The sequence below is a fragment of the Marmota monax genome, unplaced genomic scaffold (assembly GCF_021218885.2).
Source record: "Marmota monax isolate L192 unplaced genomic scaffold, Marmota_monax_Labrador192_F-V1.1 WCK01_AAM20220418_F8-fsc00129, whole genome shotgun sequence".
NCBI lineage: Eukaryota > Metazoa > Chordata > Mammalia > Rodentia > Sciuridae > Marmota > Marmota monax.
This window is the reverse complement of record NW_026693811.1, coordinates 5,092,050-5,380,407: the sequence shown is the minus strand read 5'-3', so window position 1 is coordinate 5,380,407 and position 288,358 is coordinate 5,092,050. Positions and strand designations below refer to the sequence as shown.

Genomic DNA, 288,358 nt, shown 5'->3' with positions numbered 1-288,358 from the left:
ATTTACTGGTGGGATTGCAAATTAGTGCAACCACTCTGGAAAGCAGTATGGAGATTCCCTAGAAAACTTGGAATGGAAGCACCATTTGACCCAGCTATCCCATTCCTCAGTCTATACCCAAAGGACTTAAAATCAGCATACTACAGTGACACAACCACATCAATGTTTATATCAGTTCAATCACAACAGCTAAACTATGGAACCAACAGAGATGCCCTTCAATAAATGAATGAATATAGAAACTGTAGAAAGAATGAATGAATGAATATATATATATAATGGAATATTATTCAGCCTTAAAGAAGAGTGAATTATGGCATTTTCAGATAAATGAATGGAGTTGGAAAATATCATGCTAAGTGAAATAAGCCAGTCCCCAAAATACCAAAGGCCAAATTATCTCTCTGATATGTTGATGCTGATCCATAATGGGATGAGGTGGCAAGGGAAGATTGCAGGAACTTTGGATTGAGCAGAAGGGTGTGAGGGTAGGGGAGTGGGTATGGGCGTGGAACTATGGTGAATGAAATGGACATTATTATCCTCTGTACATGTATGATTGCATGCATGGTGTGACTCTGAATCCTGAATAGCCAAATAAATGAAAAGTTGTGCTTCATTTGTATACAATGAGTCACAAAGCATTCTGCTGTCATGTACAACTAATTGGAAAAATTTTAAAAAATAAAAATTTTAAAAAATAAGAGCTGACCAAACTAAGGAAATTATTTAAGGAAAGAATAACTATATCAATAATGCAGATTCATTACAATGTGCCCACGGGAAAATAGGTACATTTGATAAAAGTAAAAAAAAATAGTAATGAGAACAAAAAAAGCTGAAAGAATAGAATGATCAAGAGCAATGCAGAGAATGATCAAGAGCAATGCAGAGAATCATGGAGAAAGGGACTGTTGTAATTGGAGTCCAAGAACAAGAACAACAAAAAATGTGATGATGGAAGTGAACTACAATTTAAAATGATGATCTAAGAAAATTTCCCAGAAATAAAAGAAGACATGATTATACACATTGATAAATGTCTTTCATACACTGAAAAATTTGTTTTTGAAATATATTCTAGTAAAATTAGTGTACTATAAGGATTAATTTTTTTTTTCTTCAGGTTTTTCAGACTTTAAAAGGCCACTTAAAAAGAAAGGAATACCAGCTCACCTCTGGAATTCTTGATAGCAATATACAAATCAAGACAATTGAAGAAATGGAGAAATGTTTTTAAGAAATGCTAGGGTAGAATGACTAAGATTTCATATCTAGTCAAATTTTCTTCAAAAAGTTATGCTTAGGGAGCGATATTGGCCAAATTACATTGTTATATTGTGTGCATGTATTAATGCATAACAACAAATTCCATCATTATCCACAACTATAATGCACCAATAAAAACTCTGGAAAGAGAACAAAAGTTATGCTAAAGAACTGGATATGGAGATTACTGTCATACAGTAGGAATCCCAAGGACTTTGGGAAGCTAAGGAAGAAGGATCAGCCAGCCTTAGCATCTTAGTGAGATCTTCAGCAATTTAGCAAAACCTAGTCCCAAAATGAAAAAAAAGGCACTGGGGATATAGCTCAGTGGTAATGTGTCCTGGGTTTAATCTCCAGGACTATATTACACACACACACACACACACAAACACACATATATGTGTATGTATGTGTATATATATATATATATATATATATATATATATATATATATATATAATGTATAGTTATGCTAAAGAAAAACAGTTTAAACCTGTAAGAGTTTGTTGTAGTTTGGATGTGAGGTATCCCCCAAAGCTTATGTGTGAAGCAATATGAGAGGATTCAGAGGGGAAAGGATTAGTTTGTGAGAGCCTTAACCCAATCAGATGGGATTAATTGAGTGGTAACTGAAGACAGGTGGGGTGTGGTTGGAGGAGGTGGAGCACTAGGGGCCGTGGCTTTGTATATGTATTTGTGTGGGTATATATATCTGTGTCTGACAAGTGGAGAGCTATCTCTCTGCTCTCTGATCATAATGTGAGCCACTTCCTTCTGCCACACTCTTCTGTCATGATGTTCTGCCTCACCTCAAGCCTGGAGGAATGGAGCCTATTGTTTATGGATTGAGATCTCTGAAGCTGTGAGCCCACAAGCAAACTTTTTCTCCTCTACAATTGCTCTGGTTGGGTCCTTTAGTCTTTAGTCACAACAGTGAAAAAGTTGACTAAAACAGAGCTCAAAGATATATATATATATATATATATATATATATATATATATATATATATATATATATATAATCACAATATATTCCTGAAGAAGAATCTACTTTGGAGCTATCTACTCATTTTGCTAAAGGAATTTGTGACAAATACAGTGGGTAGTGAAAATTAAAAATGTTCAGATGGATTAAAGTATGGAAGAGGAGCATGTACTTTGTAACAGTGCTTAACAAAGAAATAGTACAACTAAAAAGGAAATGAGAGGAGAAGGGAGAAAGTGTCAGTTGTAAAAGCTCATGAAATAGTATGTCATTAGCATTTTGGAGTAAAAAAAATCACTAAATTACTATTTCAAGCTGAGAAAACAAATAGGAGAAGCTTAAGTAAAGAAAAAGAAGAATTAGGATAATATAAGTAAATATTATCCCAAAAGTAATCATTAGGAAAAATACAAACCTTTTTATCAAAAAAAATTAAAAAATTGAAAAAAGAAATCAATGTATTTTCAATATATTGAAAAATACACCAATGTAATAAGTTGTACATATATGTGTGTATGTATGACTGAGATGATGCCAAATACTTCAGTCATATTGATATGTAGAAATGGAATTCCTTACTTATAGTACATGGGAAGAAAGAGTTTAAAAATAAGAATTCATACCCCATTTGAATCAAATGTATGATATGTCAAGATCATTGTAATGTTTTGAGCAACTAATAAAAAAAAGATGAGTTTGTAGGTATGCTATTCACAGTCCATGTAAATATAAAAGTCAACTTACAGAAGACTTATAGCACAAAAATCAATAGGCTTAATTTTATGAATGTTTCAAATTAAAGTTGGAAAATTGAAAATTGAGAAAACTCCATCTTTTCAAGTGCATGTGAATCTTGTTTATATGTAACAAGTCTTTACAATGTATCAATTCTGTTTTGAAAACTTAATAAGTTCTACAAAATAAAAGTAATATGAACAATATTTTACAGCAAAGTGAAGAAAAAGAGTTGGAATTTAATTATAACATTTTATAAAGGCTCTTCTTATCTAGAAATTGCACAAGCTCCCTATTGAACAATTCTTTGGTCACAATGGAAACACTACATAACAGAGTCTCTTAGGTACTATTAAAACTGTTATCTGAAAAATTAATAATTAGGTCAATAAAAACCAAAATAAAGAAGATGAACAATTGCCTAAAAAATGAGAGAAAACATCAAGTTAAAAGTTGAAAATACAAAAGGAAATAATGTTAAAAGCCAAAAATAGAATAAAAATAAAGGAAAAAAACACAACCCATTAGAACAAAGAAACATGAGTGGTTTAAAAAATAAGTAGAAGGAATAAATTGTTCGCAAATTAATTGGGAAAGGTAGACATATAATACAAAAAATAACTGTGAAGCACCATTAAACAAATTGATATAATTTGAAAGGGAGACAATATTGCCCAGTCCAATGCATAAGAATGTCCCTAGTTGTTAAAATGGATAAATTCCCTGAAAATATAACTTGTCAAAATTGACCGTAATGGAGATTGAAAGTTTAAAAATAATAATTTCCATAAAAGAAATAAATAATTCATCTTTGAATCCCCTAGAGAAAAGCATCAGTCTTATGTATTTACACTAAGCCACAAAGACAAGACAATCTTCATACTACTTAAATTGTTCCAGAGCATAGGAAAGAAAAAGAAAAAAAAGCTCTCCAATTCTTTATATGAAACAAGTCATAACATTGATAATGGAATAAGCTAAAGAAAAAAAAAGAAATCAAAGACAAATATCTACCAATATTGATGCAAACATCTTAAATAAATTATAGGAAATAGAATCCAGTAGTGTATTTCAAAATAATATATCATGGCTAAATAAGATTCATTTCATAAATAATCAGATTTTTTTTAAATGTAAATTTTTTTTAAAATAATTTTTTTAGTTTTAGGTGGACCTATATTCTTTATTTTATTTTTATGTGGTGCTGAGGATCAAACTCCGTGCCTCATACATGCTAGGTGAGCACTCTCCCACCGAGCCACAACCTCAGCGCCAGATAATTTGATTTTAATAAATCTATCAGTATGTGTTAATATATTACTGGATCTGGAAAGAATAAAGAAAAGATTATTTCCACAGAAGTTCAGAAGTCTTCTGACAAAATTTAACAATTACTTATTTAAAAAAAAACTTTTAATAAAATAGGTTATCAACCATCTTGGTTAGATAAAGCAACTCCTTTATTGGATCTAGTTCTTGAATTCTGACCAGGTGTATCACGGTGGCTTGTGTCAGAAGCTTAGTGTCCAGACCTCTTCTGGGAACTAAAGTGGCTGGAGATGACTTAAATGCTGAGTCCTGGAATCTTCTTGGCAATTCTGTACTCACACAAGCAGCTGGGCTTGCTTGCGGACATTGAGCAGAATACTATGTGCAGCTTCACCATTTGGTTTGGGGTTCTTGGAGCGTGGCAGCTGGCCAGGAGGGACTATGTGCTGACACAGAGGATCTGGAGAGCTAAATTTCTAGGGACTGTGGGTGTCTTTGTTCCTAGTCTCAGAAGTCAAACAACTTTACTTTTAAGTCATCTTATTAAAGGCAGACCTAGAATCAAGGAGAAGAAAATTAACCATGATTCTTTGATGAGAGAGGAGCAAGTTCACATTGTATAAGTAACTTTAGGATGGGAGACAATGGTTTGACTATTACTGAAGAGTACATTCATTCATGCTCAGCATCTTGTTTAGTGGGTAGATGCTAGAGGCACACCTGCTGAAGGGAGGGCAAGATGCATACTATCTTCACTACTGTTTAAGAGTAGATAGAGGATTTTGGCCAATAAGATCAGAGTAAACAATTAATTATAGCATATGACTTGGAAATGGCTCATGACTATTCGTGTGTGTGTGTGTGTGTGTGTGTGTGTCCCGTGTACATGTAAGAAAGAAAAAGTGGGAGGGGACTGAGGGAGAGAAATAAAGTAATTCTGGCAAAACATTAAGATGGAGAGTAGACAGATGTTCATAGAATTATACTTATTAGGAGCTCAAGAAATGCACAACATTGTACCAGGCATACAGAGGCTATATTAAAATAGAGAGGTTTGGTCTTCACCCCATAGACATCAGCAATAAAATATATACATAAAACACTATTGACATAGCAGTATCATTATAAAATCTTAAACTACCTCTTTTTAAAGCCTGGAAGTATGAATAAAGATGATCCAAATATAAAAGGCTTCTGAGAAAGAGGTGGAACATGAAGGCATTCGGGAAAACATACTAACTGGCAGGCAGGAGCAGGGAGGAATTCAACTATGAGGACCAGCTTGAGCAAAATGTGGCTATTTATATGGAGAGACCTGGGGAAGTATTGGTAGCTGGAGCTCATACACTGGGAAAGAACATTTAAAACAGGGCACATGTGTAAGCTTGGGGTGAGAGATTGAGGAGTGGGAAAGGATGCATACGGAATAACAGTTCCTTCCACCTCAGCTGTTATGCTGTTCAAAAATGTGCAGAGGTTTGTGACCAAAAGTATATTATAGAAGTCATAATAATAGAACGAAACTTTATTAAGCCTACTGTATTCTGAACATTGTGCTTAGTAACAAATGCTAGGCTTGGTGCCTGTAGTGTTATTTTCTGCTGCATAGCTCCTTCTCTCAAGATTCACGAGGGCTCTCTGTTGTCACAGCAGCCTGAGTGGAGAGCACACAGGGGGCTGTGATGTCCCTCCCAGTCGGTGATAAGTGGGGGCACACAGTGACCCACCTCCCATCTGTGTCCGAAGTCAAAGAGGAGCAGAAAGCTCAGTGGGTATTATCGTACATGCCCTTTTCATTAGCATTCAGTTTTGGTCTGTTGCTTATGATGAGATAGGACAAGCATTTTCAGGGTGCTCCATTAAATTTCTTCCTAACGCCTGAATCTCTTCACGATAGTGGGAAGATAAGATGCCCTTGTCCTCAATGTCCTTTTATTATTCACTCCAGCCTGGTTCTCGAGTGTCTCCATTCACCCATTCTGAAGCCTTCTTTTCCTAATCTTTGTAGATTATTTCTCCATTTTTTTTGAAGACCGGGTAGTTGGCTCTTAAATGTTTCCTGCGGTCCTTTCATTTCACTGAATTTTAAATATTTCAGCCAATTTGAAGAGTTCATAATGATGAATAAGATTAAGCTTGGAGCTTAACCTTTTGAAACTGGGTGACGCGTTAACTCGGCTGGAACGCTGGTTAATTTAACAGCAGGAGTTGAATTAACTTGTCACAGCTCTGCCATTGTTAAATTTCCTGCTCCTGATCCTTGTCCCAATCTTACAGAGCTTGGTTGTCCTGGGACCGGGGATGAGCCTGGTTGGAGAATAAAGCAGAAATGGGAAAGGAAAGATGGTGTGTCTTGTTAAGAGGTAACAGGGTGGCAGAAATGTCCAGATGAGGTATCTATTTTAGTTGGGGAAGACTAGAAGAGGAGAGGGGAAGGGAGGAGATTGGAAAACTAAAGGCAATGAATACAAAGGATGTGTAAGGTGAGAAATACAGAGAAGAGACACAATAGAGAGGCATGTATTAAGAAGAGACAATGGTGGTATGACTTGAATTCCTGGGGATGTATTACATGCCGCACATTAGAAGCTGTTAACATTAGCAGTCTAGCACACAGAAATGAAATTATCTGCTTAAAAATGTCCCTTGCATTGGGAAGAAATGAAAGCTTTGAATCATGGGAATAATTTCCCGGATGATCTCATCAAAGAGAAGTTATCCCAAACTTGGCTCAGCAGGAATATCTGTTTTGCATATTTGTAGGTCTTTGTCAAACACTCTGGATTGATGCAATTTAGTTGGAAAAGGGTGAAGACAGTAAAGGAGTGAAAGAATTGGGAGAAGAAAGCAATTCAGGAGACTGTAAGTCAAAGAGGGGGCAAGCGTGAAAGCATTGCTTTCTTTTTTTCCAAGGAGGAGAGCAGAGAGGGCAAGTGTGGGGGCTGGCAATGGAAAGCAGAAGGAAGCAGCTGTAGCAGGTATTTCTGCAAAGCCATCTTTCCCTTAAACAAAGTAACAGGCACTGCTGGGATGGAATGTTCCCTGTGTGTGTTGCTTGCTCCACAAGTAATTCTCAAATATGCATTATCTCAGCTTTGCTACTCACTCTCAGACAGGAAGCTCCGTGCAGTGGAGTAAGCTGTTCGGCCTTCAGGGCAGAGGCCTAATGACATCAGAAATACAGGCAAAATAACCAGTCTGCTTCTAAGCACCAGCCACTTTGAGGCCCATCAGTAGAGATCACCTAGAGCCTATCTTCCTTTCAATTGTTTCAGAGGTGCCTTAACTTAACACTGAAAGGACGTTTTCATTTCTATTTGTATGATTTTTGTTTCAGGGCTTATGTTATTCCACTGATGCTCTAACAGGTTTTCAATTTCCAAGGTAGTTGCCTGAAAAGACCGTAGGCTGCTAGGGAGCCTAACCAGCGCTCAGTGGCTGGATCTGAAGCGGATTACTAAGGATTCCAGGGCCTTTTGCTTCTGTCCAAAATTACTTTAAGGTATAGATATCAGAAGGCTGGGCTGCATCTGATGGATCAAGAGAGTGAAGCAAGTAGAGAAAAGGTGAAAGGGATAAGCAGGAGATAGAGGACAAAAGAAAGATTTTTAAATAGTACAATAAGAAAAAAAGAATGAAGAATTTCTTGTTTCGATTCAGCATAGGAACTAAACTCTCAAGGTATTTTATTTCATTATTTTTGCTTGTTCTGTTTTACATTTTATTTATTTATTTAGTTTCTGTGCTGGGGATTGAACCCAGGGCCTCAAGCATGCAAGGCCAGCAAATACTCTAAGCCTGTGTCCCAGCATCATCAGCCTGTGGAGGCATTTTAAATTCACCAGTTGGTGTTAAAAGGCACCGAAAGTTATGGATGCAGGTAGCCAGAAAGCAGGGCACTGGAAAGTGCCCATATTGAAAGAAATTTAATGAATTAGTGCTTAAGACTATATTATTTTCAGGTACCAAAAGCATTTTGCTGAATGCAAAGCTTATTTTGTGTCACGCATTATTGGCAGAGATACCAATGCTGTGGTGAAAGCTGGGCAGAATTTGGGGGTATAAATTTTCAGAGTCACTTGTGCTGCAAATGTTAACTGCAGTGTGTCCCCTTTTCAGCAGAGGTAAAATTATATGTGTATACACACACACACACACACACACACACACACACACATATATATATTACCATTCAAAAAGTACATTAAAAAGTCTCAGAATAAAAATAACATCCATTGTGAATTGATTAACCTTGTTCAGCTAGCACAGGGATACAGGGATTTTTTTCAAGTTCTAGGAGTTTCAGATTATTTCTAGATCACAAGCTCCAAAAACAGGCCCATAAAGAAATTCTAACATGATCTTTGAAAATAATGGTTCTTAGTATTATTTGACATAACTTGAGTTTGAATGGACCTAAAATGTTGGTTAGAAAATGATAATGTAATGAGGAAAACTTAAAGTTAAAAAAAGAGTAGAGCACAAACATTTCGTGATATCTACCAGATCTTATGCCTCAAATTAATAAAACAGGGATTTTTCAAACTATATTTTATGGAATCGTACATGGAGTGACACTGAATGAATAACATATCCCAAGACTTTATGACCACATATGTTTAGGATTCAGTGTGGAAATCCCCAAATATAATGACCATAGCATCATTTTGTTACATAGAATACTTATCTCTAAATTTTAGACTATAGCTATTCTTCTGAAGAATATGACAGGACAACTTGCAGCATATCGCTCTATCCTTGATTTTTCATGAAGTTGCTCAGAAATACCCTGACCTGTAGCCTATTTGTTATCAGGAGAGAATTTGACATTCCTGCTCCTACCAGTGTGATTTAATTCTATAAGTTGCATATGAGAATTATTTAGCTATTTTCATGGCTCATAACCATGCAAAATAGGTTGGGCAAGTTGTCAGCTTAGAGGGACTTTTATTTATGGTGGCCAGTATCTCAGGAACTCTGTGTGTGAAAGTTAAAGAGCTGCTAAGGAGTTTCTACAAGGAAAGCCAAGCCTCCATGTTTCCACATTTCAGGTGTACGTTTGTAGCTTGGGGTAGTAGTGGGGGATGCAGGCTGCTCTGCCTTGTCTGAAAAGAACATCTATACGCCTAGTCAAATGGCCATCTAGTTACCTTGGTGCAGCTTTATGTGCCTGTAATTTCCACTGTGACTTTAGACTGTCATCTTTCAGCATATTTTCATTTATTGTTTTTAGCTACAATCAGGGCAGTAATAGGAGAGCAATTCTAGGGAGTGAGCACATAGATAAAATATGTGGACCCTGGCAATAGTGAGGTCTACTTAGCCACACCTCATATTTCAGTTCACAGGAATGTTGCGTGGGGGTTGACATAAGTACTCCCTGTTGTGTTGTTGCTTATGGCTCTGTAGCCCTTTGAGAAGACCGGAGAATAAAGGACTGCAGAGAGCCAGTGTTGTTGAAGTAGCAGTGTTAGAGAGGGTGCCTACAAGCACCTGAGAGAGTTTCATGTTTTTTAACAAATGTTTTCTTGATGTTACCCTTAAATCCCACCTGCATGTCCTCCTCTTGCCATCCACATCAGTCGACTTTCTGCTTTACAGGCTTCCTTTTGAGGCATCAGTCAACCTAAAGGAAACCAGCATGGTGGGAATTTCAGGACAACTTGCAGCATATCGCTTTTTCTTGGCAAGCCGCATCACTGAATGGCATTCAGACTCTCACCGCAGGGCCACAGCTGATCAATAATTTCCAGGAGCCCCTTCTGACTGTCAGAGGCAAAATCCAAGGAGTGCCACCAAACCAGTTAGAAACAGCGCCCTGACAGGAAAATTCCAGGGCAGTCAAAAAAGAAATTATAACATTTGGTTATATTACTATGTGCTAAGACTCTTTCTTGACAGGAGACATTTGGTTCCCATTTTAAGGCTACACAAGGCTTTAACTAAGTGTAGAGATACCTGGGTGATGAATGAGTGTTTCAAACAGCTACATTAAGAAATTGAAGTTGTCAAATCTATCCTTGTGATTTTGAGGGTGAGAGACAATCATCCAGGTATATACTAAAAGGTTCCATTAGAAAACTATTTTAAATGCTGTTATCCTGTTAAAGTCTCCCCTAATGAAATGGAAATAATGTTATGATTTCTAAACTATTTTTTTTCTCACTTTTCTGTCAGGAAAGTCTCTCATCTTTCAATAGAGTACAGTTATATTTTTCTTAGCTTATTTTTAAAAGTAATAATAGTAGATCTAGTTAGATAGTTGCTACATAATTAAATAGATTTTCTAAAGTTGATTAATTAAAAAAAAAAAAAAAACTTAAGTATCACTTGTCCAGGAATATAAGAGCCTTGGTAAATATTTTTGTGTGCTGAAAAGTGAAGAAAAAAATCCACTCTCTTCCTTTATATTTGTATATAGAGAGGAGAAGATACAGTGTTATAGACATCACTGTAATCAAAGCCATTTGTTGATGGCTTCATGTGGAAAATAATTTGATCTGGGACAAGGAAAAGGAAACTGAATTTCTGGACTTCATATCTTCTCTTTGTGAATTCACACACTGATGACCAGACTCCTTAAATCATTATGAGTGGCCAAGGTAGAATTTGAAAAGAGATTTAATTGACTCTACAGTCCTTTCACTTTCTTCCACACAAGACTGTGTTTTAAACTGGGTGCAGGGTTATCTGCCTATAAACTCACTCAGGTCTGAGGCAGCAAGGGGGATCATTGGTTTGAGGCCAGCCTGGGTAATATATGGATAACATAGTGAGAATATCCCCCTTGCCCCCGCCCCCCCCAAAAAAAAAGACTATATCTGAGTCAATGATAAAAGAATTTAAAATTAGCATATTATTTACTGTTTTTAGTATCAGTTATTTCACCTCTAAAATGGGGATAATTTTACATTCATTTCACGAATTTCAAAACTGCTATAAGACAAGATAATAGATACAAAGAAATCAACTTTGTAGACTCTTAATGGCATTCTTCATCATCCTCATACTCAGAGTTGCAAATTAATTTATGAAAATTATTGGGTGAAAAACTCTTCTAAACGGGAGCTCAGTTAATTTGATCAGCATTTTGAAAGGACCAGACTTGATGTAGAAGGGGAAAGGTTGTTGAAGTTTAGAGAGCATGGTATGGGGTATGGATAGCTTGGAGGCAAGGTCATTTAAATATGTGGAGACTCTTTGGACAGGATTGAGAGGAGGAGTGTCCTGTGGACAGCTTTGCAAAGGACGTGATGGCGATGAATCCTGTCTCCATTCATTTATTCAACAAACATTTAATGAGTGCCACTTTATGCCAGGCAAAAAATATAGGTGCTAGATTTATAAGATTTATAAGCCAAGAGCCCTGCATTCAAGGAGTTCACAGGTAATGAGGCTTTGGATGATGAACAAATTGCTCTTGAGAATGCAACATGTTATAAAGTTCTGTAGGAGCTACAGTAGGGGCAATGAGCAAAAAGCTAACTTTCTTCTAAAGGATGCTGCTTAAAATAGTGCTTTCCGTTAGAATTGAAGTTTGAATTTCAGAGTTTGTGGCCCAGTAGCTGACCTAGAGAAGTGAAGTAGGAGAATCAAAATGCTTGACAAAGAAATTTCTTTACCTATGGATGGAGTGGAGAGAAGGGAGGCAAAAATATCTGGAAAATGATGTTTTACATCATTTAGGTAAAGGACAGGGCCTGAACATATATGGATTTGAGAGGATTAATGGATGGTGAGTGCTGTGTCAAAGGTAAAGAAGAGACACAGTAAATATATTTATAAGCTTCAATGTTGTCAGAGATAATTGCACCTTTGATATATACACAGAAAGATGAGGAGCCATGCAAAATGTCAGCTTGAGTGAGTTAATTATTCCCACATAGAGAATACCAAGGTGTCAAGCAATGGATCTGACTGGGAAAACTGAATAGCTTGTGAGCATTTTCTGAATCAAGTCTTTGCTTTTGTGTTGTGTCCCCAACAATATTATCCACAAAGATGCAATAAATGAGTCTGAGAAGTCATGAAACAATTTTTTTTCTTTTCAAGTTTGCCAAAAGAAGGTAAATAGAAACAATATCCCTCTATCCAGAATGAAATATTCAAACACATTTGTTTCATAGTTCAAGTAACCTTTGGGTTTTTTCCCCCTGTTCTATTCTCCTTGATTAGCATCAGTACGTGAATTGACCCTGTTTGTGAATGAGACCTTCAAAACAACTATTTCTTTGCTTAAGTATGAATATGTAGAAACAGAGGACAGTTGTTTCAATTGTACCTTCAAAAAAAGTGTTTTATCTTCATGCAGGTGCAACAGTCATAGTTATTGTCGTTTAAGTCTCCAATAGTGTAGCTTTTGTCTCTGGGACTTAATCTGTGCTTCTATTCTATGTTCCAAACTGATGTTTTAAATGGAGAAAACCATATTACATATTCTTTTTGGTGCTGTGCAAATTTTCTTAGGCTCACAATCTGATAATTATTAATTGATCATTTTTTTGTATCCCCTGATACTTAGAAAGAAAAATATTTCTAAAATAAAATGAAGGAAAACCCAGGTGAGTAAACAAAGATCTGAAAATCTGCATTTACTTTTCAGTGAGGGAATATGGCATGCACAAAGGATTTTAACTTTTGTTTAATGGAAGCAGTGCCTTCATGAAGTATGAAAATTTGTAATTCTTGAGATCAGGAGTGTACTCCCAGGAATTTACTGGCAATTCAGAAAACACAGACCAAGCAGACAATCATTTCATGGGCATAGTAGAGTCAACAAAAATCAGAGTGGTGACAAAAAATAATGAGATGTGCATGTTTATTATTTATGCACTGAGATGTCTCCAAGCTCCACGAGAATATTCAGGAACAGTATAGTTTACTGATTAAAGGCATCGTCTTATCAAACTGACCTGCTTCAAATCCTTATTCTATGTAACTTTGGAATTTTATGTAAATTATTTATCTTTGGCAAATATCAGCTCACACTATCCTATTCTGGTGACTAGGATTAAAAAAGATAAACGGGTGACGTTTGCAAAGTACTCAAAGTGCCTGACATACTGAATACAGCGATTTCCAGTAGTGTTGGGCACTCTAGCCTGAGGCTCTGCTCCTACTGCTCTTCTATGAGTGCTGCAGTCCGGATGCAGCAAAATAACCCAGGGGGGGGGGGTGAGCAACTTGTGTACATTGATACAGCAGGAGTGGGAGCCCTTTATTGTAGGACAGGAGGGGTATATATACATTACACACAGCTTATCTTAATTAACATAAACTAGATACAGCAGTCAACCAATAAGGAATCTCCAAACTTAATGGCTCACTGGTGTTACTTCACAAACCACTCCCTCTGGCAAAATGCCAGGCGCCATCTTGACTTGTTTACAGACCCTAACATATGAGGGGCTTAGTCTGTCCCTTCAGACTTGGGTCCTTTTTTGCTCCCTTGAGAAATGGAGAATAAGCATGAATTCACAGCTTCAATTCCTGATATGGGGCTTGTGATTTTGCCTCTCCAAAGCTGAGCTGAAGAATTTATCCATCCCCCCAGAATTTCCAAACATGGCTGTTCATTTCTTATCTCCAGTGTGCTTATTTCAGGGGGTCAAATAGATCCTTTTTTAGATTTAGGGCAATTTTTAAACAAATGAGTTTCTTGTTCCACTTAGAAAAATCCAACCATGGAGAAGGAGGACACTTCCTTTTCCTTAGTATAGCTTTGTGTAAGCTGACAGACCAAGGCCAAACACAGAGAGGCAATTTGTGCTGAGGTGGTCCATGTTGGGGACTGTCCCACTAGGTGCTCTTGAGAACATGACCATGTGGAACTGTTAACTATCGAGACTCCAAAGACCTTGCTTCTGTCCTTTGGTACTACAGGAAGGTCAGATGCACTAGGATGTTAAGAAGGACCTTAAAGTCCTCTCTGCTTTCCATCCTGTGAACTTGGCATATTTTAAATGTTGAATAGATTTTCAGCAGAGATAGTCCAAAAATGAGCAGGCTGTCAAAACCTGGTTTGAAAGGAATCACATTTTCTGAAGCTTGAAACCAGTTTCTAAAAGTGGTGATTAGGGACATTCAGGATCAATACCACCTCTCCTAGTGACTTACACTAGAAGAACAGAATATAGTCATCTCTTCTGCTTGGAATTTGTCATTTTTTCATTTGTATTATTTAGCATACTAAAGAGATCGAAACTTAGAAAACTGTTAACCATAATGACAAAGAGAATTAGTGCTGGTCTTAGAACTAGTGAGTCACTTAGCGCTCACTAAGAATTTGGCTTATAAAGAAAGAAAAAACTCATATTGTTTTGTAACAATTTCCTAGATTTTACATTTCTTTTCTCCTTTGAGGAATGGAAAATGTAATAATGATATGGCCGTCATTTGAAATTAATTTCAAAAGCCTACTCAGTTTACTACTTAAAGATCAAAGCCTACATTTTTCTGACATTCTTTTGATACTAATTACCATTACAGCTTAATTGACTTCCTTCTGGGGAAGGATACACACACACACACACACACACACACACACATATACACATACACACCCCATAGCAAGGTGGTTGCTTTATATATAAAGACAAATATGTGTGTGTGTATAATATTTATATATAATACACATATATATAAATATTATATATTATATATATATAAAGTGCATTATGGATATATATGCATAATATCCACACACAAATGTGTATATCCAAATTAAGCTGTTATCAGCAGTTAATTTGATAAAAAGCAGTAAAATAACTTGGTTTTAAACATCCAGAATTGGTTTTATAAGACGTATTAAAGTATTTAACAAAATAAAGCATAGTAGAAACCAAGCATGAGGGTGAGGTACAGATTTTGTGTACAATGATATTCTGTTCTGGCCACTCTGAGGTTCTGTACAAGACCTTTTGAAATGTAGAAGCAGAAGCTATTCTCCTAGCTTTTTTTTTTCCCTCTCTCTCTCTTTATTCCTTCACATCTTATAAAACTGGAATTTTATTGCTAGATAATATGGTAAAAAGATTCATTGTAAGGGTTACCTAACAACGTTGGTGGTGTTGATGAATAGTTGCAATTAATACATTCCCTTAATTAGTCTGATACCCAGAAGATGCACCTGGCAGGTCATTTTAATACTACAATTGATTTATAGCTGCTAGAAATGATTTTACCAGCTATCTTCAGAGAGTACAATTAGAGTGGATTTCATTTTTTTATGCATTTTCACTGAGGAATAAACATAAAAGGTCTATGTAATTCAGAACAAAGCAGCTATAATGTACTAATGGTTTATGGATTTTATTAATATTCAGCTAACATTAGAGGCAATTTTAGGAGAGAGCAACCTATTTTCTTTATGAAGTATTCAGTTTTTTAGTATCTGAGTGCTTTGTTTAAAAAATAAACCTTGATATCTTCTGATGAGTTGCTTCTATTTCTTATAGAAAAAATGTTATATAACATATGAAAAATAAAATAAAAATTGTAAGGGTTATTTATTGATTGATTGTATGCACATGCATTTACCTATAGTATCCTTACTTTTCAAATACATGCAAACTTAAAAAATAAGTCATTAGGCATTTGTGTGGCTTAAGTTGTGCTTCCATTAATATAATTGTGGAGCTAATGGACGAACATTGTTAGTGATGGGGGAGTTGCAGTTTGTTGTTGAGCAGGTAACAGAATATTTCAAGTTCATGATTACTTATCTGGCTTCTAATTCTCTTATGTATATGGGATATTAATTTTGATAATTAAGAATCTTTGTTCTTCTCTCACTATCCAAAACATGAGACCAAGTTGCTTGTTTAGTTTAAGATGGTTAGACAATGAGAAATCAGTTCCACCAATAAAGCTTATATTCCTTTGAAAGTCATTTTTTTTAATACACTATTCCTATGACTAATATGAACTGTACCAAAAAATAGTCTGTGAAAGGGTTAGTGGACTTCTGTTAGCTCAAGGAAAATGTATATATAAAAATTCCAAGCTTATATAAAATTTATTCCATGACTGTCGACTGAGGTCCAACTACATGTAAGTTACTAAGCTTTAAAGTGCTGTGTGTGTTCAAGAGGGAAAAATAAAAGGTTTCTGTCAACATGAAATCATATGGTCTATCTCAGAAGAATGGGGAAGGGAATTCATTGGCTGATTCACAAGTACAACTCAAAAGCTGTTGAATTCCATGAAAGGAAGTTGAGGGACCTATAAAAGGGTATGGCAGAGAGATCCAATTGCTCCAACTTTTATGAATTATAGATTCTGACTTGGAAATTGACAGCCTGTTGCAAACACAGAAATGTATCACAATACCCATAATAAAATCTCTCCCCATAATAAAATCTCTCCTCTGTCAACAATGCAGATTTTCTTAAAGTCATATCAATAGGTGAGCTTGTCTCTTCTTGTTTTGTCTTCTTTTCAGTGGTTGGTAATAGATTTGCAAAGTCATTCAGTCTTTTGGCCAGATTTCCATCTTCTTCATGCTCTGCATTATAAAGACTGCCAGAAATGGTTAGCCATAGAGTTTAGGATCTGGTATTGTAAGTCTTTGAAAGTTAGTCATCTATGGAATATAAATTATCAAACCTTACAACATAGACTGCTAAAATAAAAACTATCCCTTCTGGATAACTGAGGTCCACACAAAATGAGTTTTATTTGTCTAGAACCATTAAGGCAAAATGATCTGTCAAGATAGTTTAAAACCTTTGAACCTGTACTTTTTTGTGTAAAAACTACAAGTGAAAAAATTCTGTGCCAGTTTACCACGTGGTGCAATTACCCACAAAGGTTCTAACACTCTCTAGAGAGTGTTGGTATGCCAGTAGGAAGCTATATGATGACTTCCACTAGGATTAGGGCTCATGGACTCTTAGAAATTTCCAGTTATTGGAAAAAATGACATTTTCTTTGGTATCATCCTTGTGTGGCTGACAGTGGGTTAAAATATGATGCCCGTTGGCGGCCACTGCCTCCTATCCCTTTATCACCATTTCTTGGTTGTCTTGAAGGAGTCCTAACTTGTTCCTAAGTAACAGTACTGGGACTTCAGAAGGTCATTTTACCCATCCCCATGCTTCTGGGCAGGATGATAGTTAATGATAGTTAATTATCTTGGCTCCCAGAGTTCTCTCTGAAACTACATGCTGATGTGTGGACATAGTCACTTGCCTCTGGGGAACATGATGAGGCTATGTTGATAGGTTGTTTTTGTTTATTTTTGTTTTTAGTGAATGAACATTTAAAAGTGAAACTCTTTCCCATTTGATTTTGTTTGCAATGTGGTTTAAATTATATTCTGCTCTGGTTCTCATGCTGCAGGAGGTTTTTAATGCCAACCAGCATCACTGACAGCCATCTGTGCCTGGCCCCAGGCATGGACTCTCCTGGGATATGTCTACACTCACCTGTCGGAACCACAGGTTTAGGCTGCTAATATCGTATGAAAACTTTGCTTTGAAAGAAATAAGTATAAAACGTTAGTTCTGCATCTTGTGTAGGAGTCATTATTCTTACAGTTCATTGGGCAGCTCCTCCCTTTAAGCTTCTGTACTGCTGATTATTTGAAACAGCTCACATTATGTTACAATTTTTTTTGTTAACTTCTGATTTCAATAATGAAGAGTTAGTTGTCCATGATGCTTCTCCTCCTCATTCCCTACTAAACTGCTTATGACGATCCACAAAATAATGGAAATGAAAATATGTTAATCGGTGATTTCTAAATAATTTTTAAACATTCAACACACCAGTCTCAATTACCTACAATAAAGCAAGCAGATATATTTTCTTATTTCAAAGAGTGCTCCCTGACTCAGAACCTAGAGTCTGCACCCTGTAAAAGACCAGGATGCATGTCATCTCTACATGGGTGAGTTGCTAGAGTGTTAGGGTCTGTAAACAAGTCAGGATGGCACCTGGCATTTTGCCAGAGGGAGTGGTTTGTGAAGTAACGCCAGTGAGCCATTAAGTGTGGAGATTCCTTATTGGTTGACTGCTGTATCTAGTTTATGTTAATTAAGATAAGCTGTGTGTAATGTATATATATACCCCTCCTGTCCTACAATAAATGGCTCCCACTTCTGCTGTATCAATCTACACAAGTTCCTCATAACCCTCAGGTTATTTTGCTGCAGCCAGCCTGCAGCAGATGGTGGCCCATACCGGGAGCCCTGGGACACACGGGGGTAAGTGACGAAAAAAAGCTGCCCGTCCCTAGATAGGACGGGAGCAAATCTGCTCATCCCTAGATAGGGCGAGAGGAAAAATGGCCATTTTGAGAAAATGGAAAAGATTGATACAGTATGTTTGTGTCTTGTTTTGTCTTGAAATATTGTATTGTCTTTGTGTTGGAAATATGGAAAGGGTGTTAAGTAAATTGATAAGGGAAAGAGGCACCCCAGTGGAACCAAGAATAGTTAGGGCATGTGTTGATAAGAGCCCAGGAACTCTAGTCAGAAAGGAAAAGAAAGTTGAGAAGAAGAAGGATTATCAGGAAAAAAGTTGCAGCAAAAGGCTATTACTGAATACTTTTCGATACCGGAGGGTGCATGAATCGGCGTGGCGGCTGCCACATGTGCGAGCCAAGCGGCAGCAGCCGGCTCTTCCCCGCCCCCCGCCCGGGTAGCGGGATGCCACTTGTAGAGCCCAAATCTAGACCTGACCTGGAGGCACAATCTCGCGGGCTTTTGCTCCCTGTGCCTGGAAGCAGTTTGAGTCCAGGACACTCCCCAGGGCCATCTGGGGCTGCCCGGGATGCTACAGCCGGCAGAAGATGCTACCATCGTCCCTGATGTTTGGTCATTTTCAACGCCAATAACTAAGCTACAATGGTTCTCCCACACCTAGAGGCTGATGAATAATGAGCACCATTAAGGCTTATTTCAAATGTAAAAAACCTTGAGATAGTGTACTAAATTGTTCAGAAGGTTGTTTTCTTAGTGGAATGCTACAGGATTTTCTTTAGCCAGCATTGCCAGAGTTCCTGCCTTCATCCAGTGGCGGTGAGGACGAGGGTGGAAGAATTTCCAGTGTTGCTGAAAACCGGACGAGACTTCGGCTGAGAAACAGAGGAGACTTCGGAGCTGTTGCTATTTCTGCTGCTACAACTTAGACTAGCTGCCTGCAGAACTTACCTGGACTGTGAACTTACCTGGACTGTGATTTACCTGGACTGTGAGTTAATCTATTGAGACACTGCTTTACCTGGACTGAGACAACAAACTGTAATCTATAACAAATTGTAACTTGGTATCTTTGCTAATGGTGTCATTGATGGTATAATTTTTCCAAGGGCTTCTTGCATGGAGCCATCAATTGGTTTGGTATTGTGGCATTTTGTATCCTCCCCTTCTGCTTGTAGCAGATTATTTATGGTGTTTGTGTAAAAACCACTATGGTCGTTATTTAAATTAAACAAAAGGGGGAAATGTTAGGGTCTGTAAACAAGTCAGGATGGCGCCGGGCATTTTGCCAGAGGGAGTGGTTTGTGAAATAACGCCAGTGAGCCATTAAGTGTGGAGATTCCTTATTGGTTGACTGCTGTATCTAGTTTATGTTAATTAAGATAAGCTGTGTGCCAATCTCCGCCACACGGCGCGGAGGTCCAGACCCGCCGCCCGCAGCTGCTGCGCAATGACCAGCCTCCGAGGCAGCTCAGCAGGCGCGGAGCAGGGACCCTATGAAGAGGTCTCTAACCAAGCCTTCATGTAATAGCAAACCCAGAAGCGAAACCAACCGAGACTGGGTCAGACCAGAGACAGGCTAGTCCCACCACTCCCTTTGGACACTTGGCAAGGAGCCTGGGGCCCACCATAGCAGAGAGGTGACGTCACCAGAATGTGGCCGACGGAATTCCTTCCCAGCGGAATCTGCTTTAGCAGGATTGAGAGATTCCCAGGAGCCGCCTTACAGGGATTGCTGTCGGCACATAGAGGGCAGAACCTCGGTTCGGAGGGCACAGCTCCGCCTACTGGAAGAGAAGAAAATGGATCTCTAAGACTTCATTTTTTTTTAAAAATTTCTATTTTATTAGTTTTTTTCTCCCCTTTTCCTCCTTTCCTTCTTGCCCTTTTCACGTTTTATTGTTCTTTCCATTCTCCTCTATTCTATCTATCTCTCTCTCCCTCTTTCTTTTTAAGAGCTCCTTCCTTCCCCTTCACCCCAACTTTCATCCCAAGCATTATGTCTTCCATTACGTGTAATTGTCTAAATGCAAATAGGTGAATGTTCCGAGGCTGTCTATAGGGCTCCTAAATACCTAGCTATTACCAAACACCCTGATCCAATCGCCTGTTAATATCCCCCTTCAGTAGAGCAATCTTCCCAAGTAACCAAGACATACTAACCCTCATACCATCATAGCACCCAACCTAAACATAAAGTCCTAAGACCAAACAACAAATCACTATATGCATACAGAATCCGGAAGCCTTTTATGAATTGAATGAATCAGCTTTAAAGTACAATAAAGCCCAACATTCCTAGGCATAGTCTCCCACCACAAAGGAGAGACCACAGAGATATACAAAACCAAAACAAATTTATAGGAGAAAACAGAAACACAGCAGTTAAACAGAGTTGGAAAGTAACGTGAACAACATGAAGAAACAAGGGAGAAAATGATTACAAACAATGCGGGACAACTTAAATCTACAGGAGAACCTAAAGGCATCAGAAAAATGGACAGAGAAAGAACTCAAGGCATACCTGACTCAGATGGAATGGAATCTTAGAGAAGTCATTAGACAGCAAGTCAAAACAATGAAAGAATACTTTGAAAACGAATTGCATAAGCAAATTCAAATTGCAAAGAATGAACTCTACCAGGAGATAGACATTTAAAAAAAATCAAACAGTAATCCTAGAAATGCAGGAAACCATAAACCAAATCAAAAACTCAAATGAGAATATTACAAATAGACTAGATCAAATAGAAGTCAGAACATCAGATAATGAAGACAAAGTCTATCAACTCGAAAAGAATATAGTCAATGCAGAAAGGATGTTAAAAAATCACGAGCAATGCAACCAAGAGATATGGGATGTCATAAAAAAACCAAACTTGAGAGTCATTGGGATAGAAGAAGGTATAGATGTTCAAACCAAAGGAGTGAACAATCTGTTGAATGAAATAATCTTAGAAAACTTCCCAGATATGAAAGATGGAATGGATTGCCAAATCCTGGAAGCCTACAGGACCCCAAACATACAAAACTGTAATAGACCAACTCCAAGACACATAATTATGAAGATATCCAACATACAGAACAAGGAGAGAATATTAAAAGCTACGAGAGAAAGGAGGCAGATTACATTCAGGGGTAAACCAATTAGGTCAACGGCTGATTTTTCATCACAGACGTTGAAAGCGAGAAGATCCTGGAACAACGTATTTCAAACGCTGAAAAATAATGGATTCCAACCAAGAATACTGTATCCAGCAAAATTAAGCTTCAGATTTGACAATGAAATTAAAATATTTCATGATAAACAAAAGTTAAAAGAATTTGCAGCCAGAAAACCAGCACTGCAAGGCATTTTGAGCAAAACACTACAAGAAGAGGAATTGAAAAACAGCACCCAAAACTAACAGTGGGAGGTATCTCAGTAAAGGGGAAGAAAAATAATAGCTCTAGGCATTTTGTATGTATTATTTATATTTAGTCCCTGTCACAAAGAATGAGTTTTTAATAAAATTCCAATTTTACAGAAAAAACCAAATTAGTATAAGAACTATATAAAATAAATTGTGAATCCAGAATGGTAGCTTAAGTCTAATTCCAAAGCCAATCCTGTTAAATATTTTTTATTTTTAAATAACAATAACATTTTTTAGAATGTCAAAGTTTTTTTTAATTTTCTTTTTTTATTCTATAAATTTATATATGACAGCAGAATGTATTACAATTCTTATTACACATATAGAGCACATTTTTTCATATCTCTGGTTGTATACAAAGTATATTCACACACATTTCATGTCTTCATACATGAACATTGGATAATAATGACCATCACATTCCACCATCATTTCTAACCCCATGCCCCCTCCCTTCCATTCCCACCCCTCTGCCTGATCTAGAGTTTGTCTATTCCTCCCATGCTCCCTCTCCCTATCACCAAAGTTTTAATGAACATTTTTTTTTCAAATAAGAGATGCTAAGAATTCTTGGATTAGCTTAATTTTATTCCTCTGGTGATTTTAAACTGAATGCTTTTTATTTGTTTTTATAAAGCTCTATAAGATAGAAGGAAGATAATGATTTGCTATTACACTAGAAAGTTATTGAGAACATGTTTAAGCAGAAAAGATCAGTAATAGTGTCCCTGTTAAAGGAAAGCAAAATATGTGAAAACATGAACTTGATGAAGAATGTGTTCTGTCTCTGTGGGAATAAATTCTCCTGCTTGGTATTTAACTGCCTTTCTAGGTTTTTATAGTTTCACCTACATTTTCCTTCTGATATAATATCTAGTAGTATTTAAAGTAACTATTGCCCATAATTGGTATTTACTACCATATCTTTGAATTTGATCATTATTTCCCTCTGATGGTATGCCTTCACAATACCCTCCACAGAGTTCACTTCTACTGTGTTCATTTCCCATCTCTTAAAATTTAAACAGGGATGGAAGAAGCATGGTTTAGAAGACAGTATGTATGTCTTATGATCAGCAATTAAGAAACTGAAATAAAAATTTAAATGCTTAATGGGGTTGGCAGTGGCATACTATGCCCCAATGAATTAGCGATTTGCCAACTTTGCAATAATTTAGAAGAACTATGAATCTTGCAGGAGGGGCTGTTAGATAATATATTATGAAATAAGTCAATGAATTGCATCTAGTTTCAACTGACTAATCATAGTCCTATCAAAAACTAGATATCATTCCCAGCTTCTACTAAAACTTGTTACTACTTAGCAAAGTGGACCAAACTTTAAAGGAGAAAACAACTGGTCTACTCTTTTGCCAAAGAAGTTGTCCTTTTCGTTTGGGATCGAGGCATGTTTCCTTTATTGCAAAGGGCAGTTCATATTGAGGCTGTCATTTATATTGATGTTCTTTTTTCAAAATGACACCTCCATGTAATTTTTTTCTGTAGAAAAATTGGACTTCAGTGTTCAGGGTCATTGGTAAGAGATCTTTCACTGATTCTAAATTCATTTAAAATTTTTAGGAAGAAGGAGAAAAAGAAAAAAATACACAGAACAAAAATCCCAAGGAGAAGTAATATGCACCTTACTTAGAAAACGCAGTGCATTTTAAATGGACTTGCCAAAGAAATCTTAGGGTGTTTTTTTTCCCCCTTTGGTAATTTAATAACAACACATGGGGATTTCTTTCTCTAGAATTTTGTGAAACTTACAATTATCATAGGATGGAGTGCAGTTTGTTTGCTCCCCACAAAAGCAGAGATGATTTTTATTGACCAATCTTTGATCCGAGAGATTAAAGAAAGTACTGCATGAGCAGCGAGAAGGATAACACCACGGAGGTCAATAGGCTTCTCTGCTATTGGAAATGAAAGTGAAGCATTCCATTGGGAGATAGGGTCATTTAGCATTCTTACTGGGAACTCAGGACTCTTTCTTTTTCTACCTTTTTTGGAAAAAAATATTCAATTTGTGAATAGATGTCTCCATGACTTAATACCATGGCCACATGGAGGTCATTTGGAGGGCATTAGATTCACCAACATAATTCTGTACCATGCTTTTTAGCCCAAATGGCCCTGGCTGTCACATTCTCACACCCTTGATTGAAGTGCCTCTGGTAGACTTTTGGAATGCAGTCTGAAGGCTTAGTGACTCATATTTTTTTTTTTCACAGCGAATACATTTCCAATCTCATAGAAAGTTTCCAATAACTGTTGTAAAGATTGTTTTTTTTTGTTTTTTCTTTGAATCTGTGAAAGAAGCAAAATTCAAGTTTAGCTGAGTTTTGAAAAAACAGGATGTAATAAAACCACATTGCCATTTTAATACACTTCTATTCAGTGGAAAACTCTCTAGTCTACTATTTTTGAACTATAGTCAAAAGAGTTGCCTTTTTTTTTTTTGCCCTTATTTTCCTAAGTATAAAGATATTTTGTCCTTTTATTTTTACTCTGTGCCAGGGATTCAGGGTTGGAAGTGTAACATCTGGTGTGATTGTGACTGGGGATAATACTGAAACGCCATTGTTTATAGAATATTTACCAAGACTCCTGAGGCCTGACAAAATGTTCATGTTATGCTTCTTCATTTCTTTGAAAGATTGCCAAAGAAATTTCACTGAAATAGCCACTTCTATCTCTCTTTCAATTTGCTAAGGACATATGCAAGGTTCAGGCAAATTGCTTTAAACTTTTGACACAGACTATGTTTATCAACATTTTTATTTGTAAATTTAAAATATTCTTACTTTTCTCTATAAAAGGAATTTTGGTTACGACAGGACTCTCACTATGATGTCAGTATCTTACCAACCAGAACTAGATGGTTGTTGCCCCCTTAAGTTCTAAAGGTGATTTAGTATTCAGATTGAATTAACAAACTTAAAAGTTTACATTAAAATTACTGTTTCCTCTTATCTCTCAAAAACCACGCAGGTTATTTTTCTTAGCAAGAGCATATGAGTAGATTCTACACAGCACATCTATCCTTTATCAGATCATCCCCTTCCAATTTAATATTGTGATTGATAATTGACATAATTCTCTTCTCCTTGTGGAAAATCATATCTTTGGATATTTGCAGGGCCATACTCTTGTGAGTTTACATAATTTAATATAATTTCTCCCTGTTTTTTACTGCAGGTACTATTTTACATTATTTATTTAGATCCTCCTGATATCATTCAGTAAATTGTTTCTTGGACACACCAAATAGTATTCAACCATATTGAAATGAAATATACTTCTCAAAGTGCTTGCTTCTCAAAGTACTCACTTGGTGTATTAGTCAGAATTTGTTCCATGACAGTGCTTTATTAAATATTTTTAATGTATTAACTTTTGTCCAATGAATGTCTCAGAATTAAAATGAATATAAAACAATAAATGATTCAGGGAACTGAAATTCTTTTCTAAACTAAACTTTTATTTATTTTTTACATGATGCAGACAAATTAATTGGTATAAGGTACATATTACTCAGAAAGAGCCTTCTTTGTTGTTGTTTTGAAGAGAGACCTAAAAGTTTCAGAAAATTTTCTCATGGGCAACCTCTGATTACTCTGCCCCAGTAGAGTCAAAGAATGGTACTGTTACAAGAAAGTACCCAGTATCTATCTAGCTGTATAATCCAGGTGCAAATCAATTGTTGGTGCAGGCTTATCAGAATGCCGAGTGTTGGCATAGCATTAATCTTAGTGGTGCAGAGCCTTTTGATTTTTTATATTCTGAAGTGCAGTGCTTACAATAATTAAGATACAAATGATGAGATGAGAATATCTAATATTTCTTGAGTGTTTACAGTGTATCAAAATTGTGCTTAATATGCACCATGTCATTTGATCTTTTTTTTAAAGAGAGAGAGAGAAAATTTTTAATATTTATTGTTTAGTTTTCTGTGGACACAACATCTTTATTTTATTTGTATGTGGTGCTGAGGATCGAACCCAGCACCTCACACATGCCAGGCAAGCTCGCTACCGCTTGAGCCACATCCCCAGCCCTGATTTGATCTTTAAAATACAATGCCTGGTCACCTGATGACAAAAATATGTAGATGATAGAGAATGAACATGTTTATACTAGATATATAAACTGTAGATCTATTAAATTTAAAAATACTATGAGAAATATGGAAATAGTTAATTGCCACAAACAATGAATTTTAAGCTTAATCTGGAAGCTCATTGGACTTAAGCTAGCTCACCATGAACTAAGTTCAGAAAACATATATAATTATAGAACATATATGAAATGTTGGAAACATAGCATCAGGGACTGCTTCTAAAATGTTTTTATAGTACATAAAATCTATATTACATATATAGTTTATATGTTTATATGAATACACAATTTTATATTGTGTATTCATTTGATTTTCATAGTCTATATAAAAAAGTAGGGGACTGAGTGTAGCTAAAATTATCCTTATAAAAGAGTATCTTATATTCCAAACAACAAATGAACTGATATTCAAGATTTGTTCATCCTGTATTGAGATTCCAATTCAACTTCTGATTATTTAATCAGATTTAGCTGAGGATCTAAAAGCTTTAGAGAACAATTTCTAGAGATCAAATGCTGCACATTTATTTTTCATTACTTTCCCCTGAGAGGGTCATTGTTTTCTCTGCATTGTAGTGGATAAGATGTTGGGCTTTAGAGAGACAACTTCAGTTGAAATCTTTGCTTTGCTATGTACTAGCTGTTAGGCAGTTAATACTATGAAATTTTGAGCAAGTCACTTAAGATTCTTCTTCAGCTACCTTGGTTTAAACTAGGACTAATGCTACTTGCCTAATGGAGCTATCACTAAGATTAAATGAAATGAAATGTAAATATACTGACTATACAGTTATTGGCACTTCAGAAATGTCAATTGTTATAATTAGTATTGTTGTGCACTAGAAATAGGACAAGGTCTTTGTCCTAAAAGTTGAGATCATGAGACCAGTGGGTGTGATGTGCACTTGTGAAGACTCAGAGTCCTTAAGTGAAACAAGCAATAATTCTTTCTTGACCAATCAGATTGCCAGGAGAAAATTCTTGGATATACAACTTTTTTGCAGTATAGAGCCAACCTTGTCCCTTGCCTTTTAATAAGAATGTTGTTATCTATCTCAGAGAACCTCAGCTCAGTCGCAATTATTTGGTTTCTTTTGCAGCCCCATAGTTAAAGGCTGTGGTGCTTTACAGAGGATTTAGGGTGTTTTGAAGATTTGCTTATTCCCTGCCTATTTTTACTCTTTTCAAAATAAACACTCCACATCATTAAGTTAAAAAAAAATGGTGATTATATTACTTGATCCACTTCCCTGAGGGGTTCTTCTAAGGATCAAAAACTTCAGCCTTGATCTTAGAATGTGTGTCTATTCTCTCTGTATATTTTAAATCCATAATTATGTTTCGAGCTGGATATTTTTCAACTTTGGTATTTCACAAAGCAAAAGTAAAAATAAATTGAATTTTTTTAAAGGTGCAATTGTGGCATTTTCAAGAAAAGAAGAAACTCTTTGATATGAACATGAAAACTTTCCTTCAGAAGATTCAGACCAATTCTTGAGTTTTGCCATATTAAGGAAATATTTGTAGTGACTTCACTGAAATAAGCAACACCAGAATTAAAAAGTTCCACACAGTCAATTGATGCCTTTAAAAACTTTTTTCTTTTTCTCCTCTAACCCTGATCTTATAATTATTATTTGAGAACGATGATGCATAGATAAATCCTACATTTTTGCAGTAAAAATATAAAAAGTAACAAAAGTATAATGTGTGTAACTCCAGATTATCTCTAATCTTGTTTATAGTTCAGTTTAAATAGGAATCATGTAGGCGATATTATTTCCTAACTTCTAGAAGTGTTGAGAAGATATGACATTTCAGGGAGAATTTCAGATGTTATAAAAATCAGACTTCAGGATATGAAAGGCTCTATATTAGAACGTCTATTGTTGATTTTCATTTTGAAGATCTAGAAATGCTTTATTTTTTTTAAATCTGCTTCTAAATGATGAAAGACTAAGTTAAATTTGCTTGTGGTTAAACCTGCGTATTAACATAATATTATTAGTGATGGAACTTCATATGATATCAATTTAGACTGATTCGTACCTGGGAAATGGGGGGTATTATTTCAGAAATTCTGATAAGCATATGTGCTAAGAAACATTGTTGTAAGCTCATTAGGAACCAAGAATCTCTATACTGAATGCAATGCACTTTTTTTGCAATAAATACTTGGAAGTTAGCATGGACCTTGCAGACAAAGGGCACAATCTGTCATAAAATTCTCTTCAAATACCAACCATAGCCCTGGAGTTTCCTCAACTTGCTACATATTCAGGTGTTCTTTCTACTCCCTCAGGTTCAATAATCATTAAGATGAGTCAGTGAGATGATTCACATAACTTAGAATGTGTTAAAATTAGGATTATACTTTTATTATAAAGGATAAATATCAGGACCATGTTCACAAAGAGGTATAGAGTAGTGCCTAGGAGGCTCTTAAACATGAAGCTTCTGGATCCTCAGAATGTGTCACTGTCCTGATTAATCAATATGTATCACTAATCTGGAAGCTACATGAGTGTCTTTTTGATTTTGCAGGGCTGGGGATCAAACCCAGAACCTTGTGCATGCTAGGTGAGCACTCTACCACTGAACTATACCTCCAGCTCTGTTGGAATTTTATTATGTAGGTAACATTGACTGAGTCATTGGCCATGTGGATGAACTTAATCTCCAACCCTCTCCTTACCTCCATCCGGGTTGGGCTAATATCTTATAGCTCAAAGTCTTAATGTACTAATGTCAATGGCTGCTCATTATAGGAGGAACAGTCCTCTTCTTGACTCTCTCTAGTTCACCACTGTGATCCACCTTCCTGATACATTTATATGTGATCTACCAGACCTACTATGAATAACAAAGACACTCATCACTTGGGAAATTCTTCAGATTTAGAGATTCTATCTTAGGATCAGGGGAAAAAAGACTGAACAAGTTCTTTATTATACAAAAGGTTTATTATTATTATTATTATACAACATTGGAATTACAGAGTTTGTGATTTTTGTGTATACATGCTACACAATTAAACAAAAATACATGTATAGCTTTTTTTTCTCATATGAACACTAAGAATAATCTTACTGAAATGAATAAGATGAGGCTTGCTTAATTCCAGCTAATGCTATCTCTAAAGTAGAATATCCTTTTCCACCTCCATAAAGCTGTATTCCATCACTTCCTTAACAGACTCAAAGTGCATTTCCTTCAAGAATGCTTTCTCTTTTACTGCATCTTGTGCTGGTTTTCCTTTTTATAATCCCAGCTGTGCAATAGTATATATCAATGAATACATTCAGGAACTTATTTTTTTTCCCCTGTGGATATTTAGATACTGAAAAATCAGAAAAGACTGGGCAAGAAATTAGAATGTAAAGCAGTATTAAAATAATGGAAGATTCTAGATATAGGAGAATTTTGATTCCCAGGAAATATCCAATAACTTATATTTTCAGTTTTTATACAAATAATAGTAGACTGAGGTTCTTTTCTGTCTGGCACTGTTCATGGTTCATAAATACAGTTCCCAAGGACCATGATTTTAGAGGGAGAAGAGAGAGAGGACAAGTAAAGAAATCCATGTACAGATAAATTTGGATAATAAGTGATGTAAAGACAAAGAGAGGAAGAATGTGTGGGGCAGGGAGGTGACTTCCGTCTAGGTGGTCAAAAAAGCTTCTCTGTGGATGTGATAGATTGGGACCTGTCCTGCAATGACCTGGGGCCAAGCACTCCAGGCAGAGGGAACAGCAGGTGCAAAGTCTCCAAGACCAAACTGCATTTGGTATATTTGAGGAGCAAAAAAAGAAGGCCAGAGTAGCTGGAGATCAGAGAGTAAGGGGGGAAGAAATATGAAAGGAGGTCAGAGAAGAAGGCAGAAACCAGAGCCTTGGTAAGGGATAGATTTGATTCTGAGTTTATTAGAAAATATCAAAAGTACAGAAATACAAGGGGAAAAAATAGCCCAATTGTGAACTCGAACCAAGGATAAAATGTTGACTTATTTCTCTTTAAATCTTTATACTGCATATGTAGAAATACAAATAAAAATTAAGATCAGGAGTACAGATAAACTTTTATGGCTTGCCTTTTTCATCCAAAAATCTGCCATAAGTATTTTAAATGTCAATATGCATTGTTCTGTAAAGTTAATGGTAATACACTATTCCTTCAGACAGATGTGCTATATTTATTTAAGTCACTATTTTTTGAACATTCATGTTTAAAAATCTTTATCCATTCAGTGATTATTCTTGAATATAAAACATTGTAGTTATTTCTGTTTATTCCCTCTGTTAAAACTCTTAAAAGAGAATTGCTAGGTTAAAATAGCATAAGCACTTTGAAGACTTTCAATGTATAAATTTCCTCCCAGAAATAGGCCACTCTGCCTTCCCTGTTAGTGGTGACAGTTTCTCATTCATTGCACTCTCACTAATTTTTTTAAAGTGCTGCCAATTTAATAAATAAAAACTATAACTTACTGTTGTTTACTGTGTAATGAAGTTAGTATACTTTTCCCTTACTTATTGGCCTTCATATTTATTTTTGCAAGCTGAATTAAAATATTTTCCAAAAACCTCTTCAGGATCTTTTTCAAGTAAAGCCTGGGTATTTGAGGTGGCCTTTTTTGATTAGTTCAGTTACTTAAAATCCAGTTTTACTGTATCACAAATTATTACTCCATAATTGCATTTACATCCCTTCTTATCATTATATACTCATTTGCTTCTGTTCCCAAAGCAGACTTCTATCATTAACAGTAGTACTGAATGCTAGTTTAGCTTACTTAGGTGGTTAAACTCCACTATGCATCAGAATTACCAGGAGTGCTTGATTAAACAGATTAGGTTTTGATTCTGTAGGTCCAGAGTGGGTCCAAAAATTTGTATTTCTAACATATTCCCAGATGATGCTGATGCAGTTCGACTTTAGACACATTTAAAGAACTACTAGTTTGTACGAGATTTGGCATACTTAATATCTCCTTAAAAAGAAACAGCAGCTGCACCTTTGCATAATTTTGCTAGTGACATTTTATCTTAGCAGAGGACATAGCAATGGACTTTGAGAAGAAGTTTTTGCCTATGGCTTTAGTAGGGACAGCCTTGATGCCTTCTAGTTTCACTTGCTGAGAAACCCTCCTGTTGAGAGGGCTGCCTCAGTTAGCATTTTAGAACTTGCTCTGCTTTAAAGAACCAAGTGTGTTCAGAAGAGAGAAGAGAGAACAATGAGAAAGGACACCTGGGATGGACTAGAGAGAGGGGCGTGGGTGTGATCAAATGACTACCACAAAATCACCTACTCTCCCTATTCCCCGAAGGTAGGAGTTGGCGTTATTGGCTATCCCTGAGGCTGTCTCAGAAGGGAAGCATCATAAAAGAATAAACTACTGCTTAGGACAGTCCAAGTCCCATGGGGGCATCAACTTCAACAAAATTTTGAAAACGGTGTGCCAGCTTCAGGTTGGCAATTTCAAGTTCACTTCACTGTAGTCAATGACGCACCTTCACACAGTAAGTGCAGTAGAGACAAAGAGGTGCCTTGCAACTGCCAGAGAGAGAAAAGAGTCCTCTGAGATGAAATGTTAACATAAGAAGTGGAAATGGTTTGTCATAGTTGCAAGCTGGCTCTTTGGGGTTCACTTTCCTATAGTGAGTGAACTGTAGTGTGGTACCCTAGCAAGAGTCTCAATAAAATTAGAACGATCATTTTTAAAGGGCAGAGGGAGAGAGAGGCATAGAGAGAGAAGGAGAGAGAGTTCTTTCTTTTGTGTGTGTGTGATAAGAAGCTTAACAAAAGTGGAAAAATGCTTTATATGGATGTGAGTTTTCATGGCAGTCTCAAGCCGACACTCAGTTGCCTTTATTATCGTCTAAGCTACTTTAGCAAGCCAAAGATAATGGAGAAACAGAGAATGCTAGAAACAACAGTATGGGGTTGGGGGAGACCTTTTGACAGGGAATGTCTGTAACTAAAGCAACGATATACATTTTCTTTGTGTTTTCCACACACTATGTTCCTTATAAGAAAGAAAAAGAATATGTTTTTCCCAGAGCTGAATTCTTGAAGTTCTTTTGAAATGCGATTTAATAGAAATAGGAACTTTTACATATAAAATAATGTCATATTTCACATCTAGGGCCAGGAAACATCTATACGTGTAAGAGAAAAATGGCACAGCTGAAGTGCCTTGAAATTAATTTAAAAATGTTTGTTTTCAATATGTTATTATGGGACAATAAGAAGTTACTATTGGGGGAAAAATCACCTGGGTTCTTTGCTTTTTTACTTTTGAAAGATACACATGAGTAAAGCTAGTTCAGAATTGTCGGAAGAAGCTGAATTACTATCTTAAATAACTTTCCATCTTATTCAATTGTTAGTTTTGTTAATTTGAATCTTGCTCAGATTTTCAGGTTTTACTTTTCTTCTACTTACATATGACTCCAAAGAATGAGACAAAGTGAGGTCTAGAAGAGACATTAAATATGACCAATTAACAGGTGCTGTTATCCATTGGACAATATCCCCAACACGTCATACATACTGCAGCTATTTCTTAAGTGATAGGGTCCTCATCAAGCAATCAGTTCCATGTTTGTGAATATCTTTGTTGGTTTGAAACAAATATCTGACTTTCTGTATTTACTTAGACTTGTCTTCTGTTTAGGTCCATATTAAGCCAATAAGCTTCTTCCTGGATATAGTCCTACTAATAATACTTATAGACAACTATCACATCTTCTTCAATTCTACAGGTTAAAAATTGTCATTGTATGGTACTTAAGGTGATATGACCAGTACAGACTAGAGAGGTATGCACTGATACTGAAACAATTTCAGAATAATTTGACATTTGGTGGCAACTCCACATTTTTGATTCATTTTGAACTTATCAATAGGCATTAGCCCCCTACCCCCTTAATCTTGTTGATTATCAGATATGTTACACTCAAGAAGTTATATTTTTCTATACTTCATTTGTGCTTATGGTTCACTGGATTCTAATACAGGGTGTTACATTTATTCTTATTCAGGCTCTTTCTATAAGAGACTCTTATCTGTGAGAACCCTTTAAATCAAAATTCTATCATTCAACATATTTTGTATCATGCTAAACTTTATGTACCTCACAAATTAGTAAGTGTGCCATACACATTCACATGTGAACATGCATGGGTATTTGTATATGTTTGTTGAATGTACATGTGTCTCTTTTCTGAGTAGGGTAGCGGTTAAGAGCTTATTCTCTAAAATGAAGCAAACCTTATTCAAATTCTGACCCTAGCACTTACTACCTTATCACTTTCGGATATAATTTAACCTTGCTAAATCTGTTTTCTCTTCAGTAAAATGTTTCCTACCTGGATGGGTAGTTGTGAGAATTGAACATAATCATGTTTGTAAAGGTGCTTAGCATTTTTCTAACATACAGTTAGCAACAGTGAATTTCTTAGCTTCTCTTAATTCTGTTTCCTTATTTGTAAAATAGAGAAAATAATAATAATATTTCCCTCACTGGGTTATTCAAGAAAATAAAATGAGTTAATACATTATGGGCTTTAGAATAGTTTGTAGCATATAGAATTTAGTACAGGTTAGATATTATCCTCTTCAACATTATTGTTACTAGTATTACTATTATTGACCTCATAGATGGGTTCTTAAGAATTGCTGTGTACTTGTTTTTGCTACAAAGTATAAGTCACCCATTGTTTTATCATATTCATGATTAAAATTCCTGGGAACTGCTTTCAGACGCTCTAACATATTCTCAGTATTTGATTATATAGTACTTAATTGTTACAAATCAGAATAAGGAAACATTTATTCATTCTGCTGTTTGTGTGCATTGTAGAGGGCATAAAGATAAATGAAAAAGGGTTTTTCTTCTCAGGGATAGTCCAATCTGGTTGGTATATTTGAGAGGTCTCACTGATTTCCAAGGAAACTGAAAATGATAGTTTTTTTTTTTAAGATTAAATTCTTCTAAATAGTTGTCTCTAAATTTGCTTTTTATGAAAGATACTTTATGTAATGATAGTCTACATCTCTTCCGTTCTATCTAATGACTTATATGCACTGAGAACTTACTATGTGCGAAGCAATACTTGGGATATCTGGGAATACATTTTCTCGCCCAGGGTGGCCTCCAAGGGCTGGGTAGGGAGTGTGTGATGTAATGACTAGAGGATGTACTGAAAAATTTGGGAAAATAATATATCCTACCAGTGTGGTTTTTATGTGCCTTTCAAGTGAAATATGTTTCACAAAAATGTTGCATTTTTTGCAGTTAGGGATGGCTTGAGAAAAAAGTGGAGTTAAAGGAAGCTATTAAACCAAATATGAATGGAAAAACTGGGTTGAGTAAGTTTGGCTGGAGCAGGGATCAGGGCCATGGGTATGTCAAGAATAAATAATGAGACTAGAAGTGTGTTTGGATGATTTCCTGAAGTGTTACAGGCATAAAGAATTTGTACACACATACCATGCACACCACTATATATAAAATTGCCTCATTTTGCTATATTTCCTTTTTATAGTTAAAAATTCATAACTAGAAAATCACTGAAATTCACTATATCAATTTTGATTATACTTAAATATTACCTATTAGAACACACTGAAAATATTAACTGATAAAACTTGATATATTGCTTGTTTCCTTACATTAGAATGCTCCATTAAATTTTAGTTTTCCTTTGAGATTAAAAAAAAAATCATTGTATAGAAATAGATTCAGAGTAATGAATTCCAGAGCTATGTGTATGTATTGTTTTATATTCCTTATTTTTCCTTTGTTGAAGTCTTTTAGTTGGTAAGTATAGCAAATCTAAACCAATAAAATCCACAGACAATATCATTTTAAAATATTATTAAAAGACAAATATTGTAGAGGTTAGTTCTGTCACCCAGACCAATTTTTATAAAACTTTCTCTCCTTATTAAAAACTAAAAATTTTAGTAATTTTTACATTTTTGAATTAAAAATGGGTTTTTGAACTATTATTATCAGAATAAGAATCCATAAGTATTATGTAAGACATGCACATATTAAAAATAGTAAACAGGACTGCAAAACGGTTTTGTAACTATCTCTTTTTCTAATAATTGGTATATTTGTAGCAAGTATTTATTTCATAGCAAGTAAGCAATAAACTTTTTTTTGAAGAAATAAATGGGAATAAAATTGTGAGTCCAATTTTCAAAAATACTTAGAGGCATGGTTCAGAGAAACATTCTATTTTCCATCCTCAGGCTGTTTCTCAATAACCTCTCTTAGAAATAGATATTAATGTTAATGGAGATTCATTAACAGTATGTATAGCTCAGGGCAAACAGAAGTTTATTAAACAATACAAACTTTATTTAGAAATGAAAATCCATCTTTATAATTTCTTGCTAATGATCAAAGATTGAAAATTTAAAATACACCTCAGAGATGAAAGGAACCTTAGAGACCTTGTGGTCACATTCACTAATTTTACAGATAAAAACTCAGAAAAACACAGTAATTGACTCTGCAATCAACTCACGTCTATTAGTAGAAACTTTCATTCCTGACTCACAGTTTAGTGTTCTTTCGTTTTGTATCATGCTGCTTTCCTCTTGCCACATTCTGTGTAGGAATAACATAACCTTTTAATTTCACAGATTTAGCAACTATTCTTCAAGCATACATTATGAACTACTAAATTTTCACTGGATGGTGGTGCTAATGAATACAACATATTTACTCAGACATTTTTGGCTTGCAGAATAAATCGACTAAAAACTTGATTGTAACCTCAGGACAACATAAATTTGAGAAGTATGCTCTATTTCTCCTTTACAGGCCAGAGCATGCATAAGAAAATTATCTTCCCTTTACTTCATGAAGCAAGAAGTTGGCTAAGATATATGATCTCTTTTAAGACCTTAACCAAAATGCTTTATATCACATATATTTTTAAAATGTTTTACCTTCTTTTTAATGTGTTTTTCCAGGTGAAACTGGAAACATATTTGTTAAATTCCCTTATGCTTTATTCTGGTACTCATTCACATTCACTATAATCTCTATCACTAATATATATTCCTTTAAAAATCATTCTTCATGGTTTTTACTTGAGTTAAGATGTGAAGAATGAGTGAATGAATAAATGATTGGATAATGATAATCATTGCCTCTCAGAGTGAAGGGCATCTTTATTTCATGGGCTGTTGCCATGGTTTCAGGGTAGTGGAGAATCTTACTGTTAAAACAAACCTAGTTTCTTGCCTCAGAGGTTAAACATTCATTTCTTGCCAAGCTATTAAACTGGCAATTATGTTTTTTTAAGTGTTTCTGCATCATGTTATGTTCCTGCCTTCATACGATGTCCAACCTGAATTAACATGACTGGAACAGATGCTAAATGACTGTACCCAAGTCACTTGTGTCCTATTTTACACTTCACTTCATGAACTGTGCTAGACCAAGAGAACATTCGCTCTCCAGCTCCAAGTGGCACCATATGTCTTCACATTCATTGGGTATAGACTCGTGATCAATTTACTACCCACCTGATCTCACCGATGCTTTCTTAAAATTTAAATGGAAGGGAACATACATGGCAATAAAAGTTTGAATTATAAGAATATGTGTTTTTATATTTAAGTTTTTAATAGAATTAATTTTTTATTAGTGCTCGTCAGGGAATAAGCAGTCATTTTTATTGGCTAAAGTTTAAAACTGTAGAAAGTTTATCCACTGGTTTTGTGCAATGAAATGAAATGGAAGGTGTCTTTATGCAGAAAGTTTGTAAGATTCAGGCAGAATTAAAGCCATGTTTTTGAAAAATCAGAGATTAATATGTTATTTTGAAATTATAACATGCCAGACTACTGGGACAATAGGAAAAACTATATTAAAAGTAAGACTAGACCATGAAAGGAAAGAAACCAAAGCTGTTATTTGATTGGTGATGGGTTGGAAAGCAGTCTTCTCCAGACTGTGTCATTTGATCCAGTAGTGGTCAAAAAAATCTTTAATAACTTCAATTCTCATTGGTCTTATGAAGGTATTTCTATTTACCTTCCTGAATGGTAGGATGGCAAGTAAACAATAAACTTATCGTTTACTTGCTATGAAGCATGTAGGATGGCAAAAGGGAAGAGCAGGAGTGTTTCCCATCTATACAAACTGAGATTTGGACTGAAAAAAAATGCAGGATATTAGGTTTTGGGATGCATCTCCAGTTCCAAGACACTCCACTTAACTTACGTTCTTCATAGTGAGTCTGATTCAAACTTAGATGTTTGATCTGTACTTTTGCATAAAATTAGAAATGTGCCAGTGAGAAAATAGGAATCATGATATGGGGTGGGGGGAGAATGAATCATAACAAAAATGAAATAATCAGAAACTCCTATGTCATTTGCAGTGTTTTAAAGAGGGTAAGACAGATTTCTTTCTTCTCATCATGATGAAAAGGTGACGATCACAACATTTTTATTTAATTTGCAAATGTTTTCTGAGTCCTGCACCAGCTCCATCCTAGGGTGTTTGGGATGCTTCTGTTGATGACAACTTCACCTGGGTAGCACTCCCTTTATGTTTGAGAGTAACTAGCAGGAACTCAACTATCAAATGCGTTCTAATATGAAACTCTGGGCTAATTAAACAAAAAAGGAGGTACAGATGTATGATTTTGTGGCGATTGAACTGGGTGACCAGTTCCAGGTGAAGCTCCCACCCTGATGTATAGAATCAAACAGGTACGTCTCCATGAATCTAAGAGAAAGAGAAAAACAATACAATGTTCAGCTCATTTCTATCAGTTACAGATAAGTAGAAATTATTGTAAATAGAGGAGGATATCACTAGAATCTCCCGACTTCCAGAAACAGCAGTCTATCTCTAAAATACTTCTGATGGCTAAATTTTACTTTTCTATTCTAGCTAAGCAACAAATAATTTTCCCATATCGTTTCTCTTTTAGTGACCACATATCAAAACTGTGTTTTTTAGAAAAGGGGAAAAAAGGTAATATATTATGGGTTAAAACTCATTTACTCCTGGGTACTTGTAACTTACAGAAGACACACATATTTGACTAGTTTGTTTTTAAGTATTCTGGGTGAAGTTAGACCAACCATTTGTGCGGAATTTGCTTTGCTTTGTTTTGCATTCTACTAGAATTTTCTTTTTTTATTTAATTGCCTAATTTTTAATTTTACCTTCTTCCTGTAGTCTTTATATTGACTTTCAGCTTTCAGTGTTTACACACATTAGGTATTTGTAGACAATTCTCATGTTCCCTTAGTTAGCCAACTGCATGTACATTATTTATTCTTTTAATATTTCCTCTAGAGTAAATACTCTGGTTCCTTAATTATTCCTGTTGATTTCTTCTGAACTTCCTGCAGTATGTCTCTCTTTTTCTCATAATGAGATCCCCAAACTGAATGCATATTCTTGCTTCAGTCTCTCCTGAATCTCAAAGAGGGGACTCTTTTCCTTTGTTCCATAACATTTTTATGTTTTTGCACATGCAGTCCAGGAATAAAAATGACCTTCTTCACTTAACAAGTTTCAGTATGAACCTGCTCATAATTACCTTCAGAAAATATTTAAAATATTCCAGAGACATGAACTTGTTCCCCATCTTGTGACTGCAGGTGTTTGGTAGATGTGGGAAATGATCTCTGGTTCTTTGAGGCCAGGGCTTTCAAATTAGTGTCATTCTGTTTCATGATGATCCAACACACTATAATCAGGTGCAGCAGTAAGTCCACTTCTGCAGCTTTCCCAGTTTTCAATTGCTTCATAATTGATGAAGTGTCAGGAAAAGAAGAGAACTGGCAAAATGAATTCTTTCAGAAGAGGGATGGGGATTTCACCCATGTGAAAGGAAAGTGTCCATCCTTTGGTTTATCCTCTGAGGAGGTTTTAATGTGCACTATTTCCATGATCTCCTTCCTTCAGTCATTTACAACGCTGCTATAATTAATTTCCCCAAAACGCTGTTTTAGAATGTTACTCTTCCAAATAAAAGCTTTTATGTCTTCCCACTGCTTATATGACACAATCCAATCTCGTTACCCTAGCATTTCAGGATATTGCCAAATGAGTTCACCTTTGTGCCCACTTTTCCCCATTTAACAATCCTGATGAGGTGTGAATGGGTGTGTATTTCACCCTTCCCCTTGCTTGCTCATCAAGTTCCTCTCACTGTACAACTTTCTTCTCTGTACAACTTGATCATTCCTATAAAAGGCTTCTGTAATTCTCTCATTCCTTCTTCTTAGCAGCATTTATTTGGCCATATTACACACTACCTTGTATCTCTTTGTACATCGACTATGTACCTTTCTTTCAAAATTGCACCCTCTTAAAGGTTTTCATTTTTAAGTATATTTTTTTGCAGAAAATGATGATTTCTACAATATTCCTAATGTTTTGGAGTGATGAAAATGCTAACTTAGTAAGTGTTATGAATTCAATTGTTTTCCCAAATTCAGATGAAGTCCTAGTTCCCAGTACCTCACAATGTGACTTTATTTGAAAACAGTGTTATTATAGACATAGTTAAGATGTGGTCATGTTACTGTAGGGTGGACCCCTAATCCAATGTGACAGGTGTTCTTATAAAAAGTAAGGGAATATGGACAAAGAAACACACATAGATGCTAGAACAGAGGCCTGGAACAGAGAGGTTTCCCTAGGTCCTGCACAGGGAACATAAAGCCTAACTATGGATAGATTTGGGAATTGTAGTCCCTCAAAATTTGAGATGACAAATTTCTATTGTTTAAGCCACTCAGTATTTGGTGATTTGTTACTACAACTCTAGCAAACTAACATGATAATAAAGTAGTAATCCTTTATGGACAATATACTCCATTAATATGATATGATTTATAGTCTTATTTTTTTCTCTTTAAGAAAAGTATTCATATTGACTGAGATACAACAATTTTAAATTAACAATAATGGCCTTTAATGTCTCTGGATACAGTGTATTGCAAACGTTACCCTGAAAACAACAAGCCCTCTCATAGCTACAATAGACAATTGCCACCAAAGTATATCCTTCTGCTTTCATGGCCTTGACTTGTAGGTTTTTTTCCCTCTGAGATTTGCCACTCGTGTTGTCAATAGATTTGTTGTTGCATGATGAAGTGATAAAAAATCAATGAAAAGGACATGTGACTCTTCTGCTTGTCAAAGGATTTTTTATTTTTTGCTTATTGTGAAAAATTAAGCCCACCAAAACATATCTTTGACGATGTGCCTATTTTTTAATCCATTTCGTTCTGTCTACAGCTTAGATATTCCTTTTGGAAATATACATGGTACATTTCCAAAAATTTTGCTCTCATAAAAAAATAAATCTCTGTGGCCCACATATCCTAAAATGGTACCCTCCCTGTCCTAATGTTCCTGATCAACAAGAAGCTTAAGTCATAAATTCAACTTAAAAGCAATGTATCACTTTTCTTTCACTTTCTCTTCCCATAAAAATATTCCTTTTCCATCCAGGGAATCAATGATATATTATTTTCTTCCACATTCTTGATACTTCTGTAGATGTTTACTGGTTTATAGCACTGATTTTTTCTTTGGAAACGTCTGTGGCCATCTTGCTTTTTCATCTAATCAATCAATCTCTCTCTCTCTCTCTCTCTCTCTCCCCCCACCCCTTGGTTCCCTGGAAGTTCTCTTTTTTAATTGTCAATATCCAATAACTTTAACAAGACATCCCTTGGTATTGACTCCCTTTCCCATTTGTCCTAAAATAATGGTGAATGAATTCGATCTGCAGAATATTTTTTTTTCTTTTGAAAGATTTCTTGATTTAATTTAATTTTATTTTTTATACCAAGTAACTTTGATTCCCTTCCCTGGGGATATCCATTAAACATATGGAGAATATCATTTGTCTGTTTTTCACAGGTCTCATTCTCACTATGGATCCTTCATACAAGAGAGCTTTAAAGGTTGATCCTAGATGTGTAGACCATGTGTAAGCATTTTGGATAAATCAAGCAAGTATTAATTTTTTAAATGACCCAAGAGAAATGAAGTGATTAACAAAATGTTAATTACTTAGCAAAATGTAAATAGGCAGAGACATATTTACATGATTCTCCTTTATTTACCTAAAAATAAATTTTTATCACTTGCATTCATGGAATATCCAGCTAATTTTGAATTAGTGAAGATAATATTAAACTTTAAATTAGTTTATTTGGCTCTTTCAAATCTAACCTTAAATATTCGATGATACATATAAAGAACTAATCTGGCTATATAGAATAAGAACTAATCTGGCTATATACTAGAGACCATCCCATCTAAGATGAACATACTTCAGAAGTCTGATGATTATATGATAACAGTACAGCACAGCATACTTAGATGTGTATTCCATCCTAATCAATCTCTCTCTACTCCTCTGGCTAACAAGAAGTGGTACAGCAAAATTCTGAACTTGTATCTCCATAGCTAGAACAAACAGAAGTGACCCATATATCTGGGGGACATGTTAATGGGGCCCTCAGTCAGTGACCAGTTATATGAATTATTTGTTTATAGCAATTTAATTATTTCTTTATTCCAGCTTCCATATGCCCTACTGTGTTAATTTTCTTTGTCCTGAGTCAACATGGCCTCTATTGATGTCACTTGAACTTCTTTCCTGAGCTATGCCTACACATCTGTATTATTTTTTGTTGTTTTACTCATTCACTCTAGTTTTAGTATTTTTTCCAGAATTCTTGTTCTACCAAAACTATTATCTTTCATTAAATTTTAAGAATTCATAGTAACCAGAACAGGCCCAGCAGACCGCCAGTGTGGAAGACACATCGCCCCGGTTGGGGGAGGGGCAGAGCCGACGCACGCCTGCAAGGTAGGCAGACCTGCGACCACTGACAGAACAGGCCCAGCGGCCTGCCAGCGTGGTAGACACATCACCCCGTTTGGGGGAGGGGCAGAGCCGCCACCCGCGCCTGCAAGGTAGACAGACCTGCAACCGACAGACAGAACAGGCCCAGTGGCCCGCAGAGGGGAAGAGCCGCCGCCCGTGCCTGCAAGGTAGGCGGACCTGCTACCGACCGGCAGAACAGGCCCAGCGGCCCGCCGGCGTGGTAGGCACATTGCCCCAATTGGAGGAGGGGCAGAGCCGCTGCCCGCGCCTGCGAGGGAGACTTTGCAACTATAAGAGAGCAATATAAATATATAGGGGGAAAATTCAATAACACAACAGTTTCACCAAGCAGAAAGAAATGTGAACAGTATGAAAAGACAAGGAAAGAAAGGACCACAAGCAATGCAGGTCAACTCAACGTTACAAGAGGTAATATCTGCAGCAGATGGAATGTCAGATAAAGAATTCAGGATATACATGCTTCAGATGATCTGGAGTCTCAAGGAAGACATTGGACAGCAAAATGAGACAATGAAAGATCACTTCAACAATGAATTACATAAATAAATCCAAGAAGCAAAAGATCAACTATACAGGGAGATAGAGGTTATAAAAAACAAACAAACAGAAATCCTAGAAATGCAGGAAGCAATAAACCAACTTAAAAACTCAATTGAGAATACTACCAGCAGAGTAGAACACTTAGAAGACAGAACATCAGCCAATGAAGACAAAATATTTCAACTTGAAAAGAACATAGACAGCTCAGCAAGACTGTTAAGAAACCATGAGCAGAACATCCAAGAAATATGGGATAACATAAAGAGACCAAACTTAAGAGTCATTGGGATACAGGAAGGTATAGAGGTCCAAACCAAAGGAATGAGCAATCTAATCAATGAAATAATACAAGAAAACTTCCCAGACTTGAAGAATGAGACAGAATCCCAAATCCTAGAAGCCTACAGGATGCTTAATGTGCAAAATCATAAGAGATCCACACCTAGACACATTATAATGAAGATGTCCAACATACAGAATAAGGAGAGAATTTTAAAAGCTACAAGAGAAAAGAAGCAGATTACATTTAGGGGTAAACCAATCAGGATAACAGCTGATCTTTCAACACAGACTCTGAAAGCTAGAAGATCCTGGAATAACATATTTCAAACACTGAAAGAAAGTGGGTTCCAACCAAGAATTGTGTATCCAGCAAAATTAAGCTTCAGGATGGAAGATGAAATTAAAACCTTCCACAATAAACAAAAGTTAAAACAATTTGCAGCTAGAAAACCATCTCTTCAAAACATCCTCGGCAAAACATTACAGGAAGAGGAAATGGAAAATAACAATGAAAACCAACAATGGGAGGTAGGACAGTAAAGGGGAGAAAATAATCAAAGAGGAAAACAAACCATGTTTAGTAACATAAATAAACAAATATGGCTGGAAGAACAACCCAGATCTCAATAATAACACTAAATGTTAGTGGCTTAAATTCACCAATTCAGAGACACAGGCTAGTAGAATGGATCACAAAACAAGACCCAACAATATGCTGCCTACAGGAGACGCATTTGATAGGAAAAGACATACATAGGCTGAAGGTGAAAGGTTGGGAAAAATCATAACACTCATATGGACTTCGGAAACAAGCAGATTATGCTAAGGGAAGCTAGCCAATCCCTAAAAAACAAATGCCAAATGTTTTCTTTGATATAAGAGAGTAACTAAGAACAGAGTTGGGAGGAAGAGCATGAGAAGAAGATTAACATTAAACAGGGGTGAGAGGTGGGAGGGAAAAGGAAAGAGAAGGGAAATTGCATGGAAATGGAAGGAGACCCTCATGGTTATACAAAATTACATACAAGAGGAAGTGAGGGGAAAGGGAAAAATAATACAAGGGGGAGAAATGAATTACAGTAGATGGGGTAGAGAGAGATGATGGGAGGGGAGGGGAGGGGGGATAATAGAGGATAGGAAAGGCAGCAGAATACAACAGACACTAGTATAGCAATATGTAAAACAGTGGATGTGTAACCGATGTGATGCTGCAATCTGTATACGGGGTAAAAATGGGAGTTCATAACCCAGTTGAATCAAAGTGTGAAATATGATATGTCAAGAACTATGTAACGTTTTGAACAACCAACAATAAAAATTAAAGGAAAAAAAAAAGAATTCATAGTAGCATGTCCGATAGATATGAATAGCAGGAAAGCAATATTTGAAAAGATGATTTTTAGATAACTTTCCGAAACTACAGAGAGACAATAGTCCTCAGATTAATGCACAAGTTCCAAAAGTAAAATTAAAATGAAACTGATTTATTTTTAGATTCACTGAGGTGATCTCAAAGAAATTAAAGGTAAGGATAGATTCTTAAAATATAATCAGAAAAAAATACTTCATGCAAAATAACACTGTTTAGGAAGGAGACCTTTCATTGGAAAAAATGGATACCAGAAAACTATGGATTACTAATTCAAAATTTTAAAATTAATTATTCTATTTAGAAGTTTATTCCGAGCTACTCTATCACTGAAGAATGAAAACACAATCAAGACATTATCAGGTGTAGTCATATGTCTCTTAATGACAAGCATATGTTATGAGAATGCACTTTTAGGCAATTTTGTTATCACACAAACATAATAGAGTATATGAATACAAATGAAGATGGTGAGAACATCACTAGGCATCACAAACCACTGTTGTATATGTGGTTTGTCTTTGACTAAAATGTTATGTAGTGCACAACAGTATTTAGATAGGTAAACCCATAAGTCCTATCTAAAACAAGCAAAACCAAAACCTGTCAAAAACATATTTCACTAAGAAAAAAATGAAAAAAAAATATATGTTTGGGACTGCAATAAATAATAGAATGGTGAGTGCAAAAGTTAATGAAATCTGTTTAATTAACTACTTCCCATTTTAAAAAAGCTAATTTACGTTGTAAAGGTAAAAAACATGAACAGTTTTAAAAGATACAAAATACTTATCAAAATCCAAGATTTGAGGGAAAACAAACTTTTCCTCAAACAATAAAAGTGTGTTTTTAGCATGATCAGAATAGAGGTCAAAAGTTCTGGATAATGCTTGTTTTTAAAAAGTGATTGGAATAGTAAGAATGAAGGTAAAACACTAAAAGATTAAACATATATTTTAGAGTGTCGAATCAAAAATAATAAAAAAAAGGTGTACTTGTCAATCCATGAGAAAACATGGAAGGAAAAGAAATAGGACAAATAATATGAAAGTTAACCAGAAAACACAAAATAATATGTAGGTAGTACTTTTAAATATATAATAAACTATAATATGAGTTAACAGATTGAATTCAACTTTCAAGTCTAAAATCTAGTTTTATGCCATTCATAAATCATACACATAAACAAAATCCCAAAGCATGGTTAAAAATGAAATAATGTAATTACAAATACAAAAAAAATTTAAATTAATAATTAAATTAATATGATATGTAATGGAATTTAAGTGCACTTCCACAAATAGCAAAAAATAAAGGAGGTTAATACATAGTTACAAAGGAAAAATAAATCAAACACATAATATTCAGAAGTTTATGTGCATTTAATAATATGGCTCAAAAATAAATAAAATGAACACAAGTTAAATGATAGTAAGGAATTCTCAAATTCATAATGATAACAAGAAATCTTAATGCAGATCTATCAGAAACCAATTGATCAAACCATCAAAAATTTATTAATGTCATAAGTACTTTATATATATTTTGAACTGTAATACTAAAACTTTGAGTTGGTGGTTGTAATATAAATCTGTTCCAATAAATAGATAATATATTTTCTTTGCCAGAGCATTTATTAAAACTTATAAGGAACTAGTTTACAAAGGAAGCTTCAGATAATTTAAATAATTGATACTAAGCATATAATATTCCCCATTAATGCAATTAAATTAAAAATTAACAATGAAATGTTGAAATTTTCAACATGTTAAGAGAACTTGTAATAAACTCCTGAATAACTAATGACTCAACAAGAAAATCAATGAAAATAACAAAATATTTATCACTGGGAAATTGAAAGTAATCATTAAGTGCATCCAGTCTGCTAGCATACAGTTAAAATAGCACTTTAAGGTCAATTTTTCAGTCTCTAATCCTTTTTTTAAAAATATGGGAACAAATGAAAAGTAAGTGGTACCAACATTTAATTTGAGAAGCAAGTTGAAGTATAACAAATTAAACATAACAAAACTAATGTGGGATGGAATAATAAAGATAAAAGCATCATTTAGTGAAGATAAAAAGAAATACAGCAGTTAAAATTTCAGGAAATTGAAAATTGTACAAAAAGGATAATTCATATAGTTAGATGTCTAACAAAAAGTGGACAAATAAATGATTTCATGCTTCTGAAACAATTAATTAGGAGAGTCTCCAAGTACCTTAATGAACAGTCTTCGCCACAGCAAATCCATCCTCAAATGACTATTTCCAGTAATGGTTCTAGTGAAATTAGAGAATATTTATTTCTCATTGGAGTTTTGTGTTTCAGCAGAGGCAGAAGTGACATGTTTCATTAAACAAATGGGCTTTGCAGCTAAAACAGCTAGGTTGGCTTCCTCCATCCTGCTAGGAGTAGTCCTGTGATGCAGGAAGGCCTACTCTTTGAGCCTCACCTGCTCAAGTAGAGAAAATGGCAATACCAGATAATCCACAGACCACATAGAATAGTTTTTAGAACTGAAATAAACAACCGGTAAATATTACAATTTCTTATTACCATTGCTATTTTTATTGGAATAGAAAACAGAAATATATGGTTAGGTTACAGGAACAAAAATCATGTATATTTCCCCCACAGCAACACAGAAAAATCTCCCTGACTTTGTGGTTGTTGGTCAGAAAGGAATTGACAATCTCAGTAAGAATGGTTGGTAATTATTCATAAGAATGTACTGAAAATAAAGATTTACTGCTTAGCTAAGGTGGGGGGGGAGGTGGAGAGAAGTAGAAGCAAGCAAGAGAGGACAGGGAGGAAGGTGGATTTACATTATGCATGTGTGCATGGCATATATGTATTCTCTTGGAAAATATAGTATTTTAAGTTAAAAAAAGATACTGTTCACAGAGACAAAGTGGGCAGAGAAATTGCAGAACTCTACACAATGCTTGGCACATAGGAGGGAAATTAAATGAGATATTTTAGCTGAATTGATGTAGGAAGAAAGGTTTAAGTTTATTTTTGGTATAAAACATGGAATATGTAGGGGAAATAACAGAGAGAAAAGCAAAACAATAAAAGTGAACATAATTATCAGAAAACAGTAACTCAGATATGACTATAAAAATTAAAATTATTCCTTTTCAGAAAAGGTTACTAAAAAGGGAGAAAAGACTATTTTTAATATTTTTCAAAAATTTATCTAATATTTTCCTATGTCACTTCTCCTTTCTATACTTCTTTTTATGTACATACATAGGGTTCTTTTCTTTAAAAAAAAAAAAGCAGCAGAGAAAAAACTACCTTATAGTTCATCAGAATGTTCACTTCAATCTTTGTAAGATTTATTGTTTTTAATTAGTTGAAAATATTGAGAGGCTCCTAATATGACATAAGTGGGAGATATCTGTGTGTATAAGGGCAAGATTTGTCTCCAAGACTTTTCCACATATTGCTATGTTTTAAAAATGTCATATGTTCTATATATGGTGACTGGATTTTAATTAATTTATTTTTATTTTTTTAAATTTAAGAGTAGTGATAGAATTAGTTAAAGGAGAAGATCTTGGTTGGGTTTGCAGGTGTTGGCAAGTGTTAGGCATGAGCATGGACATCTTTGTTAATGAAGAGTTCTCTCCACTACCTGTCAGGTATCCCTATTTTGAGGTAAGAGGCAGGAATTAGGACCATTATACAACATTATGATTCTATAACAAGTGTCAGCAAACACTGAACTGGAGAGAGAAAGACAGTGAAATTCTTGTGATCTGAGTTTTCAGCTTTGCTACTATCAAAAATGTAATCACAAAACATTATTTTTAAAGAGGACAGGTTAAATATTTATCACTTTTGATGTATAAAGATGATTAAGAAACCCTGTTGTCAGACATTTTCAAACTTTAATTGTTATCAGAGCACGCTTGGGTATGTTAAAATTCAGATACTTAGTCTAGGACACAAGCCTGGAGGTTGAGCCTGGGGATCTGTATTTTAATATACAGATCTGTATTTTAATATACAGATCATTCTAGAAAAAATAATCAGTGTTGTATCAGTTTGCTAGGGCTTCCATAAACACTACAGTCTGGGTGACTTACACAATAGAAATTTATGTACTCACAGTTCTGGAAGCTGGAATTTCCAAGGTCAAGTATGTGCAGGTTCACTTTTTTTCTGGGGACTGTCTCATTGCTGCCTCACTGTATTCTTACATGGTCTTTCTTTTGTGCACCTGCATCCCTGGCATCTTTGTTTCCAAATTTCCTCTTATAGGAGTACCAGTTAGATTGTCCTTACTCTGAGTACCTCATTTTAACTTAGTCACCCCTTTATAAGGTCCTATCTCCAGATTCAGTCACATTTTGAAATACTGGGGTTAAGGATTTAAGATATGAGTGCTGTCAGGTGGACATGCAATTCAGTCCATGACAGGCAGTGCAGGTAAAATGCTCTTGGAAGTCATGTTTTCATCTTTTGCTAACATTCGGCTTTGATATATCACACAACCAAAGCCATATATTGGGAATTTGTCTCTCCTGTATTGTTTTCTGAAAACTAGCTAGTCATTAATTAACTCCTCCTATATGCTTACAAAACAAATTAAACTTAAGTTGTCCCACTAGTGCTTAAAACATAAATTTCAAGGCTCAGATCTAAGATAGGGTACTGCTTTCCAGGCCTGACTACCTCTTGAAAGCTTCCATGGAGGAACCTGGACACTTCATAGTCATTAAACTAAAATCCCCTTAGAGACTCTGCCAAGCCCACCAAGAGGTAGGAGTCACGATTGAGGCTATTAATGTGGGTGATGCCTTTGCATCATTTCTTGACAAATACGTTAGGAGGGGAGGAGTTGAAGCTGGGAAGTGGATCAAAATGTTTTTGGAGAGAATTGTATTTCTAAAGAGTGTTTATATAAAGGGAACTTGGAAAGAAAGTACTGTATCACTCACATTTTCATAGTTACAGTCCAGTTAGGATTGTGAAAACCATGTTTATGGATTCAGAGACAACTTCCACATGATAAATGAAATATCCTATATTAAAATATATAAGAGTAGGTGTTGTAAATGCATAATAGAAAACAATTTTCCTATATGATCAACACAAGGGAGAGCAGGCTCTGTCCATGTACTGTTAGAAGAGCCCTCCAGAATGAGTTCTGCCACAAGCAGAGACCCAGAAAGGGTCCACACACCCCGAGGGAACCTCCTAAATAGAGAGCGTGGAGTATATCACTGGGAAGATATTTCTTGTGGAAAAAGTGCAATTGAAGTTTCAAATTTCTGGAATTCTTATAGTTTACTGTGAATTGTGATTTATTCTGTAATAGTTATTGTAGAGATAAATTCAGGATTGAAAATAATCTGCTCGACTAAAAGATAAAGGCACCTATGAGATATGTATTAATACACTATTCATTGAAGCACTTCCTTTGATATTGTATCAAGCTTCTACACTTCACTTGAGTGTCAAATGCTTCTGTGAGCACCATATTAGCAAAATGAAGAATGAAGTCACCTCTAAATAATTCAGGGGAACAATGCCTCCTTTCTTATGGCTAAAGAATTTAAGCAGAATTTTTGTTTCTTCCCTCACACACTGTGAACATAGCTGTATTTTTTTTTCAAATTATAAATAAAGTGTATGCTTTGTATCAAAACCCAATTTTAGCGAGCTTCACAAACAGGGATTTTTGTTAGCATTTCTGTGTAGAATTGTCAGTACTCTATCATAGATGTGTTTTTCTTTCTTTCCTTTTTTCTCTACAAATTGGTTATAAAACTATTATTAGTATTGTATTGTGTGTGTAAAGTCAAGCTTGCACCTAATTCATCATCTCCATCAGAGGGCATTACTTAAAGGGGAAGGTCAAATTTACATGTGGTATACATACAAGCCTTTAAGTGTCAGAACTTTTTCATGTGCATTTTGTGACATAGTTGATAATTGGGAATGGAGAGCAATTTAAATCAGACATGAATGCACTGAACTATTTGATTTTACATGGATTGAAATGACCTTAATAGAATCTATGGATTCTAATAAGGCCTGTCCCTCTTCTAGGTTTTCACTTTCTCTGCAGTGACCACTTTCATTGTATATTTTTCTCCCTTATTGTCGTCTCATTTTTACGTTCTGATTATGTGCTTTTTATTTAAAGAAATTATTTAAATATTCCAAAGATATAGGCTCAGTGCCTGGAATAATGCAGATGAGCAGTCATGATGGTTTCCCTTCGCTAGCTTTGCTAGCTAAAGCAATAATATAAATATATTTTATCCAGCTCCAAAATTATTATAGCATTTTTGAGTTGTATATACAGTGCTAGATCTGATTGACAAGCTAGGAATACTTTTGGACAAGAATAAAATATACATTTCCTCCTAAGAAACCTTAACAATTGACTGGTTGGGTCTCTGTTTGGTATTAACTTTTAATTTTCTTCTCCCTCTTCATTCTTCAGCTAGAGGGTTTAATCAGCCTTATTGTTACAAATTCCGGCTACTCCAATGATACTTTCCATTTTACTTGTTCTTTGACATCTTCCTGTTCTTTGATGCCTCCCTCCCCCACAATTGCAATTAATCCTCTCCATGTCTGCTTCCTTTACAATCTTTTATTTCAAGAAAAAGTATTGCAAAACTTTGCCTGATACAAAGTTTGCAATAAATAAATAACACAAAAATAAAAACTATTGCGATTAGCTCTGTTGTGTAACATGAAAATTTGAAAGTCATATTCAACACTTTCTCCTCTTATATGTCCCTATTATCCAAAAAGTCTTTGTTTTTCTATCCAAAATAATTCCTGAGTTGATCCCCTTATTTACATTCTCCATGGATGTCATGAATGTGGATCAAGCCACAGTCATCAATTGCATGAACTAAAACTGTGACTTCCTTAAGGTGGAATCCATTTCTGTAGGCCTCACTTTTAATCAGTTTTTCACACTGTGACAGGAATAATCTAATATGAGGAGATGATGTCACTTCCCTACTTGAAGCTTTTCAAGAACTCTCTTAAGTCCTCAGAGTAATCCACTTTAACATTCATGCCTAACATCCCTGCTCAAACTGACTCCTGATAGTTACTCCAAACTCATCCAGTACTACTTCTGCCTTTGCTCACTAATCTCCAGTTAAAATTAGGCCACTAATTGAATCCAGTGCTGTTCTACCCCAGAGTCTTCTTATATGATGCTTCCTTACCCTAACTTTTATTCATTTCTCTGGTCTCAGTTTTATTTTTTCCTCAGAAAGGCCTTCCTCAACACTCCAATCTAAATTAGTCCCTTTTTAATTTTTTTTTGCCTTTCTAGGGCTAGTCACTACTTTAAAAATTAATATATTAATGGGTGCACTTTCTTTTCTTAATCTAATCATATATAGAGGCTATACACTGTGTATGTTTAAAAGTGAAAACCACAGACTTCCAGTTTCTGCTCCAACATGTAAAGAGCTTAGATGTCATCACTCCTGACCTTACAAGAAAAAAAAAAAACTGGGGTAAAAAAAGCAAAGAAAACTAGAAAGAACTAAATTTGCAGGGGAAATTCCCATCTTAAGATCAGGAGACATAGGTGAGTACAATCAGTGTGCAGAAATCTGAAGGTGAAGAGACCCGAATCATGACTGTTAGGAATAGTTAAATGGCTATTTGATGAATTTCTGGAAGAAAAGTATGGACTGAAATGAGAATGAGAGACACCTTGGGGAAGCTCCCACAATTTCACTAGTTTTTCCTTTCAAAACCCAGCTAGCTTCTGAGAGTGAAGATGTGAGAAATGTCTCCTCATAGCTATGGTAGCAATAGTATTGTCCTCATTGTGAAATTCAACCTGATTATTCTCCCTCACAGAGGCCTAATCTTAAAGAATAAAGACTTTACCAGATCATTATCAAAGACAGGAAAAGGATATTTATCAAACTCATTTCAATTCTTGTCTTTTTTTCTTGACTAGAGGGGCAAACAGTTAATGAGTGTCAGGACTTCAAAGAAATAGATTGAGAATGATGCAGCCAGGCAGAAGCAGCTTTAGCATTGGAGAAACATTTATGAAGGTCACAATGCAAAGACACAGACCCATTGAAGACAGGGATTTAATCAGAATGTTATGGAATATTCCCCATCTCTATATACCTTATCATCATACTCACATATCTAATGCAATAACACCAAACTACAACTAAAAAACCCTATAAGTCAGACCTATTTAGGGAAGACCAAAGTCATTAGACAAAAAAAAAATTGTAAAAGATACAATAAAAACTTAAAACTTAGGGCATCTGTATTTACAGCAAATATTATGCACATCATAGAAGAATTTTAAAATAACTATAACTGCCATGTTAAGAGATCTAATGGAAAAACTAGAGTACATTTAAGAACACAAGATGAATGAGAAATTGTAAAAATCAGAATAAAACATGTTAGAAACAAAAACACTGCAACAGAATTTAAATATGCCTTTGATGGATTCATCTGAGACTGGATATACTTGAACAAAGAATCAGCCTGCTTAAGGGTAGGTCAATAGAAACTTCTTAGAGTAAGATACAGAGAAAATAAAAAGAATGAAAAAGTACAAAACCTTTAAGAATTGTGAGGGTAATATACATATAATTGGAATACAGGAAGGAGAAGAAAAAATGGAGCAGAACAAATATTTGAAGGATATGGCCAAGAATTTTGCAAAATTAATTTAGACACCAAAGTATAGATTGGTAGTCAAAGAATACCAAACAGTGTAAATACCCCCAAAGAACACCTAAACATGTTGTATTTGAATAATAGAAAACCAAATACAAAGAGAAAACCTTGTCAGAAGCCAGAATTGAGAAAAAATCTTACCTGTAAAGGGACAAGGATAATAATTAAGTCAACTTCTCAGCAGAAACCAGTTAATTAAACAGGCTGGTAGGGGCTCTGCAGTAGAGTGCTTGCAAAGCTTTGGGTTGAAACCATAGCACTGTAAAACATAAATCAAAATAAAACAAGACAAAAATCAGTCAAATAAGAAGAAAGTAAATCAAAATATTTAAAGTGTCAAAGCTATTATCTTTGAATTTTACAGTCAGCAAAATTCATCTTCAAAATTAAAGATTTCCTTTGATGAATGGAAATTGAAAAAATTTATCACCAGCAGAACTGTCAAACAAAAAATTTAGGAATTATTCAAGCAGAAATAAAAAATGTTCATTTTCCACAGCTCACAAAGAGAAACGTGTTGAAGAATGTAGGTAAAACAATTCTTTTTCTTTTTCTTCATTGAGATAAAAGGTAATTATTTAAAGTAAAATTATGTACTGGGTGGTTATACCATATATTTTAGTGAAATGAATGACAGCATAGTCATAATGAATGAGAGGAAAGAATTAGAAATTATTATATCTATACTACACAGGAACTGGTATAATAATATTTGAAGAATGACTTAAATTATTTAAAAATATATATTAAAAATTTTGAGTAATTAAATGAATTTAGAAAAAATACAGTTGATATACTAAGAGTTAAAGGAGATATTTAAATGTTGAATGTTAAGAGTTAAAATGGTCAATTAAAACCAAAGAAGGAAGACAATGACAGGAAAAGAAGAAAAAAAGAATAAACACAATGAAGAGAATATTCTAAAAAATGTAAATATTTTTTAAAAACTGTACAGTAATCACTTTAAATGTGAATAGTCTATATAAATTAATTAAAAGACCAATATCGTCAGAGTGAATGAAAAAACAAACCCAACTACATGTTGTTTATAAAGCTACTTTAAATACAAAGACCCTGAAATGTATAAAAAATGACAGAGAAAATAAAATTTTGATGAAATAGCTGTATTTACTATAAACAGACAGTCCTCAAAATGAGAAAATTATTATGAATAAAAAGGGGTAAGTACAATGATAATAAGGTTAATTCTCCAAGAAGGACTAATAGTCACCGTGTATATGTACCTAACAACAAAGCATCATAATACATAAGGCAAAAACTGATAGAACTGAAGGAAAAAATTGACAAATCCACTACTGCTGTTGGAGACATAAAATGCTTTTGGTCGTTAATCAATCCAGGAGCAGTAAATTAGGAAAGATATTGTTGACCTGAAAGGCATCATCAATCGATTTTACTAATTGACTTTTATAGAATAGTACATTCGATAACAAAAGAATACACATTCTTATGATGCTCACTTGAAATATTAAGCAAGATAGACCACATTTGAGGCCATGGAATATATCTATTTTAACATCTTTAACAGAATAGTCATTTTCTGCTGTAAATCATTGATAAATTTACAGCAGAAAAAAAAATCTCAAATATTAGTAAACAACATTCCCCCCCCCCCGCCCCAAGTGTTATTAAATCCACTTTAATTACTCAGTGGTAAAGGGACACTTTACCACTGAGCTACATACTTAGCCCTATTCATTTTTTTTTTTTAAATTTTAAGATGGAGTCTTGCTAAGTTGTGTAGGCTGCCTGTAAACTTGAGATCCTCCTGCCTTAGCCTCCCAGGCCTATGGGGTTATACATGTGCACCACTGCACTTGTGTAAACAACATATTGCTAAATAACACTTGGAGTATATCTAAGTATATCTAGCATCTGGATCTTTCAGAATACTGATCACCAATTAAATGAATCTAGTTTTTAGAAAGAGGCTAATTTCTAAGACTAGGGCAGGAAACCTGCAATTTTAGCCTAGAGGAACATATATTAAAAGAAAGTAAGGAATAGCAGAAAGAAAGAAACAGAGAAAGAGAGAGAGACGGAGGAGGGAGAGAGGGAGGGAGGGAAAAAAATCCCTGAATACCAAAGCTAAAACAAAACAAAATTAAAATCCCACACAGTCCTGAATATATGTCAAACAGGTACAGGGTACAGGACCTAACTGAAAGAGTTCCCAAAGGCCACAGTTGGAGGACAATAGCCAAATCTCTTATGCATAATAATTTCAAATAATTTATGTATTAAATTATTACCCTCAAGGAAATGGAGCATAACTCCTCCCTCATTACATGTGAGCTGTACATAGTGACTTCATTAAAAAAAAAAAAAGAAACAGAGTATGGAAAGACTAAAAGAAGAATAATTTACAGTAGAGAAACCTGACAAACAATACCTCAGTCAGATAATCAAGATTAATATCAATAGCAATAAATCCTGTTGATAATATGTGTTCTTCATTTGGTAGCATGAAAATGGCACTTAACCTCCATGATATTTTCCCCTCAAACACAAAACTCCAGTCTAGTCATCAGGAAAATATCAGACAAATCCTAATCCAGGTGTATTCTACAAAATAACTTACCAGTGTTCTTCCAAGCTCTTTTGTTCATCATAAACAAAGAATGTGAGAAACTCATAACTGATTGGAGCCAGAAGGACATAACAAGTAAATGTAACATGGTTTCTGAGATTGATTCTTGGAGCACAAAAGGGACATTAGGTAAAATACAGGAAAAAATGAATAAATTTTAGACTTTGGTTGAGATGTCAATATTGGCCAATTGATTGTAACAAATGTATCATGATAATGTTATTATGTTAATAGTAGAGAAAACTAGGTATGGGCTGTGTGGGCATATTTTGTATTGTCTTTGTAATTTTTTTTTATAAATCTTAAATGGTTATAAAATAAAATATTTATATAAGAGAAAAGAATACCAGAGATCTGCACTCAATATTTGTTGGGTTAATAGTGGCTGGGCTGGCAAGTATTCTGAGATCCAGTTTAAGATTAGGAAAGTGTACAGATTAAGATGATTTATCAATATTTTTGTTAGAATATAAAGTACATGGGAGGAAGGATAAAGTTCAGAGTGCCATGAATTTACCATATCTAATAATCAAATTTCCTGTCTTCCTACAGGAAGTAATTAAGGCTTGTAGGAGTTGTAAGTATAGAAAATATGAAAGCTAAGAGAATGCTGAATATTGGCCAGATATGTTGTGAATTTAGATTTTGATCATGTGGAACTTCTACTCTAACACATACTGGCTGAGTGATCTTGTTGGTCATTATAATATGTTGGTGACTTATTAATTCTGGACATTTCTCTAGACCTTATTATAGATGGACTCATTGCATATATGCTCATGGACACATACAACACTAAAAGGAAATTTATATAGCTAGTACTATTAGTTTTCCTATTTTACAAAGAAGTCAAATAGCATGCAATATAGATCACCCTCTGGATAATTGTCACTGCCAGAATTCAAATGTTAGTAGTCAGGGACCAGTGTCTATGTCTACATCAGAATATAGTATCCAGGGGCATATGTGAAATACAACTTTTGGAGGTATTGGGAACCTGAAATGATATAAATAATATAAGTATTTGGTGAAATGGCAGTTAATAAGTATTAATTTTTGTCTTACTCTCTTCCTAAACTAAGAAAGAACAGCATTGTCACTAGTGTCTGGCTGGCTGGCTTATGCTAAAGTCCTTTCACCTAAGAACATATATCATAAAAAAGAAACTATACCCTTCTACTTAGAACACTTAAAATCACCACATAACAAATTTTAAAAATATAGTATGAACTAATTTAACATTGACACTGTACTCTTTTTTCCTGAAATATCAAGTTTAACTAGAGGTCTTAGATGAATACATTTTGTTATATGTAGTCTTAGTTTATTTTTAAAGATTTATATTTTGAATCAGACATTAAAAACTACCTTGGTGTTTGGGCTTCAGACATAGTGCTATTTATAGGAAGATATTTTCTGATGATATTTATAAGAATAATTATAAAATATTTGATGCTTATTTAATATTGATCATATGGCAGACACTGGGTTAAACTTTGCATGTGTTATGATGACCTTATTATCCTTCCCCACTTTTTTAATGTAAGAGAATTAAGATAGAATAACTAAAGAACATGTCCAAATTCATATGCTAAAATGGTACACAGCAAGAATATAAACCAATGCCTGCTTAATCATGGGCCATGTTCTTAGCCAACGTTGTTCTAGAGCAAAGTGAAATTTTCTCAGTCTGTAGTCATATTACAAACTACTTATGCAAATTTGATTATTAAAAAAATGATAAAAGTTACCATTTTTAACATGAAATGCAATTTCCTAATATGAGTCTTACAGAGTCTCTGAAATTATTTTAGATAAAGTCTATTTTTCTTTTTATTTGGGATTCTTTGCTCTGGCTATTGTTAAAAATAGCTTCAATAGTGATTGTTTGAATTTGCTCTTTATATTTGTTAATATTAAATTATTTACACAAAATATCTTCAGTTTGCAAAATGTATGTATGCCAACATTTTTTGTATTGTCATAGAAAATAAACAAAGGTATTTAATCAGTCTATTTTTTTATGAAGATTTTAGCCTTTCAGCAAATTCAAGAGCACTATTTTCTTCTTTTACAATAGTTTATTTATCAATATAATATGAAACAGAAGCCTTTTTTCATTGTCTCCAGTTGCAGTATTATTGAATACTCATGTTTACTTACTGAAGGATTTTACTTAGAATAGAAATACAAAACATTGTGCTGGCTTTGTTAGATTTGCCACTTCTCTGATATATGAGAAGTACTTGAGTTGAGGACAGCATTTCAATGGTACTGAAAAACCTCCGAGGCTCTTCAAGCAAATAAAGACCTTTTGTTTGTCATTCTCATCTGTATTAGACTAGCAAATTGAAGCAAAACTCTTTGACAATGTTAAATTTTCAGATTTTTCCCCCTGAAGACTACTGTTGCTTTTCTAGTTAGGAAAATTTGCATTTGTGGGTCAGACACATATATCTGATATTCAAAAGCATATATTTGCATTTATGCATACACAAATAGAAGGATATATACCTTTAATTTATATTTTACATAATGTGTATGTGTCTTTATATTATTGTGAGAACTAAAATGTTCATAAATGGTGCTGAGGAGGAAAGTAAAAACATTATACTGCAGCTACCAAAACAATTAGCCATACAAGTATCCACTAAAATTGAAATCCTGTTTCAGAAGGTTCTTTGACCCTTGAGAGAGAAATGTTTAATTTTTTTATGTTTTATAAATTCGTATTTGATTTTAAATTTTTTCTTCACATATAAAAACCTATTGTGCCCCTACAGTTAAAAATGCCATAATAATAGACCAGGCTTATCACTTTTCTCCTTCTACTTTCCATTATTGCTAGCAGCACGACAAGTCTCCTGTCACCCAGGGTTACAACCTTGAGTCCATCTTTGATTATCTCTCTTTCTACCTTGTGTCTAGGACCTTTCTATGTCCTGCCATTTCTTTCTTTTATAATGTTTGAAAAGCCAGTTTCTTCTTTTTTGGTTCCTACCACCAAGACCTCAATCTACTTTCTTTTATTTTCTTTTATTTCTGCTTCAACTATTGCAATCTTCCACATTCTTGCCTCCATATCTTTCTTCTTCCATCTCAACTACTAGGTTGCTATGAAGTCCACATTTCTAGTAGCCTGTCTAAACCAGAGGGGGGAAAATGGCTTAACTTCAAAACGAACTACAGAAAATCAGAAGCCACTGTTTGTTGAGGGTGCAATGATCAATATTTCAAAAGTCATTCCATGGAAGTTCAGCCTCCTGAGTTATTTTACACGCATGCACATAAATTCTATACTCAAAAAATCTTGGGAAATGTTGCATACAGTAATACAATATGCTTTCTTAAAGAGTTAAATGGGCACTACCTTATTTAAGTTCTGAACCATCCTGTAGGATCATGGATTTTGTTTCACATGTTTAAATTTTTTGTTGATTCTTTTTAGTTATACAGTAGAATCCATTCTGATATAATTATACAAACATGGACTATATCTTATTCTAATTCAGACCCTAGTACCTCTCCTTCCCTTCCCTTTCCCCACTACCCACTCCCTTTCCTCTATTGATCTTTCTGCAATTTACCCATAGTTTTATTTTTTTAATTAATTTCGTGTAGATGGACAGGATGGTGAGATTCACTATGGTGTATTTATATATGTACATAGGAAATTTGTGTCAGATTCATTCCACTGTCTTTCCTTTTTAAGACAATGTTTCTCAAATTTACTTGACCATGGGATCCTACACATTTTTTTTTTTTAGTATAATATGAAGAAAACATTTGAGGAAAGTCATTGTACACTATCCTCTCTATGTACATTTCAGAAATTTCTGTTGAAAAAGAAAGCAAAGTCTGAAATGGTCTTAAAGTGGGAAAAAAAAAAAAAAAGCGAGTTTCCAGCAAATAGCAGCCACCAGACTGAAAACCAAAGGAGAGCCTCACCTAGGGTGAACAGCACTATTGTGGTTTATTTCTCTCGTAGGAGAATTGACACAGATGGTTTATTCCAGGAGCAGATAACTTGGGAGATTCTCTTTGCTGTCTCCACAGAAACCTCCTTCAATTACATTAAATAAAAAAAGAATATTTCCCATCTTTAAGCTTCACTCTCTAACTTCCTGCCTGCTGTCTGTATGAACAAATGACAACAATAAACAACAAATAAAGCTTTATATACCAAAGGCTTACTGTCTTATTATCTTGTAATGTAAATTCAGGTTAGTCAGGGAGGGTGTCTTTTATGCTTTCAACAGCTCACTGTTTGCCATTTAAGCTTAAAGAATTTGCCATTGATCAATCAGTGTGTCGCAAACACTTTATGGAGCTTATTGTGTTGGAAGCGTAGCTCTCAGCCACATTATCTGACAAAAGTGTCTATATAAGCAGTCATCCTGAAGTGCTGATTCTGATATTTGATTTGGGATTAAACAGGCTGTTGCCAGCCATCTGCTTTCCTATGCATGTGTCCTTGAGAGGTTAGAATTCTACAGATATTGCCCCATAACTTTAAATGGTATTTGAAAGATCAGAATTAGCTTACACATATGCCACTGAAATTGCTGGCCTAATCCTAGAGGACTGTCCAGACTTTGACACCAGAGTCCAATTCAGGAAAAAAAAAAAAAAAGTTTACTTTTTCACATTGTTGCTGATTCAGAATCTTGCTGCATTTGGCCGAGTGCTGTGAGGCCCAAGAGTACTTGCCTGACAAAGTTTTACAACAGTTCATGCTCCTGAGTATATGAAAGCGTGCACTGGCTGTTCAAGCCATGTCTCCTGACATCTCCTGAAGAACGCACTACTCTGGCCTATGCCTGATTACTCTGCAGAAACTCCTGTGGTTTCTGCGATCTCAGCAACTTCTGTCACAGGGATCTGGAAATACCCTACTGAAAACGTGCATGGATAGTAAGTATACGTCTCTGCCTATGCGTTTGAAATAGAAAATGGTTGTGGCTCAATTCCAGGCAACTCAATCAGATAAAAAACCTACTTCCTTGACTTCATTAATAGTTTGAATATTCCAAATAGAAGAGGATTTTGTATGGGTTTCTAGACATAAAACAATTTTATTTTATTTCAGATATACGTCTGACTATATGCTGAAGTAAATGATTTTGGAAGTTCCTGGACATGGACCCCATTAATATTGCTTTGGTTTGGAATCTGAACTCCATTCATTATTCTACTCCACTGGATGTAAAAAGTGACCAGAAGGCAAAGGTGAAGGCAAAAGACAATTTGGATCATAAGTTAACTTTCTATAAAAACTATTTCTCTATTCACATCATACTGATTTTCCTCCTCTACCGGTAGGAACTGAGATAAGTTAATAGAGAATATAGACTAATGAAAATAAATGGATGATAGATAAATCAGAGAAAAAAATCACCAATAAATATTGGAGCATAAAATACATGACTGGTAAGGAGCTATGTAATCAATCTGAGTATGATCTAAGATCAGGGAAAGTTCCCACAAGTAATTCAGGAATTATAGTGTGGTAAATGTTGTGATTAGGAATGTGCAGTGTTTTATGGGAACTCCAAGGAAAGACCCCTACCTCATTCTTGGAAAATTTTCCATAATTTAATTGAGAAACTCTAAAGCAATTATTTTGCATAAAAATCTTTTTTTAGCTTTTAAATATTACATTTAAAATATTGTTATTTTACTTAATAATTATGAGAGGAATCATGCGGCAAAGTCCAGCTGAAATTAATTTTAGGGAAAATTTTGTTTCTGCAGATTTTTAGGTTTCCTGTTTTCCTAAAATAGAAACAATTTAATGACATCCATTTTTCACATTGTATCAGTGGCTAAAAATGTCTAAAATATCTATTGCCTTATAAAATAATTATATTCAATTTTAGTTTTTGAGTTCCCATACTTCTTTTTAATTGAGTCTTTTTGTTCAATGTCATTGTTTAAATGTCTAATTGTACATTTGCACAATTAGACATTAATGAAATCTCTATCATCTGAAGTAGCAGTGGACTGAAAAGAAAATTGAAAAATAGGTTCAATTTATTTGTAATGAATAAGTTTTCAGGTCAGATTTGAAAATATTTTAAAATCTACAGTTCTTGCTTCTAGATTAGCTGAACAAAATGATCCATTTTATATGTGTACTTTATTTTGAAAATTGTCATACAAAATGTTTTATTTTTTATGTACTTATAAAATATTAGTCATTTATAAAGTAAAAAAAAAATCCACATTTCCATGAACATCTCATTCAGATCTTAAAGTTGCACTTGGTTGACTTGAGGTTTTCTCTCAAAGAGAATCAATAAAAACGTTGTCGGTATAGTCTAAAACCTAACTTCAATTTCAGATCTTTACACATTTCTAGATTCATAGTCTTCTTAAGTTAGTGTGTATTCAATCTCACACATATATATGTGTGTATTTATACATATGTATATGTATACATCTGATTTACATATGTATATGTATATACGTGTGTGTGTGTGTGTGTGTATGTACACACAGTATGTTCTAACCACATCAAGAATTATTTTGGTTGTTTTAAAAATGTACATAAATAGTACAATATGGCCCCAATGCTCTGGGAATTTATTTTTCTTTCATTGGTAGGATTATTTTTTGAGATTTATCCAGGATGATGAAGACTTATCCACGCTGATGCACTGATACATTTTGGTATAGTTTTCAAAATTGCAGCAACTGTATTCTGTTTATTTAGCCACTTCCATATTGATGAGCAATTGTTTCATTTCAGATTTCATACTCTTGTGAATGAAATAGAGAAAATCTATTGCCATTTTCCCTCATGAGTTTTACAGAACTTCTCTTGGATGGGTAGCAGGAGGTAAAATTATTTTCTTAGAGCACACACACCTACAATTTTCTTTGGTATTTCCACAATGCTGGCAAAAGTCATTCTATATGTTTTCACTCCACCAACAATGTGTACTTCTTATTTCTCCACAGCCTCACTAGTACTGGGTATTAACAGATTTTAAAAGAATGAATTTACCCTGACAATTAAGCAATGATATTTCGTTTAAATTTTGCTTGAATTTTCCTAATTACTACTGAGGCTCCTCAAGTTTTGTTTGTTGGCCATTTGAATTACAATTTGAATATATTATATTTTTGTGTGTTTTTCTCATTGTCTAACTAGGATATTTGTTTCTTTTTGATCTTTAGTGCTTCTATATATCGCTTTTTATATAATGCAACAATGTCTCCTAAGCTTCATCTTGATATTTAATGTGGTTTAATTCATAACTGTTTACTATGTTCCAGTTGAAAAAAAAAAACATTAGAAAAGCAACCAATTGCATGTTGCTTAAGAGACAAAATCAAGCTGGACACCGTGGTGCAGGCAGATAATCCCACCAGCTCCAGAAATTGAAGCAGGCTGATTTACAGTTTGAGTCCAGCCTCAGCAATTTAGTAAGGCCTTAGGCAACTTAATGAGATTCTGTCTCAAAATAAAATAAATAAATAAATAAGGGCTTGGGATATGGAATGTGGCTCAGTGATAAAGCACCCCTGAATTTCCTGGTTGGACAAAAAAAAAGAAGAAGAAAAATTAAAATCTAAGAATAAAGAAGTGTGAAAAATTTTTAAAAAGTATTGAAATAAAGTGAAAGTATATTTTTGTGGAGAAAAAAAAAATATATATATATATATATAAATTTATGAATTAAATATATGCTCATATGTAGATATATTCAAACAAGTACAAATATTGTTGATCCAAAAGAAAACCTAGAAAGACTCTCCGAGTACCTTAATTTGGTCATCATTTATAGTTTCTTCAGTCATAAAAAAAAACCTTGTTTAGCATTTTAAAAAATTCTTTCATTTTGGAAGTGCATTTTTCAAGGCAGGAGTGGTAAAATACCTATTCAAATTTTTTTGGAGGGTTAAAATTTATTGAGAAATATATCATAAAATTCACCTGTATAAAATGTAATCTTCAATGTTTTTGGCATGTTCAGAAGGGTATGAAGCCATCTACACAATCAATTTAAAATATTGTCCAATATCAAAAAGAAACTCTATCCTTGTCAGCAGTCACCCACCATTTCTCTTGAACTCCCAGCCCCAGGCAACCACTAACCTACTTTTTGTCTTTACAGATTTAGCTGTTCTAGACATTTTGGATAAATAAAATTATAAAATATGACATCTTCTGTTTACTGGTTTCTTGCATTTAGCATAATGTTTTCAAAATTCATCCATTTTGTAATATATATCATTACTTTTACTGTCAAATAATATTCTATAATATTTATTTGCATTTCATATATGAATAATGATGTTTAGCATCATTTCATGTTTTCTTTTGGCCATCTGTATATCTTCCTTCGATAAATATCTATTCTAACTAAATGTCCATTTTAAAAATTGGGATTTTTGCACTTTTAGTTTTGAATTATGAGTTCTTTTTCAGCTTAGGTACAAGTCCCTTGTCAAGTATATGATTTTAAAATACATTTTTCATACTGGGATTTGTCTTTTCACTATTAATATCACATGTCGTGGTTTGATATGAATGGTCCCCCAAAGACTCCTGTTGAAGGCTGTTCCCCAATGCAGCAATGTTCAGAGATGGGGCTTTTGAGAAGTAATTGGATCATACCAGATCTGACCTCATCACAAATACACTTGCTAGTATATAGAAATATTATCAATTTTTATATTGATTTTGTATCCCCAAATTTTGCTGAGCTCATTTGTAATTCCGAATAGCTTTCAGCAGACGGCTTAGTATTTTTTTTATTTATATGGAATCATGTAACATTAAAATAGAGATAATTTTGCTTCTTTTTTTCCAATCTGAATGTCTTTATTTCATTTACATGCCTTGTTTCCCTGACTAGAAATGGCAGTTAAATTTTGAATAAAAATTGTGAAAGAAGATATCCTTATCTTATTCCTGCTACTGGGAGAAAGGAGTATAAAAATTTTAACCACTATTTATGATGTTAGCTGTGAAGTCTTTATAGATACAAATGTTCTTTAACATACTTAATAAAGGCAGATCTATCTATCCATTTCTAGTTTATTGAGTACCTTTTTCTTGAATGAATGCTGGATTTTATAAAATGCTTTTCCTTTATTTAATGAAATAATCATGAGGCTTTGTTGTCTTTTGTATTGTTACGATGAATTACACTAATTGATTTTCTGATGGTAAACTAACATCACATTGCTGGGATGACCATTTCAGATGGTCATCGTGTGTAATTTTCAAAAATGTATCCCTGGATTTGGTTTACTAAAATTTTCTTAAGGAATTTTGTTTCTATGTTAAAAAGAAACATTGACCTGTAGTTTCCTATCTTGTCATGTCTTTGTGCAGTTTCAGTCCTACATTTCTCTGTGGTTCTGTTTAATTTTGTTTTTTTCTCTCTTCTTCAGACTGCACAATTTCTGCTGAACTGTCTAGAAGTTTGTTAATTTTTTCTCTTTCCAGCTCAGATTTTATATGGAGCCCATCTAGATGATTTTTTATTTCTGTGAAATAAAATTCACTTATGCTTTTTAAGTCTAGAATTTTCATTTGATCTTTTTTTAAAAAAAATCTCTGTCTTTATAGATATTCTTTCTTTGCTAGACTATATCATTATACTTTTCTTTGTTCTCTAGATAGGTTTCTATGAGTTTTAAACTTATTTGCAATGATTGCCCTTTCTGTTAAATTCAACTTCTAGGCCATCTTATAGAAAATTTGTTTTGCCTGCTGTATTTTTCCAATGTGAATTATACTTTGGATGTGTGTGTGTGTGTGTGTGTGTGTGTGCGCGCGTGCGCGCATGCGCCATCATGTTTCTGAGATTTTTCTTGAGTAAGGGATATTTTAAAATACTATATTGTAGAACACTGAACTCTTACCCAACCACTGAAGCTATTACTGCAGCTTCTTTATTTATTTAGTGACTTGGCCAATCTATTTTAGTAATGTCTGTTTCTCTTACGTGTGAAATCTCTAATATTACTCCTTAGGTTTGATCACATTCTTCCTGGGTTCACATCCTCATCAGGATTACTATCTGAGGTCAATCTTTGAGGTTTGTTCAGATGGCAGGATGGCTTTTCTTTCCTTATTTTATTTTTTTAAGAGAAATAGAGAGAGAGAGAGAGAGAGAGAGAGAGAGAGAGGTTTTTTAATATTTATTTTTTAGTTTTCGGTGGACACAACATCTTTATTTTATTTTATTTTTTTATGTGGTGCTGAGGATTGAAACCAGCTCCATGCACATGCCAGGCGAGCGCGTTACCGCTTGAGCCACATCCCCAGCCCAGGATGGCTTTTTTTTTTTTTTTTTAAAAAAAAACTTATTATTAGTTGTTCAAAACATTACATAGCTCTTGACATATCATATTTCATACATTTGATTCAAGTGGCTTATGAATTCCCATTTTTACCCGTATACAAGATTGCAGAATCACATCGGTTACACATCCCCGTTTTTACATACTGCCATACTAGTGTCTGTTGTATTCTGCTGTCCTTCCTATCCTCTACTTTCCCCCCTCCCATCCCCTCCCCTCCCCTCCCATCTTCTCTCTCTACCCCATCTACTGTAATTCATTTCTCTCCCTTGTTTTTTTCCCTTTCCCCTCACTTCCTTTTATATGTAATTTTGTATAACAGTGAGGGTCTGCTTCCATTTCCATGCAATTTCCCTTCTCTCTCCCTTTCCTTCCCCCCTCTCGTCGCTGTTTAATGTTAATCTTCTCATGCTCTTCCTCCCTGCTCTGTTCTTAGTTGCTCTACTTATATCAAAGAAGACATTTGGCATTTGTTTTTTAGGGATTGGCTAGCTTCACTTAGCATAATCTGCTATAATGCCATCCATTTCCCTGCAAATGCCATGATTTTGTCATTTTTTAGTGCAGAGTAATACTCCATTGTGTATAAATGCCACATTCTTAACAGGATCTTTCCAGAGTCTCTGGCAACTTAATTGGCTTATGGTTTAGCTTGCTTTCACAAAGCTACCTATTCTTAATGTTATAAACAAAATATTAATTGTTTTTGAGAGGTTTGACTTTTTTTCCACACTGTATTTCAAAAAAAGATTTGTTCTTTTGGGGAGAACTTTGACATTCCCTGATTTTATGACCTGCCTCTTTCCCTGCATAAAAACTAGGAACTACTATTTTGTATCATAGGATGAGAATGGTGACAGGGTTCTCTTCTAAGGAGAATTCTGGGTGTGAACAACCTCCAGTCTCCTTGCTTTGCTTCTCCCAGTGTGAATCTTCACCCTATGAATGAGCTGGGAAAATGGTGATCTGATCCCCAGCATGTTGTGCCTTCATGGCCATGACTAAGTAGAGCCACTACTCTACAAGTATATATCATATGGAAAAGGAATCTGACCTCCTGGCTACAGTCATCTACATTTAGCCTGCACAATATGTATCTCTCTTGAAGGGTGTATCTTTCCTTTCTCAATATCATACCATTTTTAATTCCTAGAAGATTTCTAGTAAATCTTGAAAGTGGGTAATGGGAATTCTTTGACTGAGTTCTTTTTTATAATAGTAATTTTGTCTATTCTAATTTCTTTGCTATTCCATATAATTTTAGCTTCAGCTTGTTGATACCTATGAAACACTTGCTGGAATCTTAATTTGCATATTTAAAGTGAAGATCAAATTGAGTATAAGTAACACTTTAAGAATAAAAATTAACTCTTTTAATACATGAACACAATATATTTCTCCATTTATTTAGATATGCCTTGGTATTATTTTTCTCATATGTGATTTGGATAGATTTATATATCTAAGTGGGATTTTTTGGTGCTATTGTATATTATTTTTATTTCAAATTTCAAATGTTCATTGTTCATATAGGACTATGTTTAACTTTTGTGTATTTACATGCTGAGATTTTGCTTATTAGTTCTAAGTCTTATTTTTGACAAATTTTCTTAGATTTTGAGAGATTTAGATTATATGAAAATAACATTGGAAGATATAAAGAATTTTTTTTTGTTTTAAATCACAGTAATAAAAATTGGGGATCCTCTAAGATGTGAGGTACACCTTGGGGCATGCATGTAGACATTTAAATGCACACTGAAGATCTTGATCTGGAACTCATGAAGGATGTCTATTTGGACATAGTTTATAGACTCATCAATACAGATTGTTAACTAAAATTATGGTATGAGAGAGATCATCCATAGTGTTTATAAAATAGGAGAAAAGAGAAAAGGTTTTTGTGGAGAGTCGTAATTGTTTTATCTCATTTTGTCTTTTCTATAGTATGTATACAACTGCTTAAAATTTGTAGGCAATGGTAAAACAGAATGACTTCCAACTGTCTTTCAGCACCTGCTCCTGAGAGCATGAGAAAAGAATTAGCATAGCAGGTCTGAGACTGCTTTCTTTAGAAAGCCCTTCTTACAAGGTTGGCTTGTTTGGCATTGGGGAACTTAAGATTTGAGAGGGTTCCCACCATTTCCTCATAAGGGGGACTCAATATACCTAAAGACTTTGTAAAAAACAATGCTGTTTATGCTGAATCTCTGCTTTCCTCTTGGTAATCTGGAGTTTGGTACTTGCTGGGCAGAGAGTGTGTCTACATGGTTAACTCCCAACAGATACTCTGAGCACTGAGTCTCTAATGAGCTTTCCTGTAAAGAACATTTCATGCATGTTGTTATATCTTGTTGGTGGGGGAACCGAGTGCATCCTGTGTGACTCCTCTGGGACAGGAGTGTAGAATCATTCTCCTGGTTTCCTCTGGTCTTTAATGAGCCTTTTATATTGTCCATTCTGTATCTTGTCCTTTGATGCCATCAACTGTAGCCATGCATATGACTCTATTATTAAAGTTCTGTGAGTATTCTTTAGTAAATCATGGAATACAGTGGGTAGAGAGTTTGGGGATCCCTGACACTGAAGACTTTTTCAACTAACTTACCATTCTTTTGTACATGCTATACATATTTTTTTTCTTTAATGGTTTTAAAATTTTGCCTTACACTTGAGTTCTACAGTTTCATTATCAAGGCACTTTTATATGATTTTTTTTCCCTCTTAATCTTACCATTTGATGTCATTTTCCAATTGGAAAACTTGTGTCTTTCTTCACTTCTGTTTTTTTTTTCCTGCCAATATCTTTGCAGAAATGTTTCTCTACTATATTCTTAGGTGAATTCTGGAGCTTTTTTGATATTTCCATCTTTCTTATTTTCTATTTTAGTGCCTCCGAGGCTGTATTTTTTTAAAAAAAATATTCAGTGCTTTCTAATTTATTAACTCTTTACTTAATTACATCCCATCTGTTATTTGCTCACATCTATTGACTTTTAAAAATATATAAATAGCTACATTTTTATTTTTTAAGACTCTAACTTTTTTTTCTATATCCCTGTTTTTACTATATAATTTTTTATTCTTGGTTCATGGGTGCTAATCTTTCCTTGTCTATCTAAGGATAGCTATGGTTATTTTAACATTCATATGCATCTATTAGGTCATCTTTTAAGGTGTAAATTCTGTTTGGAAAATATATCATAATAAATATATTCCATTCTTATATGTTTTTAAATAATTTTCTGTGAGTTTATCTTTGAGATGAGATTTTCATCCTAATAGATGAAGACCTGTATGGGTAGTGTTTTCCTTATTGATTTTTTAAAAATATATTTTTTAGTTGTAGTTGGACACGATACCTTTATTTTATTTGTTTGTTTATTTTTTATGTGGTGCTGAGGATTGAACCCAGCGCCTCACATGTGCTAGGCAAGAACTCTACTGCTGAGCCCCAGCCCCAGCCCAAATTTTTTTTAAAACTCTTTGAGATTATTTTGCTTTTAAGTAGGTTTGTATTTTGTGGACACCATGAATTCAGATTCAATACCTTCAAAATGTAGACTTGTGTGTCCGGTTGGTGGGACTATTTTCCCTCACAGTCAAGGTTTGTCTCTTATTCCAGTTATTATATCCAACTCCACTTTGCAGACTAATGCATGCTCCCCACTCCCACCTCCTTTCCACGCTGTACTGTGGCTTTGGTTTCTCTGTAATTTCATTGGAAACCTGAACTCAGCGGCCTCTACTAATTCTGACATTCCCTTGCCATTCAAATTGTTACTTCTGGAAATTATTTTCCTGGCTCCTGTAAATGTATTTTCCTTTATTAATTTACATATGCTCTATACTTAGTCAACAATATGGACTCAGAAGTTCAAAATATGTGGCATGTTCTGATAACATAGATTGCATATGGAGATATTCGTTGTCATAGAGCACAATGTATTTTGTGCAAACTTAACCACTATACAGAATGAATCTTTATAAATACTGAGTTAATTAGTATAGACTGTCACAATTGTGAGTGTGAGTCATTTTGAAAAGTTGAATTCAACCTCTCAAGTGCCTCCACCCACACTGCCCTAGATAACACTATCATATTGACAATGTTGGGTTGTCACTGGAAATTGTTTTATATATTTGGTTATTTACCTTGGTTGCTATATTCTGAGACTTCAGTTTGGGAGATGTTTATAGCTTTGAACTATTTTTACACCTTCTGTTCATCTTTCCTATAGGTGCCTGCACAAGAAGAGCATTTGTTGTAAGATTTTTTCCCCCTTATACCCTGGTTTTTCATAGCCTCGTGCCTCTTGGCACGTAACACAGGAACTAGTGAATGACCCAATGTTTTAACTGTCAGTCACCATGAACTACTTCACGAAACAGGCTTAACAGCTCATAAACTGAAAGCAATCCTGTTTACTGCCATCTCTAGATTCATAGATTGTTTGCAGCCTGTTACTGTTCTAGCAACACTGAGGGGCCAAGCACCTAAAGTACTTTATGTATTTCTTGATGTTTCTTAAGAAGGCCTGGTCTTGTGAGCATCCTTGTATTTTTTTCATTTAATATAATAGGATTAGACCTTGGGGTGACTGTATCAGAACTCCTGACAGCTTTCTTCAACATGCAGTGCATGAATGTCTACCACATCTAGAAATTTTTGAAGGAGGAGAAATAGTCCCAGAGAAATAGTATTTGAAGATGAATAAATGGATTCACTATTCCTTTTTTTTCTTTTAAGAGTCTATCACTGTAGGTTAATTGACGCCTTCTTTTCTTTGTCTTATTGGCCTGTCAGCACTTTTTTCCCTTAGTCCTGAATTGCTTTACTCTCTGCCAGAGGTAGATGTATATTCTGAAAATAAACTTGAATCTATTAAAGTGGCTAACATATAGTGATGTCCCTGTTTTGTAAATTGAGTTCAGATATAGGCTATCTATCTGTTTAGCAGCAGGAGAGGTAGCTTTTGGTCTGAATTTTACTGTTTGAGATGTTGGAGTTGCTTTCTAAGGTGGATAGAGGTCAGGGTAGTATCAGATTCACACATTACTGTCTTTACTGAATTTATATGAATGACCTCCTTTGAAGATTGAAGAATCCAACACAAGTATGCATAAGTCTCCTCTCAACCAGAGAACACTATTTTCACGCCTTTTTTTATCGTAAGAGATGTTAGTACCTTTTGACATACGCTGATTTTTTTAAAGTTTGAAAAAGCTATATAACATTTTGAGAGAATATCAGCAATCTCAAATAAATAAGAAGAGAGTTTAGTTTCAAATTTTTAAGGTAAAACATTTAAGAATTTTTTCTTGAAGTATAAAATCATTTGTTTATATTTCTAATAAAATCAGCCTGTGGAAATCACCCACATTAGTGCTTAATATTACAGCACTCCTGTGAGGAAGATAAGTATTATTGTCCCTTTCTTACAGAAACAAAGCAGGAAATGACTCCCGTGGCAACACTATCCATAGTAGACGTGAGTATTAGTGTTGCAAAATGTTCAACTTCTGTTCCTAAATTATAATTACTGCCACATAGGTAAGACTAAAAAACTAGCTCAGCTAGTATAGGCATCAAGGGAAATACTTAGATATAATATCAGTATATTATATGTTGGTGTGTGGGCACACATATATACTATTTTCTATTTAATTTTAAGTGTAGTCACCATCTTTTGAAAAGTTAGATTATTTGGAATTAATATATTTTTTATATGTTTATACCAATGGAGAGGATTTTTACCTCACAAACCAGGTCTATGAAAAAAAAAGGGGGGGGGGAACCTATTTCTTTTATAAGGTGTTAACTGTTCTATGAGTTTACCCCATGACAGCTGGATGTTTTAAAGGATTAATGGGACTTCAAACTCTCTATATAACTAATTTCAATTTCCTGTAATGATTTTGTCAACTTTATCTCTAATGAATTTTTTTACCCTAAACATCGTAAGCAAAGTGGCTAACACACATTGCTGTCCTTATGTGGATGACAGAGTCCAGAGAACCAGACCTGCACCCACATGTTTCCACTGGCTTCCTTCTTCCTCCCTCCCCTCTTACCTTCTTCCTCTTATCTTCAAGATTTTCTAAACAAATATTTGAGTTAGAAGGAAAAGACTTACTACATTATAGAAGAAAGTCTGACTGTCATTACTCGCACAGGGAATAAATTGCCAAAATCACAAAGCAGATCCTTATTAGTTAAGATATGAGGACATGTATTTGCTATTCTAGTTATATCTATATTGAAATTAGATGGAATTCACCACAAACTGGTGAAATGTGAGGCTTTTGTTATGATTTCAACGAAAAATATCAAATATTTGATATTTTTGTAGTTTTCTTAAGTGTTCATCAGTTTTTATTATCAAATGTCTTGGTTAAGAAGGATTGAAAATATTCGGGAAAGCGGAAGGTCTTGTGAAGTTTTCTGTCTCATTTTTTTCATTTTTTAAAATTTTACTATAAGCACGTAGGTTTAACTAAATAAAATATGTGAATTTTGCAATACCATCGTGTGTTACATATACATACGTTTATTTAAAATTGTCTAGATGAAGCTGTTTATGGAATCACATTAACGTTATCTTAGGAAGCTTTAAAGAAATGGGATCAGCTTCTCTAAAGCATTTGTTCCAGAACCTACAAAAGCAACTCTTACATATTTATCAGGTTCTACTTGACCTGTCACAGACAATTTTTTTTCATTTCAAGATTAAAATTCAGACTTTTTAGTACAATGATAGAAGAGAAAGAAAAAAATAGCTATCTTCCCAAATGCATAGTGTGTGGAGTTTTCCTCATGAATGTCATTTCACATGGCTGATATCACCACATTTTAGACAGCTGATTTTAAAGATAGCCCTATACTAACCTTTTTGGTTTATTTGCTCATTTTACTGATATATGTTGTTTGTATGTGTATAATTCCATATTTGATTTTTCCACAAGTGTATATTTTATCTGTGCTTTTCTGTGGCAAGATTCTAATATTTAGGAGATGGGATGGTTCAGGCTCTTCATCACAATCTGCATCCAGAAATCTTTCATTCAGTTGGTGCTTAGCTGATTTTCTTTTCAACTAAATTTAGCTTTGTTCTTGAGTACTGCTATCATTTCCAGGGTTGATATTGTTAGGTAACTTCCATGTGCCACTGTGCTGTGGAGATTTCTCAGGAGTTGAATGTGCATTATCTCATTTAACTTTCAAAGCCACAGGATGAACTAAGAATTTCAGCCTTGATTCACCAGCCATATTCCACTGAGTAATTGGAATGCTGTATTAATGTTCTATGTGCGAATGGAGTGAAAACTTTCCATCAAGCCAAACAAATAACTGTTTTTAGCTTTGAATTTTTTAATATGTTACCCTGTGGACAAGTGAAATGCATAGTTGTTTATCAAGCCAGGGAGAATAAAGGATATTATGTAATACAGAGGTTTTTCACATTTCAATATCTGACCACAAATATACCATAAAAGAAAAATGTTTTAATTTAAATACTAATATTGATGATAAACCTCCAGAATAACCTCATAGACCTAGCTGTCTCAAATTTTTTAACAGGAACTTTGAATAAGAAAAGCCTTTTTAATGTAAACGATACAAACAATGATTTTTATACATTAAGCAAGATTTCATATGTTAATCAGCCTTCTCTTAGTACATTAAGCAAGATTTCCAACTTTCTCTTAACCTCATATATATTTATAGACAATTAGTCCATTTTCCTATTATCTAAATTATTTGACCAGTTTTAAATAGAACACAACATGTCACCCATTCTTTGCATTATTTATATGTTTTGGATAAATATCATGCTGGCTTTGATAATTTCATTAAACAAACAGAAAATCTCTAGCAAAATAAAGAGCTAAAATTTGAATGTTGAAAATGTAGTTATCACTAAAGAAAAAAAACTGTAAAGCTGTACTTACATGGTGTTTGCATTAGAGAAACATAGAAGATGGTTGTGATAACCATTTTCCTATATTACTGGCCAGCCATTGACTCTATAGACATATTGCTTTTTTTTTAACTTTGCAGCATAATAGTGATATGAAAAAAATCACATAGTTGGTTTAACATAAATGATTATATATGAACTTGATTTTTAGTCCTGCTGTTTCATAAAACAAGTTTACATATGTGATAGTTTTGTTGTAAAACAAATTTCTATCATTCATATTCTGGTTATTAATATAACACCAATGATGATTTTGTAAAGTCATAAATATATAAAAATTATTTATTTCCAGAGAGATGCTATTAACATTTTGATTTCGTTTTCACACACATGTGTATATACATGTGAATGAATATATATGTATATATATATATGTATATATATATATATATATATATATATGTTATTACATAAGTAAGATTAACTTCTAAAAATAAACCTTGTGATTTCAAGAAATTTTAAGTTCACAGCAAATTTAGCAGAAGGACAGATTTCTTCTACAACTCCTGTTCCTACTCATGCAGAATCTCTGACACTATCAATGTCTGTAACCAACAAAGGGCATTTGCTATAATCCATGAACCTATAGTGACACATCATTATACCCAAAGTCCACAGTTTACATTAGAGTTCACTCTTGGTGTTGCAAATGTAAGGATTTTTGACAAATACAGAGAGACATGTGTGCATCATTATAGTGTTCAACAGATTGGTCTCACTGTGACTAAAAATCTATGCTCTGCCTACTCATCCCTCTCTCCCCACTATTGTCTGGGGAATATAGTTCCTTTCATTGTCTCTGTGGATTTTTATTTGTTGATTTTATTTTATGTGAAAAAATTTATCTTATAATCATTTTCCATATGAGTAAAATTTTCAAATGTATAGATTTATAGCATTACATAATATTGCATTGAAGTACTATTTCTCTATTTTTGCCATATCATATTTAACCATTCCGGTGGTATTTGATATTTAAGTATAAATTTCTTTTTGTTTAAAAATTTCCATTAATTTCTCAAAAATATTTTAATTCATTAATACACAGAACAAAGGTTTGAAGTTAATGTTTTCCATATGCTCAGGCCAAAAACCAAAATCAAACAAAACTTGAAATCATCCCTTTCTCCCCTGTCTTATGGCATGTCTAACTATACAACCATTTTTTACCACTTCTACATGTACTATTCTTTGTCAAGTTATGAACATCTCTTTTTGGTAATGAGGCAATAGCAATAGACTATGGTATTAATGTATCCTTGCTCTCTCAGCTGTTCTCAATGCAACGACTGGAGTGGTCTTTTACAATGAGGTTAGATGGTATCATTTCTGTGCTTGTCCACTTGGAAGGGCAAAGGAACATGGAGCTAAATCAAATGAAAATTAACTAGGAGGAATTGTTACCTGAGTATAACAATTTAGATAAAGTAACCAATAGAGTTTCCTAAACTTCTAGGAAACACCTGGAAAATGAAATTTTAAAAATTCACTTACGATATTGTCAATATAAAATATTGAGGAATAAATTTATCAGGAGATGTGAAGGACCTCTACATTGATAGCATGAATTGATGAAAGACTAAACACATAAATCATTAGAACAGAATAGAGCTTAAAAATGAATCTACACAAATATGGCCACTTTGATTTTCACAAACGTGAAGAAGAAATTCAACAGGGAAGAAGGTCTTTTCAACAAATGGTGTTGAGGTAGTTGCTAATATGTATGTAGAAATATAAACTTCTACGCTGTACACCTTATACAAAAATTAAGCCAAAATCAAGCATAGATCTAAATGTAAAATGTGAAAGTATTAAAAGTTTAGAAGAGCTGAGTGCAGTGGCACATGCCTATAATCTCAGAGGCTCAGGAGGCTGAGGCTGGAGGATTAAAAGTTCAAAGCCAACCTCAGCAACTTAGTCAGGCCCTAAGCAACTTAAATAATAAAATATAAACAGGGCTTGGGATGTTATTTGGAAGTGCCCTTCAATACTTGGTCAAAAAAAAGAAAAGAAAAAAGAAAGAAGAAAGTAAAGAAAAAAATTAGAAGAAAATCTTCATTACCTGTGTTAAACCAGAGTTCTTAAGAAACCATAAGCATAATCCATTAAGAAATATTGTAAATTTCATTTCACTGAAATTAAAAATGTTTTATCTATTAAATATTTCATTTTGCTTTATCATTAATTTCCTTTAATAACAGCCAGAGTTGTTTTATAGATTCCTTAGGATTTTCTATGCTTTACCATATTCTCTTCAAGTACATGCATTTGAACTTTCAAAAAGTTGGATTTTTTTTGTTTTGTTTTGTTTTTTTTTTGTTATATTGCTGTAAGACTTCCTGAACAAAGCTGAAAAGAAGTGGGAGGAATTCATATCCTTGCTTTATTTTTTCAATTTAGGAAAAACATATTCAACATTGTGTTACTGAGTGTAACAGCAGCTGTAGGATCTCATTTGCTTATTTGGTTTTGTTCGACAAACTGTCTGAGGTCAAAATAGTTCCCTTGTAGTCATAATTTGTTGAAGGTTTATGAATTTTTATTGTTAATCAGTATTAGACTCTTAAATAATTTCCAAATATATTGAAATCCTTTCCATTTTTATGATGAATTAAATTGATAGACTATTTGAACCATTCAAACTAATCTTGCTTTGAATAAATGATACTTGGTGTAGCATGTTACAGTTTCTATGTATTTTTGGATTTGATTTGCTAATATTTCCAAGTACTTTTGCATCTACATTCATGAGAAATGTTAGCAATTTAATTTTAATTGTTTTTGCAATAGGAAAGTGATTTTTTTTTCATATACATATTGGTACATTATGGTTGTAAATAATGGTGGGATTTATTGTTACATATTCATACATGCACACAATATGACAATATCATTTGGCAAATATCATTCCCTAGTGTTTCCCCTTTCACTCCTCTCTGTCTCTCTTGGTTCATTTCTTCTACTCTCCTGACCTCCTTTTGATTTTCATGAGAAACCCCTCCCCCACCCCAGCCTTTCATTTTTTTTCTTAGCTTCCACATATGCGAGAAAACATTCAACTTTTGACCTGAGTTTGACTTGTATTACTTTAACATAATGTTGTAAAGTTCCATCCATTTTCCTGTAAATGACATAATTTTGTTTTTCTTTATAGCTGAATAAATCTCCATTGTGTATATCTACCACATTTTCTTGATTAATTCTTCTGTTGATAGACACCTATGCTGGTTCCATAGTTTAGCTATTGTGAATTGTGCTGCTGCAAACATGGGTATTTATATATTGCTATTGTATGGTGACTTTAATTCTTTAGGATAAACACTGAGGAGTGGCATAGCTGGGTCAAATGGTGGTTCCATTCTTAGTGTTTTGAGGAAACTCCCTACTGATTTCTATAGTAGTTGTAATAATTTACAATCCCACCAATGGTGTAAAAGTGTTCCTTTTTCTCCACATTCACTGTAGCATTTATTACTGTTTGTATTCTTGATGGATATCAATTATATTGGAGTGATTTGAAATTTCAGTATAGTTTTGGTTTTCATTTTTCTAATTGCTAATAATGTTGAACATTTTTTTCACATATTTGTTGGTCATTTCTATCTCTTTTGCTAAGTGTTTAGATCATTTATCCATATATAATTGCTTTCCTCTGAAGTTGCATAGTCTCTGGTTCAATTCCCAGGTCTTTGATCCATTTTGAGTTGATTTTTTTTTTTTTTTGCAGAGTGAGAGAGAAGGGTCTACTTTTATTCTTCTATATATGGATAGGCAGTTTTCCTACATTTGTTTAAAGGCTATCTTTTCTCCAATGTATATTTGAGTCTTTTCTTTCCCCAACCCCTCATTAGTTTGGTTAAGGATTGCCAATGTTAATCTTTTCAAAGAACCAACTCTTTGTTTCATTGATTTTTTTTTAATACCAGTAATTGATCCCATGGCACTCTACCACTGTCCTAACCTTCAGCCATTTTTATATGTTATTTTAGACAGGGTCTCTCTTAGTTCCTTAGGGCCTCACTAAATTGATGATGCTAGTCTATGAACTTGAAATGCTCCGGCCTCAGCCTCCTGATTTGCTGGGATTACAGGCATGTGACATCACACCCAGCTGTTTCACTGAATCTTTATAATTTTTTTTCTTAAACTCATTGATTTTTGGCTATGATAATAATTTTCTTCCTTCTATTGGTTGGAATTCATTTGTTCTTTTTCTCAAGGGCCTTGAGATACATTAGTAGGTTGTTTATTTGGAATGTTTCTGATTCTCTTATGTAGACACTAATAGCTACAAATTTTCCTCTTAAAACTGTCTTCATAGTGTTTCAAAGGTTCTAGTATGTTGTAGCACTATTCTCTTTTGATTCTAAAAAATTTTAAAATTTCTGCCATCACTCATTAATTATCCAAAAGTCTGTTGTTCATTTGCTATATGTTGATGTAGTTTCTGTATGATTTTTGTGTTTGATTTCCAATTTCATTCTATTATGATCTAATAAGATACAAGGGATAATATTAATTTTTTTTTTGTATTTGCTAAGAACTGCTTTTTGTACTAAAATATGGTCTATTTCGGAAAAAGGTTTCATGAGCCACTGTAAAAAAAAAAGTGTTTTCAGTTTTTGTTGGATAAGATATTTTATAGATATGTTAAGTTAATTTGATTTACGGTATTCTTCATGTCTGAAGTGTCTTTACTGAGTTTATGTCTGGATGATATATCTACTGGTGAAAGGGGTGTGTTGAAATCACCCAGTATTATTGTGATGGGATCTATATGAGGCTTTAATTTGAGTAGTGTCTCTTCTTTGTAATTAGGTGCACCAAAGTTTGGTGAATAAATGTTTGCTACCATTATATCTTCTTATTGGATTGTTTTATTACCAGTATAAAGTGGCCTTCTTTATCTCTTTTGATTAATTTTGGTTTGAAGTTAGCTTTGTCAGGTATAAGAATAGCTATTTCTGCTTGTTTTCAGGTTTCATTAGCGTGCTTCAGTAATTTCCATCTTTTCACTTTCAGCCTGTGCCTGCCTTTGCCCATAAGGTATGTCTCTTGTAAAGAACATATTGTTGGGTCTTGTTTTCTAACTCATTCTCTCAGCCTATGACTTTTAATTAAGGAGTTGAGACCATTTACATTCAATGTCATTATAGAGAAATGTTTATTAATTCCTGCCATTTTGATTTATTTTCAATGTTTTATGTAGTCCCATTTCTCGTTGGCTTAGCTGCTCTTCAAATGACATTTGTTCATTTGTGAACACTGGGGTTTGTTTTTTATTTCTTCTATATGTATTTCTTTAAATACTTTCTACAATGCCAGCTTAATAGTTCTGAAAAGAGAAAAAGAAAAGATGCCTCCAAAGCCACATGTATTCATTATTAGAGAAGCCAACCTGTATATTAAAGAAAGAAAATAAAACTCATTAGAACTATAAAGATGAAAATATTTTGACTGAGGATTATGTGATTTTGTATGTGGATGATACAAAATAATCTGTGTTTGTGTGTGTGTATTATATATATATATATAATATGTATAATATATATATATATATATATATATATATATATATATATATAATTATAAGAGAATACAACAAGAATATAGAATATATTTTATAATAACTTGACACAGTGGTACATGCCCTCAATCTTTGCTGCTTGGGAGACTGAGGTAAGAAGATTGCAAGTTTAAGGTCAGGTAAAATATACAAAGTTTTTAAGAAATAATATTTTACTGATTCTATTGATCGATGAAAGACAACAAAAATTGCTGGTAGTTAATTGGTAATCAAGGAAAAATATTTTCAAATTTTTTAACTGACACAGATTAAGCAAGGACATATAATGTATGTAGGCATATTAGCATGAAAATATTTGTACTTATTTATTTTTATTTGTTCTAATTAGTTATATGTGACAGTAAAATATATTTTGACACATCATACATAAATGGAGTACAACTTCTCATTCTTCTGGTTGTACATGATGTAGGATTACACTGGCCGTGTAGTCATATATGCACATAGGGTAATGTCTGATTCATTCTACTATCCTTTCTACTCCTGTACCCCTCACTCTTTTCACTCCTTTCTGCCTAATCCAAAATACCTACATTCTTCCCAAGCCACAGCCCCCACCACCATTCACTGTGAATTGGCATCCACAGATCAGAGAAAACATTCAGCCTTTGATTTTTTAAGATTAGCTTATTTCACTTAGCATGATATTCTCCAGCTCCATCAATATACAGGAAAATTCCATGATTTCATTCTTAAGGTTGAGTAATATTATATTGCATATATATACCAAATATGAAAATATTTTTAGACCCAATAGAAAAATGGTCAAATGATATAAACAATTAATTCACATAATTTCCAACTCAAATATATATCAAATAGACAGTTATAATTTGTATTAGGAATTTGAGAAGTGTAAATCAAAACTTTAACAAGACTATATGTTTTCCTCCCTAGTTTGACAAATATAAGAAAGCTGAGTAATATTTATTGCTGATGATTATGTAAGTAAATATGCCACTTATGGCAATATAAATCAGTGAAAATATTTTAGATTACAAACTGCAGTATTTTGAGAAATAAAATATGCCCTCAATCCTTTAATGCAATTCAGTTAATGAGAACATGCTGCAAAGAAATTCTACTAATGCTTCACAAAGATGTACAAGTTCATCTCATCTGTAGAAACCAAAGAATTGCAACAACTTACTAAAAAAATAAAGAAAATGCTATAGATAGATTTAATGAAATGATATAGAGAAGACATGAAAGATCAGCACATTTTACTAAGTATACAGTGAATAAAACAATGATTTCAGAATGAAAAAAATCTGCCTATATATATTTATCATTTGACATTAGTGATATATTTCTTTCTTGATCAGCTATCTCTACATACATATCAACTTGATTATTTTAATAAATACTTCATATAATATTATAAGAATGATTTTTTTGTTTCTTAGGGCACAAAGCTGAAACAATAACTAGAGTTTAATAAATTTTAATATATTATTTATTTTTCTCTCTATTTGATCTTCAAGAATATCTGTCTGGAATATTCTGTGCCTTTGGTCTGGCCCATTGCCTTTTGTATTTCTGGGCATCTTCCCTGTTTATGTTTCAATGTTGAGTTAGTCAGCTAATTATGTACACACATATTATACATTCTTTGGGGGAATAATTTTTTAAATAATATTTTCATTTCAATTTAATGTTTTCTTGAACTATTTTTTTGGGTATTAATATTTGCCTTTTTTATTGCTTCCATTGTTTAATGGAAATATTTTTCTCTCATTATTTATCACATTATTAAATATACGATCATATATATTTTATATATATATATATATATATATATATATATATAATATATATGATCTCTATTCATTTCCTACCTATTTATTTTTGTATTTCCACCCTTCTTGGATTATATGATCCTGTGTGTATATTTATGTGTGGATGGGTGTTTAATTGATCTTTAGTGTGTTTTTTAAATTTGAGGTTTTAATTTTATCTCTTTTATACATTTATCTCCAAGATGGAGAGAAAGAAGAATAACAATTGAAAATGCAAATTATAATGCAAAATACTTTAAAAAAATTTTTAATTTTTCAAATCCACATATTTTAAGTTGCTAAATTTGTTTTTTCCTTGGACATTCTCATTATCTTATATTTGCTGCTATAATTGTAATTTAGATTATTATACTACAAATGGTGACTAATATCTTTAATCTTTTAAATACATTTTAAGAGTCTCATATCATTTTTAGTTTTGTTATTTTGTTGTCATTGTTTTATTCTTTGCTTTCTAAATAATCTTCAGATTCTCAGGTTCTTTTACACCATAACTTCTTCATATTTGAGTTTTTGTGAAGCATATTTCAAAGAGACATAACTATAAATAACATTTTATGAGTGGTCTAGAGAAAGAGCAGAAATGTTTTATGCATGGCATAAAAGTTCAGTGTTCTCAGAAGCCCATTTTTATTCATATTTGATTCTATTTGCCCAATTATTGACAGCATCATCAGGAACCCAAAAGAACAGGTCATTGATCAGTAGAAGAAGGAGAAAGGGTTTCTGAATAAGTAAAAGAAGCAGATATTCCCTATAAATATCTTATGAGTCTTATATCCCTGGTTGGTAAGGACTTTATTTTTTAAATAATTAGTTAACACTTTTTGTTAATAATTTTATCACATTTTTGCATTGATTGATTGTAATTAACAATAAATTTTGAAAGATGTGTTTTAATTTTCAATAGAACTGGAGTTATTGAATAGAAGTGTATGATTAGCACCTTAAAAGGATTTTTTATCCTATTTATGTTGGTATTTGTGTTTATATGTTAATGGTGATGGCTATTTACTTACCAGAAAAAAAGGTGGTAGAGTAAAAGTCAAGTTCTCCAAGCTCATAAACCCTATTTGTACAAACAAAAATAGACAAAAGGAAATAAAAAGAACAATAGTTTAAAATAATCATTGTCACTGCAATCATATAGAAAATATATAATGTATTCTTCCTTCTTCAATATTTCCCCCCATTGGAGTTATTTAACAGAACTTGGAGAAAGCTGAGCACTAAACATGTATATATTTGTGTCATGTAATATCCAATGAAATTGCTTTTAATGTTTGCATTAGTCAGGGTTCTCTAAAGAAATAAAAACCAACAGCATGGATATATATATATATATATATATATATATTTTTTTTTTTTTTTTCCCTCCCACAATGGCCATATGCAGGCTGGAGAGCTGGAGAAACCAGAAGCTTCTAAGTCCAAAAAGCTGAAGCTTCAGAACAAGAGGAATCAATGATACAGTCTCCATCTGGTAATTTGAGAAGCCAAAGAGAAAAACCTAAAGTAATATTCAATCTTGAAATGAGAATAATTAGGAATCATTAGACAGAAAAAAAATAGACATAGAGGAAAAATTACCTATAAAATAACACTAGAAGGTACAAAGTTCAAATTTCAATAAAACATACAGATCACAGAAAACGGCAGGGATAAAATAAAAGCAATTCTTACAAATTTCACAGAATTGAAGAATGAGTTCCTGTATTCATGGTAAGAAGTTGACCCACACTGAAGTATACTATATGAAATATCAAAACATGGCATTAAATGGAACAATCCCAAAAAAGTATTGGGAAAAAACCCAAACAAGCAATAAAAGAACCCACATATAGTGAATCAGTAGTTCAAATGCTCCCAAACTTCTCTTTTGTGACTATAGAACTTAAATGTGGCAAGTGATTTATATTTTAAAATAAAATGGCATTTTCTTTTGAATTTTCTCTCAAAGTTTTGAGTTTTATAGACCCACTTTTAATTATATATAAGGTAGACTCAGAGCATTTTGAGATTTAATCAAATTTTCCATCCATGTATCATTTTTCATGCAACAAAAGAATAAATGTATAAAAAAAGAAGAATTTACGACATTCAGGTAGCAAAGCTCCAATGCAAGTGAAAGATGAAGTCCTAGAATGATGATGGAAAAGCTCTGTCCCTGGAGTGGAGATCAGGTCAGGACTCCAGAGATTGCCTCTGAGATGCGGCAGTTCAAGGGCCTGGGAGTATTTTAATACATTGAGAAAAAGAAGACAATTCTGGGGAAACTATAGGTTGAATTAGTGAGAAAGAACAAAATATAAAAGCTACCTGACGTACATAGTACCTTCACTGTAACCAAAAATATGTGTATCCCTTACAAAACAGTAATCTTGATCTAGTGCATGGCTTATCTAGGAATGTTTTTTGCATACTCATTATAATATAAGTACCAAATTTAGATTTAATAGTATGACATAAAAATAATGAGAGGATGAGTAGATCTAAATATATTTCAGAGGTAGTAATAATTTTGGAGATATATATATATATATTTTTTGGTTGGGCATAGGTGATATTTAACAAATGGCTAAATTATTATCTTTCACATTGAAAAATTCAATAAATAACTCCTTGAAAAATTCTTTAAAAATAATAATTGGACATATTGAGATTAATAAGACCAATAAGTTGAAAATTGTAACCTTTTAGAAAGTGAAAACTGAAACAGAGATTATATGGGCCATTATTTTGTGAAATCTTCTGAAGTTATCTAATTTTTAATATGTGTGAAAGAATCTTTTCTTTGAAATTTAAGGGAAGAAATCTACTTAAATATTTGAACACTAAAATTATAGGCTTTAAATAGGGAAAATTTTGGCAAAATGATTTTGTGCCCAAATCATAGCACATATAAAAAAAAACAGAAACAAAAATGGAAAGAAAACAGCAAAAAATCCTCAATTAAATTCAGTTCTAAACTAACCAGCTTATTGTACAGAATTACTGTGCCTTACACTAGCTTCTAAGTTATACTGACCCCATTGTACTGGGTCTCTTACCTAGCAGTCATATATTTGAATAATTAATTATTACTTGCTGTAGTGATACATCATTAGTATAAGATAATGACATTTCCAGATAGCCAAAGTATTCCTATGCAGACAGAATCTTTGGCAAATTAATATTGTGTGAATGTAGACACTAGGTCAAAATAGAATCATGAATATTTTTAGGGAAACTTATGGGCTTTAAGAATTGGATAGCGGGTGCTTTTGTTTCAATCTGAAGTAGCATTTTGTTAATGACATATCACATGATTGGATTTTTCTATCCATGGATTTATTGGATGAAATAATTACTAATATGACAAATATATTAGCCTATAATGAGGAATGCCAACATGGAGCACAGATGGTCTCCTCCAACAAGTGACAATTTGAAGCCTCAATTTATCATGAAACAAACAGAACTGTTTAGAACAACAATATTCTAATCATGAGAGAAAGAAAATAGGAACACAGTAGCAGTGAATAGCAATTATAGTTTTATATTTTGGATCACATTTAAGGAAACATTGGATGTTGGAAATTTTTAGAAAAGACATTTTTAGGTTCCATATCAAGTATTTTAGTACTTTGTTGAACTGAAAACTAAATCAGAAATCAGCTGTCTTGGTTGAGTACATGTGCATTCTTATTATTCTTACTATCTGCAGGGATTTAATGATGCTTGGTGTGTGTGTGTGTGTGTGTGTGTGTGTGTGTGTGTTTGTGTGTGTCGTAACCAAGCTAATTTCTGTACACTCATCTAAGAAAATGCCAGCAGGAAAGTTTGACAACAGCACCTGTGAGAAATAGGAAAAAGAGCTTTGTGTATACTATGTCCTGTGGGGGTTGGTGGTTGTTGATAAAAATCAATTCGAAAAAAAAAAAAATCAATTTGATTCTTTACAAATAAATCCAGGGGTGCAGGATGGCAAATATAGTGTGTTAGTGACTTTACAGGATTTACACAGGCTATACCCATAGAATAAGTGGCACTCAGTCAGGATATGTTTGTGGAACATAACCAAAAACTAAAACAAAAGGTTCTCATTTACACATATATCAACCATTCTGTACATGATCAATGTTGCCTTAAACACAGCTGTGCCCAAACAGAGTCCCTTCCTAAGCCTGTCTTTATTATTTTCTACTGCTTACATTAATTGCCTGAAATATCTTCCATGCAGATTTTTATCTCGAATGTACTTGTAAAAATTGGCTATGGCTATGGCAAGTTTTAGTGTCAAGAGGAAAGTAGTTCCAGTTCTAGCAGAAAAAAATCTTGTACAGTTTTTTTTTATAATTTTGCTTTTGTATCTAAGACATGGATTCAAATCTCACTCTACCCCAAAGAAGGAATAAATTTCTAAGGAGAATTCAATAGAGAAGAGAGTTTTGTCTCTGAAGCAGAGAAAGCAATCCCAGATAAATAGAAAGGCAAAAATTCATGGTTTGATGTCATGTGTTCGGAGGATGCTGATAGCCTGCATGAATAGTATTATACTTCTGTGTAAAGAAAGTGCTATTCATATGATTTAGTTGAGTAATTATTATTTTATAAATACCTATATTGACCTACCTACCCATTTATTGATCTATTGATATAGATGCAAATATAGAGTTATCCCTTGGATCCTTAAAAAGAAAATAAGGCTAGTGCATTACACTAATTTTGAATATAGTGTAATGAGACAAAGAATTTGTGACAATCTTGAAACTAGAAGGAGGAAAGAGAAGTGTGAGTGACAGAAAGAGGCTCTGGTGTGTCAAGTCTTGGAGAAGATACTGGCAGGAGGGGAGGAGTGTGGTGGATCACATAGTTCACAGAAATGCATTTGGTAAATTTGTAATCATAGGTATGTGAGAAATAATTTTTCTTGATTAAAATACATTTTTATTAATCTATACCTCACAGTCAATTCTGATTTATTTACAGGCTTGCAGGTTCTAGAACTTTTTACGTAATAGCATGGTATAAAACTTCAAAGGAGATTCTTTGTTGGTAATGTTGCTCTGTTGCTTTTATGACTTTTGCTGCTTATGATTTGCCTTGCTTTATAAAATTCTAAATTTTCTGATATATGTTGAAATATTTTTTACAGAAGATATTTTTATTAAATTACAAATCCCCCAATGATTGATTTTGTACATTTTCTGTTGGGGCTACAACAACTTCAGTTATATTTGGCAAGTTAATGGCAGTTTAATGAGCAGCTAAATTTTTATCACTAAATTTAAAATGAAGTAAAGAAACTGAAAACAAGTGCTTAATTTGTTCCATTTTTATATTGTTATGTAGTCATGAGATCATTCCACTATCAAGATAATAAATATTTGTGTCATCTATCATTCTGAAAATCTTGTGCTACTTTCTGATCCATCCCACTTATCTCCCATATCCCCAAACAACAAATAATCTGTCATCTGTTACAACAGAGTTCACATTTTATAGGATTTTATATTGATGCCACACACACTATTTTGGTGGGGTGTGGGGAGAGGGAGAGGTGAGAGGTCTGGCTTCTTTCCTTCAAATCAGTGATTTTGAGATTTAAACTACTTTGTTGCATATTAACATTAGTTTATTAATTAAAAAGAGTATCCAAAATACTCTTATTGAAGACATAAAAGACTTCCACATTGCTAAATTTATTAGTTTTCAGATTTTTTCCTCACTGAATTATAAGTTCTTTATTGATTCTTTTTAGTTATGCATGATAGTAGAATCCATTATGATAAAATTATATAAGCATGGAATACATCTTATTCTAGTTAGGACCACATTCTTGTGGATGTACATGATAGTGGGATTTAAATGTTCTTTGTTGTAAATCACTTTTTATTTTGTACCAGTACCATTCGCAGGTTAATCTTAACTCCCTCTTTTGAAATATAGAGGCCTTTCCCTTGAACTCCTTATTTTTATCATATATATTCTTTTTCCAAGTGAGTGCACTTAGTCTGAAGGTTTAAAATACCAGGAACATGCAGATTACTTCCAAATATTTATCTTGTTCTGGATTGCTCCCTGAACTTCATACTCATATTCAGTTTCCTCCTACTCTTTTATATTTAATTAAAAATAAATCTCACTCATGTGTCTACTGCTTCCCTTTCAAGTGATTGCATCCAGTCTTACAAAGGCAGCAAAATGAGTAAAAAAGAAGCAATGAATATGACAAATGGAAAACAAATAGCAAGATTATGTTTTAATTCCAACCTTATTAATTACACTAAATACAAATGGCCTAAATATAGAATTAAAATATAAAGATTAACTTTTATGAAGAATCTAAAATTTTTGAACTCAAACATTTAAGTGGAGATTAGAATGGTGGATACCAGGTTGTGAGCTGGTAGTTTGTGGGGATATTGGCCAAACAATGTGACCTTTAGTCCAGAGGAATAATTTCATGAGGTCTGTCATGTAAAATGTGAACTATAATTAATAAAAATGTCTTGCATTCTAGAAAATTTCTTAGAGACTAGATTTTAAGTGTTCTAACAAAGAAAAGTATGTGAGGTGATACATATGTTAATTAGCCTGATTCAGCCATTCCATAATGTACATGTATATATTTAAAAACATGCTGTACATGGTAAATATGTACAATGTATTTGTCCATTAGAAAAAGACAAATTGAGAAAAGTTGCTAAAACTGTATGCTGCCTCCAAAAAATGGACTCTAAATATGAATACACAAATAAACAAAAAATAAAAGAATATAAAAAGATATACTTTGTAAATATTGATCAAAGAAGTCAGAGTGGCTATATTAATATGAACCTTGATTTCAGAGCCAAAATATCACCAAGGACGACAAAAGACATTTCATAATGATAAAAGAATCAGTTTATCAAGAAGACATAATAATTTTAAATGCATATTCAAAAAATAGAAAATATATAAAATGCATTAAGCAAAAACTGAGAGAATTACTTGGAAAAATAAATCACAATTATAGTTGGAGTTTTTACATCTGGTTTTAATAACTAGCAAAAAATTTAGGCAGAAATCCAGCAAATGATTTTTATAATTTCGTCAACTATCAATACTCTATAATTGTAGACATTCAAGAACAGCAAAATAGACTGTCATTTTAATAGTACATGGGATATTTGCAAAGATTGACCCTATTCTGAGCCATAAAGCAGGTCTCAATCAACATGCAAAAATTTAAGGGAGAATATATATTCTCTGATACAGTGGAAGTCATTTAGAAATCAATAACAGAAAGGAATGTGGAAAATAACCAGCTACTTGGAAGCTATAAAAACACAATTCTAAATAACTCATGGGGTCAAACAAAAAAATTAAAGGGGGAAACTGGAAAGAATTTGAACCAAATGAAAAACATTAAAATTTGAGGAATGTTACTAAAGTAGTACTTATCATATTTGGACACTAAATGCCTATAATAAAAGCCAGGCACTAATTACCTCAATTTCAATTTTCAGTAAATAGAAAAATAAGGAAAATTAATAAGTAAGCAGATGAACAAAAACTCTAATATCAGTGTAGAAGTCAATGGAATAGAAAACACAAAACAATGGAGAAAAATAATAAAAGCAAAACCTAGTTCTTTGGTAAAATCAACAAAATTTTAAACCTCTGAATTGGCAGAATAAAGTAGAGAAAAGGGAAAAAATGGAAAAATTTCTTGAATGAATCAATTAAAACTTACCTAAGAATAACTAAATAGCATAAGTAGGACTGTATTTATTAAAGAATTTGTATTTTTGGCTAAATATAGTTTCATGGATAAAACTGCAAGAGCAAATGATTTTCTCTCACCAGAACTAAAGGTGCCAGCATTTTGATCTTGAACACCCCAGACTATGAATATGTGGAAATAAATATATTGTTTAAGCCATTCAGCCTGTGATATTTCACTATGCTCTACAAGCTTACTAATACAGTCTTTATTTTAATTGTGTTTTCCTGTAGAGAAAAAATTTGTATTTTTGCTTGATTCTTGGAAATGTTATGGTTTATAGTGCTTTTATAAATAGTATGTTATTTTTAAGTCATATTTTATTGAGTGATGATCTAAATAATTATTTTAATTTTGTAAGTTGATTTTTTTTGGTAAATTTGCTGAAATTTTTATAGCTATTGATTATTCTTTTTTATAAATATTTTTTTCTTAGTTGTATATGGACACAATACCTTTATTTTATTTGTGTATTTTTTTTCTCTTTTTTTAAAAAATTTTTTATTGTGGGTTGTTCAAAACATTACAAATTTCTTGACATATCATATTCCACACTTTGATTCAAGTGGGTTATGAACTCCCACCTTCACCCCATACACAGATTGCAGAATCACATCAGTTACACATCCATTGATTTACATATTGCCATACTAGTGTCTGTTGTGCTCCGCTGCCTTTCCCATCCTCCCCCCTCCCCCCTCCCCACCTCTCCCCTCCCCTCCCCTCCTCTCTCTCTACCCCCTCCACTGTATAACCCTGAGGGTCTCCTTCCATTACCATGCAATTTCCCTTCTCTCTCCCTTTCCCTCCCACCTCTCATCCCTGTTAAATGTTAATCTTCTTCTCCTGCTCTTCGTCCCTACTCTGATCTTAGTTACTCTCCTTATATCAAATAAGACATTTGGCATTTGTTTTTTAGGGATTGGCTAGCTTCACTTAGCATAATCTGCTCTAATGCCATCCATTTCCCTGTAAATTCTATGATTTTGTCATTTTTTAATGCAGAGTAATACTCCATTGTGTATAAATGCCACATATTTTTTATCCATTCGTCTATTGAAGGGCATCTAGGTTGGTTCCACAGTCTTGCTATTGTGAACTGAGCTGCTATGAACATCGATGTAGCAGTGTCCCTGTAGCATGCTCTTTTTAGGTCTTTAGGGAATAGACCAAGAAGGGGAATAGCTGGGTCAAATGGTGGCTCCATTCCCAGCTTTCCAAGAAATCTCCATACTGCTTTCCAAATTGGCTGCACCAATTTGCAGTCCCACCAGCAATGAACAAGTGTACCCTTTTCCCCACATCCTCGCCAGCACTTGTTGTTGTTTGACTTCCTAATGGCTGCCAATCTTACTGGAGTGAGATGGTATCTTAGGGTGGTTTTGATTTGCATTTCTCTGACAGCTAGAGATGGTGAGCATCTGTTCATGTACTTGTTGATTGACTGTATGTCCTCCTCTGAGAAGTGTCTGTTCAGGTCCTTGGCCCATTTGTTGATTGGGTTGTTTGTTCTCTTATTGTCTAATTTTTTGAGTTCTTTGTATACTCTGGATATTAGGGCTCTATCTGAAGTGTGAGGAGTAAAGATTTGTTCCCAGGGTGTAGGCTCCCTATTTACCTCTCTTATTGTTTCTTTTGCTGAGAAAAAACTTTTTAGCTTGAATAAGTCCCATTTGTTGATTCTAGTTATTAACTTTTGTGCTATGGGTGTCCTATTGAGGAATTTGGAGCCCGACCCCACCGACTGTAGATCGTAGCCAACTTTCTCTTCTATCAGACGGCGCGTCTCTGATTTGATATCAAGCTCCTTGATCCATTTTGAATTCACTTTTGTGCATGGCGAGAGAAAGGGATTCAGTTTCATTTTGTTGCATATGGATTTCCAGTTTTCCCAGCACCATTTGTTGAAGATGCTATCCTTCCTCCATTGCATGCTTTTAGCCCCTTTATCAAATATAAGATAGTTGTAGTTTTGTGGATTGGTTTCTGTGTCCTCTATTCTGTACCATTGGTCTACCCGCCTGTTTTGGTACCAGTACCATGCTGTTTTTGTTACTATTGCTCTGTGGTATAGTTTGAAGTCTGGTATCGCTATACCACCTGATTCACACTTCCTGCTTAGCATTGTTTTTGCTATTCTGGGTCTTTTATTTTTCCATATGAATTTCATGATTGCTTTCTCTATTTCTACAAGAAATGCCGTTGGGATTTTGATTGGCATTGCATTAAACCTATAGAGAACTTTTGGTAATATCGCCATTTTGATGATGTTAGTTCTGCCTATCCATGAACAGGGTATATTTTTCCATCTTCTAAGATCTTCTTCTATTTCTCTCTTTAGGGTTCTGTAGTTTTCATTGTATAAGTCTTTCACCTCTTTTGTTAGGTTGATTCCCAAGTATTTTAATTTTTTTTGAAGATATTTTGAATGGAGTGGTTGTCCTCATTTCCATTTCAGAGGATTTGTTGCTGATATACAGGAATGCCTTTGATTTATGCGTGTTGATTTTATATCCTGCCACTTTGCTGAATTCATTTATTAGCTCTAATAGTTTCTTTGTGGAGCCTTTTGGGTCTGCTAGGTATAGAATCATATCATCTGCAAATAGTGATAATTTAAGTTCTTCTTTTCCTATTTTTATGCCTTTAATTTCTTTCGTCTGTCTAATTGCTCTGGCCAGTGTTTCAAGAAATATGTTGAACAGAAGTGGAGAGAGAGGGCATCCCTGTCTTGTTCCAGATTTTAGAGGGAATGCCTTCAGTTTTTCTCCATTCAGAATGATGCTAGCCTGAGGCTTAGCATAGATTGCTTTTACAATATTGAGGTATGTTCCTGTTATCCCTAGTTTTTCTAGAGTTTTGAACATAAAGGGATGCTGTACTTTGTCGAATGCTTTTTCCGCATCTATCGAGATGATCATATGGTTCTTATTTTTAAGTCTATTGATGTGGTGAATAACATTTATTGATTTCCGTATATTGAACCAGCCTTGCATCCCAGGGATGAATCCTACTTGATCATGGTGTACAATTTTTTTGATATGTTTTTGTATCCGATTCACCAGAATTTTATTGAGGATTTTTGCATCTAGGTTCATTAGAGATATTGGTCTGTAGTTTCCTTTCTTTGAAGTGTCTTTGTCTGGTTTAGGTATCAGGGTGATGTTGGCCTCATAGAATGAATTTGGAAGTTCTCCCTCCTTTTCTATTTCCTGAAGTAGCTTGAAAAGTATTGGTATTAGTTCTTCTTTAAAGGTTTTGTAAAATTCTGCTGTATACCCATCCGGTCCTGGGCTTTTCTTAGTTGGTAGTCTTTTTATGGTTTCTTCTATTTCCTCAATTGATATTGGTCTGTTTAGGTTGTCTATATCCTCCTGACTCAATCTGGGCAGATCATATGACTTAAGAAATTTATCTATGCCTTCACTATCTTCTAATTTATTGGACTATAAGGATTCAAAATAGTTTTTGATTATCTTCTGTATTTCTGAAGTGTCTGTTGTGATATTGCCTTTTTCATCCCGTATGCTAGTAATTTGAGTTCTCTCTCTTCTTCTCTTCGCTAGCATGGCTAAGGGTCTGTCGATTTTGTTTATTTTTTCAAAGATACACATGTCACCCCAACTTGAATAGGGGCAGAGCAGATCCTTCTCCGATGCCCGGATCAGGCCCTGCCAGTGTGGTGGTCACGTGACCCCAATTGGAGTGGGGGCGGAGCGGAACCGCCACCCGTGCCCGCAGGGTGAGCAGACCTGTGACCAACCTGCAGATCAGGCCCAGGGGTCCGCAGGCGTGGTAGGAGGGGCAGGGCAGATCCGCCACCCGTGCCTCCAAGGTAGGCAGACCTGCAACAGACAGGCGGATCAGGCCCAGGAGCCTGCCGGTGTGGTACACACACCACCCTAATTGGAGTAGGGGCACAGCAGAGTCGCCGCCCATGCCAGGAACAGGCCCAGTGTCCTGCAGGCGGGGTAGTCACGACACCCCAATTGGAGTAGGGGCAGAGCAGAGCCTCCACCTGTGCCCGAAAGGTGGGCAGATCTGTGACCGACCAGCGGGACAGGCCCAGTGGCCTGCCGGTACGACAGACACGTCACCCCATTTGGAGTAGGGGCAGAGTAGAGCCGCCGCCCGTACCTGCAGGGTAGGCAAACCTGCAACCGACCGGCGGATCAGGCCCGGTGGCCTGCCGGTGTGGTACACTTGTCACCCCAATTGGAGTAGCGGCAGAACAGAGCCGCCTCCAGCGCCCAGAACAGGCCCAGTGACCTGCCGGCGTGGTAGCCACGACACCCCAATTGGAATAAGGAGAGAGCAGAGCCGCCGCCCGCACCTGCAGGAAAGATACGCAAGCAGTATGAAAAGACACGGAAAGAAAGGACCACAAGCAATGCAGGTCAACGCAACTTTAGAAGAGGTAACAGCTGCAGCAGATGGAATGTCAGATAAAGAATTCAGGATATACATGCTTCAGATGATCTGGAGTATCAAGGAAGACATTAAACAGCAAAATCATACAATGAAAGATCACTTCGACAATGAATTACGCAAACAAATCCAGGAAGCAAAGGATCAACTATACAGGGAGATAGAGGTTATAAAAAACAAACAAACAGAAATCCTAGAAATGCAGGAAGCAATAAACCAACTTAAAAACTCAATGGAGAATACTACCAGCAGAGTAGAACACTTAGAAGATAGAACGTCAGACAATGAAGACAAAGTGTTTCAACTGGAAAAGAACATAGACAGCTCAGCAAGACTGTTAAGAAACCATGAGCAGAACATCCAAGAAATATGGGATAACATTAAGAGACCAAACTTAAGAGTCATTGGGATACAGGAAGGTACAGAGCTCCAAACCAAAGGAATGAGCAGTCTATTCAATGAAATAATACGAGAAAACTTCCCAGACTTGAAGAATGAGACAGAATCCCAAATCCTAGAAGCCTACAGGACGCCGAATGTGCAAAATCATAAGAGATCCACACCTAGACACATTATAATGAAGATGCCCAACATACAGAATAAGGAGAGAATTTTAAAAGCTACAAGAGAAAGGAAGCAGATTACATTTAGGGGTAAGTCAATCAGGATAACAGCTGATCTTTCAACACAGACTCTGAAAGCTAGAAGATCCTGGAATAACATATTTCAAACACTGAAAGAAAATGGGTTCCAACCAAGAATTGTGTATCCAGCGAAATTAAGCTTCAGGATGGAAGATGAAATTAAAACCTTCCACGATAAACAAAAGTTTAAAGAATTCGCAGCTAGAAAACCATCTCTTCAAAACATCCTCGCCAAAGCATTACAGGAAGAGGAAATGGAAAATAACAATGAAAACCAACAGTGGGAGGTAGGACAGTAAAGGGGGGGAAAATAATCAAAGAGGAAAACAAACCATGTTTAGTAACAGAAATAAACAAATATGGCTGGAAGAACAACCCATATCTCAATAATAACCCTAAATGTTAATGGCTTAAACTCACCAATTAAGAGACACAGGCTAGTAGAATGGATCACAAAACAAGACCCAACAATATGCTGCCTACAGGAGACGCATTTGATAGGAAAAGATATACATAGGTTGAAGGTGAAAGGTTGGGAAAAATCATATCACTCATATGGACTTTGGAAACAAGCAGGAGTGTCCATACTCATATCAAATAAAATAGATTTCAAGCCAAAGTTAATCAAAAGGGATAAAGAGGGACACTACATACTGCTTAAGGGAACCATACACCAACAAGACATAACAATCATAAATATATATGCCCCAAACAATGGTGCAGCTATGTTCGTCAAACAAACTCTTCTCAAGTTCAAGAGTCTAATAGACCACCATACCATTATCATGGGAGACTTCAACACACCTCTCTCGCCACTGGACAGATCTTCCAAACAAAAGTTGAATAAGGACCTATAGAACTCAATAACACTATTAATAACCTAGACCTAATTGACATATATAGAGTATACCACCCAACATCAAGCAGTTACACTTTTTTCTCAGCAGCACATGGATCCTTCTCAAAAATAGATCATATATTATGTCACAGGGCAACTCTTAGACAATATAAAGGAGTAGAGATAATACCATGCATCTTATCTGATCATAATGGAATGAAACTGAAAATCAATGATAAAAGAAGGAAGGAAAAAGCATACATCACTTGGAGAATGAACAATAGGTTACTGAATGATCAATGGGTTATAGAAGACATCAAGGAGGAAATTAAAAAATTCTTAGAGATAAATGAAAACACAGACACAACATATCGGAATCTATGGGACACATTGAAAGCAGTTCTAAGAGGAAAATTCATTGCTTGGAGTTCATTCCTTAAAAAAAGAAAAAACCAACAAATAAATGATCTCATACTTCATCTCAAAATCCTTGAAAAAGAAGAGCAAAACAACAGCAAAAGAAGTAGAAGGCAAGAAATAATTAAAATCAGAGCTGAAATTAATGAAATCGAAACAAAAGTAACAATTATTTGTGTATTTTTATGTTGTACTGAGGATTGAACCCAATGCCTTACACATACAAGGCAAGTGCTCTACACCAACCTATTACTTTTTCTAGAGATAGATGTTCATTTCTTGATAGTTTATATATTTCCTTCCAATCCTACATCTTGTTACTTTTTATTTCATTTTCATATTGTCCAGTACAACCAGAATATATTAATCATTAAAATAATATATATAAAGACAATAGTCTTTTTCATTCTTGACCCATTGAATCCACCCCTTTTCTAGTTTCCTCATGAAAAGTTCTCCATTGGTATTGATTTTTGTATATCATGTTTTGGTGGACAGCCTTTAAGATTGTCCTAATATTCCCTGTCTTCCAATACTTATGTCCCTTGGTTTATCCTCTTATCTTGAGTAGGGAACAAGCTTTTCCATTCACTTTTGATAAGCAGAATATGGCAAAAGAAACTAGATATCACTTCCAAGAGTCAACTCTACAGAGAGACCCACATAAGTGAGTTTAGAAGTGGGTCTTTGAGATCAGTCAAAATTAGATGAATAGGCTTGGAAAGAATTTTCTTAGGCCTGTCAGCATCCATATGAGTGAATTTGAAGCATAACCCGCTTGGACCTTTGAGATGGCTAGAACTCTGGGTAATATCTTGGTATCAGTCTTTTGAGAGAGTCTGGTACAGAAACACCCAGTTAATCTGCATTGAAATTTTTGATTCACAGAAACTATGATAATAAATATTAGTTGGTCTAAGCTGCCAAGTTTTCAGGTAATATGTTTACTCATTCTTGAAGATGATCTCTTTGTTGCTTTGTTAACTATTTCTAAAATCATCACTTAAAAATAATGTTTTCTTTTTCTTATTAATAAGAAGATAAAATTCACTGACATATTTTGGATACTGAAGCATTCTTGCATTTCTGGAATATAATCTACTTGAAAATGGCATATTTTCTTTGGTTTTTAGTTAGCTAATACTTTCCCCAGAAGTTTTGTCTGCATGTTTATAAGAGAACTGATGTCACGATTTTGCTTATTTGTTTTGTCTTAGCATTACATAATAGGCTTTATAAATGAGCTGGTTCATTTTTTTCACATTTTCTTAATTGAAATTAAAGAAAAAATATATGATGTAAAAATTTGTTACATGAGTTTTGGTATAATGATATATAAAATCTTCTGAATCTGGATTTTTGAGGGGAGGGAATTATTGACTGACATTTAATTGTCTGTAACATATACTGAACTATTCAGTGCTTTATTTTTATCTTTTCTCGATTTTAGCATTTTATGTTTTTCTAAAAGAGACATATCCATTTATATAGGTTCACATTTTTTTTAATGTAGTGGTCCTAACACTTCAGTTTTTTAAAACCTCTTTTTTGTCTTAATTCTCCTTTTTGTTATGTATTATTTTAACTTACATCTTTCATCTTTTTTCTTGATTAATCCTTCCAAATCCTTTCTTGCTGATCTTTTTAAGTAATAGTTCTGTTTTTATCTCAATCTCAATTTTATTTTCCCTATTTTTATTTTATTTTCTTTGTTTCTTTAGACATTGTTATTTTGCCACTCTTCCATCAAGCATTTATTCTCTTTTATTTAGTAGTCCTTGTTTTTTGATATGCATGTTTTAACCATAAATTTCCTTCAACTACTGCTATAATCATCATATTATTTGTATATGCAGAATTTTCATTGTCATTGATTTTCATTGTCACCAATATTTCCTGATTATGCTTATAAATTTATTTTAAACCCAAGGAATAATTAATAATATGAAGTTTAAATTAAAAGTATATTTCTTTTTCTAATGTATAACTGAGTTGCATTGTGAATAGAGAGCTAAGGTATCATTTTATTCTTTGGAATTTATTGTTACTGCATTCATGATTAAATACATGATCTTTTTTTTTCAAATGTTGTCTATATGGTCAAAAAAACCATTCTTTTTTCTGTCACTGTAGACTTCTATATATCATCTGTCATCTCCACATTGTTTTTTTTAACACCTTCAATGCCTTTGCATATAGCTTTCTTTACTTGCTTTCTCTGTAGTGTTTGAAGTGTTTTAAAAAATGTATACAACCAGAGATAAGAAAAATTGTGCTTTATATGGGTAATAAGAATTATAATGCATTCCACTGTCATATACAAATAAAAAATTAATTAAAAAATAAAAAATAAAAACTCCAACTATAGAAGGTTTTAGTTAACATTCTTTTAATTGTTTGATACATCATATTGACATATGTTTAGATTTATACATGTTAATAATGCTATATATTCCTTATGTTCTTCTTTGTATTAGATGCAGCATCTGTTTTTCCTTTATATAATAATGTTTTACATTAAGTTGGATTCCATCAGATATAAGAAGAGGCACCTACATTTTTTTAAAATTCACATTTGTCTGGAACATTTTCTCCATCTGTATTATATTTAAACTTTAAATATAAACTTTATTTAAATATAGCATTATTATATTTAAACTTAGATTATGCCTTTTGTATTTTTCAACTTTGTAGTTAGAATTTTTATATTACCAAAACCTTCTTAATGAGCTCATGTATGTTCTTATAAAAATAATATAAACATTTTCTGAAAAAGCTACATCTAGTCAGTTCAGATGTTAGCAGGAAAAATAGTTCATTTAGAACTAAAAGAACCATTATGCTACAGAGCTAGTAAATGGTCTTGGTTTGTGGCTTCATAAAGTGAATTATTCAAAGAATGTCCCAAGTTTGACTTACTATGGAGACTAAACTTCAATATAGTACAAATTTTAGGTTTGTGAAGAGATGGGTAAACAATGAATAAAACTTGGAGATCCCCCCGAGTCATCTGCTTAGCAATGCCAGTACAACTGCTGAAAATAAGGGTTCTTTTTAAAACTCCCATGCGAGCTGTACCACAGAGCCCTACCAGCTGGCGGTTTTCTTGGCATATAACTATGGTTCAGTGCCAGCTGCACAGAGGCAGGGCATGAAAAGAAAGATTGAATGGGATAAACTAGTAATTATGCTTGTGTGATTTGCTAGGTGATTTGGTTCTTTAAATGAGAAAGTTACTACTTGGAAAGATGCAGAAAAGAACCTGCCTAGAGTATGAAAACAATATTTGGTAGTATTTTTCTCCTCAGGATTGATGCTTCATTGTAATTTTAATAAGTATGTATTAAAGGAGCAAATGATTTATATTCCAGTATGAGCTCTAATAGATAACGTCTGCATGTAAATCATCATAGTTTTATGCCCACTTTTATTTCTTTGTTTGAATACTGTTTAGATGTATTTTGATGTTTTTTAAGGGTATGATGTGTGATTTTGAAAATACATATTTGAATGCAGCTTCTCCCTTGTGAATCGATAGTAATAAGTTAAATCAGAAAATACTGTTTCTCTTTAAAGCTTGGCCGTTCTAGGGCAAGTTACAGGCTCTTATCTCAATGTTTTACTTTCAAGTTGTCTAAGCAAATTGGAAATAGTGCATTGAAGGCACTTTCACATGTGATATCTGTTAAATGTCATTTACAATTTATGTAGTCTTACACAGAATTTTCCTTTCTATCTTTGGAGACTGATAAATAAAATTTGTTCCCTGCTATGTTTTTTTTTTCTTATTTGGCCAAGGGAATATTTAAATGTATCTTTTTGTGCTATAGAAGGACAAACCTATTATTTTAATATTTTATTCATCAATTCCATTGCATGTATAAATTTGCTATGAGTTTCCTTCTTTATGATTACATTTAGTTTGGCAGTGAGAAGATATGTTTATCTTTAATCCAAATAACTCCTTCTAAAAATAACATGTCTCTTAACCCCCACACCTGAAGGTAAGTGGTAAATTGAACAATCATACTTTTTCATCTATGTGAGAGGTATTTACATTAAATATGCATGTCATATATAATATATGCATAGCTGAGAGCAAAAACTGCCACAGTGTCAGAGGAATCATTTAAAGACTTTACTCCATATAACATCTAAAACACTATAAAGAATTAATTAATCCTAATGCAAAGCAACACAAATATGCAGCTGGGGAAGCTTATTTTCTAAAGGCATAGTTTTATATAGGTTGATAGCTAGAGATAGATAGGTATAAGTATAAACACAGATAATTTTTTTCTTTTAGCAGATCTCTTTGTCTCAAAAAGAGAGACTAAATACATATATGTATATATGTAATTTTTATGCTATTGCCATTGAATACATTAGTTTCATTATTTTAATTTTCTCATAGCCTTGTCAATTGTGTCAATAATTTGAGACCGTATGGGTCAGTCTTAATGTGATAAGATAGGGGATAAAAAGATTTTTTTTTTTAATAAATGGAGGAATCGCTCTGATCTGAGGTCCAGCTAATAAACCAGGAGAAATCAGAGGAAGCAAGAGGATTGATGATTTGAGTACATTTAATAAGAATGACCTCTCTTATTTGTAAAGCCCTTAACGGATTTCACCCTCATTAGTAGCCACTAATATTGTAAATCTCAGAAAGAGCATTTTCAGTGGTAGAATCCTGGTTAATAAGAATTAAAAGATGAATGAATGGGTAAAAAAAAAAAGCAAAGAGAATGATTCTTCTTTTGCGAAGTTTAAAATTAAAGGAATAATAAGGAGCAAAGAGGACTGGGGGACCAATGTAGAGGTATTTCTCTATATTATATTTAACTTCATTGAAACATGTTTGTGGGTAGAGGAGAAATGTATAAATGAAAATTTGAAGGCATAAAAACTTCAGAGATAATTATAATGATATAAAGCTGAAAGAGAAAAAGATTGTCCTAATAGAGAAAGAGTGAAACAAAAAAAAATGCATATAGAGAAACAGTTTCTGATAGCAATAGAAACATTGAAGATGTTTATTTGTAAGATTCTGTAATTACAGAGGAAAAAACATCTTCTGAAAGAATTTTGAAAATTTTTTTTTTTTTAACACATAAAGCTTGTTTTCATTTCAAGGACGGATCTACTTAATCACCAAGGCCACTATGTACAGACAAAAGAGGGGAGGCTTTATTTCTTGGTCTCATCCTCTTTGGACAGTGTCTTGATGGTCTCCTCCTTCTTGTCCTAGATGCACTCCTCACGGTTTTCGTGCCCCTCTGGTCTTAGATCTCCGTGCCTCAGCCTGGTCAGCTAGTGGTTTCTCTTGGGCCTTATCTCCTTTCAGTTTATGGATGTGTTCCAGGAGGATCCACTTGTTTTTGAACACATTCCCCTTTACCTTCAGGTAGAGTCTGTGATGCTTGTGTCTGGTCAATCTTCTTAGATTCACGGTATCTCTGGAATAGCCTCTGAAGAATCTGCATCCTTCTCATCCAGATTACCTTCTCTGGCATTCAAACACTAGTTGTACCTTTTTGCTTACCTTTGCCTATATGCCTGCCCTTCCAGGGAGGGAAGGTATTTTTTTTCCTGGCATCGGTGAGTGAACAGACAGTCACTGGTTTGTGGATGATCAGCCCATCTTTGATCTTCCAGATCTGCTAACAAGAGTTGGCACTGGAGATTTCATTGGTCTCCTTGGGGTCTCAACCAGACCTTCTTTTTTGCCACAGCAGAGGACACTGGAGGCAATTCTCTTTTGAAGCTTGAGCATACTCATGGCTGCAGATAAGCTGCAAAAGGTGAAAATGTCAAAAAAATATTTAGAGCCTGAAAAGAGAGGATAAGTTCGTAATTGAGGTAGAAAATAGCATAAAAATTAAATATGGGCTGCTGAAATATGTACCTAAATTATATTAGAGTAAGTGGATGCAGTTTAGTGAATTCTGCAGTAATGCCTGGCAGAAATGGAACAGAGCACATGGAAGCTTTTACGTAGGGTGGGAGAAAATGTAAATGACAGAGAATTTGGAAAGTGGGATGTGAAAATAAAATATTAGAATGTTTACTTATTTTGATTTTTAATCCTTGAGATGTTTTAAAATTTCTGAAAGGAGTTACATTTATCAAAATTTATTTAAACAAGACGAAGTTTCTAGAATTGGGCAAAATGTCCTCCTTCTACCACATGTTCACATTAGATTTATATCCGGTAGTAAGGAAATGACATACAGAAACAACCTGATTCACTGTAGTTGACATTTGCCTTATATGGGCATAATGTGATAATGAAGTTGGCTGTGATTGCCTGAAGTTAATTGACTAAGACCCAGTTAGTTACAAGAGTATACTCTTAGGCTAGTTTACGGGTTGTTTTCACATCAGGCTAGGGTATATACAAGCCAAATTTTATCACCCATGTACAGAAACAGATGTAGGCAAAGTTACCAATTTAACAAATATAAGGGTTAAAAGTTTTTAAGAATTAACCATTGCCCCCTGGCCAGCCAGAGAAGGCATTGGCTTCCCACAGTTTTTCATTGAAAGCAGCTATGGTCCAATGCTTCAGGCAACTGATTCTGACCAAAAAGGAGGCTTTTATCCTAGCCCCACATTGTGCCAGGGAAGAGGCTGGCACTCAATCAGACAAGAAAGCAGGTAAGGTGTGCTTTCTACATAGTAAAGTTTCTATTATAAGGTTTAGACTCAAACTCCATTGCTCCACCAGAGAAGAATCTGGTGTTCTGTCACCTGTCAAGGCCAACACACAACCATAAAACACAACTTCAATGCCATGCTTGATTTTGGTCTGATGATCAGATCATGAGGGACTGTTGGAAGAGGGCTAAGTTGGAGTCAATATCTGGCCCAATATATTATAATATGGTCTTACTAGTGGAGGGTGGGGCTTCCTTAATCTTACAGGTTAAAATTGATAGTCCCCAGGCTGTGAACATCACCAAGATGACAAGATCAGCTCCTGATAGATTTCTGTGCTACTACTGTGGGTGATGTGGCAACTGGCTAGAGTTTGCCCCACTGAATTCTGTTCTATCATTCTGGTGTATGCATGTATGTTATTAGGCACTTTCAGACAATTCAAAAATTCTGGATATATCTTCTCTAGTATGATAAAGAACAGATGTTGGTGGGATCCAAGATGTCAGGCTAGAGGGAGAGGCTGCATTCTGTGTGTCTCTGTGACCTGATATTCAAGTAGTGGGAATACTATTTCTCTGTGAGTGATTAGAGGAATGCCGACAGCTGCTCCCACATAGGAATCTGCTATGCCTGAGCAGTTTTCCAGGCCTCAGCATCAGCACAGGACTTCTGGCCATTCACCCATGCAGGACCTCCAGGTGACCGAGAACAACGACCAGGAGCACCCATGCAGGACTCCTGGCCTCAGTGCCATGCAGGACACCCAGATGCTGCCCATGTGCAGAACCTCTGGCCAACACTCATATGTGGACCTCCATCTACCAAAGTGGGGCTCCCCTGGTCGCCTCCATCTTGGGACACCTTCATCGCTATCTTTAGTTGGGGCAACTCCCAATTTGGGACACCAGCTGGGGCTTAGAAGCAAAATCAAGGTACCTATAATCCCTAGTGCCCACCTCTCCCTGGTAGCCACTAACCCGGCACAGTGCTTGCAGATACACAGCCTGTCTGTAGCTTGCAAAACCTTGTCCTGAACTGCCCAATACAAAACAGCTGTCCGTGGCAGATGCACAGCCCCCAGAGAGCAGCCCATAAGACCTCAGGAAAGGAAGGTTTCTGGTTTGGAAATAGAAAGGGAGAGGATGAGTGAGATACAGTTTAGAGACAAAATTAGAGACCAGGAATTGTGAGGTCTACAGGCGATAGAATGAGATAAGACCTGGCACATCTGTGGTGAGGACCACATGAGCGAGTCCAAAAAGAGATCCTTGGGGTGCAGTCTCACATCAGGGACTGGAAAGTGCTATATCCCACCACATGGAGCTCTGCCTCCAAGACCAACCCTCCCACCCTGATAACTGTCACCATCCTGACAATAGAGATACCAGCAAACAACAGGCAACCCCACCTATTAGCAGAGAAGGGAAGCAGGAAAGATACTGATTGCCAACAAAAACAATCCTTATATCTTCCTTTGATATTTTTTTTCTCTTTTCTCTCTCTCTTTTCTCCCACCCTCACATCCCTAACATTTGTGACACAAGTTCTTTTCATGAATTAGGCTACTGAGGACTGGGATGTCTGAGGAGTATATTACAGTTGTGTTGCATATTCTTTTATCTCCTATTTTCACAATTTTTATTTTTCTTAATTTTTACGTTGGTTTGTTTTCTATACTCTCTCTATTGTCTTCCCATATAGTTGTCTCCCCAAAATGACTTTATCTCTTTTCTCCTGCTACTAACCAACTTCTTTAGATTCCTCTTTCATACTTCTTAAGATCTAATAACTCTATAGCCTCACCTCCTACCCCTCAACATCTCATCCTATACCTCACACCCAGTTCTTTGTCAACCATCAGAAACTGTAGGCCCTTTTCAAACCTACTATTTATATTGTAGATAATAATTGAACTCTCCATTTCTGTATATTGTGACAAAACTATAAACATCTTAATATCAGCTATTTGGTTTAAGGCTGTATATTGTTTGTATTAAGACCTGTTAATATTGCTCTGACTCTTAAAGGGCAGTTATTGGAACCCTGCAGGGACACTATAAGCCTATAGGGTAAAAACTATAATGCCTCAGATACACAATGCTAGAAGGGAAGACACATAAACAACATGAAAAAACAAGGGAAGAAAGTGCCCCAAACAAACCAAGATGCTGCATTATTAGAATTGATGGCCAGCACAAAAGAAGAAAAGACAGATAACGAGTTCAGGATGTACATAATTGAAATGTTCTGTGAATTAAAGGGTGATATAAGAGAGCAAATACAGGCAGCAAAAGATCATTTTGATAAGAGCTACATAAACAAATACAGGAAGAAAAATATTACTTCAACAAGGAGATAGAGGTTCTGAAAACAAACAAACAAAAAACATAAATCCTTAAAATGAAAGAAACAATAAACCAAATTAAAAACTCATTAGAAATCACCACCAACAGATCACTTGGAAGACAAGATTTCAGACAATGAAGAAAAAATATATAATCTTAAAAAGAATGTTGATCACACAGTGAAGATGGTAAGAAACCATGAGCAGAACACTCAGGAATTATGGGATAACATAAAAAGACAAATTTAAGAATTATTGGTGATAGAGGAAGACATAGATTTGCGAACCAAAGAAATGAAAAATTTATGCAATGAAATAATATCAGAAAATTTTCCAAAGATGAAGAATTAATTGGAAAATCAAATTCAAGAGGCTTACAGGACACCAAATATACAAAATTACAACAGATCCATACCATGGCACATTATAATGAAAATGCTAGTAGATAGAATAAGGAGAGAATTTGAAAAGCCACAACAGAAAGGAATCAGATTACATATAGGGGGAAACCAATTAGAATATCTGCAGATTTTTCAACCCAGATCCTGAAAGTTAAAAGATCCTGGAACAACAAATATCAAGCTCTGAAAGAAAATGGATGCTAACCAAGAATCTTATATCCAGCAAAATTAAGCTTTAGATTTGATGACAAAATAAAAACCTTCTATGATAAACAAAAGTTAAAAGAATTTACAACTAGAAAACCTGAACTACAGAATATACTCAGCAAAATATTCCAAGAGGAGGAAATGAAAAACAACAATGAAAGCCAGCAAAGGGGGGTATTAAACTAAAGAAAAAAACAGTCAAAGGAGAAACCAAGACAAGTTAAATACCAAGAATAAACAAACAAACAAAAATTCACAGGATTACATATCACGTCTCAATAATAATCCTGAATGTTAATAGCCTAAACTCACCAATCAAAAGACATGGACTGGCAGACTGGATTTTTTAAAAAGACCCCCAAATTGCAGTCTTTAAGAGACTCATCTCATAGGAAGAGACATCCACAGACTGAAAGTGAAAGGTAGGGAAAAAAAAAACATACCACTCACAAGGACTACGGAAACAAGCAGGGTTTTCAATTTTTTTTTTTTTTTTTTTTTTTATAAAATAAAATAGACTTCAAGCCAAAGTTAATCAAAAGGGATAAAGAAGGACATTTCATACTGCTTAAGGGAACTATCCATCAACAAAATATAACAATTACAAATATATATGCCCCCCCCCCAATTGGAGCATCTATGTTCATCAAACAAAGTCTTGTCAAGTTGAAGAGTTACATAGATCACAACACAATAATTCTGGGTGATTTTAATACATCTCTTTCACCACTGGATAGATATCCCAAACAAAAGCTAAACAAAGAAATTATAAAACTCAATAATACTTAAAAAACGTAGACTTAACAGACATATATAGAATATTTCATCCATCAACTAGTGAATTCACTTTTTTCTCAGCAGCAGATGGAGCCTTCTCTAAAATAGTCCATATATTATGCCACAAAGAAATTCTTAGCAAATACATGGGTACCCTGAATTCTATCAGGTCATAATGGAATGAAATTAGAAATCAATGATAAAATAAAAAAATAGAAGCTACTCCAACACCTGGAGACTAAATACTATGTTACTGAATGAACAATGGGTTGCAAAAGACATCAAGAGGAGATTAATAAATTCTTAGAGGTAAATTAGAACTCTTATACAATATATCAAAATTTCTGGGACACTATGAAGGCAGTACTAAGAGAAAAGTTTATTGCATGGAGTTCATTTCCTAAAAGAAGAAAAAGTCAAGAAATAAATGACTGAGCATTATATCTCAAAGCTCTAGAAAAAAAAAAGTACAAATCAACACCAAAAGTGGAGGAAGACAGGAAATAATTAAAATTAGAGCTGAAATTAATGAAATTGAAACAAAAGAAACAAAATTGACAAAACAAAAAGTTGGTTCTTTAAAAATTAAATAAAATTAATAAATGCTAATAAAGAGAAGGGGAGAGAGAACTCAAATTACTAACATCTGTAATGAAAAGGGAAATATCACCACAGACACTACAGAAATACAGAAGATTATTCGAAATTATTTTTAAAACTTGTATTCCAATAAAATAGATATTATCAAGGCATCGACAAATTTCTAGAGTCATATGATTTGCCCAAACTGAATCAGAATGACATACACAAGGTAAACAAATCAATTTCAAGCAAGGAAATTGAAGACACCATCAGAAGGCTACCAACCAAGAAAAGCCCAGGACTATACACAGCTGAGTTCTACAAGAACTTCAAAGAAAAACTAATTCCAATATTCCTCAAATTATTTCATAAAATAGAAAGAGAGGGAACACTTTCAAACTCATCTGTGAGGCCAATATCACACTGATTCCAAACCACACAAAGACACATCAAAGAAAGAAAACTTCAGACCCATATCTCTAATGAACATTGTTCCAAAACTTCTCAGTAAAATTCTGGCAAATCAAATACAGAAACATACCAAAAAGATAGTGCACCATGATAGAGTGGGGTTCATCTGGGGATGCAAGATTGGTTCAACTTATGGAAATCAATAAATGTAATTCATCACCTCAGCAGATTTAAAGATAAGAACCATATGATCATATAAATAGATGCAGAGAAAGCATTGGACAAAATACAGCACCCCTTCATATTCAAAACACTAGAAAAACTAAGGATAACAGGAACATATCTCAATATTATAAAAGCTATTTATGCTAAGCCCCAGGCTAACATCATTTTAATTTGGAGAAAAATTGAAAGCATTCTCTCTAAAAACTGGTGCAAGACAGAGATGTCCTGTTTCCCACTTCTATTTAACATAGTTCTTGAAACCATACAGAACAATTAGATGAAATAAATTAAAGGGATATGGACAGGAGGAGTAGAACTCAAATTATCACTATTTGCCAACAACATGATTCTATACCCAGAGGATCCAAAAAATTCCACCAGAAAATTTCTAGAACTAATAAATGAATTCAGCAAAGTAGCAGGATATAAAATCAACACCCATAAATCAAAGGCATTTCTGTACATCAGTGACAAATCCTCTGAAAGAGAAACCAAGAAAACTATCCCATTAATAATAGCCTCAAAAAAATTAATTACTTGGGAATCAACTGAAAGAGGTGATACACATCAACAAAGAAAACTACAGAATGCTAAGGAAAGAAACTAAAGACGACATTAGAAGATGGAAAGATCTCCCTTGTTCTTGGATAGGTATAATTAATATTGTCAAAGTGACTATACTATCAAAAACACTATACAGATTTAATACAATTCCAATCAAAATCCCAATGGCATTCCTCATAGAAATAGAAAAAGCAGTCATCCGGAAAAATAGCAGACCCAGAATAGTTAAAGCAATCCTTAGCAAGAAGAGTGAAGCAGGTGGCATCACTATACCAGACATTAAACTATACTACAGAGCAATACTAACAAAAACAGAATGGTACTGGCACCGAAATAGACCGTAGACCAATAGTACAGAATAGAGGACACAGAGACAAACCCACACAAATACAATTATCTTATATTAGACAAAGATGCCAAAAAAGTATATTGAAGAGGATAACCTCTTCAACAAATGGTGCTAGGAAAACTGGAAATCCAAATATTAAAAAAAAAAAAAAATTAAACCTCTATCTCTCACCAGGCACAAAACTCAACTCAAAGTGGATCATGGGCCTAGGCATTAGACCAAAGACCCTACACCTAATAGAAGAAAAAGTAGGCCTAAATCTTGATCATGTTGGATTAGGCCCCAACTTCCTTAACAAGACTCCTATAGTGCAAGAATTAAAATTAAAAATCAATAAATTGGAAGGATTCAAACTAAAAAGCTCTTCTTAGCAAAAGAAAAAAATCAGTGAGGTGAAGAGAGCCTACAGAATGAGAGTATGCACATCAGATAGAGCACTACTTTCTAAGATATATAAAGAACTCAAAACTCTTAACAACACAAAATAAAACAACAACAACAACAACAAAGCACAAAACCAAATTACGCAGTGATTAAATTGGGCAAGGAACTGAACAGTCACTTTTCAAAAGATGATATATAATCAATCAACAAATATATGAAAAAATCTTCAATATCTAGCAATTAGAGAAAAGCAAATCAAAACTATTTAAGATTTCATCTCACTCCAGTCAGAATGGCAGCTATTAAGAACACAAACAACAATAAGTGTTGGAAAGAAATATGGAGATTCCTTGGAAAACTTGGAATGCTTTCACTATTTGACCCAGCTATCCCACTCCTCCATACATACCCAAAGGATATAAAAACAGCATACTACAGTGACATAGCCACATCAATGTTTTTAGCAGCCCATTTCACAATAGGAGAATGTGGAGGCAACCTAGATGCCCTTTAGTAGATGAATGGATAAAGAAAATGTGGTATACATACACAATGGAATATTACTCAGCATTAAGAGAGAATAAAATCATGGCATTTGCAAGTAAATGGATGGAGTTAGAGAATATTTTGCCAAATGAAGTAATCCCCCCCAAAACAAATGCCAAATGTTTTCTCTGATATGTGGATGCTGATCCATAATGGGAATGGCAGGTGGGGAGCATGGGAGGAATGGAGGAGCTTTAGATAGGGCAAAGGGGAGGAAGGGGAAGGGAGGGGGTAGGGGTTAGAAAGATGGTGAAATTAGATAAACATCATTACTCAAAGTATATGGATGAAAACAAGAATGGTGTGACTCTACTTTTTGTACAACCAAAGAGATGAAAAATTATGTGTAATATGAATTGTAATGCATTCTACTGTCATGTATAACAAATCAGAATAAATAAATAAATTTTTTAAAAGATATTGACGGGATAGAGATAGGGAGATAAATGAAGGATGATGAGAATTGATAATTTTTAGAGTAGGAAGATATCAATGGACTCGTGACCATGCAAACTAGTGGCTATTAGGTGATGAGAGAGGCAAGACAGGAGTTGTGATCAGAGAAGATCACAGGCTGCAATAGGATACTATGCCAAGGTTTAATCCAAAGAGGTGGAAGAAGTAATGAAAAGTACCATCCTCTAAGTTGGTTTTTAAAGAAATCTGTACAAATTCATAGGTTAAAAGTCTCGTAAGAACTTGTATTTGGCAAAGTTATTTCTGGTATATATTTCTTCTGATAATTGTTAGTATATTGTTTCTGGGCCCTTTTGTTGATAGTATTCAAGGGAAGAGGAAGAAAGATGAGTTGATGAAGAAAATTTAATTCAATTTATTGACTACAAAAAGCAAAACAATAAAAAATATGAACAAAATTACCACCACACTGCCTCCTAGAATTAAGGACATTCAGGCCATCTGGTGGACATTAAAAACATTTTGACTATTACAACATTAAGTTGGACTTATTTATTGGATTAAACAGAGAAAAACGTTGAGTGAAGTTCATCAAGGCTCTATAGCTTAAACTTGGAATGTAAACATTAGATGTAATTGCACTACTAGTAGAAAACTACCTTGAGTTATTAAGTTCTTTAGTAAGATTGATTTTAATTTTGATAGTAAACTTGAGGAAAAGTGAATAATTTCACAAGTTTATTGTATAAAAACTGCTCTTATGGAAGTAGAAAATGTTGACAGGGTACTTAGAATGATTAAGAAAATTATTTTTGGCTTACCCATTCATGATATGCACTGTCAGAGAAAGTTCAATAAAAATCATTTTTTAAATTAAATGCATTTTTAATGTTAAAAGCAAAGATTGGCCTGGGATTTCTATGGTTAGCCTAAAGTAAATAAAAGCCAAATCAAACTGAGTTATTTTGTCTAGCACATCATATTTGAAGTTAGGTGCATCTTGAAATCAATGATTTCTTCATTTTAATAAAATATTTTAGTAGCATCCTTATTAACTTGCATAACAATTCTAAATTTTCATGTTGCAGAATTGGTTGTGACAATAGCCTCTAAAACATGTAGTATCTCATATTATTGTTTTATGTAATTTATAGCTTCAGTCTTAAATTGGTGATGAATTGTTTGTAAAAATTTGCAAACAGAGATGATGGAATTGTGGCCATTATCAACATAGGACAATAGTGCACATTAATACCCCTCACTCTATGCTGCAAACAACAAGGTTGGATATTGTCAAGTTGAAGATTTTTCTCTGAAAATGTTTAAGTAAAAAAATCCAAACCACAAAACCAGCAAATAACAAAGGGGAATGTGCATCTTTATTTGTCTCTCTGGCTAGGAAAATTCCAAGTGGATTTTTCTGAGTTGTCTGGATTGTAGTTTTTTTTCTGACAGCATGTAAAAGTTTCATTCCACATGAGCTTAAATCAGAACTAAATATCTGGTTTAGCCACTGTGAGGTACAGTTTGCAATCAGAAAAACATCAGAAAAATCTAGCTATGCTTCAGTTTTGTCACTGATAGATGCCTAAATTGTGATAACTTATAATTGATAATTGTCTAAAAGTTCCAAATTGCAATATTTTTACTCTTCGTGAGAAGAGGAGAAAAAAAAGAAGGATTTTTCATGTCTCTCAGATATATTGGCCTATTCTCCAAATGACAGGTTCCTGACTGATCAACTGTACCACCTGCGACTAAAGCTCAGTAATATTAGTCTGTGGAATGGTTTCATTCTCATCTCACACCTCAGAGATCTTGCGCTCAACCCCAGGCATCCCTTGTGTGTTTAAATCAGCTTAACGGCTCATACAGTGTGCTGATTTCCTTGTAGGCCTCTGTTTTCTCAAAAAGTGATCACCTTTTGCCAATGCCCTCAGGATTAAACAGGGCAGTCTGGTTTTCCTTTTCTGCATTGGCTATACCTTTGTAGTCAATAAAAGACTAACTAGAAAAGAATCAGCTGATGAGAGAATCAATCTTCTGGAAGCCTCCCCACAGTTTTCTCATCATTTTTGTGCCGTCTGTCATCTCAGATTGTAAAATGGAAACCAAAACTCAGTATGTGGGAAGACTTTTACTGCTCCTTGTTAACAAAAACAGTAAGACCAGGGGTTTTGATCTTATGAGTGTATAGGTAAACAGTAAGCTGTAAGTGCACACTCTTGAAGTGGCTTTTCTCTGTTTCTAATGGAGGTTTGCAAAGAATTATCAAAGTGGTATCAAAAAGGTCTCCTAACATACTGTAGTGTGGATATCCATTCTGAGGAGGTCAGGTTAAATCCGAAGGTCTTACATATGATGATACTGGGGTATCTTGTGGTACAGCAAGCAGTACTACATCCTTCTTAATAACAGTTATAGAAACACAGAGATACAAAAAGGATCATTTCTGCATTTTGTAACAGGTTATCCTGCATTAACTTATTGCTGTAGCATTACATTTTAAATCAAGTGACATTTTGTCTCATTTAACTTTTATTTGAACAATTTTATTTCACATAATTTGCCTTTTGTGGACTATTCAAAAATGTGTATGAAACACATTCAGATTACTTTGGCAGATAAAGGTCAATTCTTCACACAGCCCATTGTATATATTTTCTCCAGCATCAGAGAATTCGAAAGCAATTTTCTTTCTGCTTTTACTTTATGATTTTAGATCTTGTTTGTAGCTTGAAAGCACAATGAGAAGAGGGAATTTAAACTTCCTAACTTTATCCTATTAAAATACAAAACAATCGGAAAGAAATTTTTTTCCTTGATTAGTTTAGGATTTTAGTTATAATTCTATCAAGATGTTTAACTTCTCCATCTGATAATATATAAGGCACATTTGATAAAAATAAAACTGTATGTATCTTTAAATGTGTGTAGTCCACTGTAAGTTCTTTTGATATGCACTATATTAATGAATTATGAGGAAGTAAAATGATTTCATTGCTTCTATTCAATCTCATTGAAATAGCCCAATGATTAAATTATTGCTGCTTTCTGGAACTGGGAATGTGGTTTGGTGAGAACAAGACTGGCATTTTTATACTGCTTATTAGTTCACTTGTTACTGGAAATTTGAGTGTGTTGATATTATATTTTGTATTCTGAAGATATTTAAAAATTTTGAATCTATGTATTGTAGGGAAAGAATACTATCAAAAGTGGAAATGAGAGCTATTTTTCCAAGTATATGGAGCTTATTTCAATTCACATCATTATGAAGCTTACCTCTAAAATGGAAACATGGATAATAGAATATTCTTTAGCTCATCATTTCATTGTTCTTTTCACTAACAATGATTGACTATTTGTATTGTTCTCATCATTACTATTGACTGATTGCTCAAAAAGCATATAATCTCTTCTGGGCATTATGAAATTAGTAATTTTGATAATGCAAAAGTTCCAGTACTAAAGAAACCCAAACAGATAGATAGAAGACACTTAATGATTTTCACATGTTCAAGAAGCTTCTGTCAATGTATGATATTGCCTCTTTTTTGTTTTTTCATTGTAAATGATCCTACGGACTTTGTTTTTAATCTTTATTTTATTTAGTTTTCCTCCCCACGGTCACTTAAAATAGTTAAGATTTCCTAAAAAAATAAGGCTGACCTCTTTTTTTTTTCCCTCATAGCCTATAACTTAAAATATTTTGAAGTTGTTATGCCAATCAGCATCCCATGATAGCAGGACCCTCACCTGCTATCTCTTTATCTGACACAGAGAATGCTTACGTAACAGCTGTGAATTCAATAAAAAGTGGAGCTTCTGGAGGATGTTTCTGTCTCTAAAGGCCCTAAGCTCTATATATCTTAATACCTACTGGGTACAAATTGCTGTGGTGTTGCTGGTAGGGTATTCAGAATAGTATAAAGCAGTCACACTGCCTTCAACTAGTTTACAAAACACATTGTTTTTCCATTGTGTAAGAGCAATGGATTGGGATGGAGTGTCATTATAAGGATTTCCTTGTTTATGTCATATACCTTTTCTCCAGTCAAGAAGAGAATAAGCTGTATTTCTGTGGTTTCTTGAAACTATGCCTTCTATGAAAGCAATGAGAGGAAAAATGAACTATTCAAAGACTTTATATTTGAGTTCATATGTCCGATATATTTTAACTTATTTTTGGATCAGTGCTTATTTTGAAGCTATCCAAACAAATATGAATTGAAATCTAGCTAGCACAAGAGTTGCTATTTTCATTTGCATCTTGTAATTGTTAGGATGTTCTTAGTACTGCTGTTGATATAGCTTTAATAGGGCTCAAAATAAACACTCTAGAAAAGGGGAATATTGCAAGAAAACTGAATATACATACAGGAATATATAGGTTCTAGCAGGAAAAAATTCTTCATGTTTTCCAGTTATACTAGATGTATCTTTCTTAGAGAAATAAAAAAAAAAATAAATAATGAAGTCAGGGACAAACTTTTATGTTGAATAATTTAAATACCTATTTCAGAAAAAAATTATTATAATATTTCCCATAATTCTGTTTGACAGTAATTATGTGTTTTCCTTTTCCAATGAAAGATAATTTTCATGTTTAATGTCCTTCAAATTTCATCCTCTATTGAGTAAAAGCTCAGCTAATTGCATTGTCCACCCAGTATAACCAAGACTTCAAACTGCATTGAATTCATGATAAAAATGTAATATTCACAATTCTGCTGCTTACATTTACTCTTGCTATGTTAAACTTACAATGACACATTAACAACCTCATTTGGAGTAGGAAATCCAAAGTACAAAGTTATAAATTAATAAAAAGCATACATCATCATCACAGAAGCATTGATGATATCTGATCATGGGCAATTCCCAAATCTGTTATTGACATAAATGTAATTTGCAAGATTAACTTTAGTCACTTATAAGTGCATTAATAAAAATATTTATTCACCTTTCACCCTGTTTAAAACTAAGAATTTAAAGATACATACGACAAAATATAAAGAAAATTTTAAAGTTGCGTGTATTATGATGAAGTGAAAAAATATAAGGATACATAATATGTGTGAATATGTAAGTGAGGTTAATACACAGTACAAGGTAAATTTATTATCCTAGTAGGGATGGAGCATGCATTGGCTGTGAGTTTCCAAGTAATCTAAAAGAAAATAATTTTGAGTTACATATTTAATAATATCGATAACATAAAATGATCTAATTGTCTTAGTAACACCGTGATACTTATTAGACACACTTACTAGACAAATTTCTGCTTCTGAGTATTCTTTGAGCAGGCAGGTTCTAACTTAAGGGACATTATCTGTAATCAGGGAGCAACCTGTTTCTTACTGCTATTTCTTAAGATATATCTCAATACAGGCTAATGGTATTATATAAAATTCACAATTTAAAGAAAGCTATTTTAATATTATGTGAAAAAAAATATATGTTGCTAAGTGGACAATGTTCTTAGTATGTACAAAAGTAGAATTCTGTGGGATCCTCATCAATCATACCTCAAATCAAGCAGAAAGAATGGTAAAGAAATGCATTAGGAGGGAATATGTTAGTGTCACAGATTATGAGATAGTTTCCAAAATCTACACAACCTACACATTTTTAAATCACATTATTGTGATTTTTTTAAAAAAGCTTCTTGTTGTATGCAGATATCTCTCATATTCAGCTAATCTAAAGGGGAATTAGTTAGCTTTTGCAACTAGACAATTGGTATGTGTTAGAACATGGCTGGACCAAGACGTTTACATGATGAAATTAGGAATATGATTTTTAATCTCCAGGTTTTTCTTACCTCTGTTTTATGGATACATTCTCTCTACAAGACAGCGGGACTATATTACATTGGTAGTGATAATTAAGAGTATTTTGTCATAGGTCAAAGTCCAGAGGAAATATGTTGCTTGGCCAGTTATGGGGGCTAGACTATTATGATTTTCTATTTTTGCAACCTAGGCCCCAAGAAATTAGTGTCATCCACAGTATGTGAAGTAGGTATAAAAAGAGAGGCATATTTTATATATATGGAGTATAACTTACTCTAAATAGGATCACATTTTTACAGGTGTATATGATGTGGAGTTTCACTGGTCATGTATTTATAAATGAGCACAGGAAATTTTGTCAGATTCATTCTACTGTCTTTCCTATTCCTGTCCCTCCTCTCTTCCCTTCAATCCTCTTTGTCTAATCCAATGAACTTCTATTCTTCCCTCTTCTTCCCTCCCCATCCCTATGTAAAAATACAATCTACTAACACACACACACACACCACACACACACACACACACACACACACACACATATTCTTTGTAGAGATAGAATTAATAGAATAACAATAAAAAAGAGATACTTAGACTCACAGGAAGTCTGGTGAAAAATACTAAGAACAGTGAAATCTCTCTTGATACCCTATAAACTTCTATCTGTGCAAAAGGAACAATTTGGCATAAAACAAAATGCAAAGTAAACAATGTAATTCTTCCAAACACCTATATTTGGCTTTTTCTCCTTTTTATTTTAACCAGTGTCTTAAACTTATTTTTCCTGTTTTTAAAATTTATTTTAATTAGGTATATATGACAGCAAAATGCATTTTGATTCATTGTACACAATTGCAGCACAACTTTTCATTTCCCTGGCTGTATACAATGTAGAGTCACATCCTATGTGCAGTCTTACATGTATCTAGGGTAATATTGTCCATCTCATTTCACCATCTTCCTGCCCCCATGCACCCTCTCCACCCTCAATCGCCTTTGCCCAATCAAATTTCCTCCATTTTTCCCATGCCTCCCCCCTCCCCGTTTTGGATCAGCATCCACTTATCAGACAGAACATTTGGCCTTTGGTTTTATGGCATTGCATTATTCACTTAGCATGATATTCTTCAATAGTATCCTTTTACCTGCAAATGCCATGATTTTATTCTCTTTTAATACTGAGTAATATTCCATTGTGTAAAAATATCACAGTTTCTTTATTCATTCATCTATTGAAGGGCATCTAGGTTGCTTCCACATTTTAGCTATTGTGAATTGAGCTGCTATGAATATTGATGTGGCTGTGTTACTATAGTATGCTGATTTTAAGTCCTTTGGGTATAAATGGCGGAGTGGGATAGCTGGGTCAAATGGTGGTTTCATTCCTAGTTTTCTAAGGAATATCTATAATGCTTTCCATCAATGTATGAGTGTATCTTTCCCCCAACATCCTCGTCAACATTTATTGTTGTCTGTATTCTTGATAACTGCCATTCTAATTGGTGTTAGATGAAATCTTAATTTTGATTTGCATTTCTCTGATTACTAGAGATGTTGAAAACTTTTTCATATCAAATTTATATCTTCTTCTGAGAAGTGTCTGTTCAGCTCCTTAGCCCATTTATTGATTGGGGTTGTTTTTGTTTTTTTTGATGTTAAGTTTTTTGAGTTCTTTATATATCTTGGAGATTGATGCTATCTGATGTGTGTGTGGAAAAAAAATTGTTCCCCAAATGTAGGCTCTCTGTTCACCTCACTGGTTGTTTCTTTTGCTGAGAAGAAGATTTTTAGTTTGAGACCATTCCATTTTTAATTCTTGATTTTATTTCTTGCGCTTTAGGAGTTTTGTTAAGGAAGTTGGGACCTGATCCAACATGATATGTAGATTTGGGCCTACTTTTTCCTCTATTATGCACATAGTCTCTATTAACTGGTATCTTAATTTTTTAGAAAGTAAAGATTCATTTCCTAAGTTATATAGAAATGAGTAATAATAAATGATTATGTAGGGTGGGCATAGGGCTGTCCAACAATAAACTAGATTTTCAGCTTCCTTTGCTGAAACTACTAATTGTAGTCTGATGAGTAACTAAATTATACTTGGATATAGAAGTGATAAGTGCAAATTCTGGAACAACAAATTAAATACAAAAGACCTTTAGTGAGGATAACTTATGAGTTCCCTCTTTTTTTAGGTTAAACAAAGAATTTATGCAGAACTAGCTATGGCCATGTGGATAACACCCTGAGAAGGATTCTTAACCTAAGGTCCAAAAACTAAAGGATCTGTGGATAGAATATAAGAGGGTCACAGACTTGGATGAAGTTGGGAATAACTTCATCTTATTTTTCACTAAGATGTAACTGAAAGTTGTCACTTCTTTCAATTATGAATTTAGACGAAAAATTGTCATCTACAGGAATAATAGGTGTCACATCAGGTGGTTTTGTTTGTTTGTTAAATGATGGTCTTGCTATTTTCCCCAGGCTGGTCTTGAACTCTTGGGCTGAAGTTATCCTCCTACTTCAACCTCCTAATTAGCTGGGAGCAGAGATGCACACTACTACACCTGACTAGATATTTTGGTATTACATTATACTTGCGAATACAACAAAATATTGTTTCTGATAATCCTTATAGAGAGTTTTTCATAGTTATTAGTCCAATCACTTAATCTTGATGTTTATAATAATAATCAAGAAGCATGTATTAGTAAAACATAAATTAGTTAAATGAATGATATTTTAATATAATTTGATTCATTTATAGTACTATTTTATTTTATGCAATCAATATATTACCAAGGTATTCATGAATCTAGGATATAGCCAAAGGGGCCAATGACTCAAGATGATCAGGAGGCAAAAGACTTAGGCCCTTGACTAGTTTTCTGCGTCTCACTACTAAACCTTTTCTGGGTGTATTGGTTTCCCAGTACAAGAGTAGCAAAGTACAACATAAACTGGGGGGTTTAGAACTACAAAAACATCATCTCACAGAATGTAGAGCCTGGTATTTTGATTTGGATATGAAGTGTCTCCAAAAATCTCATATGTGAGACAATGCAAGAAGGTTCAGAGGAGAAATGATTGGATTGTGATAGTCTTAACACAATCAGCAAATTAATCTCTGATGGGACTAACTGGGTGGTGACTGGAGGCAGGTGGGGGGTGGCTGGAGGAAGTTGTTAATTGGGAGTGTGGCTATGGGGTATATATTTTGTATCTGGAGAGTGGAGTCTCTCTCTCTCTGCTTCCTAATGTGAGCTTCTTCACTCTTCAACACTCATGATGTTCAACTTCTCCTTGAGCCCTGAGGAATGGAGCTGGCCTTCTATGGGCTAATACGTCTGAAATCATGAGCCCTTAAAGTTTTCCTCCTTACAGTTTTTCCTCCTTACAGGATCTGGTCAGATCCTTTAGTCACAGCAGTGAAAAAGCTAAAACACCTGGAATTCCAAATACCAATGTGTTCTCAATATCTACTTCCTTAAAGCTTTTAAGGGACCATCCTTTCTACTTCCAGCTCCTGGCAACTCAGCCATTCCTTGGCTTGTGGATGCATCACTCCAATACCTGCCCTCCTCTTTATGAGGTGTTCCCTCTGTGTGCTATAACTCACATTGTATTTCCTTTCTTTATAAGGATACCAGTTATATTCGATTATGGGCTCACCTAACTCTAGTATGGCTCTATCTTAACCAATTACATTTGCAATGACCTTACTTCCAAATATGAGCACTAGTACAAAATGTTAGGAATTCAAAAAATATTGTAGGGAGACACAATTAAGCCCTCAACACTTGGGACAGACACACATTTTCATGTAACCTTAATTATCCCATTTTGAAGCCTCTGCTTTATAACATTAGCCTTAACCCAAATAGAAATATTTTGATACCAAAATTAAGATCAATTCTAACTCAGATGCAGGTAGAAGAGCTCTTGTTGGGTCTTGATTACCCAAGCAAATAATTACCCCTGTTTTTTCCAGTTTACCATAAATGCATTCTCTGACCCAGCAACAAAATAATTTTTCTGGGACGGAATTCCACCCTACATCCTGTATTTGTTGATAAGAAATTTTATTGGAGTATAGACATATCCATTCACACATGTATGATCTATAGCTGCTTTCACACTACTACAATGACAAAGTTGTGTAGTTGCAGCAGAAACTGTATAGCCCCCAAAGCCTAAAATATTTAGTATCTGACCCTTTACAGAAAAATATCTTACTCCTTCTCCAGGGTTTAAGGGAACTAAGGAAGAGATTTGACTTATTTTACCATATGTTTTCTGTACTGTGAAAATGTAAGGTTCTTATTTGATCAGAACTTAAAGAATTAACCAGATAGGATAATATATGAACAAGACTTTAAACTGAGCCTATGAATTGCTCAAAATACACTTCTAATTAGAGAATACATTTACCTGTCATTGAGATCAATTATCTAAGGATAATGCTAGACAGAAGAAAGCCCATCATTTCCAATATTTTTTTAAAATAATAAAGCCACAATAAATTAAACTCACTTGTAATAGGAAAAAATGGCTATTTCAAATCAAGAGAGTTAAATTCTAACAAGAACAATCATCAGTGTAATTGTATGATATTTCTTACTTCCACTAGCATTATTAATGGGACTACAGCTTGACCTGGCAATGAGAATAGCTTCCCTTGTGGCATTTTGGCAGTTCTATTTCTGTTCTTTGAGAAATAAGAACAGACAAAGGATAAAACTCCTTGCTTGAGCTGCTGAAACAATAACATAGTGTGAAGAATTTCTAGTTACTCAAGAGCTCAAAGGACCTCATTTTTATGGCTTCTTGAGAACTGGAAGCTTGATGAACTTTCACAGAAAAGACTTAGTTCCCTTGAAATGAGCAGTCATACTGGAGCATACCAGTGTATTTTGGGCCTTACAGACAAATGAATATAGCAATGAAATTTATTTTGAAAAAGAAAAAGATCTCATGTGAAGCAATCATGAATGACAACAGACTAGCAGTTAGTATGCTGTGTCTAGGGTGGCCTTGTGGAGGGAATAGGTTACTAGCTAGTCATATATTCAACTTGATTGCCATGGCACCAGACAGTAAGACTTTATTACCACTGCCACATACCTTCTGAATTTTCTGTTAAGAGAGTATATTCTACTTTGGAATGCTTTGAATATTCTTTAATGAATATATATTTTTTATTTTCTCTTTTTCTTTATTCTTCTTCTATATACATGACAGTAGTAATGAGTATTTTTAAATTGCTGGGGATAAAAGTAAAAATGACAATATATTTGACACAGGCTCAAGAATAGAATTAGGGCACAAAGGATTGCACTATTTCCAGAATTTAATGGAATTGAAAAAATGCTAGCAAACCTCAGCCCCAAAGCCTGAGAAACTTTTCATATGGATAGACATTCTCCTATTCCTCTCCTGATCTTGTGTTACATAAACCATAATGAGCTATGATCCCTTATGAAGGGATTTTTCCTCAGTCCTTGTCTCTTAAAAAATTCCTCCTATTTCCATTTCTCCACCTCCTGTTCTTACTTGTCTTCCATAAAGAAGAATTCTTTTCAGTCGCTTTCAACTGCAGAGAGGTATGATAAATGTCACCAAACATCAGACTTGTGAAAGTATTGAAAATTTTAAAGCAAAGGCCTCTTTAGATATTTTTCTAAACTCTACAGAAAGAAAGGTGATTTTTAAATGAGAGTGGAATAATATTTAGTATGGATACTTGAAGAATAACCAACAAAACTCTGAATAAGTTATCCAAAATGTTCATAGGCCAAAAAAGAGTAGGGAGCTTCTATACGGTCATACCACCCATGGACTCTGTACTCCTCAATCATGAAGATGCAATCAGGGAGAGGACTCCAAGGGAACCCAGCAAAAGGAATGAATAAATGGAGGAAAGAAAATACCATGGTTTTAAAGGACCAAAGAATAGAATATTTGGCCACAGGAAGAAGTTTGATGGGGAAAATAAAATTGGAAAGAAAGGTAGGAACAACAAGTCTATAAAAGAACCTGGAGACTTATTTAATATAACTTAACTTAATTCTTGTGGCTACTAAGTGTTCTCCTTTACTGTGCTCTTGGGGAAATATTATGTAAGAGATATCCTTTATTCTCAAGCAGTGTGCAGCCTGGTAGGAGAGAAGGGCAGATGAACAGAGTTTTCATTCTTTCCAGTCTTGCTTATTTCTCTCCCCATGGCCAATGATATTCAAATGATAGGCATGAAGATATCACATCCATGTATTTGGTCATTCTGACTAAAGAGTGAATAATAATTTAAAGGTGTTAGAAGTGTGAGCATACAAAAAAATCATGGAAGCTATGGCACCATATATGAGAAAAAGGGAGAGGGAAAAATTGACCGGGTTGGTGACTTTAAGACCTGGAAACTCAGCAGAAGAATAGATTTCACACCTGTTTGAGAGATTTATGGTACCATTAATAGGGGAAAATAAGTCAATGAGTCCTTTCTTTTTTTCTTTCTATCTTTAATTCTTTCTTTTTGAAATAAGATGAGAAATTTGAGTTTTGACTTAGGCACATTTAGTATCTGGTGTTTATAAATATTTACATTATCATTATTCCCTTATGTGTGGGTAAAAAATTGATCTGACAAGTGGAATCACCTTATATTGAAAGGGACAGGATATTCCAGTGGATTCATTCAATAGGCAGCTAGAAATTCTACTTGACCATCTGGCAGATTCTTGTGGTGGTCATAGGTCTTTAGTGAAAATATAATGTAAATTACACACATTTATAAAATATCCAGATAAGAGATCTTTTGGAGTTTTGTTCTCTTAGATTTGATGTAAAATAATTGCATTTAAGTGAAGCAACTGTCTTTAATATACTCAACATTATTTTACAGTTTCCCTAATAGGAACACAACTACAAAAATCAGAAATGTTGTTATTCTGTTCTCTGTGCAAACTTTAGGTTTACCTCCCATTTAGTAATTTCTAACATGTCATTTTTAGGAAGCCCATATTTACTATCACCAAATACTATTTTGAATATTACCATTAATTTCCATTCATCCTGGAAAAATTTGTATGACTCTATTAGACTCTCTTCTGAAGGAACAAACCCTTTCTTATTATTAGAATATGAGCTCTTAAAAGGAGGAGGATGAATCTTACTTATCTCTCTCTCCATGGCCAAGAACAGTGAATGTGTAATAGATACTTTGTTGAATAAATTTATTAACTTGTGACATAATTATTTATTGATAATAAAATTATTTGCCACATTTCTTTCTAATCACTTATAACTGCCCACCAGCTTTATTTAATGCCCTTTATAGCTGGCATCAGATTACCTTTTCTTGGTAAAGAAATGTCTTAAATAACTGAAGCCAATCTCTCAAACCTCTTTATTTCACCCACTTTTGATAAGCATCTTTTCAAAATTATATTACATGCTCTGGATAAGAGAATAAGCTTGAACTAATTTAACCATTTCATGTTGACTCAGGTCCATTATAATAGGCATTAATCATTATGCTTTACAGCAAAACAACACAGACCTTCGACACCCTTGGATTAGACAGAACAGGTTGTGACAAATAGCAAATGGACCCGAATTACTATATTTTCCTGTTTGGTCTTCTGCTCTCTACTGCTTTTCTTCTTTCGCCTGTCACTCTTTGTTGCTAGGGAAACAGACAACTGCATTTGTTAAAACAGTAATCTTAATTTTAGACATGTAACACCTGCATCAGTACATTTGTTACATGAATTTTCTCAGGTAACTGATTTCATAAAAAAACTGCCAGTTGGCATATTCTCCTTTCATAATACACCTGGAATTATGTGAGAAAAGACTCTTTTTGAAAGTTATATTAAGCTACTTAACTAATAGAAAATGGAGCACAAGTTACATATAAAATGTTGTTGTTTGCAATAGATGTTGAGAATTTCTGTATGATCATCTCCCTTTTTATAAACATTAACAATGCTTTCTTTTCCTGTGTGTGTGTGTGTGTATGTGTGTGTGTGTGTGTGTGCAGGAGAGTGCAGATAAAAGTATACCTGTTTTGGACTTCAACCTATTAATTGTGACGTTATACTAGTCTCTGTTCTCCTCAAGTTTTTATATTAGATATTTTCTTTGCAATGAACAGCTTAATAATTTGTCAACTTTAATCTTAAGGCAAGGCACACACTATGTTTTAATTCTTGCTGATTTTTGGATAGTAGATGTCTCTCAAAGATGCGTATGTTAAAGGTGTGGCCCCCAGCCTATGACAGTATTGGAAGGTGGTAGAGCCTCTAGGAAGTGGGCTCTAGTTGAAGAAAGTAGTTTGGGCCTTCCCTTTAAGAGAGAGATTAGGACCCTGGCCCCTTGTTGTCTCTCTTTTGCTTTCTGGCCATCATGAAATGAGTGGCCTTCTCCATCAAGCACTTCTGCTATGGTGTGCAAGGGCACCACAGGCCCAAAGCAGCAGGGCTTAGCAACCATGGACCAAAACCTTTGAGCCAAAATAAATCTTTTTCTATTTTAAGTTGATTATCTCAAGTATTTTGTTACAGTGACAGAAAGCTGAATCTTTTTGACTGCTAATTTTGAGGCCAGCCATGATGTAGCAAATGCTAGATCATTGGTCCAGTTTCAGTCTTCATTGTACTTGACCTGGTGACATAATGTGGCAAACCTGGCCCTTGGGACCTTGTCATAGTCTAATTTTTTTTTCTAATTATATAGACTATTCCGACAAAGTCTCATCACACTCTACTTTCAGATTTCAACATTTGTACATTAGACCTCTGTTTATATTGAGTACCAAAAATTTAGTATGTACCCTGTATATTAAAATATCATTTTTATATTGAAAATTATCAAATTTCTATCTCAAACTTTGTTTCTGATCCTGAATTTCAATGGAAACTTCATTGTCTCTAAATGGTAAATGCCCAAAGGGTAACTCTAAATTTATTTATTTTTAAATTTATATAGAACAGCAAAATGCAATACAATTCTTATTACACATATAGAGCACAATTTTTTCATATCTCTGGTTGTATACAAAGTATATTCACACCAATTTGTGTCTTCATACCTACTTTGCATAGTAAGGATCATCACATTCAACCATCATTTATAACTCCATGCCCTCTCCCTTCTCCTCTAACCCCTCTGCCCTATCTAGAGTTTTGTCTATTCCTTCCATGCTCCTGCTCCTTATCCCTCTATGAATCAGCCTCCTTATATTAAAAAAAAAAAATTGGCATTTGATTTTTTTGGATTGGCTAACTTCACTTAGCATTATCTTCTCCAAATCCATCCACTTACCTGCAAATGCCATGATCTTATTATCTTTTATTGATGAGTAATATTCCATTGTGTATATATGCCACATTTTCTTTATCCATTCATCTACTGGAGGGCATCTAGGTTAGTTGTACAGTTTAGCTATTGTGAATTGTGCTGCTATAAACATTGATGTGGCTGTGTCCCTGTAGATGCTGTTTTTAAGTCCTTTGGGTATAGTCTGAAGAGAGGGACAGCTGGGTCAAATGGTGGTTTCATTCCCAATTTTCCAAGATATCTCCTTACTGCTTTCCCTATTGGCTGCACCAATTTGCAGTCCACCAGCAGTGTATGAGTGTACCTTTTCCCCCACATCCTTGCCAACATTTATTGTTGTTTGTCTGCATAATAGCTGCCATTCTGACTGGAGTGAGATGAAATCTTAGAGTGGTTATGATTTGCATTTCTCTAATTGCTAGTGATGATGAACATTTTTTCATGTATTTGTTGATTGATTGTACATCATCTTCTGAGAAATGTCTCTTCAGGTCCTTGGCCCATTTATTGATTGGGTTATTTGTTTTTTGGTGTTTAGTTTTTTGAGTTCTTTATATACCCTAGTGATTAGTACTTTATCTGATGTGTGAGGGGAAAAGATTTGCTCCCAAGATGTAGGCTCTCTATTCACCTCACAGATTGTTTCTTTTGCTGAGAAGAAGCTTTTTAGTTTGAGTCCATCCCATTTATTGATCCTTGATTTTGATTCTTGCACCACAAGGGTCTTATTAAGGAAGTTGGGGCCTAATCCCACATGATAGAGATTAGGGCCTATTTTTTCTTTTATTAGACACAGTGTCTCTGGTTTCATTCCTAAGTCCTTGATCCATCTTGAGTTGAGTTTTGTACATGGTCAGAGATAGGGGTTTAATTTCATTTTGTTGCATATTGATTTCAAAATAATTTATAATTATCTTCTGTATTTCTATAGTGTCTGTTGTGATATTTCCTTTTTCATCACGTATTTTAGTAATTTGAGTTTTGTCTTTCCTTCTCTTTCTTAGCATGGCTAAGAGTCTGTCAATTTTATTTATTTTTTCAAAGAACCAACTTTTTGTTCTGTCAATTTTTTCAATTGTTTCAATTTCATTGATTTTAGCTCTGATTTTAATTATTTCCTGTCTTCTGTTGCTTTTGGTGTTGATTTGTTCTTCTTTTTCTAGGGCTTTGAGATGTAATGTGAGGTCATTTATTTGTTGACTTTTTCTTCTTTTTTTAAGCATTTTTTTAGTTGCAGATGGACACAGTATCTTTATTAATTTTTTTTATGTGATGCTGAGGATTAAACCTAATGCCTCACACTTGCAAGGCGGGCGCTCTACCCCTGAGCTACAGCCCCAGCCCAACTTTTTCTTCTTTTAAGGAATGAACTCTATGTAATGAACTTTCCTCTTAGAACTGCTTTTATAGTTTCCCAGAGATTTCAATATGTTGTATCTGTGTTCTCCTTAACCCCTAATTTTTAAAAATCTCCCCCCTTGATGTCTTCTGCAATCCATTGTTTATTCAGTAGCATATTATTTAGTCTCCAGGTATTGGAGTAGCTTTTATTTTTCATTTTATCATTGATTTCTAATTTCATTCCATTATGATGTGATATAATGCAGGGTACTATCTCTACATTTTATATTTTCTAAGAGTTGCTTTGTGGCATAATATATGGTCTATTTTAGAGAAGGATCCATGTGCTGCTGAGAAGAAAGTGTATTCTCTTGTTGAAAGTTGGAATATTCTATATATTTCAGTTAAGTGTAAGTTATTGATTGTATTATTGAGTTTCTTTGTTCAGCTTTTGTTTGGAAGATCTATCTATTGATGAAAGAGGTGTGTTAAAGTTATCCAAAATTATTGTGTTGTGGTCTATTTGACTCTTGAACTTGAGAAGAGTTTGTATGATGAACATAGCTGCTCCATTGTTTGGGACATATATATTTATAAATATTAAGTTTTGTTTGTATATGGTTCCCTTGAGCTGTATGTAGTGTCCTTCTTTATCCTTTTTGATTGACTTTAGTTTGAAGTCTACTTTATTTGATATGAGGATGGAAACCCCTGCTTGCTTCTGCAGTCCATTGAGTGGTATGATTTTTCCCAACCTATCACCTTCAGTCTGTGGATATCTTTTCCTATGAGATGAGTCTCCTGGAGGCAGCACATTTTTGCATTTTGTTTTTTTAAAATCCAATCTGCTAGTCTATGTCTTTTGATTGGTGAGCTTAGGCTATTAACATTCAGGGTTTATTATTGAGACATGATTTGTATTCCCAGCCATTTTTTGTTTATTTTTGGTATTTAATGTGACTTGGTTTCTCTTCTGATTAGATTTTTCTTTAGTGTAATCCCTCCCTCTGCTGATTTTCATCATTATTTTTTATTCCCTCTTCATGAAATATTTTGCTGAGGATGTTCTGTAGTGCAGGCTTTCTGGTTGTAAATTCTTTTAACTGTTTATACCATGGAAGGTTGTTTATTTCATCATCAAATCTAAAGCTTAGTTTTGCTGGTTATAAGATCTTGGTTGGCATCCATTTTCTTTGAGAGCTTGGTATATATTGGCTTTGAGGGTCTGGGCTGAAATATTTGCTGACATACAAATTTGTCTCCTCCTATTTGTAATCTAATTCCTCTCTCTTGTGGCTTTTAAGATTCTATCCTTATTCTGTATGCTAGGCATTTTCATTATAATGTGCCTTGGTGTAGATCTGTTGCAACTTTGTACATTTGGTGTCCTGTAAGCATGTTGTATTTGGTTTTCCAATTCGTTTGTCATGCTTGGGAAATTTTCTGATATTATCTCATTGAAGAGATTGTGCATTCCTTTGGTTTGAAACTCTGTGCCTTCCTCTATCCCAATAACTTTTAGATTTGGTCTTTTGATGCTGTCCCATAAATCTTGGAAGTTGTGTTCATGGTTTCTTACTATCTTCACTTTGTGATCAACTTTATTTTTCAGACTGTATACTTTGTCTTCATTATCTGATGTTCTTTCTTCCAAGTGATCTAGTCTGTTGGTTATGCTTCCTATTGAGTTTTTTTTTTTTTTTATTCTAAAGTCTCTATCTCTCTTGAAGTAATCTTTTGCTACCTGTATTTGCTCTCTTATCTCTTTGTTGGAATGATCAATTTTTGCCTGTATTTGCTCATTTAGGTCATTCTTTAATTCACAGATCATTTTAATCATGAACCTTCTAAACTCCTTCTCTGACATTTCATCAATTTCATTGTCCATGGGTTCTGTGATTATAGTGTCCTGGTTTGTTTGGGGAACTTTCCTCCCTTGGTTTTTCATGTTGTCTATGTGTCTTCCTTTCTTACAGTGTGGATCTGAGATATTATAGTTCCTTCCCTATATTCTTGTACTACTCTTGCTGTTTGTCTGTACTTCACCTTGATATTGAGCCTGACCCTGCTGGTGTCCTGCCGCAGTCTGGCTGGGCTCAAATCACGAGCCACTGAAGCAGGAACAAACTTTATTTCTGAACTCCACCAGCACACTCCACACACGCTCCCCAGGAACTCTCCCGAATGCCACCCACAGGGCTCCTCCAGGAACCAGCAATCGAAAATATCCCTCCTCCGGCACTTCCCCAACCAATGGGAACTCTCCGGGAATCCCCGCGAGAGCTCAAGCGGAACTCAACGGGAACTCAAAAGTCATCATCTTAATGGCTCACTAGCGTCACCTCTCAACCACTACTTCTGGCAAAAATGCCATGCGTCATCCCGACTCGGCTGTGGCCCTCAACAGTGTCCCGCAGTATATGCTATTGCATCCTGGACCTGGTTCCTGGGCAAGTCAGCATGGGTAGATCTGGGCCTCTAGGCTTGACCTCCTCAGGTAGTCTGCTGGTTGGAAGGGGCAGTCCTGCACCAGAGGTTAGGCTCTTGGGGGGGGGGTGTGTTTGCCCCAATTGTCTTGAGGGGTGGACTAGGCCTACTGAGAGCCTGGGTCCTATGTGGGCTAGTGTGGGTGTTCTGGGCTTGGTAACTCTAAATTTAAAAGGTGTTGAAACAAATTCTTGATTTTCCTTCGTAAAATTGCCTGTTCTCCTCACTTTAAAAAAAACAACTCTATATTCTTCTAATAGCTTTAGCTTAAAACGTTGAAAAAATGTTTCCATTACTCTTTTGCACTCCCCAAACCTATTGTCAGTTTATCCTGTGAACACTGTCTTAGAAATACATGCAAAATATGACCAACTTTCTACTGTTCTCACCTTTCCCACCCTGGTCTGAGCTGCTTTATCTCTGCATTTGCATCATAGCTGTACTCACACTTCTATCCAGCCTTCAAGATTCCACCTCTCCTCCCAGAAGCCAGTGTGATCTTTAAAAAATTAAAGTCCAGATCATGTAGAATACTTCTATCATCAGTCTCCAATGGTTTACTGCCAGGTTGAAAATTAATGAATCAAGAACTCTTGGCATGGTTGAAAAATCTGAATGTCTGGTTTGTCAGAAATCTAATTTCATACCAGTTATCCTTTTTCCATGGTGATCCAGATGCTTTGGTCTCATTACTGTTTTTGCTACTTTCTTGTACCCCAAAACTGGGGTACAAGAAAGTAGCGAAAGGTTTCTTTTATGCACATAACCTGCTCCCTCACTATCTTAAGCCAAATATTACCCATCAAGAATATCCTTTCCTGACCATTTTTTTTTTATAAAGAGAACACACATTTTCAATTTATCACCATCAGCCTCAGAACATAGTGCTTTGTTTGTTTTTTTAATGTATCTATCTAAATATTCCTCTTCCTAGTAGAATTCAAGGCACCTTGAGATCAGGAGCTTCATTTGTTTTGCTCCTGTTACATCCTCAGTGCTTGGGATAGGGCCTACCTCTTAATGCACAGTACATACCTATGGGATGAATGGGTGGATTAATAATGACCTTTGGGTCTTTCACTATTTTGCTAGCTTCTTCTTGAGAAATATTTTTTCTCTAATCTATCCACAGACTCTTTTGGATTTGTTCTATTTACCCTTTACTGTTTACTTTAGTCAAACACGCACACTAAATCAATTTGTTCTGTCCTGAGGATAATGCCATGCCTAACCTATAGAACAAGATTCTAGTGACAACCACTTTCTCTGAGGCTTAGGGGCCTTCTGTTGCCTTATTTGGGGCTTGTGGTTTTGTTGAAGTTGATTGTGGTTATCTGAAGACTGATTGCCAGTTAAGGCAGGGAATCGCTCTATGGATTTTCTCGTGTAAAATTCTAGAAGTTTTAGAGTAAAAACATAATCAGGAAATTATGCTGGATTTGTATTGGAAATTCATCTAGCTTCCTAGCATGATTAAGCACAATGAAAGCAATTTAACTTTTCTTTTTATGTGTTAATAATATGTTTACATAACACTTAGTAAAGTAGTACTGAAATATATTAGAAATAAATATGAGTGAGTATAAATAGCAAAATGAATGGAAATGCCATTGTTTTTACATTTTTCAAAAACCTATGGGAAAAATAAGAAATAGTGGAGAAAACAGAAATTTCTGAGGCAGACGAAAGTAAAAGGAAAGTTGAAACACACATTCATTTTTCAGATTGATAAACAGAGACAATTACATAAGTGGAACTATTTAAATAGAATAAATCTAACCAATCCTAATACTGTAATGCTACTTTTATTGCATCATACTAACTATAGCAGAGACTCAACATATTGAAATTTCTTTACTATGATGGTTTTAGGAGACTGGCTTATACCTACATTAAAGGTAATATAAATTGGAATATAAGTTGTTTTTGGTAATAGCATAAATGTCAATTAAATAATATACTGAATAATTTTATTGCATTTTATGAGTAATGTTTTTTTTGTATCGGGCAATCTCAAAGAAAGGAAATGAAGTCGTAAATAATAAATGAAACAAATATAGAAAAGTCGAGTACTTTAGTTAAAAACTAGTTGCTACTATGAAACTGAATTGGTTGTGAACAAATTAAATACATAAAAGAAAGGGACAATAATAAAATGATGTCATGTGAAGTGTTATTTAATATCTCATCAAGTGGTATCTTTTAAAATATCATTTACTATTTAGTCAAACCAAACAAACACTTCTCAACCAAAGAAATGAACAAATAAACAACTCTATTATTTTTTATCTGTTTAATTTTTCTTTTAATGATGAGATAATATTAAATATTTGGACCCCAAACAATGGAGCATCTATGTACATCAAACAAACCCTCTCAATTTCAAGTGTCAAACAGACCACAATACAATAATACTGGGTGACTTTAACACACCACTCTCACTACTGTTCAGATCTTCCAAACAAAAATTAAACAAGGAAACTCTAGAACTAAATAATACAATCAATAACTTAGACTTAACAGACATATATAGCATATTTCATCCATCAACAAGAAAATATACTTTCTTTTCAACAGCACATGGCTCCTTTTCTAAAATAGACCATATCTTATGCCACAAAACAACTCTTAGTAAATACAAAAAACAGGTATAATATCCTGAATTCTATCATACCACAATGGAATATAATTAGAAATCAATGATAAAATAAAAAAAATATAAGCTATTGTAACAAACGGAGGCTAGATAATTCACTGTTGACTAATGAATGGATAGTAGAAGAAATCAAGGATGAAATAAAAAAAAATTCTTAGAGGTAAATGATACAACATATCAAAATCTCTGTAACACTATGAAGTCAGAACTAAGAGGAAAGTTTATTGCATGAGTGCATTCATTAAAAGAACAAAAAGTCAAATAAATGACCTAACACTACATCTCAAAGAAAAAGAAGAACAAATCAACATCAAAAACAGTAGAAGACAGGAAATCTTTAAAATTAGAGCTGAAATCAATGAAATCAAAACAAAAGAAACAATTGAAAAAATTGACAAAACAAAAGTTGGTTCTTTGAAAAAATAAATAAAATAGATAAACCCCTGGCCAGGCTAACAAAGAGATAAAGAGAGAAAACTCAAATTACTAAAATACAAGATGAAGAGCTAAATATTGCAGTGAATATGTCTGAAATACAGAAGATAATTATAAAGTATTTTTGAAAATTTATACTCCAATAAAATAGAAAATATTGAAGACATCGACAAATTTCTAGAGATATATATCTACCCAAACTCAATGAGGAGGTCATACACAATTTAAACAGATCAATTTCAAGTAAAGAAATAGAAAACACCATCAAAAGCCTACAAACCAAGAAAACCCCAGGAACAGATGGATTCTCAGCCATCTGTTGAATAGACTATTTTTTTTTTCCAGTGAATGTTTTTGGCTCCTTTGTCTAGTGTGACATAACCATATTTATGAGAGTTTATCTCTTTGTCTTCTAATTCTGTACTATTGGTTTACAAGTCTATGTTGGTGCCAATACCCTGCTATTTTTGTTACTATAGTTCCGTAGTACAGTAGTACATTTTTCAAAAACCGATGGGTAAAATAAGAAATAATGGAGAAAACAGAAATTTCTGAGGCAGAAGAAAGTAAAAGGAAAGTTGAAGCACACATTCATTTTTAGATTGATGAACAGAGACAATTACATAAGTGGAACTATTTAAATAGAATAAATCTAACCGATCCTAATACTGTAATGCTAGTTTTATTGCATGATACTAACTGTAGCAGAGACTCAACATATTGAAATTTCTTTACTATGATAGTTTTAGTAGACTGGCTTTAAAAGACTTTATAAGAAGAATTAACACCAATACTCCTCAAAGTATTCCATAAAATAGAAAGGAAGGAACCCTTCAAAACTCATTCTATGAGGCTAATATCACCCGATATTAAAACCACACAAAGACACATCAAGGAAAGAAAACTTCAGATCAATATCCCTGATGAACATAGATGCAAAAATTCTCAATAAAATTCTGGCAAATCGCATACAAAAACATATTAAAAAGATAGTGCACCATGATTATGTGGGGTTCATCCCAGGGTGCAGGGTTCTTTCAGCATATGGACATCCATAAACATAATTCATCATATGGATAGTCTTAAAGCTAAGAATTGTATGATCATCTCAATAGATGCAGAAAAAGCTTTTGACAAAATACAGCACACCTTCATGTTCAAAACACTAGAAAAACTAGGAATAGTAGGAGCACATTCAAAACATTGCAAAAGCTACATATGCTAAACCTCATTCTAAATGGAGAAAATTTGACAGCATTCCCTCTAACAACTGGAACAACAAAAGAATGTCCTCTTACCCATAGCACAAGAGTTAATAACAAGAATCAACAAATGGGACTTACTTAAACTGAAAAGTTTTTTCTCAGCAAGAGAAACAATAAGAGAGGTAAATAGGGAGCCTACATCATGGGAACAAATTTTTACTCCTCACACTTCAGATAGAGCCCTAATATCCAGAGTATACAAAGAACTCAAAAAATTAGACAATAACAAATAACCCAATCAACAAATGGGCCAAGGACCTGAACAGACACTTCTCAGAGGAGGACATACAAGCAATCAACAAGTACATGAAAAAATGCTCACCATCTCTAGCAGTCAGAGAAATGCAAATCAAAAACACCCTAAGATACCATCTCACTCCAGTAAGATTGGCAGCCATTATGAAGTCAAACAACCACAAGTGCTAGCGAGGATGTGGGGAAAAGGGCACTCTTGTACATTGCTGGTGGGACTGCAAACTGGTGAGGCCAATTTGGAAAGCAGTATGGAGATTCCTGGGAAAGCTGGGAATGGAACCACCATTTGACCCAGCTATTGCCCTTCTTGGACTATTCCCTGAAGACCTTAAAAGAGCATACTACAGGGATACTGCCACATTGATGTTCATAGCAGCACAATTCACAATTGCTAGACTGTGGAACCAACCCAGATGCCCTTCAATAGATGAATGGGTAAAAAAAATGTGGCGTTTATACACCATGGAGTATTACGCAGCACTAAAAAATGACAAAATCATGGAATTTGCAGGGAAATGGATGGCACTAGAGCAGATTATGCTTAGTGAAGCTAACCAATCCCTAAAAAACAAATACCAAATGTCTTCTTTGATATAAGGAGAACAACTAAGAACAGAGCAGGGAGGAAGAGCAGGAAGAAAAGATTAACATTAAACAGAGACATGAGGTGGGAGGGAAAGGGAGAGAAAAGGGAAATTGCATGGTAATGGAGGGAGACCCTCATTGTTATACAAAATTACATATAAGAGGTTGTGAGGGGAATGGGAAAATAAACAAGGAGAGAAATGAATTACAGTAGATAGGGTAGATAGAGAAGATGGGAGGGCAGGGGAGGGTGGATAGTAGAGGATAGGAAAGGTAGCAGATTACAACAGTTACTAATAGGGCATTATGTAAAAATGTGGATGTGTAACCGATGTGATTCTGCAATCTTTATTTGTGGTAAAATTGGGAGTTCATAACCAACTTGAATCTAATGTATGAAATATGATATGCCAAGAGCTTTGTAATGTTTTGAACAACCAATAATAAAAAAAAAGAATGTCCTCTTTCACCACTTCTATTCACCATCATCCTTGAAAATCTAGCCAGGGCAATTAGACAAAAGAAAGACATTAAGGGGATATGAATAGGTAAAGAAGAACTCAAACTATCACTATTTGCTGATGACATGATTCTATATCTAGGAGTTCCCAAAAAATTCCACCAGAAAACTTCTAGAACTAATAAATGAATTTAGCAATGTAGCAGGATATAAAATCAATACCCATAAATCAAACACATTTCTATACATCAGCAATGAATCCACTGAAAGAGAAATTAGGAAAACTATTCCTTTCACAATAACCTCAAAAAAATTAAATACCTGGGAATCAATCTAAAAAAATAGGTGAAAGACCTCTACAATGAAAACTACAGAACACTAAAGAAGAAATTGAAGAAAACCTCAATAGATGGAAAGATCTCCTATGCTCCTGGATAGGCAGAATTAATATTGTCAAAATGACCATAGTAGCAAAAGCCTTATAAAGATTTAATGCAATTCCTATTAAAATCACAATTCATTCTTCATAGAAATAGGAAAAGCAATCATAAAATTTATTTGGAAAAATAAGAGACCCAGAATAGCTAAGCCCATCCTTAGCAAGAAAAGTGGAGCAGGAAGCATCACAATACCAAAACTTAAACTATACTACAGAGCTAAGGTAACAAAAATGGCATAGTATTGGCACCAACATAGACTTGGTACAGAATAGAGGACACAAAGACAAACCCACATAAATACAATTATGTTGTACTAGAGAAAGGAGCTAAAAACATTCACTGGAAAAAAGATAGCCTATTCAACAAACTGTGCTGGCAAAACTGGAAATCTATATGTAGCAAAATGAAATTAAACCCCTATCTTGCATCCTGCACAAAAATTAACTCAAAGTGGATCAGAGATTTAGATACTGGAACAGAGACCCTGCACCTAATAGAAGAAAAAAATGGCCTAAATCATCATCATGTTGGCCTAGGATCTGACTCCCTTAACAAGACCCCTAGAGCTCAAGAAGTAAAATCAAGAATCAATAAATGGGATGGATTCTTCTCCGCAAAGGAAACAATACCATGAAGAGAGAGTCTATAGGTTGGGAGAAAATCTGTATCACATGCACCTCCAAAAAAGCATTAATCTCTAGGATATATAAAGAACTCAAAAAACTTAACACCACAAAAACGAATAATCTGATCAATAAATGGGCTAAGGAATTGAACAGATACTTCACATAAGAAGAAATACAATCGACCAGCAAATGTATGAAAAACTATTGAACATCTCTAATATTTAGAGAAATGCAAATAAAAACTTTACTATGATTTCATCTCACTCCTGTCAGAGTGGCAATCATTATGAGTACAGGAAACAAAAAATGTTGGCTAGGATGTGTAAAAAAAGGTACATCCATACATTGCTGCAGTATGTACATCCATACATACTGCAAACTGGTGCTATCACTATGGAAAGCAGTATGGAGATTCCTCAGAAAACTTGAAATGGAACCACAATTTGACCCAGTTATCCCACTCCTTGGTTTACACCCAAAAGTCTTAAAATCAGCATACTATAGTAATGCAGCCACATTAATGTTTTTGGCAGCTCAATTCACAATAGCTAAAATGTGGATCAACCTAGGTGTCCCACAATAGATGAATTGATAAAGAAAATGTGGTACAGTAGATGAGGTAGAGAAGGATGATGGGAGGGGAGGGGGGATAGTAGGGGAAAGGAAAGGTAGCAGAATACAACATTCACTAATATGCCATTATGTAAAAATGTGAGTGTGTAACCGATGTGATTCTGCAATTTGTATTTGGGGTAAAAATGGGAGTTCATAACCCAATTGAGTCAAATGTATGAAAGATGATATATCATGAGCTTTGTAATGTTTTGAACAACCAATAAAAAAAATAAAATAAAAAAGGAAAGAAAAGCCTGAAAATCCAAAAACAAACAAACAAAAAAAGAAAATGTGGTATATATATTCAATGGAATATTACTCAGCTTTAAAGAAGAGTGAAATTATGGCATTCACCAGTAAATGGATGGAGTTGAAGAATATCATGCTAAGTGAAATTAGCCAATCCCACAAAACCAAAGGCCAAATGTTTTCTCTAATATGCGGGTGCTAATTCACAATAAGACACGGGGCACTAGAGATGAATAGCGTTACCTTAGATTAAGTAGAGGGAAGTGATGGGACCGGAACGATGGGGAGGGGATATGGGGATAGGAAAGATAGTAGAATGAAAGAGACATTATTACTTTAGGTATATATGTGACTCATGACCAATATGATTCTACAAGATTTACACTCAGAAAAAAGAGAAATTATACCCCATCTGTGTATAATATATCAAAGTGCATAAATGCATTCTACTATTATGTATAACTAATTAAAATAAATAAAGAAATTTTTAAAATCTGGGACAAACTCCAAAACACACACACACACACACACACACAAAACCCACTCAACCTAAATTAACAATCTGCATATCACACCAAATCATTCTTTAAGAGATTAGCCATCTTGAAACATTGTATTAAACAGTAGTAATATTTTCAAATACTTTAATTTTATTCAACTTTTAGAATGATGTTAACAGTTTATCATATTCCCAGAAACATTTAGTATCTTTTGCTATCATGTCATAGGTAGTATTTCATCCCTTATCCATTTGAGAAATTTAACATCTCCTCCTGGGATTACTAATACAGTTGATTATGTTTTTAGGATTATGTCTTTTATACTTTTTTAAGAATTATTTTACTCATATTATCTTACATTTTTCTAGTTGGGCTTGTCTTTTCCTTATTGGTTTCTACATTAAGTTTTCTAATCTTTTGCACACATATGTTCATTTCAAATATTTTCCAGTTGATTACAACCTTTCTTACTGTTTATGGGTACTTAGGGAGAAGAAATAGTAAAAATTATTCATCTTCTCACTTATGGTGACTTTCAGCATCTTGAGTTTATGCTTTGTTTCATCTTTTGAATGATTTCATTTAGCTATTTTACTTTCTGAAATATATTTAGGTCTAAGTATTTAGAAAGAATCTACATTTCTCTTCATTTCTAAATGACTAAATAATTACCTTATGATGTTTAATTCCTCCCCCATCCTAATATATTATAGCATCCTTATTTTATTTTAAATTATTTTCTATACCCAATCTGATTATCTAGTCTTGTTTCTTTTCCATGATTAATCTGTCACTGAAGGGTGATTAAAGAGGTAATAATAAAGGGGCTGTCTACAAAAATAGAGAAGGGATGGAAAAGAAGTTGATGGCAGCTATAGAGGGGAATCATTATTCAACTACCTTGCAGAAAGAAACAAATAGGTTGAGAAGTACCTGAAGCTCTTTCTTTCTCTCCAACCACCCTGTGTTTCTTACTAGGGGCCCTCCATTGGCCGAACCTAGAAAACAAGAGATCAGTGTGGTATAGTCTATAAAGGTTAAACTCTGGAGGGCCAAGTGAGAAAGAAGAAGGGTGAAGAGACAACAGAGAGTATCTGGGTTAACATATCTGCCCAATTATGTATTAGGATTCCTCCTCATAGGTCTTTTACACTTTCATGTTGCAATCTACATATCCATGGTTCTGGCTGGTGTATCAGAGTCCCTGCAGACATCATATGGCACACTTAGCTGGATTTTTTGAGTAGGTTTTTTAATGGAAGGACAACAATTGATACCAGTGTGGGTACAATGTGTTCATTAACAAGGAGAAGACATGGCGTGTAGAGGAAAGCAAGAGCAAGACGGGAGTTTTACCTTCTGAAAGGCCGAGGAGCAGGGACAGAAAAAAATGCAAATGCAGCATGTTCCAAAGCCTAAGTATTCTCAACTGATAATAAAAACGATATTGTAAACATTGTGAAGAGTTATGTCAAAATGATAAAATTAGGATTTTCAATTGGTTTGATTCAATATCCCAATGTATTTTTTGTTAATAATTTTCAAAGGCAAGGCCTGGTGGAACTCACCTGTAATCCCAGTGGTTTAGGAGACTGAGGCAGGAGGATGTCAAGTTCAAAGACAGCCTCAGGAACTTAACAAGGCCCTGTGGAGACCATGTCTCAAATTTTACAAAACAAATAAATAAAAAGATTTGGGATGAACCTCAGTGGTTAACACCACTGGGTTCAACCACTGGTATTGCTACTACTAATAATTTTAGGGAGAGTCTTTCCAAGTGATTCATACAACATGTAATACAATGTCAGCATCTACAAGCTGAGTAACATGTACTTTATGTATGATTTGTAGAAAATTGGTAAATAATCTTCCAAATATCTGAATATTTTGTGGGCGCAGTACCAGGGATTGATATTAGGGACACTCAATCACTGAGCCAAATCCCCAACCCTATTTTTTGTATTTTATTTGAAGCAGGATCTCACTCAGTTGCTAAGTGTCTCGCTTTTGCTTGAGGCTGGCTTTGAACTCATGATCCTCCTGAGTCAGCCTCCCGAGCTGCTGGTTTGACCAGGCAGGCAAATGTTCTAACCAGGGGATGGGATGGGATGACATCAGAATAAAGGTGTGTTAGTCCAGGTACCCCTAAAAGCAGACATAAAAGTAACATTAAGTGTGCAAAAGATTTACTGGAAGATTGAATAGAAGGGGCAGGAGGAGCCCATGGGGTGGTTGGGGTTCATGCACAAACTAACTTCCCGCCATTCCTGTCAATGCTTCTATCACTGAGCCTTGCATCACCTCTCCAGTGGTGTCTGGTTAGTCTCTCTTGTCTGTTAGCATTTGACGCACCCTGCTTCATCTGCATGTCCTTCCCTCCTTCTCCGCCACATGGTCTTGCTCTACCTGCATCTTGGTGCTGCCTCTTTCAATCAGAGCCCCCTGTAGCAGCAGCTGACATCACCTATGGAAATAGCTGTTGGAATTGTGATTTTTTTACGCCCTTTTTAACACCAGCTGCATAGGTGCTAAGGAATCTGAACCAGTTCAGAAAAACTTAAATGGAAGATGTTGACTAGCAGTTAAGGTCCAGAAACCTTTCAGAAAATGCTGTGTCTTTAAATGAGCAAAAGTTTTTACTTAGGTACATTGTGGGCATTCAGTTTCATAACCATATGCTTGTGGTCAATATTTTGCACTTTAAAAAATATGTACACTATACAGGTGTACAGTCAAATGATTGTTCTGATTAAGTGTTAAATAAATTAATGTAGAAACATTGGTAAAAAATAAAAATTAAAAAAAATAAAAATATTTGTTGGAGAAAATATTTCCAAAAGATAAGGGTGGAAGAGCAGGAATACACAATGGGAAACTTCAGGGGTCTGTGCCGCAGTCTGGCTGGGCACAAATCACGAGCCACTGAAGCAGGAAGAAACTTTATTTCTGAACTCCACCAGCACACTCCACACATGCTCCCCGAACGCCACCGAAGCGGCTCCTCCAGCAACCAACAAGGGGAAATCCCTCTTCCGGAAATCCCTCCTCCCGCACTTCCCCAACCAATGGGAACTCTCCGAGAATCCCCACGAGAACTCCAAAGTAGCAGGCCCAGGTGGACAGTAAAGGTCTAATATACAACCGAATCAATCCAGCATCATCTTAATGGCTTGCCTGTCAACCAATGCTATCGGCAAAATGCCAGGTGCCATTCTGACTCGGCTGTGGCTCTCAGCAGGTCTGTGCAGTTCTACCCTCTATAAAACAAGAGAAAGAAGGAGAACTGGACATAAGAAATGGCCACTAAGAGATGGCAGCTCAGTATAATAAAGATTTGGTGATGCTGGCAGGGACTCCTCCTGCTGATTTGCCTGTCAGACCTGTGTTCTGTAGAAAGGGTTTACATTAGCACCTCTGCTGGGCATAATCATTGGTGGCATCCCAGGGTAGAGTAATCTCAGTGCTCAGTGTTGGTGGAACCAGAGAGGTGACAGCTGGAATTTCCGGGCATCCATATTACTTGCCACAGGGTATCTATCTGAGTGGTGCAGTTTCTTGGCAGCAATAAGAATGATTTTGGATCCCTTGACAAACTGAATGGTGCAAAAATGACCTTCCTAGCCTGAATCCTGTACTTCTGTATTGTGAGGCAGCCAGCACCTTGCCATGGTAATTTTTCCTGCTCAGGAGAGGATAAGTCACCTGAGAAAATAAAGTCTGAAATAGCGAAGAAATAAAAGAAAAAGTCAGGATTACAGTTTTAAGGGAGCATCTGATAGATTTATCCTACCAGTTCTGGTAGGAGCTAGAACTGAACAATTGGAAAATGGCTTGGGTGGTTTTATTTAAGGAGGTACATCAAAGGCAGGGGTGGAGGCTTGCTTCCTGATCTCTTGCAGTCAGAAGGTTGATTGGCATCTTGGCAGGCTATACCCATCTCTGAGAGGCTGTGTGGCTACAACAGGTTACCCCATCTCCAGTGCTGTGTGGGACCTGGCAGAGTTCAATAGGACTCACATGTATCTGGGCGATCTTGTCAGGAGGATTGCCACTTGAAGTTCCCAAATACCAGATTTTCCTATTCTATGGGCTTCCATGATGATGTGGGCCACACATAGTCCACGAATGGATCTAGACACTTCTTTAACTGTTTTGTTACAGAAAATAAATTCCTATAGTTTTTAAGTCCAGTATATTTTAAGGACACTTTGGTATAGCAGTTTCCTCCGTGCCTCACACATGTGTCTGCTATATATAATCCATGAAACAGAAAACAATTCCTTGCTCTAATATTCTTTAAATTATGCAAATATTGCTCTTTATTCAGAAATTGGCTTTAATTCAATTTTTAAAATTTAATTTTTAATTATCACTTGAAAATGTTTATTTTAAGTACTTTCTTGGTTCATTTTGACAGTTTCTTTCATAGTAGACATGAATATGTTGCAAACCTAGGATCTAAATCTCTCTCTACCAAGACATAACACTTAGATCTTTGGTTATCACTGGAAATTGATGTGTCAAAGCTTAACTGTCATACATAAAATTTTAAATATTCAGGTAAATATGTATGAAAAAATAAAAGGAAATATTAACCAATATTATATGTAAATTAAAAGTATTATTTCAAAATGAAATTATATAAGATATTAATGAAATGTTTTATAGCCATTTTTTGATAGCAAGTCTTCAAAATTTGTTATGTATTTTAAAATACTTATAGTATACCTCAATTTTAATGCTAAATTTTCATCTGAAATATATTATCTGTATTTAGATTTTATTAAGCTTATAGTATAATATAAAATTAAATATTTAGGTTGCCCCAAATATACTTACGTATATTGAATTTAATACCAATTTTCAAATTTAAATAAAAGTGAATTAAAATTAAGCGAAAGAAAAAAGTTCAATTCCTCAATCACATTTGCTCAATAGCCATACATGCTTAGTAGATTCCATATTGGGTAGCACAGATAGACAAAGCCAATTAAAATAATCATATCCCCTTGGCTTCAGTGGTTGTTTTGAGGCAGATACCCAGGCTTAGTACAACCAATGTGCGTCATTTCCCTAGTTTTGGGATTATTTTATGATAGTCCTTCAAAGTAGAACTCAGGATATTTCATCTATAGCTCGGAACATGATACCATCCTTGCCACAGCTACTTAATTCTTCCTGTCATTTCACCATGGAAGCAGTTGCAGACAATATGCATATGCTTGAAGATGACTGTGTTCCAATAAAGTTTTATTTATGGACATTCAAAATTTGAATGTCATATAACTTTCATGTGCCACAAATTATTATTTTTCTCATGCTCTTTCCCTCAACCACTTTGATATGTAAAAACCACTTTAGCTTATGGACCATGTGAAAACAGGAGGTTGAGTTAGTCATGACCTGCAGATCTGATGTGCAGACCTCAGTTCCTCTACCTTAGATGTGAGCAAGGAAGCCAAGGCCTTGTATTCATGAGAAAAGACATCATGAGGATGAAGCAAACATTCAGAAATGGGCCAACCTGAAACGCTTGCATGGTCTTTATTGAACTGTCTGGAAGACCATTCTCCTTCTGTAATTCTATTTATTGACATTCTCTTCATTCTTTTAGCTAGTTTAATTTCCATAACTTGTAAGGCAAAAACTTGTTATACAAAATGATGTATTTTAATTCCTTGAAAATTTCTGAAATAGAATTCTATTTCCCATTAGACAGATTATACTTGATGAATTCAATGTTACTTGATATATTTACTATTTTTTTGAAGTGTTGTGATGTCTCAAAGTCACTGTGTGACGTTCAAAATTTGAATGTCATATAACTTTCATGTGCCACAAAATTATGTATGTTCTAAACAGGGTAGCATAAATAGTATATATGGTGCATACTTTGGTATGTAATATATGACAAATCATTTATTTAGAGTGAAGACAAGTAGAATAATGATGAGGTTAGACATTGATTGCATCTTCTTAAAATAACCTTTTAATTTTAATGATATATATCCAAAATTAGACTATTTCATTAAAAGTAATTTTAAAAATTCACAGACTAATAAACTGAGACATAGAAATTAAGTGAATTGCTGAGATGATATTGTTTTAATTGGATGATTTGGGTTTTGAACTACCACATGCATTGCCCTGATGTCTAGACTCTTTAATATACTGTGCTGTCACATAAGTAAGTAAATTTTGAGATAGATCTAAGCCTTTTATTTTTAATTTAGCAATTTACTACAATAATACAAAAAAGAATAACTGGATTCAAATTCAAGATAGAGTAGAATAAATTCTATTTCAAACTGATGAATTTTAAAGTAAAGAATTATTATTGTTCAAAAGGTCAGAGGAAATTGAAAAATTGTCAAGACACATTTAAAAAATTTATTAGAATAATGATAACTTTCTCCCTTACTAGTGCTTATCAAAATTAAAGCAATATATTAATTTCCAAAGTTTCATATCAAATTAGAAATGGGTTGAATAAGTCAAAATGATCTAATCAACATTTGCACAAATTTTACTCTATAAATTCTGGATAAAATCAATGAGTATCATTTTTTTTCCTTTAAGATTTATTTAGCTATGCAATTATGCAATTTTTGTACTGATTTAAAATAAAATAACTTATACACTTATATTTCACATAGTGTTAAATATTTTTTATGTTTTTCTTTGGACACTAGTCAAAGAATAAATATTCCAATACTAATATATCCAATATATCTCTGTATAATAGCAATACTATATATATATATATATATATATATATATATATACACACACACACATATATATGTACATGTATATACATATATATGTAATAACAATACTAGTATATCTATTTTTATTTTAAATTCAATATTTTTGGTTATATAATAAAGTAATGTGTTTACCAACTACCTGGAATTTCATTGACAGCAACACACAGAAACATATAGTGTCCATGTTTGTGATAGCAAGCTCATTATCTTAATTCTTATAGATGTATTATATCTCCATGTTCATTTATTCTGACATAATTCTACAAAAGGCAACTGAAAATCTGTTTGGTTGCATGTTTAAGGTAGATTTTGAATTATGTCTTAATGTTTTATCAATGAAGTAATGAACACCAGGATTAGTCAAATTTACTCAAAAATCCAACCAGCTCATGTATACATATTTATTTTAAATTGAAAAACCTTTATTCCATATTTTATAGCCAGTTAATGAATTCAATTTCCCAGTGTTCAACCAACTCCAAATTGTTACAGTACATTATAACCCAATACCGATTTCTGTGCTACATGATCCAGAGTGTGCAGTAGAATATGATCTGGAATTCCAGGTATGAAGCTAAAGCAATCAGATGCCACCTTGTGATTTTCAACAACACAACTGTATGTTCTAAATGGACTTCTGTTCACAAGTTTTATTTCTTTATCAGAATGATGGATACTGACTGAGGTCATTAAGACATTAAAATAAAATTTGTATCTTAAAGAGAGTCACCCTCATTCATCGCTCATTTGCTCCATAGTTCAATGAATGACCTAAATAGTACTATAAAATTAAATTTTTATTTAGTGTTGATGAAATATTTATTTATTAAAAATGTAGTCATTTGCAATCAAATTTTTACTACATTCTCTATATTTGGAATCTGCTGATAGTTACTGGAAGCTGTTTGGGGATTGGAACACTCAGCACTATTGTATTGTGATCAATAATTAAATTTAGTGCTGACATGCATCTAGTTTATGCAGCCGTCTCTGACAATCCCATCTTGCAAAATTAATCCTTTCCAATTTATTTAATAGAAGACATGAACAATAAAATGATTCAGATGAGTACCAATGCAGGATTATTTCTGGTCAATATTACTTTATTATAAATTGGGTCCACATACTCATTAGTAAATTAACTGTCAAATCTGAAAACAGCCTTTTTTTGTTTAAAGGTAATTATTGGTACTGAAGACAAGAAGGCACTTAACCTTGCTGTACAGTTGTCCTTACCACAGTGTTTTTTTATTCCAGGCTATAAGTAACCCATCAAAGCTACAGAGGGAAAATAATTAGTGATATTAAATGGATGAATTTTAACTATTACAATGCCATAGCTGTTTAGATACAGAGCATGTAACTACATAATGGCAAGGTTCTTATAATTATTTAAAGTCTGGGTTCATTTTGGAGATATTTTAGCTTTTGACAACAGAAAAATCTACTGGAAAAAAAGAAGCACTAATATAGAAAGAATTTTACTTAATAAGATAGCTTTAAAGTGGCTGATTTTCTTCTTTGAAAATTTCATCAGAAATTACTTCCAGCATTGACAATTTATAAATTCTTTTTAATACTGATTTTTAGAAAAATAAACTCTCATGTAAGATGTTTTGTCACAGTTTTCTGATTTTTTTCACCCTATTAATTAACCAATTCAGTTACTGCTTGAAACCACTAAATTACTTTAAAGAAATACTTCACACAAATGCATTAAACCATTCATTTTTCTACTTTGCTGTATCATCTGTACAAATTTAGAAGAGTCTTGGATAGACATCATTCTATTATATGAATTCAGGGAAGTATAATTAGTACAATTTTATTTTAAATATTAGTCTTCCAAACAGACTCACAGTGAAAAGCATAAAGCATCTACAGAATGACTGGAATGGACACAGGCTTGTATTGTGCATTTTTCTATTATTAGACAAGTAGGAGGTATTCGATTTCAATGTTTGTACCAAATACAAATTTGATGGAGAAGTGCTGAGTCTTATTTTATTGATCGCTGCTACACCTATCAAAGAATTGAAACAGAGTGAAGAGAAAGTGGCACATATTCATTCTATTGATGTTGTATGCTATCAATAATCTCAACCTCAAGAAGTCCTCAAATTACATTTGTTAACTGTTTCATCTATTTATTAAATTGTTCAGAATTCACAAAGAATACCAAAATGCTATTTGTATTATAAAAATATACTACCCCTACATTTTAATCACTGAGCTTGTATGCACACGAGAGACCATGAACTAGATGATAAATAATGAAAATTCAGCTTGTTAATAATACACTATTGACTGGAATAAAACGACTCTTGTTTATTCAGCTCATCCATATGTTCTGAGAAATCAGTTGAAAAATATGTCCCTAGAGAAACATCTTACAGTTATTAAAAATATTTTTATAACTTAATGACAGTTTTAAATGTATTCATAATTTTACTACTAAATGCAGTGGCTACATAGATGAGGTATTTGTGAAACATCATTATGTTAGCATTGTGTCATGTGCAGAACATGACCAAGTGATCAAGGGCTAGGAAAATTTTGTCTTATTTACTCATCAGTAGCTCATAGTGCACATTGGAGAGCCATTATTTTTCCAAGATTGGACTCCTGTCACTACTGTATTATTATGACTGGAAAGGAAGAGGTAGAATCAAGGTGCCCACACACTGCAGGAAGGCATGCTGACTGTGCATCTTGCACATTTTGTCTTTAGTTTTGTGTTGACTCCACACTAATATTTATAGACTCACTGGTTCCACTTCTATTTTCTCTGTGATTTCAAACATTACATCAGCTAATTATTTGGGGAGAATGAAAAAAATCATCTACTTACCAGGTTTAAAATAATTGTCACTAGTTACTTATTTGTGACATTTACTCAATCAACATTAGTACCATTAGCATTGTAGTATTTACTAAAGAGTTCCTTGCTAACGACAATCTTACATGGTACTCAAAATCAGTGAAGTAGGGACTACTTTAGTACTCTGACCTCTAAGAATTTACCACTTAAAAGATCAATGTGCATAAATAAAGACTTACACCATTGCAATTTGCTGAGAGTTGGTGTAAAAGGAAAACCTATAATATAGACTTTATGCTTTGCCCATGGTTTAGAATTAATGGGTTTCATATTGTGAAATATGAAAGGGTGGATGTAAATGACTTTCCTTTCCATATAAATAATCAGGGAATATTTCATTGGATTTGGACCTGAACAATGATACAAAGCAATGGCTTGGTCCAGCCTGGAGCTGCAGATTCCTCTGGTAATTTTGTATACCAGCAAGTGTTGTTTGCCTGGTAAGCTGTGTTGACCTCCTTCTTCACTGACCAATTTTCACTCGCAGGATTTAGTGGTGATGAGAATCTCTCTCTCTCTCTCTCTCTCTCTCTCTCTCTCTCTCTCTGTGTGTGTGTGTGTATGTGAAGAAATCATGGAAGTCAAACGTATTTTGGGGCAGCCGTGTTGATATCATAAAAAACAAAAGCATAATAATCTAAAACAAAAGTCACATATAGGCAAAGGGTGTGATGGAGTTTTGTAAATTTCAGGTATTATTCATGAAGCCACACGACTGGAGTCTGGACACTAAGTGGAAGCACCAAACAACAATTGCTGTACATAGATTGTGTTATTCCCTCTGGATAAAACTTTCCAATAACTCCCCATTCCATGCAGCACAAAGATGAAGGACTGTTTTTTCTTTCTCATCCTGTTCCTTTTCTTCTCCAGCACCACCTTCTAAGGGCTTCTGTCACTCATCCCACCCCAGTGTCCAGTGGTACTGTCTGCCTCTACCTCCTGCATCACACCAAGTTCACTACTACTTCAGGGCTGTGCCCAAACTTTCCCTTTCCACAAGTCTTTACTTTGACCTTATCTTGTTCTATTTTTCCTCCATTGCACTTTTAATATAAAATGTGAGCTATGTATAATATATTTTATATAAAATGCAGTAGATATGATTTCCATACTTATATCAAATATAAGATTTATGAGATCTGGATCTCTCCAGTGTTGTGCTGATAATTGTTTAGCAATCAACTTTCTGGGGGCGAAGAAAGTCTTAGTTGCACAGTTTCTTCAGCACAAATGCTGCCATGCCCCCTGAAGCTCCAAGTTATAACAATGGGTTTGCAAAATTCCTGAAGATGCAAAAATGGGCTCTTACAAGCTGAGAGAAGCTGGCTTCCAAAAGTGACTAAATTTTTGTCTGTTTTGCTCTTGGATCTATCCCTAACAATAGAATAGTGTCTACTATCTGAAAGTGTTTGATGGGTACTTATTGAATGACTGAATGCAATCTATCTGTGATCAGTCTAAAATATAAATCTCACTATGACAGTTCTCTCCTTAAAATCTTTAAAAATATAAGATTCATGATCTTTAGCAAGTTGTTTAGAACTCACCAAGATCTGTATGCCACAGCCTAATTTCTTTTTTTTGTAGTTTTATTTATTTTTTAATATTTTTTTATTTATTTTTTATTGGTTGTTCAAAACATTACATAGCTCTTGACATATCATATTTCATACATTTGATTCAAGTGGGTTATGAACTCCCATTTTTACCCCGTATACAGAATGCAGAATCACATCGGTTATACATCCACGTTTTTACACATTGCCATACTAGTGACTTTTGTATTCTGCTACCTTTCCTATCCTCTACTATCCCCCTCCCCTCCCCTCCCATCTTCTCTCTCTACCCCATCTACTGTAATTCATTTCTCTCCCTTGTTTTTTTTTTTTTATTTTTTCCCCTTTCCCCTCACATCCTCTTATAAGTAATTTTGTATAACAATGAGGGTCTCCTTCCATTTTCATGCAATTTCCCTTCTCTCTCCCACCTCTCATCCCTGTTTAATCTTTTTCTCATGCGCTTCCTCCCTGCTCTGTTCTTAGTTGCTCTCCTTATATCAAAGAAGACATTTGGCATTTGTTTTTTAGGGATTGGCTAGCTTCACTTAGCATAATCTGCTCTAATGCCATCCATTTCCCTGCAAATGCCATGATTTTGTCATTTTTTAATGCAGAGTAATACTCCATTGTGTATAAACGCCACATTTTTTTTTATCCATTCTTCAAATGAAGGGCATCTAGGTTGGTTCCACAGTCTAGCTATTGTGAATTGTGCTGCTATGAACATCGATGTAGCAGTATCCCTATAGTACGCTCTTTTAAGGTCTTCAGGGAATAGTCCAAGAAGGGCAATAGCTGGGTCAAATGGTGGTTCCATTCCCAGCTTTCCCAGGAATCTCCATACTGCTTTCCAAATTGGCCTCACCAATTTGCAGTCCCACCAGCAATGTACAAGTGTACCCTTTTCCCTACATCCTTGCCAGCACTTGTTGTTGTTTGACTTCATAATGGCTGCCAATCTTACTGGAGTGAGATGGTATCTTGGGGTGGTTTTGATTTGCATTTCTCTGACTGCTTGAGATGGTGAGCATTTTTTCATGTACTTGTTGATTGCTTGTATGTCCTCCTCTGAGAAGTGTCTGTTCAGGTCCTTGGCCCATTTGTTGTTGGGTTATTTGTTTTCTTATTGTTTAATTTTTTGAGTTCTTTGTATTCTCTGGATATTAGGGCTCTATCTGATGTGTGAGGAGTAAAGATTTTTTCCCAGGATGTAGGCTCCCTATTTACCTCTCTTATTGTTTCTCTTGCTGAGAAAAAACTTTTTAGTTTGAGTAAGTCCCATTTGTTGATTCTTGTTTTTAACTCTTGTGCTATGGGTGTCCTATTGAGGAATTTGGAGCCCGACCCTACAATATGTAGATTGGAGCCAACTTTTTCTTCTATCAGACGCAGAGTCTCTGATTTGATATCAAGCTCTTTGACCCATTTTGAGTTAACTTTTGTGCATGGCGAGAGAAAGGGATTCAGTTTCATTTTGTTGCATATGGATTTCCAGTTTTCCCAGCACCATTTGTTGAAGATGCTATCCTTCCTCCATTGCATGCTTTTAGCCCCTTTATCAAATATAAGATAGTTGTAATTTTGTGGATTGGTATCTGTGTCCTCTATTCTGTACCATTGGTCCACCCACCTGTTTTGGTACCAGTACCATGCTGTTTTTGTTACTATTGCTCCCACAGCCTAATTTCTCACCATCACATCCTACATTACATTTTATGAGATTGCTAGAGGGAGAAGTATGAACATTCCATGTTCACCTCACCTGACATTATGCCTTTAAAACTTTGCACATGCTTCTTCCAAATCCTGAAATGTCTCTCTCATATTCTTTCTGGAAAATTACTAAAGTTCTTGCAAATCTTACCTATGTGGGAATCACATTCTCAGTATAGCTTTCCCAGCATATCTTCCTACTCTTTTCAATATGCATATGGACAGAGTTAAACAGTTGCTTCCTTATCACTGTTACATTTAGTCTTTATAAATGCTTCTTCTTAAAATCCAAATCATTCCCTTATCCTTTTATGAGCAGAATTTTTTTTCTTGCATTAGGTTCCATTTTCATGTTTATTCAAGCACTTTACATTTTTTAAAAATATTTATTTTTTAGTTGTAGTTGGACACAAACCTTTATTTTATTTGTTTGTTTTTATGTGGTGCTAAGGATAGAACCCAGGGCCTCGTACATGCTAGGCGAGTGCTCTACTGCTGAGCCGTAACCCCATCCCCCAAGCACTTTACATTTTTCATATTACAGAAGTAACACATGATCTTTTAGAAAAAGGTACAAAAAGGAGAGAGATATATACATTTAAAAGTATAAATTTTCTTTAACTCCTGTGTACGTCTATACCCAGGATTAATGACTGACAAGCAATTTGGTATTTGAACCATACCTCTAACAAGCTAGAAATGATAGTCCCCTGTAATTCTATAAACGTGGATATATTTTTATTGATAGTCCGTAAGCATCTTGAGAATATAATTTATATTTCCCGTTTTCCGCAGGCCATAACACAGTTCTTGGCACATGGAAAATTTAAATATATACTTGGTAATGAGACCAGGGTAACCAGGCTGTTAAATAATACTCTGTAGCACAAGCAGTTGGACTGTTGACTGTGGAGGTTATTGTTAAACTGTCCTAGAATGACCTTCTGTATCCAGTCTCATTTTCTTCCAGACCATGAAAGATACAGTTATAACAATACTGGCTTTTAACTGTCTTCTAGTCTCTCATTAGAAGGGAATCTTGTCTGCGAACAGTTTTTAAGTGTCACTAATAAAGTGGGTTCAGACCCCGGATGTGAGGTCTGTAATGCATTGAGTATACGTGCTCTTACGCTTGCTAAAATGTTTATGGAGGGTTGCTGGATGAAGGTATCTCATTATACAGAATCTCTGCGGATTGCAATTACTGGCTGCATGATGTGTAAATGAGATAAGTGATTAGATATACATAATTTGAAGACTCAATTTACAGAATTTAACGTCTGCAAAGAAAAAAGGGAATTCCACTTGGAGCAGAATAAATGGATTTGAATCAGTTATTATCTTCAGTAGGCACATGAATTTGGGAGAGTCCTCTATCTCCCTGAGCTCCAGATTCCTAGTTCTGCACAGGTACTGATAAAATCTGCCTTTTAAAGTGTTAATAAAAGTATTATTCCTTTGTTTATTTTTAAATCACTCATTTAGCACTTGCCCCGTGCCAGACACCATCCTAAGCGTTTTATAAACATAAATCGTTTAGTCTTCTTTGTCATCCTTTGAGGTTGTTCTGTTACCATCAGAGTCAATTTATAGATGAGGAAACTGCAATTCAATAACTTTATCAGGGCAACAGTGCTCATGCACAGACCCAGCTTTCAAACCCAGGTTGTCTATGCTTTGAACCATCTAAGATCATTTCTTTGAAAGCATTTTACAAAATGTAAAGAGCTTTGAAAATAAAATGTGTATTTATAACAAGTTAATTCTTCAGTATCAGAACTTGATTCTCTTTCTCTCTCTCTCTTTTTTTCACTGCTAATAAGCTATAGGGCCAAACATGAAAATAACCCTAGATACTATGATTTAATATTTTGTGACAATATTGTTGTTATTACAAATAATAAAATGTTATGTGAAAAGCAGAATTTATCTTTGCCCAGAAGTAAAGGGCAGAGGGTAAGTAGGGGTCAGTGTAGAGAAAAGTCCAAGCTGATTCATAAACTTTTAATATTATTATGCTCTCAAGTTCTTGACCAAGCCTGGTTTTGGGAATTGTTTGATGGTTACTAAAGCTGTTCATTTCCAAATTTCACTTGTGTGTAAACAAAATGAAACAGGCAGCCTGCAAATTTGGCCTGTGTCACAGCTTGTCTCTGCTTTCCTGAGCATCTTGTGTTTGGGAATTTAAAGGTGTTTGGGAGTTAATGAAGAACTTTTGTTGATATTTAAGATCTGAAAAATATATTATTTTGTGATTTAATATGGTCTCATGGGAAGATTTTATCCAATAAGCAGCAATTGGGCAGATTGCATACATATTTAAAGACAATCTTATAAGAATGCTCAAGTGAATAGTAATATGGCAAATATATTTCCACATAAAAAAATGCAAGGCAAAACTTTGAGAGTAAAATAGTGCAAACCATTTTTAGAGAATTCTGAGCTTATAATGATCCTCAAGAGTTATTAAGATACTCCAAAAATCAAATTTAATGCATTGTTGTGATTAAAAAGACCAATAGAATATTGTTTATAATAAAGGCATTATAAACTAAAATAATATTCAATTGTACAAGATTCTAGTACTTTGTCACTTGAAGTAGTATTTGCAATTGTTGTAACTATAGCTCAGGAAAGACATAAAAGAATCCTAAGAGGCACAGGTAAGAGTAGCAGGAATCAGCCATGGAAGTGAGCCACTGGGGCTACTGCTTAAGAAGAAACGAAAAGCAGATTCCTATGCATTAAACGTTGTAAATACAAAGGGAAAAATAACTGAAATCTACAATACTATTTGGTAGAGGAGGAGAGGATAGGGGAATACCCCTTGAGGCTTAAGGGAAATAAATTTAGAAAAGAGAAAAAAAAAGGTATAAACACATGGAATAAGAAAAAAAATTAAGAAATTTATCATCATCAAAATAGGTTTAGGCTAATCCTTAAATGTAAGACAAACTTGGCCTCTTCAATAAGTAAGGGCATGGCAAAGGGGTATTTTGAATGTACAAACCTTATGAGGAAAGGCTGGAGTTATTTCATTACACTGAGTTAAAGATAATTCCATTTTAATCTTTTGGTGTGCATGATCTTTATTGTCGTGGACTACTCCTGAATTCTCTGAGAACAAGAGTATATTTATTCAGAGTTTGCTTCAAGATTATCGAAAGCAAGCATATTATTTTAGATTCGAAAAAAATGGAGTCTGGAGAAATGCAGAACATTATTCCCTTTTGTTAGGCACTGGGGTTCTCTCAATGTGAGCCATGAAGTGGGGCATCTGGACGTTTTCCAAACTGTTCCCTGAATATGCCTTGCAGACTTCAAACATGGAAACTCAATCTTTCACAGATAGTAAATCTGGTGTGGGATCACTACCACTGGTTGCCAATTCTTGAGAATGTGGTGTGTTCCAGGAACTTTTCCCATGTGTTCTCTTGATCCTCAGGGACCTATTACAATAGGCGTGGTTATTACTGCCCCATTTTGCAGATGAGGGAACTGAAGTAAAGGGGTGTAGTGACATGATCAGGTCTTATCTCCTAAGCAGAATAGAATCCTGAGTCTAAGTCTGACTTACACCATGCTTTTTCTGCCACTGTTTTACACTAACATAAAGGAAAAAACATAATGTCAGGAAAATGTCATTTTACCAGGGTTATTCTTACAACCAATACTTAGAGAAAGTCAAAATAGCTGACGTAGATGTTTTCTTCCAGCCAGGATGCTTGATTTCCATTTTATTGCAGTGCAATGAAAGTATCTGAGTAGGGCCCAGTACATTATTGCCATCTGCTTCTTTCCCAACTCTATAAAGTATGGGTAATTATACTTCAGCAAGATGTTTAGAAACTTAATTAATATTATTGGTTAGAGATCTTTAGATTAATGATCCAATTTTTCTCATAATAAACACATCTGGACCTGTTTCATTCCCTCCCATGGTTCTTAAAAGAAACGACAATCTTATTCATAGTCATCTCAATTTCTTTTTGGTTGTCTTCGTAATAAAATGTTTGCTTTTGCACTGACTGTGTGTAAATATCTGGGCTAGTTAGTGATGGTTCTAACACATAATTCCTGTCCTCAAAGAGCTTATAGTACATCTAAAGAGCTAGGATTTTCATGTGTTTTACATAACAAATGACAGCCTTCAGGTAATTGCAGTCATAAATGAAATGTGCATTGTTAAAGTGGAACAAGCAATAATATCTACCTTGGTGTGGGACATAGATATTCTAATTTACAGAATTATCAATTCCAAATTTATATTTTTGCTGAATGAGAGTACAATTCTGCACTTATTATTAAAAGAATATAATTTAATTTTAGATGGTTTTGTTTTGCTAAAACTATTCAATATATTTGAACAAAGATCATCCACCTGAAATGACTCATCAAGGCAAGGGTATTGATTGAAATGAGTGATGTGGCAACTAGTGACATGTTTCTGTTTGGTGGGGTGGGGATGGAGGGGTATGGGGATAAGAAACTGAGAACAGGAAGAAATGGTCCCTAGTCCTTTATGTGTTATTCACAAACAACACTGTAACTTTCTTCTAGGTTAGGAACTTGAAATGCAGAGATATTACCAATAGGTGAAAGGAACAGCACACACAGCCAGGAGACATTTTTAGCAGGTTCTGAGAATATGTAGTCTCGAATATTTGTTTTCCAAAATATTAAAATAAATTCCCTGTTAAGGATGATTTTACTACAAACTAGTTAGTAGATTTTGCACTCTTACTCTAATTTGGGAATCTTATTTCCAACAGAAAAACCTTAAAAATAATTTGTTCAATTAACTCAATTCTGATATCTATGGGACAAAATAACAACCAAGATTATACATTTAATTCTGCAATCTTAAAGGTGGCGTTTAGGCCTTATACTAAGACCTTCATTTATTACCATTGTCTTCTCGATAATTCAGTGAAGTAACGTAATTTGAAGATCATGATCTCTTGTGCATTGCTGCCAAATTACATCTCTTAGTTGGCAACCATTGTACTTATCACCTCCAACATGAAAATGTGCTATTAATTAGATAGTTGAATCAACTTCCCTGTTGAGAAAGAAAATGATCCACGGGAATGCAAGGAAAACTAAGCCCTCAAAGCACATTTAATTCAGGAATCCACTTCTGAGGGAGACCATAGATCAGGCCCACCCTGACCACCCTTTTCTGGAATTCCTTAGAAATGGAAAGGCTGCCATTGTTCTTAAAAGGTCTGAGTGCACTCAGGCTTGAAGGAGCAAAAGAGAAGTGTGTATCACCACAAAAAAAATTCCATCATGGCATTTAGCGCATTGAATCACCATTCTTATTTGCCAGTTTCTTCAGCCAGGAAGCGTGATCCAAGAACACAAGGGCTAATATTATTTATCTCTGAATTTCAGCATTTGGCACATTCTTTGGCATATTGTAAGGACTTAAGAAATGTTTATAATTAATACCCAATTTCCCTAGGTCTTTTCGAATCTCATGTTTGTCTCTACATAAACCATTGTTTATGAATGGTTTATGCATGTGAGATAGTGGGTGTATAATGCTCTTGGGCTTCTTCCATTTTTCTCATTCTTAGGGCATATGATTTTTCCACTTCATATAGTTGAATATGTATTTTGTAACACATATTCTATAATGCATTGAATTGAATGATTATATCTCCTAAGAATAATTCTAAGTATTAGAAGATTTACCCCAAGAGATAGGTCTTTCAGTTTAACCAGTATTTACAAAATCAGGGTGTAATGAATGCTTATAAGGAAGCCTTTCATTAACCACGGAGTTTTCCAAGTTCACCTCTTCTAATTTTACACACAAAATGTTCCTGTTGTTACAGAAAAGAAAATGGGACCTTATAGGAAGGGTTAAAACACAGTCATTAAAATTTAAAAATAAGAGGAATGGCTAAATTCCAAGCCAATAAAAAACTTACATGCTCTGCATGATTTTAATAGCTGCATAGTAACAAGGAGGTTATTCAATTATGAGTAATTTTAATATATTTGAGGCACAATCCTTTTTGGTTCTTTTATTATTGTCATAGATGAATGCTGTCAGTTTAGCATGCTATGGATTTCCATTTCAAAACTTTGAATTTATTTTTATCTTCAAAAGTTCAAATGACTACTGAGTATTTTTAAATTTTCTGTACGCTTCTAATAAACATGTTTCTTGATTGTCCTTGGTCTAGAAAAGACTTCACATGATTAACTCATTGAATCTACAATTTTTGTACATATCATAAGCATATACATTTCATAGATGTAACACTGAAGCCCAAAGAGAGAACAGAACTGGAAAGGAATAAAAATTAAGTTTGATAGGCAACCTTTTCCTGCTCTTTCTACCTCTGTGAATTCATGATTAGTGAGCTTTCTCTCTTCATTACCTAAATCCTACCTTCCTTTCTAGCCTCAATACTTTTTTCTTTCCATGGCTTCAAAAACCTATGGTGTTTGGTCCCAGGCCATTTTCACCTAGTGGCACTTCAACCTCTTACTTCTTCAGTCTACTTTTGGATTACATCAAAAAACAGGGGGGAAGAGAGGTGTTTGCATCTACCAATTTAAATCCCGTTATTAAATATTTAGAAACATCTTGAATCACTATCCTAGCCCTTTCAAATTCTTTTTAATACCATATGTATTAAAATGAAAGATTATGAATACTGGTGATAATTCATCTGTCAATTCCCTACATAGGTATTGTGCTATTTTGGACATAGGAGAGAAATACTTAAAGACCTGGAAGCACCTCATAAATTCTTTTGTAAGTTTTGTGTGATTTTTAACATTATTTGAAAGACAAGGAGAAAAACTTAGAACACTTTGAGATGACATGAAAATATTTATCTACAGGACAATACATGCAGTGAAGTCTTCAGAGTCTGCACATACTAGTTGTGGTGCTGTCCACATCAGGAAATTAATTGAATGAACTCTTTAATTCTGATAAGCATTTACTGCCAACCCCTAGATATTTACTCCATCTCTCATCTCATCTGACCTCCTTTTCAAGTATCTACACCCAGTGACCCACATGTGATCCATTTAATTCTTCCTATCCCCAGAGGAAGAAGAGCAGAGTATTTTGTATTGTATTTAACTTTACTTAAAACAAAAAGGGCATATAAAGAGCTTCATAAATAGTTTGCATTTCAAAAACACATGTTTATTACAATATGAACCCACAGGAGTTTGTCCTCTCAATATTTTCCTCTTTAATTATTTATTATGCCTTATGATCCACTGGTCAATTTCTGTAATTCATATCCATGGAAACTCAGAAATTCTGGTCCCCCACCTCTAAATTCCCAGAACTCATTTAGTGTAATGTCTTTGGTCACTGAAATAAAAATTAGAAATTTTACGAAATAATTTAGCTACTTCCAAAGAAGTGGCTTCATGGTACAAATCCATGAAGATTTGGAAATGGATGAGGTAGGACTGTGGGTTTTTTTTTTTTTTTAGGAGGAGGAGGAAGAAGGACTCGATTAAGAAAAGAGACTAATTGATGAATAGGTAAAGAGAGAACTCTTTAGAAATCCCATTAGTAACATTCTGATGGTCAGGCAGATCATGAACAAGATGATAGAAAACCAAGGTGAGTGGATGAAAATCCAAATCTAGCTAGTATTGAGAGCCGGGTAAATGTCTATCCCTAAGCCTTGGGGAGCAAGTGCAGCAGTTCTGATGAGTGGTGGTGAAGGGGGTGGTGAGGAGGGTGGCAGTGGGCAGTAGGTTAGAAAGTATTATCAGTGAAGGTATCTATCCTATCCTTTCTCCTGTAATTTTCAATTGAACTAACATCAAATCAGTTTAGGTTTCTATTGTGTGGTATACCTATAGGTAAGCTCTGCTGTGTACTTTGTTGTTCAAATGTCATAATGTTGTGTACTTATTTCTCCCAGCACCAGTGATGTCTTGAATACCATAAATTCTTAAAAATCGGCAGGAAAGGAAATTATTACTCAATTTAAATGACTGTGTAAGTCTCTGATATTTCTCAAAATGAAATGCAGTGGATACCATGCAAAACGACACCTGAAGTATGTGTGTGTGTGTGTGTGTGTGTGTGTGTGTGTGTGCTGAGAGCCACAGCCCAGTCTGGATGACACATGGCATTTTTGCCAGAAGTGGTGGTTGAGAGGTGACGCTATTGAGCCATTAAGATGATGACTTTTGATTTCTGGTGGAGTTCCCGTTGAGTTCCGCTTGAGCTCTCGCGGGGATTCCCGGAGAGCTCCCATTGGTTGGGGAAGTTCATTATATATGGTATTAAAATAATAAGAATTTTAAAATATCCATGTCAGTTGTCTGTGACACCTAGTATTTAGTGCAGAAGAAATTCCTATTGGAATTTAATTCCAGAAAAAATATTTCTGCCTTTAAGATTGAATATGCCTTTGTGATCATTGAAATCAACAGATTTCCTTTTTTGCTCTTTACTCTAGGGAGCTCAGAATTAAATAATGCAAATTACATATGTATGTATTCCTACATTGTCATATTTATTTCCTCTTCTTCCTGTTGTCTCTATTCTCTTTTTTGTGTTCATTATGTAACTTCAATATTTTTCCTCAAATTTTTTCTAGAAGGATGATACTCTAGGTTAAAATTTCAGAAGACAGGTGTATTATTCTTCTTTGAGAGAACAAATAATGCAATTGCTTAAAAGTCTTTGGACTAAGACCAAGCATAAAAGGACAAATTATTGTATAAGTGCTTAATATTTTTAAAATAAGTGATTTGCAGTATTTTTACAGTATTAACAAAGCTAACCAGATATTTCTTTATTAGTCACAAAGTTTCCCTTGATCCTATTAATAAGATACCTCCATTGAAGGTGCTGTTATCAACATGCTTTTGAGTTTGCCACACTACAAACAATGGAATTTACCCAGGTATCTTGTGTAAAATCCCCCATTCATCTTAATGGCAAATTAATTTTAGGTTTACTTGTAATAATTTAGAGATTTGCACTCCTTGATCACTTGTCAAATATGCCAATATTCAGTTTGAAAAACAGAAGCTTAATTTAAGCCTTCTTGGGTGTTAATCTTTATTATACATTGAACCCCTATTCTCAAAACAGGGGTTTCTGATTAGTCCCTTTGGAAGGACAAACAGATCATGACGCATTGAGAAACAAAGTTAACCATTGATAGTTTCTCTGTTGAATTTTTATAGCATAAAAATTTCTTTCCAGCAATTACATTATTTCTATGACAGAAATAAGTGATAAATTAGTACTCTACTTGACAAAAACCTTTATTAAAATAGCTGGCATCTTCATTAACATATGAGAGAGAGAGAGAGAGAGAGAGAGAGAGAGAGAGAGAGAGAGAGAGACTCAGTTTCACCTTATTTATGAGTGAAAGAGAAGTTTTTATTCAACTTAAAAACAATATTAGTCATAACCACTATTCAAAGCAGTTAATAAGCAGAATAAAATTCTAGATATGAAAATGGAAAAGGAGTGATAACAATATTATTTTAAATTAATATATAAACCATTAAAATAAATAAATGAAAACATACTTAAATTCTCAATGCACTGTCTATAGTCTATTCTAAAAGTTAAAAATATAAACATATCATTTACTTTATTTACCTTCTAATGTACTACTAGCATAGTTGATTACAGGTATTATTGCATAATTTAGATATTTAATTTGCACTATGTATATCCTTTCCTGGAGGGAATCTGTCATGTTTCTTGCTCCTTTTGCATTTTATGGTGCTTTATGTATGTCTTCAAATTATATGTTTGGTTGATTTGTTTCTTGGTTGATTTATTTTACATAGTATTGATTATCACCTGCTGTAATTACTATATGTCAGTACCCCACATTTTACTTCCTATATCTTTGCTCTTAAATATAACTATTTGGGGTTTTAAATTATTTTTCATTTGTGCAGTTTAGATATACATGACAGTAGAGTTTATTTTGACATATTATACATATATGGAGTATAACCTAGTATCCCATTCTTGTGGTTATTCATTCATGTTGTGGAGTTTGGCTGGTTGTGTATTCATATATGAACAGAGAAAAATTTTATCTGATTCATTCTACTATCTTTCCTATTCCTATTCCCTCTCCCTTCTCTTCATTCCTCTTTGTCTAATTCAATTAACTTCTATTTTTTTTTCCTCTCTACCCCTTATTTTGTGTTAGTATTCGCATATCAGAGAGAACATTTGGCCTTTGGGTTTTTTTAGGATTGGCTTATTTCACTTAGCATGATAGTCTCCATTTCCATCCATGTACCAACAAATGCTGTAATTTCATTCTTCTTTACAGCTGAGTAATATTCTATCATATATATATGTACATATATTATTATATACATTGAACCCCTATTCTCAAAAAAAAAATATATATATATACATATATATATGTATATATATATGTATATATATACATATATATGTGTATATATATATATATACATATATATATATGTATATATATATATATATATATATATATATATATATATATATATATCACATTTTCTCTATCCATTCATATTTCGAAGGGCATCTAGATTGATTCCACTATTTTGGGTTTTGATACTTAGATTACAGCCTTGCACTATACTTAAAAATAACATACTTTGGTTGTGAGTGTTAACTCAGCAGTAGTAACACACTGACTTCCTCAGGAAAAAAGGTGATTACTTCCAGTTTTTCTGGCTCCTTGATGACCTTTATCTATACTTCTGCTATTTGTACATATAATTTCACATTGACAAATTTGATAACATTTGCATTTATTATTTAAACCACTGTGTGTAATTGCCTACTCATATGCACAGGTGTATGTGTGAATTATGTCTTTACCAGCATATTGCTGCCTTACACTGTGATGAAATCACCAGGCATTCCATGTGATTTTTCACTTTTGGATGGTTTAAAGGAAACTGTTCAATTAATTATAGGGATAGAGCTAGAAGAAATGGAAGACTGTTATGAGTCACCTTCAAGACCTAATAGAATGGGTATACTGGTCTACATATCCCAAGCCTGGACATAGCAAGGAGTGCCAGACATCATGAATGACTTTTAATGTAGGTAATATGGAGCTGGAGAAAGTAAAAATCTCAGAATTCTATATTTTAAAATGTTAATTACTTTTAAATATATATGTTTTTAAATGTTTCAGTAGTTATGATATAAATGAAAATCTATTTAAAACTGTTACATAACAGTCAGGCTTGGTAGCTCATGCCTCTAATTCCAGCGACTGGAAAGATTGAGGTAAGAGTATATCACATGTTCAAGCTCAGCTTCAGCAACTTCACTAGGTCCTAAGCAACTTAGCAAGACCCTGTCTCAAAAAATAAAAAGGGCTGGGAATGTGATTCAGTGGTTAAGCATCCCTTGGTTCAATCCCTGGAACAAAAGAGAGAGAGAGAGGAGAGAGAGAGAGAGAGAGAGAGAGAGAGAGAGAGAGAGAGAGAGAGAGAGAGAGAGAGAGAGAGAGAAATAGTGCATAACAAATTCTAGAACATGGGAAGCTATCAGTACAGTAGAGTAATACAAATAAGTTTGGGTGGGAAGCAAGACAGCACAGACTTTGCTCATATCATATAATCTTCTGATTTTCTGCTTGACCTGATGTTTGTCTACATGCCCAGAACCCTGGTAGTGTAGACCAACATACCCAAGTTCATAAACTCTTGTGAGCAATAATCATGGAATTATTCTGTTGAATAGTTTCCTTGATTGAAAGTACATAGGAACACACAATTTTTTTTTGAGAAACACTCAGAATCTTGCAACCAGTTAAACTTGTTTGCTCTTGGAGCTTTTGTATATATTCCATCACTGTTTTATTTCATTTTGTTTTCATGTAGACAATCATGTTATCTGACAATTACTTAAGACAAATTATTTACTTCCTAATCTGGATAAATTTTCTAATTTGTTGTTTTTTTACTTGTAGCAATGGCTAGAGCATCCAAGATGATGCTAAATAGCTATGAATGACAGAAGAGGGAGGGCACACCCTTGCTTTGATCCAGGTCTTTGGGAAAAGCTTGTGTATTTCAGAATTAACTATGATGTTATAGGTGAATTTTTTTCATAGACGACCTCTGTCAGGGTAAGGTTGTGTCACTCCATATTCAGTTTTGATGGAAGTTATTGTCAGGAATGAAAGATAAATATTGCCAAATGTTTGCATCTCTTGAAAACATCATGAATTTTTCTTGTAGTTTGTTAATGCGCACAATTATATTTCTAAAAATTTTTGAGTGTTAAACCAACATTGCATTTCTGAGATTAATCCACTTTGTTAACAATGGAATATATTTTTATATATTGCTAAATTAGATTTCTAAAATCTTGCAAAGATCTTTGCATCTATGTGCATAAACGATATTGTTCTGTAATTTTATTTTCTTGAAGTATTTTATTTTGGATTTGGTATGATAATGCTGCTGGTTTACAGAAGCAGTTGGAATAAATTTTATCCTCTATGATTTTTCAGAAGAGTTGTTGTTGACCTCTTATTATTACTCTAACAATTTGATGAAATGCACCTGGGAAGTCATCTAGAGCTACAGCTCTTATTACTGGAAGGATTTTAGCTAAGTATTCATTGCAGTAGAATAGGTCTGTGCTGGTTATCTGTTTCTTCTGGTGTGAGCATTTATGGTGTCTTGTTGTCTTATTCCAAGGGGTTTGTTCATTTCATCTAACTTGCCAAATATATTGATATTTTTTTTCTTTTTTCTTCTTACCTTTTAATTCTGTAGAAAATAAAATGATACCACCTGTCTTTTTGCTGTTCCTGATAATATGTAGCTTCTCAAATGTGTTTCATAATCTAGTCTAAAAGATCTGACTAGAACAATTTCCTAATCTAGTCAATAGCAGGTTTATCAATTGTATTGATCTTCTCAAATAATTAGCTTTAAGTTTTATTATTGTTTTCTGTTTTCAATTCATTTATTACACCATGATTTTATTTATTTTTTCTCTCTTCTTAATTTGGGTTTCATTTTTGTTCTTTTCTTATTTTCTTGAGAAAGAATATAAAGTCATTGATTTCAGACATTAATTCTTTTTTGGTATAGCTATTTGTGTTATAAGTGTCTCTTTAAGAACTAATTTGCTGTGTTCTACAATGTTTGCTATATTGTGATTTCATATTTACTTGAGATTAAATGTGCTACTTAGTTTCTAAATTCTTACAGAATTTCAGATAATACCCTGAACTTGATTTTCATCTTAATTATACTGAGGGAGTATATACCTTGTGTTTTAGTCCGTTTTTCATTGCTGAGACTAAAATATCTGACTAGAACAATTGTAGAAAAATTGTTTATTTAAGAGCTCATGGTTTCAGCAGTCTCAGTCCATATTAGTCTCACTCCATTTCTCCTCCGGGCTGAAGGTGAGACAGAACATCATGGCAGAAGAATGTGGCAGCTCACATGATGATCAGACAGCTGGAGAGATTTCACTCACCAGATACAAAATATATACCCTCAAGGCACACCCCCAATGACTCAGCTCCTCCAGACATACCCTACCTTCCTCAGTTATACTCAGTTAATTCACCAATTGGGTTAAGGCTTTCATAACCCAATCATTCCTCCTCTAAACTTTCTTGCACTGTCTTACACATAAGTTTTGAGGGGACATCTTATATCCAAACCATAACATGTTTGACTTGAGTCCTTCCACATTTACTTAGATTTCTTGACAGTTCATATGGTCTGTCTTGATAAATGTAAAGCTCAAGTGTGCATATGGATTTGGCCATCTCTAATTATAATTCCATCAGCTTTTGTTTCCTATATTTTGAAGCAATCCTTTAAGACATTGAGGATTTCACCTTGGTCTTTATGCAGTATCCCTTGCTTTCCCTGAACTCCACTAATACCACCACCACCACCACCAACAACAACAACAACAATTATATATATATATATATATATATATATATATATATATATATATATATATATATAATCTGCTTTATAAAATAGTAATTTAATGACAACGGCCAAACTAACGTTATCAGGGTATACTTTTTTCTCTTCTGCTTTATTTCTGTCTTTATGTTGTGTGTCTGTTCTACAAATTATGGAGCTGGGTCTTAGTTATTTAGCCAATCTTCTATGCTTTGCCTTTTTATTAGAATGTTTCATATGATTTGAAAATTTGTATGGTTGGATTGAAATATACTATCCTGCCACTTGTTTTCTTTTTTGTACCGATTTTTTGTTTAATTTTGATCAGCTGACTTTCCTCTTCCCCTGTCCTTTTGAACTATTGTCCCCCACTTATTTCCACATGTGATAAATCTGAACACATTACTACCAGTTTTGACTTAAAGAATCAATTATCCTTTAAAGTTATTAATCACTTAGGTCTACCTATATAGTGACATTTCCTGTGGTATTCATTCCTCTGTAGATTCACATTACCATTTGGTATGATTTTATTTCTGCCTCAAAGAATATAACAGTGCCTTTGTGGTCGTGATGTATTCTTTCTCCCTTGTTATGATTGAAAAAAAGTCTTTAGAATTCTAGGTTGACTATTTTTTCCGTCGGTACTTGAAAGTTGTTGCTACACTGTCTAATGGCATGAATTGTTTTTGAAGACAAGCCTGCTGTATCCTTTTTTTATTGTCCTTTTATATAAAAGTGCCTTTTCTCTTGAAGCTTTTAAGATATCCTGTTGATCATTGTGTACCTTGTGGAATTTTCTTGTGTGTGGATTTCATTGAGGTTCTTAGGTTTGTGTTTCATCAAATTCAGAACACTCTTGTCCATTATTTCCTCAAAACTTTATTTATCCTCTCTCTTACTCTTATTTGAAATATCTAATGACATGTAAAACAGGCCACTTCAAGCTCCCACAGCTCACTGGTGACTCATTTTTGTCTCTTTTCCTCTCTGTATTTTTTTTGTTTTTGAACAGAGTGTGCGCTGTGGCTTGAAGTTCACTGATCCTTTCTTCTGCCATTTCTAAGGAGCTATTAAATTCATCTGCTGTATTTTAAAACCTCTGGTCTTACAATTTTTATTTCTGTAAGTTTGATTTGAGTCATCCTTAAAATTACTCATGTCTCTCCTTAACAATCTTGCTCTACCTTGTTGAATATATGAAATATAGTTTTAATATTTCTAAGATGTCCTTATCTACTAATTGTATCTGTTGTGTCATTTCTGAGGAAGTTTTGGTGACATCAGTGCATTGTTTCTTGTGCATTTCTTCCCTTTAGCATACTGGCCATCTTTTTATTGAATAGATGGCAGATAATTTCTTTTTTACCTTCTTCTGTGCTAGATGGAGATTCCCTTGTAAACATTCTTGGATTTTGTCCTAAGGCTTATTGTCATTGGAAAGAGTTTGATCCTTTTGGGTCCTGCTTTAATTTTTGGATGCAGAACGAGAGCAATGTAGAGCCTATAGCTAAATTCTTTCCAGTCTTTTGGTAAAGCTCTTATGAATTATCTGGTTTTCTACTCCTGTGGGTGGGAACAGTAAAGATTTTCGGTCCTATTGAGCTCCTGCGATTTTCCCCTCCGTTTGAGTGGTTCTTTCTTGGCTTTGAACAATTTCCTTAGATGTTTGTTCCTCTTTGTACTCAGCTGAGGACTTAAGGGCTACATTCTGTGGATTCCTAGGGTTCTCTGTGTGTAGTTCTTCTCTCTCTTGTACTGTGCATTACAAATTTTAGCCAACTTGGTCTTCCCAATTTTCTAGTGAAAGTCTCCTAATTTTATTTTAAAAGAGAATTAGAGATAGTCTCTTTCTTCATTCACTTGAGGTCAGCTGGTTTCACACATAAGCTATATAATTTGGTCAAGATTGGGGCTTGGCTCTTATTTTTCTTGTTCTACCAGGCCTAAAGCAAATGTCGGACAAATACAGAAATCTACTGGCTGCTGCTACCTTATAGGCATTAATCATGATTAGATGCTCCAGTAGATTGCAATTGATTTTTTTTTTAAAGAGAGTGAGACAGGGAGGGGAGAGAGAGAGAGAGAGAGAGAGAGAGAGAGAGAGAGAGAGAGAGAGAATTTTAATATTTATTTATTTTTAGTTATGGGCAGACACAACATCTTTGTTTGTATGTGGTGCTGAGGATTGAACCCGGGCCGCACACATGCCAGGCGAGCACGCTACCACTTGAGCCACATCCCCAGCCCGATTGCAATTGATTTTGCCACAACCCCTCTCAACAATGTAAACATTCTTTTCTCTATGCACAGTCTCATCAATTTCTGCATATCTCCCTGGTGCTGAATTTTTCAGTAAATTCTTTGGCTAATTTCAGGTCCAAACAGTAGACAATTTTCTAAGAAAGGTCCTGGTAGGAGTTACAGCTAAAACTTTTGACATTTGATGTTTTGATACAAACAAAATCAGCCATAGCGGAGACCACATTACTAATTCCTATATGTTGTTACTCCACCACTGTCTGCACTGCAGCATGCCCACCCTAGATTAATGGCTGACTCCTAGACAACTTGACTATGTAGTTAACATTCACTAAACATTCAAGTAGCATACAACTATCATATTAGCTTTCTCCTTCAAAAATTAAAACCTTTTTTCCTTTGAATTTGTTTTAGATTCAGAGACAAGTTAAAATTATAATGAGAATTCCTGTATATCCCTTTATCCCTATACATTCTTTATTAAGCTCTCCTTATTATTAATATCATGTACATCCATAGTACAATGATTAAGACAAATTGATATTGGTATATTATCATTAACTAATCTTCAAGTTTTATTCAGATTTAATATCTTTATTGAACAATTTTTTTCTTTGAGTTTCATGAATTTTGGCATACTTCAGAATCGTTAAATGCATATTTAAATACTACCAAATGATTCATAATAATATAAAATCCCCTTACACATTTTCCTCAGAAATTTTCCTCCTTCATCTCCCATCTGGACTGAATTCTCTCTAGTTCTATACATCTCTGGCACTGTGGGATTATTACTCTTCTAATTTGTACCCGTTGTTTCCTGTATGCCCCATTATCCCTTTTCCTTACTTTTATATTTTATTTAGGTAGAACACATCTTAAATAATTTTAGAAGAGCAAGTATTGGATGTAAACTATGTGAGTTTTTCATATTTGCAACTTTGCTTTTAACTTTATAATAGAATTATAACTTAGCTGGGTATAGAAAACTGAGTTGAAATTATTTAAGCTGAGAATATTGAAAATTATTCTCATAATATTCATTGTTGTAGTTGCTGATTCTAATGTCAGCCTGATTCTTATAAAGAGATCTAATTTTCTTTTTGCTGGAAGTATTTTGAAATTTTTCACTCTACAATTAGAAAGCTCATGACAAGTTGTCCAGTTCTGGTTCTTTGCATTAGTTGTGCTGGACACCTAATGGACTTTTCAATTTAAACACTTGTACCTTCTGGTTCTTGGAAATTTTTTTGTTAATTGCTATTTAATTATATAGTTCCACCATTATTATTTTCTGGGATTCCTCAGAGCACAACTATAGAATTCCTGCATGAATCTTCTCCACCTTTAAAATATTTTTTTCTCATAGTTTATAATTTCTCTTGTTATTTAACTTTCCTGATCACTATTTCTCCTTAACATCAATGGTATTTTGTTTCATCAGATAGTCTCTAAGTTCTCTTGTTTTCTACAATTCCTTTTCTTTTCACAGCATCATATTCTCCTTTTTTGTGGTTATCACACCTTCTTAAATCTTTCTGTTTATACTAGTTAGAGCTTAAAACAAAATCTTGTTATTGAGTTATTGTTGCTTTCTCTGGTATTTCATTTTCATGTTGTAGACATTGAAGATGAAGTTATGTCTTTCATCAGTTGTATTGATCATTAGTAGATTGTTTGTAATTAAGAATGAAATGAATGAACATTTGCTTGTACACAGGCACACTTCACTGTACACAGGCACACTTCACTGTACACATCCATACATCAGTCACTACTCTGGTGCACACATCCTTCACTCCAAAATGGAGATGCCTTTGGTCTCTGCACTCAAGATCCATACCAACTGTTCTATCTTCTACACCTAGTTATTTTCTATTTCTTTAAGTAAAATATTAGTTTTATTCTTATTATTGCTTGTTTTTTTCTTTTCCAAATAATTAAATTTAACATGTGGTTGCTGTAGTTCTGTGTACAGAGGTGGGAAAAATGGGAATTCAGTTGTTATGTTTATTGATTTTCCATTAGACCTCTTAGTTTCAACTCCTTGCTCATTTCTGTCATCGGTCCTACTTTGCCCTTTCAAATCCCAAGTTTGTTTGGAGTTTTGCTGGACTTATGGACTCCCCACTTTTGCAGCATAACCTTCTGTATGGATCTATACACCAATCTTTTCTGTCTGCTTTATGAGTCAACAGCTATCTATCTGCTTTCCTATATCAAGATATGTGTGGAGTTTTTTTTAAATCAATTCATATAATTGTTTCTTGTTTTGTTTTCACATATTATGGGTTTATTCCTCTATTTACCTAATATTATTCTAATTGAATCTTAGAGGGATAAAGGGAGAATTATTTATAGTTAATGAACCATCTGGATATAAAAGTTGTAAATTTATGTTTCAAAAAGATCATCCTTGTGGAGTGTATAAGTTTGCTATTGCTGCCATAACAAATCTTCACAAATTCAGCAGCTGGAGCAACACCTATTTCACACTTCTGCAGGTCAGAAGGCAAATGGGTTTAGCTGGGGGTCACAACCTGGAATCAAGAGCTGGAGGTCCTAACAAAGAATTGTTTCCAGGATCATTTAGGTTTTCCACTCATTTCATTTTTCTTGCTGGCTGTCATCTGAGGACTGCCCTGAGCTCTGCTCTTTCTTCTGTCCTTACTTGTGGCTCTGACAGTTCAGAAGCAGCAATGATGCATCAGATTCTTCTCACACTGCCTCATCTCTCTTGAGTCTCTGCCTTCCTCTTCTATTGATAAAAGTGTGTGCAATTACATTGATTCCACCTGTATTCTCCAAGATCACTGGTCTATTTTAAGAGCAGCTGCCTAGTAATCTTAATTTCATTTTGAATGTCACTTTACAGAAATTCTTAGATTATGTTTGACTAAATAATCAGGGAATAGGAGTCTTGAGAAGTAATCTTTAGAATATTTCCTATCACTGGCAGGACTACTAAAAGGAAATCATAGATGACTTCCAGATTTCTAGTTTTATTGACGTCCCCTAATTAGATTCTTCAGTATCTATGATTACTTTTTTCTTCATTATACATACATCCTGCATATACAGTACAAATAAAACCCTTGCCAAACACAGAGTTGCTAATTCTTGATAGATTACTACCCCTGCATCCTTCCCTACTTTCCCCCCATTAAACTAGGACAGGAGAGGTACAATAGAAGCCCAAGAGAACCAAGGAGCAAGCCATAAACTTTGAAATTAGTTGCCAACTCAGCAGCATTCTCTCATCTGACCCTTTCCTGAAGCACCTTAGCTTTGTGGAATTAAAGGTCATCTCCCAGCAGAAAGCATGTCCAGGGAAAAAAAAAATCAGACTAAAGGAAAGACGACTGTGTAGGTATCACATTCAAAGACCCCCAGTGTCCCATAAGCCTGGCATCTCCAAAGCATACCTAACATCCTCTTTGGCTGTCCAAGAGCTATCTACCATCTTTTCATTCAGAAGTATTCTACTTCCATCTTCTTATTTATGTCCTCTGCCCTTATCTCTGTCTCTACTGCATATAATAACAGGGTGACTATCAAGTTTCCTACAGGAGTTGATGGGCTGGCAGAGTAGACAACAAAGAGGGTATGGGAGAACAAAAAAGGAAAAAGAAATAGAAACCAATGTTATATAAGTAGATATTATTGATATCCCTTCTTTTCCACATAGTTATATATTTTTCTAAAGAAAAAAAAAGACAAAAGAAACAAAATGGTATTTCTATATTACCTTCCAGTTTAAAATTGTGCCTTTGTGTAGGTGTAAATTAGCATTATGTCCATAGATGTTTGATAAATGCAATAAAACAACATTGTGTGGTTGGATTTGAGAAGGGTTGAATAAACTGCTTTCTGTCAACCAAATATTGTATTTGGTAAACACTTGAACAAAGCTCTTGCTTTCTCTAACAATAGTGCTTTCGCTTTTCAGGGAGTCTCTCCAAGGAAGCTGCCCCCCATGCCATGGCATAGCCCTCTCTGTGGACATGAGATTGCTATCTGCTGGATGTTTTTAACAGGGCTAATTAAGTTCATTCACAAATCCCCATTATTAAAGATTTCACACTGAAATATCTCTAAACATGCAACAGGACACTATTATTGAAAAAGTCTTTGTTTCTAATCACAATACCAGGGTGATAATTAAAGACATTACAAAGTGCCCTCATGAGGGTAAGGATTAAGAACATCTTCACTATCTGCTAAAACACTGCAAGGGGACATTCTTGGGGAACAGGGCTTTATTAGCACAGATCCTAGAAATTTTTTTTTTTTTGTAAAAGTCTAGGCTCTGCAAATTTCAGATACTGTATTCTGAAATTCATAAATGCCTTTCTCTTTAAGCATCTTTTGTTAGTAGTATTCAGAATACAAACACATATAGACTGTGTGATAGAGCCTTCCTTTTAACCCTCTGTTTATAATCGCCAACCAATTTCTTCAAACAAAAATTAACGCTTTAGATATCTGAGTCAATATTCCCCATATTATTATTTTTAAAAGTACTATGCATAGGCTATGCTAAAATACTTGTCCTGGGAGAGGAGTTGTTGAAACATTACTGGGCTATATTACATGAAAATATCACAAAGCCACTTCTGGAAAGAGTAAAGTGGGAAAATAGAATATATCTTAATTGGAATCTGTTATTATATTTTATATGCCTATGTGAAAGTCTTATTTTCCTCAGTTTTTAAATAGAGGAATTTTGTTTTGATACCTAAGAATTTTAGACCAGGCGTTTTCTCACGTTTTCTGTGAAGTCAATTTAAAATTGCATTAGCGGTGCATGTGGATTTAGTCAGGGGATCAAGATGTGAAATTTTCAACATATTTCTCTAAAGGTAGACTCTTCAAATGGTGACTGTGAAAGTAATTTATTCCAGCCAAACATACTTCCACATACTGTTAACAGTACTATGTGCTTCAACTCATTTAACAGCTTTTTAATTCAGGAGTTATTCAGATTAATAGAGCCATTTCTTCATCATTTTGCATTTAGTGATAAATGGTGCCAGAATTTATGATAAATTAAACTGCAAAGAACCATGTTAAAGTTATCTTAAGGGTTTCACATAAAAGGAATCAGCACCTATTTCGTTCAGAACAGCCACCTGAAAGTTCACGTGGCGAGAAGAGCGTCTTACCGGGTAAAAACTATGAGATCCATTTGAAAGTTAAGTTTTAATTATACTTTTCCCTCACCACTTCCCATTGGCAGTGGCCACCCAGCTGAGGAACTAGCAACACGGATGCTTTAAACTAGGGTTCTTTCTTGTTTTAATATTGGTTTAACAAGTGGAAGAACATTCAGGTTGAAGCTTTGATGAAAAATCCTTACATAACAAGCCACCAGATACAGGGGGCAACTTTTAAAAAGTTTGGTGGAGACAAGGCATCATGGGGCTATGGAAGAGATAAATTGGGCAGGGCCAAGTGGTGGGAGAGAGGAGAGGTGTAGTTGGACAGCCCTGCCAATTACTGCTCCTATTATCCTTTCTACCTCCTCACTAATGCACTGGCTTAGCAGCTATCTCAAAGGGAGATGAGGGGCTGGAATCACAGCCCTCTTCCTTTTGCTCCTTCCCATAGGCACATTTTATAAATGAGAAAAAAAAAAAGGTGGGGGGGATCCTTGAATAAAGTATCAAAAAATGGTTTGCAGCCATTAACTCTACCATTTTCCTGCTGTGTTCAAGTGTATAAACTCACTTAATTAGGATTTTTTTTTTTCCTGCTCATCTATGCTCCCAGGCAGGCAAGCTGGACTGGTTAGTCAAACAAGGCGAACTCTATCAGGACAGAGATCACAACAAAACTATGTAAATGAAAGGCTCTGTCCTTAAGGTTAAAAACCTTTAGGTCACTCTTGACAACTAATGAGAGACCAGGGAGAAACCTGCCCACCAACATATTCACTTGCATTGGAATATATGTTTAGGAGTCCAAAACAGTCATGAATAACACATCTGTGTCCATCAACAAAGGCAAGCATGTGTGGAGGAGGGAGGAGAGCAGTGTGCATTTCTCCACCAGCAAAAAGCATGTGCCATCACTTGTATTTGCATTTTCAGAAATTGGAATTTTCACATTGCTTCAGGATTGCCTCTATGATATCGATTTACTTTTCCATTATGGCACACATTTTATTGAGGATCTACTATGTGAGAAGACTTTGTTGTACAAAGGTGAAAGACATGGTCCCCTCCAGTGCAAGGGCTATTCTGATGTAAAATACATAGGCACTGAAACAAATTCTGCTCTCTCACCAGCCACCCAGAGGTACACATTGCAAGGTGGATTAGTGTTGAGTTAGCAAAAAGAACATTTGTGTGATTGCTAAAAGGAAAATCTAAGTACTTTTGAAAAGTAATCCCAAACTCATTAGCTCCCCTTCTCTCTCTCTTCAGCATTTGTTTGTTTGTTTGTTTGTTTTACTGTCAGAGATTGTGTATGGATTCATGTACTTCTCTGTGTCTGTTTATCTCTACTGCTGCTTATTATCTAGCTTTGGCAATGATTATTAAGGGCTGTACCTGTGCCAGGTAGTGTACTAAGCACTTTAATACACATCATCACATATAATAAAAGAAAAAAAAACGATGGATTGGGAATCTGGATGTTCTGATCATGCAACTAGAAATAAAATACTTCCCACTTTGGTTTTGAAATTTTCAAAATGAGGGGAGTTCACTGAAAGGCTTTTTCCAGCTATCACTATTGTAGACAGTTGTGATCACTAATGGCTCCTTGTATGTTCCAGAAGAACAGGGTAGTGCCTTTTCCTATTAGCTCTCTAACGTTCTTTGCTCTCTGGATCTTTGCTAAGAGAAAAGAAACTGAATAACAGACTCTTAGAAATTTGTTTTACTAGATGGATTAAATTTGGAAACTAAAAAGATACCATTTCTTCCCAATTGTAACAATTATGTAAAGACAATTTTCCAAGATAAGGGAACATTTCTGATTTCTTGATAATTTCCCAAAGGTATTTCTTTAGACATTAATTTTTAATAGATGAAATGTTTGCCCTTTAATAGTTTGATTTTAAACCCCTGAAACCATTCATACCATTTTTTTATTTTCCCCTGAAATAAAAATGGCAATTTTAGGAACCTCGATATACATTACTTAACCTGAAAAATAGAGCACTGAGGCTTTCCTAGTCATTAAATTGCCCATTGCACTGTCCTGGCCACTTCCACCTTCTTGCTGTGTATGTTGCTTGTTATTTTTTTTCCTTGGCTGTTTATTCCGCAAAGGGCAATTGCAAAAGAGTTTGAAGCACTTTTTAGCGCTAGGCTATTCTCTCGCTCAAGTTCATGCCCCTTGGTTCTCATATTTAACAGAAGCTCACATAGCCTGCAGCATCTGTCCTTTTGGTTCCCTTCAGGATTGTGTACATTTCTTTGTCATATCATCATTTCTCAAACCACAGAGTTTCTTTAAATAGCAGCCCTGTCCCAGTAGAATTATGGGGAATCATAATGCTATAATTTGAAGAATATTCTGCTCCAAAGGTTTTTTTTTTCCTAATTGATTTGAATATTTAAGACAAATTTTATTGTGTTTCTCTGTTCAAAAAAAAAAAAAAGGTATATCGAGTTTCTGCAATGAAATAAGAAAGGGAATAATAATTACTTTGATTCCTATTTGTGTAGAAGGATCCATTGCATTGCTTAGGTAATAATTACTATCATCCCCCCCCCCCAAAAAAAAAAAAAACACAAAGCAAATTCGACCACCTCACAAAATGTAAAAAAAAAAAAAAAATTAAAAAAGAACTGGAAAAATCAACCATTTTTAAACAAAGTAGCAATTGTATATATTTTAAGTAGCATTATATTGACACCTTCCTAATACATAAATACATCTTCCATAAACCAACCAATCAACCAACCAGTTTACACCATCATTGACAGCAAAGATAGGAATTTAAAAAGCATCATTTCATCTGTTCCTAGGTTTAGAAAAGCTATCTATAAAGATAATAATTTTTCTTTTAAAAAAGTAGCTTTATTAATATTAGATACTATCATTTCACTTAAGGACAAATTGTATATTATAAAGAACAGTTAACTATTATCAACTTTGTTTTTTTATATGCCCATGACAAAACATATCTATAGAGATTAAATAGCATTTCACTTTTTGTCTGGAGGCTGTGATGAAGTATAATCAGATCTGAGGCATTCGACTTTTGTATGTTGAGGCTTTTTTGTAAGCACATTTGTAAATGGAGAATTCTTTTGAGATTCTTCTTGTTCAGTCTCTGTGTTTTTTGTTCTTTCCTTCACAATGAATTGCAAAATGCCATTTAACTTCAAGGTTTCTAATCTTGCTGCTGCACAGCTCCCCACCTTTTTATTGACTGCCTTTCCTTGGTTTTTTGTTTCACCAGCAAGATTCTCACCTTGCTGCACATTCTTTCAACTTGGCCATCAATATATAAAGCAGAGAAATCTTTCTAAGCCCTGACGCTGGCAGCAGCCTTCCACTTATCACTTCTTTCCATCCTCAGAGGGAAGCTCTATCTGAGATGTCTGAAGTGGCTGTTGATGGTGTCTTTACTGTTGCTACATGGCATCCTTTTTTGAATACCATCATCTAAAGCTTCCTGAAGCTCAGCAAAGCATTGTCAGCTTGGGTCGGGCAATGTTTATGCTTCTTTGCTTCAGTATCTCTCTTTCCTTACCAACTTCTGTGCTCTATTTTTCTGTTCCTTTTTAATTTGTGACAATGAAGTTGCTAGTAATATATTTTATAGAAGGCATACAGAGGTGTTTGAATAAACCTGAATGTGTTTTGCTTTGGGTTGTACATTCTAATTTATGTAAATTACTGTTGATTTTTGCCACTATCATCATTAGTTATATACGAATATTTAATTCAGAATTTATATTTTTTTCAATATGTATTTATGTCTATTTTGTGTCAAAACACACAAACATGTTTCCCCAAAATAAATTTAAAATGTGTATGGATTTATATATGGGTGTATGTGTATATTTCTTCTCTTATAGGAAGAATGTAATTTTACTCAAAATTAATTAACCATCTTTACTAAATATTAAGAAAGTATATTAGAAAATAGGGTTTAAATACATGGAGAGAGTGTATGTGTGAAATATATTAAAAATATATATGAAAAAATATCTACACAAATAAACTCACATATATAAAACGTGAAATATATATATGTACATATATAAAAATATACATAATATATAAATGTGAAAAAAAATTCATTCAGGTTCTTGCTTTCTCTAGTGGGAATTCTCAGTTTTACTTATTCAGTTATGTATTTCAACACATTTGTAAAACTTCTGCAAATTATTGACTTATTTTCATAAACCCAAACAGAACCAGAATTGAACTTGCAGTATCACCCTAAACATTCATAAAATACAGCTGCATTATTTTCCTTTTAGCCATGTTTTGGCCACATCATTTAAATAACCATGAAGTGAATAAATTTTCTCCTTTCACAACTCTTATCCCATGGAAGCATTTCATAAGGAGACATCAAGGTACTAAAGCTAGAAAAGAAAGCTCTACAGGGAAAAAGAAAATGCATTGAGATTTGGAAAGTTTATTTTCAAAATGTATTTTCATATGCATTAAAATATTGATAATAAGGGGGCTTTTGTTGTTGTTCTAATGAGGTTTTTTTGTTCATTTTATATGCTAAACCAACAATCCTTGAACTATGTATTAAAATTTTCAGGTTGACTAATAACTACATTAATGCTGAAAATACTCTGACCTTTCAAAAATAAATTTACAAAAGAACCTTGGTATCAGATCCAAGTAAGAGGGATAAAAAGTTTTTGTGTAGCTCATATGATGATATAATATAAAACAATTAGGGCACCGGCAAGGTAGAGGGAACTGTGACCACGCACAGAGCAGGCCCAGCGGCCTGCTGAGGGGCAGAGCCGCCCCCCACCCCCCATGCCTGCCAGGAAAGGGAACTGTGACCACCGAAAGAAAAGGCCCAGTGGCCCGCGGCTGGACAGAGCTTCCAATCACTCCTGCAAGGTAGGCGGGCCTGCAACCCACCGGCAGAAGAGGAGCAGCAGCCTGCTGAGAGGCAGAGCCGCCCCCTCCCCCTGCGCTGGCAAAGTAGAGGGAACTGTGACCACGCACAGAGCAGGCCCAGCGGCCTGCTGAGGGGCAGAGCCGCCCCCCACCCCCCACGCCTGCCAGGTAGGTGGAACTGTGACCACGGACAGAAAAGGCCCAGTGGCCGGCGGCGGGACAGAGCTTCCAATCACTCCTGCAAGGTAGGCGGGCCTGCGACCCACAGGCAGAAGAGGAGCAGCGGCCTGCTGAGAGGCAGAGCCGCCCCCTCCCCCTGCACCGGCAAGGTAGAGGGAACTGTGACCACGCACAGAGCAGGCCCAGCGGCCTGCTGAGGGGCAGAGCCACCCCCCACCCCCCGCGCCTGCCAGGGGACCACCAACAGAAAAGGCCCAGTGGCCCGCGGTGGGACAGAGCTTCCAATCACTCCTGCAAGGTAGGCGGGCCTGCGACCCACCGGCAGAAGATGAGCAGCGGCCTGCTGAGAGGCTGAGCCGCCCCCTCCCCCTGCGCCGGCAAAGTAGAGGGAACTGTGACCACGCACAGAGCAGGCCCAGCGGCCTGCTGAGGGGCAGAGCTGCCCCCCCACCCCCCGCGCCTGCCAGGTAGGTGGAACGGTGACCACTGACAGAAAAGGCCCAGTGGCCCGCGGCGGGACAGAGCTTCCAATCACTCCTGCAAGGTAGGCGGGCCTGCGACCCACCGGCAGAAGAGGAGCAGCGGCCTGCTGAGAGGCAGAGCCGCCCCCTCCCCCCCGCGCATGCAAGGTAGACGGAACTGTGACCACCATCAGAACAGGCCAGACCTGCAACCGAGAGACAGAACAGGCCCAGTGGCCTGAGGAAGGGTAGAGCCGCCCCCCCCTGCGCCTGCAAGGTAGGCGGACCTGCGACCCACTGGCAGTACAGCCCCAGAGGCCTGCAGAGGGGCAGTGCGGATGCCTGCGCCTGCAGAGTAGACAGAACTGTGACCACTGACAGAACAAGCCTAGCGGCCCGCAGAGGGACAGAGCCGCCGCCCGCGCCTGCGAGGGAGACTTTGCAACTATACAAGACCAATATAAATATATAGGGGGAAAATTCAATAGCACAACAGTTTCACCAAGTAGAAAGGAACGCGAACAGTATGAAGAGACAAGGAAAGAAAGGACCACAAGCATTGCAGGTCAACTCAACATTAGAAGAGGTAATAGCTGCAGCAGATGGAATGTCAGATAAAGAATTCAGGATATACATGCTTCAGATGATCTGGAGTCTCAAGGAAGACATCAGACAGCAAAATCAGACAATGAAAGATCACTTCAACAATGAATTACATAAACAAATCCAAGAAGCAAAAGATCAACTATACAGGGAAATAGAGGTTATAAAAAACAAACAAACAGAAATCCTAGAAATGCAGGAAGCAATAAGCTAACTTAAAAACTCAATTGAGAATACTACCAGCAGAGTAGAACACTTAGAAGACAGAACATCAGACAATGAAGATAAAGTATTTCAACTTGAAAAGAACATAGACAGCTCAGCAAGACTGTTAAGAAACCATGAGCAGAACATCCAAGAAATATGGGATAACATCAAGAGACCAAATTTAAGAGTCATTGGGATACAGGAAGGGACAGAGTTTCAAACCAAAGGAATGAGCAATCTATTCAATGAAATAATACGAGAAAACTTCCCAGACTTGAAGAATGAGACAGAACCCCAAATCCTAGAAGCCTACAGGACGCCGAATGTGCAAAATCATAAGAGACCCACACCTAGACACATTATAATGAAGATGCCCAACATACAGAATAAGGAGAGAATTTTAAAAGCTACAAGAGAAAGGAAGCAGATCACATTTAGGGGTAAGCCAATCAGGATAACAGCTGATCTTTCAACACAGACTCTGAAAGCTAGAAGATCCTGGAATAACATATTTCAAACACTGAAAGAAAATGGGTTCCAACCAAGAATTGTGTTTCCAGTGAAATTAAGCTTCAGGATGGAAGATGAAATTAAAACCTTCCACGATAAACAAAAGTTAAAAGAATTTGCAGCTAGAAAACCATCTCTTCAAAACATCCTTGGCAAAACATTACAGGAAGAGGAAATGGAAAATAACAATGAAAACCAACAGTGGGAGGTAGGACACTAAAGGGGGGAAAATAATCAAAGAGGAAAACAAACCATGTTTAGTAACATAAATAAACAAATATGGCTGGAAGAACAACCCATATCTCAATAATAACCCTAAATGTTAATGGCTTAAACTCACCAATCAAGAGACACAGGCTAGTAGAATGGATCACAAAACAAGACCCAACAATATGCTGCCTACAGGAGACACATTTGATAGGAAAAGACATACATAGGCTGAAGGTGAAAGGTTGGGAAAAATCATATCACTCATATGGACTTCGGAAACAAGCAGGAGTATCCATACTCATATCAAATAAAATAGATTTCAAGCCAAAGTTAATCAAAAGGGATAAAGAGGGACACTACATACTGCTTAAGGGAACCATACACCAACAAGACATAACAATCATAAATATATATGCCCCAAACAATGGTGCAGCTATGTTCATCAAACAAACTCTTCTCAAGTTCAAGAGTCTAATAGACCACCATACAAAAATCATGGGAGACTTCAACACACCTCTATCACCACTGGACAGATCTTCCAAACAAAAGTTGAATAAGGAAACTATAGAACTCAATAACACAATTAATAACCTAGACTTAATTGACATATATAGAATATACCACCCAACATCAAGCAGTTACACTTTTTTCTCAGCAGCACATGGATCCTTCTCAAAAATAGATCATATATTATGTCACAGGGAAACTCTTAGACAATATAAAGGAGTAGAGATAATACCATGCATCCTATCTGATCATAATGGAATGGAACTGAAAGTCAACGATAAAAGAAGGAAGGGAAAAGAATACATCACTTGGAGAATGAACAATAGGTTACTGAATGATCAATGGGTTATAGAAGACATCAAGGAAGAAATTAAAAAATTCTTAGAGATTAATGAAAACACAGACACAACATATCAGAATCTATGGGACACATTGAAAGCAGTTCTAAGAGGAAAATTCATTGCTTGGAGTTCATTCCTTAAAAAAAGAAAAAACCAACAAATAAATGATCTCATACTTCATCTCAAAATCCTTGAAAAAGAAGAGCAAAACAACAGCAAAAGAAGTAGAAGGCAAGAAATAATTAAAATCAGAGCTGAAATTAATGAAATCGAAACAAAAGAAACAATTGAAAAAATTGACAAAACTAAAAGTTGGTTCTTTGAAAAAATAAACAAAATCGACAGACCCTTAGCCATGCTAGCGAAGAGAAGAAGAGAGAGAACTCAAATTACTAACATACGGGATGAAAGAGGCAATATCACAACAGACACTTCAGAAATACAGAAGATAATCAAAAATTATTTTGAATCCTTATACTCCAATAAATTAGAAGATAGTGAAGGCATAGATAAATTTCTTAAGTCATATGATCTGCCCAGATTGAGTCAGGAGGATATAGAAAACCTAAACAGACCAATATCAATTGAGGAAATAGAAGAAACCATCAAAAGACTACCAACTAAGAAAAGCCCAGGACCGGATGGGTATACAGCAGAGTTTTACAAAACTTTAAAGAGGAACTAATACCAATAATTTTCAAGCTACTTCGGGAAATAGAAAAAGAGGGAGAACTTCCAAATTCATTCTACGAGGCCAACATCACCCTGATACCTAAACCAGACAAAGACACTTCAAAGAAAGAAAACTACAGACCAATATCTCTAATGAACCTAGATGCAAAAATCCTCTATAAAATTCTGGCCACTCGGATACAAAAACTTATCAAAAAAATTGTGCACCATGATCAAGTAGGATTCATCCCTGGGATGCAAGGCTGGTTCAATATACGGAAATCAATAAATGTTATTCACCACATCAATAGACTTAAAAATAAGAATCATATGATCATCTCAATAGATGGGGAAAAAGCATTCGACAAAGTACAGCATCCCTTTATGTTCAAAACTCTAGAAAAACTAGGGATAACAGGAACATACCTCAATATTGTAAAAGCAATGTATGCTAAGCCTCAGGCTAGCATCATTCTGAATGGAGAAAAATTGAAGGCATTCCCTCTAAAATCTGGAACAAGACAGGGATGCCCTCTCTCACCACTTCTGTTCAACATAGTTCTCGAAACACTGGCCAGAGCAATTAGACAGACGAAAGAAATTAAAGGCATCAAAATAGGAAAAGAAGAACTTAAATTATCACTATTTGCAGATGACATGATTCTATACCTAGGAGACCCAAAAGGGTCTACAAAGAAACTATTAGAGCTAATAAATGAATTCAGCAAAGTGGCAGGATATAAAATCAACACGCATAAATCAAAGGCATTCCTGTATATCAGCGACAAATCCTCTGAAATGGAAATGAGGACAACCACTCCATTCACAATATCTTCAAAAAAAGTAAAATACTTGGGAATCAACCTAACAAAAGAGGTGAAAGACTTGTACAATGAAAACTACAGAACCCTAAAGAGAGAAATAGAAGAAGATCTTAGAAGATGGAAAAATATACCCTGTTCATGGATAGGCAGAACTAACATCATCAAAATGGCGATATTACCAAAAGTTCTCTATAGGTTTAATGCAATGCCAATCAAAATCCCAACGGCATTTCTTGTAGAAATAGAGAAAGCAATCATGAAATTCATATGGAAAAACAAAAGACCCAGAATAGCAAAAACAATGCTAAGCAGGAAGTGTGAATCAGGCGGTATAGCGATACCAGACTTCAAACTATACTACACAGCAATAGTAACAAAAACAGCGTGGTACTGGTACCAAAACAGGCGGGTGGACCAATGGTACAGAATAGAAGACACAGAAACCAATCCACAAAACTACAACTACCTTATATTTGATAAAGGGGCTAAAAGCATGCAATGGAGGAAGGATAGCATCTTCAACAAATGGTGCTGGGAAAACTGGAAATCCATATGCAACAAAATGAAACTGAATCCCTTTCTCTCGCCATGCACAAAAGTGAATTCAAAATGGATCAAGGAGCTTGATATCAAATCAGAGACACGCCGTCTGATAGAAGAAAAAGTTGGCTACGATCTACATACTGTGGGGTCGGGCTCCAAATTCCTCAATAGGACACCCATAGCACAAAAGTTAATAACTAGAATCAACAAATGGGACTTACTCAAACTAAAAAGTTTTTTCTCAGCAAAAGATACAATAAGAGAGGTAAATAGAGAGCCTACATCCTGGGAACAAATCTTTACTCCTCACACTTCAGATAGAGCCCTAATATCCAGAGTATACAAAGAACTCCAAAAATTTGACAATAAGAGAACAAACAACCCAATCAACAAATGGGCCAAGGACCTGAACAGACACTTCTCAGAGGAGGACATACAATCAATCAACAAGTACATGAAAAAATGCTCACCATCTCTAGCAGTCAGAGAAATGCAAATCAAAACCACCCTAAGATACCATCTCACTCCAGTAAGATTGGCAGCCATTAGGAAGTCAAACAACAACAAGTGCTGGCGAGGATGTGGGGAAAAGGGTACACTTGTACATTGCTGGTGGGACTGCAAATTGGTGCAGCCAATTTGGAAAGCAGTATGGAGATTTCTTGGAAAGCTGGGAATGGAGCCACCATTTGACCCAGCTATTCCCCTTCTCGGTCTATTCCCTAAAGACCTAAAAAGAGCATGCTACAGGAACACTGCTACATCGATGTTCATAGCAGCACAATTCACAATAGCTAGACTGTGGAACCAACCTAGATGCCCTTCAATGGATGAATGGATAAAAAAAATGTGGCATTTATACACAATGGAGTATTACTCTGCATTAAAAAATGACAAAATCATAGAATTTACAGGGAAATGGATGGCATTAGAGCAGATTATGCTAAGTGAAGCTAGCCAATCCCTAAAAAACAAATGCCAAATGTCTTCTTTGATATAAGGAGAGTAACTAAAAACAGAGTAGGGTCGAAGAGCATGAGAAGAAGATTAACATTAAACAGGGATGAGAGGTGGGAGGGAAAGGGAGAGAGAAGGGAAAATGCATGGAAATGGAAGGAGACCCTCAGTGTTATACAAAAGTACATACAAGAGGAAGTGAGGGGAAGGGGAAAAATAATATAAGGGGGACAAATGAATGTCAGTAGAGGGAGCAGAGAGAGAAGAGGGGAGGGGAGGGGAGGGGAGGGGCGGAGGGATAGTAGAGAATAGGAAAGGCAGCAGAATACAACAGACACTAGTATGGCAATATGTAAATCAATGGATGTGTAACTGATGTGATTCTGCAATCTGTATATGGGGTAAAAATGGGAGCTCATAACCCACTTGAATCAAATTGTGAAATATGATATATCAAGAACTATGTAATGTTTTGAACAGCCAACAATAAAAAATTAAAAATAAATAAATAAATAAATAAATAAAACAATTAGTAAGTACTTCACTTTTACACATTGTTTGCTTTAGAAGTTTGGGTACAGGAAAAAAGAGACAAATGTAAATGTAATAATATGCCAATAAACAGTTAGAATTTTAAGTTAGAATTATTTAAATATATTGAAATATAAAAGAATAATATAATAATTTAAGAAGATACTTTACTTTCACCCACTCTATTTATTCATAAGAATACCCTTAACTATACAGGAGAAGATTAATTTAAAAATTCATTCAGTTCATGTTCATGGAGTTGACAGAACTGTATTATGTACAACACAAGCTTTTTCTAATACTATAAACTAGTTAGAGAGAACAAAATTTAATTTGATGAGGGACTCACGGTTCATAAATCTTAACGGTGAATCATAGCCATTTAACTTAAGAAAGGGATTTGATCTTTTTAATGATTCATGCATTGAAGCATTTTGAATGAACAACAGAATTCAGTGAGCTAACATTTTTCACCCTTATCTTGTAGCAAGACACAGTAAATTCAAAGGCCGTTTATGTGTAGTTCAGCTTTGCATGTTGCTGGACATTTTTTTTTTCTTAACCTACTCTCAAAATTGTACACAGGTGCCAGATAATATAAAGTATAATCCAAGTAAGCGTGTGTGTGTGTGTGTGTGTGTGTGTGTGTTTATTTTCCTCCTTCCATCTTACATCTCTAGTTAACATTGTGGGTATAGACAAAACAAATTTGATTGACGATTTCTTCCAAATATTGGATAAATACCACCAGGAAAACTTTGAGTGCTATGAATAGTTAAGCAACAAAAAGATGCAGTTTGGAAACAGTTTATAAGAGGATCATGGAAAGGCCTGAGTAATCACACATAAAATCCTTTGCATGGGAGAAAGAGGGAAGACAGAAGCCGAAGATATGCTCTTTTACCATGGACACTTGTCCTCTGAGCACTGGAAGACCTTTAATTAAGCTCCATTCCTCCTGATGATGGGAGAACTTCCCCCACCAGGAGAGTTCCCTGGCTTCCACAAATAATTTTAATGATTCTGCTTCCAAGCAGACTCCTGAGGAGAAGCACTGGAAATTAACATATGGCATGATAGTGTCATAAGGAAACGTTGCCAATAGTGGCTCATGAAGAGTTATCTGTAAATAAATACATGCACCTCTACCAAGAACACTTTTAAATAATGAGACCAATTTGAGATTATGTGCTCTATAATAAACAATTTCAGTTTCAGGAGAGAAAATTATTCACAATATTTCATCCCTTTTATGGAAAGTGAATGGCAGAAAACAGGTTGTTAGCAGACCATGGGCCAAATATTGTACTTACAAAAAACTGTGTAATTATTTATTTATATTAGCTTGTGTTTTATTGTAGCAAGAACACTTAACATGAGATCCACCCTCTTGCTATTTTAAGTGCATTACTTGGTACTGAAAACTATAGACACAAAGCTGTGCAATTGTTCTCTGGAACACATTCGTCATAAGTAGCTGAAAATTTAAACTCATTGAACAGCGACTTCCCATTTCCCTTTCTCTTCAGCCCCTGGCAATCACCATTCAACTCTCCCATCCATGACTTGACAATTTTAGATACTTCTTATATGTGGAATCATCAAGCTGTATTTGTGCTTCTGTAACTGGCATTTTTCACTTAGCACGTCCACATGATTTTTGCCTATTGTTACATATGGCAGGATTTCCTCCCTTTTCAAGACTAAATAATATTCCATTGCATGTATGTAGCACATTTTCTAGTCTATTCAGCCATTGATAAACAGTTTTTTTTTTTCCATACTTTGGGTCTTTTTTACAATACTGCAATGAACATAGGAACACGGATTTCTCATAAGCTAGAGATGTATAGATATGTATCCAGAAGGGGGTTAGAAAGAAGTAGGATTGTAGAATCACATGGTAGTTCCGTTTTTAATTTTTAAAGGGAACATACTGTTTTCCAGCACAACTACTACTTTTATAGCCCTACTAGTAAATAGGTATACAGAGAAAGCACAAGGAGTCTGATTCCTCTCCACCCTTCCCAATTCTTTTTACCCATATATATTTTTTTTTAATAACAGCCATCAAAACAGGTCTAAGACAACATATTATTGTGGTTTTAAATTTTCATTTACATGGATAATGATATTTAGCATCATTCCATAAACCTGTTGGTCATCTACTAGTCTCCTTTGGATAAATGTCTATTTGATTACTTTGACTACAATTTTTTTTTGCAGTGTTGCTGTTCAAACCTGGAGCCCAAATGAGTGCTAAAAAAGCACTCTAATACTAAGCTATACAACAGCCCCTCGTTTTAAATTATTATTATTATTATTATTATTATTATCATCATCATCATTATTGCTATTGAATCAGATGAGTTCCTCTTAGAATACTAACATCTTATCATATATATGGTTTATAAATATTTTCTTCCATTCTGTAATTTGCCTTTTGTTTGTGTTTTTTTTCTTTGTTGTGCAGAAGCTTTGTAATTTGGTATACTCCCAATTGTCTGTTTTGCTTTATTTGCCTCTACTTTGCTGGTAAATATTGCTGGTAATATCCAAGGCATAATTGCTATGACTACTGTCAAAAAAGATTTTCCCTCATGTTTTCTTCTAGGAGTTCTACAGCATCAGGTCTTGCTTTCACTTCTTGATCCATTTGTGGCCGAGTTTTGTATGTGATGAACCATAAAGGTCCAATTCCATTCTTTTGGATGTAAAAGTCTGATTTTTGTAACACTGTTGGTTGAAGAGACTATCCCATTGTGTTTTTGAAGATGGGTTGATGGTATTTGTGTGGGTATATTTCTGGGGTCTCTGTTCTGCTGGTGGACATGTTTGTGTTTGTGCAAGTAACATAATGGTTTTATCACTGTCGTTTTCTAGTGTACTTTAAAATCAGAGAGAATGATGCCTTCAGTTTTGCTCTTTTCCTCAAGGTTGTTTTGGTTATTTGTGGTCTTCTGTGGTTCCATATGAATATTAGAATTATTTTTCCTATTTCTTTGAAAATATCTTTGGAATTGATGGAGATTGCATTGATTATGTAGACTGCTTTGGATAGTATGACCATTTTAATAATATTAAATCTATGAATGCAGAATGTCTTTCCATTTTTGTGTGTCTTTTGTAATTTTTTTTTCACCACTGTTTTGTACTTTTCAGTGTACAAGTCTTTTGTCTTCTTGGTTAGGTTTATTCCTCATTGTTTTATTCTTTATGGATGCTATGGACAATTGGGATTTTTCTTATTTTTCTTTTCATGTACTTCATTTTCTAGTGTATAGAAACACAATCGATTTTTGGATGTTGATTTTGTACCCCAAAACTTTACTATATTTGTTTTAATGCTAATATTTTCTTGGTATGGAGACTTCAGGTTTTTCTATATATGAAATTATGCAATTTGAAGATAGAAATAACTTTATTGTGTTATTGTTTTAATTCCATTTACCAAGCAATTTGCTGGTCACAATTTTCATGGTAGAAATGAGATGATTTTGATAAGTAATCATATGTGCAGGATGTTTTGAAGGGGTTACCTAATGTACAAGTATATTTAAATTAAGGTTTTTATATGATACCTTTGAATATTGGTAAAGAGATACCTTTATCTATTTTATTAAACTCCTTGATTTCTTTAAATGCAAGATTACAGTGTCAATGATTTACTTACATGGACATTGTTCCTGTTTTTCTCTTAACACAATTATATTAAATTTTAATGTCATCAATTGCAATATCTAACTGGTATCTGGAAACTTGTAGAGAGCCCAAAGGTTTTATACAAATTTATATGTATAAAGCTCTCTCTGATATACTTTGCCAGTAGATATTTTACCTTGAGTAGTCGCTCTGCAAATCCCTTCCCACAAAAGATTAAAAACATCCTCCTATTACATCTAGAGATTTCTTTTTGTTATTCAAAGCCATGAATAAATTTAGGAAAAAATGTATATGATTTTAATGCCTTAAACCAGAAAGCTTCCTTGATTTCTATTAAAAAATGGAATATTTAATGTTTTCCTTCTTCTATGGTACTTTTTTTGATATTGTAGCAAAGAACAAAAAAGAATCCTGAGAACATATAAAACAAAAAACTGTGTTTGAAGTATTATAATAAAACAACCTTCTTCCTTTAATGCTAAGTCCCTTTTTAATGAAGATCCTCTGGCAGCTCTTGAATGTATAACTAGTTTATATCATGGGATGAAGCTGTCTGTTCTGATGATTGACATGAGCCCACATTACAATGTGATTCTGAAAATTAGTCCATAGAGGTCCTTTTCAGGTACTTCTCAGACTGAGAGCTGCCCTCCAACTACAGTAGAGCCTTTTTAACCCCACTCATTGGTATTCTAATCTGGAAGTGCTGTCCTGCCTTTTAAATAACTTAGGCATTCAGGCTCATACCCCCCTTGACACATTACTTAGCCAAAGGATTCAAATGAGATTCAAGAAACATGCAGTACAGCACAAAGGGATTGGAATATGCACAATTAATAATCACACAGTTAATTCATTTTTAATGCAAGGAGGATTTCAGAAATTTCACATTCAGATTTGTAACAACACAGTAGCTGTCTACCCTGATTACATTTTCAAATTTTCAAAAATATAAGCAATATTCTTAAGTCATTATTTTTACTTTAAATAGACTATCCTAAAGGCATAGCTTTAAGTACCACTAAGGTTTTGACCCAAACTGATGAAATTTGAAGATAGGACTCCCTTCAACCAGATATTGTACAAATAAATAGACACATTAAGTGTTTTTTTGCAATATTGGGAGGTATATCTCTGAAATGGAAAGATTTCAGTGGGATTTTGATTATCTTGGGTCAAAACCAGCCAACTACATGACATGGCACTATGACTTGTGTCTCACATTGTTTCCTTTTAAATAAATATTTGTATATCCAATGTCAAAAGTCATATTGCCCACATTTGAGAAGAGTGTATGTAGCTCATTGCAATAAGAATATTGGTAGAATTCCAATGTCCTAAGATTTTAGAACTATGCCTGGGAAGACAACTAGTCATCAAATCAGAGTGGTTGCTAGATCCTTTCTACATATGGATAACAAGTTAATTCATTCATCCACCATTTATTGATTACCTGTCTTATATATGATGGATCCTGGAGATGAAAACAATGAGCAAGGAATAAAAAGTTCTAGGTCATATAATATATGGTCTAGTACACAATGGATTAAGATAAACTTGAGGAATTATAGATTGTACGCAGAAAAATAAAGTTTGTTAAGGGGATGGGATGATGAAGTGGGGTGGGAAAGAAAGGGGATACTGTATCAGTGAGAGACCTGAATGTGCCTTTGGGAAATATGAAATGGGACATATTAGGCAGAGAAAAGGGCAAGAACAAAGCCCTTATGAGGGCATAACCTTTTTAGACCTGAAGAAGCCTAATATGGATGGAGCCAGTGTGAATGAACAGAAGAAATGCCTCCTAATCAATGAGCTCCTCATTTTTGGACATAAGTAAAGACTTGAGTAGCCTAACACAATGCATAATTTATTTTGGTTCACTGTGCTTGTCCTTATAGAAATGGAGTGGGAATAAAGCCAAAGACAACATATAGGAAAGGTAGTAAAGGTAGGAGTTTGTAGGGCATGAGAGTAAACTGGTGATGACTCTCTTTCAAAACACATTTGATTGCTTAACTGCAACCACTGCCTGAGATAATTACGATGAGGTTTGCAGCTTCAACCATTATCATACTTTTTAAAATCATTTATGCCTTGTTACAATGACTTGCAATCATACAAATGAAAATCTCCCAGAGAACTTGAATTGTGCAATTGAGCAGGTTATCATAGGATATCTGTACCTGCACTTTCCAAATATTCAATACCTCTGCCTTACCTTTTTCATTCCTAAGGTCCACACTCTTAAACCCAAAGTAAAAGAAGGAAAGTCCGTACAATTGATCTTTCACAGGCTGTCTCTGAAACTTTAAAGATGGCTGGCATATCCCTGTTATGTGGAACAATGAACTTCTGCTTTGTTGGAGTACACACAATGTCTTCAAACTCTGATTTGGAAAGTAGCTGCAAGCTGCAAGCTGATCCTTCTAATGATTTTACAATCTATTTCTAACACAGTGCAGGCAGCCTTTTTGGTAACTTGCCCAAGAATCTCCTGGGTTAACTCAATGATGGCCGTTTTTAGGAAGAAAAATGATAGCATACTTTTTACATGTGTTCTGTTTTCCATTTTTCTCCCCTCCTTTCCTTTAGCTTTTCCTGTTTATTTTATTTTACATTATTAGAAATTATTGATTGTTATATGATCTTAAACTCGTCCACTAATGCCAGCTTTCAAGCACAATTAGCTCTCAATCTCCACAACACAGTGAAAGATAAACTAGTTTTATTTGATCTCTTAGTTTTACTAAGTGTCCTGAAAGGTGAAATCTTTCATGCATAGGTAATTGCTCCGGTGAGTTTCCTTGGTGTGTGTGTGTGTGTGTGTGTGTGTGTGTGTGCGCGCGCGCGCGCGCCTGCACCACAGATGCTTATGATTTATTTGAGTAATTTCTGGGAGAGGTTTTAAGAACAAATGATTCTAATCCATAGTTGACACGTTTTGTTCCCAATCCATTATATTATTTACGAATTTGATATTATTCTCCTATCAAAGGCAACATTAGATTTACCTAATGCTCAGTTGAGTGACCAACCATGTTGTTGCCTGTGAGACAGTGGAGAAAGAAGGCCAGTCCTCTCTTAATATATTATCCCTTGTAGCACTGTGCACCACCCATGTACTAGACTATTGTTTAGAGCTCAAATTTGGCCACAATTATGAATGCTTAGAAAAAAAAGATGAGAGAATTTTAAATCCACAATATCATTTCCTTTAGTAAACTTGGATCTTAGAAGTAAGATCAAGACAAAAATTTGTAACAAGAAATACAAAAAACATTGTACATTAGCTATATCTTTTAGAAGATTAACCCGATTAAAACGTCATTGATATTAGTGAATTATAAGGGGATAAAATAAATTAAAATCCCTTTAGCAGAAACTTTCCCCTTTCAGGCTGTGTCAGGTCTAATGTCAAAAGACCCAATTTTGTTTTCATTAATTTGTGTTCATTGGCATTTCCATTTTTAAATATTTACCACTGGATTGAAAAACAAAACAAAAAGTCTTGCCTAATCACCTGGGTGGTTCTTTTGGAAAAGAAACAGGAATGTTACTCCAATATCAAGAAGCTAAGTCTAATGATGTCTTATTTATTTTAATGGTGTCTTTTGGAAGGTACTGGCCATGGGCCTCAAAAGTAAGGGAGTGAACAATAATTTGCATTGCCTCCCCATGGAAGCTACCATGCTCCTCTCCTCATTCTCCCCAAAAATCAACTTCAGCGGGGAAGTCAGAGTTGACCACAAAGTGTTTTCTTCGTGTGGCTCTGCCTGTCCATACCTCCAGTGTGCTTCCTAAGGGTAGATCATAAAAGTCAGGTTAACAGCGTCTAGGAGCATCTTCCTACGAACCTCCAAATAAAGACATGGAGGCCACCAGGAGGCTCAGAATCCTTTATGGTAGCAATTTGTCCTCTCTCCTTATGGCATTTTTTTTTAAATAGTTGAGACGACTGAAATGGGAAAAGGGAAGGAAGAAAATTATTTGAATTTTTCCATTGGAGGGAACTGTTAACTTGAAAAACAAGTGATTGTGTTGGTTGTTTATACTTAGGTTAGGTAAGTAAAACTTTGAAAGGGTAGCCTTTCTAATTATCACAGCACATTTAATAATTGCAGAGGTTCACAAATGAGCTGGCAGAGCATGAAGACGAGAAGTGGTCCATATTATAATTTAGTCCATATACAGATCTCTCTCTGGAGGAGAATTGCACAATGGGATAGAAAAGATTGGTCACTGTCTCATTCTGTTTGTGAGAGGCACTTAGTGTGGTGCAATAGTAAGACTATCACATTTTATAAGAAAACAGATTTCTTAATTACAGGATATGATTTTGCTAGTCATTTTTATTGTTATATCTGTTGTTTCTAGCTACTTGTCTGAGTCTCTGTATTTGCTGAAGAAAAGAGGATTTTGTGAGAGTTCACAGATGTTTATTTTCTCTTCTTCTTCAGCTTTCTATTGTCATTTTCTTCAAAGACTTCAAGGTGCTTTTCCAAAAACTATGGCAAAAATAATGAACATCACTCACAGAAATTCAAAGGAAAGAGAACAGAAATGTAAGCATAACAGCAGAAAGATATTCGCCAATGGGCCTGACTCAAGAAATAATCTTTTCTCTGAATCGATCTGCTCACTCTTCTTCTCTTAAGATTTCAAAATTGGTTAATTTAGCCCACATACTTCAAATCTTAAGTATCATATGGATATATGTCATTGCTAATTAACCTTGAATAACAGCATTTGTCAGGACTTGTTCTGGGTAGATAGGATAAGAGGCTGATTGGTCATTGACAAGGAGGTCTTAGCAGTACCCTGAACAACAAGCACTCTACTGAGCAACTCTCTTCACAATTAAGCTTAAGGTTGAAAGCAGTATGGCCAGAAGTCTCCCACTATCTGAGAGAGACATCAAGTTAATTCAGACTCCACTGCTACCTTAATTAAAATACATTAAGTACTTCACATGCATTTGAAAAAGACTAGCATTTACGTAAAAAAAAATAATATTCTATAAACAATTTAAAAATCATGATCAAATCTTCCTCCTGTGCTAATATGATTTTACAATCACATAGACAAAAATAAACTGTTTTAACAATGTTTTTCCATCAAATTTGTGTCTCATGACCTTTTCATGGTTCTTTGTGCTTGCCTAAGTTTTGAGAACTATTGTATTTGACTATTCAGGTTGTATTCAATTATTTGATCTATTTTTAGATGATTGTGAATGTAAATGGCACATAAAGGGGTATTATCTCTAGATTATCAGATTTCTTTCCTTAGCCCAATAGCATGTAGTGCCTGTTGCTCACATTTAAAAATCACCTTGATTTGATGGTACACTTGGGTACAATTATCATCCTCCCATTTTGGAAAGCTTTTTCCCCATAAATACATTTTAAAACACAAAATGAGGTGATTTGGCCCATTTTGCTATGTATATAATTTAACCTTCAAAGGATTATGGTCTATGGAGCTAACAGGTTAATAGGAAGGTTTTAAAAAGACATTTTTTCATCTGATGAGATATAATCGTTCCTAAGGAGCTGTTATGGTCCATTGTATAAATCCTTCAAATTCATGGACTATTGGCCCAAAACAGTAATGGATCCTGTAGAGCATTGAAAATCTATCATGTTAATATAGCTGCTGCATATGCAGAGTATGAAGTTTATTCTCCCATCCATACCTTGAGGGATTTGTATGTAATTCTCATATTTATAGGTCTGATTCTTGTATTTCATACGGGATGGTTTTTCGGGTCCTTCACATGCTAAGTAAAAAAAAAAAATCAAAATTTGCACTGAAACCAATGATAATAACATAAGCCTGTAAAATACTGCCATGTCTAACAAAAACATTTGCTTGTTCAGAATTCCCAGAGGAATCACAACACTTCACGTTTGTAAAGCAACAAAGAGCTTTTTTTTTTTTAAGTTGTTGGTTTACAAATCAGCACCTGACATCATTCAGTTGTATTCAGTTAAATGCCAAGGTACAGTCCCTTCAAAACTCCTTTCATTGATGTTAGCAAGAATGGTTTTTCTGTGAACACATATGTATATTTCTAATTTTAAAGATTGATGGAAATTTTTGGAAAGCTTAAGAGGCTCTATGACACATTATTCAATTCCTCTTAATCTTATATTCTTTTCTCTCCACATAGCTATCAAAGCAAAGGTTACTGGTAGTGGCAGCTTACTGGACACTCAGTTACAAATCTGCAATGTCAAAGAACTCTTGATCCTAATCCATGTCTGTCCTTAGGTGCACAGATATAGAAGTGACTTACAGACTGGTGCCAAAGCAGGGAATAATCATATCTATCAGGCTCCTCTATCCTGCAGCATTTGTTCCAACAAATGCTGTCATTCAAGGTTAATTAGCAAGGTTAATTGGAGGGCCAGTAATGATTAAAAGGGCATTTATACCTTGTGTTAATCTAACTATAAAGAAACAAAGGGGATGAAATAATGTCTTCCCTGATTATTAATACTGTTGACCCATTTTATGGACATATATTATCATCCTGAGATTCGATGTTAGTCCAACAGTTTTTATTTTTATTTTAATTTTTGCCATGGCAAGGGCTTGGAAAGAATCAGTTCCTTCATTTTCCTCTTTACTATCCTTTATAGACTGTGCTGCTGCTGCTAAAGTGAACCTCAAGAGATCCAGATAGAGCTCAACAGAGCCACCTTCTCCCTACCATTCAGGATGCTCCTTTGTTGTATTATTTGTGAATTGTTGAGGTGAAGACAATGGTAGGCCAAGAGGGTGCTATGTAGATGCTGAAAACCTCACTCAGGTTCAAAGAGCTGAGCTTGGCTGGTGAGTGATCTTGATGCCTTTCAAACCATTTTCTCTACACAGGAGACAGATTTAGCAGGGAGTTAGACTGCACGTTTTTATCCTGATGTTTATATTTGCTCTTGTATCCTGTAGCCTTTCCTTGCTGAAGTTTGTTACTGGACCCCCACATTCACTCTGCCCAGCTTGATATGGAAAACTCATCTTCTACTGCTTCTGCCCAGTTGTGAATCACTCTATATAATGCCACACTGAATCCAGTCCAGTTCCTTGTTGTCAACTTCCATTAAAAAGTCAATATAAAGTTGTACCACCCTTGCTTTTCTAGGTAAGCCTGTTTGAATTAGATTGTCTATAACTTCCAACCAAAGGACTCTAGCAAATTTATTGAGCTACTTTGGAATAATCACACCATTTTTTTCTTCAGAAAAATAAAGTGTAAATAATACTTATGTTTATGAATATGACAATGCGCATTTAAATTACTCTTATATCAGTAGAATGGGTTCAATAACGTTTGCTTTTAAAAAAATGTAGCTGCAAAATATAGTTAAGCAAGAATCATTCTTGAATTTTCTTATCAGTTCATAAGAAGAACGCTTTTTTAAAAAGTTTTTGTACATATTGATGATACTCAATGGTTTTATTGATGCAGTATAGCCAACATGTTTTTTTACAGGGAGGTTACCAGGGATTGAGCTCAGGGGCACTTGGCCACTGAGCCACAACCAAAGTACTATTTTGTATTTTATTTAGAGCCAGAGTCTCACTGAATTGCTTAGCACCTTGCTTTTGCTAAGGCTGGCTTTGAACTTTTGATCCTCCTGTACCAACCTCCTCAGCCATTGGGACTATAGAAGTGCACCACTGTGGCTGACTGCCAACGTGATTTTTTGAAGAAATTATCTTTCAAGTTGAGAATACTGAAAGAATGATTCTGACCCATTTAGGTCACTCTCACAGGTTATTTAACTTCTCTCAATTCCTTCAGAATAAGATTCATTGATCTCATGAGAGTGTAGAATTCTATTTATTTATTTATTACACTGATTTAATAGAGATGAAGAGTTGTCTGAAAAAAATACTTTGTTATAATCTAGAGATAGAATTACAGAAATCAGGGCTGGGATTGTGATTCAGTGGTAGAGCGCTCGCTTAGCACGGGCGGGACCTGGGTTCGATTCTCAGCATCACATAAAAATAAAGGCATTGTGTTGTGTCCATCTACAAAAAAGATTCATTCTCTCTCTCTCTCTCTCTCTCTCTCTCTCTCTCTCTCTCTCTCCCTCTCTCTCTCTCCTTAAAAAAAGAAAAAAAGAATTACAGAAATCATTCAGAGACACTGTAGTCTATAAGCATTCTGAGTCATCCCCAGTACTAGGGTTGAATGACAATGTGTTCTACATATGTCTTAAGAATTTAAAAGTAACAACTCAACTAATAGAAAGGAAACTTGTGACTTTTAAGTGAGCAGTGGAATGGGGAGAAAGAGAAACCAAACAAGCTTTCTTCTTTCTTTCTTTTTCTTTCAAAAAAAGGCATGAAAGGAGCATACTGAAAGTATATGGTCCAAATATTTTAACAGTCATAATAAAATATAAATGGATTTAAACAGTATAATCAAAAACTGAAACTCTCAAATTAGATTTAAAAATTCAATCCAATAATATTACTGGAAAGTAAATGATAAATCAGCAGTGCAATATTCAAAAGAAGGACCAATAGGCAAGAGTAATACCTGCAAAGCTATCACATTAAGAAAGCTTAAGAATAACTTTCCTTGGGCTGGGGATGTGGCTCAAGCGGTAGTGCATTCGCCTGGCGTGCATGCGGCCCCGGTTGGAGCCTCAGCACCACATACAAACAAATGTTGTGTCCGCTGAAAAACTAAAAAAAAACAAATATTTAAAAAATCTCTCTCTCTCTCTCTCTCTCTCTCTCAAAATAAATAAATAAATAAATAACTTTCCAAAAACAAAACAAAAAAAAAGTACCAGTTTTCTAAGAAGAGGAGAAATCAAGAATTTATATACAACTAAGGATTTAGTCTAGAAAAAAATAAAAGAAAATGGACAGAATTACAAAGAGAAATTCAATAAATTTAAATAATAAATGGAGATATTAAACAAAATTATCAAGACTGTGAGTAGTTTATGTCTTAGATAAAAATCAATAGCCATGTGTGTGTGTGTGTGTGTGTGTGTATATATATATATATATATATATATATATATATATATATATATCAATATTCACATCTCCATCTGCATCTCTAACTCACTTATTTTTTCAAACATTCAATAGAAATTATATGTTCAATTCAAGTATATGAATACTTGTCAAAAAAATAAACAACTGTTAGGTCATTGAAATATTGTGATAATTTTTAGAGAACCCACACATATAGACATTTTCTAACCTCAATGAAGTTAAGGTTTTAAAAATTTAAAGGTAGAGATATTTGCCTGAGCCCAGTCTCTGGCACTGCCCCTTCCAGCCAACAGACTACTGCAGGAGGACAGACCCAGTGTCCCAGTTTTGCCCACACTGATTTGTGTGGGACCCAGGTGAGGGTAAGTCCCAGTTCACCCCCCCATCCCCCCCCTCACATATCTGGGAGCCTAAGTCTAACCCATTTCCATCTTAGGACACTACAGTCATGTCATAACCCTCCCCATGCAGTAGCCCCTATATTTTTTAACAACAGATAGGACCTACAAGCAGCTGCATCTCAGAACAGGCATCCCAAAGAGAGTGTGAGGCCTACCCTTTCAGCCCTATCTCTGTAAGACATTGCATCCATCTTGGGGTACTTCAACTATTATCTCGAGTTACCGTGGCTATTGCTGCCACCACCTTGAGTTGCAGAAGCATACATTGAGAAACACCAGCAGGGTCTGGAAGCCCAGCAACAAGGTAAGGTACAGAAAATCTGCATGGATATTATAAGAATATAGAGTAGAAATTGTAATATCACAGATTCACACTGCAAGAAAGGAAGACACATAGACAACATGAAAAAACAAGGAAGGAGAGTGCCAAAAACAAACCAGGATAGTATAATAACAGAAGCCATGGACAGCAAAGTTGATGAAATATCAGAAAAGGGAGTTCAGAAGGTTCATAATTAAAATGATCTGTGAGTTAAAGAATGACCTAAATGAGCAAATACAGGCAAAAATCAATCACTCCAACAAAGAGATAAGAGAGCAAATACAGGTATCAAAAGATTACTTCAAGAAAGAGATAGAGACTCTGAATAAAAACAGTCAGAAACCCTTGAAATGAAAGATGCAATAAACCAAATAAAAAACTCAATATAAAGCATAATCAACAGACTAGATCTCTTTCCTAAGAACATCAGATAATGAAGACAAATTATATAATCTGGAAAATAAAGTTGATCACAGTGAAGATAGTAAGAAACCATGAACAGAACATCCAAGACTTATGGGACAGCATCAAAAAACCAAGTCTGAGAGTTATTGGGATAGAGGAAGACACAGAGTTTCAAATCAAAGGAATGCACAATTATTTCAATGAGATAATATCAGAAAATTTCCCAAGCATGAAGAATGAATTTGGAAACCAAATATAAGAAGCTTACAGGACACCAAATGTACAAAATTACAACAGATCTACACCAAGGCACATTATAATGAAAATGCCTAGCATGCAGAATAAGGATAGAATCTTAAAAGCCACAAGAGAGAGGAATCAGTTCACAAATAGGGGGAGACCAATTCATATCTCAGCAAATATTTCAACCCAGACCCTCAAAGCCAGGAGATTATGGAACAACACATACCAAGCACTGAATGAAAATGGATGCCAACCAATAATCTTATATCAGAAATATTAAGCTTTAGATTTAATAATGAAATTAAAACCTTCCATGATAAACAAAAGTTAAAAGAATTTCCAACTAGAAAGCCTGCACTACAGAACATTCTCAGCAAAATATTCCATGAAGAGGAAATGAAAAACAATAATGAAAATCAGCAGAGGGAGGTATTACACTAAAGGAAAGTCTAATCAGAGGAGGAACCAAGTCATGTTCAATACCAAAATAAACAAAAATGGCTGGGAATACAAGTCATGTCTCAATAATAAACCTGAGTGTTTATATGAAAAGCTCACTAATCAAAAGACATAGACTGACAGATTGGATTAAAAAAAAAAGATGCAAGGATATGCTGCCTCCAAGAGACTTATCTCATAGGACAAGACATCCATAGACTGAAAGTGAAGTGTTGGGAAAAATTATACCACTCACATGGAATGCAGAAGCAAGCAGGGGTTTTTATCCTCATATCAAATAAAGTAGACATCAAGCTGAAGTCAATCAAAAGGGATAAAGAAAGACACTACATACTGCTTAAGGGAACCATACACCAATAAGATATAATAATCATAAATATATATGCCCCAAACAATGGTGCAGCTATGTTCATCAAACAAATTCTTCTCAAGTTCAAGAGTCAAATTGACCACAACATAATAATCTTGGGTGACTTTAACCTCTCTCACCACTGAATAGATCTTCCAAACAAAAGTTGAATAACGAAACTATAGAACTTAATAATACAACCAATAACTTAGAATTAACTGATACATATAGAATATTTCAACCTACAAAAAGCATATATGCTTTCTTCTCAGCAACACATGGATCTTTCTCTAAAATAGACAATATAATATGTCACAAAGCAACTCTTAGCAAATACAAAAAAGTAGAGATACTATCATGCATTTTATATGATTATAATGGAACAAAATTGAAAATCAATAACAAAATAAAAAATAAAAATTACTCCAACACCTGGAGACTAAATAATATGGTACTGAATGAACAATGGGTTGCAAAAGACATTTAGGAGGAGATTAAAAAATTCTTAAAGTTATATGAGAACATAGACACAACATATTGAAATCTCTGTGACACTATGAAAGCAGTTCTAAGAGGAAAGTTCATCGCATGGAGTCCATTCCCTAAAAGAAGAAAAAGCCAACAAATAATGGCCTCACATTATATCTCAAAGCCCTAGAAAAAGAAGAACAAATCAGCAGCAAAAGCAGTAGAAGGCAAGATATAATTAAAATTAGAGCTGAAATCAATGAAATTGAAAAAAAAAATTAAAAATTGACAAAACAAAAAGTTGGGTCTTTGAAAAAATTTTAAAAATTTACAGATTGTTTGCTATGCTAACAAAGAGAAGGAGAGATAAAACTCAAATGACCAGCATATGTGATGAAAAAGGTAATATCACAACAGACACTACACAAATACAGAGGATAATTAGAAGTTATTTTGAATACTTATACTCCAATAAAATAGAAGATATTGAAGGCATTGATAAATATCTTAAGTCATATGATTTGCCCAGGTTGAATCAGGAAGATATACACAATTTAAACAGACTAATATCAAGTGATAAAATAGAAGATGCTACTAACCAAGAAAAGGTGGATACACAACCGAGTCCTACAAGACCTTTAAGGAGAACTATTACCAATACTCTTCAATTAATTTCAGGAAATAGAAAAAGAGGTAGCACATCCAAACTCATTCTATGAGAATAATATCACCCTGATTCCAAAACCAAGCAAAGACACAAGGTAGAAAACTTTAGACCAATATATATATATATATATATATATATATATATATATATATATATATATTGAACATAGATGCAAAAATTCTCAATAAAATTTTGGCAAATCAAATACAAAAAATTGTGCACCATGATCAATTGGGATTCATCCCAGGGATGCAAGGTTGGTTCAACATATGGAAAGCAATAAATGTAATTCATCACATCAATAGACTCAAAAATAAGAATCATATTATAATCTCAATAGTTGTATAAAAAGCATTTGACAAAATACAGTACATATTCATATTCAAAACACTAGAAAAACTAGGGATAACAGGAACATATCTCAATGTCATAAAGGCTATCAATGCTAAGCCTTAAGTCAACATCATTCTAAATGGAGAAAAATTGAAAGCATTCATTCTAAAAACTAGAACAAGACAGAGATGCCTTCTTTCACCACTTCTATTTAACATGGTTCTTGAAACACTGGCCAGAGCAATTAGACAGATGAAATAAATTAAAGGGATACATATAGAAAAAGAAGAATTTAAATTAGCACTATATGCTGATAATATGATCCGATACCTAGAAGACTCAAAAAGATCCACCAGAAAACTTCTAGAACTAGTAAATAAATTCATCAAAGTAGCAGGATATAAAATCAACACCCATAAGTCAAAGGCATTTCTGTATATCAGTGACAAATCCTCAGAAAGGGAAACGAGGAAAACTACCCCATTTACAGTAGCCTCAAAAAAATAATAATAATAAATAAAATACTTGGGAATCAACAAAGGAGGTGAAAGAGCTATATAATGAAAATTACAGAACCCTAAAGAAAAAAATCAAAGAAGACCTTAGAAGATGAAAAGATCTACCTTGCTCTTGAATAGGCAGAATTAATATTATCAAAATAACCATACTTCCAGAAGCACTATACAGACTTAATACAATTCTGGTCAAAAATCCCAATGAAATTCCTCATAGAAATAGAAAAAGCAGTCATGAAATTCACCTGGAAAAACAAAAAACCCAGAATAGCTAAAGCAATCCTTAGCAGAGAGAGTGAAGCAGGTGGCATTACTATACCAGACCTTAAACTATATTACAGAGCAATAGTAACAAAAACAGCATGATATTGGCACCAAAACAGGTACAGAACAGAGGACACAGAGACTAACCACAAAATTACAATTATCTTATATTAGACAAAGGTGCCAAAAACATGCATTGAAGAAAAGATAGCCTCTTCAACAAATGGTGCTGGGAAAACTGGAAATCCATATGCAACAAAATGAAATTAAAACCCTATCTCTCATCAAGCACAAAACTCAATTAAAGTAAATCAAGGACCTAGGAATAAAACCAGAGACCCTGTGTCTAATAAAAGAAAAAGTAGGCCCTAATCTCCATCATGTGGGATTATACTCCCAGCTTCCTTAATAAGACTCCTTTGGTGCAAGAATTAAAATCAAGAGTCAATAAATGGGATGGATTCAAACTAAAAAGTTTCTTCTCAAGAGAAGAAACAATATGTGAGGTGAATAGAGAATAGAGATTTGGGAGCAAATCTTTACCCCTCACACATCTCTAGGATATATAACAAACTCAGAAAACTAAGCACCAAAAAAACCAAATAACCCAATCAATAAATGGGTCAATGACCTGAACAGATGCTTCTCAGAAGATGATATACAATCCATCAACAAATGCATGAAAAATATGTTCATCATTGCTAGCAATTAGAGAAATGCGAACCTAAACCACTCTAAGATTTCATCTCACTCCAGTCAGAATGGCAGATATTATGCATACAAATGGCAAGGATGTGGGGAAAAAGGTACATTCATATACTGATGGTGGGATTACAATTCATGATAACTAAGCTGTGGAATCATCCTAGACGCCCTTCAATAGATGAATGGATTAAAAAATGTGGCATATATACACAATGGAATATTACTCAGCGATAAAAGAGAATAAAATCATGACATTCCAGATAAATGGATGGATTTGGAGAAGATAATGCTAAGTGAAGTTAGCCAATCCCCCCAAAAACAAATACTGAATGTTTTCTCTGCTATAAGGAGGCTGATTCATAGTGAAGTAGGGAGGAGGAGCATGGGAGGAATAGAAGAACTCTTGATAGGGCATAGAGGTGGGAGAGGAATGGAGGAGGCATAGGGTTAGAAATGATAGTGGAATGTGATGGACATTATTATCCAAAGTACATGTATGAAGACAAAAATTGGTGTAAATATACTTTGTATACAACCGGAGATATGAAAAATTGTGCACTATAGGAATAATATGCATTGTAATGCATCCTGCTGTAATATATAAATAAAAAATTAGTAAAAATTAAATATAATAGATAATTACATATTTGGAAATATAAAGCAAAAAATAGTTCTAACATGAGACTAAGATTTTCTAAATAAAATTTCAATAGCTCAGGAAATAAAAGCAAGAATTGACAAATGGTGTTAACACCAAAGCTTCAATCAAAGAAAATTTGTGAGATTTCCTTGTGTATTAAGACTTATAAATCTTGCTTCATCACTGTTGCAATAACCATATTATATTAACCATCTAATAGCTCATATTTATTTAATTAAGAACATATAATTCATCTGAATATATATGAACCATAAATCCAGTTACCTATCATTTTTATGTATTAGGTGAATAATGAAATAATTACCAGGAAGAAATGACACATTCAAATAGCATAAGTACATATAGAAAAAGTCAATTTTTATTTTCATTCTATGGGGTCATTCAAAAATTTCAGGTATTTAATAATTAAATGTTAAAAATAAACCATAAAATGAAGTCTATTTTAGAATACAACTCATCTCAGAAATAGATTTGCAACATCTAATAGAGTGCAGAAGTAGACACTTACACACACTATGTACTTGATATAATTTTGGCTCCCTATATATAAAGAAAGTTTTCAGAAATGAAATAAAAAGAAACTATTTCTAAAATATTAATAAAATTATGAAATTCAAGGCATCATATTTTGAGGCTGGTATATTTCATTGTTGGGTTTATAACTATTGTATATACTTTTAAAAGTTTTAGAATGAGGAAAAACTGAGATGATTTTAAAATAGCAGACACTTGAGGCAAAATTCCTGAATGCTTTTCTAGGGAAACCACAGGGATATGGTAATTTGTCCTCTCAAAATCTGTTTCTCTGCTTGTTATGTTTTAGATATTGTGTTCCCAAAAAGCTCTCTTGTGAGACAATGCAAGAAATTCTGGAGGAGAAATTATTGGGTCACAGCCTTAATCTAATCAATAAATTAATCCCTGATGGAATTAACTAAGTGGTAACTACTGGCAGGTGGAGTGTGGCTGGAGGAAGTGGTTCATTGGGGGCTATGAGTTATATATTTTGTATCTGGAAAGTGGTCTCTCTCTCTCTCTCTCTCTCTCTCTCTCTCTCTGTCTCTGTCTCTCTCTCCTTCTGATCATCATGTGAGCTGCTTTCTTTCATCATGTTCTGCCTGACCTGGAGCCCCAAGGAATGGAGCCAGCCATCTATGGACTAAGACCTTTGAAACCATCAGCCCTCAAATAAACTGCTGGTTAGGTCTTTTAGTTACAGTGACAAAATAGCTGACTAAAACAGAAATTGGTACCAAGAAGTAGGGTCATTGCTGTGACTAAACTGACCATGTGGTTCAAAAGCTTTGGAGCTTTTTGGAATTAGTTGGAGGAATTTTGGGAGGTATAGCAGAGCAAGCTGCAAATGCTTTTGATTGTTGTAAGCAGAGCTTAATGGTCGATTATTGTGGAAGTCCAGAATATCAGAATGCCAAAAAAACGTGGACAGTGAAGACAGGGCTCAAGAGGTTTTAGAGGAAGAGGAGGACATTATTCATATTTGGACTATAAGCCATTCATGTTATGTTCTGGCTGAGAAGTTTCTGAGACTTTCTGTGAGGCTGATTTTAAAAGCAATGGACTTCATAATCTGGTGGAAGAAATGTCTAGGTGGCACAGCATTCAGGAAGTGGAGGTTTTTACCAAGTTTATTGTAATATTCAGAGCAAAAAGCAGGGCAGAAAAAATTGAAAAACTTGTACTTGAAAGGCAGGAATAAAACTGGGGCTAAGGAGGTTACAGTTGTCAAAGACTCTGCCCAGAAACAGTAAAAAAGATGGCTTGAGGGCATCTCAGGAGCAGGCAAGACCACACCCATCTCAGGCTCAAGGGAGTAAAAGTGAAAATTCTCTTGAGAAGAGACCAGTGGGAACCCTTTTTGTACAAAGTGGTGGCCTAGGAAGTTTTTCAACATGCTCAGTCACCTAGACACTCAGAAGCTTCTGCAGCCAGGGTCCATGGAGGTTTGGCTACTGCTTGAGATGGCTGTAGACCTTGGCATCAACCACCTGGTGCTGGTTCTGCAAGAATACAGAATGCTGGAGTTTGAGGTGTATGGAGCCTTTCACCAGGATTTCAAAGGAAGACCTGGGAAGGCAGGCAAAGTGCAGCAGGGTTGGAATCCCAGTGGGCACCTTCTGAGAAGTCAAAGTGTGGAGATGTAAAGAAGCCAAAGCTGCAGAGTGGACCCCTGAGATTAAGAAATGCCACTAATGTGGGACATCACCCTAGGAAAGCTGCAGGAATCGAGCAGAGACAAACCATCTTCTCTCCTCTTTCCTATCTCCTTCTTCTACTCTATTAGACTTCCTTTTGTCATCACCAAAAGGCCACTTGGGCTGCAACCAACAAGGCTACAGGGATGGAGCTACACAAGCCCTTTGGAGAGGACATCATGCCATGTACTCCAGATGCTGGACATGGAGTTGTAGGACCTGTTTACTCAGCTGGATTTAGGTCTTGCCTTCATCCCATCCCTTCTTTTTTTTTTTTTATTTTTTATTGTTGGCTGTTCAAAATATTACATAGTTCTTGATATATCATATTTCACACTTTGATTCAAGTGGGTTATGAGCTCCCATTTTTACCCCATATACAGATTGCAGAATCACATCAGTTACACATCCATTGATTTACATATTGCCATACTAGTGTCTGTTGTGTTCTGCTGCCTTTCCTATCCTCTACTATCCCCCTCCCCTCCCCTCCCCTCCCCTCCCCTCTTCTCTCTCTGCCCCCTCTACTGACATTCATTTGTCCCCCTTGTATTATTTTTCCCTTTCCCCTCACTTCCTCTTGTATGTACTTTTGTATAACTCTGAGGGTCTCCTTCCAATTCCATGCAATTTCCCTTCTCTCTCCCTTTCCCTCCCACCTCTCATCCCTGTTTAATGTTAATCTTCTTCTCATGCTCTTCGTCCCTACTCTGTTCTTAGTTACTCTCCTTATATCAAAGAAGACATTTGGCATTTGTTTTTTAGGGATTGGCTAGCTTCACTTAGCATAATCTGCTCTAATGCCATCCATTTCCCTGTAAATTCTATGATTTTGTCATTTTTTAATGCAGAGTAATACTCCCTTGTGTATAAATGCCACATTTTTTTTTATCCATTCATCTATTGAAGGGCATCTAGGTTGGTTCCACAGTCTTGCTATTGTGAATTGTGCTGCTATGAACATCGATGTAGCAGTGTCCCTGTAGCATGCTCTTTTTAGGTCTTTAGGGAATAGACCGAGAAGGGGAATAGCTGGGTCAAATGGTGGCTCCATTCCCAGCTTTCCAAGAAATCTCCATACTGCTTTCCAAACTGGCTGCACCAATTTGCAGTCCCACCAGCAATGTACAAGTGTACCCTTTTCCCCTTCATAATGGCTGCCAATCTAACTGGAGTGAGATGGTATCTTAGGGTGGTTTTGATTTGCATTTCTCTGACTGCTAGAGATGGTGAGCATTTTTTCATGTACTTGTTGATTGATTGTATGTCCTCCTCTGAGAAGTGTCTGTTCAGGTCCTTGGCCCATTTGTTGATTGGGTTGTTTGTTCTCTTATTGTCTAAATTTTGGAGTTCTTTGTATACTCTGGATATTAGGGCTCTATCTGAAGTGTGAGGAGTAAAGATTTGTTCCCAGGATGTAGGCTCTCTATTTACCTCTCTTATTGTTTCTTTTGCTGAGAAAAACACTTTTTAATTTGAGTAAGTCCCATTTGTTGATTCTAGTTATTAACTTTTGTGCTATGGGTGTCCTATTGAGGAATTTTGAGCCCGACCCCACAGTATGTAGATTGTAGCCAACTTTTTCTTCTATCAGACGGCATGTCTCTGATTTGATATCAAGCTCCTTGATCCATTTTGAATTCACTTTTGTGCATGGCGAGAGAAAGGGATTCAGTTTCATTTTGTTGCATATGGATTTCCAGTTTTCCCAGCACCATTTGTTGAAGATGCTATCCTTCCTCCATTGCATGCTTTTAGCCCCTTTATCAAATATAAGGTAGTTGTAGTTTTGTGGATTGGTTTCTGTGTCCTCTATTCTGTACCATTAAGAAGAACTTAAATTATCACTATTTGCAGATGACATGATTCTATACCTAGCAGACCCAAAAGGGTCTACAAAGAAACTATTAGAGCTAATAAATGAATTCAGCAAAGTGGCAGGATATAAAATCAACACGCATAAATCAAAGGCATTCCTGTATATCAGCGACAAATCCTCTGAAATGGAAATGAGGACAACCACTCCATTCACAATATCTTCAAAAAAAATAAAATACTTGGGAATCAACCTAACAAAAGAGGTGAAAGACTTATACAATGAAAACTACAGAACCCTAAAGAGAGAAATAGAAGAAGATCTTAGAAGATGGAAAAATATACCCTGTTCATGGATAGGCAGAACTAACATCATCAAAATGGCGATATTACCCAAAGTTCTCTATAGGTTTAATGCAATGCCAATCAAAATCCCAACGGCATTTCTTGTAGAAATAGAGAAAGCAATCATGAAATTCATATGGAAAAATAAACGACCCAGAATAGCAAAAACAATGCTAAGCAGGAAGTGTGAATCAGGCGGTATAGCAATACCAGACTTCAAACTATACTACAGAGCAATAGTAAAAAAAACAGCATGGTACTTGCATCCCATCCCTTCTTTCTGTGCTCCTATTTTTATAAATGAAAATATTTACTCAGTATCTTTATACATTGAATATTTATGAATTGCTTTTAAGTTTATAGGAGCTCACAATGTGATATTGCCTTACGCCTCAGAGAAGACTTTGGATTTGAACTTTGAGCACTCTTGGAACTGTAGAGACTATGGTGACTCTTGGGAATGAACTATATCTATTTTGCATTTCAGATGATTGTGAGCTTTGGAGCAGGGGAGGAGTGTAATATTATGGTTTAGACATGGTGTCCCCAAAAAGCTCACATGAGACAACACAAGAAAGTTTTGAGGAGGAATGATTAGGCTATAGCCTTAATCTAATCAGTGAATTAATCCCTTATGGGATTAATTGAGTGGTTTTTGGAGGCAGGTAGTGTGTGGCTGGAGGAAGTTGTTCGTTGGGATTGTGGCTATGCATTTTATATTTTGTATCTAGAGAGTAGACTCTCTCTGCTTCTGATCATCATGTGAGTTGCTTTCTTCCACCATGTTCTACCTCACCTAGAGCCCCAAGGCATGGAGCCAGCCTTCTATGGACTGAGACTTCTGATACCATGAGCCCTCAAATAAACTGTTCCTTCTCTATAATTGTGTTGGTTGGGTCTTTAAGTCACAGCAGGAAAATAGCTGACTAAAACTCTGCTTAGTTTTCTCTCTCTACCTTCCATACTCCTCCTCTCTTTGCCTGCTCTGCTGCCTTCCTTCTATAAATAGAAAGACTTCTACTTGAGCAGAAATCCTTTCTAAACTTAAAATATTATAAAAAGAATCAAGAGGAAAAACTAATAATTTTTCTTTGTCTCTTTTTTATTCGAACTTTATGCTTATACATGGTAGTTGGGCTCATCGTGACAAACTCCTACACCAATGGAAATTGATTTCATTTCATGATCACCCACTTTTCCTCCCATCTTCTCTCCTCTTTTCCATCTCCTTCCTTTACTTTATTAGACTTCCTTTTCCTCATCTATTAATTTGTAATTGATTGGTTCTTTATGTTATTTTATCCTTCCCTCACCCTTTCCTTTATTTTACTCTAGCTTCCACATATGACAGAAAACATTTGACCTTTGAGTTTGCCTATTTTGCTTAGCATGGTATTTTCTATTTCCATCCATTTAGCAGAAAATGCCATAATTGCATTCTTTTTAAATGGTTGAGTAAAACTCCATTGTGTGTGTATGTGTGTGTGTATTTCTTCATTCATTCATCTATTCACAGACATCTGGATTGGCTTCATAGCATAGCTGGCTCATATGATGGTTTCATCCTTAGTTTTTTGAAGAATCTCCATACTTCTTTTGAAGTGGTTTTACTAGTCTGCAACCCCTCCAACAAGTGTACCTTTTTCCCCACAACCTCACCAGCATTTATTGTTGTTTGTAGTCTTAATCATTGATATTCTGACTAGAATGAGATGAAATCTTAATGTAGTTTTGATTTGCATTTCCTTGATTGCTAGAGTTGTTGATTCTTTTAGATATTTATTGTGTGAAGTTTTTGTTTAGTTCTTTTGCCCATTTATTGATTTTTTTGGTGTAAAGTTTTTGTTTAGTTCATGTGCCCATTTATTGATTGAATGATAATAATAATAATAATAATAATAATAATATTATTATTATTATTATTATTATTATTATTATTATTATTATTGGTGTGAAGGTTTTGAGTTCTTTGTATATTCTGGATATTAATCCCCTATCAGAGGGATAGCTGGCCAAGATTTTCTCCCATCCTATAGGCTCTCTCTTCATGCTCTTAATCGTTTCCTTTCCTGTGAAGGTTTTTATTTAATGACATCCCATTTATTGATTCTTGCTTTTATTTCTTGCACTTTGGGGGTCTTGTTAAGGAAGTTGATGCTAGCACATTTTTGAAGTAGTTACCTCATTAAAAGAGGAAGCAGAGAGATGGTTATTACAAAGATGACAAACAAGGTAAAAACATCTTAATACACAAGGAATTCTTGCAAATTAAAACATAATAGTATAACCCAATAGTAAAATGGAAAGTATAATCCAAAAGTATAACCCCAAAGTAAAAATTTTTTTCCCAATATCACAATACCAGTAGCCAATAAATTACATAAATTTTAAAATTTGTGTAATGTAAAATTTATGTTACTTCTTTGTTATTTTCCCATATTTTCACTAGAAAGATGGTAAACTACTAAGACTCTTCCCTGTGAGGTGGTATGGTGACTGCTCATCTATATATATTTAGACTTGCAGCCAGTAACACAGTGAAGAGTAGCCATTTAATTGCATATCTTGCTACATTATTATGGTTATATATGCAAATCTAAATGGTCTGGAATAGGAAATTGTAAGTCAGAATCAGAGAAAAACAAAACAAAACAAAACCTTTTTTGAAGTGTCAGACAACTTTATAACACATTAAGATCTGAGTTATCCAGTTAGTTTTCTAAACACTTCTTTCACATTGTATTTTTGGAATGGGATAACTACTGGACAAAGTTTATTACTAAATTACATGAGAACAATCAAACAGCTAATAGGAAAAAAAAAGTCTGTCCTTCCTACATGCTATTCCACATAAAATGGGGGGAATGTGAGGGACTCTTCCTACCCTAGCCTTGTTCCTGCAGCTCCCAGAGTCCCAGTATTTATTCTCTTTATTTCTTGCTTCTTCCCACACAGAAGCAGGTAAGGTATTTTTCATCTGGGCATAATGCCAGTTCTCCTTTCAAATGTTTCTGAATAAACTAGCTGTTTCTAAAACATGGCCAGCCTCTCAGTGGAACCAAGAAGCCAAGCCCAAAGGAGTCCCTCCCTTGTGGAAGGAGTTCCTCCATCTTGTTCCTTTCCTGATTATGGCTGTTGAAGATATTGTCAGCCTAGTGCTCTGCTGACTTGTCTTCAGGATGTCATTTTCCATAGACCACAAGGAGCTTATGTGCTGTTACTTATTTGGCAATAAGGTTATAAGCACATTCTGCCTGTCAAGCATATGTATGCTCAAAAAAAAATGTGCCCCCTGCTCACTTATGTTCATGCTGTAAATCTGCTTTCTGGCCTTCAAGCTAATCTCATCAGGAGTGAACCTGGAGCAGCGCTTCCAGACAGTTCTATTGAGACTGTAACCCTGTATGGCATACTGGCCTTTGCTATTAGTGAATCAGGACACATGCACTGCACATCCCAGCAGATTTAAATAGACTGTTATTGAGATCAACAAGATCTTCTTTTGCAAGACATCCAGAAATCGCCCAGTTATTAAAAATGTGTTATTTTCATTGGTCCCATTTGAAACATTTTTGGTTACCTTTTTCCTGCTTGACATCTGTAAAAAAGAATTCTCACTAAAAGGAAAAAAATATTACTGGTTTTGTGGTGGACCTCCTTCAAAGTGGCAGCTGTGCCTTGATGTCTTCTCATGTACAATTTTTTTCCTGAGTTTGGATGCTGGTGTCTGCAATACTGCAGGGTAGAATCTTTTGTGCTTTATGTGATGGCTTTGTACCGTGCCAACTTAGTTAAGCTAGAGCTTTGTTTCCCAGAATTGCTTTTCCTGATGATGATGGGTTGGGGTTGGCCATGGGAGAAAATTTGCACAAAGATTTCAAAGCACAGGAATAGCCTTTTCTGCATCCTGAATGTTTGTTGAAGTCTGCACTCTTCATCCTCATCTGCTGACTTGCCTTGTTGATAAGGGGCAGTGGCCAGGTGTGAAGCAACTCCAGCTCCAGTAGAATCTCCTCTTTCAGCATCTCTGAATCCCAGCCCTTGTGCTTGGGCAGCTCCACAGTGAACAGCACCAGCTTCAGCTGCAAGTCACCTGCACTATTGAACTGGAGGAGAAGAAAGACAGATGCCAGTTCCAGTTTGTCTTTGCTCCCCCCTACTTCTGGTCCTTCATTAATTCCCAGCTGTCTGGCCTGCTCGGATCATGCTCAGTAGCAGATGTAGAAGCAACAGCTTCTACACCTGGTTTAACCAGTTCTCAAATACCATACAATTAACTCCATAACCAATCCTTTATTTTATATTACACATAATGACTCCCCAATTCTGGACAACCTGTAATTGATACACTATGCTTGAGAGTTCCTACCATCCAATCTCTGCATAGCAGCCAGAAAGGAAAATGTTTTCTTCTTTTTCTACTCAATGGATGAGTATGTGGCTATTTTTCCTTTATTGGGAAGATGGTAAGATTTTATTCCCAAAGTGGTCATGTCCCTTCTGCACTTTTGTGCTTCTGGTTAAATAGAGACAGTAACTATCTATCCCTTGGTGAATAAAATGCCAAACCACACACGACACCCACTTTGCACTCCCTATTAAAATTTTACAGGTCAAAAATCCAAAACCCACTTAATAAAAATTGTTCTTCATCATAAGTGACAAGAAAGAACAGGTCAATCTATGGAATAATGGTGCAGTAATTAGAAACTTTGTAGTTGATAAAGTGTGACTGCTAATCAATGTTTGGCTAATTAATCAATATTTTAATCATTAGACCTTTTAAATTTGTTTTAATGAGCATTTCCTCTAATTCCCTCGATCCCAATGCTTCCAGTGCTTCTATTATCACTTTTAAAGAACAAAGCAAGGATTTGTCTGATCCAAGTATCCAGTATCTCTAAAGACTTTGTAGAGTAATACACTTCATGTGCATAGAGATATCTAAGAATGCCTAGCTTTAGATGATTAAACAAGAAAGGTATAAAGTCACCACATTATCATGGAACATTTGCTTAATGGCAGAAAGTTATGATTTAGAACATCACATTAAAACCATCATAAACTTTCTGTTCTCAAAGGGTGTTTGGAAAATTGTGGTCTTTACCCACTGTTAGGATTGGGCAGTGTTCATGAAATCTTACTATCTCCTATTTCCGAGTCCAAATTTGCTTTTATGCTGTCATATACTTTTCATTGGCACGGTGGTCATTATTTTGTCCTCCTTTTCCTCTTCATCTTTCTTCTTTGCCCTGCTTTTCCTTTTCTACTTACACTTCCTCTGCCTCCTCTTTCTTCCTTATTCTCTAGCACTTCCTCACTCTACCTTCGTACTATCAAAAGTACCTCCAGAGAAATGACCACATTTGAGATTCATAAGAACCATGTCTGCAAAGACAACATGGATTGCCAGGATTACCCCCTATTTTTGTTTAATGAGAAAAGAGACAAGGATCAGAAAGGTTCAAAGATGTGTCCAAGAACACAAAGTCTAAAATAGATCCTGAGTCCTCTAAGCGTTATTTTTATGTATTCAATGTTCTTAAAATTATTTGGAAATTTGACTTGGATAGCAAGTTTCCCAACAAGTTTAAAAGAAAAAAAAAAAAAATCTTTCATTTCCCTGAAGTCTTTGTGCAGCAGCTATCATTACCTATAGTACTCTCTCCAAATTTATCACCATTCAAGTAAAGATTGTCAAAAAATGCAGCAAGAAGAACATTAGTATGTGCCTTTAAGATGTTCTTAGGAAAATACTGTTGGGACAATGAGCAACTGAGCCTGGGCACCTTTGAGAACATGGGGTTTCAGTGCTCAGGTCTTCCTGGATGACACGGCACACCGTGTTAATACATGCAATGCTTGACATGAACAGAGGGAAGAATCGTTGTGGCTGTGGAGACCTCAGAGAGACTGAAACACTAAATATTAAACACTGTGCCATACAAAAATACGAGGATGAAACTATGCTTATGCTTAAGTATTTTTTGATATTCTAATTATTCCTTAAACTCGGGGTGCTTTATAAACTATTGTTGATGAAAAATGTACTTAAAGGTGTATTCTATGAATTACAATGCGTTTCCTCTAGAATTTTGGTCATGCCTATGTGATTGTCAGTAAAGATAGGGTAGTACTCACAGGATTCAAGTTCCCCTCTCCTTTCCACAAAGTTGGATTACCATCACCTTTGAAGTTAGGTGTAGTCCTTGGTTCACTTAAGACAGACCTGACATGCATCTCATTTGGGGAAGAAGAGTTAAAAAACACTAGGTAATTCTCCGTTTTCTCTGATCTTTGTGGATGAGATTGTGAAGGTGAATCTTCTGATAGTTTGTATCGCCTCATGACTACAGGGAGCATAGGGACCCCTGAGAATGGCTCTGGACCCTGCATCAGAGCCCCAGATACATCTTAATTTTGCTAAGTTCATCCTGACTCATCAAGCACATTTTGGGAAAATTGTAGGGTGTTTGACTTTGTCATGTATTGCATTCTTCCTTTTCACATCACTTAAAATGTCATTGACCTTTGCAGTGTCATGAAATACTAAGTTCTTCTCACACATGGGAATGACAAAAACCAGAGACCTAGGTCTTGTGTGCAGCTTTAAATGATCAATCCCATTTCTTTGTGACAATATTTTCTAAACTATTTCATGTTAGGACTATGATATTCAATTGCACAACTTTAAGTTACCCTCCTCCACTTTCAGCTATAAATTGGATTTTTTTCCTCTTTTTCTTTGTATTTTATTATCCAATATTCAATTTTTGTTGGCCTATCTATTACAAGTAAAATAAAGTCATGGATATGGTTATAAAATACTTGTTATTTCAGGATTTCTTATACTATCCGAGTAAGGAATTAGCTGCTATTTTCTAAATACTACTACTACTACTACTACTACTAATAATAATAATAATAATCCCATAGACACATCTTTGGAATAAATTTTCTTTTATATCACCAATAGGAAAAGTAAGCATTTTCTGTTCAGAAAGGAAGACTTGTAACTGCTATCTGATGGTCCTGTTTTGAAAATTTCAGCCCTAATACGTGTGAATCTTATATTAATTAGTCAATTTTTATATTTTGGCCATCTTTGTCTGAGTGAGATCCTCTGACACAAAAAGCCAAGAGTCCTGGAGGTAAGCCATTAAGATCCTGAACCATCAGACAGTAACGGATTTTGGGTTTTAGGGGGTCAAAAATAACACCACTGCTCCCAACCTGAGATCAGAACCAATTTACAGAGAATGATACAGGAGTCAGACAGTTAGAGATCAAAATGTCAGCTTTATTACTGATAAAAGCAATAGTGAAGGACATGGCTTAGATAAGTCCTAATAGGCTTGCTAAGGCTCCTCTGAATTGAAGTCACCCCCCTTCCCATTACCACCAAACAGACAACAAACAAAACCCCTGCCCTCTGCAGTGGTAGGAGCACAGCCTGCTCCACCAACTTTATCACATGGCTGACAGCAGGTGGGAATCCACCTTCTCTGTAGGCTGTCAGATTCCAGAGAGAAAAGCAAAGGACAGGCTGCAGCAAGCACTTCTGCCTTCCCCTTGCAAACCAAATAAGCTGCTCCTGTCCCACAAAGAGAAGGGAAGGGATGGGGAGCAAGGCTGAGGACCTCATCCCGGGCAGCCTTTCTCCACCTCAGCACTCAGACATCTTGAATCAGGTAATTCTTTGTTCCCCAGGGCTATCTTTTGCACTGTGGGATCTCCACAATAGGCACCAGCAGCATGTCCATCCATTTTGACAACCAACTTGTACCGAAACATTACCAAACCCTCGAAGGTGGGAACAGAAATGCAAAATCTTCTTTTCAGAGTGGGCAGTGAGACCCACTGACACAGAACTTCTTTAACATGGGACTGTGAGGGGTGGGGGTAACCGTGGGTTCTCCATGACTGAAAATCCTCCCCGCCCCCACCTGCAAAAAAAAAAAAAAAGTAGCAATCCAGTGGAATCAACCACTAGATTTTTAATTCTCTCATTCTTTGAAAAGTAGAACCTAGAAGAGTGCTTTTCAAATTGGAAATAGTGAAATAAATTCTAGGTAATCATTACTGGCAATGTCAGGAGAAAAGTCAGTGCTACATACTAAAAAAGAAGAAAAGTATCATTCCTATCATGGTTTTATAAAACATAAATTTTCATGTAAGTGTTATTATTAAAAATTATAGAGAAATAGGTTTGTTAAGGCTGAGAGCGAAAAGACTAAAAGGGGGAAAGTAGAGAGGAAGAATATGATCAAATTAATCTCCCGGTATTTACCTGTTCCCTGTATCACACAGCATTCTTCTAGATGTTGCAGGGGCTATAAACTGTGACTGTACTATATCATCTAAACTATATCTTCCCTGTCATGAAAAATATGGACGTTATGACATAAGCCCATAAAAAGTTCAATATCAATATCATACAGGATGTGATTCAGTGCAGGTCAGCCCTACTGTTTTCTCTTTTGGACTCTATCTTTTAACTCCTTGAAGTGAAGAAACCCTTCTTTTGTTTCTGTCCTCAGTCTGTAAGCCTGATGTCCACTTAGCTACAGAAGCTGAGCATGAAATATCAAAGAAGAAAAATCCTATCAGTACTTGGCCATGGTTTACTGAGATTATTGGATAAGACAAAAAAAAAAAAAAAACAGTGGTAAGAAAATTAAGGTGTGTGTGTGTTGTGGGTACAGAATAGGTCAGGTTATGGGATTAGAAACAGAAGCCATTAAAATTGCAAAATGAAGCCTTTGATCAGAAAAATTGGGACAAAACTGAAGACCCCACATAGTTAAGGTTCTCAACTTTTTTGATGTCACGTATTCCTTCAAGAACCTGGTACATGCTATATGCCCTCTTCCCAAAGAAATATATAGGCATATACTCATGCACACACACAATTTTACCTAAAGTATTATGGGTTTTCACAGATTATTGTTGTAGGAAAAGAATAGGTTTTTGGTCAAAAGTCTGGGTAGCCAGGGGTAGGACCCATGGTCACTAACTGAAGATGGGACTTCTCTATAGCTGTGACCTGGGTTAATGTCTTAAATTAACTAGATCATGAAAATACAGAGTTTGAGCAATTGTACCGATAACCTTGATGCAGAAATCTTTTAAAAGGGTCTCTTTTTTGGTGGTGAGGAAGTCTTAGCCACTGACCCACAGTGGCAGGGTTTCACTAGGTTTCTTAGGGCCTCGCTAAGTTGTTTGGGGCATCCTTAAATTGCTGAGGCTGGCTTTAAACTTGTAATCTTCCTGCTTCAGCCTTCCAGGCTATTGGGATTATAGGCTTGTGCCACTGCACCTGGCTGAATTATCTTTTGATTAAACCTTATTAAAATAATTCTTGACTCTTCCATAGGTATTACCTATTTGTTTTAAATAATCACACTTAAAAGTCTGCTTTTCCAGTGTCTACCATATTGTTTTAGAACTAGAGATAGAAGAGAGACAGATGTGTAGCATTATAATTTAAGATATACCTTTTTAAAAGGTTTTTAAAGCAGATATTTGTCATGTTCTGAAAACCTAAGTCATGCTCCATAAGTTGGTTCCATCTGTTTTCTTGTATGTCTTTATATGTTCTGACTTGAATTCTTGTTTGTTAAAAATTCTCTTCATTTTTTTTTTCTGGTTCTACAAATAACATGCTCATGATTACCTTACTCTATTTTTGCCTATCAGAAGTACATATTGCAGTGACAAAGCAATTGCTAGAATGTGTGACAACTGGGTCAAACCCCTTTGGTCACACAAACACATGCAAAAAGTACATATGAAAACTACTAATATCTCTCTAATATTACCATAGTCTCAAGTTAGAGCTTTGGTAAGTTACAATAAGAGCTCATTGTTGTTGACCGTCCACTAATGCCAACCACTATCCCAAGTATTTTAAATGTATTACCTCATTTAAAAATCAAGAATATTATGAAGTAACTAATTTTACTATTTTTCCAATATCCCTTGATAAAGAACCTGAGGTTTTATATATTAAGACTTTGATCAATATTATTGTTATGATTTAGATATTAGGTGTCCCCCCAAAGCTTATGTGTGAGATTATGCAAGAACGTTTAGAGGGGCTGGGGATGTGGCTCAAGCGGTAGCGCGCTCGCCTGGCATGCGTGCGCCCCGGGTTCGATCCTCAGCACCACATACAAACAAAGATGTTGTGTCCGCCAAAAACTAAAAAATAAATATTAAAAAATTCTCTCTCTCTCTCACACTCTCTCTTTAAAAAAAAAAAAAACATTTAGAGATGAAATGATTGGGTTATGAAAGTTTTAACTTAATTGGCACATTAATCCCCTGATAGGGATTAACTTGGTGGTGATTGTAGGTAGGTAGAGTTTGGCTGGAGGAGGTGGGTAACTATCGGTGTGCATTTGTGGTATATATTTTGTCTTTGTTGAATGGGACTCTGCCTCTCTCTCTCTCTTCTTCTCACTCTCTCGTTTCCTAGTGCCATACTACCCGCTGCTTTTCTCCACCACTGTCTTCTGCCATGATGTTCTGCCTCATCTCAGGCTCCAAAGAATGGAGTAGGCTACACACAGAGGAGACCCCTGTAACTGTGAGCTCCCAAATGAACCACTGTCATATGGAATTCTCATAGGCAATTTTCCTTCTTAAAATTGTTCTTGTCAGGTCTTTTGGTCATAGCAACAGCTGACTAAAACTACTACAAAAGCGACAAAGCAGGAATGCAAACAGTCCTTTGATTTTCAATCCTGAGTTTTTAATCTCTCTACCATCCATATTGCATATAAGTTACAATTCTTTGCTTTTTTAAAAGCTCTCTTCTTCCTAAATATTTTCTTATATTAAATTTCTCTTTCTATATATTTTTAATATATGTATATTATATGTAATTCAGAAACAATGTTCATTTTAATATCTCTTGAGTTGATCAAAGGGAAATGACTATATTCACACTGCAAAGCATAGGAGCATTTCATGCATAATCCTACAACAGGGACGCTTGCTTTTTCTATTGCTATTCTGTATCATAAGCATTTATAAATGTGGCGCCAACTTGCTCTCAAAGTATATTTCATTTGTTTCCACATTTCTTTCTCATATGGGTCTGAAAAAAAAATATTTTTTTTTTTTTAAAATTGATTCCTTAATTTTTTCTCTCATCTTCAATTTTCTTCTTCTCATACCTCATAAGAGAAGGAAAACAAGTCAAGTAGAGAGAGCACTTTATGGGAGCTCAGAAGGCTGAGATTTTATTCCTGCCTCTGCCACTGATCTGTTGTATGCCCTTGGGTTTAACCTCACTGCACTGGACTTGGTGGAGAGGTGTATGGCTTCTCTGCTAACATGCACTCAATGGGCCAGATCTTTTGAATGAGCCAATTGCACTTGAGGATTAAGTTAAGCCATTTGGAGGGGCATTAACCCTTCCTGGTCAATGAATTTTTTATGCATGCACGAGTAGAATAACTTACTAAACACTGCCTACTGTCCTTCAATACATAGACTTTCTCCCCCAACTGCTTATCTTACACAGCAAGTGTCACACTCAATAGCTAAGCAGTACTTGAGAGAAATGCTGAGCAGTGGAAAAGGAAACAGCAAGTAAATGAAACGACCCTCAACAAACAGGTGAAGGAAGTGTAGAAGTCAGTGACTTGAGAATGGACAGCCTTCCTCTCCTCATTGAATTTAGTGGCCTCTTGTCTCCCCTCCCTTTTGCTCCTTGCCAGCATTCCAGGAGGAGTAGTGTCAGAACATCCCCAAATAGCCACCCCACTGCCTGAGGAAGAGGCTATTCATTAAGTTCAGGGGCAATCCCTTTGGATCAAAGAGAAACTCTGACTACTATCTTCAAAGCTTTCCATTAGCAGGAGTCACTCCATTTATTCATTTTAATCTCAGCCTATCAGTGCCATTTTAGCTCAACTCTCTCTGTTGAGCTGACTCACAGTGAGTTCCTACAATTTTAACTCCAGTGCTTTTTTTTTTTTTTTTTTTTTTTGGAGAATTTCCATACATATGCCCCATGGCACCTGCTTTCAGTTTCACCAGATTTGCTCCATTCTTTGAAACAACAACAACAAAAAAAACCCTGCTTCCTCCAAGCTTGCCATAGTCAGACCTTCCAAGAAAATCCCTGAGAAGCCAGGGCTCTATACAGTATAAATATACTTTTATTTGTGACGGAGATGGGATAGTGATTTTTCTTTATGATTTGTAAGTATTTTGTATCCTGTAGTCTTTTACAAACTGGTAATTTGGGTGTCTGGTCCATAGACAAGACACTCATTAATAGAACAGGAAATGAGAGAACTAAATTTTACAATGAGGGGATGCTACAGGGCTCTGTCAGAATTTTACAGATGCTGTTGATATGCCTTTCACTTTTGGCTGTAGAAGTGTATTTACCTATTTAGATATTATACATGTACCCATGTATCAAAATAAAAAAGGAATCCTTTCTAATAAACGCAAATAAATGAGCTGAAGAGTTGTTTTGATTTTCTGTTAATTTACTTAAAGCATGAAACTGAGAGCTGTTTGTTAGAAATGATCATTATTTAATAATATGTGATCTACTTGATCATAATTTTTCCAGGTCCAACTTGAAATAATATATAACTGTGTACCTTGACTAAATTACCTAATTTCTTAGTTTCTTCAATGTGATACAGTGATAAGATTACTTACTTCCACAAAGAACGAGATTAAAGTAAAATAAATCACTTAGCACTATTCCTGGCACATATAATGAACTCAAAATGTATAAGTTTTGTGGCTATCTCTGTTCTCTGTCTAGATTCTACATGTGTTTCATATACTTCTAACTTTTAAATATTTCTGAGAAGGGTATTATATATGAAAAATAGGATGAAAACAAAAACAGGAATAAATTAAACCATCACGGGTGATTAAATACTTTCAAATGTGACAAATGGAATTTTTAAAAAAATGAGATTCTGACTCACAGTTTAACTGGATTCTACTAAAATATCTGAGATACAGAAAAACTAAAAAACATAACAATCTTGAAAACGATAGCTCACTGTCATCCTGTTGCCAAAATCTGGACGAAACTTTCAGTACCATTAAAGCTGATGAAACTGTACTGCAACAAACAATTGATAGCCCTTTCTTGTTATAATTTAGAAAAGAAGCAATCCTGCTTTCTTGAAAGTTGTCAGAAACACCTTTCATCTCTCTCCTCACACTCTATTTCCTGGTTCAGAAACACAAGGTCAATGCCAACCAAAACAACTATAAAGTTGCTGGGGTTTTTTTTGTTTTTGTTTTTGTTTTTTTAAAGCAGAGTTCTGGTAGACTATACCTAGCAGCTATAGCATCCTCAGTAAATGCTAGGAAGCGGGGAGGATAGTGGATGAAGGGCTAGAATGAAGCTTGAAAATATAATACGTACCAAGGATTGTAATTTAATATGTGTTCCATCTGTACACAGTGTTGGGCAACAAGTCTGTATGAGTTCGTGTCAGGTCAGGATAACCTCCATTCACTGAATATATTGTAGACACAGTGGTGGTGATAGAAGTCTTGAACTTCAAAGTACTGACTACATCTACAGCTGGGTATAGGACAGCATTTGAATGTGCTAGACTCAGGGGAAAAGTTAGATATACAACTCAGCATCTCATGATAAACACCGGATTTGGATAGAACTCTCCTCATCTGAGAATGAATGAAAGAAAACCCACAATCATTAATGTGAAAAAAGGAGAAGAGCAGTTAGAAGGGCACAGTGCCATTCAGATCCAAGAGAAAATTTTAAAATAATTTAACCAGAGAAAGAAGAAAATTTTGTAGAATGATTTGATATCTTCAGTTCAGATCAGAGATAACATCTATTTTAGCCCTCAGTATCAAAGACAAACTCTATGACATGGCTGTTGAAGTTCTTCATTGGCAGGACTTGCTACCCAAGCATCACTCATATAACTCCTTATGAAACAGGATCAAATCCACAAGGGGAAGGAAGGATGAGATGAAAACATAATGGAATAAATAAAAAGAGAGATGGATATCATAAGAAAGGATAGTAGCATTGGAAAATATTGTGAAGAGGAAGTTTAACCTATATGGGGCATTAAGTTGCAGATGGTGATTTCATTCATTTGCTCTTTGACTAAAAATTTACTGAGTGCTTCCTGTGTGCCAGACACTGTAAGCGGTGAAGAGGATACAGTAATGAACAATAAAGTTGAAGTCTCTAATCTTAAGGAGCTTACATAACAGTGACAAACTCAAGAAAAAACTTTAAAATGGTTAACCATAGTAAGTGCTAGAGAAATTAAGTGGACTGACCAATAGGAAATAAAAGATTTAAACTGCAGGATTGGACAGTTGAGGGAATTCTGAGAAATAACATGAAACTGAGACACAAATGTCCAAAAATCACACATAAGGTACGTGTGGACATGAAGTCAGAACATGCAGGATTTTTAGTCAGGAAAAGTGGCTTCAGTAATATTCCTAATGTGCTAGAAACTTAAGAGGTTTTCAGAAAAGCAAACTGATCTGCGTTGAGGTCCACAGAAAGCAGAATCTATGACTGAGCTTAAATACACTGCTTTTGGGGAGAGTTTGATTCCAGAGAGCAGCTAGGAGGAACATGGAAACTATTGAAAGAATGAGAAAGAGCCAGTATGAGAACACATGGCACTATTAACTTGACGACCACTAAAGATAACTTCTTGTCACATACTCAAATCCATATGGAATATGCCATTCAACCTTCTATCCAGGAAATGCTGGGGGGAAATAACTTCTAATCATGTCTCTCTCATTTCCCAGTTCCCACTGGTCAAATGTCTCCCCTGGAGGACACTATTATCCCTGCAGTTCTGCATGTGTATTTAGGGATGTTGAGTGGATCCCCAAAGCACCACAAAAATCAAGGGCAGAGGCTGAAAGGCTCCTGGTGTAAGTCTGAGGGTAGGTGTTGCTGGAGTGCACATGAATGATGTCTGTTAGAGCTGCCATATATGTGCTGGCCCAAGGAATAGGTGAATCAATAATATTTTGGGGGCTGGGGATGTGGCTCAAGCGGTAGCGCGCTCGCCTGGCATGCGTGGGGCGCTGGGCTCTATCCTCAGCACCACATACAAATAAAATAAAGATGTTGTATCCATCAAAAACTAAAAAAAAAATATTAAAATTTCTCTCTCTCTCTCTCTCTCTCTCTCTCTCTCTCAAAAAAAAAAAAAAAAAAGAATATTTTGGGCTCGGGATATAGCTCAGTTGGTAGAGTATTTGCCTTGCATGCAGAAGACCCTGGGTTCAATCCTCAGTACCACAAAAAAAAAAAAAAATCAAGTAGCAAATAAGGGAATCTATGTTCATTTTTCAATGTATTTTGTTTCTTCAGTGGAAAACAGTTTGTTGTGGACAAATCAAATGGTGATAGAGAAGAGAATGTGGTGATGGGTGGCGCTTTCAGTCATCTTAGCGATACTGGCTGGAGTTCAAGTAGAAAAGTGGTACAAGTGAAGGCAGAAAATGCTGTCTTAGATATAGATTTGCTTTGAATTAGAGGTGAAGACTGAAGTAGAAAAGAGAAGTAGGAGGGCTGGGGCTGTAGCTCAGTGACAGAGCACTTGCCTTGCATGTGGGAGGCACTAGGTTCGATCCTCAGCACCACATAAAAAAATACACAATAAAATAAAAGCATGCTGTCCATCTATGACTAAAAAAAATATAAAATAAAAAAAAAGAAAAGAGAAGAGAAGCAAGAAATTATGAGGGCTTCTCATAATTTCTCACAGGGAAAGAGTCAGAGAGAGGATACCTAAATGTTGTCTAGACACAGTTCCTTCTGACCACTTGAGCTATGCATGTGAGAAACAGAATCTAAACAGCCTAGTTACATGCAAAAGATCTGAGCAGAGACTGCATCTGCTGGACAGAAGATAGGATTTGCAGTTCAAGCTCAGCCTCAAAATTAATCTGATAAAAACCATGGACACTTTTGATTATACTAAAAGAATCCAGAATTTACATAACATTCATGATGTCCAGGGGATAATCCAAAAACACTGGATATATGAAGAATAAAAAACTGGAACACATTCACATGCGGGGAGGGAAGCAATTGACTACAAAATGTACAAAACTAACAAAGATTTTTAAATGACTACAATGAATAATCTCAATAAATAAAAGCAAAATAAATTTTTAAAGTCTAAAAATCTTAGAAAAATAATGAGAAATTCAGCGAAAATAAAACAACCAGATGAACCAAATAAGATAAATCTAAAAAGAGGGAGAAAGGAATACTGTAGAAGCACTTCCCTGAGAAATAATAATTTAACTGATTAAATTATGAATAAAATCATCACAAGCTTCTGGAATTTGCCTTAAGTATATACAACAAAGAGAGAAATACATTTTCAAGAAAATCTGCTAAATCTCAGTAGGAATATTAAGAGACTATGGATTAGGAGATATGGATTCTTATTACTTACTTTTAGCATTGCATTATGGAAGTTCTGACCCAGGCACATATAATGTGGTCAAGAAAGTGCTCCTTCCATAGTAGCTCCCAGTATGCAGTGATGGTTTCCCATCACTGTATTCCTAGCCCTAGGTTAAAGAGCTATATCCCAGGCAGGTGCAGCTGAGAAAAACAGGCCTCTTTCCTCCATGTACTCTCTACTTACATGCAGAAACGTTATTTCAAGTGCATCAGGCACAATGCAGGGATCCTGATTGTCCTACCAAACTCATCCATAGGGTGAAAGTTCCAAGTCAGAAGAACAAGCAGAGAAAAACCAGGGTTTGTCCTCAGTACTTTTCATGGAAAAACCATATCATAGGTCTTGGCTCTGATGTTGTACTGCAGGAGAGAAAAGTGAAAATGGACCATTAGGACAAAAATGTTCACAACTCTGCCCAAACATTTTATTTGCAACAAAGTAGAGAACTCCGGTATAAGGATATTGTTTTTTAAAAATGATGATATTGGTGAAAACATTAAAAGGATCCTGATAGCAAAGCAGTAGAGCAGAAGTTAATAGAAATCATCAAAAATAAGCCTTGTGTGATAGTGAAAAACTCTGGTGGGTGAGGAGGATGTGTGTATGTGCTACATTAAATGCATTCTGGACCAATCAGAGTAAGACATAGTGCACATAAGAAAAAGTCCCTCTAGCCACACACAGAATCATCAACATCAGGCTGAATCCATACTGGCATAATTGGTTGAAAGCAACCTCTACTGAAAACTGAACAGTAAGCCACTCTCACCCAAAGCAACTCCCAGAAAGCCAGATTTAAAAATAAAAGCACACTCACCTTTTCACTAAAGTACAAGACAATCTGTTTCATAAGTAAGTAATAAGAGAGGAATTCTCCAATGTTCTAGATTCTGGTTTAATATAAAGGGGGAAAATGTAGACTCCTTGAACAATGACCAATTTATAAGCCATACATTCATGATACAAGGTAAAAGTCTAAGGTTACCGGAGGACTTAAGTAAATCCTTTGAATAATAAGTGGCTTATGCTAATCCATGACAAAACCTAAGTAACTAGTCAATCTAAACAACAATAACAAAAACAAGTGGAAAAATCTAATTAGAGACATCAAAGCCTGCACATATCAGGGACAATATACTTTGCAGAATTCATTCAATTTACAAAATAAATAAACAAGCAAACAAATGACAGCCTCTGGGGAAATCAGTATCCAGTCACTATAATATACAATCTGAAATATGTTAATTTAAAAACATATATGAGGCATACAAAGAAACAGGAAAGCATGACCCTCTCACAGAGGGAATAAAACAGACAATTGAAACTGTCCTTGAAGGGATCAGATGATGGACTTAGCAGACAAAAAATGTCAAAGACACTCTTACTAAAATGTTGAAAGAACTAAAATAAATCAAAAGAACTAAAGGAAAACACGATGACAATATATTGTCAAATGAAAATGTCAATAAAGGTGTGGAAATTATTTAAGAGAATGAAGTAGGAATTTAACAATGACAAAATGCAATAATTGAAATAAAATTTTCAGTCAGGGTTCTTAGCAAGTGGTTTGAACTTGAAAGAGAAAGAACTATAAAACTTGAAAACATATCAAAAGATATTATGTGTCAGAAGAATACAGAGAAAAAAAATGAAGAAAACTAAAAAGAGCTTCAGGGGATTGTGGGACTCCGTTAAGTATAGCAACATATATGTAATGTGCATACCAGAGAGGAGAGAAAGGCACAGAAAAAAACCTTGCAAAGATACAGTGGTTAAAAACTTCCCAAATTTGATGGAAAACTAATTTTTGTACAAAGAAACTCAAAGAACTCCAAATGGGACAAAGAAATTCAAATCCAGACACTTATGTTCAAAATATTGAAAGCTAAATTCAAAGAAAGATCTTAAACAACAAAGGTAAAATGATACCTGACTTCATATCAGAAATAATAAAGGTCAGAGGACCAGGGTGACATGTCAAATGCTCAAATTCTGGTTGACCAAGAATTTTATCTTCAGCAATACTAGATTTTAAAAATGAAGGTGAAACAAAAGATATTCTCATATAAAACCAGTGAATCTGTTATTAGGAGGCCTGTTTTACAACAAGTTCTAAAGAATTATTCAAACATAAAGCAAGTGGTACCTGAGAGAGCCACAGAATGAGGGGGGCGGGGGGATAGAGAGGGAGGAAGAGAGGGAAACATGAAGGCAATTATGTAAGTAATACACAATGATGGTATAATTACATTTTAAAAATCTTTTCTTTACTTGACTAATTTAGAAAACAATTGCTTAAAACATTACATATAATGAAATTACTTGACATAATCTAATATACTTGACAATAACATAACAAAGAAGGTAGGTGGAGGCAAATTGGTATTGCTGTTTAAAAAAAAAAAAGAAAGAAAGAAAACACATGGTAACCTTAAACCAGAAGTAGAAGAGAATCAACAGAGATGAAATAAAAGTTCAATATAAGAAACACTAAATATATGCTAACCCTTATTATTCTCACCTTTTACTAGGCAATTATGTAAAAAAAATAACTACACCAGTATACTGTTGGGTTTGTGACATACAAACATATATAACAATATGAACACAAAACATTAGGAGAGAATGGAGCTATAATGCAGTAAAATTTCTATATTTCCCTGGAAAAAAATCAATATAAACTGAAGTAGATTAGGATAATTTAGGATGTATATTGTAAATCTAGAGCATCTATTAAGAAAATGATTCAAAATATTTTTAAAATGTCATTACAGGATTTTCAATATTGTACTACAAACTTATCCACTTAATACAAAGCAAAGCAATAAATAGGAAGGGGAGATGGGGGGATAATGGAGCACACAGTAAAACCGAAAGTAAAACTTTAAAATTAACCAAATCAGAAATAACATTAAGGATGAATGAATTGAATGGTCTATTCAAAAGGAAGATATTCAGAAACTGAATAAAACTTAGGTATATTATGTTTATAAAAAACAATAATTTGAAAATAGGTTGTAAAATTATACTGTGTAAATCACTTCAAAACAACAAAAGTTGATGTGAGGTGGATTTTTAAATGTTTTTCTTTAGACAAAGAGTAACATTTTTCAGTGATAAATGGAATACTACAAACCAACTATATCTGACATTTCCAACAACACCTGAAAGCATAAGAATACATTTTTCAAATGTGTATTTTTCAAGAATACACATTTATATACTCCAGAATGAAACTAATGCTAAGCCACAGAATAAGACTCAGTAAATTTAAACACATGGAAGTCATATAAAGTGTTTTTATCAATCACAATAAGTTAAGTTAGAAATCAATAATAGAAATGTTTGCAAATTTGCAAACAGGTAGAAATTAACCAGCCCACTAATAAATGACTAATGGATCAAAGAACAGCTCAAAAGTAAAACTAGAAAATTCTTTAGATGAGTGAAAATGGAAACAAACGCAGCAAGACACATTCTAGGGGATACAGCTAAAGCAATTTTTAGACAAAAACATGTAACTATAATGCTTGTATTAAATAGAAAGAAGACCCTCTCATCAATAAATTACCTCTTTGCTTGGAGACACTAAAACAGAAAATGCAAAATAAAGCTAAGGAAAGAAGAAGAAACAAAATGATACTCACAGGAGTGGAAATTCATGAAATAGAGAAAATAGGATGTAAAACAATGAAGAAAAATCCATGAAAAATAAAGTTAGTTCTTTGGGAAAAAAAAAAATCACAAAATCGGCTGGCATTTAGCTAGACTGATTTAAAAAATGAATGAGAGGAAACAAACTATTACAGTCAGGATTAAAAAAAAGAGTATTACTACTTACATTATAGAAATAAAATAGATTAGCTAGGCACAGTGGTGCACACACATAATCCTGTAGTGCCTTATGGAGGCTAAGGCAGGAGGATCACAAGTTCAAAGCCAGTCTTAGCAAAGTAGACCATATCTCAAAATTAAAAAAAAAAAAAAAAAAAAAAATTAAAAAGGGCTGGTGATGTTGCTCAGTGGTTAAGTACCCCTGTACTCAATTCCTGGGGGGAAAAATAGAATAAAACATATTAAAAGGAAATAAATATGATGAGCAATTGTTTAGCATGTCATAAAGTTTTGATAAAATGAAAATATTCTTTGAAAGAAAAATTACTCGAATGGCTCATGAAGAAAGAGAAAATATGAACAGGTAAATATCAAGTAAAGAGATCAAAACAGTCATTTTCAAACTTCTCATAAAGAAAACCCAGGTTCAAATGGCTTTACTGGTGAATTCTACAAGACATTCAAAGAAGAATTAATATCAACACTTCACAGACTCTTTAAAAAATTGGACAAATAGGGAATACTTCTCAATTTCTTTAATGAAACTAATTCTGTCCTGATACTCAAACTACACAAAACATCTCAAACAATAAACATAAGGTCTCTAGAGTGCTATATTATTATCAAATAAAACAGATTTCAACACAAAATATAGAACCAGAGATAAAGAAATATACAACTTAGTGGAAAAATGTCAATTCACGAATGTATAAGCACACAAGAATAGCGTCAAAATAGATGAAAAACACTGACAGATGAAAGGAATAGATAATGCTACAACTATAGCTTCAGATTTTTAACACCAATCTTTAAGTAGTCAAGTAACATGAAAGTAAAATCAACAAAGACATAAATACCTGGTTAATAAAACAATGAATTAGACCATTGATACTTTATAGAACATTAAACGGAACAATAGTAAAAGAGTTAAGTGATCTGAATGTATCATATTCTAAGATATAACACAAGATTTTTAATTTTAAGCAGATTGAAATGATTCATTTTTTCCTAATCAAATAAGAATTAAATAAAAAATAAAATATAACCCAAAGCACCACAAATATTTGTATGTTAAGCATAACATTTCTGATGTTTGAATGAAATAAGAAATACCATGTGAAATTGGACCATGTTTAAACTGAATGATAAGATAGATACAGCATAGCAAAGTGTGTGGGATGCTCCCAAAATAGTACAAGAAAGAAAATGTATAGACTTAGATACCTTCATTAGAAGAGAAGAAAGGTCATAACTCCAGAATCAAAAATTACACTTTTACAAATAGATGAAGAAGAACAATGAAAGTAAAAGTAAGGGTAAGAACATAAGAGAGATGAAAGAGAATCAGGAACAAACAAAAAAGTCAATGAAATCAAAGCTGATCATTTGGAAAGCAATTATTAAAATGTGTGATAAATCTCTAACAGCAGAACAATACAAAAAAAAAAAAAAAAAAAAGGACAAAAGCACAAAACATCAGTGTAAGAAATAAAAAAAGGAGGAATTGAGGTATACACTCCAGAAAGTGAATGGACAAAGATGAGCTAGGAAAAAATCATACCAACAAATTTGACAACTTAGATAAAATGAATGAAATAATTAAAGACACAAAGGGACCTGAAGGAACTTTTGGAGGAGGAAATCTATGTTTCATGTCCTGGTTGCAGTGGTTAGAATACGGCATATATTTGCCACAACCTAGAGACTTGTGCATTAAAAAAAAAATGCTGATTTTCATTGTGTGCCAAATCCTCTCAATAAAATTAACACAAAAAATTTGCCAAAATCCTGGCAAGTCCAATAATAAGTAAGTAAAAGATCAAAAGCAGCTGGGCACATTGGTGCATGCCTGTAATCCTAGCAGCTCCTGAGGCTGAGATAGGAAGATCACAAGTTCAAAGCCAGCCTCAGCAACAGCCAGGCACTAAGGAACTCAGTGAGACCCCATCTCTAAATAAAATACAAAATAGGACTGGGGATGTGACTCAATGGGCGAGTGCCCCTGAGTTCAATCCCCAGTACAAAAAAGAAAAGCAAAATTATGAATTTATTACCATATCTTTTGAGTGTATTTTTTTAAAACTATAAACTCCTCACTTTATATATCACTCAATTATTTTCCAATTTCTGTTATTTTTAATATTTCTCTCTCTCTCTTTCCACACACACATACTTGCACATATACATATCCAAAAATTATTTCATTTGAACCATTTTCAGTGTACAATAGAATGGCATGAATTACATTCACAAATGTGCAACCATGACCATTATCTAATTAATATTAGAATTACAATTCATTGGTTAAAAAATAGTCACAAACAGGAGACAACTAATTCAACAAAGTAAAATAAAGGTGAGGTGAATTAGAGTGAATAAATAAATAATATTTAGTATATTTAATTTATTTTTTAATAAGGTAACTCATAATATAATCAACAACTTAAGTAAAAGAAAATATGGGGTCTGTTTGATCAAAATGCTGAATTTCAAAAAGATTTTTTAAAAAATAAACCAAGAAAACATCTGATAGATTTAACTGTATTAAATAATGCATTTTTGAAAGTTAACAAAATTAAAGAAAAATAAAAACTTTCTGAAAAATATTAGTTGAAAATAATAATAATAAAGAAAATAATAGGCAGTTCAAGCATGGTGATGTGTTCCTGTAATCCTAGTGACTCAGTTGGTTGAGACAGGAGAATTACAAGTTTGATGCCAGCCTTAGCAACTTAGCAACATCCTCTCTCAAAATAAAAAGGTTGAAGGATGTAAAACAAACAAACAAACAAAAAAAACCTCTATATAATCTCTTACCAACAAAAGGAAAACAATAACAATATTTTCAATGTTTCACTTCTTAATCAAAAGAAATGAGATTTAAAAGAGAAATAAGATTTTATGTATCAAATTATTAAAGATATATAAAATAATAATGCTTGACTGGGATCCCCAAACTGCATGTTACTCCCTTAAAAGTAAGTGTGCAAATAATGCCTGCTTAAGAGTAGTTTGAAACTGTATGTTATGATTATGCACAAATGTCTATTACATTTACTTTAATAATTACATCTGTAAATATTATCCTAACAATAACCTGAAAGGTATTGCTAATGACAAATTTGAAATTTGAATCAGTAATGGAATGATTAAATTGTATTTGGGACAGCTGTTCAAAGAAACTCATAAGAAATCAAATTTCTAAAGGTTATTTCAAACTATGGGATATGTGTATAATACAATATTAGATGAAGAAAGCATATTTCTACAGAAATAATCTACTCAATTAATGAGAAATATACAAAAGAATTGTGTTAGCTGAACTTATTTAATCGGCTTGTCAAGTAACTCAATACAACTACTTCCTCTGTGTTAGTCACTAAATTCCCACACTCTGAGGTGCTCAGTTCTACTCTGACCAGTTGAACCATTTGCTTACCAAGAGTGAGTTCAGTTAAAGGTGCAAGAGCCTATTCATGCCACTTGAACCTATTATCATAATTAAGTAATTTAATTAAATTTTATATAAACAGAATTACTGGAAAAATGTTATTTTGCAAAAACGAAACAGATGGAAAGTTTAAATAAAGGTGAATTTTGAAAAATAAATTGCTATGGAGTTATGAGCAGGTGAAACAGTGTTAAAAGGTGTGGGATAATATAAAAATAAGAATTCTTAGATGACATGCATCTTTAGGCTTTCATAGCACTTTTAAGAAACCAATGTTTGAAATGCTTGAACTGCTTGAAATTGTAGAGTACAAAGGAAAGAAGATATGAAAATCCTTTCAAGAATGAGCAGTCATAAGTAAAACCTTGGTCTCATGCCAAGATATTATCAAATGCTTATGCATCATTTCTTTGCTTTCAGTTAAAATAAAAGGTTTTGGGTACATTTATGTCATTTTCCATGAATGTCACTCTTACTGACTTTGTCAGTGATCACACCATCAATTGGTCCTTCTCACTGTTCAGCAATATCCTGTGTGAATCAATTACTGAATAACTAGAGGGATCATTGGTGTCCGATTGCTATGTATGACACAGGAACCATGACAAAGCCTGGTGAGACAGCAGCTTGAGGGAGGACTGAGGTCACATTTGTCTGCCAATCTAGTGGAATAGAGATTAAAAGTGGTAAGCGAAGAGCAGTTACCAAAAATTGAGTAAGGCAATTTTTTTGTGTGTGTGTGCACATCAGCATGTGTGGTATGAAAGAGTGTAAATAAATAGGCTAAATGTTGAGTAGTTCTCTCATAGTAGTGGGATGTTGATTGACATTTGTACATCTCTCCTTCCGCAACTAACATTCATTGTTTTTACAATAAGAAAAAAAAAAATCAATCTTTCATAAAATAGGCAATGACATGATTAGAAACATCATATTGAATGAAATTCAGGTAATTTTGCTATAAAGAAAACTCATAATAAAGACATACATTTGAAATTATTTTTTCATCTCTGGAATGAGAAAGACCAGATCTTGTGTTTTTGCTGTGACTGTTTATGGGTGCATGTGCAGAATGGGAGAGGAAGCTCAAGGAAACAAAGCAAGTCAGAAATCAGCTACTCAGAAGAATTTTGGGGTGGCCTTTTCACAGTACTCCACAAAGGGAGAAGTAATTCTTCCTTTGTGAAGAACTATTGGCTCATTAACAAGAATTAGTTCTTGGCATATAAGCATTCCCAGAAGATGGAATATGTCCACCTCCTTAAATTCACATAAGCTACCCAGAAACTCATGAGTTCCAGGAATTTTTATTAAAATTTTCATATAAACAAGCCATCATTTTGAGATTATAGTTCCTGGTAATGATCTCCATGAATGCAATCAAAATATGCATTTGGACCAGAAAATAGACAATGAAAAAATATGGGGAAGACATTTTCTTAAAGATAGATTTTTATTGAAATGCTTATTTTTTTCTTTACTCATTCACATTGGGTGTTACAGCACCATTAGTAAATTGTTATTTTTATGAGACTGTTTCACTCAGGAAATTTCTTAATTCATTACATTTTATTAGATCAGCAGTAATGAACCAAAAACAATATCATTTATTTTTATTACTACTGTAGGTTAAATCACAATGATTTATACAGCCAGATTGAAGTAATGACTGTGTAATTACTCTGTTATTGTCAACGATATATTTTTCTTAAATAAGACAATTTAACCACATTTAAAGTCAATAAATATAGAAATTTGTAAGTGAAAATAGTGGACTACTCACCCATCCTTTTCTACTCAAGGTACCATGTGGATCTATTCCAGGTGGTGAACATGAGGGAGGTAAGAAAATGAGCAAAAACATTTATATTAATGAAGTGACAACGATGAGCACTTTATAGTCAAGATGCATGGCTTTAGACTGCTATTCTTATTATTACAAACATAAAAGGGCTGATTCCCTTAAGCAGAAACCAAACAAAACCATTCCATACAGTTGATTTTCTGGATGTTTCTTCTCTTTGCATGAAAAGGAATATTTTCTTCTGTGATCATTTTCCTTTAATGTCTTAAAATTCCAAAAGTTACAGCTTTGTTGCCTCTATCATCTTCTGAAGCTTATGTCACCTCCATTAGTCCTTTTTTTTTTTTTAGCAGAAGTGAAAAATAACTACTGGAACACCTGTCTCTTAATCTTGAAACCACTTGAAGACTTATCAGGAACCATCTTCTTTTACTAAGAAAATAACCTTCATTTTAATATGTGCTAAGGCATTGAGCTAACAATTTTTAGATTTCTTCACCTATTTTGTTTTGGTAATGGTGTATTAATATTTGTGGTTACAATGAGAACATTGCCTTCAAAATATTAAGAGGAAAAACAATTAGGGGTCTACCATCCATTACCTACCATTGGATATCCAATTAATACTAAAAACCAAAAGGATTTCATAACTTATTTAGAAGCAAAACCTGAACTTAACAGTCATGTGGGCATCTTTAGTCTGAATTCTAGTTCACCTGATCATTCAACTACATTACATTGCTGAAGTTGTACGTGCTTGGTTAACAGTGTTTATGTAATTCTCTGTGAGAGTTCTCTCCTATGTATTCAATTTGCCGTATTGCTTTCTCACATTGAAAAAAAAAAGAAGTCTTATTCTGCAACACATCTGGGCCAAGGGTTTTGGATAAGAGAAAGCAAATTATCTGTCTTTTCAATAAATGGTAAATTTGGTTTGAAAATGTGAATGAGCAGTAGAATTTTATGCCAAGATATTCCCTTGGTTTAATTTTTAAATATTTCATTGTGAATTCCTAAACTTTTCCTTTACCTTGTCTGCTTAATTCAAAATCCTAATAAACTGGAGATGTAGCTCAGTGATAAAGCCCTGTATTCAATCCCCAGCATTATGAACAGAACATCACTGATACGTGGATGACCTGGATGCTCCACATTCAGGGGGTGGAGCAGATGGCCCTATAAATGACTTTTGGGCAAAACAATTAGAAATATTCTGTCAGAATAATTTTATAAATACAGGGGTCAACTTAATAAAAAAAGAAAATAAATGTTTTACATTTAGAAAGTCACCAGCAGCATAGCTCCTTCTGATTGAACTCAGGGCCCTGCCTTAATCATGCTAGACAAGTGTTTACCACTGAGCTGCAGTCCCAGCCCAGCATAGCTTCATTTTTGAGAGTTTTTTTTTTTTAACATTTAGTTTTTAGTTGTGGGTGGACATAATACCTTTATTTTATTTTTACATGGTGCTGAGGATCAAACCCAGTGCCTCACGCATGCTAGACAAGCTACAACCATAGCTCCAGCATAGCTTCTTAAAGTGTGAAGAAGGCTCATAACCAGGCTCTTAAGTGTATTCTGGGCACTCACCACTCTCTAAGAATGTTTAGGCCTGGCTATGGTTTCCAGTTTGTTTTGACATTGGGCAGCTTTTTCTCAAGGACCAACTTTATGTTCCAGAATATGATGAATTAGATAAGTCCTAAAGTTTCTCTATATCCAGAAGATATGAATTGGAAATAGCAGCTATTCTTAAATTTAACTGAAAGCTTATTACAGCATATTTCATGACCAGTAATTTAGGGCATTTTGAGTAAAAACAACTACAAAGAAAGTTCTATCTCTTTTGTTCCTTTTTCCCAATTCTATCTCTTCGCTTCAGTTTTCTTGGAGCTTTTTAAAGTGCAAATGATTTCAGTTTATTTCTAGCAGTGTGAATATGACATAAGACTAACAAATATATGCATTGTCACACCAAATGAACACACAAAAACCTGAAGATGGAAAGTGTGCTTAGACCGTGATGCATGATTCACTTTCTAACAAAACATGGATTCCACTTCAAAGGAAAAGAAGAAAATAAAAGCTAAGCAATTTAAATTTTTCCTTTTCACTTGTTGTTGTATATGCTGCATCAGAATATAATTTAGAAGTGTAAATTATTTGAACTCTATCTTCTTGGAAATTACTGAATGGTAGTTGTTGATAGCAACATTGTGTCCTCTCTCCTATGTCATATTCCCTTCTTTTCCCTGCTTTAAGTGTGAGTGAGGGAACATATTGTATTTTAAATTTTCTTCTCATTTATTTAAATTTATGACAGTGGTCCTTAGTTTCTTCAAGCTCCCATGGTCTTTAGTAAATTTTCTTTTTTGCACTAGTTTTAAAGGTAATGCTTTCATTCCCTTGTGAATTTTTCTCTTTTAATTTACTCTCTCAAAAAAATTCAGTTTTTTTAATTGAACTTAATGAATGCAACAAGTGATGATACACTTGGGTTTAGAAATCCATGGGTTTACAACCATAAATTTCAGTTCAACTAAGAAAAAAAGATGCTAAAGAAGAAACCATAATTCAGACAGATTTGATTAACAAATTCAGTCATGTGATGATAAAATCACAGTGTTTTATCATCAAAAATTTAATTCAGATCATTTAATTATAGCAGTGGATTGAATTAAAATAGCATAAAACCGAAGTTACATTTTTAGAAATTACTTCCACTTTTTTTTTTTATTTAAACATTTCTCTTTCATTTCCCCCTTGTTTCTTAGGAAATACTGAAAACATCAAGTGGTTTTTGCTCTTTGAATTTATCAGGCCTGGGCATATTTTACTAGTGTTGATGATTTTAAGTTCTTTTAAAATGTACTGACTTGAACTCATACAAAACAAAGTAAGAAAAAAAATTTAAATGACCATATGTTCCCTTACTCACACTTAACCCAAGGAGAAAAGGGAGACTATAACACAAACAGGATAGAGGACACACAATTGCTATCCACAACTGCCATTCAGTATTTTCCATGAAGATAAGTGTTTCATATATACCATACTTTCCAATTATATTGGAAAAGCAGCATACACAATTGAAAAGAAAATTTTTAAATTGCTTTGGTGTTGTTTTTTTTTTTTTTTAAGTGGAATCTATGATTTTGTAAAAATAGTGAATGATTCATCATGGCCCGAGTACACCTTTGGTTTTCAGGTTCATGTGTGCTCATTTGGTATGACACTGCATATATTTGTGAGTTTGCTGTTGTATTCAAAGCAGAGGTTCCAGGGAGACAAACGATATCCCTTGTTTTCTTACTCTCTTTTGCTCTTTGGCATTTAACCCTCTTTGCTTAAGCATCACAGAAACAGTGAATTCATATTTAACATATTGGGGAGCAGATCTTTGTTTAGGGAGCTCCAACAGCAAAGATCACATTCAACCAGTTTAGATATTGACATTAAATCTAAATAGAGCATCATATGGTATCTTAGGGAACTCCCATTATTTTCAATGGAAAATAACTCTTATTGAGTTGACAAAGTCTTTGATACAATTCAAGTCTAATGATTACTGCAATAGAACCTACAGCCTTGAAAGCACTAATAAGCATAACAGCAAACTTAAGGAATTAAAAAAAAGTAGTACATAAAGATAATGATAATATAAGTTGATAAAAGTGTATATCACAGGTGGCAACTTTTATAACATTTGAGGTATGTTCCTTACAAAATCATGTGCTAACATATGCTCTAAAGTGGATAAATCTACAAAATTTCAGAAAGAAAAATTCCAATCCCACCTTTTAAAAAATTATTCAAGATGTTAATGATTTGTATTTCATACTACAAATGGTTTTTTCCCCCTGTAAAACTCAGTATCATTTCAAACTGAATGTGGTTCATGTGTGTAGAATTTAGTGACAGTAAAAATGTTAAGAAACAAATAGAGTGAAAGGCAAAGGGCAAAAAGCTTTATTCAACTGAATCAGCAGAATATAGGACGTTTTCAAAGTTAAAATTCAGAAAGACTTTGGTCCAATTTCTCTATTTCTTCTTAAGGCCACAGTTTTCTGTTATCCTGAACTTAAAATGAGCTAATGGACAGGACCTCCCATTTTCTTCAATTCCTTGCCTGCAGAATGTGCTACAGAAGTACTTTCCCTCACTGAAATCTATGATGGGTTACAGAGGAAATAAAAATATTGCCCTATTGCCTGTGGAGAAAGGAAACAGCATTTTAGAACCAAGGCAGAGGTCAGTATTTGTTTGTGCTCAAACTTGATGTCACCATTCTGAGTGGCTTTCGATTGAACAGTCTATTGCTGTTCAGCCCAGCTCACAAAGAAAACATCTTATTTCTGATATATTCCATCTGAGGAGACAGAAGCTACCATTAACCTATTATAAAAGCCACTGGCATACCTAGATATTAAAAGAACAAATTTAAGGAAAACAGTGAATTGTGCAGATTTGAAAGTAGCAAGTTCCATTTGTGTTACTGCCCCCATCATACAGCTGGAGATACCAAACTTTGGGCTTTGTGAAAGCGTCTCTAGATTTATAAAATGTGCCTCTGGATAAGTTTTATGAACAAACACAAAAAAGAAAAGGGAAAAAGAATTGAAAGTTAAACCTTATCTGTTTTTGTGCATTACTCTGAAGGTACAGTTCCATATTCTACTTACCTAATATTTACAAAGCTTAGGAAGATCAGGTTTAAAATGGTCTCTCCAGTCTCTTTTATTTTCTCTCATTTTTCCAACCTTTATAAATCTGAAATCATTGGTCTTTTTTCGGTTACTTGAATGTAGTCACAATTTATGATGGCTTTAGCACCTTCTCAGTATTGTGTCTGCAAAAATCTTACCTTTTTCTTCCTTTGGATAACTCTTAGTGCAGTACCAAAACTCAGCTTTTCCTTGCAAGACTGGGCTGGGTATTCATATTTTCCCTCTACTTTTCCATAAGTGGCATTAATCATCCTTTTGGGATATTTTTAATCTTCTCATCATATTGAAAATAAGATGAGAGGAAAGAACAAGGGAACTCCATTTACCATTATGTGGGAGGCGCACAGTATATGTTTAACAAACTTTAATTAATGGATTGTTATGGTTTACATATGTTGTCCCATAAAATCTCACATGTGAGACAATGCAAGAAGGTTTGGAGGAGCAATGATTGGGTTATAGCCTTAATCAAATTAGTGAATTAATCCTGATGGTATTAATTGAGTGGGGTGTGGCTGGAGGTAGGGGTTCATTGCGGGTATAGCTTTAGGGTATATATGTCTATCTGGCAAGTAGACTCCTCTCTCCCTCCTGATCATCATGTGAGCTGCTTCCTTCTGCAACACGTTTTCGCCATGTTGTTCAACCTCACCTGAGGAATGGATCCAGCTGTCTATGGAATAAGAGCTCTGAAAACATGAGCTCTCAAATAAACTTTCCTCCTCCACAGTTGTTCTGGTCCTGTCTTTTAGTCACAGCAGGGATAAAGCTGACTAAAACAGGGATATTCTAAATGTTTTCTGTCACTAAAATAAGCTGAATTTGTGAAAATTGTTTTAATTTTTAGAAATTTATACCTGATAATGGTAAATTGATTTTGCCTAATGTTTTTACTGAAAATAATATTAATAACAAGGATGATAATAATAGCTACTACTAACATTTATTGAACTTCTACTATGATTAGATACTATGTTAAGAGTTTTCATATATTTTTTTCATCCAATCTTTATAATGATTCAACAAAATGGAAATTTGTTTTCTCATTTTCTAATTGAGAAAGTGGATTTAGAAGTAATTTTTGTAATGTAATAACAGGAAAAGTAAGAATTTAAACCCAGATCTATTTTATTGATCATCTAAATCACCATATTATGTGGCTTCTACAGATAGGTATGGGTATTGATTTACACTTTCAATATTTGATTAGTTTCATATTTTACTTTATTCTTAAATTATGTAGTAGCTATCTATTTGAGAGAAAATTAACTAAGAAAGGGGATAACTATTTTTTTTAAATGCTTGCTCTTTGACTATATGTACTTATTAAAGGACTTTCCAAATAACTGTAGATATAGATATATATATCTTACTGTCAGGAATCCTCATTAATACTTTATGGTCTTTGCTTTCTCACATTTTACAATATCAAATTTCCAGCTTCTCATGGTTTTCATTATCTCTAATTGATGATTACAATTACCATGCTATATAGTTCCAAAACATTATCATCATATAACCATATTGTTGCTGGGGCTTAGTGAAAAACAAATTGTTTAAAAAATAATTCTACATCATTCAATCTCTGTGTCATGGTTTGGATGTTAGGTATCCTGTGAGACAATGCAAGAAGGCGTAGAGGAAAAATGATTGGGTTATGAAAGCCTTATGCTAATCAGTGAGTTAAACTCCTGATGGGATTAACTGAGTGATAACTGGGAGGTGGGGTGTGGCTGGAGGAGGTGGGGCATTGGGGACATGGCTCTGGGGTATATGTTTGTATCTGGTGAGTCTCTCCCCCTGCTTGCTGATCATCCTGTGAACTGCTTCCCTCTGCCACACTCTTCTGACATGATGTTCTGCCTCATCCTGAATGTTGAAATTTGGTCAACTGTCTCTAGACTGTGATTTCTGAAACCGTGAACCCGCAAATAAACTTTTCCTCCTCTACAGTTGTTCTAGTTGAGTCTTTTAGTTACAGAAGCAAAAAAAGCTGATGAAAACACTCTGTTTTTTTGTGAGGTACTTAAATATTATCACCATTTTATCTTTCTGTATTGATGAAGAAGTTGAGGTTTATTACAATTAAGTAATTAGTAAGTGCAGGAATACGAATTCAAACTGTTGGAATCCAGTGGTGGTGAAGTTCAAGTTCCAGTGATTTTTGTGAGTAAACAACTAGATACAAAAATTCCTTTCTTTCCTGTCTGTCTTTTGTCCCCTTGTGTAGTTCAGACAGAAAGGAAATTTCCTTTCTTTCTTTCTTAGTCTATTAGTTCAGAACATCTTCTATATGAAAAGATTCATGCGAAATTCCTGAGTACTCTAAAATACCTCTCTGTATAACCCAAGAGGTGACTTATCTGAAGCTGAATTATCAGTAAGTTTTAATTTTGTTTCAGGAAAGATTTTTTAAGTTTCACCCTGTTGTTTTTTACATAATTTTGCACAAATATTATCAACACAGTTACATAAAAGAACACACATCTAATGTTGCACATTAAAAATATATTTTCAATATTTAGCAACAAAGCCTCTCAGTGAATTAATCAAAAAATTTACCATTTCTGGACTCATTGCCATGATTTGGTGGTAGCATTTGATCTGACTTGGAGTAGGTAATATGTGATAAATTGCTTAGCAAATTAGAAATTAGGACCTTTGCCCTGTTGAATTAGGCTAGGGCTCCTCTAAATTGAAGAGAGATAGTTCGCGACATGCAATGTGAGAAATGGAGTGTTCAGTTATAGGTCTAACTTCTTCCTCTGAAAGCGCAAGTTGTATCTTTGATGGCCTGTGCTGCTTGGGGATTAGATATTCCAGCCCCCCCCCCCCCACTGAGTTCATGGTCCTTTGGAAGACTTCTTTGTATTTTCAAAATATTTCTGGACATTGCCTTCCAGTTAGAGTCATCACTGTTTCAGCATTTTACCAACCTTCTGAAATCATTTAAGATTGGGGACTTGCCAGATAAATGTCATAGAGACAATTAAAGGCATGGCTGTTCATGAATATTTTGCTCTAATCAAGGATGGAGAAATCATTAAAAATATTCTTAGATGCCATCATGTGACTACTTGGCCATAGCAATAAATAATGAGGTACTATAATGTTTTGTAGAATCCTTTGAAAAATTACTTTATGACTGAAAGTAGAAGTTGGTACAGTATGAAACTTAATGGCGCATTTATGATTTTAAAAAATATACTAACAAACATGTGCATCAATAACATAGTGGGCAAAGTCTGCTTACTATATAGTCTCACAAATTCCTTGAAAAATAAGCTTTCTCTTACTTTAGAGAAGCTTATACTAAATGGATAAAATAGATATTTTTCTAAGAATCAATGGACTAATGAGCATATTCTAGACAAATGTGGTACCATCTCCAGTCTCCAGCAAGCACTGTCTTTTCAGAGAATGACAATGACAATATATACGCATTCTGGAGAGATCTGAAACTAAATAGCCACATCTGCTTACTAGTTTCTCAAGGAAAGATGATCAGTAGTCCTTGGAGAGAGACAGTTTTACATGCCACCTTTGATTTCACAGTCTTGAATTGCTCATCTGTAAAGCACTTTTGTTGACTGAAGGATCTGTGAGTCAGAATGAACAAAGACATATTCACTTTATAGCAGATATGTGGATACACACTTCAGTCTAGGTGTCAAAGCTCAGCAGATATTTTTATAAAAGGAATATCTCACTTGCCAAGAGTGACACTTGAAAACTAGCTTCACTTAGCATCTGAGTCTCATGAAGATTACATAGCAGCAGACAATATGCTATTGAAGGCAAAAGAGGAAATAAACACCTTATTACTTGATAATTTCACTCTGACTGACAGAATACATATTAAATTGCAAAAACTATCAGTTGTGCATATATTGTCAGCCATTAATTAATCAACAAATATTAACCAACAACTTTATAAAGCATAAAGTGGTTTACTTTTATCATTTTATATTATTTTGATATTGGGGATTGAACCCAGGGACAGTTAACCACTCTGCCACATTCCCAGCCCCGCCTTTTTTAATGTTTTATTTTGATACAGAGTCTTGCAAAGTTGCTGAGGCCCTTGCTAAATTGCTGAGTCTGGCTTTGAACTCATGATCTTCCTATTTCAGTCTCATGAGCTTCTAGGATTATAGGTGTGTGCCATCATGCCCAGCTATAAGGGTATTTATTAACATGTGTTCTATTAATTTAAATAGTTGCTCTGATACTTTCTATATAACCTAATAGAGGTGGAAATCACTTGGATGTGCTTAAGTTTTTCAGTTTTTTGTTCAATCTTTATCTTTGAAAGATAATACTTATGCTCTCATCCTATGCTGCTGGAAATCTCATAGCTACTCCCTATTAATAAAATAATTGTAAAAATCAAGGATTTCCTGAGTCTTCAGTTTTTCTAGTTACATCTTGTTTTGGTACCTTGCTTCCACTTGGATATTAATTTCCTCAGTTGGTCTCTTATGGCTCTTCCTTTATTATCCAAACGTATGTACTATGGTAGCTTCCCTCATCAGTTAGGAAAATGAGAATGCAGAAGGACCAGGGTTTTACTCAGTATCTGGGCATATTAGTCCGGGGTTCTATCACAGTAAAATATCCCCCAAAACTGGAAAATAAATCCTAGACACCCTTGTTCTTAAAAATTCCTTAGACTTTCTTGCTGGTTGCTCTTCAGACAGCCCCAGACATCTACAGAGCCTTGCTTACCCTTCTTTAAACAACCTGTCAAACATATCATGCAGCCAGTTGACTGAACATGCAAAACTCAAAGAGACATAAAGAAATAATATTTTTTCTCTTCTCCCATTGCCATCTCCTACCCCACTGCCCCACTGCTCACTCAAACTCTCTCTATGGGCTCGTTTTCTGTTCCTGAGTGAATTCTAACAGAAATCCCGTGGAATTTTATAATCACTTTCACATAATAAACTTTTTTTTTTTTTTTTTTTTTTTTTTAGTGGTGCTGGGGATTGAACCCAGGGCCTTGTACATGGGAGGCGAGCACTTTACCAAATGAGCCCAATAACCATTTTTAAATCACAAAACATAGACAATTCAAAAATCAAAAAATTCCGTACTTTTAGCTCATCTTACAGTAAATGTTTCCAAGCCCATTTGAGTGTCTACTGAGGGCAGAAAGCTGGGAGCTAAGCCCTGTTTGACCCAACATCTCAGTCCTGTCCCCTTCCTTCATGGTGAACAGCTCTACCTCCTCCAGTGTTGAAAGTGGATGAGGGCAGCAGAGACTGGCCATGATTGGACACCACGTAATTCGGCATTAGTTTCCTCTAGCACAGCAGATGCTTTAAATTTGAACAATTTCTTCTTTCATGTGATATTCACAAGTTCTTTGGAGGATCATTCAGTTCTGGAGACTTCTGATCTATTTAATTTCTGTAATTCAGGCAAAGGATTTGCCCAGCTTACTATTACTCTGCAAATCCCCCATTTTCCTGTGTACCACTCCACATGATCTTTTTCTGTTTCCCTCCCACCAAGTGCTGCACTTAGGAAGAGCCCATTTAACTTGAGGACAAGCTGTCTCTCTGCTTTGATGCTTACATGCACTGATGGGAAGCCCTGGCTCATCCATGATCTTCAGGCATTCCCAGCAGAGCTGCCATTTCCCGCTGTACCATGCATCAGAGACACCAGCCAGCTAGTTCTCTTCCCTTCAGGAAGGCTTTTCAGGGAATGTCCTGAGACCCTAGCCAAGCTCATTGAAGGGGCATTTTGAAACCCTTGTCCCTTAGGTTATGGGGACGGAGAAGCCATTCCCTCTTCTATAATAATGGGGTGATGGAATGACTGCACATCACTATATTTCAAGAACATTCCCTCTAATTCCCAACCTCATTCTTCCTACTTATCTAACATTGTTTAAAGACTAGAAGTGGGGTTCAGTGAACAGAACTCATTCTTACTCAGAACAACCTCCCTTGGAGGCCTTAATTAGGGCTTGAACATCTCATTTTGAATTTAGGCATTGATGCTACCTATTTATTGTTGGGCCTCAACCAAAATTGAGACAAATATTGATCCATTCTATCATGTTGTAATATTGAAAAGAAAGATCGGGTTCTCTCTCCAAGAGAATTCTATAGTCATATTTTGAAATAAAACTTACTCTAGCTGCTGATTCTTCACTTTCTGAAGATAGTAGTATACCTTGTGCCACTTTTAGCTCCAAGATGTACTTGAAATCAACTAAAGTACCAGGATATCTCCACAGGCCTGTGGTGTACATACAGAAAAAAAATGCATAAATATGAATATTTTCTGAGCTCCTTGGTCTTGTGGCTCAGAAAAAGTTGATCTGCTGGGGTAGGGCACACACACACACAAACTAAACTCCAGCACATGGACTGTTAGAGCATATGAAGTGGTTGAGGATGTTTTTCTTCCCAAATTTGAGGAGAGTGGCTGTTTCAAATGGTTCTAGATACACAAAGCTGACTTTCAGAAATAAAAATGAAATGAAACATCTATGAATTGGAAACAGTGATATTATTTTCTTCTCTGGGTTTTGGTCAGAATTAAGTATACATGGGTGAATGACTTGTACTATGTTTTTAAAGTAATGAGTACTTATTAAATGTTAGGTATTATTCCCATTAACATTACTAAAATGATTATCATTAATGATGATGTTTACGTCTACATCCTGAAAACTAAAAACAGTGTCCAGTACATGACAGAATATAATAGTTGCTGAATGAGTGAATCACTTTGTAAAGGACTGCTGATCCTCAAAATGTTCAGGACAACTATTCTGAAAACTATATTTTATTAAAATATTTCTAGATATTGCTTTGTGGAATGAGAATTGTGTCATTCTTGTTCACTGTTGTATGACATGCCTGACATGCTCTTTTATGCACTAAATTCCTCCAATATAAATATTTTTATAAATAGGAGACATTATTAGATGTTTCATACTTAAAGTCAATATTATATTTTTCAAAAAGAATAAGGTAATACAAAAATAGCCATTTTTATATTTATGACTCTTCTTACCTTTTACTGCTCCATTCAAAAATTGGGAATTAGTCAAATTTATTGAAAAAGGAAATATTATTAAAATAAAATTTTACAGGTACAAGTGAAGCTCCTATGATTACCTCCTCAAATTCATTTCCTTCTTTATCAGATAAAATGATTGTCCTGAATGTATGTTTTTATATATTAACGAAGAACAAGCAGTTTTAAAATATTATATAGTTGTATTCATTATACATGTATATTATTATAAAATTAGATTTTTTAATCCACATTTTATTTTATTTATTTATTTATTTTTTTGGTACTGGGGATTGAACCCAGGGCCTCATGCATGTGAAGCAAGTACTCTACCAACTGAGCTATATCCCCAGCCCCATATTTTATTTATTTATTTTTATGTGGTGCTGAGGATCGAACCCAGCGCCTTATAAGTGCAAGGCGAGCGCTCTACCGCTGAGTCACAACCGAAGCCCCACACATTTTGTTTTAAACTTCAATCAAAACGGTACAGATGTTCTCTGGTCCATTCATTTCAACTGCCATATAAAATTTATTATATGAATGAAAGAAAAAAAGCTTACCTATTTTCCTATTTATGCATATTTATTCACAAATTTTATTTTATTAATCATGCTGCAACAAGCATTCATTAGCTAATTCCTGTGCATATGTACTTCAGTTTTTCTTCTGTGTGGTCCAAGAACTGGAATTGCTTGATCAGCAGTGTTACTAGATATTCCAACTGGTCTTAGAATTGGTGACTCAGCACTCTCACAAGCCGTGTATAAGCAATCTCAATATCCCCAAATCCTCATCAATAATTATACTGTTTGATTTAAACATTTTTGCCTGTGTTGAGTTTTTTAATAATTATTTTGTTTCCATTATCTCCATGTACTATTTCCCTGTTAACTAGTGAGATTTATGCATGTTAATTGGCAGGCCAATTATCTAAATTTTTAGTAGAAGATTTTTAAAGTTTTTACAAGAATTGAGGCTTACTTCTATTATATAATATGGTGGCTTTTTAAAAATTATTCCTTTGATATGATTATGTATTTTTTTCTTTTACATCTTTTATTGAAGTAGATTTTCATGGTTCTTTCCATATATTTTTTTCAGTTTTCTTTGGAAGCACTACAGGCAAATTTTTTATTTTTTATATTTTAATATTCATGTTGTGCTAGTTGGCTCTTCGTTGATGTGATCAATGCACCTGACACGAATTTTGTCTCATAGTTTCAGAGATTTCAGTTGATAGTCAGCTGGCCACATTGCTTTGTGTCTGAGGTGAGGTAAAATAACAGTGGAAACACATGGTAAAGGAAAGTTGTTCAGCTCATGGCAGCAAGAGAGGAAGAGAGAAGGAGGCCCATGACAAGAAATGCCCTTAAGGATATACCCCTAGTGACTTACTTCCTTCAACAAATGCCCCCACCCTACACACCTACAGTTTTGACATCTCACACTGTCTATTCATTTATCAATGGATTAGTCCACTGATGAAGTCAGAGCCTTCACAAAAAGCCGTACCTCTGAACAAAAGCCCTACCTCTGAACATAGGTGCCCTGGGGATCAAGCCTTTAACATTTGAATTTTGGGGGAACAACCATATCTGAACCATAACACATGGTAACTTTAACTTTTCTCATGAAATTCAAAATTATTCAGTATTTCCATTCTGCTTCTTAATACAACATAGATTTCAACATAGTTTACCAACTGAACACAAAAAAGGTCAATCTTGTTCTCATCATTCAGAATTTAATTTTACCTTTAAAAATACTCATTTAAAGTTATTAGTATTTTATGAATACTTGTGCTCACTGTTTGTTTTGTCTCATGTTTTATCTTTGTTTGTGGTGTCCCTTTTTTTCTACATCCTACTTTACTGGACCTTTGGTGAGAAACTATTTGTGATAAGCTCTTTGCTGTGTGAAATATCTTTGTGATTATTCTTGCATTATATGTGGGTGTAAATTGGTTTGTTGTTTCAATGTAGCAGACACACAATTTCATTGGAAGACTATAATAAGCCATCATTTAGCTCATGCATCAGAGAATATGATAGATTAGCTGTGGAAGGTGTGCTTCATGCATGCCATGTCTCTCATCTTCCTTGTGTAACCAGCAAGAGATCCTAGATCTTCATGATTTATCATGAAGTTGGCAGAAATACATAAGAGTAAGGAAGGTGGCTTAAAACCCAGGCTTACATCTGGCATACTAATACTTCCAACATAATGTATTGGCCACAACCAGTCATATTGCTGCATGTAGAAACCAATGAAAAACACTTTACTTGTTCACTGGGACAAATTGCAAAGTTATGTGGCCTATGGTATGATTATAGAAAAAGAAAAGGATTGAGAAGAGTAATGAAATTCTCTTCATTTGGTGTCAGTGATGTCATCTCACCACATGGGAGCTGTTGATCCTTTGTTTTCTGTCATCTGTTACTGATGGCACATATGTGGCACACACAACTTTTCTTTTTGGTTTTTAAGATTTTCTCTTTGTCAGTAATATTCTGAAGATTAACTACAATGTTTCTGAATGTGGCTTAATTATATTGGTCCTTTTTGGTACTCAAGATATATTACATTTGTTTTTAACTCTGAAAATTAATCTACAAACACAACTTAAACATACTTAAATTATACTTGACTATTACTTTCAGCCTCAGAACTCTAATTGGAAGTAAGTTAGATTGTCTCAGTCTGTTGCTTTTATTTGAATCTCTCTCTCTCAAGACTTTTTTTTGTTTTAAATTAGTTATCAATTCAATTAGGTATAAATTACAGCAAAATGCATTTTGATTCATTGTACACATTGCAGCACAACTTTTTATTTCTGTGGTTATACATGATATAGCATCATACCCTATGTGCAGTCTATGTACCTAGAGTAATAATGTCCATCTCATTCCACCATCTTTCCTGCTCCCATGCACCCTCCTCACCCTCCCTCCTATTTCCCCAAAGTTTCTGCATTCAAGACTTCTTTTTAATATCCAACAGACTCTACAGTTTGCCTCTTTTTGTTTCTTCATTTGTTGATTTATTTATTTATTTTCATGTTGAGGATTGAACTCAGGGCCTCATACATACTAAGTTCCCTCTCTGCCACCAAGGCTACACCCATAGCTTCTATTTGCTCTTTTTTAAAAAAAAAAAAAAATTTATTTTATTTTATTAGTTTTCGGCGGACACAACATCTTTGTTTGTATGTGGTGCTGAGGATCGAACCCGGGCCGCACACATGCCATGCGAGCGCGCTACCTCTTGAGCCACATCCCCAGCCCTCTATTTGCTCTTTTTAAAATGAAACTTGCTTCCTTCAGCTTTCAGAGTGATTTAATCATATTTAAAGTATTTGTCAGACAGTTGTATAAATATATTTTCTTCTCCAGCAGCACTTTTCCAACATTATTGTACATATGAGTTTCCTGGTGTTTATATTAAAATGTAAATTTTAATTTAGTAAGTCTGGGTTGATGCCTGAGATTCTGTTTCTAGTAAGCTCCCAGGTGATGCTAAGGCTTCTGGTCCAAGGATTGTACATTAATTGGTAAAGATCTAGAGACAAAATATTTGGTATGTTTTAGTCTTTTTTAAGGTGCATCCACACATTTGAGATGTATGTTTTCAGACTTATTTTGGTTAAATTTATTATTTTCTTCCTCAACCTCCTGGTACCTCACCCCCTCATCTCCCTTTCTACTGACTAGTTTATGATTGACTCCAGGTAACTCACAGTGTTCCTGGTCCAAAATTAAGCTTTTTACTGACCCTTTCATATTACCTGGTCTGCAGAGATATTAAGCACCCATCAAATATTTCAAAGGAGGAGGTATACAGTTTTATTCATTCTTGGTCAAGATGTTATATCTGTGTCCCACTGTCCTTCTACCTTCCTGGGTGAGGAACTAAAATTCCATCTTAATACCTCTCACCTCATTTTATGAGTTCTTATTTGAGCTCCTGACTTGAAATGGTAAATTCTGGTTTTACTCCCTGTTTTATTGCCTCAGAACCCCTTTAACTCATACATTTTCTGGTAGCCAGGCATCTGAGTTCATTAGGCTTCTGAGTGCAGTAGACTTTTGAGTTCAATTCCACTTTCAATTTGCTTTTTTTTGTTTGCCTCCATAAATATATATATATATATATATATATATCACATACACAACCACAACCACAAATATGTGAATATGTGTATGTGTATTTTGGGGTCTTCCTTTTCAACTTTTATCTCATGTTATTATGTATCAGGAGCAGAAATTGTGGACCCAGGTATGAATATATAGATATCTCTCAACCAAATATCTTTCTGTAAAACTTTTTAAGCCAAAGACCAAACTTTCTATCTTTGAAATAAATTTTAAGCACAGAACTTATGAAAATATAAAGTTAATAATTATTGATATAAGATTTTTTTTCCAATTTATTTACCATTTTATCTAATTTTAAAGTTTTTTTGTTTTTTAAGTGTGATTTTCAAAGTGAAGTTTTAGAATCAGGCCTTGTTTGAGGAAACACTACAGAAGTCATAAGAAAGTAGGAAGCATCACACATAAAGGATATAAAGCATTCATGTATATTTGATTGGTAATACTTAGGTTTCTGTTTGCTCGATCACAACTGTGTATGAATTCATATGATTAGTGTGTAAATTCAATGATATATGAATGGTGTTTTGCATTTTTGTTGTATTCTCATGTAAGTATTTTTTTCTCTTTGTTTATATCCTTCCTGTCTCTTTCTGTTTTCTTGGATTTTCTCTCCAATGTTTCTCCAACAAATAGCCAATCTCTATTGGCTCTTCTTCCACTCTTCCTATGAATTTTTTACTTCTAGCTTCTCTCTTCCTCTCTCAAGAACATCGCATACCACACTACCTCTGTTTTCTTGTCCACCATTTGAAATTATAAACCATTTTAACAAATTTTCTGTTTATACTATAAATAGTTATTGAACTCAGCTTTTTGGTTTAAAGTAAGGAAGCGGTAGATGCCTTAGTGGGAGCTATTAAGATTAAGGCTATATATTGTTTATACTAGGTGCTGTTGATATTGGTCTCACCACTAAAGCTGAGGTGCTAGAAACCTTCAGGGACACCATAGGTCTATAGATAGAATTTGTAATGACTTAGATCCTTTACTTCTAGATTGGAAAACACATTAACAACATGAAAAAACAAGGGAAAAAAGCACCCCACACAAACCAAGATGCTTCAACAACAGAAGCCACTGATAACACAGTAGAAGAATTGTCCCAAAAGGAGTTCATATTGTACATAGTTAAATTTATATGTGAAATAAAGGAGAGTAAAAGTAGTAAAACAAAATACAAAAAAAAAAAAAAACACATGAAGTGAAAGACCACTTTTAGAGATTGTTAAAAAAAAAAACAAGCAGAAATCCTCAAAAGGAAGTAATCAGTAAACCAAATTATAAATTCAACAAATTATAAATTCAATCACCAACAGACAAGACTGGTTGAAAGAGAGAAATTCAGACAATGAAGACAAAATACATAATCTTGAAAGTAGAGTTGACCATGCAGAGCAGATGGTAAGAAATAATGAACAGAACATCCAAAAATTATGGGATAACATGACAAGACCAAATTTAAGATTTATTGGAATATAAGAAGGAGCAGAGATAGAAACCAAAGGAATGTACAATCTTTTTAATGATATAATAGCAGAAAATTTCCCAAACCTAAAGAATAGAATGGAAGATCAAATACAAGAGCCTATAGGACTCAAATGTACAAAATCACAACAGACCCATACCAGGACATATTATAATGAGAATGACTAACACAGAGAATAAAGATAAAATCTTAAAGGCTTTGAGAGAAAAAAAGATCAAATTACGTATAGGAGGAAACCAATTTGGATCTCAACTTATTCTTTAACCTAGACTTTCAAAGCTAGGAGGTCCTGGAATAATATAGCTTAAGCTCTGAAAGAAAATGGATGCCAACCAAGAATCTTATATCCAGCAAAGTTAAGTTTCAGCTGTGAAGATGAAATTAAGACCTTTCATAATTAACAAAAATTAAAAGAATTCCTAACTAGAAAGCCTATATTATAGAACATACTCAATAAAATATTCCATGAGGTTAAAGTGAAAACCAGCAAAGGGAGCATCTACACTAAAGGAACATTCAACCAAAGGAGAAACTAAGACAACTCAAAACCAGAAATAAATCAAAATGACAGGGAATACAAATCATATCTCAATATTAACCTTGAATGTTAATAGCCTAAACTCATCAATCTAAAGACATAGATTGACAGATTGGATTAAAAAACAAGACCCAACAATATGCTGTCTCCAAGAGACTCACTTTATGGGCAAAGACATCTACAGGCTGAAGGTGAAAGTATGGGAAAAAAACTTATCACTCATATGGATTACATAAACAAGCAGAAGTTTCCATTCTCATTCCAGATAAAATAGACTTCAAACCAAAGTTAATCAGAAGAGACAAAGAAGGACATTTCATACATTTTAAGGGAAGTATATATGAGCAGAACATAGAAATTATAAATATTTATGCACCAAACAATGGGCATCTATGTATATCAAACAAACCCTTCTCAATTTCAAGAGTCAAATAGACCACAATACAATAATACTGAATGACTGTGACATGCCTCTCTCCCTACTAGACAGATCTTTCAAACAAAAACTAAATAAGGAAACTATAGAACTAAATAATGCAATCAATAATTCAGACTTAACATACATATATAAAATATTTCATCCATCAACAAACAAATATACTTTCTCAGAACATGGCTGCTGAGAAGAAAGTATGCTACAAAGCAATTCATAGTAAATACAAAACGAACAAAAAACAGAGCTAATACCCTGCGTTCTATCAGACCAAAATGGAATGAAATTAGAAATCGATGATAAAATAAAAAAATACAAGCTACTGTAACAAATGGAGACTAAATAATACACTATTGACTAATTAATGGATAGTAAAAGAAATCAAGGATGAAATAAAAAAAATTCTTAGAGGAAAATGAGACCAGTGATACAACATATGAAAATCTCTATGACTCTATGAAGATAATACTAAGAGGAAAATTTATTGCATTGAGTGTATTCATTTGAAGAATAAAAAGTCAACAAATAAATGACCTAACACTATATCTAAAGCCCTAGAAAAAGAACAAATTAATACAAACAGCAGTAGGAGACAGAAAACATTTAAAATCAGAGCTGAAATCAGTGAAATTAAAACAAAAGAAACAATTGAAAACATTGACAAAAGTTGGTTCTTTGAAAATATAAATAAAATAGATAATCCCCCTAGTCATGCTAATGAAGAGAAAAAGAGAAAAAAAAACTCAAATTACTAAAAAACAAGATTAAGAAGGAAATATCACAATGGATCTTTCTGAAATACAGAAGATCATTAGAAATTATTTTGACAATTTGTATTCCAATCAGATAGAAAATATCGAAGACATTTCTAGAGATATATGACCTATGCAAACTGAATGAGGAGGTCATACATGATTTAAACAGAACAATTTCAAGCAATTAAATAGAAAACACCATCAAAGCCTATCAACCTAGAAAAGCCCAGGAATGGATGGATTCTCAGCCAAGTTCTACAAGACGTTCAAAGAAGAATTAATATCAATACTCCTCAAAATATTCCATAAAATAGAAAAGGAGGGAATCTTTCCAAATTCATTCTATGAGGCTAATATCATTCTGATACAAAAACCAGACAAAGACACATCAAGAAGAGAAAACTTCAGACCAATAACCCTGATTAATGCAGATGAAAAAATTCTCAATAAAATTCTGGCAAATTGCATAAAAACATATTTAAAAGATATTTCACCATAATCAAGTGAGATTCATCCTAGGGATGCAGGGTTGGTTCAATATACGTACATTCAAAACGTTAATTCATCATATTATTAGACATAAAAACAAGAATCATATGATCATCTCAATAGATGCAGAAAAAGCTCTTGACAAAATATAGCACACCTTCATGTTTAAAACACTAGAAAAACTAGGGATAGTAGGACCATACCTCAACATTGTACAAGCTATATATGCTAAATCCAAAGCCAGCATCATTCTAAATGAAGAAAAATTGAAAGCATGACGTCTGAAAACTGGAACAAGACAAGTACATCTTCTTTTACCATTTCTATTCAACATTATCCTTGAAACTCTAGGCAGAGCAATTAGACAAAAGATAGAAATTAAAGGGATTACAAATAGGTAAAGAAGAATTCAAACTAGCACTATTTGCTGATGACATGATTCTACATCTAGAAGATCCATCAGGAATTCAGGCAACAATAAATGTTGGTGGGGATATGGGGGAAAAGATACACTCATACATTGCTGGTGGGACTGCAAATTGGTGCAACCACTATGGAAAGCAGTATGGAGATTACACAGAAAAATGGGAATGGAATCACCATTTGACCCAGCTATCCCACTCCTCGGTTTATACCCAAAGGTCTTAAAATCAGCATACTACAGTAATGTAGACATGTCAATGTTTATAGCAGCTCAATTCACAATAGCTAAACTATGGAACCAACATAGATGTCCTTCACTAGATGAATGGATAAAATAAATGTGGTATACATATTCAATGGAATATTACTCATTTTTAAAGAAGAATGAAATTATGGCATTTGCCAATAAATGGATGAAGTTGGAGAATAGCATGTTAATCAAAATAAGCAATCTTAAAAAAACAAAGGCCGAATATTTTCTCTTACACATAGATGCTAATTCACAGTAAGGCAGGGTCTGGGTTGGGGACTAGAGAAGAATAGCTTTACCTTAGATTAGGTAGAGGGAAGTGCTGGGAGGGGAGGGGATGTGGGGATAGAAAAGACAGTAGAATGAAACAGACATTATTACTTTGTGTGTGTGTGTATATATGCATGACCAATATGATTCTATATACATGCACACTCAGAAAAATGAGAAATTATATCCCATCTATTTATGATATATCAAAGTGCATAAATACTTCTACTGTCATGTATAATTAGTTAAAAAAATTTTTAAAATTAAAAATGAATTGTTTTATAGCTGAAAAAATAAAGTTAATAATTATGGACAATAAGAAGTTGTTTCAATCATTTTATATACCATTTTATCTAACTAATTTTAAAATTTTATTTTGGAAAGGTGTGATATTCAAAGTGAAGTTTTAGAATCAGGCCTTGCATGAGGAAATGCTACGTAAGTCATAAGAAAATAGGAAACAACACACATAAAAGGATGTAAAACATTCATGTATATTTGATTGGTAACATTTAGATTTCTATCTGCTCGATTACAACTGAATATGAATTCATATATATATAGATATATAGATATAGATATAGTGACTATATGTATGTATACATGGTGCATCTAGGTGATTACAGTCTGCAGATTCCTCCACACCATTAAATTCATAAAGCTGAAGGGACCCTTATCACATCCTACTCTTTTCTTAAAGTGCTGATAATTTACTTCAGAAAAGTCATTTAACTAATGCTTTCTTTAAAATATGAAAATATACTTCACCTACTTCTTTTTGTAATATATCCCAAAGTCTTTTAAGATTAATGATGAGGAAGTTGAGTGTGATAGTCTCATGGCAGGGAAAGAGATGCCAGATAGTCTTATTTCTGCCCCTAACAAGACACTTGATTTACGACAATTTACTCCAGCTATTTACGCCTCAGTTTCATCTACAGAAAAAACATAGAGACTTTCACTTGTTCTAACAAATTGTTGTGAGATTGAAATCATAAATAACTTCTTTTCCCCCTTCTCCTCCTTCTCCTTCTTCCCCTCCTACTTCTCCTTCTCCTTCTCCTTCTCCCCCTCCTACTTCTCCTTCTCCTTCTCCTTCTCCTTTTCCTTCTCCTTCTCCTTCTCCTTCTCCTCTCCTTCTTCTTCTTCTTCTTGAAATGGGAGCTCACTAAGTTACCCAGGTTGACTTTGAACTCACAGTCCTCTTGGTTTAGCCTCCAGAATAACTGGGATTATGGGATTGTGCTGGGATTACAGGATTGTGCAACTACCTCCACAAACAGCTTTTTAGAAAAGTTAATTTTGAAATGCAATGATACGAAAGACAATAAATTCAAACTAGGTACCTAAAATTCCTTACTGTCAAGATCACAGCTAATACATCCTTCTTCAGAGAACACTTGGAGTAAAAAATCAATAAAGAACTTAATTTCTTTGGTAGTCAAATCTAATGTGTTTAGCCATATGGCGCATCCAAAATAAACTTCTTTTCATATCCTGCAGCTTTCCAGGAAGCCTTGGGTAAAATACTTTCTTACATTGCTCTCTTTTATCACCATTCTTTTTATTTCATTAAAAAAAATCATTCTTACCTTTTGGTTAGTGGGTCATAAGCTCAGAATGAATTCAGAAGCTAACACATATTTCAGCAATTAGCACCCTAGAATCTCAAGCCGCTTTTTGGCAATATTCTAAAAAGATGATTTCAGCACCTTTCATCCCCCATTTGTTTGATACTTCACTTTCCCATGTCCTTGGACTTGGCAAGCTATAGAGTGCTAGAGGCACATTCTTAGGTTGGTGAGGAAAGTGTGAGCAACTTGAAGATGCTAAATAGGGACATTAGCTACATCTGAACCAGATATACTGAGTGAGTGGGGTTTTGTTCCTGGCCTGTTCTCTCTATTTTTAAATGTGATTGTACTCAGAGCTATTTTGAACATTTTAGTTAACTCCCTGCTGTCCACCTATCTATCTTATTATTAGCTACCCTCTTCAGAAATAGTTTTTAAAAAGTTAAAAAAGAGATGAAATAAAATGTCTTCCAAACTACAAGTACCTCTGGCTTCAGAGGAATGAGCAGACTCTTAGCTGCTTTTATACCTCTTTTCTCAGAGGCAGGAACAGCTGAAAACCAAATAGGGAGGAGGAAAAATGGTCTAGCAGGGAAAGTCCTTTATATTTTGAGTGTCACTTTACATACTCAGGAGAATTAACATTTAGTTCTCCCCTAGGTAAAGAAGGGTAACACTAAAGTAATTATAACCATATTTTCTTATTTCTTCTCTGTTTCTCTCCTCTCTTAGTCCAGGAAACAGTGATGTTAAGTTGTATCACACCCATTCTCCTTATAACTCAGCTTCTTTAGCTCTCATTTCCCTGGTCATCCAGTTTACTCCAGTTTTGTAATCTCAGATGTTTCCAGAAGTTGACTCTTTCTCAACATTCTGTGTGTGCCTGGCTTGGGTCTCCTGCAGAAGTCTTTCCTAACTCCCCAGTGGAAATTCCGTCAATCTTCCACTTCAGTCACACTGTCCCATTACACTGTGTGATTAGCTCTCTATAGCAATTACCAACACCTGAAATTATTTAGTTATATATTATCTATTGCTTATTAATTTGTTTACTTGTTTATTGCTTGTCTCATACAGTTTTCTGTAATTTCCTCGGTGTAGTGACCTTTTCTGTGTTGTTTTTTACCTATCTGGATAGCAGGGACGGACTATAAATAATTGTTAGACTAACAGTTGAAACTTTTATATTTCCTACACAATGTTTCACCAAATAACAAGCATCTTCAAGAATATGGAATAGCCAACGTACACAGTAACTTTAACATCTGCATATTTTACCTTCTTAGAATTAATATGCTTAATAAACATCATTGAGAATATAAACTTAAGACTTTACAATGATAGGAGTATTATAAAAGATGTAGGATATAATAATATCATATTATTCATAAAATACAATAATGCTAAGGCATAAAACATACTTATGTCATATGCAGTTATTTTCCTATTACTACTTTATTGTTCTTTCAGTGCACTATGATAGAGAGCTTCTTGCTTAGACACATGCTCACATATACATTAAAAAAGCATAAATTAAAGATCCCATCACCAAAGTTACAACTTTTCATTCAATCATTAAACATATTTTAAAGACCCAAGAGAAAAAAAATTTCAGTTGTAAGTGGCTGAAAGCCAAACAAACTTTACCTAGGCAAAAAAAGGACCTATTGGTTCATGCATTGAAGCCAAGAGACAGGGTCAACACATGGGGATGAGTGGTAATTAGAAGCCAACTGCTACCAGCAGACATTCTTTGACTGTTTTTTGCTTCTTTTCCTCTGACAGTAAGTAGATCTTACCTTCAAATGCCAAAGGATAAAGCCAAAAGCTCAGTGGTTACTTAGTTTCACTGCCAGAATACAACTGCATCCCATTGCCTGAGTCTTATTTGAAATCAAACAAATTTTCAAAATTGTGATAACAAGGTCATCAGAACTCTATCCTTGAGTCATCTGATTTTACCTGAAAGGGTGAGGTTACATGATGGACCTGGGTTAGGGTCCCTACCTTGTCTAATCAATTATTGCTGGGCAGAATCTGTAGATATATAGTTATATTTATTAAAAAATTAGAAGCATTGGATGGGGAAGATCACTTTTCACATGAATGCTACTGTTCTTTGAAGAAGGAGTGATAAACATCTGCATGGTTTTCATGTTTTTCCCTCCCTGCAAGGAAAAATTCACAAAAATTTGGGTGACCATCAGTCCTAATTCTGGTTTGTCTGTTATTCTAAAGTCCTTAAAAAATACACATACATACATACATACACCCACAATCTGCTCAATATTGTTATGGCTTAAATAAAATATATGATCACCCCACATAATGACCACTATGGTATATATTTGGTTTCAGGTATATATCTAGTTAATTAACATGTATCTAGAAGTTTTCAAGGTTACATATAAGGATTCAAGAAAAGTATTTCTTTTTAAAATTATATTATTTTTTAAAAAATATTTGTTCTTTTATGATATACGTGACAGTAGACTATATTTTGACATATTATACATGAGTTATAGTTAGTTGTTTTTTACTGTTGCAACTAAAGGATCCGATAAGCACAATTATAAAGGAGGAATAGTTTATTTGAGGGCTCAAGGTTTTAGAAGTCTTCTTCCATAGAAGCCTACTCTGTTCCACAGGGCTGGAGGTGAGACTGAACAGCATGGTGGGAGAGGATGACAGAGGGAAGCAGCTCATATCACAGTGATCAGGAAGCAGAGAGAGAGACTCCACTCTTTAGATACAAATATGTGTGTGTGTGTGTGTGTGTGTGTGTGTGTTTCCCAAAAACTCATCCCAATTCCCATCTCCTCTAGCTATACCTTACCTTTACATTTACTACTCAGTTAAACCCCATGAGAGTATTAAATCACTAATTGGGTTGAAACTCTTACAGCCCAATCATTTCTCCTCTGAACTTTCTTGCACTGTCTCACACGTGAGCTTTTGGGAGACACTTCACATCCAAACCATTAACAACATGGATGAAGTATAACATTCTAATTAGGGTCTCATTCTTTTGGTGTACATGATGTGGATTTTCACTCTTATGTCAAGGAATTTACAATCAAGTTGACTACAGTTTCCTCATCTTAAAATATGCAGACTAAACAGTATATTGACATACTTGAAGTATTGAAAAATAGAACTGTCAACCCAGAATTCAACATGCAATGAAAATATTATTTAGAAGTGAATAAGACAAGTTTAAATTCCCCTTTAAAAGAAAACTAAAAGAATTCATTACTAACAAGCTTCCTCTAATGGAAGTGCAATATAAATTCTTCATACCAGAAGGGAAATGATACCAGAAATAATTTTAGTTTATCAAGGATGAAGGAAGAGCAATCATGATGGCAAGTATCTGGGTAAATATAATCAATAGTTTTTTTCTCTTAAGTCTTTAATATATATTTATGGTTGAAAGAAAAATTATAACCTTGGATGATGGGAGCTTTACTACATGTTTCTGTGATATATGTGACAGCATAACTAAAAAGAGTAAAGAGACTTTCATGTTGTAAAATGTCTACATGCTACTTGGGCTGATGCATACTGACTCTATTAAAACAAATAACTATTGCAATATGGTGACCACTAGAGAATCTATAAAGTCTTATAGTCAAAGTCACAACAAATTAGGTAAAACAGAATAGTAAAAAAAAAAAATAAAAGTTCAAATAACCTAAAAGAGATAGAAAATGGGAAAGATTGGTAAAGCAGAAGGAAATGTGCAGAAAACAAATAATTAAATTATAGACTAAATTTAAAAATACAATAATTACACTAAATAATATCCTAAACAAAGAAGAAAAAGAAATTACTGTAACAAATTTCAAATATAATGGTGTAAGTAAGTCAATAGTTTAAGGATAGAAAAAGATATACCATGCAACACTAAGTTAAAAACAACAACAAAACAGAAGTGGTTGTATTAATATCAAAGAAAGATGACTTTAGACCAAAGATAATAACTAAGGATGGGGTATATTACATAATAAAAAAATGATTAATTGCAAACAAGACACAGTGATCCTCAATATTTATGCACCTAACATTAGGGTTGCAAAATACCTGAAATAAAAATATACAGAATTGAAACGAGAAGTAGAAAACATCAGTAGATGTTGAAAACTGATTAATAGAAATCATAAACACAAAATCAAAAAGGATGTAGAAAAACAAAATACCACAAACAAGCAAGTGGATGTAATTACCATTTATAGAATACCTTGTCCAAGAATAACTGAAATATACACTCCTTCCAAAAATGCATGGAAAAATTCACCAATATCAACTATATCCTAGGTTATAAACAAACCTTAATAACTTTTTAATTAAAATTTTACAAAATATTATTTCTATTACAAAGTTATTGTAATACTGATACAAAATGGTAGAGATTAACAAAAAATTAACATGAAAATTTCCAAATATTTGAAAACCAAATACAATTTGTATATGATATTAGACAAAAATTGAACCCAAGTGAAATTAGAAGACTTTTTTTATCTTAATAAAAATGAGGGGCTGGGGTTGGGGCTCAGCCGTATAGCACTCGTCTTACATGTGGCCCTAAGTTCAATCCACTGCACTACATAAATAAAATAAAAAGAAATGGTGTCCACCTACAACTAAAAAAATTTTTTGTATAAAATAAAAAATAAAAATGAAAACCCAGCATATATAAATGTATGGGATGCAGCTAAGGCAATGCGTAGAGGAAAATTTTATTAATAAATATGTATAGTCATTTTTAAAGTTTTCAAATCAATGATAACTTTACAACCTAATAAACTAGATAGAAAAAGGAGAGTGAAAGTAATTCTAAAGTAAACAGAAGAAGTACATAACATGGATAAGAATATCAATGAAATCTAAAACAGAAATACTACTGGGAAAATAAATAAATTCCAAATATGGCCTTTTAAGGAAAGGTTCGATGTAACTTCTAGTTACACTAAGAAAAAGAGGGAGAATACACTAATTAAAAATATTAGGAAGGAAAGGTGGGAGCATTCTAGAGATCCTGCAGATACAGAGTCAGTAGATTTGGAAACAACCTAAGAGTCCATCAGCGATGAATGGATAAAGAAAATGTGATGCAGATATGCAATGGCACATTATTCAGGCATTTAGGAAAAGAGTGAAGTCTTGCCATTTGTGACAACATGAATGGGAGCTAGAGATCATTATACTAAGTGAAAAAAGCCAGGCACAGACAAGTACACATGATCTCACCGGAATCTGAAAAAGTTGGTCTCATGCAAGGTGAGAGAAGACCCATTATTACCAGAGGCCAGGGTGAGTAGCAAGGAGGGAGGGATGAGGGAAGGTTGATCAGTGGATATTCAATTACAGGTAGATAGTAGTAAAAAGTCCTAGTGTACTATAGCACTGCAGGGTGAATAAGGATAGCAATTGTGTACCATGTGCTTCAGAAAAGCTTGAAGAAATGATTCTGAATATTTTTACCATGTGGATAGTGTAAATTTTTGAGGAGACAGATTGGTTTAACATGATTTAAACTTTGCATAATTTATACATATATGGGGAACTCAATGACACTTTATTAATCTGGACAATTTTTATGTTTTTATCTATCATGTAATTGAAAAAAAAAATTAAAAACTTTTAAAAATCAATAATCTGAAAGTACTACCAGTAGTTCTTTATCTATAAATTCAACAACATAGATGATATGAAATCATTCCTCAAAACACATAATTGGAATGCTCTCGAGATATCATGCATATCAGGTAAGGATGTAGTTTGGCCTAGCACACCCAAGACCCTGGATTGAAGTCAAAAGACTTGAACAGTCATTATCATATACAGTATAGTTAAGACAAGTAAACACATAAATTATATTCTACACATTAAAGCAAATGAGAAAAATAAAATTAAAATCATGATAATATATTACTCCATAGTTATTAGAATAACTAAAATTTAAAAATACTGAAAATAACAAGTGCTAGAGAAGATACAGAAGATTTGGGGCTGTCATTCTTTGCTAGTAGGAGTAGAAAATAGTAAAGACACTCTGAAAAGTAGTTTGACAGTTTTTTATAAATTTAAAACTATGTCACAGTAATGCCATTCCTACGTATTTGCCCTAAAATCATGCAAACATATTCATTCAAAAAGCTGTGATTAGCTATAATTAACAGCTTTTTTGTAGTAGTAACAACTGGAAACAACCCAAGTGGTTTTCAACAGACAAATGGAGAACTCAAATGTGATACATTTATACAATGAAATAATACTTGTAAATAAAAAGGAGCAACTGATATCTGCAATAAGTAGAAATTATCTCAAGGACATCATTCTTGTGAAAGAAGTCAGTCTCAAATTATTAATCCTGTTTGATTCCACTTATATGAAAACAATCTTAAGAGAATAGCAATGGTTAATCAATCAGCGGTTACCAGGTTTGGAAGAGGGTAGTGTTATACAAGAGGAATTATAAGAGAGTTTTAGGTGATGATAGTATTGTTCTATCTTGGTTGCTGTGGTTACACAGATATGTGCATGTGTTAAAATTCATAGAACTATATAGCAAAAAAAGTTAATTTTATACCTTTTTGGATGAGTAACCTTCAAAACATCAACAATATAAAATATTGACAAGGATTGAGAACAACAAAAACTCTCATTCATAGCTGGTGGGAATGCCAAATGTTCCAGACCCTTCAGAAGACAATTTAGCAGTTTCTTACAAAGCTAAGTGCAATTTTTCCATAATTGCAATAATCATGCCACTGGATCCCCCAAATGATCTGAAAAACATCTCCACACAAAATTCTATGCATAATGTTTATAAAAACTTTATTTGTATTTGCAAAAAATTGAAAGCAATCAAGATGCCCTTTATTAGATGAATGGATAAACAAATGTGATACATTAGTACTATGGAATATCATTCAGTAATAAAAGAGCTATGAAGGATGAGCCTAGCCATGCACATTTGTAATGCAAGCTAGCTGGGAAGCTGAGGAAGGAGGATTTCAAGTTCGAGGAAAGCTATGACAACTTAGTGAAATCCTGACTCAAATTTTAAAAATAAACATTAAAAAAAGGGCTGAGGTATAGCTCACTGGTAATGAGTCCTTGGCTTCTATCCCCAGTACCAAGCAAAGCAACAAAACAAAGTATGCTTTTGTGCTTTTGAACCCTGAGAAGACATGGAGGAAACTTAAGTGCATAGACTAAGACAAAGAAGTATTCTTTTTCTAAAGGCTGTATTTTGTATGTTCAAGCTATATAATATTCTGGAAAACCTACAATTATAAAGATAGTAGAAAGATCAGTGACTGGACTGCTAGGGGTGAGGATTGAAGGGAAGAAATAAATAGGTGACACAAGGAATTTTGAGGGTGGTGAAACTGCTGAGTACAATACGGTAATGGTGGATACATGGCATTATACACTCAGTAAAATCTATAAGAATGATGGGAACAGAGAACTGATAGGTTAAATGTATTTTATTCAAGATGATATATTAATATTGACTCATCAACTGTAACAAATGTCCCACAACCACGGAAGACATTAATAATCAGGAAAATAATGAGAGTCAGTTGTGGGAAATGGGCAGGGAGACTACATAGGAATTTTCTATATATTCAATTTTTCTGTGCACCTACAATTGCTTTAAAGAAAAAAAATAGATTAAAAGTAAAGAATTTGTTTTTTCTATATTAATTTCAAAAACAAAATTTAAGAAGAGACACATAAAGAGTAACAATTCAATTATTCACAGAAGTGTAAGAAGATACAGTGGGAAAAGGAAAAAGGTAAAAGCAAATTTTTTCAAGAGGCATATTTCCATTTCTTGTATTCCAGCTTCAATTAGTTAATTCACTCCCCTCTCAACCCAATTTTATGACTAATTGAAAGTACAAATTTGATTTGTGTTTTATATACAAAGAAGGAAATTATTCTGCAATCCTTGTGAATATTTCAAATCAACTTAAATACTAGATTCTCCTGTTGTTACCAATGTGCTGAGACAATAAATTGTGATTCCATTTCAGAAACACTTTTTAAACACTGCAAACTCTTTTGAAATTGCAACTTCTTCATGAGAGTTATTGAGGAAACTTGAGATATTGTTCAACTCCACTTATTAGCCTACACATTTTTATTGGCAGTATTTCACTGGTATGACAACATGTCTATATTAATATGTAATAAACATTTTTTAAGCAATGGTCAGTCCTTTTATGATTTGGCATAGCTACACTATTATGATAAATTGCCTTAAACAAGTTCAATCTGATAACTATGAAAAAGGTTACATTGTTCTTCAATTATCCTTTTAATCCATCTCCCAAGATAATCATTCTGCCTAAAAATATGTTTCTCAATACTAATTTCATTATGTAGGTGATTCTCATCACTAATCATTAGAGTGTGATTCTCCATATTCTTAACAACTCTTCCTTTAACTTAAATGGGTGATTAGACTCAATATGCAGGATATTACTTGCACGGTGGTCTTGATAATCTATTCTCCATCGTAACTATCTTTGCTTCATCCTACTAATAGATGTTAAAAAAGAAAAAATCTCTCTCTTACACCCTTCTACAGTGAATCATATGTATAAATAAAGATTACCTTTTTAAAAAAAGAGGTAATAATAGACTTTCTTCCTTTATGTCAAGAAAACCAGATTGTAAAAGTTTGCCTTACTGAATATTGTTGAACCTTTCAAGTAATAGAAGAAGACATATTAATATTTCGAAATGTTGGAGAAGCACTTAGGGATCATATGTTGTAGATATAGTATTTTGTTTTAAAGATTTAACCTAAGCTGTGGAAAGTAAACTCTACTGTAGATTTCCCAGTTTTGCTTAGCATTATTCCTCATTAGTCTACATCTATAGTCCACAATGAAGCATTCCTGATTTTTCTGTGTCACAACACACACCACCTAGTGACAGCTGAAGGAATTTCTCTCCAAGTATCTGTGAGGTACATCATGAAGGTGCCTAACTCTAAACACGTCTCTTGTTTAATCCTGAACCATTAAATTACAACATGTGAGAGGATTTTATACATACCTTTGACTTACATAATGTTTTCCTTTCTTAAATAATATTGTCCTCACACTCCTCTCAGTACTTTAGCCGTGTTTATAATTATCAGTGTGTGGGTTTCAGAAAGTGTCATCCAGGCAAGTTTATTAATATGTAAATCTAAATTCATGTTACACAGCAAATCCAGAACCAGTTCTCAAGATAAAATAGAAGCGGCACCTTGACACTTTCATATATTTATTATTATTAATAATATTGTTATTCTTTGTGCTGTTGGTTGTAAACATGCTGAATATCCTTTTTTTTTCTTAATGTGAAAACATTTTGAAAATTACCTGTATCTGTTTCTACTTTTTCCTTGTAATTTAGGTTTATTTTTAACTTATATATAAAGACATTAAAACTGTACATATTTAAGGAGTATCTTGTGATGTTTTGATAAATGTATTGATTATGCAATATTTAAATTAGGGTAAACATATCTGTCTCCTCGAAAAGTTATCAGTTTTTAACTTACCTATAGTAAAATCCACTCTTTGTGGGGGTCCAGTTCAATGGTTTTGACAACTCCAAAAAGACTTGTGCTCTCATGCCACAACTATGATACAGAGCCATTTTATTGGCCCCGAAATTCCCTTCAATTGCTTCTTTGTAGTTAATCTTGTTTCCCACCCACAACCTCTCCAAAATTCCTTTCAAAAAAAAAAAAAAAGTTTTGAATAGTAAGAGCTTGAAGAACCCAATACTTTTTAATAAACTCTTTCATCAAACGAATGTTTCCATTCACTATAGATTTTCTCATTCAGAAAATTTTGGAATACATATTTGGGATGTTATCATAAAGTCAACATACTATGTGTATATAGTGTAAAGCAAAGAGAAAATGGACACACTCCCACTCATTTGAATATTCGATTTGAATTTCAGGAAACTTTCCCACACCCTCTTTTTCCCCAGGAGAGCCAACATATGCTATTTCCTTTAAAGCTAGATCCTGTCCATGTGCTTGCCAATGATTGCAATGGTGCAGGGAATAGAGAAAATGCATCTTGCCATTCTTTGTCAGTGACTTATACTAGTTTAAGCAGCAGACTTCCTAAGCCAAGACTTCTCACTTCAGGGTTATTTCCATGTGACCTGTGGAGAATACTCATGAATAGGAGGAGAAAGCATGTGGCTTTCTCTGCTGTAGGGCTGAACTCCTTGGTGCGGGACTATAAGGCAGTCCTCAGTGTTGTGAAGTAATCATTAAGTTACACGCTTGTCATTTCTTGTACATTCACTCAGAACTAATGCACATCACTTTTTCCAATTATAATCATTCCACCATTTAACAAGCACAAAAGGCCTTAGATTCCAATTTGCCACTGATGCCTTCACTCTCACTTGCTTATTTCTTGGCATTTCAGTATTGCTAGGTGTGCGTGGCTCCAATAACACTGGGAATTCTCCTTTCCTAAAACAAACTTGCAAACAGAGTCGACAAGAACAGCTGGTCTCACATTAGAGGGCAGGCCATTTTCACTGTTATGGTAATTTTTCTCCTCTTGTAATTCTTTTCTGCTGTTGTAAATTACGTGTTATTTCTTGGTTCCCCCATGACCAAAGCTAAACATAAATTACATGGTGATATGCTGTATGTTTCTGTCCAGCCTTCTTTCCTGGTCATATCTAACTTCTCTGGTACACGTCTCCTTTCATTTAGTTTCTCAAATCTGTCTTTTTTCACAAGCATACATACAAAAACAAGCAATCACCAGTCTCAAGAAACATCATTGTCTTCATACTTTGTTAACTTCACTTTCCTTCCTGAGCATTAATACGCTGGAATGAGCTGGGAGACATGCTAGCTTTGGATACGCAGCCTTAAACATGAGTTACATATAAGAGGAAATTGGTATTTTCATTTGCTGCACATGCTTTAATGATATTAAGCAATCTAATATGGTGCATACGCCAGATTTCAGTAATGCTTCTCTTGAGAATTTCTAACGGTAATGGCAATTTAAAATGACAGCCTTACATTTATATAGGTCCTTTCATCTCAGAGGTCTTTACACTTTATAAAGTTATATGGAGCAATCATTTCACTTACCCACCACAGAAATTCTGCCACCTTTAGGGCAAATCTGAGCTTACTTTTGAAATTGACTCAACATTACAGATAATTATGACAAGAGGCAAAAAAAAAAAAAAAGCAATACAGTCAGTGAAAACCGAATAGGGAATACAGAGGGATAAAATGATTTCCTAAAGAAAACTGTAGCCAAAAGGTAAGAACCAAGCAAACAAGTAACTCCCTGAGGTTATTTAATAACCACCAGAGCACAGGACTGTGAACTCCCAGGCCAGCCACTAGAGAGCATGTCAGGGATGCAGATTTAAGGCCATTTTTCTGAAGTTTAGACATAGATGAGTGAAAGCAACATTTTTAAAAAGCAAGAGTCTTTATATAATCAGGATAAAAATACTAGTAAGATTATAAAGAAAAAGATACCATGTTCCTCTCCTTACTTAGAATGTTGCCAATTTCCCTCTACTTCTGTTTCCCTCTACTTCTAAGTCCATCTAGCAAAAAACAAAGATACATGTGCCCGCACCCGTGGCACGCGCGCACACACACACACACACTTTGACAAACAAAACTTGTGAAAATTACATATATGATATATAGGTTCAAAGTAATTTTGAAATATGATGACATCCATTATCACTTTTCCATGAGCCAGTGTTTTTAGGACTTAAGAAAAGAAATTAACAAATTTTCATTTAGATACAAGTACATGTCCATACACTTAACATACCCTGAGTCATTTTTAGCCAAGTCTTACATGCAACAAACTAGGCTCCAACTGTATACTAATGTCAGGAGGACTCAAAGTAGAAGCTGTCACAACCAGTGCTAAAATGATCCAAATGGGCATGCCTGCCCCCTCCTGACTGCCTTCCCTCACTGCGCAATGCCAGTGCTACTGGTCTGCCTACATTCCAATCACTCTCAGGTTATCTAGAACTATCCCAGGTACTGGGGTAAGGAGTCTTCGAACACCAGAGCCTCAGCCATGTCCTGAGCTTTGCTGAGAAATGATATGTCCTCCTGTGCACTCCATGGCCTTTTCCTCCCTCCAGTGGATCTAGTGTACTTTGGGTGTTATTGAAAAGTTTAGAAGACTGTGGGTGAAAGTGTATTTTTGTGAATTTTAATTCCTAGATAAATCTTTGGCATTCTTAAGGATACATTAGTATTTGATACATTCTTAAATATGGAAATAAAAGATAAGTGAAAAATTTCCGTGTAATAAGTTTGTTTAATAAGGAAGAGTTTTTATTTAATATAATTGCATCAATCCAGGAAATAGCGAAATGGAGATGTTTGTTGAAGAAAATCTAGAAAGGAGAAAGTAACAATGGCAATAAAAAGAACATGTAAGTCCACCCTTCAGATAATCACTATTAATAGCTTAGAGAAAAGCTTCTTTCCCCATGCTTTTCCTACGTTTACGTGTATTTTCAAAACTTTAGACATATTTAGATATCATACCACTCAGTATTGTGCTCATAAACATTTGACAACAACTCCACACACACACACACACAAAAAAAAAAAAAAATCAATAAAGCCCCAGTGTGCAGCATTTGCCAATTTCTGCGACATCAATATTCTCCCTATGGATGATTTCAAGCTACCAGTATGAAGTCATGGAAGAAGATGGAAGAGATGAGCACTACTAACCCTCAGGTGTGGGTACAATTGGTTTCCAGCCCATCCCTGAACCTTTCAGTGTTTTAAGAACATCCCTTCCTGTAGACAAATGCTCCATTAAAAATCATCTTAAGGCTGTGTTGTGTTTTGTTTCATTTTGCACTTGAGTATTCCCTTGTTTTGTCTAGTATTTGCTTTTATCATCAACATAGTGATTAATATCTTGTAACAATATATGTGTTCTTATTATCAAGGAGGTATTTAACATCAACATTTACTAATAACTATGATATTTCCAGGGGAATATCTTTAGTTAAGATATTGTATCTTGTTAAGTTAAATCCAGAGTGGAAAACATTTAAACAAGCCATGAAATCCAGAATAAGAGAAGTTGGATGGGTGGAAATTCTGGCAAGATGAAGCCCTCAAGCTCTGCCAAAGAGGAAGCACCTGTCCTGCCAGATGCTAATTTTAAAGGAAAACACCTGAACATGTAAAAACATCTTATACTGTTAGATATGGTCTGTGTGTCTTCTGCCCACTAAAGTTACCACTTGAGTCCTGTTCTACAGGAGAATTAATGACATTGTTGTTCCTTGTATTTAATTCCTACAAGAGATAGATTTTGTCTCTATCACCTTATTTATTTTTCAACAGCTCCTGCAATATTTGTTGATATTTAGTTCCACATTGTATTTCTAAGATTATAGTTTTGATATCATACTACAAGACACAAATTACAAAGTGTAGAAATTCAATTTACCATCGATACACAATTTTTTCCTTCTTAATTAATACTAGTGTTTGATTAGAGCCACCAGGTACCTATCTATCTTCCTCTATGACTTTTTGTGCATTAATGGATTGTAAAATATGTAATCTACACAATCAACTGTCAAGAGTCAAAGAAATGCCAATCTGCTAGTAAAAAAAAAAGCTTTTAGAAATAGGTTTTCCAATTTCACAACGTAGCTTTTCCAAGCAGGAAGAAAAATATTCTTGTGCTAATAGTAAACCAACAAATCCACTTGCTACCAGTTTGTCTAGCCCCTTTGGGTAGAAATACCATATTTTGAGTTGTTTGTACAATTGATGTAAAGTCATAGCATGAATCATCCAATTTGCATATGGTACAGCAAGTAACATCTGTAGGAAAGCATTTTATGTTATGTTATAAACCAAAACATTAGTAGTATAAGAACAGAGTCACTTTCAATCCTAAGAAACATCCAACCCTTTCCATGCTTTTCAGGCTTATGCAAAAATTTTAATGCACTTTTTTTCTACATAGGAATTGCTTTGTTTTAGATCTTGTATTGCTAACTATCTTTTAGAGCAAATGGTAAGTTTCAGCAGATATTTGTCAAGGTAGACTATTTTGAATTCGAGGCAAAAGCTGGTGTTAATTTGATGATATAAATTATACCCATTGTTTCCCCATATTTTAAAACAAAAAAAAAATTTGTAACAGGTCCAAATTTGTAATGACCCAAATGAGACGTGCAAAATTCAATAGTCATTTGCTTAAAGGTCAAGAGACTTGGTGTCTCTTTGAAACTATTACTGACTGATTACAAAGTTTTATAAATTTGTTTCTTGTGTTATAAAACATAAAACTTATAACTACTTTGATTCACACAGAGAGGTTTGTGAGGATCAAATGAGCTCACAAACATGGAAGAACTTTGCAACCTTAATTTCTTTATAAATATAAAACAGTTTTGTTATTTAGTACCAGAGTGGAAAGGGCAGAGAAAAAGACATGAGGAAGGGAAGTTGAATTCAGGAAATAAATTTTGGTTCTCTACAACATTTTTGTAAAGTTGTATAGAGAGATTTGGTGGTGGGTAACTAAGAAATTGATTGAGAAATAGCAGTACTAATGAAGCAGATCAGGTCAGGCACAATGACAGACACTGAAAAAAATTCACAATGGCTCACATTCACATTGTTTGCAATCTTAAGGGATTTATATTCCCAAAGACTTCCTAAGGGTCCATTAATCCCAACTTAGTTTAAAATCTTATGCTAGGTTACATTTCAAAAATTTTCATAATATCAAACTTCATTGCACATAAGAGGATTCTATGGATCTACTAAAATTGCATACTGCTGAAATCTACCTCAAAATTATGAATTGAAAGAGCCAAAGTGAGGCAAATGAAACTTCATCTGTCACCCCTGGGAGTCCCAGGCTGGAGTCCCAGCCTTGTTAACTAAGGATGAGAGTGGAATGTTCAGGGTTTGCTTAAGAGAAGGTAAAATATGAACATTTCACTTTAGTGTGATTGGGAGGATGGCAAGAATAATAGGCAAAATAAGAAAAACTGCAGAGTGATGTAGAATGTTGACCCATCTAATGCTTTCCTGTATCCAGGCCTATGAACAGCTTCTGCAGATGGAAACTCTTGAGTTTGGCCTTCTAACTTGCTTTGACTACTAGGACATTAGCAAACCTGACATAAGCAAAGAATGGAAGTATTCATGCACTGAGGCATAAACTTCTTTGCTGCTTTTGGGAGTATTGAGACAATGAGGATGTGAATAAGCCTGGTCAACCCTGAAGTAAGTGCAGGACCCAGTATCCTCAATCCACACACTTAATAGCCAGCACCGATTTCAAGACATGATGAGGCCATCCTACTCCAACCAGCTGTGTGGCAGACAACAGCAAATGGACTAAATGTGCAAGCTTGGACTTTATTAAGGACAGGACTCCACAGCACATGGTGATCCAGAGCCCATGTGAGTGTTAACCAAGGCCTAAGGAACAGGGTTTTGGAAGGAACCGGGTTTTGGAAGGAACCTCATGAAGTTTGTTATTTAGACTATAAAATATGAAATTGCTATTAGAAAGCATAGAGAAGGATCTTCTCTGAATAGCCTTCATTTAGTTTAAGTGAGTGGCAAAAAGAGTATGAATAGCACTTTGCAAAGTCTTGAGGAAGAGAAAGGCAGTAAGGAGAAACAGGACCAGAACGTCACAGAAATAACAAAGAGTCTTCTGAAGACACAGAGCAGATGTCAGATGTGTTAAGGGCTCCATAAAATTATGGCTGAGAACAGGCCTGTGGTTTAAAAGCAGTCTAAATTGGTGGGTGCTAGAAAAACAATTAGAATTCACTTAAGGTTTTAAGGACTGAAAGAAGGCTGGCACTGAGTGGCAACTACCTTTTGAAGAAACAGTAAAATAAGATCAAAGGAAGAAGAAAAATTGGTAAGTTTTTAGAAAGGTTAATAAAAATTTGTGTTATTACCACTCTGATGATGTTGAATATGGCACTGACAGCCAAAGGGATAGACTTAAAGGCATAATTTTTCTCTAATGTCTGATATCTTTGTCTATGAAGAATTATCTTTGATATCATTTCTAAGATATCTTCAGAAAACAAATGCATAGTCATTTGCCAAGTACGTTTTTAACCTCTGTCCTTTCCAAATACTCTCTAAAATGCCAAGAAAGTTTGTTTGTTTGGATATTTGTTTGGTCACACACGCACCCACCCACACACAATCCATGATGAAAGGAATGAGAGAGGAGACAGCAGAATATTATTTTATCTGTAATAGAAATCAGCATAATTAGGAAACTAGAACAAGTTGAATGAGCCATAATTGACTTAACAGTTTGAAAAACAAAATCCCTGAAAATTTGCTTACAAAGTTAAGAAGTAAGAAAATTTTCAGACCAGAATCCTGGTTATGACTAGCAATTGAAAATATCAAGGACCCCAGAAGATAGAAATTAAAGTGAAATTGAAATATTTTTTGAAGTCTATGACAGAAACCATTAAGTTTCCAAGTCTCTTCTACCCATCCAGCATGAAAAACAACCTTTCCAGATTATCCTAAAATTTGGCTGGGTAGATTAGGCACAACTGAAATCAAGAAGGCTTGGTTTCAACTGTGGCTGAAAGATAAACATTGTGAAATGTGGAATTGTGTTCCTTTGAATGTTTAAATTCATATTTTATACTCTAACCTGGTGGAGTTGGACTTACATGTTTAATTGTACTTTTTTAAGATTTTGCTGATTTATTTTTTTAAAAAAGATTAGGCAGGTGTACATGGATTTTACAATATGTAGCACTTGTCTGTATCAAGTTCTGTATCAAGTCTTCATATAAAAATGGTATGAGAATGAGAGCAGGAAAAATGTTTATTTTTTCTAGTATTCATTGGTTACAGCATTTTTGTTTATATTTGTAGATAACAAGCTTATGACATATTTCTTCATGATTCCAATAGTGAGCACTTCAAGTGTTTAATATCATATAACTCAGTTTTCATGGCCAAATAACTCAATCTTCAACCTAAGCTGTAGGAACTTAGACAAGTCATTTAATCTCTTTTCACCTTATTTTCTCACTTATACACTGTATCTCACTGTGTAAGTGAGAAAATTAATATCTAAATTGCAGTGTTGTTTCAAGAATCAAATAAGAGCCATATAAGTCCTTAGTATACTACTGGGAAGATCAAATATTATTCCTTTATCAAACTGAGAAATTCTATAAACCATGGAATCGCTTTCTTTCTAAATGCTTATAAAGCTTTATCTAACATTAATATTCTTAAAATCCTTTCAAAGAATCAAAATAAAAATAAAACTTTTCTCTTTTGCCATATTAAATCTAAATTTTTCATTATATTCACATCAGTGGACATTTTCTTGGCTCTTGAGAAGTTGCATTGCTTTGTAAGCATAAAACAGAATTAGTTTTAGGTGGCATTGACTGATTCCAAGTCCAATCGTGTGACAAAAACTAGCCTGTGTCTACATGTGCAACATAATCTGTTTATGCTGCATTGAAATATCAATTTAGAAATGCCACTTTCCTTGAGTAGCAAGTAATTATCTGGAAGAAACATATTTTATCACTACCTATGGCCGGTATCAGGCAGCAAATCTTCAGTCCCTGGCACATGATCCCGTGTTTTCTTACAAATTGTGCTGCTGAGCAGTACTGTGCCTTAACACTTTTAAATAAGATCTTGACACCTGTGTCATTGTGCAGTCTCAGATCTGGACGACAGGATTTTTTTCCCTTAATTTAAGCGCACTATTTTTCATCAAATGACAAGCATACATTATGGCTCTCCATTCTAACCAAGGATCTAAAGGCTATTTCAATTTGACTAGAGCGGTTTTCTGCCAAATGGCTACTCTAAGTTACACTGTGCACATTACCCACCAGAAAGCACAGAGTTGATGAGAGTGCACTGTCAACCACCCTGCACATCGATATGGGGGTTATTTGATTTGAAATTGGATTCTAGCCTTCCTTGATCTGCTGTATAAATGGAGAAGCATGTGTTGAGGAAATTCTTCCAAAGTTTATGAAGAATGTGATATATTTCCCCCCCGATAGAGTTTATCTTCTACTTTGTTTGATTCTAGTACAAGTTATCAGTGATAAATATTCAAAGCTAAAAGCAGAAGGAATTTTTTTCTAATGGAAAGAAAACTTAGAAAAAATTATTCTATGCATGAATTTCTTCTGTGATATGAGTTGGGTGCAAGTTGCAGACTTTTGTAGCAGAGTGGCTTTGTGACCCTTCTTTAAACATTTAAGACTTAGTTCAGAAGTTCACTGAATATGATGAGACATGATTCTTAAGTATGGAGGCTTCAAAAAAAATCTTCTAAATATATAATATTCTCGGCGAGACATGTCAGTCATTGTCAAGATGAAAGTCGTTTAAATGCTAAGTTCCCGGTAAACTGTGTCTATATTGTAGGGCTCTATGCACAAAGCAATACCTTAGCTGTATGTGGAGAGCATACAAAAAATACCATTTTATTATGGGACATACTGAATGCTGAATATTGTGATGTAGGTTGGGAGGGAGGGAGTTTTCTATGCAAGTTACATGCTTATCACCAGTATGTGGATGGCCCTCAGGGCAGCACAGAGAACTTCAGAGAAAACATATTAAATGGGCATGGGGAAGCATCCTTTTGACCCACATAAAAGGGCCTTTGTGTAGATCTCATGAGCACAAGATTTTTATTTTCAAGTGGATAAAGATGTGCAGTTTCTTTAGAATCAAAGGTAGATTGGCAACACTTTCAGTAAATGGCAAAATAATTATGAGTGTATTTGGTATTCAGTGTAAAACATTCATCACTTTGAATGGTTTTGGCATCAAGGCAGCTGTAATAGGCAATCCCACAAGAACCTCTTTGTAATTTAGCATTAATTGATGTTCCCTTATTGTAATGGCAGTTGATAAGTTAAAAGACACAAAATTAAAGAACGAAAACAAAATGCTCTGCCCAATCCTTTACAGCCTTGCCAGTCACTAGGAAAAAAAAATGCTGTGAAATAAAACAGACAGAAGCCGTGTCCAATTTTCAGAGATTAGGAGTCTGGACTTGTATTATCTGTTCTTATATTCTTAGGAGTGTGTATGCCTGCTAAGGATTAAAACCTAGCATCTGAAAAAAAAAAGTATTACTGTTTCCAAAAATTTTGAAATACCATTTTATTTTTTTACTGGATGTATCCTAGATTGATTACAAATGCTCCCAATGTTCTATTCCTTTCTGTATCCACACCCTTTGTTCAATGAGTTTGCAGCTACTCCCATCAAAAGATTAATTCTATTTCCCCATCTCTTGAATCTGAACTGACCTATGGACTTACTTTAGCAGTAGCATGTGACAGAAGTGGCAGTCTGCTGGTTAGGAATTTAGACTCCTCCTGTCTCTCTTGAACCCCTGCCCAGATGCCCTGTGAATGTGCTTAATTAGTCTGCTGGAGGTGAGAGACACAGAGAGGAGAGATGAATTAGCTCAGCTGGGGCCATCTTACACTCACCAGCCTCTAGTTGACCTGCTGGCTGATCACAAATGGCTGAATGATCACAGACATAATCACTGGTAGTTGGCCCAAACCAGAAGAGCCACCCCTCTGAGCCAAGCCTAAATTGTCAACCTCCATAACACTGAGCTAAAAAAAAAAAAAATGCTTAAAGTTATAATCCGTTGAGTTTTGTGGTGTTTTTTTTTTTAATGTAGAACAAGAAAGACAGAATAAAGTGGTACTAATTTAAGAAACATAAAGCTCAAGTTTTAATTTTAATTGTATTGAATTTCTATGGTAAAGCCAATACTTTGGCCATAGTGATTCTTACCCGCTTCATCTATTGTCCTTGCTTTCTACCACTTGTTTTCTGGTACAGATGAATAGAGTGATATTTTATGTCAGGCCTAAAATGCCCTTTCCTAGGGTACAATTTAGCTTCATCTTTCAAAGCCCAGACCTCATACTCTTCCCCCAGTAGAGTGGGGATAATCGACAATCAACCAATAGGTCATGAGCAGATAGTATGACTGAACTGGCAGGGCTTGAGGTAAAGACAATATGCAAAATGATAAGCAATCTGAGACCATCACCAGGGCCATTTTGTTGAATTCAGTGGGTGACCAAAACATGTCCCCAAGGGAAGGTGTTTTCTTTGCAGGATTTGGAACTTTGGCTTAATCATTTGAAATATTTAGGATTCCTAATGCTTGGAATGTCAATGCTTAGTCACACATGCACATATAGCCCACTAATATTTCACTTGCTCTGATTGGTGGCAGAATGGCTCTACCACTTGTTTTCTGGTACAGAAAGAATAGAGTGATATTTTATGTAAGTAGCATTGAGCCTCATTTTGAATCTATATGTCTAAGAATAATAACTCAATTGGTTTCTTTTATTTATTTGGTACCAGGGATTGAACCCAAGGTACTCAACCACTGAGCCACATGCCCAGCCCTTTAAAAAGAATTATTTAGAGACAGGGTCTTGCTGAGTTGCTTAGGGCCTCGCTAAGTTGCTGAGAATTTTAAGCTTGCCATCCTTCTGCCTCAGCCTTTCAATTTGTTTCTAATGTACTCTAGCAGGTTGAAAAAAAATGTAACTATGCCTTTACATCTATCTTTTGAAAATATTGAAAGACTCATGTTTTAGGAATTCCATAAGAATCGCAAAATGTATATATACATACATATGTATATTTTACTTACATTGTTACTGTTACAGTTTGGAGGTGAGATGTCCCCAAAAAGCTTATGTGTGAAGGTTCAGAGAAGAAATAATTGGATTATGAGAGCCTTAATGCAATCAGTGAATTAATCAACTGATGAGATTGAGTGGCAGCTGAAGGCAGATGGGATATGTCTGAAGGAGGTGGGCCAAGGACATGGCTATGGGGTATATATTTATATCTGGCAAGTGAAGACCTCTCTCTCTGCTTTCTAATCATCATGTGAGCTGCTTCCCTCTGCCACACTTTTCTGCCTTGATGTTCTGCCTCACTTCAAGCTCCGAGGAATGGCCCCAGACTTCTATGGACTAAGAACTCTGAAACTAAGAGCCCTCAAATAAACTTTTTCTCCTCTACAATTGCTCCGGTCAGATCTTTTAGTCACAGCAGTGAAAAATCGGACTAACTGCCACAGTCCAGCTGCAGCAAAATACAGGGGGCAGGGCACAGCAGGAGTGGGAGCCCTTTATTGTAGGACAGGAGGGGTATATATACATTCCACACAGCTTATCTTAATTAACATAAACTAGATACAGCAGTCAACCAATAAGGAATCTCCACACTTAATGGCTCGCTGGCGTTACTTCACAAACCACTCCCTATGGCAAAATGCCAGGCGCCATCTTGACTTGTTTACAGACCGACCCTAACATTTCCCCTTTTGTTTAATTTAAATAACAACCATAGTGGTTTTTACACAAACACCATAAATAATCTGCTACAAGCAGAAGGGGAGGATACAAAATGCCACAATACCAAGCCAATTGATGGTTCCATGCAAGAAGCCCTTGGAAAAATTATACCAGCAATGACACCGTTTGCAAAGATACCGAGTTATAATTTGTTGTAGATTACAGTTTGTTGTCTCAGTCCAGGTAAAGCAGTGTCTCAATAGATTAACTCACAGTCCAGGTAAATCACAGTCCAGGTAAGTTCTGCAGGCAGCTAGCTTAAATCACAGTCCAGGTAAGTTCTGCAGGCAGCTAGCTTGATCCAAAGTCTTGCCCCGTTCTCAGCAACACTAGAAATTCTTCCACCCTCGTCCTCACCAGCACTGGGATGAAGGCAGGAACTCCAGCAATGATGCTAAAGAAAATCCTATAGCATTCCACTAAGAAAACAACCTTATGAACAATTTAGTACATTATCTCAAGGTTTTTTACATTTGAAATAGGCCTTAATAGTGCTCATTACTCATTAGCTTCCAGGTGTGGGAGAACCATTGTAGTTACTGGCCTTGGAAATGATCAAACTTCAGGGACTCAGGCCATCTTCTGCTTGCAGGTCCTGGGCAGCCCCAGATGGCCCCGGGGAGAGTCCGGGGAGTGTTCTGGACTCAAACTGCCACTGGGCACAGGGAGCAAGAGCCTGTGAGACTGTGCCTCCGGGTCAGGTTTGGATTTGGGCTCTCCGCAGTGGCGTCCCACTCCCCCTGGCGGGGGGCAGGGAAGAGCCTGCTGCCACCACTTGGAAAGTCCTTGCTGCGCCATGACCAGCTCGCGCACGTGGCAGCCGCCATGCCGATTCACACACCCTCTGGTAACAAAAAGTATTCAGTAATAGCCTTTTGCTGCAACTTTTTTCCTGATAATCCTTCTTCTTCTGAACTTTCTTTTTCTTTCTGACTAGAGTTCCTGGGCTTCCATCAACACATGCCCTAACTATTCTTGGTTCCACTGGGGTGCCTCTTTCCCTTATCAATTTACCTAACACCCCTTCCATATTCTCATCACAAAGACAATACAATACACTGAGACAAAACAAGACACAAACATACTGTATCAATCTTCTCCATTTTCTCAAAATGGCCATGTTTCCTCTCGCCCTGTCTAGGGACGAGCAGATTTGCTCCCATCCTATCTATGGACGGGCAGCTTTTTTTTTTTTTTTTGTCACTTACCCCCGAGTGTCCCAGGGCTCCCAATACAGGCCACCATATGCCGCAGTCCGGTTGCAGCAAAATAACCGGGGGTGATGAGCAACTTGTGTACATTGATACAGCAGGAGTGGGAGCCCTTTATTGTAGGACAGGAAGGGTATATATACATTCCACACAGCTTATCTTAATTAACATAAACTAGATACAGCAGTCAACCAATAAGGAGTGTCCACACTTAATGGCTCTCTGGCATTACTTCACAAACCACTCCCTCTGGCAAATGCCAGGCGCCATCATGACTTGTTTACAGACCCTAACAACTAACACAGTTACCACATCTGTACTTCCCTGGGCTTATATAAAAAAATCAGACTCTCAATTTTAGAAATTGTTCCATCACTAATATCCACAATGAATTAATGGTCTTTTCCTCTAACCCCAAAGAATGTTTTGATAGACCAATTATAGTATTCGATGTCACTGTCGGTCATTCTTTCTTGATTCCAAGTGGAGTCATGCCCTCACAATCTAGACAGAATTATTTAACAATTTTATAGGAGCATCAATAATCTCACAGGCACTAATTAAAAGCTTTTACAAATGTTAGCTGATTTAATACTCACAACCTGAGGTAGATACTATTACTGACTCCTTGTTATTGACTAAAACACCTAGAAGCAAAATACCACATCAAAGATCATAACACAGGTAAACAAGGACTCAGACACAGTCAGATAAGCTTAGAGCCTGTGCCTTATTGCCTTTCCTTTCATACCTAGTGGCCAATGTTCACTGAAAAGGCTAGTTCCAGGCCCCATAGAGAAATTAGATTCTGTTAAAAGAGAGTCTCTTTAGAGTGCTGTGATGGCTAAGTTTTATGTCATCCTGTCTAAAACAGGCTGTGGCAACCAGTTATTCAATCACACACTATTCTAGGTGTTACTGTGATGGAGGTATTTAATAGACAGTTAACATTTGCTTACTTCGAAGTATAGGATCACCCTCTCTACTGAAGGTGGGCTGCATCTGGTTAGGAGTTGAGGATTTTCCAAGCAAATATTAAGGTTTCCCAGAGAAGAGAGAATTCTGCCTCAAAACTTCAACCTTAATGCCTCTTGCATTTCCACTCTTAGGGATTTGGACTTGTCAGCCCCCACAATTACAGGAGCCAATCCTTTAAAGATAGATGATAGACTAGATGACAGAAGTAAAAGCACCACACAGAAGATAGAGCCTGAATAACTTGCATTAATTTAACGTATAATATTTTGTTTTATGTTTTTTAAATAGCAAATCTATGAGATTAGTATTATTATCCCTGGTAAATAGATGGTGGATATATATAGGCCAATTCTCAATTTTTATTTGATTTCTATTGTGCACACCCCTTATTGGCCAGTTTTGAAACTATGTCTTTTCCTTCCTGTATTTATTGTCCAGAAGCATGTGTTACTGGGTGCTTCTTTGTTGGTGGATATGAGCCTTTCTTTGCCACAACACCCTTTCTAAAAACCAAATTCACTGTAAAATGTCATTCATATGAGTAGAACAAAAATGAAAATTATTCAATTTTCAATAAGCAAGGGGAACACAGAGAAAAAAACTGTTGTGCGACTACTTGGGGATTAAAGCACCAACAATCCAGTTAAATAATAGTAGCAACAAATATTTATATCCTGCTGTGTGCCAACCCCTCCTCTAATCACATATCATCCCATGTATTAATCATAATGTCCTTATGGAGTAGGTACTGGTAGGGTCCCCAATTTAAGATCAATTAATGAAATAGAGCCAGGACTTGAACTCAGGTAATCTGTCTACTTAGCCTACCTTCAACCACCATGTGCTGCTGCCTCTGAGTTGTGTACACGTAAGGACAGTGCAGGAGTGTTGGAGCGGGTAGAATGAATACGTGATCAATTATTGGAAAATAATACATGACAAATGCTTTGTAAACATCATCCTACTTAGCACAAAGGTAAAGTGATCTACACACTTTTTCACAGCTTAGCAAATAAATAGATTCAAATAAGTTTGAAAAATGTGAAGAAGGTTAAATGAGCAACATGGTGACAGATTGCATGGCTCTCAAGACTTGCCTTCCCCAGCAAGCTGTTATGCTACCAAATGACAAGCTTCAGAGAAGTTTCTCTTAAACCCGATGTAACATCTTTTGCCTCTGGTCATGTCATCATAACTGCCTTATAGCCCATCTCAGAAACACACCAGTCCACATGCCTTTTGAGCCCTACTCCAACAAGAAATTCAAATAGCCCCATGATGTGCTGGCATTGGAGTGCTGGAAATCACCTGGAGTGATTTTTGTTGTTACTATGGATTCCTACGATGAAGAGCAGGTATTACAGTCTCTTCTCTGTCCTCCCCTGAAACGTACCTCTCTGGGAAACTCCATTATTTAAAGCATGTACAAAATTTACAGTTGGGAAATTAGAGAAGAGAGAAGTTTCCTCTTCCTGTAGCTTCAATTGAGTTTATGAAGATTGACTCATATGCTTCTGCATAGTCTATCACTTCTCAGCTCTCTGTTCCTGTTTGCTCTTTTCCATTTTTTGTTCGCTTTCTTTTCCTTGTCAACAATGACGTATTTTCAGCATCACATAGAGGAATTAAAGGGCTTCATCAAAGCTAAGTATGTTAACAGTTATTCTGGAAAAATTTTATACTTTCCTCTCTTCCTTATCTTATAATATATCCAAAAGAAAAAGCTGTTCTTGCCAGGTGCACTGCCTCAGCCTATAACCCCAGTGACTTGGGAGGCTGAAGCAGGAGGATCCCAGGTTCCATGCCAGCCTAGACACTTAGCGAGACCCTGTCTCAAAATGAAAAAATAAAAAATAAAAAGGACTAGTGATGGTATGTAGCTCATGAAGTATCTCAGTGGTAAGGTGTCCCTGTGTTCAGTCCCCAGTACCAAAAAAAGAAAAAAAAAAGAAATAAAGAAAAAACTGTATCACAGAATTAAATATACATATGTTGTGGTAGACCACAAAATAAGTCAATTTAACTATTCCAGGGGAATATATTTTGGGGTTGGATAGCCCATTATTAGAGATTTATAAAATCCACCCTCATGTGTGTAGTACAAAAGGATGAAACCTCAAATATTATTTATCGTTCAGAGTTCAACATCATTGAACTATCAAGTAACAGGACTATAAAAGTATTTTCAAAAGTAGAAAACTATAATAGAGGCAAAATTTGATTGAAAGACTAAAAACGGTTCAAAAGTTCTGCAGAGTTTGGAATAACCACTACCTATATAAGCAGTTAAGTGTGCCCTACACAATTCAAAACATTATGATTTACAATGATTGTCTATGTAATGTTAAACCAGAATCAAAAGGTTGAAAGGTAGAAAGGAAAATGCCAAACTTTCTTACTCTGTTTTTATATTTCCTATCATTGCAATCCAAGATGAAGTAATAATAGTGTCTTAAATTTCATGTATGCCTAAAAACAAAATGATAACCATTTTCCTTTTGAAAGAAAAATGCATACTTAAACCCTTTTACTTACGATTTCAAAATTTATATACTTTTCTCAAATAAAGGTCTTGTTAGTTTCCAGAGGAAAGCAAGAAAAGATGGTATTCCTCCTAAAAGTTTTTCTTTGATTTATTATATTTATTCATCTTATTCCCTGAATGTAGTACTAATTTGCTTATTTTCTAATGATAAGCATATCCAGATCAATGAGAATACTCTTTTTCTTCCTATTCTGCTGCTGCTTCTTCAGCACCTTCCTCCTTTCCCCTCCTCCCCCTTCCCCCTTTTCCTCTTCTTCTTCCTCCTTTTTCCTCCTCCTCCTCCTCCTCCTCCTCCTTCTTCTTTTTCTTCTTCAGAAGAAAAGGAGTCTGATTTCTTGAAGCATGCAGAAAAGAAACAGAACTCCTGCAGAGGCAAGAGGGGACCCAATACCAGGTTACCCAGAACACTGTTTTTCTCTATGAGATAACATAATACACTTTATAATTGAAAGGGTAGGAAGAGATTATTTAGGTCCTTCATTTGATGGTAGCTCAATTTTATTTAAAATACTGATTTTACTTGCCAGATTTAGTTATTATGGTGAGGAACTAGAAAAGGAGAGCTGAGGTCCATGTCATGAACCAAAAATGTGGAGACTAACTAACATCTTTTGAATGACAGATAATTTATTAGGACATTTGTTATTTTTTAATCCTTATAAGATATTGTCATTTTTATAGAGAAGATTTAGATTGATTCCTTACCCAAGGAAATACATCTATTTCCCATTTGTTTATGGCTTGGAGAGCTTAAACCACTTCCCAAGGAAGCCTAGCAATGCTTTCTGGAGTGGGTACTAAACAGCATGTAAGTCTTATTGTCAAAACTCGGTATCTTTCCATTATATCATATTGGCATTTTTTTCTTGTTCATGGTGTTTTTACTTGAGGAATTGAAATGAGATGTTAATACCAGAGACTATTTAACTAATTTTAGTAATTCACAATGAAACTTTGCTTATTTTCTTCTCTTTCTTGTACAGCCTGAATGAGTTTGCTATATGGAAATGCTTATCCATGTTGACAAATCTGAACAAGGTCTTACATTCCTTAATGTAAGACCTGAATTTATTTAATACTTCTAAGTTATTCAAGCAATCATATTTATTATTTTTATGGTAACATAATGGGATAGATGGAAGAAATAGTCTGATTCACATACATTTCTTCACCAAAAAAGATGACTTGCCAAAAATTAATAGTTAGATAATGACACAGCAGCTATTGGTCTTGGCTCTAGTCTGATAGTCTCCCTGATTCTCTTACTTTACTCTTTCCTTTCCACATAACCTCTAAATGTATAGTCTGTGACAGAAAAAAACATGTCCTTAACTGTTTTGTGTTTTCCTATAGTCTATAGAAAAATAAGTAAGCTCTTTAACTCATCCTCAGTATTCCCTATAATCTCTCTACACATATCTTTGTAATGTTATTTGTACCATTTTTTTTTTCAGATTTTATTCTTTTTCATTTCTGGCTGTATACCTCTTCTTCTTCTTCTTCTTCTTCTTCTTCTTCTTCTTCTTCTTCTTCTTCTTCTCCTCCTCCTCCTCCTCCTCCTCCTCCTCCTCCTCCTCCTCCTCCTCCTCCTCCTCCTCCTCCTCCTCCTTCTTCTTCTTCTTCTTCTTCTTCTTCTTCCTCTGTTATTACTATGGATAGAACCCAGGAGAACTGTAAACTGAGCTACATCCCCGACCCATTTTGTCTTTAATTTGAGAGAGGCTCTCACTAACTTGCACAGTCTGCCCTTGAAGTAACCATTGTCCTGCCTCAGCCTCCTCAATAGCTGGTATTACAGGTGTATGCCATTATGCCCAGCTACCACAAACATTTTAATTAGTTAATCTAATTTCTATTTTCTTCCAATTCTTCATGTCAGAAAACATCAATGCTTTTTCTAATCCCACAATTGGTCTAAAAGTTAGACACATGATAAAAACTGGGCCATGAATTTTATCTTGAATTTTTCAAAATGGAATAAGGAAAGCAAAGCCACTTTCTTGTCTGGTTATCAGATGGCAACCGTGTGAGTTCAAGAAATTCTTGGACATGATTACAAACCTATAGAGAGACGGGGGAGAATGAAACTGATACACAATTAAAATCAGATAAGAAATGGAATAAAATTTTCATTTATTACTTTTGCATTAATATACATATTCATCCTTAAATTTCTCAATTTGTGAAGCAACAAATCTGTGTCTTCAAATGAACCAAAGTTAGTTTGATTTGGATTTCTAGCCACTAAATATTACGACTCCACAACTATCAATTTCATATTCATACTATGAGGCCCAATTCCAGTGTCTTCTCCCACAAAGCCAGCCATATTCCTCATTTGGATCACTGATACCCTTGTCTATGCTTCATAGCAGTCCGGTACTAATTTGGGTTTGGAAACCTTCATAATCTACCCTATGTTATCATTAGCTAAAGTTTTGTCTGTCTTCTTTCCCTGTCTGTGTCCTGTAAGTCAGTTTTCATGTTCTAATCTTTAATATTGTGTACTCAGTTTAAAAATAGTTGGAATTAAGTAAATGTACTTAAATTTTAAACACATATTCATGTGATTCTCTTGCATTTTTGAAGGCTTGGAGACAACATATAACAAAGTGCATATATATCTATATATTCATATATATAAATATATATATATATATATATATATATTATATATTATTTTATTTATACATTTATTTATAGTACATGATTGTTTCCTGTTACTAATATAATGATTATCCTACAAAAATATGGGTGCTACACTGACATTTCTGCTCTTTATTTTTATTACAAAAAAAAGTAAGTCATCCTTTCTTGAGTGATGAGCTCAACTTCTGAAAAGAATTGATTTCAAAGAGCTATAAACTACAGAGGAGTGTAGCAAATTTCAGTGGCAAGACTGTATTTGTATTTCTTGGTACAGAAATTTATGATAAAATTTTGTGAAACACAATCCTTTTCTTGGATAATTTAGCACTATAGCACTGAAAATCATAGACAGCTCTCAAGAAGAATTTATTATGCAGGAACAGTGAGATTTTATAGAACATGTTTTTATACAACACAATCCATTCTAGGTTCTATGACTGAGGCAAGCTTGCTACAAAAAAGAAGGCCTTATCTATAATAATACCCTAGATGTGGGCATTGAAATATTTTAAGGATATAGCAAGAAAAGGTGAGAATGGCTAACGCCATTCTTATCTACCTGTGAAACTGATGTGACTACTGCAGTAATAATTTTAAAAAGGAGGGCATCCTTTCCCCTCCCTCACACGCATCCTCGATAAAGGGTCCATGACACAAGAATAATCGTAATTAGCTCAATTACCTTAATTGTCATCTTTTTTTATATGTGTGGACATGATCTATATTTATTTTTGTAATTCAGGCTCAATGGTTATGTTGCAATCTTGATGAAATTAAACAAGTGAAATATTTGTTCTCTAATGGCAGTAAACCAACAAAAAGAGAGATTTAAGGCTTAAAATGCATAGATGAGATTTGGGTATTTTTTAAGGAAGGTTATAAATTGCCTGTTTATAGAATGAAGTGATTTTATGTTTGAAAAATACTGACTTTTGTCAGGCAGTATCTAATAAGCCTGAACTCACTTGAAAATTTTTCAAAGGAGGAAACATTTTTAATGTTCTATGTACTCAGTGTAGTTGAGAGGAAGTGGATAAGGGCAGTTAATAGTTCTGACTGACACTGGGGATGGAGAAATGTGCTGGAGGACAGACTTCAGACAGAACAGACCTCCAAGATGCAATATCTCTAGCAACACAGAATACTAAATATAGAAACAGTGGCAGCCACAGAAATAATATTTGTAAATTTGTAAACCAAGTTTGAACCATGCAAGTTCTATTTAGCACATGTCGGTATTTTAAAGCCTCATCCCCAAGTAAAACTTTCAAATAAGTACGTTAGAGATTTCTAAAGTGTGTGTGTGTGTGTGTGTGTGTGTGTGTGTGAGAGAGAGAGAGAGAGAGAGAGAGAGAGAGAGAGAGAGAGATTTAATTTTCACATACACACACACATCATCATCATCATCATCATCATCATCACAATCATCATATCATCTTAGGAAACTATTTAGATCACTAAACAACTTAATTTTAATGAAGTATCTACAACTTAGTGCTTTGAGTGCTTCTCACTATTGGAAAAAAAAAGGATTCTGAGTAAATTCATTAGAGAGGGGGGAGGGGCAGGCAGTGGGGGGAGGGAGAGAGAGAGATATTGAACAGTTATTTCCCTTTACTAGTTGGGTTATTACTCTAGCTTCAAATGTTAATCTTCTCTGCCAGTTTAAATATAATTGAATCAAGTACAGGGACCCACCCCTTTAAAGGCATTAATTTGGTAACTTCAGCAATCACATCTTAGTTTCTGGGAGAGTTTGATGAGAATCACAAACATAGATCACAAGGCTTACCTAGATATTCAAACTCACTCTCTTAGCATTGTGAAGAATGTATTTTTAAAAGGGAAGTAGATTTTGTTTTTGTTTTGTTTAACTGTTGTAACAGTTCATATTTAGGGAACTGGTTTAAGAGAAGACATTTCTTTGTAGCAATTGCAATTTTAACAACAGATAAAACTCTTTGTAGCAAATCTCCACTGGGGTAGAACTAAAATCTGGAAGTAATCAGCAACCTCTGAGCATCAGAAATTCTTAAAAAAAAAAAAAAAAAAAAAAAGAAAGCAAAACATTTAAACGCAGCTGGAGTCTGCTAGTGGTTGGGATAGGATTCAGGAGGTACCTAATCCCTTGGGGTTACTCACTATTCCCCTTCTTCCTTGTCTTGGATGTGGAACTAAAAAGCCCCAGGGTGTTGATGGTTGCAAAGAAACTATAGTATCTGACACCTGCTGGGAGCAATAAATAAAGAACTCTGCCTGCCCTTGTGGGTTTGTTCCTATCTTGCTCACTACTAGAGTCACAGTCTTTTCTTCTAGGCTGGGGTTTTAGAAGAAATGAGTTCTATTTCCCCATGTAAACAAATCTGATAAGTAAGAAAAGCCATTGTTGTTCAGAGGGCACTTAAGACATATGTACTTGACCTATAATATAAGTAAGTCTTCACTTTTTGAGAATTACAGTTGTAATTTTTCTGAGAGGAGCATCATTCCAAAGCAGCTTTTTGAAATAGTCTTGGTTCGGGTGGTCCATTTATCATGGGAAGAGGGATTTCCAATTAACTAATGAAAACTGGGCATTGCTTATGATTTGTGCAGGCTGAATTGCCTGATGTTTCATGTTGACCAGTTCTGTCTAGTGATATTAGGTATGCTCACAATTCTATTTAGAAAGACTCGGATACTGACAAAGAGATGAATCTCTCTTTTAACTATGGAGTTTCATAAAATAATAAACCTAATAGGTGAAAAATTGAGGAGTATGTAGCACTGTAGGAGAATGTAGCACTGACTTGGTTGTTTTTTAGTCAACAAAAATTGAGATTGCTATAGAAGTGAAATTCATCCAGACAAATCTTTTAGTCACGAAGGAAAACAGAAAATCAGATAGCTCACAATAAACTTTCAGTTTTAACAACCAAATATCCAACCTATCTAATTATTTGCTTATAAAAGCAATTACTCTAAACCACTTCAATTCAAACTAGCCATTGATTTCCTCACTAAAATTCACACTTTTCTCTATTTGGCAAGTAAACCAGAGCACAATATTTTGCATTCTGTTAAAATGTTTTCCCCCCTTTGAAAAATGAATGAAAATGTGTTTCATGCCATATGCCTGATATTTTCTAGTTGTACTTGTTCACATATTTTTGACTCTACAATATCTGGCACTGTGAGATGCAAATCCCAAGCATTCTTTAGTTATCAACTTGCTGAAAAAATAAAACAAAGAAATTGAGTAAAATCTGCTTAATTTCAATTACCAACAAGGTCAGTATGTTTTAAGAGATGTTTTCCATTTGACTTACTTAGATGTAGTGCTTATTCTTTTAGAAAGACAGTGTTTTCTCCTCCTGGTTCTTTCTTTCTTTTTCTTTCTCTCTTGGTATTGGTTGCAATATTGAATTCACCACAAAGGAGAAAGTCACCATGATGGTTGCCACTAAGAAAGCCTACCAAAGGAGATATATATAGTGTATAGTTTTCCCTTTAACTTTTGTCTTCTCTTCAAGATAAACCTTCACCAGTGACCCCACTTAAAACCTTTCCTGAATGAATGACAGTAGGTTTTGAAGACAACCTATTTCTCCTCAAGTTCTCTCTCTTTTGAAATATTTTTAAAGCCTGGTGATAGAAAGAAAAATGCCAAGAGAAAACATACCTCTGAATGTTAGCAGTGGTTATAACTAGATGGTAACATATTTGTTTGTTTCATTTTTTCATTTCATAGTCTATTTCTATATTTTATAAGACAGACACCATTTCTACTCATTTCATCCTTAATTCAGCTGACATTTCCCCCTTGACTTTAAAATTGTTGTTGCTTGATAAGATATCTGGAGATTTTCATCTCCCTATAAAAACTTGAATGACTTTGTCATGATTAAAGTTCAAAAGAATATTGCAGTTTTTTTTTCTCTTACACATCCAGTGTTCGAACTGGTATAATTTAATAAGCAAAACTTGATATCTGTCAGGTAGGAATTGTTCCATGTCCATATCTGTAGCACTTGAAGTAAAAGACTGATTTTTGTGAGTTTTTCAAACTACCAACTTCAAGCAAGTGAATCAATGAAAAATAAGTAGTTACACCCAGTGGTTTAAGTTTAAACATTGGCTCTCACAGAAGATGTTGTTGAAAAAAGTATTCTTATCACTCAATAAATGAAAAAGATGTCAATTTTTTTAGTAGACTCTACCTTTATCTTCCTTCCTGAATTCTGTAGTGAAAGAAAGTGTGAATGATATACATTATATGACTTATGTTACAGTGTCCACATATTACCTTTCCCTGCCCATGCCAATCAGCCTGCCTCAGCTCCTGCCATCCACATCATAAGAGAAAACAGCACTTCTGCAAGTACCACAGATTATTTTGGTGCTTGGTGATTTTTAAACTATTCCTAAACATAAAGTTTTAATCTAATGCATTTTCCACTGATTTGAGTCATTGTCACTTTAAGTAGATTACTAACTACATTCTGCCAAATTTTTATTGCCTTTAGAGACATTAAGTTTAGTGCTTTATAAAAAGGGAATTCGTCTTATCAAAACAATCAAGATCCTGAGAAAAAAGTAGAGACTGTTTACTATGTTTTTTTTTTTTTTGTTGTTGTTGTTGTTTTACTATTAAAGAATGTGCCTGTTTTATAATTTAGCAAGTTTAGAAAAATCCGAAGTTTGGAGTGTTTTTTAATCAAGTAAGTTAAAACATTTTTGTATGATATCATCTTCATATACTCTGAATAATAAAACTAGAGATAAGTTTTACTTTATTTTTTGGAAGTTTCATTCTGATATGTGCATTTACTAAAGGTATACAATAATGGATTGAATAACTCCGGATGGTACTGTAGAAAAGTCCTGACATTTGGAGAGATTTGTTTTCAGGGTTCTAGACCAGCTCTATTATCAAAGATATATGCAATAGAGATTAAACCACAGAATCTTTTGGTCCCAGTATCTTCATATATTAAATAAGAGCGTTTTACCACATTATCTCCATAGTCCCTTCACTTCTAGAGTATAATGATTCTGTCTATGTTTTCACCAACAAAAGGCATGGTTGGTCAACATGTAATACATGATAAGATGTTGTCTCTTCATATTAGGAGCTAATGAATAGCAAGTTGTCTGAGAGGTGCTCTCTCTCCAAATAGTTATTTTAAACATGCTAGGTCATAGCAACAGAAATTATAACAAAGCAGGTATTGTCATAATTCTGAGTTTTGAATTTAATAGTCTGATTCTCTTCTGGAACAAATTTTGCTTTTGAGTGATGCTTGGTAAAATATGAAAGTATCTTTTGGTTATCACAACTTTCACATAATGGATAGAGGCCAGGGGTAATGCTAAACATCCTACAAGACACAGGAGAATCCCCACAAAAAATCATGTGGCCGCAAATGTCAGTAGCACCCTCCTTGGGAATCTCTGGCAGTGGAAGAATTGATATTTGGATAAAGAGTCCCAAGATAAGCATATTACTCAACATCAGCATTTTTGGAATTATTCTGGGGACACTACAAAAAGAAACAAAGAACACAAAATCACTTAGAAACTTCATCTTAAGAGTGCCAATAAGACAGCTAAGAGTAAATTAAAGGTGAAGACTATTAAAGCAGCTGAGATTGGGGGAAAGAAAAAGAGGAAGAGGAGAAACTCAGGGAATATAATAGCAGTAAATATAAAAAATCCAAATTGTAAAGAAAAATTATAGTTTCTGATGGGAAGTGATATACTCTGAAGGACAAAACCTTTGTGGATTGCAATACTGTTGCAGGAACAGGGAGTACAGGGTTAGCAGACTGAACCATCCCAGACACAGATGAATTTTTTTTTTTCTTTAAAGTAATAGGACCTCAAAAGTAACAACATAGCAGAACCCTATTTGAAGGAGTCATTCTGTCTGTGTGCCAGGACAGAGGGAAAATATCCTTGTATTGCAAGCCTGGGCCCAGATGTTAAGTTTGGCTATGTAAGTTAGATTTTAAAGGCTGCAAGATTTTACCCCCCCCCCCCCCACACACACACAGCTTCTGCCTATAGCTTGTCTTAGAAAAACCAAACTGGATCATGAATAATGAAAAAGATGAACTCAGACAGCAACAATGGAAATGGAATAATACCATAACAAAAAGAAAAGCACAACTTAGCAGGAGATACTGGTAAATACAGCAGATAAAAATTATAACCTAACATCTGCTATGCATTTAAAATAAATAAACTTATGAAGGCAGAAATGGAAGAACTCAAGAAAGAGATGTGACTAGGACAGTGAGAGATTCAACATAAACTTGCACAACCTGGTAAAACTTGAGAACAAAATATCTGTTGTGTCGATAAATGGGAGGTCCACAGGGAAGCAAGCACCAAGATGGAATCAAGGGGTGAGAGTCGCTAGGGAAAATGCTTGTGAAGGTTGAAGGAAAGGAGAAGGAGAGACTTGGGATCCTGACGCAGGTTAAACCCCCATAAAAGATGGAAAGGAAATAACGTTGGGCAGGAAACCCTGTGCTACAGTACAACTCTGACAAAGTTTCAGTGAGATTTACAGGGAACCCCAGCAAAGACTAGTGGTTAGAATCATTCCTCATGGAGTAGAAGTACTCTGGTTGTGTCGGTCCTTGGCTGGGAGCAGCATGGAGACTGTGGTGTTGGACAGCACTGACTCTCAAAGCTTTTGCAGGCAGAGGTAATTAACTGTCCACATTCTGCCCAGCAGGGTCTGTTCATAGGAGCTCTGCCCGGCTTACTTCCATGGCTGCCACTCATCCATGAAAAGATTTTTTAGCCTGGTTTCTAAAGGAAATCTTAAAAATGAACAAAGACACAGACAGAACAAAGAGATTAAGAAAAGTAAAAATATAGTCATGGGCAAAGTAATATTAGGCATATTCAATTAAAGATGCAGAGGTCATGATCTTAACTTTAGAGAACATTCAGTTCAGCAAAAATGAATAAAATAAATGAATCAAAATCATAGTGAAAGCAATGTGTGTGTCTGAATTCATATAATACAGCTACAACAGAGCACAGAGGAAAATTC

At 34.7% G+C, this 288,358-nt stretch overlaps 1 pseudogene; it reads right to left on the bottom strand.

Moving 5' to 3' along the window:
• Nucleotides 1–99,947: 99,947 nt before the first annotated feature.
• LOC124105143 (large ribosomal subunit protein eL19-like) lies at nt 99,948–252,606 on the bottom strand (annotated as a pseudogene).
• Between the last annotated feature and the right edge of the window lie 35,752 nt (nt 252,607–288,358).